This window comes from Phacochoerus africanus, chromosome 1 (assembly GCF_016906955.1).
Source record: "Phacochoerus africanus isolate WHEZ1 chromosome 1, ROS_Pafr_v1, whole genome shotgun sequence".
In the NCBI taxonomy this organism is placed as follows: Eukaryota; Metazoa; Chordata; class Mammalia; order Artiodactyla; family Suidae; genus Phacochoerus; species Phacochoerus africanus.
Window position 1 is genome coordinate 184942089 of NC_062544.1, and position 288358 is coordinate 185230446.

Consider the following 288358-nt stretch of genomic DNA (forward strand, 5'->3'; position numbering starts at 1 on the left):
CTTGAACAAAGTTTAGGTGAAGACTATTAACATATTCATTATAGAAGAGACCAAAAATATGTGAACTATCAACATATTCATTATAGAAGAGACTAAAATATGTGAGACTAAAAATATTGTGAGCACTCAATAATAATAATAAAAAACTAGAAAGAGAAAAATGAATGAAACCAGAAGATAGTGGATTAGTATGCAAAAACCAACAGCTTTCTTATTCTAATGAAAGAAATCATTATAGTTTTTAAAAAATGAGACTTTCCAATAGTAATATATATCATAATAATGAACTATATGAAGAAAAGTATAATTTATTTACTACTACTCATAATTAAAGACCAGAATAAATGGAGATGAAGTCATTGTGTGGATAGTGTGATGCAACACCCAGATTCTTCAGTTAAAGAGTTGTTCCCATAACTGTTAGGAGTGCTATGGATAGGCAGTACTAGGCTCCCTTTAGAAATTGTCTCAGCTGAACAGAAATCCTTGCCTAGGGCCACAGCCCTTCCCTGATCTCTCATTCTTAAAGACTGATGATTGAGAGAATTGGGCTATTTCTACCTAACTCGAAATTTCTGACTGGCCCATCTAACTCCAAAGCTCCCATTGAGATCAACTGAGGCTATTACTGGACCTGCAGCATCTCAACTCCCTTCTGACCATTATTATTTACTTTGTTCTTTTTTTGGAATATTGTGCAGGCTCTCTTGGTCTTCAAGCCTCCTTTCCAGTGAACCTAACCTGTGACGGGCCTCATTCCCCAATTTATCTAACAAATTTAACTTCCTCAATTTAATCTATGAGACAAAGCAATTGCAATCAAATTCCAAAAGGATTGGTGTGGGTGTGGGTTACATGCTAGTTTTAAGGTTTGATTAGAAGATTTGTTTAGAAGATTTGTATATCAAACTTTATTATTATTATTTTATTATATTAAATTTATTGGGGTGGAGATAAGGAGTGGCACTTTTAACCAAATATCAAAAGTTCTTAAAAATGACTGTGACTGCTCAGATGCCAAAACATAGATGAGTAAATGAGTGAAAGAATCCAAAATCTTATCTATGTCTATTTGTCTATTTGTTAATATAGTATATGATGACTTTGAATTGATAAGGAAAAGAGAATATTCAGTAAAAGTATTGGGGAACATTGCTTTGGGGAAGAAAATTTTGTGCTGCCTATCTCAAATCTTATCCCAAATGAAGTGCCAGATGGCATAAAGACGCAAGTATTTAAAACAACGATAAAATGTAAAAAATATTTTTAAGGAGTTCCTGCTGTGGTGCAGCAGGTTAAGGATCTGACATTGTTGCAGCTGTGGTATAGGTCACAACTGTTGCTTGGATTTGATTCTTTGCCCAGGAACTTCCATATGCCACAGGTGCAGCCACAAAAGAAAAGGAAAAAGGAATATTTTTTAATAATCTTCTCATGGAGAAAGCCTCTCTAAAAGAGGTAACAAAGTCATAACTAAATTTAAAGGACAGGATTTAGATCTGAATTAATCAAATTTAAAATTTGTGATCGGCAAAGGATATCATGACCATCATTTGTATTATGGAATAAAGCATGGAGTTCCTGTTGTGGTACAGCAGTAATGAACCCGGCTAGTATCCATGAGGACATGGGTTTTACCCCTGGCCTTGCTCAGTGGGTTAAGGATCTGGCATTGCCATGAGCTGTGGTGTAGGTTGCAGATGCAGCTCAGATTCTGTGTTGCTATGGCTGTGGTGTAGGCTGTCAGCTGCAGCTCCGATTTGACCCCTAGCCTGAGAACTTCCATGTGCCCCAGATAGAGCAATAAAGCACAGAATCAGAATATGTAAATCATTGGCATCCTTAGGATAAAAAGCCCTCCAACAAATCATTACCAACATATCTCATTTCTTCCTTTACTGTCATGGGAAGTATACAGCATTTACAACTTTAATTATGAATTTAAATTTCCAGTAAATTCACAATACAAATTTATAACTTTTGTCTGTCTTTCCATTTGCACTCCAAGTTGGAGTTTTTTTGCCTTTCTATTCTGATGATACAATTCTCTGATGCCTTTATTTTCTTCATGCTAATCCTTGGCATTTAGTCCACAACCCTGTTGCTTCCCACTGTAATTTCCTCAGATAACAAAGTAGTCTTCCCTTACCCCTGGGTGATACACTGTGAGACCCCCCAATGAATGCCTGAAACTTAATATATATTGTTTCACCCTATGCTAACTGACAAGTAGCATATACAGGATGGATACAATGGACAAATGGAAGATTCATCTCCAGGTGGGACAAAGCCAAACAGTGCAAGATTTCATCAACTACTCTAAACAATGTGGCAATTTAAAACTTATTAATTGTTTATTTCTGAAACTTTAAATTTACTGTTTTTGGACAGCTAGTTGAACACAGGTAAATGAAACTGAAGAAAGTGGAACTTCGGATGAAGGGGAACTACTGTACTCTATATGAAAAATTTTCCTGGAGGTATGAGATCTTTATTATCTGCTATGAGTTGACTAACTAGTACAACTCAACTATTAGTAGTTGAGTAACTGCTATAAGTTGAATAACTACCTATTAATCAGTTGAGTGGACAACTTATGTTGAGGCTTAGACATCTCACTTATTTGTTCAAAGGACATTTCTCTAGTGAGCCCATATATCGCATAGCAGAATCTGAACTACAACCTCATGTTTGGGCAGTAAATACTGAGTTATAAATTTATTTTACCCAAGCCAGATAGCCTAACTAACCCAGAATCTTCTTGAAGAGATTGTACTAGGAACCAGAGTTACTTTTTTTTTTTGTCTTTTGTCCTTTGAGGGCTGCACCCGTGGCATATGGAGTTCCCCGGCTAGAGGTCGAATCGGAGCTGTAGCTGCTGACCACAGCCACAGCAATGCCAGATCCAAGCCACATCTGCGACTTATACCACAGCTCACGGCAATGCTGGATCCTCAACCCACTAAGTGTGGTCAGGGATGGAACCCTCAACCTCATTGTTCCTAGTCGGATTCGTTTCCCCTGCGCCATGACGGGAGCTCCCAGAGTTATTTTTTAATAAGTCATTTAAGATACTGACTATCAGGAGAGCACTTGACATTCATCTAACAGATGCTGCAGGCTGCTTTGGAGGAAACCTGAGATTCCAGTACAGCTTGATGCCATTTTGTGAGTTTTGGTAACCCTTCTCCAGGTAGCAATAGCTTTACAGTTATAAAAATTGAAGTGTTCTGAGATTGAGGCATTTTTGTAGAAATGGCACATTAGCTTTTGTTTATTTTTTGCAAAGGCATGATTAATATGCCCTGGAACACAACAATAAATGCTACACAATTTTTTGAGATCACATTTTTATGTACATTATTGCGTTCTTTGTGTCTCTGTTGTGCCTTAACCTCATTCCTGAAACTCTAGACTCAACCAAATTCTAGAATATTTCCTTAATAACTGCCTATCACCCACATTCAGCTATTCCATAATATTTTAGACAGGGATTGCCTAAGGATAGGAATTTAACATTTCGTGTGGACGCTGCTGACCTGACACTCATTATCCTTTAGCATGTACCTGGCCCAGATTGAAGCCTGTGATTAATATCTGGATAGGTTCTGCTCTTGTTGTCATAGGTTTCTCCCTTGGCCTTCTTATCAAGCTTTTTTCTTTAAAACAATGTACCCTTGTAATGATGTGTTGTCTTTCTCCTTTTTAGTATAAATAATTAACGTACTCTAAGAGCAAAATACTATTTTTGAGTATTTACTATATGGGGCTAGTGCCATTTTAACAACTTTTTAGAATATTAGCTAATACTTATTTAACTGATTTCTGATAATGTACTGACTTTACCTACATTGTCATATTTTAATCTTCATAAAACCCTATAAAGTATGTATTAGCCCTGTTTACACATTAATAACCAGGTTTTAAACAATTTGGCCAAAGTTAGAAGTTTTGAAATATTAGAGTTTAGAATTTATACCTAGGTCTTTCTGACAACAAGAATCAGTACACTATCTCTTGAGACTATTAGTGCCATCTCCTTTATAGTGTGGCAATTATGAACATACCATCCCAGGAGGCACTCTGTGATGGAAAAATGGTGTTAACTTGGGGCTATGTAAGGACGATTTCTCTTTTCTTTAGTAAATTTCAGGTAGCCATGCTTCTGTCCATTTTTGACTTCCTTTAGTTCTTCACTTGTTACATTAAGGGATTTTAAGACTCAGATCATAACAGAATAACTGTTCATCCCCAAATGATTTGTAATCTTTTTCTTAATAGCTAGAGTTACTCTACAATCTCCTTTTATTCTTAGTTACAACATACAGTATCTTTTCTATGTCAAAAATATTGTAGTTCACAAATAAAAAATTGTTATAGTTCTCATTGTTTCGATGAAGATTCTTTGCTTGACAAAACTTCAGTCAGACTCCTGAACTTTCTCCTAGGCCTATCTGCAATTCTTTGTAAAAATCTAAAATTTTAGCAAGAACCCTGCCAAGTCAGGTTAACCACTACCCCTCCCCTGCTTAATATCTCACCATCCTTAATGTCTAAATAGGTTCCTCATTCTCCACCATTGCCCAGGTGTAGTCTGAACACGCTGGTCTATCTTTAGCAGGAATCCTATTAAGTCAGTTTAGCCAGAATCCCCCTTATCTTGAATGTTCCTTTTAATAAAATACCCTCTGGTCCCCACCCTGCTGCATGACTGTAAATTCCTATTTGCTTGTTCTGTATTTAGAACTGAGTCCAATACCTCTTCCCCACTGTTGTAGTGATCCCTATAACCTATTGTGATGGGCCTGAATAAAATCTGCCTTACCATTGTCAACAAGTTATCATTAATTTTTTTTAACAGTTTAATGAAATCAAGGTATGGAGTACTGATAGTATTTTAATGCTTCAATGTTATCTTTTCTTTTGTCCTTCACTACCCCTCCTCCTCCACCACCTTCCTTCTCTTCCCTCCTTCTCTTCTCTCCTCCTTCTCCTCTTTCATTTTCCTCTTCTGCTTTGCCTCTTCATTGCCATTAATCCATTAAAAAATATTTTCTTGGATATATGCCAAGAAGTAAGATTGCTAGATCATATAGTAATTCTATTTTTAGTTTTGTGAGGAACCTCCATACTGTTTTCCATAGTGGCTTACATTCCCACCAACAGTGTAGGAGAGTTCCCTATCCTCTCCAACATTTGTTATTTGTAGGCTTTTAAATGATGGTCATTCTGACCAGTGTGAGGTGATTCTTCTTTGTAGTTTTGATTTGCCCCTCTCTAACAATTAGGGTTGTAGAGAATCTTTCCATGTGCCTATGGGCCATCTGGGTCTTTTCTTTGGAGAAATTCTATTTAGATCTTTTGCCCATTTTTTAGTTGAGTTGTTTGTTTTTTGTTGTTGGATTGTATGAGTTGTTTGTATATTTTAGAAATTAAGCCCTTGTCAGTCATGTCATTTGCAAATATTTTCTCTTATTCCATAGGTTGTTTTGTTTATGGTTTCCATTGCTGTTCAAAAGCCTGTAAGTTTGATTAGGTCCTATTTGTTTATTTTTGTTTTTATTTGTATTGTCTTGGGATACTGACCTAAGAAAACATTGATATGATTTATGTCAGAAAATGTTTTGCATATGATCTCTTTTAGGAGTTTTATAGTGTCAGGTCTTACATTTAAGTTTTTAAGCATTTTTAGTTTATTTTTATGCATGGTGTGAGGGTGTGTTCTAACTTCATTGATTTTACATGTAGGTGTCCAACTTTCCCAACACCCCTTGCTGAAGATACTTTTATCCCCATTGTGTATTCTCACCTCCTTTGTCAAAGATTACTGACCATAGATGTGTAAGTTTATTTCTGGGTTCTCTATTGTCTTCCATTGATCCATATGTCTGTTGTGCCAATTCCATGCTGCTTTGATTACTGTAATTTTGTATTATTGTCTAAGGTCTGAGATGGTCATACATCTTGCTTTGTTTTTTTCCTCAGGATTGCTTTGGTAATTCTGGGTCTTTTATGACTTCATACAAATTTTAGGATTATTTGTTCTAGTTCTGTGAAAAATGTCACAGGTAATCTGATAGGTATTACATTAAATCTTTAGATTGCTGTGGGTGGTATGGCCATTGTAACAATATTAATTTTTCCAATCCAAAAGGATGGAATATCTTTCTATTTCTTTGAATCTTTAATTTCCCTTATTAATGTTTTATAATCCAAAAGTATATAGGTACCCCTGTGTTCATAGCAGTACTATTTGCATAGCCAAGACATGGCAAAAACCTAAATGTCTATCAACAGATGAATGGATAAAGAAAATGTGGTACATATATACAGTGCAATACTTCGCCGCCGTAAAAAAGAATTAAATAAGACCATTTGCAGCAACATGGATACAGCTAGATATTATCATACCAAGTGAAGTAAGTCCAAAAGAGGAAGCCCATACAATGTCACTTAATGTATTTGGAATATCAGATATGACACAAAGGAATCTATCTGTGAAACAGAAACAGATTCATGGACATAGAGAACATATTTATGGTTGCCAAGGGAGAGGAGGTTGAGGGAGTGATGAAGTGGGAGGTTGAGGTTAGCAGTTGTAAGCTTATATATAGAATGGATAAATAACAAGGTCCTCTGTAAAGCCTATGGAACTATATTTGATATCCTATGAAAAACCACAATGGAGATGAATATTTTTTTTTAAAAGAATGTAAAAGAAAAAAAATGTGCTATAAATGTGAATCCTAAGTCTAAACTGAATGTACTGGGGATTCTTTTGTTTTTTTATTTCAATGAATCAATAAAATAACAGTTTTGAAAAAAATAAGAATAAAAAATACTTTCTTGATTAAGTAGGCTCAAAGATCTCAGTCTGAATCTTTTCCTTTTTGCTCATTTTGAATATATACTAATAATATATGTTTTAAATCTTTCCTATAATTAGTTCTTATTGTTTTATTATGAATTTTCCTTTTGAAATATTTATGGAGCACTTATACATTATTACAATCAGTTAAAGCACTGGCTGTCTAATTTTCATTTTGCTAGTAGTTTGTACTGAGTGATCCACTTAAATACTTGGAAGGACTTCAGAGTAGGTGATATGCTATATAAATCAGAAAATGAAGTGTTTAACCAAAATTCTCACACTCTATTGCTCTTAATTTTAATAGAGGAAAATAGAACATTGATTTATTTCAGGAAAACGTAATTGTTAGACTAGGTAGTAGGATAAATTTGAATAAACTATATACATATATATATGTGGATGTTGACTATTGTTTGAATAGGTTAACAAATTTGTGTATTTCAAAAGTAGCACTATAAATTGGCTCCTCTGTAATATTATATTTTATTACTATAGACTATTTTTCCTCTTTGATTGTTGCCATTAATCTCATGCATCTTCACATAATACTATAAGTTATTCTTATAGCTGTGTCTTAAAACTATTTTAGTATATTTGAAAAACTCTCTTGTTTGTCTTAGTTATAATTTGAAGTTTGATTTTATTTTTAATATTGATAAAACTGAAGTACTTTTTTTTTAGTTTATATAATGATTTTTATTTTTTTATTATAGCTGGTTTGAAGTACATTTAAATAATAGCTTTTCTAATTCTGGATCTGTTGAACTGTGGCTACTTGCTGTTCTCTCATAACAGTGAATCCTTTACCTCTTTCTAAATAAGGTGGAAAAATATGTTATTCTGTATCTTATTCTATCTGCTCTCAAATTCCACTTTTATTGGTGAATATGCACTTAAGTGAATATTTGTCCCTTTATTTGCATTTCTTTTTCAACTGTCACAAGAAAAAGGAATCTTTTAAAATAAACTGTATGATACTTGGATTTATATTAAGGACTGCTTCAAAGAAAAGAAATTAGCCCAATTGGAGGACCTATTTAGTAAGAGTGACTGGTGTCAAGGTTTCCCAATTTTAAGAACTTAGTGATTAATAAGAATTTAATAAATACTTGTTGAATGAATAAATAAAATCAATTTTACCCTGAATGAGCTCAATATCTTAGAAAAAAAAAATGAGTTGCCAGGTAGGCAGAGAACAGAATCATCTGAGCCTTTGCCGTCTTCCTCCTCCACCCTCTGTCCTCTGTGCTGGAATGTGATCAAAAGGATCTTCTTTCCATTCATAGCCTTTTTGCAAGTTATAATAGTTTTATTTGTGCTTTGCTTATTTTGTGTTTGTCATCCCTACTGGGATGTAATCTCTAGGTGAGCCAAGGGCCATGTCTACCTTGTTCAAATTTTTAGCCCAGTGAATGTGAAGGGGGAGCACTCAGTTAAAATGTGTTAATGGAATGAATTAGCTTCCACATGAGCTCATTTTGATTCTACTAGAAAAAGAAAAGTGATTCTACACTGGCAAATATTTTTCTTGTCTAGTACATATATCAGATCTATGCACCAAACTTTCCTTAAACTCACATTGACCATCAACTTTGCAGTGTGTTTTCAATGACAATTACTCTCAACAGAAACAATATTTGTTTATTAGACTAATTATTTAACTAAATATGTAGTTGTACTGACATTTATTACTGGCATTTGGGTACAACTGAAAACCAGTTACCTAAAAAACATCTGGCACTCATATTTTGTTTGAGAGAGTTTGCATGCAAGTCTGTATTCTTTCTACATTCCCCCAGCAATTTAAGAATTCCTAAACTGAGGTACGTTAAATTTTTCATCCTCATTGAAATTTTGACAGGAGACTATATGATAAAGGGACCTCATCTTATTCTCATTAGAGAGAAAGAAAAGTGGTTCTTACAGTTGCTGAGAATAATATAGTAGCTGGAGTTTCTCTAAAGGTGGGAGATTGCTTCTGCTTGTTGAGTAGAGTACCCAGCAGAAAATGCAGAAATGAGAAGAACGGGTATAAGATAGTAAAAGGAAAGTGGAGATTTCATATTGTCTAAATAACAGTGATTTATAAACATATTTAGGACATATCAGGTGGCTCTTGAAATATTTCAGCTATGGAAACATGCAAAAAAACTGACACTTGTCCTCATCCTGTCCTCGACATATCTGTAACTCAAGAGAGTCTCTCTGGATGTGCTTCTTTCCACTTTCAGCATCTCTGCCAGAGTTGAACTCTTATTATCCCTTACTGGGGCTTTTATAACTGCTTACTCTTTGGTCTATTTAATAACTGCCTATCTTTTTGTCTTCCTGCCTCTGGTGTTTTCTTGTGTTAACCTTCTCCCACTTTAGTTACTTTTTAAAAAAGTAATTTACACTCTCCAGTAGGTTAAAAAAGTAAATCAGAATTCCTTAGGCTGGCAAATATGCTTCCTCCCAGCCTGGTGATCTTTATCTTTCTCGAGTTCATTGCCCTCTGTACCCCTTGTCTTCTTTCCTGTCAACATTATGCCATTCATGCATCGCTTACCCATTTACAAGTCTTTTTCTTAGATTGTGTCTTTTGCCATGCTCTTTTTCTTTTCAGATTCACTTCCCCTCTCTTTACATGGCAAACTGCCTTTGAGCAAATCTTAAGTGCCATTATCTACTGTGAGACTTCTTTGACTCATACAGAGGTGGATACTCTGAAGCACTAAATATATACCTCTGTAGTAGTAAGCATCACTTATGTTGTAACTATCTGTTTATATGCCAGTCTTCGCCATTAGTCTGAGAATTCATTAATGCATTTTCACTGACAACTACTTTATAAACCTGGCATATTTGTTGATCCTCATCAAATTTTTTTGAATCAACCAATCTTGAGAGGCAAGCCTCTCAACAACTTTTCAAAATAATTTCCTAGCTCAGTTGGAAACATTATAATAATCAAGCAAAAATAAATAATAAATTGTTGAAACAACAGTCTTAGAGAAAGCATAGGAAGAATATAATCCTAGAAAGAGTATAGAAGGCGTGAAACAGTTACCTACTGGTTTCAGAATTTTCTACAATATTAGATAGAAACATATTAGGTAGGATGACACTGTTAAGAGTTTAGTGAATATCCCAGTGAAAAAATACTAGCTCACTAAGGCTTTAATATCCACAGAAATAATTGCTATTAATAGATTATTCAAGAATTGGTATCTGATAAATTCTAAGTGTGTGGATTCAGAGTGAATGTGGATCAGTTGGTTTCCCAGAGAGATTATATAGATGAATAAATGCAGAGAGCTGAAATAAAAAAAAACTGAGTACTAGCAACAATTTTGGAATAGTCAGAAGAAAGTCATTTCCTACATAAACTTATATGTGCTAGAGTGGATTGATGGATTGATGCCCCATCTAGCTATTCATTCTTTTTTTTTTTTTAACAGTTATCTCCCACTATTGGAGTTATTTTGTTGTGCTTGGAATGGTATTATAGGAGCATAATTGTGCATGACACTCTAGCATCACATTTATTTGTTTGTTTGTTTATTTATTGTCTTTTTAGGGCCGCATCTGTGGCATATGGAAGTTCCCAGGCTAGGGGTTGATTTGGAGCTATAGCTGCCTGCCTAGGCCACAGCCACAGCAACATCAGATCTGAGCCAGTTTTGTGGCCTACACCAGAGCTCATGGCAATGCTGGATCCTTAACCCACTGAGGGATGCCAGGGACTGAACCCACATCCTCATGGATACTAGTTGGGCTCATTACTGCTGAGCCACAGTGAGAGCTCCCTAGCATCATATTTAAATTAAGGTATCATTATCATTTGAAACTTGTCTAGATATACCCATTTCCAATACATGCTAACTGCTTTTTCCATCTTGAGGTATACTGTTAGCTTAAGCCATTTCTTTTTTTTTTTTAAGAGGAAAAGTTTATTTATTTTATCAACCAAGGCTATCTTTAATGACAATTTGAGGTGCAGAAATTGTTTGTATATCCATAGAAAATTATTGATGATGATATTTCCTTTTTATTTTTTTTAAGTTTTATTGAAGTATAATTGATTTAGAATGTTGTGATAAGTTCTGCTGTACAACAAAGTGCTTCAGTTATACACATATCCATTTTTTTTTTCAGATTCTTTTCTCATAGAGGTTATCACAGAATATTGGGGTAGAGGTCCCTGTGCTATATATATAGCAGGTCCCCCTTGATTCCATATGCAAAAGTAAATATGCCAGTCCCAAACCTCCAATCCATCCCTCTCTTCTTCTGTCCCCTTTGGTAACTGTAAGTTGGTTTTCAAAGTCTGTAAGTCTGTTTCTGTTTTGTAAATAAATTTATTTGTATAATTTTTTTAGATTCCCCATATAAGTGATAGTATTTACCTTTCTTTATCTTACTTCACTTAGTATGATAATCTATAGGTCTATCTATCCATGTTGCTGCCAATGTCATTATTTCATTTTTATGGCTGATTAATGTTCCATTGTGTATATGTACCACATCTTCATTATCCATTCCTCTGCCAATGGACCTTTAAGTTTTTTCCATGTCTCAGCTGTTGTAAATAGTCCTGCAATGAATGTTGAAATGCAAGTATGTTTTTTTATGTATAATGATTTTTATTTTTTCCATTGTACCCTCATGTTCATTGCAGCACTATTCACAATAGCCAAAACATGGAAACAACCCAAACGTCCATTGACAGATGATTGAATTAGGAAGATGTGGTATATATACATAATGGAATACTTCTCAGCCATATAAAAGACCAAAATAATGCCACTGGCAGCAACACGGATGGAACATGTATCTTTTTTAATTATAGTTTTCTCTGGATATGTGCTCAGGAATGGTATTGCTGGATCATATGACAGTTCTATTTTTAGATTTTTGAGGAACCTCTATACTGTTTTCCATAGTGGTTGCACCAATTCACATTTCTACCAACAGTGTAGGAGGGTTCCCTTTTCTCCAGATCCTCTCCAGCATTTATTGTTTGCAGACTTTTTGATGATGACCATTCTGACTGGTATGAGGTGATTTTACATTGTGAGGTGATTTTAGTTTTGATTTGCATTTCTCTAATAGTTAGTGATGTTGAGCATCCTTTCATGTGCTTTTGTCAGCTGTATGTCTTCTTTGGAGAAAGGTCTATTCAGATTTTTGGCCCTTTTTTTGATTTTTTTTTTATATAAAGCTGCATGAGTTGTTTATATATTTTGGAGATTGATCCCTTGTTGGCTGCTTCATTTGCAAATATTTTCTCTCATTCTGTGGGTTCCCTTTTGTTTTTTCTTATGGTTTCTTTTACTGTGCAGAGCTTTTAAGTTTAATTAGGCCCCATTTGTTTATTTTTATTTTTATTTTAATTATTCTAGCAGGGGGATCTGAGAAGATACTGCTGTGATTTATGTCAAAACAGTTTTCTCTAAGAATTTTATAGTATCTGGTCTTATATTTAGGTCTTCAATCTATTTTGAATAAAATAAGAAAAAGGTAGTGATGAATGAGAAGTAGCAGTTAGTGTATGCCCTTGGGATTCAATTCCGCCATGTCACATCCCTGCTAATCATAGACTCAGAGCTGGGAGGAACTAGAAGAATGTGGGAGAATCTTTGTTCAATTAACTGTGGTAAAGGAAAACTCACTTTTTCATGAGTTCTCAATTTCTCTTGAGTGTGGACAACTCTATTAATAGAATATAGTATTAAAAAGTGTCAGATGTGCCTGAGTCACAGATCTACAAAATCAATTTTGAGCCCTAGCAAAAAAATCATTTGAATTCAAGTTTTGGAAAGTCATCAGGTCTACTTTCATTGTGTTGTACTAATAATACAAATTAAACCAATTTTTTGTTTTTATGGAGGTAAAAGTTCTAACAACAGGAATACAAGAGATGACACCCTTCATTTTGAGAGAAGGAATGATTAACACATCTCACTTCACTGCTGTGACCTAATCTATAACTTTTAAGATTATTGAGTAACCTCAGTACCACATGTTCCATCTATTATGAGACAGGCATGCTTTGAGTTCTTAGGCTCTGCATCAGTCAAGCTTTCCTCTATGTGCCTTCATATCACCAGGCAGAGACTATTACCTGCTAGTTTATCATTTCAATAAAAAAATTAAAAATGATCTCTCCTAGGTATGATGACAGATTATCAGTGCATTTCTGTAGATAAGAAGGCCAAGTATGTAACTGACTACCGAATTGTAAAAATAAATAAAATACAGTGATTTATTGAAACTATTTCTTCATAATTTCATTAATTCTGTGTTTTTTGTTCTGCTCTGGCCTCTGAGGTAGTTGGATGACAATCACTTTAGATAAAACCTAAAAGATTTATCTCAATTTCCTAGTAATCAGAGAAACACAAACATATTATGAATAATATTATTTAATGAAAAATATGGAAATCAGTATTTCTAACCCTAATGAATATGAGTTACAGGGAAAGAAGAAAATTATTTTTTGATCTGGTTCTGAAAATTCTTAAAGAAAAAAATCTCTGTAAAGGAGAATACTTAACAAGGCACCTCACTACTGCTTTTATCATTTACTACAATTATAACAAATGCTGGCTATTTAATGCATTTTTATCCATTGTTTTAGTATCTATTGCAAGCTAATTATGTGCCTGGTTCTTAGGTACCTTCTGAGATAACCAGTTATTTTTCTCAAGGATATTAAAACATAGAAAAACAGGAACTGCTTGAATGCAAAGAGTTATGGAAATAAGAATACAAGATAACTGCCATATATATGACACACATGTCCTATGGATATAAAATCTTGTAAATATGCAAATACACTGTAATAAATGTTATAATATTCATAATATTAAAATCCTATATACATTTTAACGGTAAAGTTATGTAACACCTCACTTTTCTCTTCTTCAAAAAGGGATGGAAAAAATAAGGCTTAACTCATAGAATTATTTTGAGATAAAATTATATAAAAGTTCATATAATAGTACTTATTCAGAGAGCATCAGTTATCATTGAAATGTATATTAGGTTGTTTTTATTAGCATTTTTAAATATAGGTCTCATTTGTATGTTTTATACAAATTTTAATTAAATTTGTAAGTAAAATTTTTGTCAATCCCACATTTTCAATTTCTTTCAGCCATGTCTTGAATATATACACGAAAAATCCTTATTTTCTTTACTAGTGAAGAATATAGGGAAAAAATGTAATAATATTGGAAGTAATTTTTTAAAATGATCACTGTCCCCAGGAAGGCAGCATTTTGCAATAAAAAATAATATTCACTAGAAAATACATTTTTGTTAAGTAGGAGAGTCATCTTGGGCAAGTCACTAGTATAACTCTCTGTAAAAATAAGAAGTGAATGACTTAGATATTCTTTAAGTGTTATGATTCTAAGAATCCCACAATATAAATGGAATGGCTGAATTTATTATGTGTTACAAAAAATTTAAGGAAAATTTGCCAAGCAAACTAAAGCAAGCATATTTAAATTATAGAAGCAAATGAGATTATGTTTAACTGTTCATGAAGCTTTACTTTAAAAACAAGTTAGGAATGGTCTTCTTTCCAAAAACGAATGCATTCATTCTTGAGATGAATTATAATTTTGTAACAGCTCTGTTGTCTTATCTACTCTGGGTTCAAAGCCATGTTCTGGTTCTCTTTAGAGAATACAATATTTTGGAATTTATCCCAGCTAATAATCAATGCAAGACCCTGTGGCAAAAACTCAACACAGATGCTTAGATAGATACTGATCTTGTGATAACTGCAGAATTTCACTAACTCTGGTTTAGTTTCTAATAAATGAATGCTGGGATAGTTTAACATACAGGGGCTGAAAGTAGGTAGAGGAGATGGCCCCAACAGATGTCAGGAATGATAAATGCTAAAAACCTGGAAATGTAGTTGTTGATGGTCTGAGATAATGCCCCAGCATAGTGAGTCCCAGAAACTGTCAGACAAATATCAAAATGATAATGATCACTTTTATGTTTTTATGCAACTAGGAAAAAATTTCTTTGCACAGGAACTGCAGATGTATATAAGTAGCATGTTATGAGAAAGTCATTTTCAAAGGCTAGTGATTTGTGATTTTGTGATAACTATTAATGCACTTTTGTGATAGAGTTTATATTTTATACCAGAGGATATGATCCTGGCTGAACATTGCCCTGAGATCAAGAGTTTATAACTTTGTTAAACATTTTCAGTTTAATCTCATTGTATCACCTAATTTTTCTCACTAAATCTCCTTTTTGGATGCTTGTTTGTAAGAGCCTAGAGGACAGAGACCAGTGCTCTATTCTTTCTATATTTTCATAGCCTATGAAATGCCTAGCAGAGTAATTAGTATATGATTAAGTTCACACTGATAGAGCTTTGTATTTAACAATGTTCTCTAATACATTTTATACCTATTTATTATAATAGTCTCATAGTGAAAACAAAACAGATATTAGTTTTATATAAGAAAAAGATACTGAAGTTCACAGATTTTAAATGATTTGTTTGAGGTCAACAGCTCCTAAATGATCTAACTAGTATTTAAGTCTCTTTCTCTTCTTTGTTAACATAAAGCTTTTGTCATCATATCACCATGATTTTCCCCATTTCAGCATGTGTGGTAACTTAGAAACCCTAAATGGTTTCCTCTCTGACATGACAGGGAGGTGAGCCAGAATGAAACCCTATGACTAATCTAAAGTTTATTATATTATGGGGTTAGGAGAAAAGCTATACTGAACATCAAAGGTTCATGTTATGCAAGCCTATGACTAATTAAAAATAGGTTAGGAGAAAAGCTGTATTGAACATCAAACTGTATTCCCATTTATAAGTCATTCTATTGAACACTTGTAAGTAGGAATATGGTTTATCTCTGGAGAGCCCACCTAAAGAGATTTCTGTCTTAATTTATGTCAGTTCCTTTGGACATTAAAAAAGGTAATGTAGAAGGGGGATATTAGGGAAGAAGTTCAGGGAAATTAAGTGTGAGGAAGTCTTGACAGCATGAGAAGAAATGCTCTGTTAGTAAAAATAGTGAAGAAATAAAAAGAAATCAGATTGTATTTATTGGACTAAGAAATAAACTAGCTTTTTCCTTAGAGATAGGAAACAAGTTACTTCTCCTGGATAGGTGTTCTGTCTTCATTTGTAAAATGGGTATAGCAATATGGTGGCTGTCGGGTTAGAATGCTGAACTCTAACCACTTGACATAGGTCCATAGAACTTTGTCACTTTGGAGCCAAGAGACTGAGGGTAGTGAGACCATTAAGTGTTTGTTTAAAGAAAGAAGAGAGAGAAGATAAGTTAGGAGAAAGCACAGGTGGGTGGGGGGTGGGGATAAAAAGCAAGAGAGGAAAGAAAGAGGAAGAGAGAAACATGTGCTTTGGAGGTCCTTTAAATCACTTGTCTGGGGGGCAGTCCTTCTAGACTTCCTCTGGTGGATTTTCTTGCTTGTCTGTCTTTGGCCTGATTTGGGTCCCTGCCCTCAGGATGGATTGTAGCACAAGGGTCTCTGGGAAGTTGACAGGATGTACTGTGGTCTGGTGCACTGAGGAACCTTTCTGCTAATGTGTAGTTCTAGAGGTCTCCTTGACCTCAAAAATGAGAAGTAGATGGTCTCTGTCTTATATAAGCAGGATGCAGCTTTTATCTTGAAGTTATCTGTCCGCAGGTAATAGATTACAGTTGCCCAGCCTGGGACCCATCTATATCCTGCTTAAAAATTTCTTCTTGTACTAAGTGGAAAGGCTGACTCTGTTTTAGGTATATTTAACCTTTCAGGTATTGACTCCCTGAAGTTTAAATAAGACTAATATTAGCCATTTTGTTATTTTTTTTAAATGATACCTAAAATAATCTTGTAATCGTTGGGATAATCTCAATGATAGTATACTTAGTTTATATAACTAATTCCTCTTTCGTGGTGGCTAACAATCTGTGTTCCCATGAATGTCATTCTGTTCTGGCAAACTTCCAAAAATTTACTTTTGGGTCCACAGGGTAAGCCAAAATTGTTTGGACACTCCTGAATTTACTTATCTACTTAGTTATCTCATAAAAGAGCAAATCTCTGTAATGACTCTATTACAGAGTTATTTAGTACAGAGTAGTTTAGTACTGAAGCATAAAGTCTGGAAGAATCTACAAAACCTAGAGTTATGGGCATGTCATTTTTAGCTCTAATTATATGCAGGATTATGCAAGATATCACAGTTTGTCTTCATCACCTTTCCTTTTGATAAATCTTCTCTTTACTTACTGTACTCCTTCCTAGGCTTTTCTGCCTCCTCTTTGGAATTCTGGAGTCCTGCCTGTGCCTGAATGTCCTTGGTTCTTTTTGTTCTTTCTCTATCAGACCTATTAAAATGTTGTAAATGACAGCTTAATCATTAAATTCTTATGAAAATATTAACTTTATGTTCCCTATCCAAACCTAATTGATATGTTTCTCTTCCATTGTAAACTGCCAATTAATGAAAGTTTTGGTGAGATAATTCATGCTAACATCTTTATAGTTATTCATACGTGAATGTGTAACCTTTAGAGCAATACTCAGACTTAAGTATTGTTACCAAACTCCAACTAACAGTGAGATTTCTTATATTAACACATATTGGGCTTTGGGAAGGGGGTACTCCCATATATTAGCATATATTCCAAGCATCCCTCAAGCACACTGTCTTGGCTAATCACCTACTGCAGCCTTTCTGTAAAGCCAACCCTTCCCCCAGCCCTAAGATGTCCATTAGAGAGCCCAGCTGCTGCTAGACTACCAGGCATGCAGCCAGTTGGCTATAAGCCTGCAGATTTCAGTGCCAGAATGTCACAGGATCCTCTGGCACTTGTTTGGTAAAGTGTAGACCAGGATTACCTGAAATATCTGCTTTCTTTCCTTACAAAAATGTGCCATGAGAATAAATGAGATAATTGAGGAGAAGCACTTTGAGATCCTAGAAAGAAAATGCTTGCTATTATTCAGGTTATTGTTGTTTTTAGTATTATTAATAAATACTACATTGAAGTTGACCTAAAGGTGAGATCTGACATTTTACTATAACTATTATTTGGACATAAAGCTTCTGCAAAATTGGTTGCAGTTTGCTTCCATACTGCCAAGATGTGGTGAAATCTCTCATTTTATTGAATTCCAAGGCTGTCCTTTCCAAGTCTATTTGTAATGTAAACACTTTGCTTTGTAAATAAGCAACATTTTTCATTGTTGACATGTTGTAATTTCTAATAGAAATGTAAGCTAAATTGATGAATTCATTAGAAGGCATATTCTAAGGTGATGCTCATTTATTTTCAAGGGAAGAATACTACATGAATGCCTAATTTGTTTCTATTTTTGTTTTCATGCTGTGCAAAACAATGAAGAAACCTCAAATAGCCAAAGGGGGGAAAAATAGGCGATTAGGAGCCATGACTTGGAGAGGAAAAAAAAAAAGAGAGAGAGAAGAAGAAAGACTTACTACAAAGATTGTATTAATTTAAAGCCATCTTCCCTTTTTTATGAGTGTCTAGAAGGCAGATCCTTTTCTGCCCTGAGGCATTCCTACATTCCTGTTTTTTCAGATTAACTCTCCTGCTTCTCCACCTGCCTAAACCCTGTAAAGAGACACTAGTCAAGTCTGATCCACTTCGGAGTGTAAATTCAGGCTCTAAGCAGCAGGAGTCTGAGACACTAAGTTAGCCTCTTAACAGGCCAAAATTTTTTCCCCCATTAATCATCTCCTTTATTCTCACTGGATCTTTTGTATCTGACAGGGAACAGCCTGCCTCCCAGAACAGGAATGTCCTTATTTATTCCTGAACCAGACCCTCCCAGAAGCAGAATTTCCTCTTCAAGAACAAGTTAAGGATCCTGTTCCTCATTTGACATTTCTGATTTAACAAAAGATTCCTCCATTTTTAACTTTTTTTTTCTAGTAAAGAAATAGACTGAGTCTCACAAAGTACCACAATGTGTTCCTTATTTGAAATGTTAACGCATTATAGAAAGAATTATAGCTCATGAAATAATGTATTCGATAAAATTCATACAATAGAACAAAATATAATAAAGGTTCTGATATAATCCTTATCCAGACATACATCTCTTTGAATTCAAAAGCATATATCAAACGATACTCCCTCAAATATTAGAAAATGATATGCATTATCTTTATGAATGGTTATAATGAGACTACCATTTTCATGTCTGTATTCTAATAGCACTATCAATATAATGTATTCATGTTATTAAACTTATAAATGCTAATTCAAAACTACATTACCAGAAAATATAAAAATGGTTGCCAAATTCTGTTTTAAGAAAATGAACCCAAGACCACAGATAGACATTTGTAGTTTATATTTCCAAATAGTTGGCAAGTAGTTGGCAAAAAATAAAGAATATTGTTAAAGAGATCAGCACTTTAAAATTGTGGGGGTAGTTTATTATTAGAAGCAATATAATTTATTTTCCTCTATGCTTGAGATACTTTTTTGGTAGGAAATTACTCACCTAGGAAACCATCAATTCTCTTAGGACCTCTAGAATCTCTTATAGTACAAGGCTCCTCAAACTTAAGCACATTTTTTGATTTTTTGTAAGTCACTGATTTGATGCTCATACTAATGTTTCTGAATCTGAGATGTGGTGGAGAGGAACAGTAAATTGAGGATCTCCTATATTCTTTTATTGGAAATGACTGCAATCTACCAAGAAGGAGTTTGAGGGTAATCTTTCTTCAAGCCTTCTTTATAGTATGAATAGCTGTATGTTGGCAGCAGAAGTTGCAGTAGCTACTGTCCTGTGCTCAAAAATTACAAATTCTTAAGATTTACTGTTGAAGGATCTTTAATTTAACATATTACTTATGTTTCTAAATAGTGGGATTCGTGGAGTTTCCATTGTGACTCAGTGGTAAGGAACCCGACTAATAACCATGAAGACGTGGGTTTGATCCCTGGCCTTATTCAGTAGGTTAAGGATCCGGCATTGCTGTGAGCTGCGGTATAGGCCAGCAGCTGCAGCTTCGATTCTACCCCTGGCCTGGGAACTTCCATATGCTGCGGGGGCAGCCCTAAAAGGACAAAAACCAAAAAAAATAGTGGGTTCGTATATATTGAAACAGAAACACATACAGAAACATATATACTTGTATGTAAACCCTTTTATATATTTGAATATTTGTAATTACATAGCAATATTTCATCTATAATTGGACTTTGACCCAAATATAGTAAAAACAAAAAAATTTAAGAAACATGTATTGAAAGAAATCTTCTCTGATTATAGGCACAGAATTTTCTATGACTTGTATGACAGTGTGGGCTTTTCTCCTCAAAAATCTAGGGAGTCATCTTCATGTCTTTATCTAAATGAAAGATGGCCCTAGTGTATGAAGTAGCAAGGATGTCTCTTCTACTTTTTGGAACCCATGGTTCTTATAGATAAAAGAATAAATGAAAGAAAGGTAAAAAAATAATTATTTCCACCATTTGTTTAAAAAAATTAGGAGGTCATTGCTGTAATTAAAATAAGTAGAAAGCAACTTAATGTTGAATAAATTTAAGAGAATAAAATATAAGTAAGAACTTGAGTAAAAGACAGTGTCCTTAAAGAAGATAATGCATCATCCTGGCCAGGAAGGAAATTGTATATAAATTCATAAGGGTTATTCCAGAAAGAAAGAATATTAAGAAAGGGACAATTTAAGAAAGAAACATTATGTTCAGAGGGGATGGTGCAAATATTAGCTTGCCTGTAACTATGTATTAGAGATAACTGCTTATCCATTCTTGGATAGGATAGGATAAATTAGATCATGGCATGTCTTGAAAGCTAGACAGAAAACTTTGCACTTGATGAAGTGGGAAACAGGACACTATTGCAGATTATTGAATAGGAAACAATAGCGGTGTTTTTGGCAGATTAAACCAGTGATAAGAATAGAAACTTTTGAGAAATAAGATTCTGGAAAAGCAATCAGATTTCATGTTTTGAAAAGATAATAGATAGGTTGATGGTGTGAGGAAATAATGGGCATATATCATGTCTGGAAGGGTTTTGTCCCTGCTAGAAAATCAGTGAGCAGTGGAAGAGAAAGAAAATGAAAAGCTTTTCTTCCCTGTTTCCTTTGATTGTTTAAAATTGAAGGGATCTTTAATCTGCTTATAGTAGGAATGAAAGGAGACCTTGAAGAAAGCCTGATGAAAATGTTAAAATGGAAACGGGAGAATCGGGGACTGGGTTTCCTGAGACTGTGGGCACTGATGAGTTTAGAATATTGATGGGAAAAGAAAGAGAACTGAGTAAAAATGTAAAACTTAGGAACAGTGCTCTTTAAGGGTTTATTAAGTAGAAGTCTCTAGTGATAATGATTACTGATTTTTTAATGATAACCCAGAACACTAAAATATCTTGAATTGCTTTCTAAATCTTTAGTGATTAAGTTGTGATTAAATTAGATTTAGTGGATATTGATGTATGCTAATCCTATGAAAATAGGCAAATCATATATGTATGAAAACTATATCAACCAGAATATATGAAAATTGAAAAACCCTTAATTAGAATGGATAATAGAGTTTATCATTGCTTGTGTCAAGTAAGCATTAGAATTTAACATAATTCATTTAATATCATTCTAAAATGTTTACTTAAATTTTCCTTATTGTAAAAGCAACCTTTAATACATTATTAACGTGTCAAAATATTTTGCCCTACATACTTGGGGAAATATCTTATTCTTTTTTAATTCTTTTATAATACACTTCAACCTCAAAAAAAAAAAAAAAAAAGCATTACTTGATGGACCTGAAAAGATGATTCAGAATGCCACTGGCTTTTATTGTTTCGTTGTTTGAGCATAATTTACACTATTAGAGTCATCTTATTAATGTAAATAACCAAATTTATTTTCTTAAGAATAGGGCTGTCTCTAAAATCTGCCTCTTTTTTTTTTTTTTTGGCTATGCCTGAGGTATGTGAAAGTTCTCAGGCCAGGTACTGAACCCTTGCCACAGAAGTGACAATGTTGGACCCTTAACCCACTGAGTCACCAGGGAACTCCTTAAAACCTGCTTTCTATAGGAAAAATGTGATATGTACAATTTAAATATTTGTAATATACCAACATAATTTATCTTAATAGTTGAGAGGCCTCTGTTTAGTTACATGAGTTTTGTTAACATATGAAAAGGATCCTGTTAATGAATTGCTAACATTTCAGTTTTGCAGTTACTTTTCATGATTTGTTTTTGATTTTTATGTAAACAAAAATTAGAACAAAGGCAGATTTAGGAGCGGTGATAATGACCATTTCAGTATAAGGACAACTGAACCAACAATTATCACTTCATGCTTATTTTATGCCAGGCATTATAGTAAGTTCTTTATATATAGTATTTAATCTTTGGGCGATTTATGGGTGCTTCAAGAAAGATTTTGATTACACATGATATATCCATAGTAACTTTATAATCTCCAATTTAGTTATATATAGTTACCAGAAAAAAAATTTGAGTAAATGTACACATGAACCAAAACCAAAGTTTCTAGATCATTGTTCCCATCATTGTAGTCCTCAGAAACCTGCATCATCATTATCTCAGCTATAACAGAAATGCAGATTCCTGGTTCCACCTCAGACCAACTGAACGAGAATCTCTGAGGGTTTAAGCCATGAATGTGCATGTTTAACAAACCTGTGGGTTATTTCTATGCATACTAAAGTTTAGAAAATTTTTCTGAATTCTTAATCCAGAACTTTCCTGTGTTGCCACTGATGCATAAGTCACCAGTTCTATAAGATTTTCCTTTTTATTTCTGTATTAATATAATGTGGGAGAGTTCATCTCATATAAATCAGGAAGGAACTTGTGTTGAGAGGAAGCATTCTCACAATGAGAAACGGTTATTTTCTTTTTCTTTTTTTCTGGCTGCGCTCATAGCATAGGGAAGTTCCTGGGCCAGGGATTGAATCTGAGCCACAGCTGCAACCTACCTGGCAGCACTAGATCCCTTAACCCACTGTACTGGGCCAGGGATTAAACTTGCACCTCCACAGTGACCCTACAGCTATAGTCGGATTCTTAACCCACTGCACTACAGTGAGAAGTCCAATTTCCTCTTTTTTTTGAAGAGCGTATATGTGTCTACATACTTGTGCAGGTGTATGTCTATATCAAATAGTAAAAGTGTTTCCTTTAGTCTCACATGAAGAAAACCTTTGTACAGTCAAATTGGGTAAATAACTTCAAGAAGAGATTCCACATTTGATTGCATTTTGTACTTACTTTTGCTTCCTCGCTCTACAGAGTATATCTTAGTGAATAATGGATGCCCTATATTCCTTTGTAATACAGTTGTTGAATTGCAGTCATGGAGATCATCTTAAAAGTCATTTTGTCCTTTCCTTGACCTCAAAGCCTCAAATATTTAAAATTCTATTTTTAAAAAATTCCACATTTACAATGTTTTGAAATCCATTGGGAACCCATTTAGTATTGAAGAGCTTTTTCCTTTATCAAAAACTTCTTTCTTTGTTTCTTTGTTTTGCTATTAAAATTCATTTTTCTCTGTTATATTTTCAATAAAAATGAAAAGCACTGGTCACCGCAATCTGTCAAATAGCTCTTCAGTGAAGCCCATTAATAATGACCTTTCAATTTGCTCTTCTCTAAACTAAATAATATAAATCATTTTTACTCTTCTTGGAATTCTCATTTTCACCCTTCAGTTATTTTTCTCCTTCTATCCTGAGCTCTCTTCATTCTTCTTAAGTTCTGAGATATCATACTAGCCATGGTAGGATCCCACAACTGGTGAATGTAATAGGAGGGTTACCTTGCTGTTCTCATTTACTATACTCCTATTTATGCCTCATATAGAACTCCGAGCGGCGCAGATAGGATTTAAACGGTGTACTGATGCTCATGGTCCTGAATAACATCATAACACTTTTCATAGCAATACAAACGTTATTCCCATAAACCTGGGTAGGTAATGACTTTCTTGCCTCTCTGTAGCATTTTAAGTTTCAATTAGATGAATTACTCTTCACTTTCACTCCTAAAGCCATTATTACAAAAAGGTGTTTGAGCAGAACAGAACACCTCTGCATTTTAACAGAGGAAGAAAGGACCACTTTATATCCAGCCTGTAAAGAGTCTAGTGTCCCTTTTGAGTATGAAATACAGTGATACAGAGTCCTGCTTTCCCAGCCTAGTGTGCACAATCCAACATGTTCTTTATATTTTCTTTGATTTTCTTACCTTGCTCAGCTGTCCTAAATCCTAACAAAATCTACCTTGATAGTAACATTTATTCACCAATTCTAGTGAATTTTTAAGTAAAAAAGGTTTAAACAAGAACATGAAATTGACAAAGCTCTAAGTCAGATTTACACTTGTTTCATCAATTTAACTAAAAATGCAGAGGAATTTTTACTTTTGCTTGTTTTTTTGTTATCTTTTTTCATATTGGAAATAGCCAGTAAAATAATTCATTGTTCTATAATAATATATTGAATACTTATCAGTTTATCTGTTGTCAGAGAAAGTCTAAAACAGATTAGCATAGTCTGGGTTTCTATGTGTTCTCTTTCTTATTTTCTATTGAAATAGATTTTTTCTTTTTTTTTTTTTTTTAGGGCCACACTGTGGCATATGGAAGTTCCCAGGCTAGGGGTCGAATCTAGAGCTGCAGCTGCCAGCCTATGCCACAGCCACAGCCACAGCCACAGCAACACGGGATCCAAGCTGTGTCTGCAACTTGCACCACAGCTCATGGCAACATCAGATCCTTAATCCAGTGAGTGAGGCCAGTGCATCCTTGTGGACACTAGTCGGGTTTGTAACCCACTGAACCACAATGGGAACTCCTTGAATTTTATTCTTTAAAAAAAAAAAAAAAAAAAAAGTCTTCAGTGTTATCTCCTTTATTTAAACTCCAGGGCTTTTCTTTTTGCATTTTCTCTCACCCAATTCTGAAATTTCAGGTTTTTGTTTCAAATCACTTGGCTCTTCGTGCAGTACAGAGACTCTTAGGTGTAGAAGACCAGAGTACCTGTGCAGCCAGTCTTTATTGTGCAGAAGGTTGACCTCATCCTTCTGCATATCCTTATCTCATTTCTCAACTTTTTACACTCCTTCCTACTAAGCTTCATTCTTTCCACTCTCAAGTGGGCTTATAGGAATTTAGGGAAGTTTTACAAAGGCATTGGATGTTTGAGCTATATCTTCAAACACAAATGTCATCTTGCCATACCCGACTTTTAACATAAGCTATTGCTTGATGTATAAAATCTATACTCTATAGCATGAACTATATACTTTGATACCATGTTTTGCCAATATATCCCCATTTTCAATTTCTCTGCCTTCTTCCACATACACCCCCAATCTGCTATTTTTTCAGTCTATATCTGTTGCCTACCTTTTGCTCTTAAATGTATTCTGGCATGAATGAAAAATTATATAATATTCACTCTGTTAAGGTGCAGGTCATACATTTAATGCATTTGTGAAGCTTCTCTAAGTTTCCATTAGCATAACATTGTTTCCTTCTTTGTTCCTATGGCAGTTAAAAAAAATGCTTTCTGTAACATTTAACACTTTCATTAACATTTTCTGTTTAGTAATCTGCCTTTTGCTCTAGAGAATGTGCTTTTAGGTGCCAGGACTGTATAATCATTCATTTATTTACTCATAATTCATTCAATAAAATTCTATTGACATACTAGAAGTTAGGTACTGTTGTGTGATACCACACTAATGAAGAAACAAACAAGGACCATATTTTTATGCTGATTTTTTTCTTTCATTCTTTTTCTTTTTTCTTTCTTTCTTTCTTTTTTTTTTTTTTTTTTGAGAGGAGTAGCCTGTAGCTAGATGGACAAATAAGTTAATCATAGAAAATAAGACAATAATGTCATAAAAAGAGAGTTCAGGTTTGGTCTAAATTTAAAAAAAATGTTCAGGAAAAGCATATCTGAGCATGTAATCCTTAAAGTGGGCACTGAATGATGAACTATGTTAGCACCATGAAGATCTAGAAGAGAGTTCTAAACAGAAGAGAGGCTCAGAAGAACAGCAATGAGCTTGGTGGTTTGAGGAATTGAGAGAAGGTCTGTTGTGGCTAGAATCCATGCAGAAGAATAGAGGGGGATAGTCAGAAATAACATGAGAGAGGCAATCAAGAACCACATCCTATTAATAGAGGTACTTCAATAAATATTTTTTAATAAATAGTAATTGAAATTGATTTATTGTTTCAATGGTGAAATGAAGGCCAATGGATGAAAAGGAAATGAATTAATAGATTTAGATCTGTAATCTTTAAATATTTCAACCCAATAATGGCCAAAGCACTATCATATGTATGTAGTAAACTATAGTATAGCATTATATCCATATCACAGACAGTGTACTTTTTACACCATAAATATAGAAAATGTTTGAAGGTATAAAAAAAATGTGACTGAAGCTATGACTGTAGGAAGTCTTGCACACTCTCTTTTTTGTGACTCTAAAATAATTTGTAAAGGAGGAAACAAAACAGACTCTGATGTCAAAGGGAAAGATATATTAAAAATGTGGAAACAAATTGGGTAACTTGTGAATGCAAATCTTTCTATGGGCATATTCAAAATATATAAAACTATAATCTCAAAAAAGATAGGAACTATTCCTGTTTATCAGTCTTTGTATAATATTTAGTTAATATCTTTTACATAGATGTTTAATTAAATAAAAATATATATCCAAATTTGTATTTTAAAAGCTCACTTTTGCTTCCTTATACAATTAAAATAATTTTTGAAAACCTCAGAGATTAAAGTACAACTTTTTTTTTATTTGTCTCTTCATAGCAATTTTAAGTAACATCTACTTTTAATAAAATGTTTTTGGAGCAATTCCAAAATAATTTTGTACATTAATTTTCTTCTTTTATAGAAATAATCATTGAGCATGGCCTATCCTAATTAGCAAGCAAAACAATGGTAAAATAATAAATGAGGCAAAGTAAAATTTGGTATTACAGAATTGTTTTTTCTCCTGAGGAATCAGGCAGATGGTTGAGATCACTGTGGTTCTTGATGAGTGGGAAGTAAGAACATCTCCACATTGTACCATGATCAAGTGTTAGCTAACAAATACATTTTAAGTGTAAAATTGATGGAACCCACTATTTCACTTTTATAGTACAGTGTTTAGGCTCAAGTAATCCTTATTTTGGATTCTCTAATCATGCCTGATACATATCATAGGTCAGGGATTCCCTGTAATATTTCATTAGGCTTGTCAACCAGATTTATTTGTAAATGAGAATAAATGAGCATGTCAGCGTAAGTTATTGTAATTTGTGAAACTGTTAATGAGATATTTTCTGAGCTCATAAATGTTAAGAGCTATGTCATAAAATTACTGCACAATAATTTTATTTTGATACAGTAAGTGAGCTGATATTTTATCAAAAATGACACCCTGATGCATCAATGAACTGAAGATGAACAATTAAATGTTCCAATGAAAGAGATCTGATGTTATTCAGAAGTAGTTAAGACTCACAAAGGAATGTGGAGTTTTAAAAAAAGTGATTATTTTGAATTAATTGGATATGTTTTTTTAACTTTTTAGAATGTAATTAGGAAACAAATCAATAATAAGAATTGCCTAAATTTATTTGAAAAAAGATACACTCAAATATTTTACAGTGTAACAGGTATGTGCTGTTCTTGACTATATACCCAAACATTTTCATAGGATGCTCAAGGGATTAATAAGTCTTACAGTAAGTCTACAGGGACAATCATGCGTGTTAAATTAGGGCTCTGTTGTGCTATAAGGAAAGAAGGAAAAGGACATAGACCCAAGAGAAAGAAGAATGTGTGCGTTTATCTCAATTTGAGCAGTGTTTAAACTGTATAAGCACATTAACAGGCAGGGGATGGGGTGAGGTGGTGATATTAGTAGTTACCACAGGGCATTCTCTTCAGAAGAAGGGAAAATTGACTATTGAAGTGGAAGACCTCTGCATCTGAGTGGGGAAGAGGGAGCACCTGAAGTTTACTAGACAAAGACACTGGAGATACAGAGTGTGTAAAAAAACCAGTTCATTCAGTGTGTATTCTTCAATCCTTTAATGTCATCACTATGGTATCCAGAGATCCACTACAATTTTGTAATGCCTTTGGGAGCGTTAGAAACCAACTTACCAAGGTTTGTACAAGAAAATGTTTACTGGGTGCTTGCTGGCTAGAGGGCCTCAAGGAAGAAGCTGAAGATGCATTTAGCTATAATAGATTCTCTGTGCTCTAGATCCTATAACATAAATAAGGATATAGGGGACTCACATAAGTTATGTGAGTTACTAAATGAGTGCATTAAAAGTTACTAAATTACAGAATTCCTATCGTGGCACAGTGGAAACGAATCCGACTAGGAGCCATGAGGTTGTGGGTTCGATCCCTAGCCTTGCTCAATGGGTTAAGGATCCGGCTTTGGTGTGAGCTGTGGTGTAGGTCGCAGACGTGGCTGGGATATGGCGTGGCTGTGGCTTGGGTATAGGCCAGCAGCTATAGCTCCAATTAGACCCTTAGCCTGGGAACCTCCATATGCCGTGAGTTCGGCCCTAAAAAGACAAAAAAGAAAGTTACTAAATTTGTGTCATATGGGGAGTTCCGCTGGCTTGTCTCTGACGTTGCTGATTTGATCCCCAGCCCAGTGTAGTGGTTAATGGATCTGGCATTGCCATAGCTGTGGTGTAGGTCACAGATGTGGCTTGGAATCAGTCCGTGGCCTGGGAACTTCCACATGCCACAGGTGCAGCTGAAAAATGAAAGGAAAAAATATAAAAATAAAAAAACCTAAAAGTGCCATATGAAGTCTTTAGAAAGGCCACAGATATAGAGATATGTGATAGTTAAGAAGGATTTGTGGGGAGGAATGCCTTCAGTTGGGACATAAGGCAGTAATAACTTTAGCATACTTGACATTTGTACAAAAAAATTGTATGAACAAAACAATGAACATTATTAATTTGCTCATTTTTTTAGGCTATTGAACCTCGAGGAATTTATGGTAGAGTTGGGAGTCAAAGTCGGGCTTTTTGTTTTGTTATTTATTCTATTTGTGATACAGTGATATTCAGTGGAGGACTTAGACCATCAGGTAAACTCTTTTCAGGAAATTTCATTACCAAAACCATGGAGGTAGTATAATAGTAAGCAGTATGGTCCTGGTGTTCAAATGTTGGCTTTATTCCACTTTAGCTATGTGACCTCTGATGCATTGCTATACCTCCATTTCATCTGTAAATCATGAAAATAGTATTACTTATATGATTGTTTTGAGGATTAATGAAATAATACCTGCAAAGTCCTTAGAATAGTGTCCAGCTGTATCAAGACAATGGTTCTAAAATTTTGGGTTTTAGGACCCTTTACAAACTTAAAACTCATGCATGTTAAGGAATGTTTGGTGGGTTATAGCTATTAATACTTGCCATATAAGATTTTTAAAATATTTCTCTTAGTTAAAATTATAACATACCCATTACAAGATAAAATAAATAATATTTTTAAGAAAAATAACTATACTTTCCAGACCAAAAAAAATAGTTAAAAATGGCCTTGTTACATTGTTATATTTTTGTATCTACTATTTGCCTTAATAAACAGAGCAGGATTATCATCTTTTTCTTCATATAATCTGTCATGATATATTTGTTGTTTTTATAGAAGTATATGAAGAGAATCTGGTCATACATAGAAGTGTTGGAAGATGGAGAAATGTTTTTAAAAGTTTTTCTCATAATTGTGGATATTCTTTGATAGTACACCAAATCTTAACAAATGAATTTCTTAAATGTTTGTTGGAATGTGGAATTTGAAACCATATCAATGAAATTTTAGAGCTCTGTTACATTAAAGTCCACTGATCTATCATGCACTTTGAATGGCTATTTTACCAATGCATAGTTTTATTGCATCATGCATTGGTCATTTCTTAGACCTGAAATATGCTGATCTTCCAAATGTTGCCACATTTCATTATGTGATATCAGAAAATCACATTCCTAATGTCACCAAAATCATGTTAGAAAAATCTTTAAAAATTGAGACCCTTTTAAGCTTATTGTGGCAGGTGCAAGATTTTTGTTATTTTTGCTTGAAAATTTGGATTTTATTATTAACAAATAATATATCAGTTGTTTTCCTTGAAGTATAAACTCACTTTATTCATTACTGTGAAAATTTCTGCCAAATAACTGTATGAATACTTGTACATTGTCTGTAAATTGATCTTTCAAGTAACAATTCTTTTAAAAGTATAAAAAGCATCAAGTACCACTCAAATAATTGTACATCTGGTTTTTCTGGAGATGACCAGCCTATTTTAGTATGCAACAAAAGTGCTTATGTAAAATCTACTGTTTTATCACAGGGAAGAGTAAAAAAGACATATTCCTGGGTTGCTATTCAATAAAATTAGTATTTATTGCTTTGTTGATATTCTTAAGTGAATTTGACTTTTTTTTTCTTTTCAACTGTGTATGTGGTGGTAAAGGATACAGTTTGATGCCAGTGCCCTGATTTATGCTAAGACACTAGCAGTTTTCTCCACTGTTGGTTTTGTACCTTCGGTGCAAATGTCAACACAGTGAAAATGGCAAACATCATTTTAGTATTACACAAATAGTATTGATCTCGTTACCCCATGAAATTGTCATGGGGACTTCCAAGATCCTTAACCACAGTGTTACTTTGAGAACCACTGTACTAGGCATTCATGTTAGATATTACTATTAGGAAAGAACAGCCAAGGACTGTATAAAGAATTAGTAGAGTAGATAAATGTGAAATGGCAGATTCATATAGGAAATACTTGGGGGAAGTAAAAGCCCATTGTAGAGAGTTCTGTAGTTTAAGGGACTTTGCATTAAAAAAAATTGAACGAACAAAATGAGACCTAACATTTTAGTTATTTTCCAAGCTATTTCAGAATATTTCCATGAAGCATAGAGGAATAATTCTATCCCAAAAAATAGCAGTCAAATGGATTTAGACCATATAACTATACAGTCCACAGAGTTTGTAGGTTTGAGTTGTTCACTATTGTTCGAGTGAATTACTTTTGTGTATCTGGTTTTGTCAGACTAGATGTGCCTGCCTTTATAAAATATATATCCTCCTTGGCACTCAGCCCAAAGGAAAAGGTAATTATATTTACTTACTAAACAGTTATTTGCTACTACACAAGCCATATTTTACAGTCAAACTTGGTATGTGTTTATGTAACACAGACCTGGAAAGAATGATTTTGTACTTAGTAGATGTAATCTTTGAAAGTTATATCTAAGTGGCATTTCTTTTATATGCTTCTTAAAAGAGAAGTATTATCTTATTCCTTCTGTGTGGTCCCCCATTTAAAATATTTTTCTGGAAAGGAGAATTCATTAAGGTATTCATATCGGGTTCACTATACTGGAACTACTCTTAAAATTTAGAATTGGGAGTTCCCGTCGTGGCGCAGTGGTTAACGAATCTGACTAGGAACGATGAGGTTGCGGGTTCGGTCCCTGCCCTTGCTCAGTGGGTTAACGATCCGGCGTTGCTGTGAGCTGTGGTATGGGTTGCAGACGCGGCTCGGATCCCGCATTGCTGTGGCTCTGGCGTAGGCCAGTGGCTATGGCTCCGATTCAACCCCTAGCCTGGGAACGTCCATATGCCTTGGGAGCGGCCCAAGAAATAGCAAAAAAAAAGACAAAAAAAATAAAAATAAAATAAAATTTAGAATTAACTTATTTATATATAGGGCTTTGTATTTTTCTTTTTCTTTTTTCTTTTTTTTTGGCTTTTTTGGCCACACCCCTGGCATGGGGAAATTCCTGGCTGGGAATCAAATCCGAGTCACAGAAGTGACAACACCATTGGATCCTTAACGTTCTGAGCCACAAGAGAACTCCGAGCTTTATATTTTACAGTAAACTTATTTTTTTTCTTCTTTTTTATGGTTTCACTTGTGGCATAGGGTCAAATCGGAGCTGCACCTGCAGGCCTACACTGTAGCCACAGCAACACCTGGTCCTTAATCCACTGAGTGAGGCCAGGGATAAAACCCACATCCTTGAGGAACTATGTTAGGTTCTTAACCTGTGAGCCACAATGGGAACTCCCATAGTAAACTTTTTGATACATCATCCTTTCATTCACTATTCTTAGAAATCCTGTGAAATCTGAGCTCTTATCCTTATTTAACTATTCTTCCTAAGTGATCCTCAAGGCCACAAAGCTGAAATTGAGAATCCAGCCTTCAACAAAAATCTTCTGAATTTCATTTCATGCTAAAACAAATATACCATAGTTACCTTCATTTTATACTAAAAATTACAATTGGTCATACTACTATATATAACAAAAATGTTAAAACCTTCCCCAAAATATATTTTTTTAATCTGACATGGTCAAATGACATTGTTAAACTATAGCAAAAATACTTGCAGCTCAGCCTCTGTTTGCCAGCAGAGGTTGCTCTTAGGTTAGTGATTACTTTGAGATTACATTGTATCAATAATATTAAGCAGCTGAAGGGAAGGTACATTATGATGGAATTATGCAGAAGTTAGATTTAAATTGAATAATAACTACTTAAGTGACTCTTGCACATGTGTTAATCTCCTTATCATCAGAAATTATGCTTTTTAGAAAGATATCTCTGTAACAAAGCAGAAAGTGACATTCTTGAAATGAAAACAGTTTATGGCTTGCCAGTAGTTAAGAATTGTTAATTTAGAAAATCAGAAAAAAATTGAGGTTTATCAAGATGGATTTATAAAATATATACTTGTTCTAATTATAGCATTTCTTTGGTTTACTAAAAAAAAAAAAAAAAGGAAGCCAGTGCATATCTCTTGAAGCAAATGTAAAAATACAGCAATTACACATATATGAGAAAAATATTTTGTTACAAATAACTTTTAAACTTAAAAACTATTTACTTGTTAATAAGCAGAATGGATAAAACTAATCAGGTGATGTATAAACTATTTCATTATTTGCATAGATCCATGAATGAGCCAAGTTTATTTCACAAAGAACAATTGTAGAGTTTGGGTTCTCTTGTGGTAATTCAGATATAAAAAAATTAAACCAAATATTTAATTAAAATGGTACTTTTAAAGCCTGTTTAATTTTAGAAGTTTTAAAATGTCAGAGAATATCATGAAATAGAATTTTTATCTTCACTGTTGGAAATTTGAAGTTTTGAAGAAATAAAAACTTCCTAGAGTAATATTTTTTTTGGCAGATATGCTTTTGAAACAAGAAACATATGATGTACCATTATAATCCACCTTTTTATTAATAATAGATTATCTATAACAATGACCTGTATTGAGGGTTAGCAAACTTTTTCTTTTATTCTTTTTTATTTCATTTTTTTTTTAAAGGGCCGCACCTGCGGCATATGGAAGTTCCCAGACTAGGGGTCGAATCAGAGCCACAGCTGCTGGCTTAACTCCACAGCCACAGCAACGCAGGATCTGAGCTGCATCTTCGACCTACACTACAGCTCATGGCAACACCAGATCCTTAACCCACTGAGTCCAGGAATCGAACCCGCATCTTCATGGATCCTGGTCGGGTTGGTTAACCACTGAGCCACGAAGGGAACTCCCAGAAAACTTTTTCTATAAGAGCTAGGTAATAAATAATTTAAGTTTTGTAGGCCATATGGTCTCTATTATAACTATTTAAGTACATTGTAGCACAGAAGCAGCCATAGACCATATGTAAAGGAATGAGTGTGGCTTTGTTTCATAAAACTTTATTTGCAAAACAATTGGTGGACCAGATCTGGCTTGTGGGCAGTAGTTTGCCGATCTCTGATCTATATCATAGTATTACAGAAAAATACTAATTGATTTTTATCAATAAATTTTATTTCAACATTAGTTGTCATTGTTTCATAGCATCTGTTAGTGACATGATATTCGTTCTATTTTACAGTATGCCCTAATTAATGTTTCCATTATCAATATTTTTATACCTGCCAGTGTTTCTATCCCTTTATAAGTAAACATTATAAATAAAATTTAATTTTAAAATGTCATCTTGGGGAAACAATTATATATATCCTGTAGTTAAAGCTACCAGAAATTATAGCCCTTTTCTTTCTTTTTTTTTCAGTAGTTTATTTTCTCATAGGTTTATTGTATATTATTTTTGCTAAGTTTTTGTTATTTTATGGTATTATAGTATAAATAATATATTGACATTTGTTTACAAACATTGTGAATACAGACTCCTAAATTTGTTTTGGATTAGATAGTCCATAACAGAATTTCAGTGCTAATATATTTTATTAAAATATGTGTAAGTTAATTTATTCCTTCATAGAAGAGTTCAAATTCTTTGTTATTTTATTCTGTTTTTTAAAATGTACTATTGTTTCAATTATTTGGCTATTATAAGGAAATATTTTGAGCACTTTTCAGCATATCTTAGTTAATTGACAGGCTTGACGATAGTTGATTATATAAAATATTATTTAGAAGGGTGTAGTCCCAACAATGTCTTGCCAGTAGTAATAGGAATAATAATACAAAAAATAATAATTGGAAACAACTATATTTCACTTTATGATTCCCTGTTTGAATATCTTGCAAAAGAGGATATAGACTCTTAGAAAAGTTTGCTTATTTGTTTGGTCAATCTAACAAAGCTATTTGTTGAGCTTTTAAGTATTTTAGGCAGGATCAAGTTATACAACTTGCCCCCAAACTGAGATGACAGTGTTGTGATTTACAGTACTCTGCAACTCCAGCAGCCTGTGGCTGACTGCTTCTGTCAGGAAATCACCTGGGTCTCTAATATGAATTTGCCTTAGTTCAAAAATATCTGACTCCCGAATCTATATACAGATCTGATTTGTTTGCTATTATGATCACATCACTACTTGCTTTAAACATATTAGCTACTACCTTGCCCTATATATTGGTATTAAAGATTAAAATAAAATAGAAGTCTACATATATACATTTTAAATACTTAAAATATTGAAATACCTGAAACACTATCTTCCAAAAGATGTTTTTAAATTTAATATATTTAAAGATATGTTTTAATGAATACTTTAGAATCAACAAAAATTGAAAAGCTACCTAAAGTATCTGTTACTAAGCCCTCAATGTATCATGTAAGAATTTTTGTATTTCTTGACATTCTTCTGTGGCACAGTGGGTTAAGGATCCAGCATTGTCACTGCAGCAGCTTGGCTTATTGCTGCTGTGACTTAGGCATGATCCCTGGCCCTGGAACTTCCTCATGCTGTGGGTGGGGCCAAAGCATTTTTGTATTTCTTGTAAAGAGTAATTGTTAATTTAGCATTTAATGTATGTTTAAAAATATGTATTTTCCTGTCACAAATATTAGTTCACAACAAAAATTTTAATCCTGACTTTTAAATTAATTTCGTGTAATTTCAATTATCTGTGGGTCTGAATAGTGTAAATGTAGTTTTTTAAAATCAAATTTAACTTTGGAAACCGCCTTTTGGTAAACTAAATAAATGTTTTCTTCAAATCCTTTAAATGATTTGCATTAACTATCTTAAAATATTTCTCATGCTTAATATGTAAAAATGTTTTCCTGTGAGGCATTAACACTTTAAACCTGGCATTACAATGAATGTTTTTCCATTAATAAAAATGATGATGTCATTTATTCTTAAAGTATATTTGTTCTTCCATTTTTTTAGTGGAGAACACATCACAAGTAATTTAGAGGAAAGTTTAGATCATAATTGGTTTTTCTACCAATAAGTGAAAATAAAATATTTAAATTTTAGCTTCCTGGTATGCACTCAGGATATACAAAAAGATATGTATATATTCAAATACAGGTAATTTTAATCTAAGAGGCTAAGAAATATACATGTTAATATAAGACATTTTGAATATTATATCTTGATTTCAACCTATGCATACTTAAGTACCTATGACTTGTTTCTATTGAAATAAAGCATTAGTTTTGGTCATCTTCAAATGTTACCAAGAATATACATCGTGTTTGGATCTTTTGGAGCTATCAGTGGTTGTGTTTTCCTGGTTTATGGTGAGGGAGAATAATATAGAATTAACTTGCACCTAGAGCTAAACCTCCTCTGTGAATGAACATATTTAGCTGTACACTAATATATGTAAGTCCATGTCTCCACCAATCAGTACTTAAAAGCCATATCAAAATAAACGGGGCTTTGGATTTGGCTCCTCAATTTACCCCCACTAAAATTTAGCACTACCATTACTTCAATTAATCTGTAAAGTGTGTATATCCAAGCAATATGACTAGATCACTTTCTAAACTGTCTTATGTGCAATATTTTATTGAACTGTTAACTAGTGAGAAAAATTTTTAAATAAAAGAGAAAGGAAAGAGAGAGAAACAGTTATTAGATTTTAATGAAATATATGTTATATTCACAATTGCCATAGTGTATTTTAAGTACAGGGCTTGGCAAAATGGATATGCAATGAGTATTCATTGAATAAACAAATGATTGAAAAATACGGAATATTGGGAGTTCCCGTCGTGGCGCAGTGGTTAACGAATCCGACTAGGAACCATGAGGTTGCGGGTTCGGTACCTGCCCTTGCTCAGTGGGTTAACGATCCGGCGTTGCCGTGAGCTGTGGTGTAGGTTGCAGACGCTGCTCGTATCCCGCGTTGCTGTGGCTCTGGCGTAGGCGGGTGGCTACAGCTCCGATTCAACCCCTAGCCTGGGAACCTCCATATGCCACGGGAGCGGCCCAAGAAATAGCAGCAACAACAACAACAACAACAACAAAAGAAAAAAAAAAAAAGAAAAATACGGAATATTGATCCTCCACATCCTTATAGAGGGTTTCTTAAGTTTTTAAGATAAACAAAGAAAAATGCACGCTGTATGCCAGGCAGTTTTCTAAACATTTAATAAAAAATATTTACTTAATTTTCCTTAAAATTAAATTAGGTAGGTACCAGTGTTATTCCTATCTTATGTTAGAAAGATTGGTTAACTTGGCATAAGATCAAAGCTAGATAGATACTGTCCAGTATCTATAATCTTAATCACATCACTAATTCTACCTTCACATAAATGATCTTGAACCAGTTTTAATCTGATCCAGCTTTTATCAGAAGTCCAGCTGAGATTATGAGTTTGTGTGTGTATGTGTGGCAGGGAGTGGGGTGTTGTTTGAGATACAGCTTCTTCTCATATTTTGAATACCAGTGTTCTCACCTTTTCTTTTCCCTCTAGCATAATTGGAGTGTACACTACTTAGATTGGATAGTGTGTACCAGAAAGACTACTCTCTTAGTAAGCATTTTAGTCTCAGGGTGAAGAATAGATATAGTTAGAAATTGATCTCCCTCTATCAGGTTCTTCCCAGGGGAAGCACACCTCCCCTTTATTCCTTTTTCACCAGTCCAGTGCAAATCTGTTTTCTGAAACTAGGTTTATTTTTGTTGCAAGGAGATTTCTGGCATTCATCACATCATTTAGCATCACCTAAAGAAAGATGTTCCTATCCTAAAAGCCAATAAATTTATTTTCTTCAAATAATTGATGTGTTTATAATTTATAGATATTGTAAATTGGGAGGAAGATCATGTTTATTTATTTATTTTTTTGCTTTGACTACCATAATATGATATTTAAAATTTGCAACTTTAAGAAAAAAATTTATAAACATAATGACCTGCACAAACCCTCCCAGGTTTGACCTGCACAAACCCTCCTTGGTTTCACCCAGTCTGCATTTTCCCTTAGTCCTAATGTTTAGCAATTTAACTGTAGTTATTTGAAAGGTAGCCTTAGTTTTTTTTAATGAAGCAGTGTAAAATAAATAAAACACCAAGGGTAGGAGAAGGAATAAATAGAGTAGTCAAAGCAGTCTTCAATGTCAAAACATTGGAATAGGATGCTTCAGTAGGCAGGTGTTGGGGAATCTAGGAATAGGCAATAACTGAATGTCTGCATTAGCAGGTAAGCAGGCAGTCTCAGGCCATCTTTCAGCTGACTGCTGAAACAGTGGAGTCTGGGCCAAATTACCAAAGCAAACGTTTATGCATCAGGCACCCAGGTTTAAGAACCAGTGCATAGACTAAGGAAAAGTCAAATGAGAAACTCAAAAGTCATTCTTGATAACTCTCTCACCCTTAACCCTATTTTTATGTTGTCAAGTCTAGCTGATCCTGTTTAGAAAACCTCCTCATATGCTTTTCTTTATGTCCATCTCCTATAGCACCAGTCTCATCTGGACTACTGCAATGGCTTCATGTTTGGCTTCTTCCCTCTTTTGTGTTGCCTAATGAAATCTTCATATTTTAGCCAGTTTAAAAAAAAAAAAAAAACTGCCGTAAATATGTCTCCATAATGCCTATATCCCCTTAGTGTCTCCCAGTTTCTGTTAAGATGAAATCTGAGAGGCTGATTTGTACCTTCGTTTTCTACTCCCTGCCACTTTTCTAGCCTCTCGTTTCACACCACTTTTCCCTCTTCTGTGAGTCAGGCACACTCACCTGTCTCAGATTTCTAGAATGAGCCCTTTTTCTTCTTGCATTGGTGCTATTGCACATAGTGTTTCTCCATTCCTCCCTCCCTCCCTCCCCTCTCTTTCTCCACTCGCTTGCAGTTTTTGTCCTGCCCCTGTATCTAGTTAATTCTAATTAATTCTTTTGCATCACATCTCACAGCCACTTCCCTAGTCATAAATTCTCCCTTAACCTCTCAGCTGGGTCAGAGCCCTAGCTCTATACTGCCAGTGCACATGGTGCTTTTGTGTGTGTCAGTCATGTCTGCATCTCCAGCTCTTCGTGATTTTGGGTACACAGCTATTCCTCTATAAATTATTGTTTAATGAAAGAATGAATGACGAGCAGCAAGGATGATTTCATATTGATTTTTATTCAGTTGAACTAAACAATTTGAATTCTTCTTGGCTAAGCGTAAAGTGGCCTTGGTGGCAGTCAGGCTGAGAAAGTGACCAGGATTTTTATGATTCCAGAACTATGGGGAGAGGAGACAAGGGCTGATAGATTGCTTCTATATTCACACTAAGTCTCTAATCAGTCAGTAGATTTTAGAGACAGGTTCTCCATGATTCTGAACTGTGATGTCAGTATGTTTTCTTAGATAATAGCCTCCAGTTACTTACATAGCTGATGCCATTCACAGTGTAGAAGAAAAGAATCCTTCTGAAATCTTGCAGTGTAGTTTTGATTTGAAATCTAGCAAAATTATCCCTGGTTGCCTTTTAAGTGAGAGAAAGAGAGAGAATGAATCTCTCTCTTTTTGATGATCCCAAGCAATCCTATGATCACCATTTTGTCCTCATTTCTATTACTTCATTTTGGAAGTTAATTACTGAGATCCTATGGCTTTAGAGGGACCTAAACTCGTGAGAATAGATTCATCTTTAAATGCTACTATGGGTGAGTACATTGTATTTATTTCTTTGATATATTGTGTACTAATTTATAAAATTAGGTCAGGCCCCATTCCTTGATTGATTTAACGAATAACAGAACCTAGTGATTTTAAAGAAGACTGGCATGTTTTAGTGAATTTTATTAAATTATAAAAATCAGGTAGGCTCATAATAGAAAACTTGGAACCTTTAAAACACTAATGATTAGCCACCCTAAAGCCACTATAGTTACTTCTCTGGCATGTTGCCATGTTTCTTTTAAAGGAAAACTCTGAATGTGAAAAATACAACCTCAGAAACACCAAAGTATACACAGCATTAAGTAAAGATAAGGCAGCTTACTAAAAGGACCTGAGGCTGTAAACTCACTGCAGCTTGGCGAGGCTGTGTGCCAACCACAGAGCTTACAGAAGAAAAAACTTGGCAGAGTAGAAATGAAAAATTCGGTGTCGTTAATTTAAAATGAACTTTACAATTATATATGTATATTACATTTTGCATAGATGTCTGCCATCAATGAACAAAGTCTTGGCATAAATAACACTGAAGTTTGAATTATTAATTATTATTATGAAATTATTATTATAAAAATTATAATTTTTAAAGTTTTTAAATTATTTTATATCTATTTCCAACATGTAAACTTGAGATTGATCTCAACATCCTTGAGATTGTGCCCTGACCCACTTTCAAGAAAAGAGGAATGGCCAGCCACATGTCACCAATTAACCTGATAAGAAAATTATGCTTTTGTTGTTGCGAGGATGTTCACATAATTAAATTACATGAAATTAAAAAGTAGTATTTATAATTTTTTATTTACAGGTTTTTGTTTTTGTTTTGTTTTTTTGTCTTTTTTTGCCTTTTCTAGGGCCGCACCTGTGGCATGTGGCGTTTCCCAGGCTAGGGTTCTAATCAGAGCTGTAGCCACCGGCCTACGCCAGAGCCACAGCAACGCAGAATCCGAGCCGCATCTGCGACCTATACCACAGCTCATGGCAATGCCAGATCCGGATCCTTAACCCACTGAGCGAGGCCAGGGATGGAACCTGGTTCCTAGTTGGATTCGTTAACCTCTGTGCCATGACGGAAACTCCTATAGTTTGGTTTTTTTTGTTGTTGTTTTTTTGTTTTTTGTTTTTTGTTTTTTTTTATTTTCCCACTGTACAGCAAGGGGGTCAGGTTATCCTTACATGTATACATTACAATTACATTTTTTCCCCCACCCTTTCTTCTGTTGCAACATGAGTATCTAGACAAAGTTCTCAATGCTATTCAGCAGGATCTCCTTGTAAATCTATTCTAAGTTGTGTCTGATAAGCCCAAGCTATAGTTTGTTTTTATTTTGTTCTGGTTTTGTTACTCCAGGCAGTATAGGTAATGGGAGAGACAAATTTCACATTGCCAACATTATATGCGTATTGTAATATATTTTTAGATATTTGGAATAACTAGAATTTATATATTGTAATCAGAAATGTGACTTACATGCCACAATAATTTTAAGTCCTAGCTCTCACCTCTTTTCTGAAGAAAGTATCTTCGTGTATATCCCAGAAGGTATTCTATGCCACATCCTTTGATTTTCGCTATAACTGGTAGCATTTGTAGCGGTACCATTAACATACCAGTAACATTCTTAGCAGTACATTGGTAGCAATGGCAATTTATCTTTATTCTTTTATCCCTAAATATGCCTGTGTCTTCTTTCTAAATATATTATCCTTTGCTTAGGCTCTTCACTCTCCTGTAACTATTGTTCAGTCTCTACCTTTATTACTAAATTACATATATCCCCTCAACAGGCCTCTTGTCTTTTTCCAGGCAACTTGGAGGGCCATTCTTTATTCTCCTTCATTTTTATCTTCTCCCCCTGCCTTTATATTGAATTTTGAATGCCAGTCACAGAGCCTGGAAATAGATACTTTTACACAATACAGTTTAAGCTATACAACAGTATTATAACTTCTAAGTCAAAGCATATCATAAAAATTACTACAAACTTAAAATGAGCACAACTATCATTGGATTTACCTATATATTCTCACTGAATGTAATTTGAAAACAAATCATAAATTTTAAACTGTGAAGATTAAGGAAGTTTGGGTACAATGTCTATTTAACTTAGATATATTAAAAAAGACAAAGTGCCATGTTTCTTATTGCTTGCAATCTTATTTTGTTTCACAATATAAAAAATATTTTAAGTAAATATGAAGGTTATATTGAATTTACAAGGAAACTTTCCCCTTTTTCAAATTGAATATAATTATTGCACTTGCTTTTTTTGATACTAAGGTTTTCTTACCAGTCTATCCTCAGCATCCTGCAATTCTGTTTGAGAAGAGAATTTTTAGTATCCTATTACCTTGATGTTTATTAGAGAAGATTAATCTATTTTATAGAATTCACATAGATTTCTAAAGGAAAGATACTCCAAGATGGTGCTACAGGAAGAGTGATAGTGATGCTGATAGAAACCAGAAAGTTGGAATGGAAGACTTCTTTAAATTAAATTCTAGACATAAGAAATTTAGAAATATGGTGAGATATTCAATACCAATATCGTGAAAGATATTGGAGATATATTACAAAAATACAAAAGTCGAAAGTTAGTATATTTTTAGCCTGTCAGTATATAGGCATTAATGAGGATTAAATCAACATGAAAGGAAATGTAGAGCAAGAAAAGCCCTTTTTCTTTGAACTACAGGGAAAACCCACATTTGGGAGATTAGTGAGGAAAGAATGTAAAGGATCAGAAAGGTAATAACTGCTCAGGTAAAAAGAGCTATTTCAGGCAAAAAAAAATCTTTTTTATGGATGAAAAGTCGGTCAGATGTGTGAAATACTGCCGTAAAACTTACAAGAACTAAAACCTAGAAGAGGGCGTTTGATTAGTCAATAGAAAAGTAATTTGAGATTTAAAGTGCATGTTCATATGCTTTGGGTAAATAAGCCAGTTGAGGAGATTAAGAAGAGGAAGAGGTTATAATAAAATAAAAATAGTTGATCCAGAACACTAAATTGAGAATTTTATGGAGAAAAAAATCTGTTTGCCTTTGAATGCTTAGTATCTCATCGGCCTCCTCACCTGAATTTGCTCCACACAGTACCTTTCTTATCTTTCTCTTCTTTTATTTCAAGTCAGTGAATCTGATTGAAGAATCATTCTTATTTCTTGGCAGCACTGGAGGTTGAAGTCATAAAGTAGGAGATTCCTTCCAACGTATGCAATGTGCTCAAAAGGAGCTGGGAAGCTAAAATGCACAATCTCCTCTGACACTGTATTATGTGATCATTCCTGTTTGGTTGGAATGTACATTTTTTTTTTTTTGCAGAATGGTGTAAAATTCTAAAAATACAGCTGGTAAATGCAGGAGAAGCTCAAGCATAAGACTGAATTGAAACTATTTGGCAAATGATGCATTGTCAAGGAAGCAAACAATACAATAGTGCCCTATTTTCAGAAGATTCATTTGGCAATAATGTATGGAAGAGAAGTAAAAGCAGGATCAGTCTAGTTAAGAGCTTTTTGCAATAGTGAAATTATTTCATCCTTTTTCAGTCCTTGTGTTAGCAGAAATGAAAAGAAGTGGAAGGAAGTACAATGAAACATATGACTGTCCAAATAGATTTTAAAGAACTTGACAATGATGTAAAAGCAAGTGAAAAAATGACCTAAAAGTTGAGACGGGTTCACTATGTTAAGTATATGAGAAGAGAGAAGAGCAAGATGATGAATTAGATCTTTGTCTTAATGGGGTTTGTAGTGGAACCTTCATATAGACATTCAGTTTGGGGGGGGGGGTAGATGTTAGCCAGGGAGGGGCTAAATGTATGAATGGTAAAGCAAGCATTTTAAAATAAGTGTTGGGAAGTTCCTACCATGGCTCAGTGGTTAACGAACCAGACTAGCATCCATGATGACACAAGTTGGATCCCTGGCCTCACTCAATGGGTTAAGGATCTGGCTGCCATGAACTGTGGTGTAGGTTACAGACTCTGCTCAGATCCTATGTTGCTGTGGCTTTGGTGTAGGCCGGCGACTACAGCTCTGATTTGATCCCTAGCCTGGGAACCTCCATGTGTCATGGGTGCAGCCCTAAAAAAGATAAAAGATAAATAAATAAATGAATAAATAAGTAAATAAAATAAAATATAAATGTTGCAAAGAGAGATACTTCTTTCTCTGAGACTAAATGATAAAATAAGAGATATATATGGTAGAAGCCATTTGTTGAGTTTTGGAGGATATTACCTGAGGAAGTTCATACTGGGAGTGGTTATTAAAGTACGTGTGAACTGGGTATTTGAGGAGATATGAGGATGTGTAGATTTTGGTACTGCTTTCTTGGGATTATGCTAGGGAAAGAAAAAAAAATGTATGAACTAAATAAAGTTTTGCAATAGTGTTTTACTTATATCCAGTAAAAGATATATGCCATGCTTTTTAAAAGTGGGATTTGGCTTTGTATATTCAAATATTTAATAAACAATGGTTCAAAGCCTGAAAGTAGAGAAAGACAATAAATGCTGGGGAAATCTGAGCTTGAGATGGGTGCAGTGCTGGAAATAAAGGTCATGATGCATTCTGGAGTCAATTATACTTAGAGGTTAAAGAACTGAGTAAATTTGCAGGGTTCAGTGTTCATACCAAAAAACATAAAGAGAAAATTTAGTGAGCCTGAAAGAAAAGACAAAGTGTTTATAATAATAGGAAACATTTAATTTAAGATCTTGAGAGTGGGAAGGTTCTGATGTCCATGATGATGAGAATATGATGTGAGGCTTGAAAAGCATAAAGAGATGTTAAGGAAAAAAGTTACTGGGTAGATGATGGATTGTCAGTAGGAAATGGAATTGAAATGATGATAGGGAACATGGCAAAAGAAGAAAAATGATACAGGTGTTCATTTTGTTTTAGCTGAAGAAGTCACATTTCTGAGGGATTCTACTGTTTAATAGATGGGAAGTTTACAAAACCACTGATAGGATTACAAACAGCCTGACTTGAATTTGAAGGCTCAGGAAAAGGCTGAGTTTTCAAAATTGCAAGTACACACATTTACAAAGAGTCCAAAGGGGTTAAATAGAATGAAACAGATAGGATGAATATGAAGAAGTTCTTGTTTTGTAGCTTGGGAATCCACCTTTTCTATCCCCATCCCCTTTAGCAATATGTCTCCAAATTGATACTGAAAGACAATGGGAAGATGAGATTTGTTTTTTTAAAATTGTTTTACATTCCATATTCTCTTGTTCTAAAAATGTCTACATATAAAATCAGGCCAACATGTACATATTTATTAAGGCTATATCCTTACATTTAGAATATAAAATATTTATATGAATGTATCTTTATTTAATAATCTATTATTTTTACCTAATCGTCTCTTCTACATTCTGTTCCCCATTTTCCATTGTGTAATGCTGATCATGACATACCAATTCATGCTTTTTCTCTACTTTATAGGGTTTTCCCACCCTACCTCTCTTCCATCCTACATGCTGAAATTATAGATGCCATTTATGAAAGCTATTTTCGCCATTTTTTTTCCTAAATTTTTTTTTTTGGCTGTGCCCATGGCATGCAGAAGTTCCCAGGCCACAGCAGTGACAACAAAACACCAGATCCTTAACCCACAAGGCCACCAGGAAAGTTCTAAATTTTTTAATTAAATGTGTGATTTCTCTCCTGATTTCTTCTAGCATTTGTCAGTATTTTTTTTTTTTTTCACTAATCATGGGCTATCCCAAGAGATTGGGTATAGTTGCCTGTGCTATAGAGTAGGACCTTATTGTGTACTCATTCTAAACGTAATAGTTTGCATCTATTAACCCCAGACCATCCTACCAGTATTTTTTATATTCAATATATCTTTCCTTTCTTATACTTATTATATCCTGATTTTTGTATACTTTTCTTCCTTAGCTACAAAATGGTAAACTTATTCATCATTATATTCCCTGATGTGCTTAGCCTGAAGTTTTATAGATAATAAACTCCCATATTTGTTTGAAGATTTGCTATTATAGTCACTTTAGTTTTTCATTTGATCCTGTCTCCTTTTAATTTATTCAGCTGTATCATCTTTCAGATTATACTGTACATACTGAACATATCAATATACTCTCATTCATTTTCTTTATATATTTCCATACTTTCGGGAATAAAGTTTTAAATACACTAAAGATAGTCTTTGTTCTTGATAATATTTATGTTAATGCACTGGTGAATTTACCTTTAAATGTTTTTACTGCCTATGATGATATTTGATTAAAAAAATTACAGTAACAGTGGGGGTAATTGTAGTTAGTCTCATAGAATCTGGACTACCACTCTTAAATGATTTCAAAGACCTGTATGTCAACTGCAAGAAATAGAAATATTTTTTAAAAATCACAAAAATATAAAATTTGTTCAGAGTGTTTTATAAAGGAGAATGGGTTCTTATTTTAAAATGTCATAAACGATTATAATCCAATTATATGATTAAATTTTTGAAATATCTAAGATATCAATTATAGTTCAAGGGAAATAGTGATTCTGCAGTAGTTATGGGAAGATACTGCAACAAAGAAACTTTATTTAAAAAATTATTTATGAAAAAATGTTAATAGTAATTTATATCATTGTAATGTAATCTTGACAAAATTTCTTGTAAATACGAAGATAAATGAAAAGATATGTTAATATGAATTTGAGATTATTAAAGCAAAACAAACCCAAATTTTTAATATTTTATCATGATGCCATCTATGTCAAAATTCAATATTGAACAGTTTACTTACAAGAAACTAGACTGATTTTTATTTATGTAATTTTTTCCACATGGGTGGATCTAACTACCCTGGGGGTACAATAGCAAAATGTGGGTGAAATAATATCAGAATAATACCTCTTGCTTGAACTTGTTAACAAAATATCAAACTCTAAATATGAGATTGATATTATTACCAATATCCATTTTTGTCAAATGCTTTTTCTGCATCTATTGAGATGATCATGTGGTTTTTAACTTTTCTTTTGTTAATGTGGTATATGATGTTGACTGATTTGCATATGTTCATATAAGAAAAACTAAGGATACACAGGTTCAGGTCTCCAGGAAGCAGACTTTAGGTGAAATTTAGGATGTAAGATATTAGGAATGGCCCTTGAAATTGATATTGTGAAAGGTAGGAGAAAGAAGCAGAATCAGGGAAAGGTCTAGATTTGATGAAGTCTGGACAACCTCACTGGACCTTACAGGGAGCTCTGGAGCTTGACATTGACCTGTCAGAATTGTCCCAGGTTTTACTGAAATTAAAATGGTCCCACCTTGATAGCCCTGCCTCCAACAGTTAATGGATGTGGCCTCCAGGAAGAGTGTGACTTTGGGAGACCTTAGGGCTGCCCCTCAAACAATCCCTTAAGGAATGACAGCTGCAGGCTTTTTGCCAACAGCACTTCCAGTAGCTGAGACAAGCCCATCCTTGACAATGCATCTGGGTAGAACATCTCTATGTCTATGACATGGTTGCTTGACGAAAATCACATAGTTACAGGAAGAGCCTAGATTCAAACTAAGCATTTATATCCACAGTCTGTGTTCTTTTTTTTTTTTTTTTTTTAATTTTATTGGGGTAGAGTTGACTTAGAATATTGTATGAGTTACCAGTGTTCAGCAAAGTGAATCAGTGGATAAAACAAGATATTGCTGTGAGTTATGTCAGAGAGTGTTCTGCTTATGTTTTTCTCTAGGAATTTTACAGTATCTGTCTTTACCTTTAGGTCCTTAAGTCATTTTGAGTTTATTTTTGTGTATGGTATTAGAAGATGTTCTAATTTCATTCTTTTACATGTAGCTTTCCTGTATCACCACTGAGTGAAGAGACTATCTTCCCTTCATTGTATCTTGCCTTCCTTGTCATCGATAAATTGACTTTAGATGCTTGGGTTTGTTTCTAGGCTTTCTATCCTCTTTAACTGATGTATATTTCTATTTTTGTGCCAGTACCATACTGTTTTGATGACTATACTTTGCAGTTTAGTCTGAAGTCAGGGAGCCTTGTTATTCCAGTTCAACTTTTCTTTATCAAGATTGCTTTGGCTATTTAGGGCCTTTTGTAAATTTTAAAGTATTTTGTTCTAATTCTGTGAAGAATGTCGTTGGTAAGTTGACATTGGTAATGTCATTGGTAATTGGGTGACATTCAATCTGTAGAGTGTCTTGGGTAGTATAGGCCTTTTGACAATATTGATTCTTCTAAACCAAGAGCATAGTATTTTTTTCCATCTGTTTGATTTCTTTCATCACAGTCTTATAGTTATTGAATAGAGGTATTTTGCTTCCTTAGGTAGGTTCATTTTCAGGTACTTTATTATTTTTGATGTGATAGTAAATGGGACTATTTACTTAATTTTTTTTCCTGACCTTTCATTATAGTATATGGAAATACAGGAGCTTTTTGTGTATTAATTTTGTATCCTGAAACTTTACCAAATTCATTGATAAGCTCTAACAGTTTTTTGGTAGCGTCTTTAGGATTTCCTAAGTATTCTATAATGTCATCTGCAAACTCTCAGTTTTACTTCTTTTCAAATTTGAATTCCTTTTTTATTTATTTTAATTTTCTGATTGGCATGGCTAGGACTTCCAAAGCTATGTTGAACAACGGTGGTGAAAGTGGACATCCTTATCTTGTTCCTGATCTTAGCAGAAATGCTTTCAGCTTTTCACCTTTGAGAGTGATGTTAGCTCTGGATTTGTCATATATGGCTTTTGTTATGTTGAAGTAGATTCACTGTGTGCACACTTTCTGGAGAATTTTTATCAAAAATGACTGTTGAATCTTATCAAAAGCTTTTTCTTCATCTATTGAAATGATCATATGCTTTTTACTCTTCAGTTTGTGAATGAGGTGTATTGCACTGATTGATTTGCACATATTGAAGAATCTTTGTATCCATAGGATAAATCCAATTTGGTCATAGTGTATGATCCTTTTAATATATAGTTGATATGATTTTCTAATAATTTTGTTGAGGATTTTTGCATCAATCTTCATCAGTGATATTGGCCTGTAATTTTCTTTTTTTTCTTTTCTTTTTTTTTGTGTGTGTGGTATCTTTGGTTCTGGTATCAGGTTAATGGTGGCCTCATAGAATGAATTTGAGAGTATTCCTTCCTCTGCAGTTTTTTTGGAAGCATTTCATAAGGATAGGTGTTAACTATTCTCTGAATAGTTGATAGAATTCACCTGTGAAGCAACCCAGTTCTGGAATTTTGTCTTTTGGAATTTTTAAATCACAGTTTCAGTTTCAATACTTGTGATTGGTCTATTCATATTTTTTTATTTTTTCTGGTTCAGTCTTGGAAGGTTTTATATTTATAAATATTTGTCCATTACTTCCAGGATATCCATTTTATTAGCATATAGTTACTTATAGTAGTCTCTTATAATCCTTTGTATTTCTGTGGTGTCAGTTATAACTTTTTTTCATTTATTTTATTGTTTTGAGCCCTCTCTTTTTTTTTTTTTTTCTTGATAAGTCTGGCTAAAGGTTTATCAGTTTTATTGATCTCCTCTATTATTTTCTTCATTACTATTTCATTTATTCTGCTCTATATTTATGATTTCTTTCCTTTTTAGTAACTTTGTGCTTTGTTTGTTCTTCTTTTTCTAGTTGCTTTAGGTGTAAAGTTAGGTTATTGAGATTTTTTTCTTTCCTGAGGTAGGCTTGTTGTTTATTGGAGATTTTTATTGTTGGTTGAGATAAGATTATATATCTATAAACTTCCCTTTTAGAACTGATTTTGTTGCATCCCATAGGTTTTGGATCATTGTGTTTTCATTTGTCCCTATGTATTTTGACTTTCTCTTTAATTACTACAGGGATTATTGTGTGTTTAGTAGCATATTTTTTACTTCCAGATGTTTGTGTTTTTTGCTTTTTTTTTTTAGTTGATTTCTAGTCTCATAGCATTGTGGTAAGAAAAAGATGCTTGATATAATTTCAGATTTTTAAAATTTACTGAGGCTTTATTTGTGGCTGAAGATGTGATCTTTCCTGGAGAACGTTCCACATGCACTTGAGAAGAATGTATATTCTTTTGGATGAAATGTTCTATAAATATCAAATAAGTCTTTGTGGTCTAATGTATCATTTAAGCCCTGTGTTTTCTTATTGTTTTCTGTCTGGATGATCTGTTCATTGATATAAGTGGGATGATGAAATTCCCCACTATTATTGTGTTACTCTTCATTTCTCCTTTTATGGCTGTTAGAAGTTGCCTTATTTGGTTTGCTTTTTTCTTTTTTATGTGTGTATCTATTGCAGTTTTTTTTTGGTTTGTGGTTCCCATTAGATTTTTGATATAGCAGTCTATATATGTACAAAATTGTTTAGGTTGCTGATCTCTTAATTTCAAATGCATTTTCAATATTCTGCATTTGTACTTTCCTCAGGATTGCTAGTTTTGATATCATATTTGTCAATAGGTGATTTCCTACTTTTATTTTATGTTTTCCTTTACCATTGAACTTTCCCATTTGTAATTTTCTTGTTTCTAGTTATGGCCTTTTCTTTTTCACTTAGAGAAGTTTCTTTAATAGTTGCTACAAAGCTGGTTTGGTGGTGCTGAATTCTCTTAGCTTTTGCTTATCTGAAAAGCTTTTGATTTCTCCATTAAATCTGAATGACAGCCTCCTGGGTAGAGTATTCTTAATTGCAGTTTCTTCTCCTTCATCACTCTAAATATATCTTGCCACTCCCTTCTGGCTTGCAGAGTTTCTGCTGAAAAGTCAGCTGATGTTTTTATGGGGGTTCCCTTGTGTGTTATCTGTTGCTTTTCCTTTGTTACTTTTTTAATATTTTTTCTTCATATTTAATTTTGTCAATTTGATTTGTATATGTCCCTCCATTTTTCCTCCTTGGGTTTATCCTTGTGTGGGACTCTCTGTGCTTCTTCAACTTGAGTGAGTGTTTCCTTTACCGTATTAGTGAAGTTTCCTAAATCCTGTGTTCTTAACCACTGTACCATAAAGCTCTTGTCTCCCTTTCCTCTGCAGGTCCACCCACTAAGCCAAAAGCCTTTACCCTCAGAATGCCTTAGCACGGTGGAAAGATAAAGATCCTCAGATCCATGCAATCACTTTATTGAGCTTCTAGTACTTTGAATTTAAGAGAACTTGCAACTATATAGTCTACCTATTGTATGTACATACATATCTGTGTTTATATGTTATATATATTATATATATTTATATATCAAGCATTTATTAAGAAACAAGTATTTTACCCACAATTTTAAAACTCTAGTTTGTGAGTAGAATGAATAGTACAATGGTCTTAATTCACAGAATATTTTCATTTCATTTGTTCTATAAATTGATCATAGCCCTTTTGTTTCTAGGAATTTAGAATAAGTCATATTACAGATTTTATAGTTACCTACCTGTATTCTCAAAACCATTCCCTCTCTCTGGCACTCACCAGCATCTTCAGACCATACATTTTGACTTTCTACCTCAAGTTAGTTTTCTTTCCCAACCTTTTAACACTATAGTAGATGAGAATTATTGTTTTTTTTTTCTGAATTTTTGGTAGTGTGCCTCAAAAATCTGTCTTTCCCACAGGACTCACAGGTATTCATGTAAATAAAATTTGGGTTGGTCATGGTGCCCCAGCAGTCTTGGACTTGCCCGGAATTTGGTGTGTTCTATTCTTAGGAATCCACTCTGGGACCATAAATACTTGGATGTGAAGAAATAAATTTGCCAGAACATTACATTAAGTATAAGACAAATATTTCTACAGTGGTGACAATTGGTTACCTGGAATTTTCTGTTTTAATTTTAGAAAGTTCAAAATGGTTGAAAATACAGGTGATACCAGGAGAAACTGGCTTTGCTCTCTCTCACTGATACTTTCCTTCACGTTGGTTATCTGTCATAGGTGGAGTCCAGGCATTCACCTATCAACTCAGAACCCAGATGTGTCAACCACCCTAGAGGTAGTCTCTCTTTCATGACTGTCATTCTACTTTGGCTAATACAACACTACTTTCCAACTTGCTTCTCCTTTCTCTTCCCTACTATGTAAATTGGAAAACATAAACCCCCGTTACTTCCAGTATTTTTATCAGTACAGGTAGATAAGTTAAACAGTCTTGGCCAATGTTGACTAAGGGATTTCTGGAAAAGCTTTCTCTTCCTTGATAAAATAGCCAGATATCAGAAACAGAGATCTTTCCCTTCATTCTTTCCCTGAATGCTGACTTGATGCCTTGAGCTGAGGTACCATTTTGTGACCATGAGAAGCTTAAATTAATCTCATAGATTCAGGTCCTGGAATTTTAAGCAATGAAACCAACACAGCAGCTAGCTATTTTTACTCCTTTGTTTCAAGAGAAAAAATTAACCCCTATGAGGTAGCCACTGTTGGTCTGATGTCCTGTTACCTTTGGATGGAAACATACTTGTTACAAACAAAGGCATATAAATTAAAAAGGGCAGTTTTTAAATTTATGATGAGAAATTTAACTATCAATCCTATCAGAATACTTATTTCAGCATATTGAGTTGTATTCTTGTAGATGGAAAACCAAATTATAAACTGCTTTATTAGTATGGATTCTAAACAAATGGGTCTCATTAGAAGAAAAGAATGTCCAGTGACAATAGATTCAGATAATTTAATCTCTGTTATCATCATAGTAGGAATACCTTTGCCTATAAAATGAAACACTCCCATTCCTTGGGATAGCAATATGTTTACTCTGAACTGTGCTAGGTTGACCCCTGAACGTTTTGTTCACTGTAACTCTCTTTTTCTAACCTGATTTCAGCACTTACCAACTGTGTAGCCTTGGGCAGATTCCTTTTCTTCTGTGCCTCAGTTTTAATATGATAATAATCACGTTTGTTTTGTATTGTTTGAGGATTAAGTGAAAGATATTCTAAAGAGATTAGAATGCTGTTTTAAATGTAGTAAGCGCTCAATGACTTTAGATTTATCTCATGTCTAGCTACTTCTCCTTAAAAACATGTTTTCTCTGTATATTTTAATGTATTCAATCAAGACAGAATTAGGTCTTTTGACCTCAGATCACTTATGCTTCTTTAAGATGGTTTGCATACCATTGCTCCGATTAACTATTCAATGATATGATTAGAAATCTAGTATTTAGAGAGGAGTGCTTTTCTTCACAACTACCTGTTTAAACTATTGAAAAGAATGTATGCACTTTTGAGAAAAAATTTAAAAATTACTACTGCTTATATATATGCATACAGATATATTTCCTCATGAATTTTAGTGTCATCTAATATAAACTGTATGCCATGAAGTCAGGAGGCAGTGGCTTATACTCAGTGTAATTTAGAAGTACTTCTGAGTGGCAAAGAAACTGTCAAAGCTCACTATTCTCAGCCTGTTGCAAAGCACTCCCTGCCCAGCATTCTTTCCCTGCTGTCCAGTGCTGCTCAGGTATTCCGAGATTACCCTCTGTCAAATCATGAGATTTCTGAGTGCTTTTAAAATTCTCCCAAAAAACTTTTAAATGAAATAATGAGTCTAGTTAAAGGTTTTGAGAGGCCTCCGTGTGAAAACTCCTATGAAAAGATGTCACAAATTGCGCCAAAATGGTTTTCAGCCTCATTGTAAAAAACTAACATTACCCATCTCAGGTTTCAAATTAATGTTAGCTCATTTGGAACAATAGGTGACAATCTGCCAAGATTAAATACAGAACTAAATGGCAATCTAATTGAATAACACAAAGTTTTCATATTTTAAAATCTAAAATTTAAATTGAAGACAGAATAATGTAGAAAATAACTGATGACTAATACTGTCTGAGTTTCTTTTGGCTATTGAAGGTGATGTTATTTTGTTTAGTTGTGAAATTTATAGTCGCCTTTTCCCATAAGCAGTCTATTCCTCTTCATATTAACATTGAGTGAAAAGAATGACACAATTTATTTTTATGCAAAACATCAGATTTTTAAAAATAATGTTTAAAGATTTAAGAGAGTAAGTCCTAAGAGTTCTCATCATAAGGAAAAAATTAATTTTTATTTTGTTCCTATATGATGTGATGGATGCTTACAAAGCTTATAATGATAATTAATTCATTATAAGTCAAACCTTTGTGCTATATACCTTCAGCTTATTCAGTGCTGTATATCAATTACATCTCAATAAAAGTGAGAGAATAAACGAACAATTAGAACAAAAACTTTAAATTTATGAAAATTACTTCCAGATAAACCAATCACCCCACTGAAAGATAGGGTCATTTTATGATTGTAGAGAGAATGTTTCAGTAGAACAAAAGCATTTCTGAAAAATCCATTGTTTTAATCCTAAGTGTCAGGATCCTGTTGAATTCATACCTGAAGACTGAGTTCATCAGTTGTCTTGGTGAAAGATATAAAACGGTGATGATGGCATGTATAAAACGGTGATGATGGCAGTGTTTGCAGAAGCAATAAAATAGCTACCACTATCTTAGCACTTTTTGTGATCCAGAAAATACACAAATTAACATGTTGTCATTTTAACCAACAATTGAAGTAATTTTTTTTTTAATTTTACTTTTTTATTTTCTTTATTTTTTATTTTTTTATTTTTTTTTGTCTTTTTGCCTTTTCTTGAGCCACTCCCACGGCATATGGAGGTTCCCAGGCGAGGGGTCGAATCGGAGCTGTAGCCACTGGCCTACACCAGAGCCACAGCAAAGTGGGATCCGAGCCGCGTCTGCGACCCACACCACAGCTCATGGCAACACCAGATCCTTAACCCACTGAGCAAGGCCAGGGATTGAACCTGCAACCTCATGGTTCCTAGTCGGATTAGCTAACCACTGCGCCACAACGGGAACTCCTGAAGTAATTTTTTGATCTAATACTTTCTAGATAAAATTGAAGCTGAGTCTAGTTACTGAGTGTAATTTAGTCAGTAAACTAATTTAAATTCAGATCTTTTGGAGTCTAAAATTTGTGCTTTTAACCAATAACTATACATATATATATATATATATATATATATATATGTATGTATATATATATATATATATACACATATACAATATGAACGAACAATTAAATGCATGATACAGGTCTTTACTATTTTACTTTTTTGCATAATTATAGGAATTGCAGTTAAAATTTTAACTAGAGATACTGGTTCCTTTAGTTAATTTCATATTATTAAAACCTGAATGTATTTTAAAGATATATTTTCTAAATTAAATATAGTTTATCTTACAGTTTACATCTCACCATTTTCTTTCTATTTGCATTCAAGTTTCTCAGAACCATCTTAAGATTAAGTAGTGCAACATGCTTTCAGATATCTATTTATCCTCTTCAACTTTGAGAAATAACTTTTATAACCCCCATTTTATTGGATTATAAATGCTTTTCAGAAGTTAATTATATGTTTAAGTGAAAACTCCACCATAACTTCCTGTAGTAGAAATGATAGAGATGTTAGTTTTTAGGAGTCTGACCTTAAGGAGAATTTGGTAAGATGAGGACAGCTTTTCAAGTTACCACAGACATGTAATACTAAAGGTTTTACTACTGCAAATTATGTATCTATGTTTCTTCAGCCTCTGATAGCAGTCCATTCCCACCCGTTTGCTGAACCAATTACCTCAAATTATAAATTTTTCACTATGGCCACACTTCATTTCCAAAGCAATTTATGTATTATTCAGGATAGGTTAGAGTATGCTGAAGAACTAAATAAAACCCCAAGTACCAATGACTTAATATTTTGAATGTTTACTTCTCACTGAGGCATCATCTGATTCATACCAGGTGTCTTGCTGGGTGTCTCTCCTCTAACATTGACTCATGGTTTAAGCTGTTTCATTGTTTAGTCATGCTCTTGGAAGAACACAGCCTGCAAGGTTATCATGACAGAAGATGGAGGCAGAAGGTTAGATGGGGTGTTTTAAATTGCTAGAGCAGTGAGTTTCTTACATCTCTCCTGTGTGCATTACACAGACGGCCACGTGACCAGCATAATTTCAAGGGTGGCTAGAAAATCTAGAGAAGCACATGGAAAGTCTCTACCACAGTCTCTTACTGAATGATCTTACTAAATTTCAATATCTGATGAATCCTATAAAAACTTGACTGTTAAGATAACAGAACAATTTTGCATCAGAAAATTTGTGAGGTCCATTGCAGCCCACTTTATTGTGTGGGCTGCATACACAATAATAATTACGTCATCTTATGCTATTTAGAATCTGCAGTTACAAGATTAACCCTTATTAAACTAGTTTTATAAAATTATGATTTTATGCTGAGAAAGGTAATGTAGTAAAATACATATTAGAAAGTTGATGGAGCTAGGCCATAGGTCCAGATCTAACTGTGATCTAAACTGACATTTTACATAACCTCGCCCTACTTCATTGCCCTCATGTTAAATGGAGAGAGTCAGCTGATGTGTTCTCTAGATGCTCCTCTAACCCTCAAATTCTGTGAATTTAGCCATCTCAGAGGGCAGGACAGCAGTGGTTAAAGGCATAAACTCTAGTGTCAGAAATCTTTGGTTTTTATTTAATCCTTGCTTATTATTTATTAGTGGTATGAATTAAACAAACCTTCCATGTGTTTCATTTTTTTATCCACAAAATATTTCCTCATATGTTTTATGAGAGGATTAAATGTTTAACATATGGAAATTAATATGCCTAGAATATAATATTTAATACTTTTTAGTTATTATTTTCATCTGAGAAAACCTCTGGAAAAAAAACTTAGTGGCTTGTAAGAAGCACAGAGCTATTTGTGAGCAAAACTGGAAAGACAATCTTTATTTTAGTCCTTTCCATTTGTACTACTACTACTAAAAGTTCTAAGTATTTATATAAAATCATGACTTCAGAAGTGATTTTTTTTTTTCTTTTTAGGGCCACACCCGTAGCATATGGAGGTTCCCAGGCTAGGGGTCAAATCAGAGATGTAGACGCCAGCATACACCACAGCCACAGCAACACAGGATCCGAGCCTGCATCTGCGACCTACACCACAGTTCACGGCAACGTCAGAACCTTAACCCACTGAGCGAGGCCAGGGATCAAACCCACAACCTCATGGATCCTAGTTGGGTTCACTAACTGCTAAGTTACAAAGGGAACTCCAAGAAGTGATTTTGTAATAAAGGATTTCAAAATGAAAATGTGATCTCTGTCTATAGGAAAATGCATACAGGTTTTCCTGCAAAATGTCTATGTACCTATAACTATGGATAAAAAATATTGAGAGCTTTTGGGAAAAAAATGTTATTGAATACTTAGCAACAGCAGTGACTTATTTCAGAATTAAAATTATAGAAAATGAGATTTAAAATATGAAATACCTCATCTTATATATGGTGGCCTGTAAAGCAATTACAGAGACTGGAAAACAGGATATTTTTCTGCTTATGAACATGGCCCCATTCCTTTGATTTATTTTTAAAAATCTCAGTGTTTTAGCAGTATTTATTTCATTTGCTTAGCTAATTTAAAATATGTAATTGTTAGTAATAACTTGTCATATTTTAAAATAACTACACATTTCTTTTATAGAACTTAAAGATGAAAACATTTATTTAGTGACAGCTCCTTAGCACATGTTTCTCACTTGCTTTCAAGTTTAATTTTCACAGCCACACTCAAGGAGGGGTGTTATTATCCTCTGGTTCAGACAAGGGAAAGTGGCTCACATAGCTTGTGCATGGCAGACCCAGGACTTACTCAAGTCCGAATGCCGAATACTGGATTAATTCTGCTGAACATCAGTACCTCCCTCACCATTCAAAACACTGAGACTCCATTGAACAAAAGAGGCACCCCATGATGAATCTAAAGGAGTGTGGGTTTAGAGTTAAAAGATCTGGCTTCTTTGAGTCTCAGATCTTACTTCACTGTCCTCAAAGCTGACTGAAATTTTCCCAGAAAGAGAATGATTTTTCTTCAGAGAAGGGTATATGACTAGGTATATTTGGAAATTGAAAATACTATGCAAATAATATTATTTCTATTATTATTATTGTTGTTATCTTAACTAGAAATATAACTTAAATGTGAATTTTCACTACACAGATATTTGACATAAAATATTTTCCTTCAGCCCCTCCAAGCAACTTCTTAATTATTAAGTTCTGTGCCTTATTTTATTTTAGTCTTTTTGCTATTTCTTTGGGCCGCTCCCGCGGCATATGGAGGTTTCCAGGCTAGGGGTTGAATCGGAGCTGTAGCCACCGGCCTACGCCAGAGCCACAGCAACGCGGGATCCGAGCCGTGTCTGCAACCTACACCACAGCTCATGGCAACGCCGGATCGTTAAACCACTGAGGAAGGGCAGGGACCAAACCCGCAACCTCATGGTTCCTAGTCGGATTCGTTAACCATTGCGCCACGACGGGAACTCCCTGTGCCTTATTTTTTTGTCATCAGTCTACTATATTCTTTGTGGCATTTGATCTTTATTTACTTCTCTTTAAAAAAATTTCCCAGCTTTATTGAAATACTATTGACGTATACCATACGTGAGTACAATGTGATGACTAGATACACTTACATGTTTGAAAAATAATTACCACAGTAAGATAAGTTAAACCTCTATCTCCTCATGTAATTATTATTATTTTGAGTGTGTGGTGATAATATTTATAACTTACTCTCTTAACAACTTACAAGTTAATAATACAGTATTGTTAATTATAGTCACAATACTGTGAATTAGATCCCCAAACCTTACTTATCTTACAGCTGGGAGTTTGTGTCTTAAAATTTATGTAGTTTTCTTTATGTCGTTTCTTTCCTTATTCTCCTCTTGCTTAACACCTCTCCACCACCACCACCAACACCACCCCTTCTTTGTTTCCTGCACCATTTTCATATCCTTGCCTGCCCTATGCTAGTGCCAAAAGACTTCCAAAGTCTTCTCTCCTGTCATTTCTTCATTGTGGTCACATTCAGTTGAATGTTTCGTCTTCTCCAGTGGTTTTAATGGACAGTCTCAGGCCAATGACTAAAATGCACATTTTCAACTTCTCATTTAAGTGTCAGACATATATTTTCAACTTATATTCTATGTCTCCAGGTTTATATTCTCCAGGTTCCACAAATTCAAGACCAAACAACTGCATTCAGTCTTCTCAACTCATTTTTTTTCTCTCTGATTTCAACAGCATGATTGCCATCAAGCAATTTTTCAAGAGAAAAATAGAAGTTACTCTTAATTAGTTATCTACTTTTAGGTAATAATCCTTTTCCCTAAAAGTCGATAGTCTCCAACAATTATTTACCCTAACTCTTACGTAGGTATGAAACCTCCTCCTCCTTTCCATTCTCATTTCCAGTGCTTTGCTTAGGATTCTAATTTGTTCTTATCAGATCTTGCACAGTAACTTTTTTTTTTTTTGTCTTTTTAGGGTCACACCTTCAGCATTTGGAAGTTCCCAGGTAAGGGGTCAAATCTGAGGTGTAGCTGCTGGCCTACACTACATCCACAGCAACTTGGGATCCGAGCTGCATTTGCAACCTACACTATAGCTTACAGCAATGCTTGATCCTTAACCCACTGAGCAGGGCCAGGGATCGAACCCACAACCTTGTGGACACTTGTAATCAGGTTTGTTATCACTGAGCCACTACAGGGACTCCATAATAGCTTTCTAAATGGCTATTCACACTTCCCAAGTCTTTAAGCTACAATAAACATTATTAATTTGGTTCATCTTCTTAAAATATGACTCTTCATTTAAATGTAACTTCCCCCTGCCAATACACCTATAAGGCCCTTTCACAAACCTAGAAACATAACACTTAAAGAGTAGAACCCTGTAATCAGATTTGGTTTAGCACCCGATGCTGCCAATTTAACTAGTTGTGTGTGAGCTTAAGCAAATTATTTATTTCTTTGAAGCACAGGATCCCCGTCTATAAATAGAATCATAAAGAAATGTGAAAATTAGAGAAAATGTATGCAAAACACCTTCCACAGTGTTGGAAACACAGGAGGTATTCAATAAGTGGTAATTAGGATCTATTCTATATTCTAACACATCCCTTCCCTTCCAACCCAGTAATCTAAGCATCAATAGATCTGAGATTTTTAGCATTTTTCAAATATGTCTAGTCCTTTCAATCTTTTTTATTTTTTTCTTTTTCTTTTTATTTTTTTGCTATTGTCTCTGCCTGGAATGTCCTCTTCTTTGTTTACTGAATAAATTCCTCCTTGTCTGTAGAGATCATATATCATTTTGTTTGTGTGAATTCTGTGACCTTTAGGCAGCATTAGTGTGTTTTATTACAATTCTTTGTCACTCAGATAACTCACATGGGTAAGGAGGTACTCTGCCTCATTTCCTTGGCACTTTAGGTTATTTATATATTCAGTAAATATTTACTGAATGAATAAAGTGTGATCTTTCCACAATTGCCTATATTATATATAATTTTTCCCAAATTAAATGTAACTTTTTTCTCTTAGACTTTTCCCCAATCTAGCTTTTTTATCTCAATTATCTGATTTAAGAATTTCTTCCCACAATTTTTATCATATTAAAAAGTTCCAGAAAAATGTTGCCTCAGTATTTTTAATTTATTATTGTTATTTTTAAATAGTAAAATGGATATTTAATAAAATGTCAGCAAAAAAATTAGTAAATAGCTACATCAAAGGTAATCAACAAAAGGGACAGAGTTATATGGTGGAGAAAAACACAGGCTTTAAAGATTGTCTATGCAGTTTACAAGATTTGTGATTCTCATTAGACTTATTAAAACTTCTTTATTTCAGGCACTCGAATGTGATTAGTTATACCTATGTCTAAGGTTAATGTGAAGATTAATTATAAATAAATATGCAAATTTACTAGATAGTACTGAAACTGGCAGCACTAAAAGCCTGAACCTAACCAGAGCACAGATTAGGACTTGAATCCATGTGCTGGGCCTCAAACCCAGCCTAAACTCAGTCTGGGACTTAAACCCATGGTTTTAAGTTAAAATCGCTGACCCAGTGCCTGGAGTCACTAAGGTTCAGCTTCTTCTTGCCTGCGCACAGAAGGAATTCCGTGAGGGACAAAGTGATAGTCAAGAAATAGATTTATTAGGATAGGACACTTGTGAGAGATGCAAGTGGGCAGGCAAGGAAGCTCTGCCACCCCACCCAGATCTGGTGGGCTACAGTTTTATCATCCAAGGGGGGCAGGGGTCAGTAAAGATGACCTCTTCCTCCAAGCAGTAGCTCTTCCTTAGTATCCTATAAGGTGTGTATTCAAATCAGCAGAAGAGTGGTCCTCAAGCTCCTGCCCTTGATCTGAATCTGAATGCAGGCCTCATTCCATCCCCCACCCAGCTACTGGGAGGCAATTCTCTCACCTCCACTAGTCAAGCAAGCCTGGCTTGTTCTGATGGTTCTGATGGCTTTATTGAGCAATTATTAACTTACAATGATCTCCCAAATTCCCCTAATTTTCCCTCTTTATCTATGTCCCCTTATTGGGACTTCTACAGCTACCTGTGCCCACTCCATCCCTATCAGTACCTTTACTAAAATGGAGACATTTTCTTCAGATTCATGGAAACATAAAAATTCAAATAAACAGGCAAAAGAAGAGACAATTTACAGAGATGTACCTTTACTAAAATGGAGACATTTTCTTCAGATTCATGGAAACATAAAAATTCAAATAAACAGGCAAAAGAAGAGACAATTTACAGAGATACATTAACTAAGTTTAAAAATGTAACATTTGTCTTATGTAAAAATTGTAAATGTGAATTAAAGTAACCTCAAGAGAATATTTTATGTCCATTTAAGTAGCAATATTTTTAAACACAAAACAACTGATTCTACAATGGTTTTGCTGATGTTCTGATTTATTGCTGTTGGCAGTAAGAATATAAGCCTTTCATAAAATGCTATATATTTGAAAATAACAATACCTACAATGCTATCTATAACCTTTAGCTTGATACCTTTCTTCCACTTTATTATCATTAAATAATTTAATAGCAATATAAGGTTATAAACATTACGCTATATAGTGTAGCATTATCCAGAATTGGAAACATGTAATGGAAGCAGTCCAAATGCTGTCAATTAATATTTGGAAATACATTTGAGCATTAAAAGTAAAACATGATTACATAGTCCAGTGTTCAAATAAAATATTATATGAGCCATATGTAATTTAATTTTCTAGTGGCCGATTATAAAAGTAAAAAGAAAGGTAAAATTAATTTTAGCAGTATCTTCTATTTAACCAAAATAACTAGAATATTATTTCAGCCTGTAATTAATATAAAAGACTTAATCAGTGAGAGATTTTCTATTCTTTGCTACTAAGTCTTTGATGCCTGGTGCATATTTTAAACCTACAGCAGATTTGAACTTGGACTAACCACTTTTTCAATCTGAATAGCCACATATGGCAAGCTGCTACCATTGTGGACAGAGCAGATTATAAACATATATTCAAGAGAAATACAAATATTCTGAACAACATGTATGTTATTTCAACTGTTAAGATGAAATGTTCATTTTTATTTATATTTTAGCATGAAAAGTTATAAAATTATAGAGTGAAATTTTTATTTTTTATATGAAATTAAGTATTCTCACATGTTTATTATTCGTTTCTTTCTTCAATTAAAAAGTCTTGGGGTTCCTGCTGTGGAACAGTGGGTTAGGACTCCAACTGCAATGGTTTTGGTTGCATTGGTTGCTGGCAGGGGCTCTGACTCAATCCCTGCCCCTCCCCTGGAACTTACATATGCCTACAGTAGAGCCATAAAAAAAAATCTTAAAAAGCCTTCAAACACGTGCCCAGTTTGGAAACTACGGCCATATAGCCACTCTCTATGTATACCTTCATAGAAAATGATGGTGAGCTTCAGTTTGCATTATGTTCACATTTTAACCTTGTTTCTATGGAATTAGTAAATCTTCCTAATTCAGAGATGTTTGATATGCAAAATAGCCTGAACATTTTCAGAGAGAATAACAAATAAATGACCTTTCTGAATTAAGTCAATCTGGCAACCTACTATTTTCACAGCTTCTACAGTCTATATTTGTTTGAACCTGTAAGTTAGTAAAGTAAAAAAATGTATTCAGAACCTTATTAGAAAAATGTCTATCATTGTGCCTTGCACATGTTAGACACTTGCATGATTATTGAATTTAATTGTCCAATTCTTTTATCAATTGAATTGGAGCTGTATTTGTTGAAACCTTTTTCTTGGTAGCATTTGCTTTTTCCTCATTTATTTTACTACCATGTATCAGAAAGAAGGAAAGCCAGAAACATGGATAACAAAAGTATATGAACTTTTGACAAATTATTTTTTCTCTTATTGCTGCGATTTGGTATCATAGCCAAAAAAATTATTGTCGTGACCAATATATCAAGGTACTTTGCATTTTCTTCTAAAAGTTTCACTGTTTCAGATCTTACATATAAAAGTTTAATACATTTTGAGTAGATTTTTGTACATAGTAAGAAGGGAGCCCAATTTAATTCTTTTCCGTGTAGATATCCAAAGCCAAGTCGTTAACTGCTAGGCCATGAGGGAACTCCTGGTTTCATGTGAAGTTATATCAGTATTTGTTATTGTAATCCACGAACCCAAGTTATCTTTCCATTTATTTCTGTCTTCAAATTATCATCAGTGGCTTATAGTTTTCAATATATATATTTTACTTAGTTAAACTTAATATTAAAAAAAACTATTCTTTTTGATGCTATTATGAATGTGCTTATCTTAGTTTCTTTTCTGGATGTTTATTGTTAGTGTATAGGGAGTGACTGATTTTTGTATGTTAATTTTATATCCTGCAACTTTACTGAACTTTAGTAGTTCCGACAGATATTTATTTGTTTTTTTGTTTATTTTCAGTTTGTTCTTTAAGGTATAGGGGCCATTTTTTAAAGTTTTATTGAAGTATAGTTAATTTACAAGGCTGTGATTTCTGCTGTACAACAAACTGACCCAGTCATACATATACACATATCCATTCTCTATGGTTCTTTTCCCACATAGATTATCACAGAATGCTGAGTAGAGTTCTCTAGCTATATAGCAGGTCCCCTTTGGCCAATACTTCAGTGTGCATATGCCAATTCCAAACCCCCAGTCCATCCCTCCCAATCCACAACCTGACCCCTTTGGTACCCATAAGTATTTCAGAATCTGTGATTCTGTTTCTATTCTGCAAATAAGTTGCAAATATGATTTGTGTCTTTTTTTTATATTCCACATATAGATGATATCATATGATGTTTGTCTTTCACTGTCTATCTTCACTTAGTGTGATAGATTCTAGGTCCATCTGTGTTGCTAAAAATGGCATTATTTTATTCTTTTTTAGCTGAGTAATATTCCATTGTATATATGCACCACATCTTCCTTGTGCACTTGAAAAGAATATGCATTCTGCTACTTTGGGATGGAATATTCTATAAATATCTGTTAAGTCCATCTGGTCTGATGCATCATTTAAGGCCTGTTTCCCTGATTATTTTCTGTCTGGATGATCTGTCCATTATTGTAAGTGAGGTACTAACATCCCCCACTATTATTGCATTATTGTTGATTTCTCCTTTTAAGGCAATTATTATCATTTGCCTTATATACTGAGATGCTCCTATGTTGGGTGCATATATGTTTACAATTGCTGTATCTTCTGCTTAGATTGATACTTTGATCATCATGTAATGACCTTTTTTGTCTTTTGTAATATTCTTTAAGATCTGTCTTGTCTGATAAGAGTATTGCCATTCCAGCTTTCTTTTGATTTCCATTTGCATTGGATATTTTCTTCCATCTTCTCACAATTTGTGTTTCCTTCGAGCTGAAGTGGGTTTTTTGTAGACAGCATATATATGGGTCTTGTTTTTGTATCAGTTCAGCCAGTCTGTGTCTTTTGGTTGGAGCATTTAGTCCATTTACGTTTAAGGTTAATATTGATATGTAAGTTCTTATTGCCATTTTGATAATTATTTTGGACTTTTTTGGGGGTTGGTCTTTTTTCCTTCCTTCTCTTAGTTTCTTCTTTGGTGGTTTGATGGCTATCTTTAGAATTGTATATGGATTGCTTTTTGTTATTCTTGTGTGTTTCTATTGCTGGGTTTTTTTTGTTGTTTTTTTTGTTTGTTTGAGGTTTCCATGAGGTTTTGATATAGGAGTCTATATATATACAATATTGTTTTAAGTTGCTTGCCTCTTAATTGCAACTTTATCTCCAATATTGTGCATTTGTACCCACCTCTTCTCAAATTGCTGGTTTTGAGAAGTGTGTGGATGATTTCCTACCTTTACTATATGTATGCCTTTACTGGTGAGCCTTGTCATTTGTAATGTTTTTGTGTCCAGTTGTGGCCTTTTCTTTTCCATTCTAGAGAAGTTCCCTTAATATTTGTTATAAAGCTGGTTTAGTGGTGCTGAATTCTCTTAGCTTTTCCTTGTCTGTAAATTTTTTGATTTCCACTTCATATCTGAATAAGAGTCTTGCTGGGTAGAGTATCCTTCGTTGGAGGTTTCTTCCCTTCATCACCTTAAGTATATCATGCCATTCCCTTCTGGCCTGCAGGGTTTCTACTAAAACATCAGCTCACAGCCTTATTGGGGTTCTCTTGTATGTTATTTGTTGCTCTTTCCAATGTGCTTTCAATATTTTCTCTTTGCCTTTAATTTTGGTCAATTTGATTAATATGTGTCTTGGGGTGTTCCTCCTTGGGTTTATTTTATATGGAATTCTTTGTGCTTCCTGGATTTGAGTGAGTGATTCCTTTCCCATGTTAGGGAAGTTTCCGACTATTATCTCTTCAAATATTTTCTCTGGCCTTTTCTATCTTCTTCTGGCACTTCTATAATGAGGATATTGGTGTGTTTAAGATTGTCCCAGAGTTCTCTTAGATGCTCCTCATTTCTTTTTATTCTTTCCTCTTTCTTCTTTTCCACATCAGTGATTTCCACCAGTCTGTCTTCCACCTTGCTTATCTATTCTTCTGACTCCTGTAATCTGCTATTGTTTCCTTCTAGTGAATTTTTTATTTTGGTTATTGAATTTTGGATCTCTGCTTGTTTAACCTTTAAATCTATTTATTTGTTCAACTCTTCTTTCAATTTAGCAATCCTTGACTCCAGTGTTTTGTTTTTTTGTTTTTGTTTTTGTTTTTTTGCAAGAGATCATCTTTACTATGATTATTCTAGTCTTTTTCATGAAGGCTGCTAATCTCTCCAGTTCACTCAGTTGTTTTTCTGGGGTTTTGTTTAGTTCCCTCATCTTTCTTCTATTCTCTGCCTTTTCATTTTGTGTAGCTTTTCCTCTGGTTCCTTTTTGCAGGATACAAGGTTGTACCCTCTCTTGCTTCTGGTGTCTGCCACTTGTGGGTGAAATTGATAGAGGAGCTTGTTGCATGCTTCCTGATGGGAGGGACTGGTGCCTGCCCACTTGTCCCTTTGATGGCTGGGGCTTTGTCTCTGGATCTGATTAGGGGGAGCTGTGTGCCTAGTCGGACTTTAGGGTTTTCTATATAAAAAGTCATGTCATTGTCAAACAGACAATTTTACATTTTCAATTCTGATTTAGATGCCTTTTATTTATCTTTCTTATATAATTGTTCTGGCAAAGATAAGAACAATTCCAGTATAATGCCAAGTAGGATAGTACTAGTACTATGCCAAAATAGGAGTGGCAAAATTGGCATTCCTGTCTTGTCCATGATCTTAAAGACGAAGTTCTGCTTTTCCCTGTTGAATTTGATGTTAGCTGTGGGCTTATCATATATTGCCTCTATTATGTTGAGGCACTTTATTTCTATACCTTATTTTTTATCAAGAACAAATACTAAATTATGTCAAGTGCTTTTTTTCTGTATCTCTTGAGATGATTATATGATTTTTTATCCTTCATTCTGTCAATATGATGCATCAAAAAAAAAAAAAAAAAAAGAGGAGTTCCCGTCGTGGCGCAGTGGTTAACGAATCCGACTAGGAACCATGAGGTTGTCGGTTCGGTCCCTGCCCTTGCTCAGTGGGTTAACAATCCGGCGTTGCCGTGAGCTGTGGTGTAGGTTGCAGACACGGCTCGGATTCTGAGTTGCTGTGGCTCTAGTGTAGGCCAGTGGCTACATCTCCGATTAGACCCCTAGCCTGGGAACCTCCATATGCCGTGGGGAGCAGCCCAAGAAATGGCTAAAAAAAAAAAATATGATGCATCATTGATTGGTGAATGATGAACCATTCTCACATCTCAGGGATAAATCCTACTTGATACAAAGTATACTATTCTTTTAATGTGCTGTTGAATTCAGTTTGCTAGTATTTTGTTGAGGATTTTTACATCTTTTTGTCAAGGTTATTGGCCTCTAATTTTCTTTTCTTTTTTTAATACTGTTCTGGCTTTGGTATCAGGATAATGCTCATAAAATGAGTTTGGGAATGCTCCCTCTTTTCCCAGCTCCTGCAATCCACCTTCCCTTTTTCTTGTTTCTAGCTGCACCAAGGACAACTCTTGGCACTGAGTTGTGTCACCTTGGGCAATGGGTAAATGGCACAGGTAAAGTGAAACTATTTTCTTAACTTTTTCATGCTTCTATTCTTGCATGTTTTGTTCTCCTGAAGTGCTTGAATCTTTTAACTGAACTCCTGGGCTCTCATAAAGTTATTTTTCTTTGTGGATATTTGTTCAAATCAGTGTTTCTGTTGAGGGTTGATGGCTAGAACCTCCTTTTCCACTATCCTTCTGATATCACTCTGAACTTTTCAATGCCTTTCATATTTTATTAATGATTATTTATTAATTTATTAAAGTTTATTTTAAAAATTAAATAAATTTTATGTATTTATTAATAATTTTAAAAGTATTTATTTAAACTGTAATATAATTCCTGTTCTATTGGAATTTCATTTCCACATAATTTCAATTTGTTTCCTAAACCAAGTTTAAAGTTGCTTCAGGGCAGGACCATTGTTTATTATTTCTCACAAACTCAAATAACCTTAAAATGGTGCCATGCCAAAATTCTCAAGATATGTTAATCTGATTTTCTTTATAATCTCTACAGTAAATATAGGTAGGATTGAAAATTTATGAGTATGAGAATTTAAAGTATGTTTTCTTTGTTTTTTTTGGCCATGCTCATCATATGCAAAAGTTCTGGGGCCAAGGATCAGATCCTCACCATGGCAGTGATAATGCCAGATCCTTAACTTGCTATGCCACCTGGGAACTCCTATTTTTTCTTTATAGATAATAAAAACATAGATTTTAAGTACTTTTTATGTAATTGAGCTATCAAAAATGTTCAATAGTGAATAAATATGTTTCATTGAAGAGGAAAAATGTAGAAAGAGTGAAAAGGTAGAAATTATGCAGTGCTGTGTTATTTGAAAATGTTGATAAAATTAAACAAAAGTATTTCTCTGTATCTTTTTATAACTCTGTGTATAAAAATATCCTTTTGATCACAGCAACTGATTTTCATATGAGCTATGACTTCAGACTAAGTATCACCACTTTTTGGTTATACTTTATTTTTTTGCATCAACCTGCTGTAATAACTCAGCTATTTTCTTTTTAGTTTCAGTTTTATTACTATTTTACTCTGCTTCCCTACTTTTCACCACCACTATTATTCAAAAGAATTATCAAAATAGATCTTATCTAAAGCATATTTAGACTCTAAATGAAGTCAGCTGCCATTTGTAAACACTTTTGTTTCCAAAAATCTAGTCTTCATTGGTAAGCCTCCACAGCTATAGCTGTGCAATCTGTCATCATCTATACTGCGCAAAGCCAGAATATGATTACACATATTTTAAAAAATGGGAACTGCTGACAACCCAATCCACCAGTTATTTCCTAGAGAAAACATATTACTATATATGTATAACTATAGATACATAATGTATACTAATTATGTATTTAGTAATTAATTTTTTAATGAATCACTAAATATTTATGGTCTTTTTTTTTCTCATGATACAATCTTCAGTTTACCCAAGAGCTAATACTAATTTAAGCAGATATTTAAATAGAACCACTTCGTTATGCTCGTCTTTCAGTTTTCTTGGGAACAGTGTAATAATACTAGTGAGATATTTTCTTCTAGACATGAAAAAGAAAATATTTGGAAGATATTTAAGCTGTTTAAAGATCATGTTTGAGGGATAATATAGCTGGCTGATTGATTGTGGAGAGGTGATAGATAGCTACAAAGATAAATGATATTTATATGCTGGTGAATTTCATTATTGGGGCTCTACTGGGTTTCTAGTGAGTTGTTTTAACCGCTGAAACAGACTTTCTAGTTGTAATTTATCAAATATTATGTGCATTGCAGCAGTAACAGCATTTTAAAAGAAGTCCCTAAATTCCCTAAGGAATGAGGTGTCCTTCGAATAGATGTGGTGTCTATTCGAATAGATCTCTTAATGTAAAGTTTTGCTTAGTGCATGACCTGAATGATTTTGCTGAATCTCCTTGCCTGAATCATTACTAATGATATTTCATTTCCCCTCTCAGAAAATCAAGTGTTATGCCTTAATATATCAGAAATTAAATGGTAATTCTTTATAGAAAATAATAAGGTGGAAGAAAACATAACGATTGTACTTCTGAATAATGCAACCAGATTTTTGCCTTCACAGAGTTATCTCCTTTGATTAAGAATGCGATTTCGATATCTAGTTTTGGTATGATCTGGTAATTTTGTTCTTTGGTTTCCCCAGAACTTTGATCTATAAATTTTCAAAGGGTATTGAAGCTTATTGAATATGTGCACTTCTCATGATACAAGGCAATAGAAAAACTTGTAATTTATAATTAAAAAAGGTCTAAATATATGTAGTTCCCAGGGTTTGGTTGTAGGTCATTACTTTTTTCTTATCAACTTTACCTCTCTGGGTGACCCATCCATGCACTAACTTCTAATATCATCTTTAGTGCACATTCTCCAGCCTTTGTATCTCTTCCCAGCTTCAAATTTTATATACAAGTGTTCGATCTTTACATTTATGTCTTTTTTTTTTTTTGCTATTTCTTTGGGCCGCTCCCGCGGCACATGGAGATTCCCAGCCTAGGGGTCGAATCGGAGCTGCAGCCACCGGCCTACGCCAGAGCCACAGCAACGCAGGATCTGAGCCGCGTCTGCAACCTACACCACAGCTCAGGGCAACACCGGATCGTTAACCCACTGAGCAAGGGCAGGGACCGAACCCGCAACCTCATGGTTCCTAGTCGGATTTGTTAACCACTGCGCCACGACGGGAACTCCCGATCTTTATATTTATATCTCAAAACACAATTATCTTCTCATCTTCCTATTGTACTTCCATATTCCTCCTCCAGTCTTTCTTATAGTAATACATAGCACCACTTCCAATCTGTTGATTAAATTAACCTATGATTCATCATTATTTGTCCTTTTCTCAAATCTCACATCTTACCCACCAACAAATTCTGTTGTTTCTTTCCAAAATACATCTATTTGCATTGGTACTAGCCTGATCCAAGAAATCTTTGCTTATCTGGGCTAATGCAATAGTCTATGGTTTGTTTCTATTTTTGCTTCCTAATTAGCCATTCTCCACACAGCAGCCAGTGTGATGTTTTAAAATTCATGTATATTTCTGCTCACAATCCTCCAATATCTTCTCATGCACTTAGAATAAAATCCAAGCCTCATATAAGTCTCTACATGATATAGTCACTATATCTCTCTTTAGTTTTATTGCTTATTTCCCTCCCCTCCTCACTAAATTTGCTGTAACTATATTGGAATGCTTTAAGTCCCTGGAAAACACCAAATTTATTTCCACCCTTGAAACTTGAATCTACTTTTCTTCTGCTTGGAAAACTCTCTGCCCTCTGATCTTCATATGTCTAGCTTTCTCCTTTCACTCAAGACTCAGCCCAAGTTGTCTTCTCAAAGAAAACTTTCCTGAAAATTAATCTAAAAAGTTACCTCAGTTTTCTCTATTTTATCTACTATTTTCTTTTGTGCATTGCTTTCATAATTACCTGACTTTATATTGTTTGCATATTATTTTTCTTTCATTTAAAATATAAACTCTAGGAGTTCCCATCATGGCACACTGGAAACAAGTCCAACTAGGAACCATGAGGGTGCAGGTGCAATCCCTGGCCTCACTTAGTGGGTTAAGGATCCAGCATTGCTGTGAGCTGTGGTGTAGGTCACAAGACACAGCTTGGATCTGATGTTGCTGTGGCTGTGGGGTAGGCCGGCAGGTGTAGCTCTGATTAGACTCCTAGCCTGGGAATCTCCATATGCCATGGGTATGGCCCTAAAAAGACAAAAGGCAAAAGATAATCATAATAATATAAATAAATAAATAAATAAAATATGAACTCTATTTTGAACAGTGACTTTTTCTGATCTTTCATCACTCTATCTCCAACATCTAGAAGAATAATTGGAACATCCTAGGTGTTTATCCTGGGAGAATGGGGACACATAAGATAGGGAGAGATAGAGAGAAACAGAAATAGTTTATGTACACTATGTACGGAGTGATTGATATTTGATCCACAGTTCCCCTAAACCAGTTTGGGTACATGCTAATCTACAACAGTCCTGGACACAGAAAGATTTGAGGGGGTGGGGGAAGAATTTGGAAGATTCTATTATAAATTTTTTTTAGTCTATTATTCTGTAAAATTTTGCAGTAAAGAGTCTTATATATCATATTTAATCAATTGGATCCTAAAGTTAGTTTGCCATGGAAAGTTATTTTCCCACTTTTAACATATTAACCTTTGGAAATTCTGGAATAAGTCAACACAATATTCCACTTGGAAAAGAATTAAGGTAACAAGGATAACATCTTTCTTCTTCTTCTTCTTCTTCTTTTTTTTTTTTTTGTGGTCTTTTTAGGGCCACACTTGCGGCATATGGAAGTTCCCAGGCTAGAGGTCAAATCAGAGCTGTAGCTGCTGGCCTACACCACAACCACACCAGACCCAAGCCATGTCTGAGGTGTATACCACAGCTCACAGCAACGCCAGATCTTTAACCTACTAAGCGAGGCCAGGGATCAAATCTGTGTCTTTAAGGATGCTAGTCAGATTCATTTCCACTGCGCCATGATGGGAACTCCAACATCTTTTTTCAAAGTTGCTTAAAATAAAACCTCAATGACTAGGAAAGATATATTTATTTTTGAAAATGTAGAGAATTAGAATATGTTGAGATAAGAGACAAAATTATGCTACAAAGAAAATTTAATATATAGCAGATAAGTTAATCATGAGTAAAAATCTACAAAACATAATAATAACAAAAATTAAAATGGATAAATGGACAAATAAAAAATATTAGTTTTCAAATAATTCTAGATTTAGAAGGAATAATATTGATAAATTTTGAATAAAAATAATGTAGTCAGATTAAAAAAAGTGTAATTATCAAACTTGTTCTTTAAAAGTCTCAAAAAAATGGGATAACATAAATATGAATACCATAGTTATTGTTAGGGAAAGAGAAAACTAAAATTTGAAAGTTAAATCAAGGGAGATATCAGGGAGACTAAATTAAGAGTAATAAATCTGTGAAATTTATATTTAACCACAATGTGGACGGATAGTTTTTAAAAGCTGTTCTTTAAAAAAATCTGATTTTCAGGAGTTCCCATTGTAGCTCAGTGGCTAATGAATCTGACTAGCATCCATGAGGACACAGGTTCGATCCCTGGCCTCGCTCAGTGGGTTAAGGATCTGGCATTGCTGTGAGCTATCGTATAGGTCACAGAGGTGGCTCGGATCTGGGGTTGCTGAGGGCTGTGGTGTAGGCCAGAGGCTACAGCTCTGATTCACACCCTAGCCTGGGAACCTCTATGTGCCATTGGTGCAGCACCCCCCCAAAAGACAAAAAATCTGATTTTCAGCTACCTAAAATTTTACTAACATGGCTGTAGTGCTTTTAACTTTCACCATATATTTGTACTTTGCTTTAAAACTTCTATGAAGATTAAGTATGTATGTTAAAGAAAATCTTGTTATAGATAGGAAATGTATTGTAACATCCAGTGGAAAAAACACTATTTATTTATAGAATTCCCAGGTCTCTATATACCTCTCCACAGAATCACTGTTATATTTTAAATCTCATTTCTGGAAGTACTGCAGATATCAGATCAATTTAGAATGCCGAAGAGTACCTCTTGGAATGACACAGCAACAACCAAAATAGCATTTGGCCAAATTAAAAGTGTATGCCAAGGATGCCAAAAATCACAGTAACCTGGCAGGTATGTAGCTATTATTTAACTGTATGATCATCACTGGTTTCTCTGCTGAAAAACCGTTGGCTGTTTATGTAGTGAAATGGAACCCATGATTTAGGCAGAGTCTATTTTGATGTCTGTTATTACCTGCTTGGGGATTGTACCCAATAACAAAGTAGGATTTCTCAAGCAAACTATTTGGACATAAGCTTTTAATAACTGTATTGTAACTCACTTAGAAACAGAAGTGGGAGAATAGCAATTCAGGGATTATTTTTGGCTATAGATTCTTAATAATCAGAATGTATGCATATTCTGAAATATATAATATATGTATAATGTATTAACAGATTAGCCTGATCTTAGTGTTTACTGAAGAATTTTTTCAATTGTAAATGTTTATTCTATAAGACAACTAATAAGATAAATATCATTTTAAATAATTTTCTTTATATATACATGGTTCCTGACCTGTGCTTTCTCACTTCCCTGCTGTTCTTGTGGTTAATATTGCTATTTGTAAAGAAATTTGTTTTCCTAGTTCTTAAAATTCTAAATTTGCCAAAGTTGTACAAATGCCTGGAATTGCAGCATGTGTTCTTAAATTTTAATAGAGTTGGTAACATTTATAAAGAATCTCCTCTGGACCTATTTATTGTCCTCCCAATGGATAATGCTTAATGGACTATATTATATTTTAAGTGGGAAAATCTACTGTTTTGATAGTGCTGGATTTTTCTATTTCATCATTCAAGGAAAAATTTTATACCAATGATTTTACTTCAACACTATAAATATTATCCTGAAAAAAAATCATATAAGGATACTTTTATGTTTGTAAGGTTCAGATGTAATCAAACAGTTTCACTAATCATGTACAGAGTGGAAAGAATATTAAATTTGATCTGTGTTGTGTCCTGCCTCTTTTAGGTAGAGTGTGTTTGGTCAAGTACTTCTCTTCAGTTTAGTTCTTTGATTAATAATGTGAGTCTAATAACACCTAAAGGTGAAATAATGTTGTTGGTAAACAAGTGCAAGTAATTCTTACACCATCATTATTGTCATCTTTATCATCACCAGTTTACATCGTGATTATCATCAAATTTAATGGAGTCCATGGAAGATTCTAGAACTCCCACATGCACAAACATACATACAGATCTAAATCCCCTATTTATGGGGTTAAAAGAAAGTTCAGAGTTAATACACCACAAATACAATTTTGACTATTTTTTTTTTATCTTTTTACACTTTTACGTACCAAAATTTCTAAACAACTAACTTGGACAAATAAGAAAATATACAGAAATTATAGATCCTGGATGTGCAAATGCTTAGTTCAAGTAAAATAAATTATTGGGTACTTCTAGGCTGTTTCATGCCCCAGCTAAAATCACAGCAAAGGTTTTGGATAATCACAAGTAAGTGAATGTTCTATACTGAATTTTAACTCCCCAAATTATGTTTTAGTAATGCAGTTATATTAGTTGTAGAGTCTGGCAAAGACATTTCATTTACTAAAGATACTATAACAAAAGAATGTTGATACTAAATAAATTATAATGTAATATAAAATTAATTTTGATAGTATACTTTATGCCATTTGTACTGGACAGTGACAATCTAAGGTAAAACTGATTATTAAATGTCAGAACTTCTCTAATTACATACACAAATGCAATTGTTTTTGACAGATTCCGTGATCATCATTGTTAAGTGTAAACTTCCAAACCTAGGAAGCAAACAAAAGAGAACACATTTCTGGCAAATAAAACTGTGAATATTTTATCATTCTATATCAGCTTAATTTTTGCATTATATATATTCTGAGTTTTACTTTGGTTTTGTGTACTATGTATATCTATAAGAAAAAAATATAACCAGCTAAAAGAGAAATAACTAAGCTTAAATAGTCTGTGAGTGGTCTCCTTGTTCATCTATGCATCCATCTATCCATCCATCCATCCATCCATCCGCCCACTGAGGAAACAAAGGTATCTGAGTATCTATTTTCACTTGGCACTTTAAATACAAAACGAAATGTCATATCTTGCTGTCTTGTAGTCCACACATTTTTAAGTGAGGAACACTTAAAAATAATGATTAAAATGTAGCATGAAGAGTGTTACTACACATTCACGCACACACATTCAGAACATATATAGTGTTGAACAAAGAGAAATGTGATTTCAACTTGGTGACATAGACAGGGGAGGCTTTAGAGAGGAAAAAGTCATTTGAACTAAGTTCTTAAAGCCTAACAAGGAGATTTATAAGTACTTAAGATGGAATTATTTACTGTAGGAAAAAGATAAAATCATGTGCAAAGGCAAAGAGAAGGAGCATATAGCTTGAGATGAGTGACATGGGACAATCTATATGATGAAGAAAAAAACAGACACTGATTCATAGAATACTTTGTGATTCCATATACGATGTTGGAATTTATATTATGGCTAATATAATAGCCCTGATTCTAATATAGCATTTGAATAATAAAACCTGATTTCCATTTTTTTTTTAATTCATATAAGGGCAGTAGTTCTAATGAATTTAAGGTGTGTAGAGTAGAGGCAGAGATAGGTTATCATATAGTTTTCAAGACATGGTAAAGACCTAAATTAAGCCAGTGAAGTGAAGATAAATAGGAAAGTGTTGTGAGAGAAATGCCAAGATACAGTAATCTATTGCACATAAAGTTAAAACAGTAAGAGAGAAAGAAGCCTATCATCTGGTTTGGACATGAAAACTATGTAATTTTTTTTTTCCAAATCAGAAAAACTCCTGAAAGTAAGAAAGGGCACTAAAATAATCAAACTTTTATAATGGTGATATTTATTTCTTAATGAATTTTTTGATTTCTTCTATTTGTGAATACAAAAAATACTTGTATTTGAAAGTTATTCTAATAAATAAAATTATTTGTGCAAATAAACATACATATCAAAGCAAAGCAAAATATTACATAAGTTATTCACATAAGTATAAAAATTACATGGATAGAAATATTTTATTTGGTTCATATTCATGTATTTTAACCAGTTTCTAAAATACCTAGGAATAAATCTAACTGAAGAAGCAAAAGAGTTATACTCTGAAACCTATAAGACACTGATGAAAACAATTAAAGATGACTCAAACAGATGACAAGCTGTACCACACTTACGGATTGAAAGAATTAATATGTTAAAGTGATCATATTCTCCAAGACAATCTACAGACACAATGCAATTTCTATCAAAATATCAAAGGCACGCAAGTAAAACAAATCTAAAATTTTTATGGAAGCACAAAAGACTCCAAATAGGCTGAGTAATTTTGAGAAAGATGGACAAAACTGGAGGTATAATGCTCCCTGATTTCAAACTATATTATAAAACTACAGTGATTAAAACAGTGCGGTATTGGCACAAAAACAGACACATAGATCATTGGAATAGAATAGAGAGCCCAGAAATAAACCCATGCTTAAATAGGCAGTCAGTCTATGACAAAGGAGACAAAAAAATGCACTGGGGGAAAGACAACCTTTCTTAAATGGTGGTATGAAAACTAGACAGCTATAGGCAAAACAATGAAACAGGACTACTTTCTCACACCATAAACAAAAATAAAGTCAAAACAGATTAAAGACATAAATGGTTGACCTGAAACCATAAAACTCCTAGGAAGAAACATAGGCAGTACACTCTTTGGCACTGGTCTTAGCAATATTTTTTTTGGATCTGACTTCCCAGCCAAGGGCAACAAAAACAAAAATAAGCAAATGAGACTACATCAAACAAAACAAAAACAAAAACAAAAACAAAAGTCTTTTGCACGGTAAAGGAAACTATTAACAAAAAAAAAAGCAGCCTACTGAATAAAAGATAGTTGCAAATATATATCCAATAAGAGGTTAATATGCAAAATGTACAAAGAACCAATACCACTCAACATAGAAAAAATAAATAAACATTCTGATTTAAATATGAGCAGAGGATCTAAATAGACATTTTTCCAAAGAAGACAAACCAGTGGGCACAGACACATGGGAAGATAACACTAATAATCAGGGAAATGAGATCAAAACCATAATGAGTTACCACCTCACACCTGTCAGAATAGCTATCATAAAAATATATATCAAAAAAAAAATAGCAAGTATTGGTGAGGATGTGGAGAAAGGGAACCTTTGTTCACTGGTAGGAATGTAAATTGATGCAGTCACTATGGAAGACAACATGGATGTTCCTTAAAAAATTAAAGTAGAATTTCCATATGATCCAGCAGTTTTACTTCTGGGTATTTACCTGAAGAAAAACAAAAAGAAAACACTAATTCAAAAAGATATATGCACCCCAGTATTTAATGTAGCATTATTCACAATAGCCAAGATATGGAAGCAAACTAAGTGTCCATGAATAGATGAATGGATAAATAAGATATTATATTATGGTAAGTGAAATAAACCAGACAAAGACAAATAATGTATAATCTCACTTATATACTGAATCTAAAAATCAAGACAAAATGAAAATAGACTCATAGATACAAAAAAAAAAGGTGGATTCCAATGAAGAAGGGATGTGGAGGTGAAATAGGTAGAGGATTAAGAGGTAAAAATCTCCTGTTCTAAAATTAAAAAGAAATGCATAATATACATCATAAAGAATAGAAAAAAGGAAAAAATCAATTTCTTAGCCATATCTGTCTCTTAAACCATGTCACCAAAGACTATATTTTTTAATGTGTTCAGATAATTTTTTTAAAAAGTAAAATTGCAATGTTTTTCAGTGTTAAACATTTTATGGTTAATAAATTTGAAGTACGTGACTGCTTTTATTGTTAAAGTTCTGTAGGCCAGAAATATTTTAACTAAGAAAACTATTTTTTTCCTAAGGAACATATAGTTCTGCTAAATAAATTATAGTCTTCATTTCACTTTTTTATTGAAACGTAAAAATTTTAGCCTAAGTGTTTTTATGAACAGTGCCTTTTTACCTTTATTCATAATAATTTACTTCAACAAATATTTTTAAATAACAAAATTCTTCAAATAAAATGTCTCTATGATTATTTTTAGTGTCTTGTCAAACTTAGATGCTGCAGAAAATAAAGGCCTTCTCAAGTTTATGTTAGTACAGATCATTAATTTTTTCAGTTTTTAAAAAAGGAGAATCTTTAAGAATTATTCTTCAGAACACAAGTTATTCTGCAGTTCAATTGTAGATTATCAAAAACAAATTATGTATCCATTCATTTTAGCTCTCACCTAGTTTTCCGGTTTCTTTTATTTTGATATTTTGACTTGTTTCTGTGTGAAAGAAGTTATATTCTTTTTTTTTTTTTTTTTGCTTTTTAGGGACAAAAAAGAAATTGCTATGACATGTCAGAGAATGTTCGGCCTAGATTTTCCTTTAAAAGTTTTATGGTACTTGGCCTTATATTTATGTTTTTAATTCATTTTGGAGTTTATTTTTGTGTGTGGCATTAGAGACTGCTCTATTTTCATTATTTTACATGTAGCTGTCCAGTTTTCCCAGCACCACTTATTGAAGTGACCTTCCTTTCTATATTGTATATTCTTGCCTCCTTTTGTCATAAATTGCTTTATCTTCAGTGCATGGGTTTATCCTTGGATTTTTCTATCCTGTTTCATTGATCTATATTTCTGTTTTTGTGCCAGTACCATACTGTTTTGATGACTGTAGCTTTGTAGTGTAGTGTGAAGTCAGGGAGCCTTGTTCCTCCAGTTCCATTTTTCTTTCTCAGGATTGCCTTGGTTATTTGGGGTCTTTTGTGTTTCCATACAAATTTAAAAACTTTTTGTTTTTCTTCTGTGAAAAATGCCATAGGTAATTTGATAAGGATTGCATTGAATCTGTTTATTCCCTTGGGTAGTATAGTCATTCTGATGAAATGGATTCTTCCAATCAAAGAGCATGACATATCTTTCAATCTGTTTGTGTTATCTTTGAAAATTACAAGAAACCAATGACGGAAATCAGAGGACAGGTCTTTTGCCTCTTTAGGTAGGTTTATTTTTAGGTATTTCATTCTTTTTGATGCAATGGTAAATGGGATTTTTTCCATTAATTTTTCTTTCTGATGTTCTTAGTATTCATTTTGTATCCTGAAACTCTGCCAAATTTGTTGATGATATCTAGTAGCTTTCTAGTAGCACCATTAGGATTTTCTATGTATAGTATGATGTCATCTGCAAACAGTGACAGTCTTATTTCTTTTCCAATTTGGATTCTTTCCTTATATTTATTAATTCAAAAAGACTTTTATCTTTACTCTGACTTTCGTGATCTAAAATATGTTTATTTGTATCTCTCTAAAAGCATGTAATTGTAATCTTCAAGATAGAAATTTTAATTTATAATCACAATCACAATAATCTCAGGTGATTCACCATAGCATAATTAAATTCCAAAAGCTTTACTTAAGAGTCCATAGATTAGATAAAAAACATAACTATTATTGGGATTAATCTGACTATTTGAAGCAAATGTTGGGAATAGTTAAACGACTCATAACTTACCATTTGCAAAGTTCTTTGGAAACAGAACCAACCCATGAACAGCGTTGCTACACTTTTTGTGTATACAAAAGAAAACTTGAGATTAAGAAATGAGTGAGTGAAAGTAATGTAGAATAGTCATCTAATCTAAATGAAAAGATTTTCATAGAGAGCAAGTTCCCTTTTTATAACTATATTAATTAAATCAAGATACACTTGCACATAGATCTTTGCTTTCTAATTTTTAAATTATTTTTTAATTTAAGTTGGTTTATAATATTATTTAGTTTCAGATGTACAGAATAATGATTCAAATTTATTTTTTTTATTTTCTTTTTAAAATTTTGAATGAACTGCTATTGCTTCTTTTGCAGATTTATGACTTTATTTTCATGTGATCTGTAATGTCACTATGACCTCACATATGGTAGATGATAAATGCCAACAAATCATAGCAACCTTTACTAGTAGATTTTGTCATTAAATACCAACTTTTTGGATTTTAAATATCTTGGTTCTTTGCCACTAAAAAAGTTCATTGCAAAGATATGAAGACCTCTTATAACCTATAACTCTCTGGATGGACCCCTCAAGCTTTATTTCCTGCATATATATCTTGTACACTTAGCCTAGACTTTCCCACACTTCATATAACTCCGACTAAGTGGAAGTTTCACAGTTTCACAGGCCATGGGACAGTCCAGAGACAACTGGCTGAAACACCAAGTTGTGCAAGGAGAATAGCATCAAATAACTTCCTATACCACCACTTGAAACTAAAAGGAGATACCTGTCTGTGTTATGACTGACAACACTTTATTTTATCATGAATGCAATATCATGTGAGTTTCCTTGTCTCTGGAAAGGATCAGGAAAAGATACAAGTGTTACAACTAGTCTTTCTTTTACCCAAGATTATTTCCATGCTAAAGGGAATGTTCTATTTACTTAATTGGTTGTCACACACTACTAGTTGATATGATGGCCAAAGAGGAAGCAAAAAAATAGAGGTTTATTTTACCACTCCAAATTATTTTAAGGCAATTATTAATAAAAGAATTCTTAAAGGAGTTTCCTGGTAGCCTGGCAGTTTAAGGATCCCGCATTGTCATGGCTGTGGGACAGGTTCAATCCCTGGCCTTGGAATTCCATAGGGAGTGTTATATATATATATATATATGAGATCTTGAAAACTTGGGACAAGTGCTACATTGAATAGGATCTAGGAACAATAAACTAGTGCTGTCTTAACCTGATAGGTAAAGTCACTCTGCATACACATGATCAATGTAGGTCCATTAACTGATCTGGGAAGAAGAATGTAATTTTGAGTTTTGATGATGATATCAACTTGAGCATGACCAGTTGTTGATAGCTGTGGTGTATCTGGTGACAATGCCCAGAAGATATTTGGAAAACTACTTTGGAGTACCTGAGAGTGGTGAAAGCTAGAAATACAAATTTGGAAGTTTTTAGCATATGATTAGTAGCTGAAAGCATACAAGATGAAAGATTAGGTAAGAGACTTTCAGCACTAATATCCATAGACTATTTTATTGGCAGTTTCTGGGAATAGGACCAATGGCCTTTGTTTAGACATTAACAACAAAGGAGAGACTATAATGTTATTACTTTGTACTCTAAATGATTTGTATATTAGTTTCCTGTAGCTGCTGTAACACTTTATCACAAACTTGGTGTTTTAAAACTACAGAAACTTATTCTCTCACAGTTCATGATCCCAGAAGTCCACAATAACTATCACTGGGCCTAAATCAGGGTGTTATCATGGCCACATTCCCTCTGAAGGCTCTACAAGACAATTTACTCCTTGCTTCTTCCAGAGGCTCTTCTGAGGATGCTAATATTACATAGCCATATCACTCTAGTCTCTGCTTCTCTAATCACATTATTTACTTCTCTTCTTCCTCTGTCATAAAATCTTCCTATGCTTCCCTCTAATAATGATACATTATTAACAATACATTATAATAATGATACATTATAAAGCCTACTCTGAAAATCCAAGAAAATCTCCCCATCTCAATATCTTTAATATAATTATATCTAAAAAGTCCTCTGTTTTCATATAAAGTAATATTCAAAGATTCCAAGGATTAGGATGTGGACATCTTTTTTTTTTCCTTTTTTGGCATGGGAGGTCAGTGGCAGTGGTGTTAGTATCAGCCTACTACAACTTGTATTTACCTAATCAACAGCAGTGTGTAGATTTTTTATCATCTCTAACATCACTCCAGAATTTAGAAGACTTGGTAAAAAAAAAAGTGAAATATTGCATCATTTTTTATTGATTACAAGTTGAAATGACATTTTGGATATATTGTATTAAACAAAATATGTATTTAAAATAATTTTACTTAAAAATTTAGCACTGGTTTAGAACATGTGTAGATTTAAATCCCTTAATTTTATAGAGAAATTGCTATTTTCTTAGAAATAAATAATTACAATTCCTGGAAGCTGCACGCCAAATTAAGTGCTCAATTTTATTCAATTTAGATGTACTCTGCTCTATTGTAATTCATACTTATTCACACTTTGCTTTTCTTCATTTCACAGCAACAAACCAACAGATCAAAATCATTGACCACATATTCTCTTCCAACCTCTTTAACTCCTAATTCTGGGAGGCTGAGAACTAAAGCAAACCACAAAGGTCTGTAGGCTCTCACTCTCAGCCCTGATGAAGCATCTCACATGGTGAGTTCCAGACTGACTGGCAGTCTCTTAGAACTGAAAGGAAATAAGAGAATTTTGAGGAGTTGGACATTTTTTTTCAAAAGAGGTAATATTTGAAACAGTGAAGGGTGATGAGGAAACAAAGGAAAATGTTTATGATGGGTACGGAGCCAAGGGATCCAGTGTTTATGATGGGTACATACCAAAGCGAAACTTGTGAGTCTTCCAGGAAAGGAAGTTTGAGATTTGAAGAGACTTGTTTGTAGCCCTGGGGAAGAGTTGGAGAGAAGTGGTCAGAGGAGAAAACCTAGAAGTTTCTGACTAGTAAAGTTCTGTCTAGCAGGGAAGGAAGAACACTACTATTTACCAATACTATGTTCTGTGCCAGGTACCTGCACATATGTTATTTTAAATATATTTATAATATTAATTTTTGAATGCAAAAAAATGAGGTACAGAGGGATGAAATTATTTTCCCAAGGTCACACAGCTATTAATATTAAGGACAAGTTTAGGATCCATCAGTTATTGGGTAAATATTCTTTTGAAGTATTAAAGCTAGATTAAGTGGTGAATCTGCATGGATAGAAAGCATGGCAAATGACTTGAGAAAATTTGGGTTATTTCAATGATAGGAGACTGTGTGACTAGAGTTGTAGAGAGAGGAGGCAGACCAGGAAAGTATTTGTACTTGGAACTATTTGTGGCAGCTGTGGAAACACATCACATCCAAAGGGCTCAGAAGAAGTGGGATACTGGTTGACCTTTCAACTAGTCAAGCTTTTGAACTTTACTAGTTCCCTAGTATCTCATCATATTTCTAGTAAGCATAGACCTTTGTATTTTTTAAATAAATGCCTGTTAAGAAGTATAGGCATAGTTAAACTTCAACTCCCACACATCTGAACGAAACACAGTGAAAAGGCAAGTTAAAATTTTAGTTCACTATAAGAATGAAGATATTAAAAGGACTATGTTAGCTCATAATTAGATGAATTAAAGGTACCATGATATTACCTCAGCCTCCAGAATTCCCAATTATGTACTTCTCAATTTATGCTGTTGTCTTTAGAAATCATTTCATTTTTATTTAACACAGAACCTTCAAGGGCTCAACACCCTTTTCTTCAAATACTAGCATTACCCTTGCTTCAGTGGACTCTTTTATCCTTGGGCTCTGAGATAAATTGTTTTATTGATGCCCTTCCTTGGCATGCTATTGGTCTCTAATCACTTAAGCATTCAATATATAGGTAGATAACAGAGTAGCTGCTGGAGATGAATGGAAAGAAGAAGAAAATCCTACATCCTAAAAGGCTTGACCCAGCATAAATTTACAAAGTCCAAATACAACTTTTATTCTTGCTGCACTTTGGTATCCTCCTTTCATTAACTTTTTGTGTTTCTCCATATTCTTATTTCTCATTATCCTTCTTTACGTCTAGCTTTGAATCTTGACTCTCATTCAGCCAACATCTAGGCAGTTGATCTGGGTGCTCTCATTTCACCTCATTTCAATCAATCACTGTCTCTACATACAGATTGTTTCATCCTTGCCCAAAGTCTGAGGAAAAGAAAACATTTTAAGTCAAATATCTTTAACTAAGCTCTAGCTCAAATCCCTTTTTGTTTTCTTAAAAAGGTAATTGTCAGTATTTACTTTTCTTTTTTATCTATACTTTCTCCTTGTCTTTGATTCTTTTTTATGTCCTGATCATATGAAGTTAACATTTATTTTTAAGTTTTGGCAAATCAATAGAAATAACATATCATTATCCTTTAAACTGGCCTTTCTTGAATTACATGATAAAAATTTAAATATTTAGCAGTCATTTCCTACCCAATGAATTTTTTTGAATATTTATACCCCTATATTTATTGATAACTTAGTATGATTTACAGTGTTTTTTAAACTTGTTAATGAATTAATATTAAGCATTTATCATCTTTATGACAAATATGTTTTTGTTTCTTACATCTTACTAATGTCTAGAAAATGGTAGACATTTCAAAGTTTTAATTTTGTGCTTCACATTTGTCACCACTTCCCTTTGTAATATCTTCAAAAATTTTTATATTTAGAATGTCATTTAATTTCTATATTTTGGATTAATATATGCTTATATGTTTTTATATTTATGTTTTAATTTTATTATTTAAATGTTTTGAATTCATGTAGAATTATTTTACTCTTTCTTATATTACCAATTTATTATAGGCCCTGAAAACAGCAAATTATCTTTGCCTTGTCTAGCTTAATTCATACCCTATATCATTATTTTAGAAGGTATGATTTTCCAAATTTAAGTCAAATTTGACAACCTTGTGCTTCAATCTATTAGACAGTAAACATAGTAATGATGAGAATCATGTCATATTTGTATTCTTAGCACATAATATAATCCTTAATGAATTATTTAATACTATGTATATTGCATAATAGACTTTCAGTGAATGTTTGCTGAATGGAATTATAAAGGTGGATTATTACATTAGGTCAATGTCATGGTAATTACTTTACTAATGCTTTGTAGAGTCTTTTTGAAACTATACTTTTAACCAAGTCAACATATATACCATTCCTTCCATATTCTTTCTGATTACTATGCAGCTTCAGACTATGTTGGCATAGTCTTCTGCTTCTTTTTTTGTTTTCAAATTTTTTATTGTAGTTGATTTACAATGTTCTGTCAGTTTCTTCTGCACAGCAAAGTGACCCAATTATACATATGTGTATATATATGTGCATGTGTGTATATATATATATATTTATGTGTATATATATATATTTATGTATATATATTTTTTTCTTCTCATAATATCTTCCATCATGTTCCATCACAAGTGATTGGATATAGTTTCCTATGCTGTGCAGCAGGACCTCATTGCTTACCTACTCCAAATGCAAAACCTTGCATCTACTAACCCCAGACTCCCAGTTGAAGGCATTCCCTCCCCCTCCCCCTTGGCAACCACAAGTCTGTTTTCTATGTCCCTGAGTTTGTTTCTGTTCTGTAGGTAGGTTCATTTGTGCCATGTTTTAGATTCCATATATAGGTGATATCATATGGTATTTGTCTTTCTCTTTCTGACTTACTTCACTTAGTATGAGAGTCTCTACTTCTATCCATATTGCTAAAAATGGCATTGTTTTGTTCTTTTTATGGCTGAGTAGTGTTTCTTTGTGTATATGTACCATATCTTCTTAATCCTTTCCTGTGTCAGTGGACATTTAGGTTTTTCCATGTCTGGCTATGTGAATAGTGCTACAGTGAACATAGAGGTGCATGTATCTTTTTGAATGAAAGTTGTTTCTGGATAGATGGCCAAGAGAGGGATTGCTTGATCATATGGTAGTTCTATATTTAGTTTTCTGAGGAACTTCCATATTGTTTCCCATATTAGCTGTAACAATTTACATCCCACCAACAGTGTAAGAGAGTTCCCTTTTCTCCACACCATCCCAAGCACTTTTTATTTGTAGACATTTTAATAGCAGTCATTCTGACTGGTTTTATTTAGTACCTCATTTTAGTTTTGATTTGCATTTCACTAATAATTAGTGATATTGAGCATTTTTTCATATACCTGTTGGCCATCCGTATGTCGTCCTTGGATAAATGTCTATTTAGGTCTTCTGCCCATTTTTTAATTGGGTTGTTTGTTTTTTTGCTCTTGAGTTGTATGAGTTGTTTGTATATTTTGGAGATTAAGCCCTTGTTTGTTGCTTCATTTGCAGAGTTCCGTTTCATTGTTTGCTCCTCCAGGGGAATTCTCCAGTTATTTTAATTTAGAATGGTTCCCGAGCTTCTTTATTTGCTTATATGTTTCTAATTCTTTGAGTTTAGGGAAAACAACTACTGTAGTCTTGGGGAGCTATTTAAGAGCAGCCCTAGGTAGTTTGCAAGGGCTTACTCTTTTTATTTTTTGACATGAGGGCTGCTTTTGGTTTGGACACCTGCTGTCTCTTTGCTTGGTGTGTACAGGCTGTTGTCCCATTGATAGAGGGTGTGCTGGTGTTTGGCCTCTGTATGCTTCCTGGGAGATGGAGGCAATGGGCAGTCCTCAAGCCAGTACCTGGTTGCTGGCCCTTGACAGTGGCAAGGACTCATTGGGGGTGATGCAGGCTGCTCCACGTTGCTGGGCCCTGGGAAGTGGCAGTGATCCTCAGGCATGTGTAGGCATCACCCAGAAACTTTTGCAGTGACAACAGTAGGGCGTGTGCATTTCCAGGTGAGTGAGAGCAACAATGGGTCATGCTCAGTTGCAGTGCCTTCTTCTCTGGCATCTCCTGAGGTGAATGGGGCTACAGATGGTATCTGTTCCTGGACCTCTGGTGGTGGTTGGCCATGCCACCTGAAGTCTCAGATGGCTGCAGCAATTTGCCCCTGTTGCCTGTATCCCCTGCAAGAGGTGTCCTAATGCCTGTTGTCTGTGTAAGTGGTGCCTCACTGCCTGAGAGCCAGCCGAGTTTGTGCAGAGAAAGATATTCCTCCTCCTCTCGCCCTCGCCAGCAGTGGCACCTTGCTTCTTCTGCAGAGCCAGGCCTCTTCTTATGTTCCCTCAGCACACTCCCTAGTCCCTCAGGCTGTCTCCACACAGCCAACCCTAGTCCTCTCCCAGCAAGAGACTTTTGGAGCCTTAGTCTCAGCACCCAGCCCACACCCAAGCATCTTAGGCTGTGACGTCCAAAGGCAGTGGGACCAATGCTGATGGTCTGTGTGGCTCTCTGCTTTGCCCTCCTCAGCCTGACTGCTGCACTTTTCTCTGAGGCTTTGAGGTTCTCTCTCCATCTTGGCTCCTCTCCTGTCAATTAGGTACCTCCCAGAGTACGGATTTCTTTCCTCTTTGACAGATCCCTCTCACAAGTGGTGGTCCCTTCCTGATTCTTTTTTTCCCCCTCTTCTCTCTCTCTTCTTTTTTTTTTTTCCTTTTGTTCTATCTAGTTATGTACAGAGTTTCCTGCCCTTTTCGGAGGTGTAAGGTCTAATGCTAGCGTTCAGTATATGTTCTGTGCAAATCATTCTACATGTAGGTTTTTTTGATGTATTTGTGGGAGAAGGTGAGTGCCACATCTTACTTCTCCACCATCTTGATCCTCCTCCATCCTCTCTGTGTATCATTCTAGAATTTATCTGCCTGATTTCAAAGAACACATATTTGCCCTGTGATCCTGCTTCTGAATGACACATTATCTTCAGTCCATGGGACTCCCTATCTATATGAACTTTTTTATGGGACTGACTTGTCCATTAATAAATATGGCATCCTTCACTTTCCCAAAAGTTCCTAAACTTTGGACTTTCTTATATTACCTACAATAAGAATACAAAATATAGTTGCTTGGTTAGTTTTTTTTTTTTTTGACCATGTGTTTTATTTTACGAGAGTCATTTTAAATAGTACTAGCTCTAGCAAAGATGAGAAGGATTCAAAGAATCTTGATTGGAAATTATTAAGAAAATTGTATTTGCTAAGGAATGGAACTCCATATTCAATACATTGTTTTAAAAAATAAAGGAAATAAAAGAATGGCAATGGAAAAAAAGCAAGCTGATTTTCCTAGTATTTTTTTTAATATTAGAAAACAGCTTCCTATATAGTTAGATGATCAAACTTTCTTAGAGGATGTAGATTGAGTTTATAATTTAAAACTTCTTGAAGCAGATATAGAGAATAAAGAGTGACAAATAGAAATGAATGCAAGTAACTGAACAAGAAAATAGTATAAAGATCGTGATAGAATAAAATTAAGCATCTATATTTTTTTAAGAAATGAACTTGAAGAAGAAACAGGTGTACATGTTGTTTTAAGACTAGTGAGAAGAAAAATAATGAGTCAAAGACTAAAATCTGTGTGGTTATGTCATAAAACAAGATTTATAGGAAGAACTGGGCAAGGGAGACTTCAGTTTTGCCTAAGGCTACCTCTATTCATCTTCATCCATGTACCAGGCAATTAAAAGTAATGTAGAAATATCCCCTATATGTATAACTCTGTAATTTCACATTTTTATATGAACTATTTCATAGTTTTTGTAGGAACTATAAGTAATTTTTATGTTTAATAAGAATAAAGTTATAGACTTAGAATGTCTCTCTATGGTTCATTATTATAATGAACCCAAATACAATTACCAGTATTAGTAATATCAAAATTATTGGTTATGTTAAGAATATTTGTATATCTGATCACTGCGGCTTTACAGACTTAGTCTTTCATCCATGGATTTAATAGTTGTATTTACAAAGTATATTACATATTTATTTGCATTAGTTAGTGATATATTAATACCAATTTACATTTTTATTGATGACCTACTCAGGGTCTCGACAACAGCAGTTTAAAATGATGGAGGTAATGTAGTTCATTGGATTAATTCTAAATATGAAAAGTCATATCCTCTATCTTGATCTCATGAATAAATCCATAACCCCATGAACTTTTGTCAGCTTTATTTATGGTAAATACAGGAACTAATAAGCAATGTGAAATGGGTATTTTTGTGAAGAATATTAAATTAAGACTGAGAGAGCTGTGGAGTTCCCTGGTGGCCTAGGAATTAAGGATTTGGTGTTGAAAAGATGGAGACGATTGTCTCTTCAGGTTGGCCTAAGTGGCAAAACTTGATAATTCCAAACTGTAGAGTGGTAGATTATTGAACTATAATTCTGATTTTCTTAATTCTTTAGAGATTCTGAGTGAAGGAGAAAATATTGAAGAGTAAAGAATGTTTTAAAGGTGAGGCAGGTTTATGAGGATGATAAGGTTTCAGCAGAGGAGAGGGGCAGGAGATTTTTATCGGGAAACCAAATTTACAAATTACTTCAAAGGAAATGCATAAAAAGAAATTATGCAATGAAAAGATAGTTTTGTTGGTTTATTTTTGTTATACTAATTTTGACATGCTAGCTGGAAGTATCCTGTGTTCCCATTAACCTCTGCTCTTTTGTTGCTGTTTGCAATTCCTCCAGATGGCCTTATGGCTAAAGATTGCTTCTATCATCTGAGATTGGGGAAAAGAGCCTATTATAGTCCTTTGGGGATATTGTTCATTTTGAAAAAGAAACCCTAAGAAAACATCACTTTATTTTTCTCCCAATTTTTTTCGTGGTAAAATACATACCACATAAAATTTACCATGTTTATCATTTTTAAGTGTACGTTTCAGTGGTATAAAACACAATCATAATGCTGTGCAGCCATCACCACTATACAATAAATCTGTGTAACAGTTTTACTCTTGAAAACCTGAAACTCTATATTCACTGGACAGTAACTCCTCATTCCTCCTTTCCTCAGCCCCTGATAACTACCATTCTACTTTCTAAGAGTCTGCCTACTTTAGGTGTCTTATATAAGTGGAATCATGCAGTATTTATTTTTTGAGACTGGCATATTTCACATGGCATAATGTTCTGAAGATTCGTCCATACCGTAGCATATTTCAGAATTCCCTTTCTTTTTTAGAGCTAGCATTCCATTGCATGTATGTACCACATTTTGCTCATCTATTCATTCATTGGTGGATAGTTGGGTTGCTCCCATATTTTAGCTATTGTGAATAATGTGGCTATGAACATGGATGTACAAATATCTCTTTGAGACTCTGCTTTTAATTCTTTGGGGTGACCCAGAAGTGGAATTGCTGGATCATATGGTAATTCTATTTTTTAATTTTTTTTTAGAAATTTTCATACTGTTTTCCACAGTGGCTTTACTGTTTTACATTTCTGTCGGTAATGCATGGGGGTTCCATATTCACATTATTACCAACAGTTATTTTCTGGGTTTTTTTTTTTTTTTTTTTTTAATAGTAGTCATCTTAATGGGCATGAGGTGATAAATTCATTGTATTTTTTTATGTCATTAACAATTAGTGATTTTGAGTATCTCTTCATGTGCTAATTGGCTTTTGGATATCATCTTTGGAGAAATGTATTTTTTAGTCCTTGTCTACTTTTTAATTGGGTTATTTAGTTTTTTTGTTGTGAGATTTGAGTGTTCCCTATATATCCTGGATGTTATCTTCTTATCAGATATATGATTTGCAAGTATCTTCTCTCATTCTGTGGGCTACTTTTTTACTGTTAGTGTCTTTTAATGCAAAATTTAAAAGATTTTCATGAAGTCTAATTTGTTTATTTTTTCATCTGTTGCCTGTGCCCTTGATGTCGTAAGATCATTGACAATCCCATGGCATAAAGTTTTGACCTATGTTTTCTTTTAAGAGTTTTATAGTTTTTAATTTTATATTTATGTCCTTGATTTATCTTGAATTAATTTTTGTATATGGTGTTAGATAATTGTCTAACTTCATTTTTTTCTTTTCTTTCTTTTTTTTATCTTTGCATATGGATATCCAGTTTTTCCAGCACAATTTGTTGAAAAGACTGTTCTTTTCGTACTGAATTATCTTGGCATCTTGTCAAAAATCATTTTGCCATATAGATAAGAGGTTTTCCTGGGATTCTTTATTTAGTTTCATTGGTCTTCATGTCTACCTTTATGCCAGTACCATACCGTCATAGTTATTATTATAAATTTGTTGTAATTTTTATGTCAGGAGTGTGAGTCCTCCAAGTTTTTTCTGATTTTCCAAGATTGTTTTGACTCTTTAGAGTCCCTTGAGAGTCTATATGAATCTTAGGATTGGCTTTTCTTTTTCTTAAGAATGTGATCGGGATTTTGACAGGTATTGCATGAATCTTAGAGCACTTTGGGTCATATTGACATCTCAAGAATATTGAGTCTTCCAGTCCATTAAGATGGAATATGTTGCCGATTGTTTTAATCTTTTTTACTTTTTTTTTTGTCTTTTTGGGGTTGCACCCATGGCATATGGAGGTTCCCACGCTAGTGGCCAAATTGGAGCTATACCTGCTGGAACAGAAACACAGGATCCGAGCCATGTCTGTGACCTACACCATAGCTCACAGCAACGCTGGATGCTTAACCCACAGAGCAAGGCCAGGGATTGAACTTATGTCCTCATGGATGCTAGTCAGATTTGTTTCCACTGAGCCACGGCAGAACCTCCTTTTTTTAATTATAATTTTGATCCTCTTATAGATTGTTCTCATAATTCTTTTTAAATTATTCATTATTTGTGTATAAAGATGTTTCTGATTTTTATGTGTTGACCTTATATCCTGCTATAGCTGAACTTATTAGTCTTAATAGTTTTTAATGGAATATTTCGGATTTTCTATGTATAAAATTTTATCAAAGATCATCTGTGAACAAAAATCATTTTACTTCTTCCTTTCCAGTTTGCATGTCTTTTATTTACTTTAAAAAAAAATTTCCTAATTTGTCTATCTAGAAGTTCCAGTATTCATGTTGAATAGAAATGGCAAAAGTAGGCATTAGACATCATTACCTTGTTACTAATCTTTGAAGAAAAGCTTTCAGTTTTTCACAATTGACTATGATATCAGCTGTGGTTTTTCCTATATGGCTTCTATTATACTGAGACCGTTCCCTCCTATTCCTAGTTTTTTAGGTATTTTTATCAGGAAAGGGTGTTGAACTTTGTCAAAAGTTTTTATTGCATCTACTGAGAAGATCCTGGGTTACTTTTCCTTCATTTGGTATATTGTATTGATTTTCAAATGTTGAATCATCCTATGCATGTCCTTGAATAAATCCCACTTGATGGGGCTTAATATTTAATATGATACTGCTGAATGTAGGTTGCTAGTATTTTGTTGAGGACTTTTGCATCCTCGTTCATAAGGGATATTAGTCTTTCTTTTCTTTCAGTATCTTTAACAGGCTTTGGCATCAGGGTAATTCTGCCTCACAGAATGAGTTACAAAGTATTCCCTTTTCAATTGTTTGGAAAAATTTGAGAACTAACAAAAGTTTTTAAGATGTTTGGAGGAATTTGCCAGCAAAGTCATTAAATCCTGAGTTTATGGGGGTTTTTGATTTTGTTTCTTTGTTTTGTTTTTGGTCAGGAGATTTTTGATTACTGATTAACCTCTTTGCTAGTTATAGGCCCATTTGGCTTTTCTTTTGATTTGTGATTTAAATCTAAGTGGGTTTTATGTTTCTAAGAATTTCTGTTTCATCTAAGGTATCCACTTTGTTAGCATACAATTGTTCATAGTACTCTCTTATAATCCTTTTTATTTCTATAGAATTGGTAGTACTGTCCCTAATTGCATTTCTGATTTTAGTAATTTGGTCTTCTCTCTCTCTCTCTTTTTTTAATTCACCCACTAAAGGTTTACCAATTTTACTGACTTTTTTCAAAAAACAAATTTCTGGTTTCATTAATTTTCTCTATTTTTTTTCTTATCCTCTGTATTGTTTGTCTCTGCTTTCTGCTAGCTTATGCTTAGTTCTTTTTCTAGTTCTTTAAGCATAAAGTTTTGAGATCTTGATTTTCTTATATATTATATTTGTCTCTGCTTTCTGCTAGCTTATGCTTAGTTCTTTTTCTAGTCTTTAAGCATAAAGTTTTGAGATCTTGATTTTCTTATATATTATATTTTTTATTTCAGTTTTATTGAAGTGTAACTGACATGTAAAATTTTAATATGTTTAAAATGTATGTTTTGGGGATTTGATATACACACTGTGAAAGAATTTCCTCTACCTTGTTAATTAAAAGATCACCATCTCACACTTACTTATTTTTGTGTATGAGAACATTTAAGTTCCATACTTTCACTAAATATCAATTATATAATACAGTGTTATCATTCATAGTTACCATATTTTACATTAACTCTTCAGACTTTATTCAGTTATTCATCTTATACTTGGCACTTTGTACCCTTTATCAATCTCTTACTGTTTATTTCACCCCTTTCTTATTTTTTTAATGTGTTTATAACTATACAATTTCTCCTTAGCATTGCTTTCACTGTGTCTCATAAATTTGGCCAAAGCACGTTGTATTTTTGCTTTCATTTGTCCCTAAGTACTTTCTAATTTCTCTTGTGATTTCTTTATGGATCAATTGATAATTTAAAAGTAGACTGGGTTATTTTTAAATTTTACAAATTCGTGAATTTTCTAGTTTTACTTCTATTGTTGATTTTTAACTTCACCTGTTGTGTTCAGAGAAGGTAATTTATATAAGATGTATTTTTAAACCTGTTGAGACTTCCTCTGTGCCCTAATATATGCTCTATTCTTGAAAGTGTCCCATGTACACTTGAGAAGAATATTTATGCTATTATTGTTGGGTAGATAGTTATAATATATAATTATATATTATAATATATATTATATAATTATATATTATATTATCTAGTTGGTTTCTTTTGTTGTTTAAGCCTTCTGTTTCTTACTTATCTTCTGTCTTGTTATTCTATTCATTACTGAGAGTAAAGTATTGAAGTCTCCATTATATTATATAATTGTTGATTTCCCCCTTTAATTCTGCCAGTTTTTTCTTCATATATTTTCATGGTCTGTTATTAGGTATGTAAATGTTTATAATTGCTGTTTCTATTTGCTGTGTTGAACATTTTCTTTAATACATGCTATGCTTCTTGTAAACCTTTTGATTTAAAGGCTACTTTATCTCATATTAGAATAGCCACTTCTTCTTTGGTTATTATTTGCAATGAAAGGCATTTTTCTACCCTTTAACTTGTATTCTATTTGTATCTTTGAGTTTTGTAGACAGCATATAGTTTGATCATATGTTTTTAGACATTCTTGTCATCTTTGTGTTTTGATTGGAGAATTAACCAATTTACTTTCAAAGCAATTAATTAAGGAAAGACTTACCTCTGACATTTTTGTTTTCTATATTTCTAATAACTTTCTGTCCCTAATTTCCTGCATTGCCACCTTATTGTGTTTAGTTGATATTTTGTAATGAAATGTTTCAATTTCTTTTTCAGTTTTTATGTATATTCTATAGCTATTCTCTATATGGTTACTATGTAGAATACCTTAAACATCCTAAAATTGTAATAGTCTAATTTGAATTTATATCAGCTTAACTTCAGTTACATAGAAAAACTGATATTCTACAGCTCTTTCCCACTCTTTTTAGTTGCCAGTATCACAAAATTACATCATTATACATTGTGTACCCCCGAAACAAACTAATAATTATTTTAAGTTTATGAGGCTTTTAAGTTATGTTGAAAACAAAATTTGGAGTTACAAACCAAAATTATAATCATACTAGCCTCATAATTGGGGTTTTGTTTTATCATAGATAAATAAAAAGTGAAATTTCAAACAATTGTTACAATATTACTAGCTTTCATTACTGCTCTAGTATTTTCATTTACTGAGATCTTTATTTCTAATATGGCTTTGCATTCATTTCACCCAGCAGGATTCCTTTGAACATTTCTTGCAAGGTAAGCCTAGTGCTAATGAACTCCCTCAGCTTTTGTGTGCCTGGGAGTGTTTTAATTTCCCCTTCACTCTTGTAGGACAGTTTGCCAGATTTAGGATTATTTGGTTGACTTTTTTTTATTAGCACTTTGAGTATACCTATCCACTGTCTTCTTGCCTCTAAAGTTTCTGATGAAAAACAACTGCTCATATTCTTACTGAATATACGTTATGTGTGATGAATTGAATCTCTCTTGTTGCTTTCAAGATTCTCTGTCATTGTCTTTGAAGAGCTGATTATAGTGTGTCTTGATGTAGGTCTTATTGCATTCATCTTGCTTGGAGTGTTTTGAGTTTCTCGGGTGTTTTATTCATGTCTTCTATTAAATTTGGGAAGTGTTCAACTACTGTTTCTTCAGTTATTCTCTGTGTTCCTTTCTCTCACTCTTCTTTTTCTGAGACTCCCACAATGTATATGGTAATCCACCTGATGGTGTTCCAAAGATCCCTTAGGATCTGTTTTTTGGGGGTTTTTGTTTTGTTTTTTCTATTTCTCAAATTCAATAATTTCCATTTTTTTATCTTCAAGTTTGCTCATTCTTTTTTGCTTGCTCAAATCTGCCTTTGAGTCCCTCTAGTGAACTTTTCATTTTAATTATTGTACTTTTTTAGCTCTTTCTCATTACTTTTAAGTTTATGTCTCTTTATTGATATTCCTCCTTTTTCATGCATCATTTTATTGACTCTCTCTACATGTTCCTTTGTTCTTTAAAATTCTGAGACAGTTGTTTTAAAGTCTCTGTTTAATGGATTTCCAACAAGTATTTTTCAGAGACAGTTTCTGTTGATTTATTTTTATTTATTTATTTTTTTTATTTTTTTATTTTATTTTATTTATTTATTTTTATTTTTTATTTATTTTTATTTTTTATTTTATTTATTTATTTTTTATTTTTTTATTTTTTTAAATTTTTTTATTTTTATTTTTTTATTTTTATTTCCCCTTACTTTTTACTGGCTTTTGTTGTCTTTTTTTCTTTTTTTATTGCTGCAGCCTCTCTCTCTGATGAAAATCACCCTGAGGTAAAAATGTATATAATCTTTCCATTCTTTTCTAAGTTTGTGCCTTTTTCTCAGTTATGCAAGTCACTTTCTAATTTATTCCATATAGGCACTTGCTTATATGGAAAGGGAAAATGGAGGGGGAAAAAAAGAACACCAACTCTGTAAGTCTCCTAGAATTCACTTTAGCCTGAAAGCAAGGGGCTTGCAGTAATGTGGGAAAGTGCACAGTGGCCACCTACCTCTTTTGCTGTATCTCTGGGAGTAAAAGCAGCTATAAGCAACCAGAAACAGATCCCCAATATTTAGAGTACAAAGTCCTTTTTTCTCCTCCTGCAGCATGTGTGCAGCCTGATTCATCAACACCTACGCAAATGCCTGCTATGAAGGTAGAGTTCAGGAGTCCATAGCTGCTATTTTGCTAAGAGTTGAAACTAACTGAAATTAACCAATTTACCACCTAAGCTTTTCCCTGGATGTTGTAAGCCTTCAGTAGACTCCAGAGTTCCAAAATAATTACAGCAGACAGCTTTTGCCAGTGCAATATTTGTCTAGGTTGGGAAACTGATTCCTGGTGCTTCCTACTCTTCTGTCTTCCCAGAACCCTCCTTGCTTGATGTTTTAAAATAGTTACAATTTGATGGAAATCCTATAAAATTGGATTGTGATGATCATTGTACAACTATAAATGTAATAAATTCATTGAGTACTAAAAAAAATTTAAAAATTAAAGAAATAAAATAGTTAAAATTTGAACGGCTGAACTTTTAAAAAATTTTTAAATAAATTGAATGAAAAAATGGTAAAATGAAATATCTGTAGACTTAATTACCACAGTAAAGGGATTGTTTTATTAATATGAATTAAAATATGATAATTATATTATACCATCATATCCTCAAGAATATTTATATCATAGCAGTAAAATGATTTTTTAATTATATTTGCTTAAAAACCACACTTCTTTTACCAATTGTATAGGGTATTGTACATTTTTTTATCCAGTGAAAAAGAATGCATATAAAAAGATTAAAATACTGAATATGAATTCCTAGACTGAAATTTTATCTTGTCTTTTTCCCATAAATTATCATCAACTTACCACTGAACTTGGATTAATGTAGGGGAAGAAACATTTAGACTTTTGGCAGTTGCCTTTTTTGATTCAGTTTTTTCAGTTATATCAAACACAATCACTTTTACTAAGTTTGTTCCCTCATTTTCCTATTGAGACATAGAGCAATGTCATTTATTCAACTGTGCTTAGAAGGTTTATCCTAAATCAGAAACTATGATAGTCTCAGCCTATGTTATCACACTGACAAAATGACAACTTTGCACACTTCAGAAGACATTTTAAAGGAACATTTATTTTTCATTCATTTATTCATCATGCATTGAATTACTAAAACACTTAGTAAATACCTGATTTTATATATATAAATAAAGTACTGCTTGAAGTAGAAGAGATCTGGATGTATAAGAGGGCAAGACCTTCTACCTTCAAGGAACTTCTAAACTAGTTATGAAAAGTAAAGCTGGATACGAAAACAAGTTTATCAAATAATCACCTGGTTTTCTGTTAAACATCAGTATTATAGTCAATAAAGGATAAAAAGAAAAGGCTATTAATGTTATATATAAGGTCAAGGAATACTTCATAGAAGTGACACTAGGTGTCTTAAAAATAAGACGATCTAGTAGGGAAAAGGTTTTGAGGATTAAAAGGCAATCTGAGGAGCTTGCATTCTAAATAAAGGGACTAGAATGGACAAAGACAAATAATCAAAACATTTGCGTGACATATTTAGAGAACCGTATGTCATTTGGAATGGCCAGAGTGTGAGTTATGAGGGGAATCATGGCTAATACTATGACTGGAGAGGCAGGCGGAGCCCAGATCATGTTAAGCCTTGATAATAAGCTAAGGTGTTTGGTTTTGTAGTGATAAATGAAAGATTTTATATATGGAAATACAATAAATACAATAAATGTATATGCAATCCAATCCCTATAGCACTCTGGAAATACATGTATGTGAGGTTTAGAGACTTATGTCAGAGAGTAAAATTATGATATAGCACAACCTGAGTGCTTGGGTTAGTTCATTTCTATTTCTTCCATGCTGTGATTTAGCACTTGTTTTGTGGGAAACTGGGGTCCAGCCCTCCTTTGGTTACGGCTTTCTGAATTATTCCTTCTACCAAAGATGTCTGTTTCTAGTCCAAGGAGACATTCCTATTTTGGCTTTCAAGATTAGCTATATATTTAACAGTTTTTAAATTTTATTGGTTGCTTCTTTGTAGAATGAGAACATCTTAGTGTGTTGTTATTATTTTAAAACTGCAGTTATTTCTTTATCATTTTTAGCATATATTTGTGGGTTTTTTTAAAAGCAAAGTGACATTCAACTGTCATAGTATTAAAAATCTTAATTTTAACATTATAAATCTTTTTTTTTTTTTTTTTTGCTTTTTAGGGCTGCTCCTGTGGCATATAGAAGTTCCCAGGCTAGGGGTCTAATCAGAGCTATAGCTGCCAGCCTACGCCACAGCCACAGCAATGCCATATCCAAGCTGCCTCTGTGACCTACAACACAGCTCACTGCAACACCAGATCCTTAACCCACTCAGCAAGGCCAGGGATTGAACCCACAACCTCATGGATCCTAGTCGGGTTCATTAACCACTGAGCCATGAAGGGCATTCCAGTGTTATAAATCTTAATTGTCTGATTGTAGTTTATGTTTCTATTAAGCTTTAAAAAAATTTTTTTTATTGTTATTTCCCCAATAGAATTTTTTTTTCTACTGTACAGCATGGTAAACCAGTTACATATACATGTACACATTGTATTTTCTCACATTATCATGCTCCATCATAAGTGACTAGACATGGTTCCCAGTGCTACACAGCAGGATCTCATTGCTAATCCATTCCAAAGGCAATAGTCTGCATCTATTAAGTCCAAGCTCCCAAGCCTTCCCACTCCCTCCCCCTCTCCCTCTATTAGGCTTTTATTTGACCTTTAAGTTTTATTTAGATATTGAAAACTATTTGTCGTCTCATAGCTTAAGTAGCTTTTAGTCAATGTGGCTAGTGAAAAATGTGATGCCATTATGAATCCCACTTTTTTTTGTCTTTTGGGGCCATACCCATGGCATATGGAGGTTCCCAGGCTAGGGGTCAAATCAGAGCTGGAGTTGCCAGATCAAATCCAACATGATCTTTTTTACCAAGGTAATTTTTTTTTTTTTACAGAGGTAATTTTTTTAAGTTGTTATTTCCCCAATACAATTTTTTTCCTACTGTACAGCATGGTGACCCAGTTACAATTACATGTACACATTGTATTTTCTCACATTATCATGCTCCATCATAAGTGACTAGACATAGTTCCCAGTGCTACACAGCAGGATCTCATTCCTAATCCAGTCCAAAGGCAATAGTTTGCATCTCTTAACCCCAAGTTTCCCATCCACCCTACTCCCTCCCCCTTGACAACCACAAGTCTATTCTCCAAGTCCATGATTTTCTTTTCTGTGGAAAGGTTCATTTGTGTCCTATATTAGATTCCAGATGGTATTTGTCTTTCTCTTTCTGACTTACTTCACTCAGGACAAGAGTCCCTAGTTCCATCCATGTTGCTGCAAATGGCATTATTTTGTTGTTTTTTTATGACCAAGTAGTATTCCATTGAGTATATATACCACATCTTCCTAATCCAATCATCTGTTGATGGACATTGGGGTTTTTTCCATGTTTTGGTTATTGTGAATAGTGCTGCAATGAACACGTTGGGTGCATCTGTCTTTTTTAAGTAAAGTTTGTCCAGATATATGCCCAAGAATGGGATTGCTGGGTCATATGGTAGTTCTATGTATAGTTTTCTAAGGTACCTCCATACCGTTCTCCATAGTGGTTGTACCAGTTTACATTCCCACCAACAGTGCAGGAGAGTTCCCTTTCCTCCACACCCCCTCCAGCATTTGTTATTTGTGGACTTATTAATGATGGCCATTCTGACTGGTATGAGGTAGTATCTCGTGGTAGTTTTGATTTGCATTTCTCTAATAATCAGGGATAGTGAGCATTTTTTCATGTGCTTGTTGGCCATCTGTATATCTTCCTTGGAAAAATGGTTATTCAGGTCTTTTGCCCATTTTTCAATTGTGTTGTTGACTTTTTTGCTGGTGAGCTGTTTAAGTTGCTTATATATTCTAGAGATTAAGCCCTTGTCAGTTGCATCATTTGAAACTATTTTCTCCCATTCTGTGAATTGTCTTTTTGTTTTCTTTTTGGTTTCCTTTGCTGTGCAAATCTTGTCAGTTTGATTATGTCCCATTGGTTTATTTTTGCTTTTATTTCTTTTGCTTTTGGAGACTGACCTGAGAAAATATTCATGAGGTTGATATCAGAGAATGTCTTGCCTATGTTATCTCCCAGGTGTCTTGTCTTATACTTAAGTCTTTAAGCCATTTTGTTTTTATTTTTGTGCATGGTGTGAGGGTGTGTTCTAGTTTCATTGCTTTGCATGCAGCTGTCCAGGTTTCCTAGCAATGCTTGTTGAAAAGACTTTTTCCCATTTTATATTGACTCCTTTGTCAAATATTAATTGACCATAGATGTCTGGGATTCTTTCTGGGTTCTCTATTCTGTTCCCTTTGTCTGTCTGTTTTGGTACCAGTACCACACTGTCTTGATGACTGCGGCTTTGTAATATTGCCTGCAGTCTGGGAGAGTTATGCCTCCTGCTTGGTTTTTGTTCCTCAGGATTGCTTTGGCAATTCTGGGTCTTTTGTGGTTCCATATAAATTTTTGAATTGTTTGTTCTAGTTCTGTGAAAAATGTCATGGGTAATTTGATAGGGATTGCATTGAATCTGTTAATTGCTTTGGGTAGTATGGCCATTTTTACAATATTAATTTTTCCAACCCAGGAACATGGAATATCTTTCCATTTCTTTGCTTCTTCTTTAATTTTCCTGATTAATGTTTTATAGTTCTCGACATATAAGTCCTTTACCTCCTTGGGCATGTGTATTCCCAGGTATTTGTTATTGGGGGTGCAATTTTAGAAGGTATTGTGTTTCTGTATTACTTTTGTAATGTTTCATTGCTGGTATTCAGAAATGCAACTGATTTCTTAAGTTAATCTTATATCCTGCTGCTTTTGCTGAACTTGTTGATCAGTTTAAGTAGTTTTGGGGTTGAGTCCTTGGGGTTTTCTATATATAGTACCAACATGATCTTTTTTATATATTGTCCGTTCATTTAGTGAATACTTTTTCTAGGATCCTTGCTTCAGTATTCATCGTGTAGATTCTTTTGTAAATTTTGTTTCTCCCACTATGTTTAAGTTTGAAAACAAGGGTGATTTTCTCTTAGCCAGTTCTTTGAGAGTGTTGATGTAATATTGTGTGGTAATTTTGTACTTTGTCAGCTTAGTTAAACTGGAACTGTTTCTCAATACTCCCTTCCCTTTCTGGTTCCATAAAGAAGTAGGCTAAGGAAGAAATTTGTGTCAATTCTAAAAGAAAAGATTAAGTAGCTTATGTTCTGAAGGTAGGCATAGGGTACCAGGGAATCATTGCTGCTTGCACATGGTTTTCTTGATTTACTTGCTCACCTTGTCAGAACCTTAGCTCTTTGAGCATGTATACTTAAGCTTCTCTGACTGCTGAGCCAGATGCATGTGGCTAAGGGCACTAGTTCCTTCTACAGGAGATTGAAATTGATGATAAAGAAATACAGATTCAATACTATCCCTGTGTATTCCAGTTTATCCTCCTGATTCTAGATGATCCTCTTTTTCCTCTACTTTATGTCCACCTATTATCTTTCAGTTGCCATCCATGTAGATGTATAGTGATTTCAAGCCCTCTACAGGATGCAGAAGTAACAGCTTCCCATGGACTTTTTTTATACATCAACAGATGTGGTTTTTTTTGTTTTTTTTTTTTAGAGAAGTTTTAGGTTCACGGCAAAATTGAGCAGAAGATAGAAAGGTGTTTAATATATCCTCTGCCACTACTCATGCATATTCTCCCTTATTTTACATAGATGTTTTTTTCATCTTCCACAACTGTGTAAGAATTGATTTGAGTCTTCTCCATGAACTCGCAATTAGTGCATTTACTCTGCACCACATTCAGAAGGATACTCACGTTCATCTGTCATTTTGAAATTTGTAATAATTTTATCTTAGAGTGTGCGTGGTGTAAGTAGAGTCTGATGGAACAATGGAGCATAATCTAAATGCTTGAAGCCTTAAGTAATATGTGGACCTACCTTCTTTGGAGGAGTTCTTGGCTGCCCACTTCCTGGCATCTGCCCAGTGATGGCTGCTGTCCTTTAGACCCATTAGCCCCCTGGACAAGAGTGTGGGAAGGGTTGAGTTTGAGCGCATGCATCCCAAGTATCAAGTTACACGGCTGGCCTTAGTTGCCTGTGAGGATCTGCATTCACCTACAGATTTTTCGTTGCCCAAAGGATTATGACATTAAATAGCAAATAAAAACATCAAATCAGAGAGAGAGAAACTGGGAAACAAACAAAAGACTCCTGCTTTTTCAACAAGAGACTCTGCATTTTCATTTTTCACTGGATCCTACAAATTAGGTAGATGACCCTGTCTAATTGCTATAATTTATCAACTTACTCCCTGTCACGCTTACTTGTTCAGCCTTTTCTGATTCAATGCTCTTACTCATTCAGCTTCTCTGATTAAACACAGAATACACAGTGGAATAAACTGTTGAATGTTGGTATAACTCACTTGTAAGATGCTTAGGTTTTTATCTTCATTGTAGGAAGTTATTTAGTTGATTTTGTTTTTCATGGTTATGATTATGAAGAATTTTAATGTCTTAAGTCAGAACTGGTAAATTATATTTTTAAAGGTTTATTAATTTCATCTACCTTTTCAAATATATTAGTATAAACTTGTTCTTGGAATATTCTTATCTGATTAATCTCTGTAGCATCTGTGGTTTGTCCCCTTTGCCTTCTCTGTTTTGCCTAAATTAATCCTACCAGTGGTTTTTCTGCTCACTAGTCTTTTCAAAGAACCAACTTTTATCATTGCTGACCCTGCTATTATATGTTTGTTTCCTATTTTGTTTGCTCTTACTTTATCTCTTTGCTGCTGCATTCTTTGAGTTTATTCCACTGTTCTTTTTCTAATTTTGGGGGTTAGAAAATTTAGTAACTTTGAGCCTTTTTTTAAATAATGTAGAAATATAATGATTAGATATACCTTTAAATACAAAATTTTTAGATCAAGTGTAAGTTTGCATAAAATAAAATTCATTAACCAAAGTATAATATTTGATAGGTTTTGACAAATGGATGCATTCATATAACCATCACCCCAATCAAGATATAAAGTATTTCCATTACCCCAAGTAATTCCCTTAATCTTCTTTGTATTTAACAATTTCCTCAGCCTCAGGTAACCACTAATCTACTTTCTATTATAATTTTGACTATTCTAAAATTTCATGCAGGTGTAAACATCAGAATGTATTTGAGGGATCAAAGTTGCCAAAACTCAACTTGGCCATTCCAACACATGCACAGACTTAGAAATACAGAGGGGTTAACATTCCACATGACAAAAAGGGATCTTAACCAATAGGGAGAGCAGGACAGCAGCTTATAAGCAAATACTTCCTTTTTTAACTCCTAGGGTAGACAAAATTTTAAAGCATTCTACATGGCTCCTCAGAAAGTCCCCAATGGAATTGAGCCTAAGTGTTTACCTCAGTGACCATCCTGGGATTGAGTTTCCCTCTTTTTCTTTTCACTCTTCTTAATTCCCTACTCAAATTCCTTGCAAATCATTTTCCAAAAAATATCTCCTTCATAAAACCTTTGTCTCAGGCTCTCCTTTTTTGGACTAAACCATGCTAAGAAAAATTGCATTAATGGAAATGCTCACACAAGACAGTGAAAAGAGTCCTCAAAATTTTCTAAAACCATTGCTTCACAGGGATAGTTCTGGGAACTTACCATATGTATTTTTTTAATATGTACTTTCTATGTGTTGTATATAATGTACTAAGTATGGCCTTTAGATCAAGTTTATTAACTTTGCTATTCAAATTCAAATTTTTCATAGCATGTGTGACAAGATGGTGATCTATCCATCATTTCAGAAATACGTAGGAAAAATACATACTTTAGTGATCACAGTTATGGTGGGAATGCTATTGCCGTTTTGTCAGTGGAGGACTTCAAGAGTGCTAAACATTCTGCAATACCTAAGAAAGTGACCAGCAAATAAACAGTTCTACTGTATACTTCATGACTGACCTAGATCCTAATTTTCTTTTCATACACAAAGTACTGTTTCATTGTTCGATAATACGCTGAATTTTCAAAGCATGCAGTTACCATGAACTAAGGGAAGATAGTCTATACTGAGGAGGCAGAGTAGAAAGTCAGAAACCAGCTAGGTCCTTGGTGAACTCACTCAGGACTGAATCGACTGATTCAAAATTTATTCTCATTTGTACACCTGATTATGTGTGCAAATTCATTTCCTTATAGGTTAAGCCCATTAGAGTTGGGTTTCTAAATATATGCAGCCAAAAGCAAACTAAAATTCCAACAGAAGGATTTTTATTATAATTATCTGAATTATATTGTTTTGTTAAGCATGAATGGTCTCTCTTTATATAATCCATGAGTAAAACGAAAAAAAAGTGATATTTTTACATTTTTTAAAAAATGTAGACTCTTTAACAAACTTTATAAACAAAGTACATTTTTATTTTCTATGTATAATTACATACCCACCAATAATCACCATTTTCAAGAGCTGTATACTTGGAATAAGTGTTGAATTCATCAAATGTGTGTTAAGCATTGAGATGATGACATTACTATTTTTAAGATTCCTTTTATATATTTTTAATTTTAAATTAATTCATATATTTTGGTTCTAAGTTTTATGTGGCCAGGTTGAAGACTCTTTTAAAAAATTATATGATTTAGTTGATAGCTTTCTATTGCTGTTCTTTAAATCTGTTTTACTCAGAGAGTCATAAGTAAGTTTCTTTTTTGTACTATATTCGTAATATCTGGTAATGGGTTGACTTGGTCTCCATGCATTTCTATATCATGAAAAGTTTAAGTAGTATCTGAATACTCAAAATTACTACCAGAATTGTATATTTTTATAAGTAAAAAAAAATCCTTTATATATCTCATGATCCTATGTCTATTTCTTAATTTTTTTTGATGTTCTTATTTTTTCCTAATTATAGGTGACAAACTTTTGTGTATTTTGTCTTATTTTAAAGACTCATCTTTAAAATAAATTAAAACTCTTTAATATATCTTGAATATATTTACAAGTCCTGTTTTTTATGCTTTTTCTTAATCCTGTAACTTCTGGAAAAAGCATAAAAAACATAAAAATAATCCTTCATATATCTCATGATCTTATGTCTATTTCTTAATTTTATTTGATGTTCTTATTTTTTCCTAATTATAGGTGACTAACTTTTGTGTATTTTGTCTTATTTTATTTTAAAGACTCTCTTTAAAATAAATTAAAACTCTTTAATATATCTTGAATATATTTACAAGTCCTATTTTTTTATGCTTTTTCTTAATCCTGTAACTTCTGCCATTGTTTTATTATTTATACATGAAATGTAGTTCATATTATATATAATGTAGTTCATATTATATATAATATATCATATTATATATTATATATACTATTTTGTTTTATTATTTATACATGAAATGTAGTTCATATTATATATAATGTAGTTCATATTATATATAATATATCATATTATATATTATATATACTATTTTGTTTAATGTCATTCTTATATATTCATATAAATCTATAATAACTTGCTATTTCCTTATTTTGAATTATTTGTGCTGTTCTAAATTTTCTGTTTTTACTGTTATATATAAATGTAATAAATATAATTAGCAGTCATTGTGAATTTCTGCGATTGCTTCCTAAGGTTAAATTCCTGTAAGAAGAATCACCAGGCTAAATACTTTCTCTCTCGCTCTCTTCCTCTTTCCAACTTTGTTATGAAGTAAATTAATTGCCTCTCAGGAAATTTGTACAATATCCATTGGTATACATTTGTAATATATGGAAATAAGTTTAGATAATATTTGATCTTTTCCAACATCACTTATTAAAATATAAATGAGAGTAGATGAACTTATATTCCTTTTTTGTAGTTGAGAAATTTGGTTGAAAACTATCTCAAAGGTATTTAGTTTTAGAATTCTCTTAATGAGGAAAAAAAGAATAGATATGAAAATAGTAAATTTCCATAGATTTTGGTGCAATCCACATAAGAAATAATTTAAGTGATTTAGCACTAATTTGTAAACTTTGAATTCTAACTTTTCTAAAATGTTGCACTAACTTTATTACATAAATACAAGAAAGGAAGTTTATCTAGAGTTGTTAATGCTTTCACTGAGATAAGAAAAGTATTATCAACGGGGTAGGCAGAAGGAGGCTATTCTCCATACATTTAACAACCTCTTTCCTTCTGACTTTCAGCTTCTTTTTCTGTCAAATTCTCCATACTCTCCAAGGACATGTTAACAATAGAAAAGCACACTTCAACATAATTTAGAATAACAAAACAATTCTCCTGGCCTGCCCTAGTGTAGGACTCCAGTTTTATATATTAAAATGGTTGCTAAAAAAAAAAATTAAAAAAAAAAGAGAGAACAGGAGTTCCCATTGTGGCTCAGCAAGTTAAGAACCCAATATAGTGTCCATGAGGATGGAGGTTTGATCCCTGGCCTTGTTCAGTGGGTTAAGGATCTGGTATTTCTGTGAGCTGTGGTATAGTTTGCAGATGCAGCTCAGATCTGGTATTGCTATGGCTGCGGTGTAGGCCTCAGCTGAGGCTCTGATTCAACCCCTAGCACAGAAACTCCATATGACACAGATGCAGCCCTAAAAATAATAAATAAATAAATATAAAATAAATAAAATGGTTGCTTAAAAAGACGTAATGTGACTTTATATTATGACCTCAACAATTATGTGTGTTTTTGTAGTCTGAAGAAGGATGAGATTATATGAGCCATTGGCTTTGGAATTAGAAATAACTGTATTCAAATTTGTATCTACTACTTATTAATTTAGTGTTGTTGGGGAAGCTAATTGATATTTCTAAGTTTCAGGAAGATTTAACAGTAGGATGAAAATTTATATACATTTATTTTCAAACTATTTTTTTTACTTATGTTAGTATATTTTCACTGTTCAGTTGCAGTGTGTTTATGGTGTGTATGCTTGTGCACACACAATTTAATAGGTTCAGGAATCATAAGTATATGCAGTAGTCATTTTCTTCTGAAGGAGAAAATTTATTGAAGGGAGTCTTGGATTCAGATTTCAATTTTACCATCCATTAGCTACATAACCTTGGATAAGTTACATAACTCTCTTTTGTTTTATGCACCACCATCTTCTTTCCTTTTTACTGGCCAGTTGAAGAAATTGCTCTGGCAAATAAGTTTTATTCCTGGAGCAGATTCTTTATCTTTTCCAGACCTTTTATTATCCCCTAGCTAACCATCTCATTATGCCTACTGCTAAGGTCAGAGAAAGGATGTCAGAAAAAAACTCCTTTGTCTTTCAGTGTCATTACTACACATACACTATATTCTTTACATTAAACTACCACTGATTTAAATTTATTTCTTCTGTCTGTCAATACCGGTATATTAACAATATGAAAACTTTTAAAAATTGTCTACCAGTCTGCTTACAATACATAGCTAACTTACTGCAAAACACTGGTTGAACCAGTCCCCAAGAGAATTCTGTATTGAAACAAGAACTCCCTGGAGCTATGAATATTTTCTGTTTTGTTTCAGTAGTTTTTTCTGTCTTTTCTTTTTTCTTCATAATCTTTACTTGGGAAAAATTTATACTGAATTCACAATTGGGCTTATTCTGTTCTTACCAACACAATAGTGGAAATGAAATAAAATGTATAGCCCATGTATTGTCAATACACAGTTACAGTAATGCTGCTGAATGTGGCATTTACATGCCTAACAGATGTTTGCCTTTGTGATTATTTAGAATTATATTTTCCATTGCTTTTCTGTAATGTCTATTAGCAGGAAGCTGAGAGCTGAAAATTTAACTCTGAGTGTATTTTTCACTAACAAAAAAGTATAAGAAACAAATAACATCATTTTTATTTCTTTTATTATCAATTATCAATTATGTCTGATTCTGACAATAAATGTTAGCCAGAGGTCCATCACCTGCCTCTCTGTTACCTACCTTCTAAAGATAAGTCCTTAATACCTCTCCTTCACCAGCCACCACTCACTATATTTTTTTCTTCTTCAATAAATTGTTTTATGTACAAACTATATTATTAATTTCCAAACTATTATTTATTACTTATGTGAATCTATTTTAAATGTTCATTTGATATATTTTTCTGTCTGTGAAAAAATATTCATGTATGTTGGATTGAGATGGAATGCACTATATTTTTTCCCATTAAAATTAATGGAGATGTATACAAACACATATGTATGTGTATACCCACATAAATATGTTTATGTGTGTACAGGCAGAGTTTTTAGAAACTAATAAAACAAAAGATACATAACTTTATTCCTGTGAGATTCAGAAACCAGTATAACTTTTATTGTCTATAACTGCAATTTCCCTATTGAGTATTACAAGTGAAGCTTTACATTAAATATCATTTGTTATTAAATTCCATACATAGCATACTGGATACATAATGTTACAAAATAAACACTTAAAAGACATTTATATAGTAGTTCCTTTGTAGCTCAGCTGAAAGTAATCTGACTAGCATTCACGAGGTAACTCAGTGGAAAAGGATCTGACTATATCCATGAGGATACAGTGGGTTAAGGCTTGAGGGTTCTCTATGAATTTAATTACTTATATCTATTATAACTTAACTTACAGGAAGAAATTTGAATATGTTATCTAATCTGTTCTCAAATTTCTCCAGTATATTAAGGGTTTAAACAATATGCCTCATCTGTTATATTATTTCTCTCCTTTAAAAAATTGACTCAAAATTATCTTGTATATGTATGTCTTAAATTTATGTTGCCTTAAAAGCATTTTAACAGTAGGCATAGAAAAAATGTAAAATATATGATGTATTATAAACTAAAGAAGTACTTTTCAGTTTTTCTTTGACAATTTTTGTCACATATTTGATTTTTTTCTTATGTATTACAAAGTGAACATTTAAGGAGAAAAATTTTGTTTTATTCTCTGTGGTAGCACAGTGTGTAGCCTAAATATTTGTCTACACATTACCCTTTACCTTTCCTTGATTAATGTTCGTGGAGTTAGAAAATCACTTTATAAATGTGTAAAGAACACGACATGCACAGCATAGTCTTTTTCTTTTATCCCCACTTTAATTTATTGTTTTGTTAAATAGTTTCTTAAAGTTCATTTATTCACTTTGAGACTTTTTTTGGTAATATATTTTGTAGCTTATTATTTACTATATCATTAGCTATTGTGAAATCATATTAATATGATTTTTTAAAGTATTCCATTATTGATCATTATTCATAAGTTTTCTAATAAATTTTAGCATTGATAGCAAATTATCCTCCTTGTCTCAAACTGTTTAATTGTGTATAATAGAATCTCCTTTTTCTGTGGTTCAGACCATCCATGATCAGTTTTTTGATATCAAAAGCTCTCAAATGATAATCAAAAGATTTAAGATGTTTTAACAATTTAATTCAGCTGAAATTATGAAAAAAGATCAAAATTCCATATAATTCTTGATGTACTCAGGTCAGTCTTAGCACTGTAACTCTGATATTGCGCAAAAAATGCAGATGTCTTGCTGATGGCATTAAAAGTCATTATTTTTAATTTTAAAAAAGCAAAGTAATCATTATGTAAGAGTTTTAAATAAATGGTTTTTGTTTTTTAATTTCTTTTTTCTGCTTGGCTGATATAATGGCTTCTATCATTGTGTGACTCATAAAATCCATGACTAGGTAAGAGGTTAACATTTCAGTGTGTGATTAATAGAAACTACACTTAACATTACTATACATATAGAACTTGTCTTGTTCCTTGTGAAGTGCATGGTAAATCTCTTTGTTGTTTCTGCTGTAATAAGTAGTAAACTTTATTTCTTAAGAATGTATAGAGTGTATTGGAGTTTTTATTTCCCAACAGCTAAGTAGTTAAATTGGGTCAAATCAAAATGTGGAAGAGCTTTAGTCAAGGTAATATATTTCAAATCTGGGATTTACTTTCCCTGATCACAGTTAAATAGCGCCAGTTTTATGGGAAATAAAAACAATTTCAGTACACTTCTGTGTCTTTGGGTTCTTTTTTCATTATTATTTTAAACAACTGTGGTAGAAAACACATTTCAGAAATAAAATGTCTTCTAAGTTTATCATTTCCTTTTTATTTATGATTGTAGACACATTATTTAAAATATTGCACATAAACATTCAATGGTGACAGTGTTTAATATGGATTTTTTATTATAATATATTCTGATTAAATACAATTATTTAATTTGCAAAATAAAGCCTATATACCAATATAATTTAAAAAAAATCAGATGTTCCCACTGTGGCACAAGGGGATCAGCAGTGTCTCTGCAGTTCCAGGATGCAGGTTTGATACCCAGCTAGCCAGGCATGGTGAGTGAAAGGATCCAGCATTGCTGCACCTAAGGCACAGGTCATAGCTGTGGGTCAGATCTGATCCCTGGCTCGGAAAGTCCATATGCTGTGGGGTGGCCAAAAAGCCTCTTTTGTGAGAAATAAAATTTTCTGATATGCAGTCCTCACTGCCTTTTTTTTTTTTTAACTGCTTATTTCCTGTCACCACGAGTTCAATGATCAAAACAATGGAAATTGAAGAGGCTTACCGATCTTATACTTAAAAAGATAACTCAAAAGAGTGATAAGTATCTGTGGTATTTATGTTGACTTCATCACCATATCAGCAGAAAGAGAGAAAATGTTCATATATGTGTTCACCATGAGAAAACTGCCTGCTACAGCAGCCTATCCATGTGAGGGACCTGGCAAGTGCAGGGCACAGATGGTTAAAGCACAGCTGGAAGAATTAAAAACATTCAGACATCAGTGCTGCTGAACAACTTATAGTCACAATTTAAAAAGAAAGGGAAAAAAAAGGAATGGAAAAAAATCCCTTAGGCTTCTTCAGCACCATAAGCAGTTTCTGAAAGCTGTGCTTTTGGAGAAATGGATTTTTGCTGGGAGCAGAAAAAGATGGCTATCAAGAGTATGAGAATACAACCCACAGACTGGGAGAAGACATTTGTAAAACACACATATAATAATGGAATGTGTCTTAAATATACAAAGTCTGAAAATTCAACAAGAAGAAAATGAACAACCCAATTTTTTAACTGGGTAAATGATCCAAACAGAAACCTCACTGAAGAAGATAAACATATGGCAGATAAGCATATGAAAGATGGTCTACATCATATGCCATCAGGGAATTGCAAGTTAAAATGAGATATATTACACATCTATTAGAATAGCCAAAACCTAGAACACTGACAACACCAAATGTGGATGAGGATGTAGAGCAACAGAAGCTCTCATTCATTGCTTAGAGGAATGCAATACAGTACAGACACTTTGGAAGAGAGTTTGGTAGTTTCTTACAAAATAAATAAACACTTATTAAACAATCCAGCAATTGTGCTTTGGTATTTACCAAGGAGTTGAATGAGGTGAAAGCTTATGTTCACACAAAATACTGCACACAGATGTTTATGGCAGGATTATTCATAATTTCCAAAATTTGGAAGCAACCAAGATGTCCTTCATTAGATGAGTAGACAAAATATTTCACTGTCTGCTTGTATCACAGTGCTATCTAGCCATGAAAAGACATTGAGGAATCTTCAGTAATATTATTAAGTGAAAGAAGTCTCTCTGAATGGGTACACACTACATGATTCCAGTGTATGTCATTTTGGAAAAGGCAGAACTATAGAGATGGTAAAAAGATTAATGGTTGCCAGGAGTAGAGGGGAGAAAAGAATGAATAAGCAGAGTACAGGGGAATTTTTAAGTCATTGAAACTAACCCGTATGATAATATAATGGTGAGTACAAGTCATTATACATTTGTCACAACCCATAAAATAAATGTACAACTATAAGAGTAAACTTTAAACAATGGATTTGAGGTGATCATGATGTGTCAATGTGTGTTCACTAATTAAAACAAATACATCACCTGGTGGGGGATGTTGATAATTACACATGTGTGCAAGAGGCATGCAAAGGAACTCTCTGTATTTTTCACTCAATTTTTGCTAAGTGAACCTAAAACTGATCTAAGAAACAAAGTCTATGAAAAGAGAGATCTATAGCAGCTTTGGAGAGTAAAGCCAACAAATGAAGTTCAGAAAAAAAAATCAGAATAGATCAAGGGAGCCAGAAGTGATAAAAATTTTGCCATAGCTTTTGGAAGTCTATTAGATATAGACACATTCGTATTGAACTGAGAAATATGGATGATATAAACCCAATCATGAGACCCCTTACACCCTTTCACATTTTAGATTATTACCCACAAAAGAAATACATTTTACATTGGGGTCCATCATTCACAGACATACATCATACATATGCACAAATAATTGAAAGAAAATATTCTCTAAACAATTATATACTTAATACACAGAATGTATTCTGACATTTTTTTCTCTTTATTCAGTATTATTTCAAACTATACTAGAGAAAATTCAGTTAAATGACTTTTTTTTTCACAACTTCAGTTTACAAAGCATTTCCTGGAATAAAGTCTAGTGTTCATCAAAGAACATGTTAAGGTCAGTTACACAGATGATTGCTGTCCCTTGGTATTTTGCTGATCCAAGAATGGATAGACAAAACTAATTGACAATCTTCTGTCTGCCTGGACATTTAGGGGTCGACTTCATCTAAGGCACTAAGGGACATCATATGGTTGAATTCACATCTGAAGGACTTTGCAAATATTCTATCTTCCTCCTCTGGCCAGAAGCATAGGACTAATGACTAACAGCTACTGAATACTAACTTCCAAGTCCATGCTTCCTGGGAATTGATTAGGTTAGCCAGAAGAGTTCCTAATGGATATATGCAGTCAAGGAAAGTTACACATCATCCCCTGGATTATCAGAAAGGAATCTTACCCTTCACACGGAAATAGATGATGAAAAGTATTGGTGTTGGGTTAGTGATATAACTGATCACTGGCTATCACTGACTGACATTTTATCCCTCTTCATGGAATACTGCAGTGATTTGACTTGGTGAAGAGAAAACAGTGAAAAAGGTTTGCACATGCATACTCAATGTTTTGTTCTTCCTGTGGCTGCAAAGATGAATTTTGCCTTATCTATTCAGGTTTTTCTTTTCTCCGCCACCAGGAACTCCTCTTACCTTGCCCTACCAAACAAAAGACCACACTGGAGGGAACTGGAGAGTGCATCTTTGCTTGATTAGCTCCAGGTCATGTCTACATCAGAGTCATAGCTGGACTTGTAACTGAAGGTACTAGTGGGAGAAAATCATAACCATTATCACCACAGTCAGATATGGAAAGGGGAAAAGAGCTACAGAGGCAAAAGTCTACAAGGCAGATTGAGAAAATGCTCTTTTGAGGTTATTTGGAGAGGAAAAGAAAATTTTGAGGAGAATATGCTGCTTATAAGGGTAAGAAAAAAAGACAAAGGAATCTTATGTCATGTTGCCATATATTGAAAAAATTAACTTTATTGGTGTTTTCCTCAGAAATTGCTTTAAAGATTTAAATTGCTATTACTATCATATTTTGGTTGAAATGCTTTATGTTGTTGCATTGTTATCTTTATCAGCAGTAACAATATTCTTATAATTACATTAAAGTAATGCTAAAATAATCATTGTTGTTGTTATTATCTCAAGACTACTATATTCCAGGAGTTATCTACAAACCAATAGGAGGTAAATAAAAACTGAAAATTAAAGGAGTTAAAATCTCATATAGTTAGGAGTACCTATCATGGCTCAGCGGTAACGATCCCTACTAGCATCCATGAGGACGCAGGTTTGATCTCTGCTTATTCAGTGTGTTAAGGATCTGATATTGCTGTGAGCTGTGGTGTAGGTCACAGACGCAGCTCAGATCCCGTGTTGCTGTGGCTGTGGTGTAGGCTGGCAGCTACAGCTCTGATTAGACCCCTTGCTGAAAACTTCCATATGCTATGGGTGTGGCCCTAAAAAGACAAAAAAAAACCCTCATATAATTAATTATTCCAATCATTATATAATACCTATGATTATGTTTTAATCCACCTCTTGAGTTTCAACTCACATTTTGAAGGTGCTGGCAAAGAATGGGATTTAAAATATCAGTAAACCTAGATATAGCATACGTATAAATTCAAGGAAACAATACTAGAAAACTAATACATTTTAAAATATAAGTCATTTCATTTTACTTTTATTAGGAATACAATTCAGTTTTAAAGGCAGTATATAAAGTGGCACTTAGCAACCCTTGGTAAAGATTAAGACTCAAATCTTAAAACAACAAAGCAGACAGTCATGAGAGTTCAGATATATTTCAATTTTACAAACTTTTTAATGTCTCAGTGGTTGATGGCATTATTAGAGATATTTTTCTGTCTACCAGCTACATAAAATAGTAGACAAGACAGAGAATATGAATGGAGATCACTATTCCTTGTGGATTACATTTGACATGATATACTACAGTGTTTCAAATACCCAGTTTTGTGTATCTCTGCTGAGAAATGGAAATCTTTATTTTGTCTTTTTTATCTGATTTATTACACTATTGAATTCAGAAATTGCACTCAATCCAATATGATTTCTCATCTGTCTTTCAGTTTAAAAATAACAACCGAAGCAAAAATCAATGACTTAAAAAAATGAATCAGACAATAGCCCTCCCGCACACATAAGACAAAAATAGAAAGCTTCTTTTAAAAATCAAATATTAGCCTGGCCAGAAAGAATCATGCTTCAGGGTACTGGTTTGATAAATATTAATGTCTAGTTCAGTATTAATATTTTGCTTTTTTATGACACCTTAATATTAGAAAAAATGTCATTTGACACAATTATAAACCTATATGTTAAAACGAGATTACATCAGTTGTTCAGCTGGAGGGGAGAATTTTGCTTCTTCCTTTGATGCATTCTATGACAGTGTTTCTCAAAATCTGTTCTGAGTACTACTGGCATTAATCACTTGTTAAAACAATTCCTCAATCCAGTCCCTAGTCCTGTTGACAAAGAGAGTCTTCAGGAGTTACAACTCAGAACCTACATTTTTAAAAAGCCTATCTCGCCTGTGTCTCAGAATAAATTAATAGTTCACAGAAATCTTTAATGTTCTAAGTAACTAGAATTAACTACCAAGAATATTGTGGTTAATAATACCAGATGATCTACAAATGAATGTAAGTAGAATTTAAGTTATATATTTAATTAAATTTGAAATGTTAGTATCAGTATTGCAAGAAACATAGCAGGAGTTCCCTCATGACATAGCAGTTAAGGATCCAACATTGTCACTGCTGTGGCTCAGGTTGCTGCTGAGATACAGGTTCAATCACTGGCCTGGAAACTCCCACATACCATGGGCAGGGCCAAAGAAAAAAAAAAAGAAAGAACATAAAATTTTTCTTATTGATTTAGAATTATCCATTAAAAATTTTAATAGTTTAATAGTAATTGAGAATCTCATTAAAAATTAAGAGCTATTATATATAGTATATAATATTAAAATTTAGTATTTAATAATATTTAACATTGCAGTGACATTACATATTTCAAAATAGGTTAGTGTTTAATGTTCTCTACATATATATGTACCAAAGAATTTATTTTTAAAGAAACAACAAAGTTTATAATATATTATGGATAGAAGGAAGGTTAGGGATCTGCTAGCCCAAAACTTCCACTGTCATGATGAAAAAAAAAAGCCCTGGGTGGTGGCAGAGATAGGACCAGCACTCAACTCCCCAGGACATTTTTTTGTTTCACATCACGTCATTCTGACTTGTTATACATGGGTTTTTCAAAACAATGGAAGAGTACAGTGGTAAAGAACATATAATTTGAAGTCAGAGAGATTGGACATGAATACTAATCTACTTTTGTAACATTAGAAGAGTGTCTTAATTCCCTGTGTCTCAGTTTTCCAGCATATTGGCAAAAACCTATCTCATTGATTGATATAAATATTAAATGAGATAACAGCATTTCATAGCAATAAGGTGTGTTACCCCTTATTGCTATCTTATATTTACTTATATGTATAACCATTTATATTTCTAATTTAATATATTTTCAATAGGTAATGCATTCAAATCATTGAAAAAAAAATCAAAGCAGTGTGACAAGTTATATAGTAAAAATTCTCCCACTTTCCCTTTACAAGTCAGTCCACTTTCCCTTAACTATAGATTACCACATTTTTTGTGTGTGTATGTGTGTGTGCCTGCTTCTGGATTTTCTTTGTATAAATACCAACATGTACAAATTAATATACATTCTCTCTTCCCTTCATGCATTAATGATGGCACACACTGTTTTACACATTTTTTTAATGGCTACATCCCCAGCATATGGAAATTCTCGGCCAGGGATTGAATCCAATTCACAGCTGCGACCCATGCCACAGCTGCGGCAATGCTGGATCCTTTATCTGCACCTCTACAGCAACCAGAGCCACTGCAGTTGGATTCTTAACCCACTGCGTCACAGTGGGCATTTCTGTTTTACATATTTTTTGTTTTCCTGTTATATCTTGGAGGTCATTCTATGTCAAAGTACAGAGATTGTCTTCAGTTCTTTTTTACCGCAGAGTTATAACTGTAGTTAACATTTTTATAACAGCATGCATGTGGCACTATTTATTTACTTATTTATTTTTTATTAAAGTATAGTTGATTTACAATGTTGGGTCAATTCCTGCTGTACAATGAAGTGACTCAGTCATACATATATATACATTCTTTTTTAATAATATTTTCTGTCATGGTCTATCCCAGGAGATTGGATATGGCTCCCTGTGCTATACATAACTAGAAACTATTTTATAAGTATTTTACATATGTTAAGTTATATATAATAGCATTTTTTCAAAAGCACACTAGAAAATGTGTATTTAGTTTATATTTATATATTGACAAAGATGCCATGTTTATTAATCTTGCCCCAAATCTCACATTATCAAAGGGATAAAGTAGGGATTTGAACCTGTTAGTCTCACCACAATTTGTGCTCTTAAACTTTATACTATAATGCATCTCAACATCGTTATATACCAACTTGTCTAATAGATGAACCATAAATTTTTTATCTAGTACTCTACTAATGCAAAATCACTTTGCTTTTAAATTTTCTCTTTTTATTACAACCAATGCTGCAGTAAATAATCTTGGACAGAAAATATTTCCAAGTGTATCTATAGGATAAATTCCTAGTTGTCACATTTCTGGGTAAAAATGCATATGCCTTTGTAATTTTGATAGATGTTACCAAATTATCCTCTTTAGTGGTTTTCATTGTAGAGTTCCACCAGCAATGTACGTCTTTATTTCCCCATAGCATCGCTAACAGAATAGGTCTACCAAACATTTAGATTTTATCCCCAAATAGGAAAGAAAATGCCATTTGACCGTAGTGTTAAGGTTAATTTTTCTTACTTGGAATTAGGTTGAGCATCTTTTAATTTTTTCAAGGCCAATTTGTGTTTCCTTTTCTGTTCATAATCTTTGTATATTTTTAGATATTGGACTGTTAGTCTTTTTTTTTTTTTAATTAAAAATGTCCAGGAATCCTTTTTAGGTATTCAGATTGACTCTGAATGCAATGTGATTTAAAATTTTTTTTTTTTTTTTTAGGTTTTCACTTTCAAAAATTTTGGAAAAGTTTTAGACTTACAAAAAAATTGAAAAGATAGTACAGAGAATTCTCAGATCCTTTGTACCTAGTTTTCTGTTTTAATATCTCACATTGATATGGCACATTTGTTACAATTAATGAAATAATATTGATACATTATTATTAACTAAAGTCCATGTTTTCTTCAGATTTTCTTATTTTTATCTAAGAGATAATGTATCATTTTCATCACATCATGCCAACTGTGAATGCAACAGCATGATTTATCACTGTTGATGTTGATGTTGATGACCTGTCTGAGGTAGTGTTTGTGGTTTCTATATTGTAAAATTGCTCTCCCATCCCACCTCTTCTCTACTGTAGTCTTTGAGAAAAACCTGTTGTGCTCAGCTGTTATGTTCTCCCTTCTCAAGGGCATAGTTTCTACATAAATTACTTGGAATTTTTCTGCATGAGAGATGCGTTTATTACCCTTCCTTTAAACATTTATTCATTGATTTATATCAGTTTGGTATCTATTTTTTTCTTTTTTTGTACTTTGTCTTACAATTTAATATTACTTGGTATATTTTGTTTTTCAGAAATGTATCATCCATTGGGAGCTCTTTCAGGTGGTTCCTATGTCTTTTTGACATAGCCCCATCAGTCTCTGGTCTAGCACTGTAAGATGCTCTAACCTCATCTTACATATTTACAGCTCTAGTCCTAGAATCAGCCATTTCTTCAGAGTCTTGATTCTTCTTATTGTAGAATGATATTAGAAACTAAGATTTGAGCAGAATGTATACATCTTGCTTGGATGTGGTTATTACCTTCAGACCTCCTCAGCCACTAAAGGAAGAAAATATATATGTATATTTTACCTCATGTGTGAATGTGTAATTTCTATATATATAGCCATCTGTATCCACATTAATTAAACATGAGTTAATATGGATGGCTCCAACTCTAATCCATTACCTCAAGGATCATGCTAGGCCTCTCCTCTTGATTAGCTATAAATTCCCACTCCAACAGTGAAAAACCTGGGATCCACAATCCACTTAATTATTCAATTCCAATATATGCTCAGAAGTATCAAAATTAATAAGAACTAAAGTTCAGAGCTTATGGGAAGTCCTTATGCCTTTAGTTTTATAGACACAAATCATTTCTAGAGTTACTTAAGCCAGTACCTTTTCTCCTCCTCTCCTGTAGTGAAGTTGTTTCATACATTTACATTATAGTTAGACTCTCTTGTCATAGTCTGCTTTCCTTCCTGGGGTTCTCTAACCGCCTAAATGATTTTTTTTTTTAATTTGTATACATTAAGGCTCACTTTTGTGCTTTAAATTTTGATGGGTTTTGTTAAATACGGAGTTTTATATCCAATTAATACAATATTATACAGAATATTATCACTATCTAAAAAATTCCTTAGCCTCACCTATTTAATCTTCTCTTCCTCAGAACCTCTAGAAACCACTGATCTGTTAGTCTCTATAGTTTTGCATCTTCCAGAAGGCTGTATAATTAGAATCAATGTATATAGCTTTTTCAAATGAGCTTTTTTCAGTTAAAAATATGCATTTAAGGTCCATCCATGTATTTTCATGGTCTGATAGCTTGCTTCTATTTTATTGCTAACTAATGTTCCGTTGTATGGAATTACTCTAGTCTAACTGTTCACCTATTGAAGGAAATCTTGGTTAAATCCAGTTTTTGAGGATTATGAATAAAGCTGTTATAAACATTTGTGTGCAGGTTTTTATGTAGACATAGTTTAATAATTTGGGTATTATTCACCTGGGAAAATGTATACTGAATCATGTGGTAAATGTTTTGCAAAAACTTGCCAAATTGTATTGCAAAGTGAATATAACCATTTTGTATTCCCAACAGCAATGAAAGAAATTTTTCCAAGACCTTGTCAGCATTTGACTCTGTCAGATTTTTTAACATTAGCCATTCTAGTAAGCTTGTGGGAGTATCTCACTCTTGTATTAATTTGCAGTTCCTTAATCACAAATTATGTATTTTCATATGTTTATTTGCCATTGATATATCTTCTTTGATTAAGTGTCTGTTTAGAACTTCTGTCCATTTTTTAAATTAGATCTTTTACTTTCTTACTGTTGAGTTTTAAGTGTTCTTCATTTATTTTGGATATGATAAGTATGTTTTAGATATATTTTTTCTTAGTCTGTGGCCTTTCTTTTCCTTCCCTAACAGTACCTCTTACAGAGCAGAAAATTTTAATTTATCAATTTACCAATTTTTACTTTTATGGATCATACTTTGATGTTTTTAACCTAAAATCTTTCGCTAAACATAAAGTCACCTAGATTTTCTCTTATGATTTTTTTTCTAGAAGTTTTATTTTGTATTTTACATTTAGGTCTGTAATCACTTTGAGATGATTTAATTTTTACCATTTCCTTTTGTTTTTTTTCCTAGCATTTCCATTTTTTTGTTTATAGTACCCATCTGTTTTTTCATGTTGTCAACTTTTTTCATTAGAGCTCTTAATTTATTAATCACAATTATTTTAAATTCCAGTCGGTGTCATTTATCTGATGCTTATTATTTTTCTTCAGGCTATACTTTTTTCTTGGAGCTTTTTTAAAGTTTGCTGTAGCTGTGGTTTCCAGAAGCTCCAGGTTTTCCTAGTACCCCTATTTTTGTCTTTCCTGCTGTCTTTGGATTTCCAAAGAACCTCTTCTTAAATGGAATCTTAGGCCCCACGGGTCCTTTAGTTGTAATCCATTATTTATATGGCATAAAGTGTGTGGGAGGGGAAGCATTCTGTAGTCTTATCATTCAATCTCAATTTCTTATTGGACTTATTTCTCTGGGCTGGGACCATCACATATATATCTTAGCTCACTACCACTGCCACCTCATTCTACCTTAGGTGAGACAGGAAGACTAAAGGGGCTATAATTGAGATAACTGAGTATATGCACTTCCCCCTAGATGAGATAAGTCTCTGGTAGTTTTTTTGCCCCTAAGAGATGAACTTTGTTGTTATGGAGAATGCTCTGGGTATATTTCAAAAAAATTTTTTTTTTCTCTATCCCTGCCAAAGGCCTGTGGGAATATTTCTTTGTTTTCCTGTGATAATCTAGTAGAGTTCTGGAAATAAAACACAAAAAAGTATGGGAGTATTCCTGAGACAGTGACTCCCCCCCCCCAGAAATTTCTCACACTCATGTTAGTCTACACTTAGCCTCCAACAATTTGTCAAACTAAATTATTTAAGTTTTCCTACCAGTTTATGGCTCCACCCACTTATTCTTCAGGTAAGATGATCTTAGCTCTGATTCTCTGTCTTTACTTGTCTCACCAGATTTCTGGGTGGCAGTTACTCAGCAACCTCCTTTCTCTCGTGAGTCCAGGAATAGTCATTAGTGTTCTGTTTTTTTTTTTTTTTCTTTCCTAATTTTAAAGATAGGAGTGACAACTTCCAAGGCTTGTTGGAGCTGAGAGTTCTATCGTTTGTTTTTTAACTATTTATAGGATTTATTTAATTATTTATTTACATGTTGATGTTATATGGGCATATGAAATGCTATAGTAAATTCCAAACCATTTTAATTATGGAGACTTTATAAAATACTTGAAAAATAATAGGGCTGCCGGGGCCAGCTCAGCAGGATGGGGCTGAAGAACGGGTGCTGTGGAACTTAAGGAAAAATAGTTAACACAAAACAAGACACAGAGACATTTATCTTAGGTAAAGGTGGGAGCCGGGGAACTCAAGGTCTCAGGGACCAAGAGCGTGGGGGACTCAAGGTCTCCGGGATCAAGAGCGCCCTGCCTCAAAAAACCACACTGCTTTTATTCTCAGATCAAGTGAGGAGTGGCTATGGGTGGATGATACAGGGTTTGTTTAAAGCCACTTAGGTGGTAAAGAGTTAAGCTCTTACTCTGACCTCTAGGCACATAACAGTTAAGTCACTTATGCCTTTAGGTCTTTGTTCTTAAGCTTAAGTCATTTACCAGCACTGTGACTGTTTTTCAAAGCAGGAAGATGGGATAAAGTAAGTCAAGAAGATGGGATAAAGTAAAGAAGGACAAGATGGAGTTTTCAAGGAAACATGTCTTGCAACATAGGGCTACCATCCTTTTTTAACCATTTATCTTATTGCCTTATGGCAGATTACCCCCCAAACACTGAGTTAACACAATAAACATTTTTTTTTTAATCTCACACAGTTTCTGTGCATCAGAAATTCTAGAGCAATCTGGTCGACTCAGGGGCTCTCAAGATATTTCAGTCAAGGCGTCAGCCAGTACTACAGTCATCTTAAGGTTTGAGTGAGGCTGGAGGATATGTATTCAAATGGACTCTCACGTTAATTGGAAGTTGATGCCAACAGTTGCCATTTAGCCTCAGTTCTTCACCATGCATACTTCTCCATTGGGCTGCTTGAGTGATCTCATACGGTAGCTGACTCCTCAAAGAGATAATGATCCAAGGGAGAGCAAGGAGGAAGCAGCAGTCTTTTTGTGAAATATCCTTGGATGTCACACATCATCATAACTATACATTCAATTGATAACACAGATTAGCCCTAATCAGTGTGGGAGGGGACTTCATAAGGGTGTGTAATCTGAGGATCTTTGAGGGCCATGTTGAAGATGAGCTATGATATCCTTTTTCAACTGTAATCTGCAGGATTTTCCTAATTATTTTCACTTTTCAAATTTTTCATATGAACTTCAGATTTAACTTTCTGTACTTAGAGGTTTGGGTGAATTCCTCTCTTCTCAAGATGCCCTAAAATATCCTAAGTTTTCCAGACCTGCCGGGAAGTGACCTTCTGCACTTAGCTATAAATTTGGAACTCTTATTTGTATCCTTGTTTATATGTATCTGTATATGTATCTTTTAAGTATCTGGTCAGTTTTTCCCAAGAAGACTTTGTACGTGTTGGTTCATAGTCAATCTTAGTTCCTTAAAACTATCTAGTCACATCTGATTCTGTGCACATCACTCTCAAATATGACATTCCATTTAAAGCCTTGATAATATGATCAATCTTCCCAATTAACGTCCTGTTACAAGAACAGATTTTCATTGAATTTATGCAAATAGTTATACTGCCATATAAGAATACTTAATGAGAGTTTCTGAATTCTAGAGTGATAAGGCAAGGAGAAAAGATAAATGTTTTATTTCTATTTACAAAAGTGTAATCTACTGGAGTTCCCCTGTGGCACAGTGGGTTAAGGATAGTGGCCAAAAAAAAAAAAAAAAAGGATAATCTACTAAATTATTTTTTGTTAGTTATAGATAACTTAGGAGAAAAGAGAAAAAAGGAGGTTTTTTTGTTTTGTTTTGTTTTGTTTTGTTTGACTGCATCCACAGCATGTGAAAATTCCTGGGCCAGAGATCAAACCCAAGCCACTGCAGTGACAATGCCAGATCCTTAACCCACTGTTCCACCCCTAAAAGGGGTTTCTTAAATCTGGAAAATAGAACATTAAAGAACCAGCAATGTTCCAAGAATTTTCATAGAAACGTAATAATTAATTACTTCATTTAATCCCATGTAATTAATTCTTTTTTTTTTGTCTTTTTGCTATTTCTTGGGCCGCTCCCAAGCTGGAGGTTCCCAGACTAGGGGTCGAATCGGAGCTGTAGCCACCAGACTACACTAGAGCCACAGCAACGCGGGATCCGAGCCGCGTCTGCAACCTACACCACAGTTCATGGCAACGCCGGATCGTTAACCCACTGAGCAAGGGCAGAGACTGAACCCTGAACCCGCAACCTCATGGTTCCTAGTCGGATTAGTTAACCACTGCGCCACGACAGGAACTCCTGTAATTAATTCTTTTTCTGCTTGTTATTGGTTAGTAATTTCATGAACTGATCAGCTTTTACACAAGATTTCTAGAAATCCTTGCTCAGTCCAGTGTTATGATTTCAAAGTTATTAATATAATCAGAAGCCTACACCTCAGAGTACCTGTCATGGTTCTTTTCATGGTTCTCTGTGATAGTCCAAATTCACTCCCTCTGACTGATGGAGCTGGACATTAGTCTTCTCCTACCCTCTATGGAGACTTACATCCTTGGCTGTCCTGGTTCTCAGAACTACACCTCTGACATTCTTTAAGCTGTGGCCTGAATATGGCATGTCATGAGATTTCTCAGCCTCCATAATTACATAAGCCAATTCTTTATAATAAATTATATACATATGATATATGAATTATGAGTTCCGTTATTTTGTTTCTCTGGAAAAGCCTAATACACTTTTCATACAGTTTTGTTCCCTTCGCCCTTATTGTTAATTTCATTTACATATATGTAATATATACTATAGCTTTTACCATTAGTAACCTTTATTTCACAGAGAAACCCAGGAAATAGGTAATTATGAATTGCCTGTCATATATCAGCTTTCTGTATTAAATTATCAAATTTTTATGAATATATTATTTCTTAATTTCTAGAGGTCTATGCTTATTTATAGTACAGTCTTTCAATGAGATATAAAGGACATGCTTATTAACTAGTCCAAATATCCTTAGTCCTTCCATAAGAAGTCAAATTTTATATATATTTAAATTTATATTTAGAAACTAATGTTTCAACATTTTATCTTATTCAAAAATAATCAGTTTATTGAATATATACTATTTAACTTAGAATAACTCTAAGGCTTTAAGTTACCAAAAGATTTTGGAAACTACTTTTTTTTTTTGACTTTTAGGTCCGCACCCATGGCATATGGAGATTCCCATGCTAGGGGTCAAATCAGAGCTGCATCTGCCAGCCATCTCCACAGCCACAGTAACATAGGATTCGAGCCACATCTGCGACCTATACCGCAGCACAGGTCACGGTGGTGCCAGATCCTTAACTCAATGAGCGAGGCCAGAGATCAAATCCGCATCCTCATGGAGACTTGTCAGATTCGTTTCTGCTGCGCCAGAGTGGGAATGCATGGAAACTACTTTTAAGCAGACATATTATAAAATAAAATTATTGTTGAAATAAAGATTGTCAGAAAAATGATTCAATTTGGTTAAAATCAAATCTATAAATTTTATAATTAAACATCTAGTAGATATACTATTAGCTTATTTGACTAGTAAGCCCAGGTTTAATAAAAATATATGTCTGTATTATAATTAAAGCTAACAACTCTGAATACCATACCAGTTTTACTAAACCAATAATATTGAACTAGTCTTATTCACCAAAGTTTTATCCAAATCATATAAACTTGAAAATAAATTGGATTGGTTCCTATATTTCTGATAATTTTAGAAATATTTAATTTATGTAAGTGCTTATTTTTCTCTTAAGTGAATTAGAATAGAACTACTTTATTAATTTGAAGATAGGAAAATATCACTAAACACTACATATATACATGCTGATAGGCAAATGCAAATAGAGATCTGTATGGTTTTCATTCATTATGAAATTTTAACGATGAGTCAGGCATAAATACAGTAACACAGAGTCATTAGTTTCTATGTGAGTCAGTTCTCATCTTTGCCCCACTTTATATTTTTATTTGAATTGTGTTTCTGGAGATGAAACATGTTACTTGCTCAATTTGAGGGCTAAATCTTTCTATCAATATTTGTGAAGACTTTAAAGATTTTCTTTTGCCCTCACATAAATGCATGGGGCTATGGATTTATTTTCAATGATCTCTTATTTAAAAAAATATTTTGGAGGGTCCCAAAGTCACATGACAGCCCCTGAGGGGTAGCTGGGGAACCTAAAGTTCCAATAGCTATGGGGAGTTGAAAGGCTGGAGTAGGTAGGGAAGATCTTAGTGAAACCAGCTTGAGAGATGTACATTTTCCTAAAGGAATCAGTAAACTTCTTAGTTATCCTTAGAGGTACCTTCCAAAGAAACTTGCTATTCTAATATAGCTTCAGAGAGTATATTCATTTTAAATGTGATTCAGCCAATAAATGATTTTATGGCTTAATCACAGACAAAAAACTTGTCCCCAAAATGGCACAGAAAATGCAGCCCCCATACCCAAAAGTAGTCAAAGGAAAAAAAAAAAAAATCAAGGACACTCATTGTTATAGGTAGTAATCAAAGGCAACAGGAGTAAAAGAAGAGTTCTTATGGGCTAAGACCCATTATTTTTACTCAAACAAAATCCTGGAGAGCTGGCAGGGGTCACTAAGATGACAGCTGCAAATGGGGTGTTAGGCTGCTCACCTTTCTGCCCAGCTGGCTACAAATTGTCAACCCCTCATCCTGACCTCCAGTCACATATCTGACAATCTCCTCCCAACCCATCCCAGGCAGGCAGAAAACCAAAGAGAATACTTGATCTGGATCCAAGCCAAGTTCTTAGGGTACAAAATCAAGACAGAAAGAGAACTTTATCTCCAGTTTTATTGATGACCCACAAACTCATTGATGACTCACAAGCTCATCAGCCTGTGAGTAGGTGGGTTCAAAGCAATAGCTGTTGGGGAGGAAAATAATTCTCCATTATTCTTCTTGGTTCTTTGGTCTAATAATCAAATTAATATGACAGTATTAGGAGAAAAAAATAATTATTTATATATTAATATATATGAAAGATCCTAAGGCAGTCAGACAGTTGGGGCTTATATGTCATCCTGAGCTAAGGAATGGGATAGGGTTGTGGGGCTTCAAAGGGGAGAGGGTTAATTTACAAAATAAGAAGATGACATGTTTGGTAATTACATATTTATCCTGGCATACATATGACATAGTTCAATCAGATTAAAGTTATCTCTGGCAATAACTCTCTGAGGCAGGCCTCCTAATCATAATTATTTTAGGTATTTGAAGGAGAGGTAAAAAGCTTTTCCTTCATCTTTTGGGCGTCCAATATCTTCAACTCATACTAATCTGATTCATTCCATTTGGGGGAGGCTTGTTCTGAGCCCTTTCATAGACTTATAAGACTTATGCCTGTGTTCTTCCTTATGATTCTCCTCCACAAACACAGCAACACAAAAGATAGAGACCAACAGGATATATGGTGTTAAATCTCAAGAGCCTTGATATCCAAAAAAGTAGTTCTAACCAAAAGTTTTCTACTGTATATCTAAATTTTGAAAACCAATTTGAGGAAAAATGAGAGGCTCTTACTGCCCTTGCTCAACCAAACCCTGAGCAGAGATCCAGGAATCTGACCACTAAAAACAGTTGACTTTTCCTGCCTTGGTCAGAGATCCTGAGATCTCAGCTGCAATCTTTGTCTCTGGAGCAAACAAGGAGTCTCAACCATCCTGTCTTAGTCAACAAAAATGTTGAAAGGAAAAAGTTTTCTTTCTCTTTCAGCCTAGGTGCCAGTAATGAGGGCCTGCAAATTAACTTGCAACTGACAGATTAACTGGAGAGGAGACAGAGTTTCTTTATTTACCCTTGCACAATGTAAGTTGTTCAGTGACAAGCCACTGAATAGCCAGGGATAAAAATTTATATACTAAACTTAACAAAATGAGGGGAAGTTTATTCCATCAATGGGAAACTATGAAGGTTTCTATCAGGCTTTTTTGATGCTAATGAAAATGGGCAGTCTGTCTTCCTGGCATCTGAATTCACAGGAAACTCCTTCAGAGGAGGGTTAATGGCAGCTCTATTTTCCAGAGGCTCTGCTTTAGTCAGATAAGGGAAATTCAGAGAAGATTTCTTTTTCATTCTCTGCAGCTCAAATGTTTTCTTTTTAGGAGTTCGTCATGGCTCAGCAGTAACAAACCAAACTCCTGTCCATGAGGGAGCAGGTTTGATCCCTGGCCTTGCTCAGTGGGTTAAGGATCTGGCATTGCCATGAGCTGTGCGGCAGATTTGGCTCTGTGGGATCCTGCATTGCTGTGGCTGTGGTTGTAGGCCAGCAGCTGCAGCTCTGTTTCAACCCCTAACCTGAAACTTCCATGTGCCGAGAGTGCAGCTCTAAAAAGGCAAAAAAAAAGTTTTCATTTTATAGTAGTCTTTATACCAACTTTTGAATCTGAGTAGGTTCCCATAGATGATTAATACAACATTTCAGAATTTTTTTTTTTTTGTCTTTTTGCCATTTCTTTGGGCCGCTCCTGCGGCATAGGGAGGCTCCCAGGCTAGGGGCCCAATCGGAGCTGTAGCCGCTGGCCTACACCAGAGCCACAGCAACGCAGGATCCGAGCTGCGTCTGTGGCCTACACCACAGCTCACGGCAATGCCGGATCGTCAACCCACTGAGCAAGGGCAGGGATCGAACTCGCAACCTCATGGTTCCTAGTCAGATTCATTAACCACTGCGCCACGACGGAAAACTCCTTTTTTTTTTTTTTTTTCATTTCAGAAATTTTTAATTAAGTTGTATTGAATTTAAACAACAAAAACAAAAGCATATATATTCTGGAGTCGACATGAGAATTTAAAACAAAATTATTGTTCAGGACATTACACAGATAAAATTAGTAAATTATTAGAAATATACAAATATAGTCTAGGAGGTTTTCTTTCAATCTCTTTTATTTCAGTTTATCAGAGTCTAAGAGCCCAAAAAGTGTAATGTAACAATACTCAAACCCATACGTACCAGCTGAGTTTTATTTCTAATACTGATAAAAGTCATAATCTGTCCTTATAGAGACACTGTTGGAATGGTCTGTCTCTGCCTGTCTTATGATTGTCTTAATGTTAAAATATGGGAAACAGCCTCCCTGTTAATGTATTATACTTCAATTTACACTTTCTTTTTAATTTTTTTTTCAAGCTTGTACTCATAAAATTGAATATTTACTGCATTAAAATACGATACTGACTGGCATTGAATCTCTTTAAGAGATAACAGTTGAAAAGAAAGGAGAAAGAGGTGAGAAGATGAGGAAGATAGAATGATGCCAGAGAAAATAAATTGCTCATTTTACTCAAGAGCATGTGAAAGTGAAAGTGGTGGATAAAAGAAGAAGAGGAATTGCACATATGTGATAGTCTGATCCAATCTGAAAGAGTTTTAATGACAAAGGAAATGCGACTTCTTTCTGTTTCTATTCTTCTTCATCTGTCGTTTTTTCTCTGTGACTTTTTGTCTTGCATTTTTAAAGGGAATTTGGGGCTTATCACTCTCTCACTCTCCGATGTGCTATTAGTACTTTCAGAGGCAGCATTTGCTGTCATTGACAGACATATCATTGTCTTTCTTATCAGATCCTTTGGTGACTTTTTAAAATTCATAGTCTCTACATATGTAGTTCCCTTTTGTTTTCTTTGCAGTAAGTTACTGAACATCTTTTTTTTTTCCTTCTCTTCTTTCCCTTTGATTTCTTCATTATTTCATTGACCTCTACTCAGTTTGACATTTTATGCATTTCTGTGCCACACTATTACCTATGTCTCTGTTCCTTTTCACACTTCTTGAGTATATTGTTGCTAGAAAATAATACCACCTCTCCTGATTGCTTATTCTCTGCAATCAAAGCACCTTAGTATTTGAAAATATGTTTGTAATGTCTCTTCCAGTAAAGTTAAGAGATAATTTCAGATAATAGGCAACATTGTTTGTTGTGTCTGTTCTCATCAGGTGTATTTCCTCCTGTGTTATTCAACATTTCGCTGTGAGCTCTAAGCTATGTGAACTGAAGTTTAGCACTTGCCTTCAGCCTCTACTGCTACTGCCTACCCTCAGCACTCCCTGAGTGAACCTCAGAGTAGAGACCAGGAGTAGGCACTCTGTTCTCTGGGAAAACTGGGGGAACAGGTCTTCAGATAGTTAGATATTTGTTGGAGAAGATTTTGTGAGCCCAATTCTTGCATCTCCTCATATCTAGAAAAACACTGATATCTGTCAATGATGACTAATATCTGACTAGCACAAGACCAGCAGCAACCTTCTGTAAAATGTATGCATGACTGCATGCACCTCACCCTTCACCTTTGTGACATATCTTGTTATTTCCCCTTTCCTCTTGGGGGCAGTATTTCAGACCTATCTGAAATAAGGCCTCCTCGGCTGCAGTTAGTGGACAAAACAAAAGGTGTCTTCTGTGAGAACAGCCATGCCCAAGGGTGGGCCGGTGAGCCCTGAGGGAACTCAGGAAAGAAACAAAGACTGGCCCACAGCTGAGGTGCATATCAAAGGAGTGATTCTAATAAGCCCAGACCTTTAGTTCTTCCCATAGAAACTGGTTTTCTGTAAATATGGTTATCTGTGAATCTTTTGTTCCAATTACCTTCCCTTTGTTGCAAAAACTCCTGTATCCTAGCTACCCACCTAGCTTCCTTTGAGTGGTTTCTCAGGCTACCTGAGATGCTGTCTCTGGGGCTTAAGTCCTAATTTCACCCCAAATAAAACTTAACTCTCAACTTTCATGTTGTATTTTTAGTTGGGGGCTGTATTGATGGGAATTCCTTGTGCTAAAAGTTTTGTATCCACTTGCTTGGTCCATTGGTTTCAAGTTTCTTAGTGCAGAAAATCCTGGATGAATAGCCAAGCATCATTGCTATTTTAGTTTAGCTATTAACAAAGTTCACATATATTATTTATTTTTCAAGGAATCACCTAGTAGGTTATTTTGTTTGGACTTATCTTCAGTGTATTTTCAGATAACTTTTAAATTCTCTTCACAACTAAAACTGGTTTTGTTACAGAATTCAGGTTCAGCTGCTGGCCACTGAAAAGCCAATAATTTGATAGGCAAATGAAAGTTGCTTTAATCAGAAAAGCCAGCAATCTGGGGAAAAGGTGGACTCATGTTCTAAAGCCAATTCTGGAGATTCTGCTCAGTTTTTAAAGGGAAAAATGGGAGGAAGAATCTCAGTGAATCATCAAGACAGGAGATTGTGTTCAACATCATTCTCCATTCCCTACAGACTGACTCTTCAGATGATATATTGCCCATGTGATCTATCTGCAGAATGGCTTACAGAGCCTTTGGGGGTTGAGAGCTAATCATTCTTTTTTTTTTTTTTGTCTTTTTTGACCATTTCTAGGGCCGCTCCTGCGGCATATGGAGGCTCCCAGGCTAGGGGTCGAATCAGAGCTGTAGCTGCTGGCCTGAGCCGTGTCTGCAACCTACACCGCAGCTCATGGCAATGCCAGATCCTTAACCCAACGAGCAAGGCCAGGGATCGAACCCACAACCTCATGGTTCCTAGTTGGATTCATTAACCACTGAGCCATGACAGGAACTCCTTGAGAGCTAATAATTCTTGAACTACTTGATTCTATGTTCTTATTTATTTTTATCTAGGAAAAGAATCAACAGGTTAATTAGGTTCTTTTGAGGTTAGAGGGGAACAGAAATGGGCAAATAGGAAAGGGGAAAAAAGAGCTGCTTTCAATTTGTCATTAAAATATTTCTTCCATCAAATGCCGTAGATTAAATTCTCTATACCAAATTCCATTGTCATTCAAAAATCGCATAACACTTTTTAATCTCACAATTATTTATTTCAAAAATTGATCTTCCTATTTTAAAAATAGAGTAATATTTTTTAAATACTCACCACCTCATTAATGCCAGGTCTTGTTAAATTGTCTAGAAATAATTAGAAATAATTCAAGAAAAATGTTACATTTTCAAAAGAAAAAAGGCAAAAAATATATATATCCTAGACTTAAGAATGTTAGAGACAGAAAATTCTGCCTTAAAAATCTTTGTGCTATTACATTTCAAGTCCAAGCATGAAACACTTTGACAACTGGAAGAAAAAGTGCAATGTAAAAGCTGTGAGTTGAGTTTTATTCAGTGTAACATGGAGGTCTAAGCCAAGGGAGCAGTCTCTCAAATAGCTCTAAGGAGCTGTTCTGAAGAGGTAAGTGGAAGGGGAACAGTATATATGTGATTTTGGGCTAAGGAGTATGTGCAATCCAACACTTCTCAGTAGGTTACTACTAGTCACAGGAATTAAATCTCAGTTAATACTTTTAGTACTTTTCTAAATATGGGAAAATGCAAGAATCTGGGCTGATAAATACTTTCCTGAAGTATGTCTAACTATCAAAGGGTCTATTTTGCCTGTTTTCCTTAAAGCACAGAGTGCCTTATCCTGTTCTTCATCCTGAATTCCTTTTCAGAGTGTACTGTAGGTCAGTGACTGCATTAGTTAATGCCCTAATCCTTGTAGAATGAGATGGTGAGAAACATTCCATATTTACAGCTTCTGCCATTATTGAACTTTTAAAAGAGATTCTATTACATGGTTCTTATTTTTAAAGTCAGTAGCTTTGAGAAAACTAAAAGTTATTTGGTGAGACTTGGATCACTAAGCAAAAGTTGTAGATGAAAATTTAACTTATACTAGTTTTAAGCATAAAATTTATATGTTCATATATATTTACATTCAAATATATATAGAAAACAGTTAAGATTTTTAAGCTGAAGGAAATAATTTAACCCTAAGGTTTGGGAAATATTTTTGAGCTTCCTACAAAATTATATCATCATCTGCTACATTTAAGCACTACAAAACAAATCAGCTGAATGCTTCTTAACTATGAATTGTGTTTGTAAGCTTGTAATTCTATTTTGTAATTCTCATCTAAACCAAATTAATCCTCTCTTTTCAGTAGGAGAACAAAGCTGGCATAAAGTATATACATAAATGTTCATCAAATGAGCAAACAGATGAACAGATGCATTTCCAACTGGAAAGACTATGTGTATATATTTATGGCCTAGATGGAAAAGGAAAAACTAACCAGTCTTTCAATGATAGGTATAGTAACCACTGAACTTTTTAACATGGTAATCCATTCCACTTTATGTAGAACTGTCCTGCTTTATACTTGTTGTCCTGTTGTAACTATTATTATATTGCCTTTCACTCTTCAAAAAGTCTTGATTTGGGCAGTAAAGTATACGGTTCTTCTAGCACCTATATTTAAGTGCATATGTGAAAGAGAATAGAAAATGCCTGTCTTGCTTTACTGCTTTCATGTTTTTCCTAGTCCTTAAACTAAATGATTTTCCTGTTTGGATACAACCAGTTTCTACCTCAAAATATTACTTTGGTTGTAAAAATGTAATGCAGCAATTCTCATATCATTAAATTTATTTGAATGCCTGTCTCTGCTTGAATTACATCATCAGATAAATTAATTTATCTTCCAGGAGGACATTAGTGAAATAGAAATGAAAATAAGTTTTAAAGCACTGCATTAAAATAATTTATGCGATGTCTGCTTATTTCGGACCCATCACCAATGTAGCTTTTCATTTTCATCAAGATAGTAATATTTAACAAAGTGATTTGAGTATCATACACACAGTGACAGTAGTAGTCATTATAGCTGTTTATATTCAGCTAAATACCTTCAGCTTTTCTTCTTCTGGGCAAACAATAGAATCTTCCTTTCTTATGCCTTTGAAACTGAACTAATGGCTAAAGCAGAAACTTGACAAACCAGGTCATGATGTTCTACCTTCCCTTTCCATGAAACTTGAATCAAAATTAAGCTTCCTTATCGTCTGGGCTCCTGAATATCAAATATGACTGGGACTCCTGCTGTTCTGTATGTAGCATGAATTAAAAATGATTTTTTGTTGTGTTAAGCCACTGAGATTTTAATGCACTTTGTTGTTGTAAACTAAACCTAACCTAGCCTTTATCAACTGCTAAAATAAACTTCTTAAGTAGTACCTATCAAATTCCTGTGAAAAACAATTGCACCATTTGGTTTCAGAGCTGTAGACCATTTCTCTACCCCTCCCAGCACCTTGGCCCGCTATTAAGGTCAGCTACCCACTAGTATGTTTTAACAACATGGTCATAATCCCCTTATAAGGAAAAAAAGCATGGAATTGTAGAGCTGGAAAAGTTTTAGGATTATGTAGTTCAGCTCCACCATTTAGATCGGTATTTGGAAAAGCACAGTCTAAATAGGCTCTGGTAGTCACTTATATGAACTCAACCAAGATATTTAATTATTTGGATTTTACTTTCCATAACTGTAAAAATGTAGATAATTACACCTTCTGTCAGGTTTGTTTAAAAGATTAATTGAGTAAATTTATATGAGTCCATAAGATATTGTGGTCACAGGGTATTTACATATTGTTTCATTCCTTACAAATTTTATCACATTAGACAGGTAAAAAGTGACAGAGCTCGGATGTAAAAATAACATTTATGAAGGGTTTATAATTTCATTTTCCTATCGATTAACAACATCAGGTAAACTTTACAACCACCTTGTTATTCAGATAAAGCAAGAATTATTATTATATCTATTAAAGGTCAGTTGAGACCCAGAAAAGTTAATATTTATCTAAGATTAGCCCATTAATATAAGCAGAATCAGAACTTGAACCACTGGCCTCTGACATGAACATCATATACTCTCTTTTCCATGACTTTGAAGTATAGACTTGGTGCCATGAACTTCCTAGCCAAAGCTTTTCCACTAGAGATAACCTTCGTAAAAGTATTTCTAATTTTCTCAGTACTGAGTCCACAATAATAATAGTTAACATAGTAAAATAATAGATAGCATTGAATTTAAAATTAATATGTTTTAGAGTATATTGATTTAAACAAAATCAAAATAAACTCTGTGATAAAGAATTTGTCTAAGACAAATACCATATGATATCACTTATAACTGGAATCCAATATCCAGTAGAAATGAACAACTACACAGAAAAGAAAATCATGGACTTGTAAAATAGACTTGTGGCTGCCTGAGGGGAGAGGGAGGGAGTGGGAGGGATGGGGAGCTTGGGGTTATCAGACACAACTTAGAATAAATTTACAAGGAGATCCTGCTGAGTAACATTGAGAACTATGTCTAGATACTCATGTTGCAATAGAACAAATGGTGGGGGGAAAAATGTATACATGTAAGGATAACTTGATCCCCTTGCTGTACAGTGGGAAAAAAAAAAAAAAAGAATTTGTCTGGCTTTGTTCCCAATTCCTGGGAAATAATCTCTAAATTCTTGGAATTTTCTCTAAATTCTTGGAATTTTCTCTCTTTTTTAGCATTTTTTTTTAAATTTTATAATGATTTTAATTTTTTCCATTATAGCTGGTTTACAGTGTTCTGTCAATTTTCTTCTGTACGGCAAGGTGACCTAGTCACACATACATGTGTACATTCTGTTTTCTCACATGATCATGCTCCATCATAAGTGACTACATACAGTTCCCAGTGCTATTCAGCAGGATCTCATTGCTTATCCATTCCAAAGGCAATAGATTGCATCTCTTAACCCCAAGCTCCCCATCCACCCCACTCCCTCCCCTCCCCCTTGGTAACCACAGGTCTATTCTCCAAGTCCATGATTTTCTTTTCTGTGGGAAGGTTCATTTGTGTCCTATATTAGATTCCAGATATAGGTGATATCATATGGTATTTGTCTTTCTCTTTCTGACTTACTTCACTCAGGATGAGAGTCTCTAGTTGCATCCATGTTGCTGCAAATGACATTATTTTGTTCTTTTTATGGCTGAGTAGTATTCCATTGTGTATATATACCACATCTTCCTAATCTAATCATCTGTCAGCAGACATTTTGGTTGTTTCCATGTCTTGGCTGTTGTGAGTAGTGCTGCAATGAACATGGGGGTGCATGTGTCTTTTTCAAGGAAAGTTTTGTCCGGTTATATGTCCAAGAGTGGGATTGCTAGGTCATCTGGTAGTTCTATGTATAGTTTTCTAAGATACCCTCCATACTGTTTTCCATAGTGGTTGTACCAATTTACATTCCCACAAACAGTAAAGGAGGGTTCCTTTTTCTCTACACCCTCTTCAGCATTTGTTATTTGTGGACCTCTTAATGATGGCTGTTCTGACTGGTGTGAGGTGGTACATCATGGGAGTTTTGATTTGCATTTCTTTAATAATCAGTGATGTTGAGTATTTTTTTCATGTGTTTGTTGGCCATCTGTGAATCTTATTTGGAGAAATGTCTATTCAGGTCTTTTGCCCATTTTTCCGTTGGGTTGTTGGCTTTTTTGCTGTTGAGTTGTGTAAGTTGTTTGTGTATTTTAGAGATTAAGCCCTTGTCAGTTGCATCATTTGAAACTATTTTCTACCATTCTGTAAGTTGTCTTTTTTTTTTTTTAAATATTTCCTTTGCTGTGCAAAAGCTTGCCAGTTTGAATAGGTCCCATTGGTTTATTTTTGCTTTTATTTCTTTTGCTTTGGGAGACTGACCTGAGAAAACATTTGTAAGGTTGATATCAGAGAATGTTTTTCCTATGTTCTCTTCTATGAGTTTGAGGGTTTTTTGTCTTACATTTAAGTCTTTAATCCATTTTGAGTTTATTTTTGTGCATATGTGAGGTCCTGTTCCAGTTTCATTGATTTACATGAAGCTGTCCAGTTTTCCCAGCACCACTTACTGAAAAGACTGTCTTTTTCCCATTTTATATTCTTGACTCCTTTGTTGAAGACTAATTGACCATAAGTGTCTGGGTTTACTTCTAGGTTCTCTATTCTGTTCCATTGGTCTGTCTGTTTTGGTACCAGTACCACACTGTCTTGATGACTGCGGCTTTGTAATATTGCCTGAAATCTGGGAGAGTTATGTTTCCTGTTTGGTTTTTGTTCCTCAGAATTGCTTTGGCAATTCTGGGTCTTTTGTGGTTCCATATAAATTTTTGGATTGTTCTAGTTCTGTGAAAAATGTCATGGGTAATTTGATAGGAATTTCATTGAATATGTAGATTGCTCTGTGCAATATGGCCATTTTTATGATGTTAATTTTTCCAACCCAAGTGCATGGAATATCTTTCTATTTCTTGACATCTTCTTTAATTCCCTTGATTAATGTTTTATAGTTCTTGGCATATAAGTCCTTTACCTCCTTGGTCAAGTATATTCCCAGGTATTTGATTTTTTGGGGTGCAATTTTAAAAGGTATTGTATTTTTGTATTCTTTTTCTAATATTTCTTTGTTAGTATACAGAAATGTGGCCGATTTCTGAATGTTAATCTTATATCTTGCTACTTTGCTGAATTTGTTGATCAGTTTGAGTGGTTTTGGAGTTGAGTCCTTAGGGTTTTCTATATATAGTATCATGTCATCTGCATACAGAGACAATTTTACCTCTTCTCTTCCTATTTGGATCCCTTTTATTTCTTTTGTTTGTCTGATTGCTGTGGCTAGGATTTCCAGTACTATGTTGAATAACAGTGGTAAGAGTGCGCATCCTTGATTTGTCCATATTTTAGTGGGAAGCCTCTCAGCTTTTCTCCATTCAGTATCATATTGCTATGGGTTTGTTGTAAATGTCTTTTATTATATTAAAGTATGTTTCCTCTATACCCACTTTGGTAAGATTTTTTTGTCATGAATGGATGTTGGACTTTGTTAAATGCTTTTTCTGCATTTATTGAGATGATCATGTTGTTTTTGACTTTTCTTTTGTTAATATCGTGCCTGAAGTTGATTGATTTGCATATGTTGAACCATCCTTGTGAACCTGGGATGAATCCCACTTGGTCATGGAGTATGATCTTTTTTTGTTTGTTGTCGAATTAGGTTGGTTAAAATTTTGTTGAGAATTTTTGTGTCTATATTCATCAAAGATATTGACCTTCAGTTTTCTTTTTGGGGGGTATCTTTGTCTGGTTTTGGTATGAAGAGGATGGTGGCATATAGAATGTCTTTGGGAGTATTCTTCTTCTTCAACCTTTTGGAAAAGTTTTAGGAGGATGGGTATAATTTTCTCTTTTTATGTTTGGTAAAATTCTCCTGTGAAGCCATCTGGTCCTGGATTTTTATTTCTAGGAGGTGTTTTTTATTATATATTCAATTTCATTTCTAGTGATTGGTCTGTTCAGTTTATCTATTTCTTCTTGATTCAGTTTTGGCAGGCTGTAAGTCTCTAGAAAGTTGTCCATTTCTTCTAGGTTGTCAAATTTGTTGGTATACGATTGTTCATAGTATTCTTTTATGGTTTTCTATATTTCTGCAGTATCTGTTGTGTCTTCTCCTTTTTCATTTCTTATTTTGTTTATTTGGGTTTTTTCTCTCCTCTTATTGGTGAGTCTAGCCAGAAGTTCGTCAATTTTGTTTACCCTTTCAAAGAACCAGCTCTTGGTTTTATTTATTTTTTCTATTGTTTTTTTAAATCTCTGTTTTATTGATTTCCCCTATGATATTTATGATTTCCTTCCTTCTGCTAACTTCAGCTTTTGCTTGTTCTTCTTTTTCTAATTAATTTAGGTGGTGGGTTAAGTTGTTGATTTGAGATTTTTCTTCTTTTTGAGGAAGGCCTGTATTGCTATGAATTTCCCTCTAAGCACTGATTTTGCAGCATCCCATAGATTTTGAGTGGTTGTGTCTTCATTATCATTTTTCTTAAGGTATTTTTTAATTTCCTTCTTGATTTCCCTGTTGACCCATTGGTTTTTTAGTATCATGTTGTTTAGTCTCTATATAGCAACTTTTTTCTCACTTCCTTTCCTGTGGTTGATTTCTGCTTTCACGCCATTTTGGTCAGAGAAGATGCTTAAAATTATTTCTATACTCTTAAATTTGTTGAAGTTAGCTTTGTGCCCCAGTATGTGATTGATCCTCAAGACTGTTCCATGTGCACTTGAAAATAATGTATATTCTTATCTTTTTGGAGGTAATATCTTGAAAATGTTGATTAATTCTAACTTTTCTATTGTTTCCTTTAGGATCTCTGCTGCCTTATTGATTTTCTGTCTAGAAGATCTGTCCATTGATGTGAGAGGGGGGTTAAAGTCATCTACTAATACTGTATTGATTCCTTTTCTCTCTCTCTCTCTCTCTTTTCCTTTAGTTCTACCCAGTTATGTCAAGAGTTTCTTTCCCTTTTGGGAGGTTTAAGTTCTTCTGCCATCATTCAGTAGATGTTCTGTGCTAGTCGTTTTACATGTAGACGTGTTTTTTTGATGTGTTTTTGGGAGAAGGTGAGTGTGATGCCTTACTCCTCTGCCATCTTGACTCAACTCCTTGGAATTTTCTTAATGATAGATGTTTCTTTGTTATTCATGGGGGGGGGCTGATGATAAGCTTATGCCAAGGAGGTGACTAATAGGAGGCCCCGAGATTAGTGTGTGCTGATGATATGACTCAAAGGGGCTAGCCAAGCCAGAAAGACCAATCCTCAATTAAAAGTTTAGGATTTTGAGCCATTCCATACCAGCCTATTATCCAGGTAGGAAGGGATAGTGAGAAATTTGAGTTTAGTTTTGTAGCCAATTATTAAATCAATCATACCTATGTAATAAAACCTCAATAAAAATTCTAGGGAAAAAGCTCAAGCAAGCTTTCCTGGTTGGCAATAATCTGTATATTGTCACATATGGATGTGCCAGGAATGTGCTATATCCTGACTTCATGGGGAGAAGACAATGGAAGCTTCCTGTTTGGGACCCTCCCATACATTGCCCTGTTTAACTTTTACTATACTAAATTTGCACAGGCATACCTTAGAGATATTGCAGGTTCAATTTCAGACCACAGCAATAATGCAAATGTTGTAATAAAGTGAGTGACAAATTATTTGGTTTCCTGGTGCATGTAAAAATTACATTTAAGCCATTTAGTAGTCTATTGTACAATAGCATTATGTCTTTAAAAATGTGCATATCTTAATTTGGAGTTCCTTCTGTAATAAAATGAGATTCATCACATCCCTGCAGTGCTAGGACAAGGGTTAGATCCCCAACCTGGCACAGTGGGTTAAAGGATCAAGCACTACCACAGCTTCATTGTAGGTTGCAACTGCAGCTCAGATCTGATCCCTGTCCCAGGAACTCCATATGCCATAGAGCAGCCAAAAAAAGCATACCTTAATTAAAAAATACTTTATTGATAAAAAACGCTAACCATCATCTGAGCCTTTAGTAAGTCATAGCAGTAACATCAACGATCACTGATCACAGGTCAAAGTAACAAATCTAATAACAATGAAAAAGTTTGAAGTATTGTGAGAATTACCAAAATGTAATTTGGTAATATTAAGTGACACAAAGTGAGCCAATGCTGTTGGAAAATGGTGCCTATAGACTTGTTAGATGCCAGTTTGCTGAAACTTCAATTTGTGTAAAAGAACAATGTCTGTAACAAGCAGTAAGAGAAGACACAATAAAATGGGGATACCTGTAATTATATCACTTTCCTGAGTCATTCTGGTTAATTATTGAACTGGATAGTGGAAACCCCTGTATTTGTAGCCATCAAGTCAGAAGGGTGGCTTGGGGACCCTTGAACTTGCAGATGCTTTCTGAAGTGAGGACAGTCTTTTGGAGGTATGTTCTTAACTTTGAAATTTGGCCAATCTCTAGGCAGTTGATGTCAGAATTTATTTCATGAACATACTTCAAAACCATGTATATGTGTGTATATATGTGTGTATATATATATATATGTACATATATATATATATATATAGAGAGAGAAAGTACCTTTTCTTATACTTTGACTCATAGGTAAAGATAAATAACACCTTATATTACTTCATTTTTTTGAAGTTTTACATTATTATTATATTAAATAATCAAGGATATTTCCAAATCTTAGAATTTTTGTCTTGATATTTTTCAGAAGTTCTGTAGGGCTCTTAATGCTTATTATGAATATTCTTTATTTTATTTATCTTATGAGAACATAGTTTTCAAAACTTAAGATACCCTTGTTGAAGGAAATATGACAGAAAGTTAACATTTTTTCTTTTTGAGACAAAGATACATGAGTTGTTTCATTATATATTCTCTACCTTTCTGCATGTGTGAAGTATTTTATTCAGGGTATCTATGATTCAGTAATAATTTTGCTTCATTCTCTGGCAATGCTAAATAAATAAGTCATTATAACAATTTAACAGTATGAATTCAAAGCACTGCAGGAATTTGCAAGTGTTATAATTCAGAGCTTTTCCTTCACTTGTGGAGGACTGATGTTAAGCAGCTTACAATTGCATAGTGGTCTTTTTCAATCTCCTGGACAATGCAAACACAATTTCTACCAGAAACACATTCTGTTAGTAATTTGCACTGCAGAATTGGTATCTTACTGAATGCAGTGTTATATTCCCTGCACTGTTGCTGATTGGCAATCTCACCATGCATTCTGTCCAGTCATTACCTGCCAACGCCATAATGAGAAAAAGCCTGCCATTCAACAAAGTTCCCAGTTGGTGAAATACTACAGTTTCCTATAACTTCAAAATGTTGAAATTTGGAGTTCCTGTCATGGCTCAGCAAAAACGAATCTGACTAGTATTTGTGAGGATGCAGGTTTGATCCCTGGCCTTGTTCAATGGGTCAAGGATCCAGTGTTGCCATGAGCTTTGGTGTAGGTTGCAGACACAGCTTGAATCTGGCATTGCTGTGGCTGTGGCGTATGCTGCAGCTGCAGCTGCAATTACACTGCTCTGATTCGACTTTTTCAATGACATATGCCTCTGGTGCAACCCTAAAAAGAAAAAAAAAACAAAAAACAAAAAAACTGAAATTTGTTTTCTGGTGAACTCATCTATTATCTCCCTACCTTGTGCCAATTACCATAATAAAATTTGAATATATACTATTTTAAATTCATGACCAATAAAATTAGTCATCTTTACTGTATCTCAGTATCAGCAATAAATAAATTTTCCTTGTGATAATAAAACATTTAATTTATATAAAATTATTTTTAGTTACCATTTAATGAACATCAAATTCATGCCAAGCACTAAGAAGTTTTTGTATTTTCACTTTCTTATTTTTGTCTCAGAACCCCTTCAGGGAGATGGGATCCACATATACATCTAACCTGTACTAGAATAAAAACCTCACTAGGGAAGGAGTATTGTCTACTTTTTCAATGATATATCTGAAACACCCAGGATAGTGCTGGGAACATAGTGGGTGCTCAGTACATATTAGCTGAATGAATGAGTTGGATTTTTACTATTGTATAAACAAATAGAATTTAACGTTTCAACATCACATAATTTATAAGCCTAATGGAATGGTTTCAATCAGTGCTTTCTCTTAGTTATGCTATAATATCAGTTATACAACCATTATTTATACAATAATGTATTCACCAACCGGAAACTCTCTGTTTCCAGTATATATAAATAAGATGTGCTATATATATAGATATAGGTATAGATATATAGATATATACCGTGTGTGTGTGTGTATTATTCCAGAGTGGGTAGAAACATGGTAAAATTTGTGACCAACCTGAATCAGTGAAGATATTATACTGTGGTATCCAGCAAGATAGTAATCCTACAAGAATATTTATCTGTTTTGCTCCATGATTTAGCTAAATCCTCTAGAATAGAGCTTAGCACATAGCTGGCACTAAGATCAATAAATATTTGTTGAATAAGTGAATTTAGTTTTAAATATGAATGATAAGATCAACAAACTTTATGATACTTTAGAGTGAAAGCTACAATTTAAATGTGTTTGCCACTATGCCATGTTTTTAAATACTTTTCAGTACTCTTGTCTATATTTCGTTTGATCCCAACAATAACTTTGAAGATGCATAAAACAACTGTGATAGCTATTATTTAATAAAGGTATGTACTAAATTGTCTAAGGTCAAGTTAATTTTCTGAGAATATAGAATTCACTGAAAAACTGTGTTTACATATTGGTCTGCCTACTTTTTAATAAAATGGGGCTTTTTGGGAATCAGATTTTACTGTTATTTGAGAAATTTTCATTATTTTAAGTAATTATCCAAGAGCCACAAATATTACCTCATTTTGTGAAAATGTCTAAATAATAGTGTATTACATGAAATACAGTTCTTTGTGGTAAATATGTACTGCAAGTAGAAACATTATGGCTTCATGAATTCACTTTTCCCTAATATTAAAACTACCTAAGAATAGGTCTTCTCTATTGTTAATTTTTTAAATGAGATTCTAGGACTCATTATTCTAGTACTCTCTCATTTAAAAATGGGTGACAATGTTCTAATCCTCAATAATTTTCAGTTTTTTAGCCTAAAACTAAAAATTATTACCCAACATGTTTATTACCCAGAATATGGTACCCAAAACACTTGCTCTTTAAAATAGAGTGCTAGGATTTCCATTTTGGCTCAGCAGGTTAAGGACTTGATATTGTCTCTGTGAAGATGCAGGTTTGATCCCTAGCCTTGCTAAGTGAGTTAAGGTTCTGGTGGCAAGATGCAGCATAGGTTGCAGATGCCACTTGGATTCAGTGTTAATTGAAAATAATGTCCTTGGATTATTTTTGGTAATATTTGTTTAAATAAACAGAATTTTTCTTCATTGCTTTTCATTTAGTTTTGATTTGCTTAGTTTTATTTTTTAATTTTTTAAAATTTTTTCTTGTTATTTCCCCAATACATTTTTTTTTCCTAATGTATAGCATGGTGACCCAGTTACATATACATGTATACATTCTTTTTTCTCATATTGCCATGCTCCATCATAAGTGACTAGACATAGTTCCCAGTGCTACACAGCAGGATCTCATTGCTAATACATTCCTAAGCAATAGTTTGCATCTACTAACCCCAAGCTCTCCATCCATCCCACTCCCTCCCTCTCCTCTTTGGCAACCACAAGTCTATTCTCCAAGTCCATGATTTTCTTTTCGGTGGAAAGGTTCATTTGTTCCCTGTATTAGATTCCAGATATAAGTGATGTCTTATGGCATTTGTCTTTCTCTTTCTGACTTACTTCACTCAGGATGAAAGTCTCTAGTTCCATCCACGTTGCCGCAAATGGCATTATTTCATTCTTTTTTTATGGCTGAGTAATATTCCATTTGGTATATAAACCTGATTTGCTTAGTTTTAAATGTAAAATAGTTTAATGTATTTAATATAACAATGTGCAGAGTGATTTTCTAAAATTAGAAGTATACTAAGAAGTGTTTCCCTAATCTATTTGAACATGAAAAAAAATTTTTCTCTTCTATAGGACATCTTGTGAGATTACTGTTCTGCTGGTCACACTTTGAGGTATAATGAACTAAATGTTTAACTCATATCTAGCTAATTATTCTGATAATGTTATTGGTTTATATAATACAGGGTTTCTCTGCTGTTTTTAATTTTATTTTATTATGGTAAGAACAGAACATGTGCTTTACCCTTTTATATATATTTTATGTGTATAATACAGTACAGTTAACTTTAGGGCAATGTTGTATAGTAGATCTCTAGAATTTATCCATCTTGCATATTTGAGACTTTATGCCTATTAATTTCCAGCTCTTAATTTCTCCTCCTGGCAGGCCTGGGCAACCACCATTAGACTCTTTCATTCTATGAGTTTGACTATTTTAGATACTTCTTATAAGGGGAAACATGCACTGTTTGTCCTCTGTGGCTGTGTTATTCAATTTGTGTAATGTCCTCCAGGTTAATCTGTGTTCCCATATGGCAAGATTTCCTTCTTTTTTGTGGATGAATAATATTCCATTATATGTGTGTATACATATATATGTGTGTGTGTGTCCTTTATCCATTCAGCCATTGATGGGCATTTAGATTGTTTACATATCTTGACTATCATGCATAGAACTTCAATGATCATTGGAGTGCTATGCTAATAACTCTTTTGAGTTCCTTATTTCAAATCTTTTGGATTAATATCAGGAAATGGGATTACTCTATGATATCATAGTTCTATTTTTAATTTTTGAGGAATCAGTGTACTGTTTTCCATGGCCCACTGCACCATTTTGCATTCCCACCAAAAGCTCACAGAGGTTATAATTCCTCCACATCCTTCCTAAGGTATGTATGTATGTGTTTAATAATAGCCATTCTAACAAGTCTGAGGTGAATTTCATTGTGGTTTTGATTTGATTAGTGACAATGAATATCTTTTCATTTATCTTTTGGTTATTTATATGTCTTCATTGGAGAAATCTCTATTCAAGTCCTTAGCCTATTTTGAAAATCAGGATTTTGTTTGTTTCTTTTTTACTTTTTGCTTGAGTTTTTTTTTTTTTTTTTGATGTTGAGTTGTATAAGTTTCTCATGTATTTTGGATATTAACCCCTTATATGATATATGATTTGCAAATGTTTTCTCCCATTCTGTACATTGCCTTTTCACTCTGTTGATCATTTCCTTTGTTGAGTGTAAGGTTTTTAGTTTGACCTAGTCTTACTTGTCTATTTTTGCTTTTGCAATCTGTGGTTTTGCTGTCATCAATGAAATAATTGCCAGAACCAATGTCATAAAGTTTTCTTGATATTTTCTTCCAGAAGTTTGACATTTTCAGGTCTTACATTTAAGTCTTTAAATCATTTTGAGTTTATTTTTGTGTATGGTGTATGTTAGGCTAATTTCATTCTTTTGTAAGTGGATATCAAGTTTTCCCAGCACCATTTGTGAAGGGTATCCCTTCCCAAGTGGGTTCTTGATACCACTGTTGAAGAATAGCTGACTTTATATGTGTGAATTTATTTCTAGCCTTTCTATTCTGTCCCATTGGTTCCTATGCCTGTCTTTATGCCAGTACTGTACTGTTTTAATTACTATAGCTTCGTAATATATTCTTAAATCAGGACGTATGATGCCTTTAGCTTTTTAAAGGTTGTTTTAACTGTTCTGAGTCTTTTGTGGTTCTATATGGATTTTAACACATATGTTTTTTCTTTTCTGTAAAAACTCCTATTGGGATTTTGATAGGGATTGTACTGAATCTATAGATCATTTTGGGTTGCATGGAAATTTTAACAATATTGTCTTCCAGTCCATGAACACAGAATGTCTTTCCATTTGTCTGTATCTTTTTCTCTTTTTTATTTTTTGTTCACACCTATGGCATATGGAAGTTCCCAGGTCAGGGATCAAATACCAGCTGCATCTGTGACCTATGCCATAGCTGTGGCAACAGCAGATCCTTAACCAAACTGCACTGGGGATCAAACTGGCACCTCAGCAGCAACCAAGCCACTGCAGTGACAATGCCAGATCCTTAAGCTGCTGCACCACGGCAGAAACTCCTGTATCTTCTTTAGTTACTTTAGTCAGTGTTTTTTGTTTTTTTTTTTTTTTTTAGTTTTTATTGTACAACACTTTCACTTCCTAAGTATTGTTCTTAAGTATTTTATTATTTTTGGTGTTATCATGGAGTTATTTCCCTAACTTCCTTTTCAAATAGTTCATTTTTAGTGTATGGAAATATAGCTGATTTTTGTATGTTGGATTTTGTATTCCATAACTTTACACTGAAATTTTTTATTATGTCTAATAGTTTTTTGGTGGAGTTTTTAGGGTTTTCTTTATATAAGTCCATGTATGTGAAAGCAAGAAAATTTTACTTCTTCCTTTCTGATTTGGATGCCTTTTATCTCTTTTTCTTGCCTAATTGCTCTGACTAGACTTCCAGTACAATGTTAAATAAAAGTGGTAAGAGTGGAACATAACTTGCCTTGATCCTGATCTTAGAGGAAAAGCCTTAAGTTTTTTACCATTTTACATGGTATCAGCTGTGGGTGTTTCATTTATGCCCTTTATGATGTTAAGATAATTTCCTTCTACTTAGTTATTTCAGAGTTTTTATTATGAAAGGATACTGAGTTTTGTCAAGTGCTTTTCCTGCATCTTTGAGATGATCATGTCACTTTTATCCTTCATTAATGTAGTCTATCATATTAATTTATTTTAATGTGTTGTAACATCTTTAGATCCCAGGGATAAATCTCACTTGGTTATAGTGTCTGATCCCCTTAATATGCAGTCAAATGCATTTTGCTAGCATTTTGTTGAGAATTTTTGTATCTATGTTCATCGGAGGTATTAGCCTATAGTTTTATTTTATTTTATTTTTTTTGTCTTTTGGAGCTGCAGCTGCATCATACAGAAGTTCCCAAGCTAGGGGTAGAATCAGAGCCACAGCTGCTGGCCTACACTGTAACCCTAGCACCACAGGCTCCAAGTTGTGTCTGTGACCCACATCACAGCTCACAGCAATACCAGACCCTTAACCCACTAAGTATGGCCAGGGATTGGACCCACATCCTCATGGATATTAGTCGGGTTCATAACCTGCTGAGCCAACAATGGGAACTCCCATAGTTTTCTTTTCTTGTAATGTTTTTGTCTGGTTTTGGTATCAGGGTAATGCTGGTCTAAAATTATTCCTCTTTTCCTCTACTGGAGCAGTATGTTTGTGTAATGTTAGCCAGCTAAAGACATTATTTGAAAAAAATTACTTCAGCAAAATGATAAAAGAAAATAAAGCAGGTGACATCAAATATAAGAGGCGGCATGTGTTTACGATGACATAGCAAAAGGTAGGAGATCATAAAGAAGATGTGATGAATTTAGACTTCTTTGAGTGGTAATATTTGAAGAATGTCAGATTATATTTCTTTCCCAATAGATCCAATCCGACAGCTCTATTCTCCATTGGATACTTGTCCACATGGTTTTAGATTTTAAATGATGTTTAATAGTTTTTCACTTTTTAGGAAATCTGTAAATAAAGAATACTACAAATTAGTACATAAACACAAGATATTAAGTTGTATAAGTAATCATTATGTACTTAAACATAAGTTCGTTTGTTTTATGTAATACCTATGTATAAGTAAGGTTTATAATACAAAAATTGAGAGGTGAAGATTGGGTAATAAGAGGTTGAAGAAAGTGTAAACATTCTATTTTCTCAGCTTTTCCAGAGGTTTACCCAAAGATTGCAAAGCTAATATTTATGTCTGGTTCTTTAGAAGCAGAGTTGCAATGGGAAATTTCATGCTCATGATTGATTAAGGGGATGTTCTCAGGAGAAATCAGTAAGGGAATGAGGGAAGCAGGGTAGAGGAGGAGGAGGAGCTGCATATGATGTAGTTATGGGTAAAGTCTATGCTCTCTCTAATCCTCTGGGAGCTTTGAAGAATCAATAGAAAGGTGACCTATTATGACTTGGCTTCAGGAAGCAGGTCACCTCCTACACCTCAGTTTGTCACTAATTATGAGCTTCAGGGTTTATGAAGAGAGAGGGTGCTCTGGTTAACTCCTAGTTACTTTTAGGAAAGTGAGTGTGATGGTAAACTTTATGTAAATTTGACTGAGCAACAGTGTATCCTTTTGATTAAACATTGTCCATTGTCTGGGGTGTGTCTGTGAGGGTGTTTATGGATGAGATCAGTATTTCAATCAATAGAGCAAAACAGACTGTCCTCCCCAATGTGAGTGGGCCTCATCTAATCAGTTAGCCTGGATAGAACAAAAAAGACTCACCTTCTCGAAAGTAAGGAGTTCCTCCGTGCCTTCCAGCAGGGACATTAAGTTTTTCCTTATCTTCAAGCTTGAAGTAACACATCAGCTCTTCCTGTATCTCAAGGCTGACCTCTTGAGAGTTGGCCTCTCAGCTTTCCTGGGTCTCAGGCCTTCAGACTCAGACTAGAATTATGTCATTAGCATACTTGTGTCTGCAGCTTGCCAACTACAAATCTCAGGACTTTAGCCTCCATAATTGGGCAAGCCAATTCATTATAAAAGCTGTCACTCTCTCTCTCCATATATATATTTAGATAGATCCTATTGGCCTGTTTCTCTGGAGAATGATAATACAGTGAGAGATGGATTCCATAGCACAAGTGGATTCCTCCAGAAAATATAAATCATTGTGAGGCATTGGCAGAAACACCCCCAGGAAGTAGTAAAAGTAATCCCAAGGAAACTGGGGAGGAGGAGTATAAACAACCTCTGCAGCAAGTATGCATATTGCTTTTATTATGTGATCTGTGTTACATAGGCTCTTCTTTATACATTCTAGGAAACTACCTGCATCATACCAATAGCAATTCCATTGAGCCTTTCTCTCTCAACCAATACTTCAGTCCATCCTTACAAAGGGTGAAGTTTGGCATATGCTATTAAACAAAAGTCTTGGCTCTCTCAATTTATCTGATAGTAAACTTGTTTTCTATGAACTATATACACATACTTAGCTCATAGTCTATTCAAAAATAATTTTTAGTATTCTAAATTTACTTAGTTTTTATGTAGGTTCTCTAGCTTTTACTCTCAACAAAGCTATTCTATGCAGAATAACTATGATGTTCTTTTTGAATACTGTGGTTTCCAAAAAAATTCAGAAAGACATAAAAATGCTATAGATAATCCAAAAGCTGATCAGTCCATTATTGGAGCTAAAAATCTTGCTTCTTAGCAAAAGTTGGGGTACTTGGTTACTGACTATTGAGAGTGCTACACCTCCCTTTGAAAATGATAAAATCAAAGAATATATCATAAAGCTTTAGGCTGGAAGTTTCGTAGAGATAATCTTGTGCAACATACTTTTTCTCTATACAAGTAAGCTGAGGAAGAGAGTGTGAAGTCATCTGAGGAATGTAGGATATATATGAGATAACTTTTTACTTTACATTTTTAATACCTTGATCAGCAATTATTTTTAGTTGGAACTCAGTATAAAGTCATTTATATACAATGCATTTTTAATGTTGAAATCTTATTGCTCATGGCTCTAAATTCAACTCAGAAAATGCCTCAGATGCAATTTTCCAGTAAATGTTTTATTAAAAGGAATGTATCCTTTATAGAGAACAGACTATTATGGATGAGATAAAGCCATGATTTTTTAAATATTTTATCATTAAAAATCTTTGAGAAAATTATAATAATGATGACAGTGACAACTATATCAACAACACAGGCATATTAACATATTTAATCCTCAAACAGTCCCATGAGGTCAGTACTTCTATCATCTTTGTCTCACATAATGTAAAAACTGTGGAATCTGACTCCAGTTATTCTGACTTACAAAATCGTCTTTTCAACCAGTGTACTCTTCTGTAGAACAAATATGCTCTGAACACCTAACTGCTATTTAGAGCAGATGAATACACATTTATACCTTTTTCATGCACATCTTCCAGAAACTTATGACCTTATGGTACTACTTCACTGCTCTTCATTTTTTGTCTGTGAACATCAGTGGACAATATAATTTAGTGACCAAGTGGAAAATCATGTGCTTCAGCATGACTCTTGATCAGTTTTTGAGTAACACAGTTGTGATTTGAATATGAAGACAATGATTCTGATCCACTGTCAAAGGGTATATTCGGAGGGTTGATTTTGTAATTAATAAGGGGCTGCATAAGCAGAAATAATTATTCTTAGAAGAAAGTGTAATGGCGCAGAGTTAAGGAGCCTAGGTTTTAATTTCAGCTTTATAAGTACCATTTGGCTTTAACCAAGTCATTTGACTCTATGGGAATCATTTTCCTCTCCTTTAAAATGAGAAAGTTTGAGTTTTCACTTAGATCACCTTGAAGATTCCCTCTAGTTCTGTTCTAACGTTCTATGATTCTGTGATCTAGGCCTCATTAGCAGTGTGTTAATAGTCAAAATTAGGCCCAAATGAAATACATTAGGTTGTTTTTATATGCAGCAAATACTGTTGGATTCAAAATTCCAATTTTTAATTTCTGTTTTGAGATTCTCTTCTTCCTGCTCTGTGCTCTTTCAGAAACCTTTGCTCTTAGCAAAGAGCCAAAGTGCATGGAGTGAGGAGATAGTTCTTTGGGTATTTTTAAATTATTTAACAAGCTAAGTTAAAATGATTTAATAATAAGTTAAATGTCTACATTTAAAAAACAAACCTTAAGTCAGCCTATCAACTGTTCTGTCTGAACTGGAATAACAAATAAAATACCATATCACACTTTATCCATGTAGACAACTTATGTAATGTGACAAGAGAGAAGAATGATTTTGGACCTGCTCTCTGGAAAAGATGCCCTTACTTGGCATTCTTCACTCTGATCCTTGAACAGTGTGTCTGAGCAGTTGGAAGCAGCCTGGAACAACTGAAAAACACTGAATTAGTGGGAGGTAAGGGAAATATCTGCGACAGCTGAAGCTAAATGAACTTTTTTGCCGAGAAAAGCAGCTTAGTTACAACACTCTGAGCTTCGATGTCAATCCATCTGCAAGCAGGACAAGTGTGGGTGATATATGGAAAGGATATTTTAAAATCTGCTTGAGCTTGCCAATCTGGAGATTCGCCCAGGAAAGATCCTCAGAAAAATCACGATGGAAATAAGCAAATTTTATCATATTTATGCAGAACTAGAGACTCACGGAAACTAATTGGACAGACTCTCATTGCTAAGCAGATAAAGATTTCATCATTAATAATTACTACGACAGAAAGCTCTTTTAACGGTCTCTACTATCTATTGCAGTAATTAAATAAGTATATGTACCAGTTTTGTGTGACATCATGAGGAAAAAATATTTTCCTCATATGCCTTTATAAAGCTAAACCTGCTCTCTTATAACTTGCTGATTCTTAAATAAGTTTTCGGGTATGGCTATGTTATCAAACAGAAGTGGTAAGAACATTTCTTTCTGAAGTCATAAGCATTTTATTTTGAATGCTCAAGAAAATCACAAAAGCCAATTGCTTTGTTTTTTTTAAAATGAAGTCATATTTTAAAATTTTGAATTACGAAAAGCATTTGTACCATTAAATAATAATAATAATGCATGTTTTATTTAATATAAGCAGGCTCATTTTGCCTGCAAAGTGGAACACCCTCTATTAAAAATAATATTACTGCTCATTGGCTGTGTGTTACTGTATTTTGCAGACCGTCTTTTGAATCACCATGATTTATTCCAAATGAGATATTTTTAAAGAAAATGCATCACACAGACAAGCTAAATCATTTCCAGTAATACTGTAACAGTTTCAAAAGGAGATCCTGTGATGTTAAAGAGAAGCATATGATTCTCAGTGTCAATACCAGAGAACTATAGTTTTAATGTGTTGAATTAGTACAAGTGATGACATGAATGATTAGATTTTATAGTAGCAACTTAATTTGAAGGAAGGAGACATTCTTATTTAGAGATTTAGCTAGAATTTCTTAATGTTATAAAGAATTTGGAGTTCCCTTGTGACTCAGCAGGTTAAGGATCTGGTGTTGTCACTACAGTGGCTCAGGTCTCTGCTGTGGTGCAGGTTTGATTCCTGGACCAAGAATTTCCACATGCTTTGGGAGCAGGCAAAAAAAAAAAATTAAAATTTACCTCAAAGTTTCCAGTTAATTTATTTTTTAATAAAAAAAATCAAATTTAGGATATACTGATAAATTTTATAGGCAACATAGTTTTGAGTTAGTGAAAGTATTCTGGATGCAGTATAAGTAATCATACTTACTTTTGCAAAAATATTTAATATTTAGCTATTGATATAGTCATCATAAACCATATTTATTTAATGATACAAAATTCTAGTATCTCTAATCATAGTTCTCTATTAGGACAGATAGACAAATAAGTCAGGTTATAGTTATTAACAGTTGAAGAATCAAAATAATAGAATCCATAGCAACCAAATTAGGATAAAATTTGCTGAAGGATTAATTTACCTGAGCTCTTTGAAGTGTTAGCATTGATGCACTCACTTTAAAAGACCAGCAATAAAATTATTAGCTCAACTATCACAGGTCATTGCTGATAACCAGACATCAATTATTACTACATGTTGTCAATGAAACTATTGTTTTAGATCTTATGTAATGCAGCATGGAAAAAATTCTGACCAGCTGTAAGAAATGAAAAGAAGTTACATTCAAATTAAAAGCACTATTTAAGAAAAAGGTCTCACTAGTAAAATGTTAGAAAGTAATTACTTTTACTGTTACCTGGCATCCTTAAATCAACTCTAAACTTAGTATAGTTTCTACTTCATTTTTTTTTTGCTTTTCTAGGGCTGCACCCATGGCATATGGAGGTTCCCAGGCTAGGGGTCGAATCGGAGCCACAGCTGCCAGCCTATGCCACAGCCACATCAATGCCAAATCCGAGCCACGTCTATGACCTACACCAAGCTCATGGCAATGCTGGATCCTTAACCCACTGAGCAAGGCCAAGGATCGAACCCATGTCCCCATGGTTCCTAGTTGGGTTCGTTAACCACTGAGCCACAACAGGAACTCCTACTTCATTCTTTATATGAATGGCATAGGACATGATTTTCTTTGGGGGATATCATATTTTTCCATATTTTGCAGTTACCAATAGATTTGTTATAAAGAATATATTATATCATTTTTATAGCTTTAATTCAAAGTGTAGTTGAATAATTGTGTAATGTGTGTTGAATGACTCTCTTTCAGCCACTAGCATTCCTAAGATTATAAACTCCGTGAAGACTGGAATGGTATCTGCCTTGTGAATCACAGCCCCAACTCCTAGCATAGGGTCTTAACATAGAAGGTAGTCACTCATTAAAGAATTGCTCATTTTGGAATGACTGCATGGGCCCACAGCTAGTAACTGGGAGGGAAGGAAATTCAAACCCAAGCTGCTAACTCTGTGCTCCATGCGTTAGAGACTATTTTGAATATTTTAGTGACGGGGTACGAGCCTCAAATTCATGGTCCATATCTCTCAGTAAATTCAAACATTACTATTGAATAATCTATGTGTATAGTGAGTACCTTGACCAAATCACTTGATCTATTCTTGTGTTATGATTTCATGGTTTTCTGTTTATGGAAATGCCTTTAAGTTACATTTTGTACTGCATATTATGGTTGTAGAGAGTTCATGGCTAGGGCTACTCTTTCGATCTTCAGAAGGAAAATTAGATTTTCCAGGGAAACTTTCTTTTTCCACAGAGTTCATACCCCAACTCTAGTTGAAAATGCATGTTTAGTTCTAACGGAAAAATTGTGGACCGAATGTGAAGAAACATTAGCCCTTTCTCATCTCCAACCCTGAATTATCTATTGGCCAATCAGGCCACTGCTGTGTTATTTTAAATATTCTCTAAAATCTTTTTTGGTTCTCAATCTACATTAAGTTAATAGAAATTAAGTCTGTATACTTTCTTTTGATTCTGCTTTTTTATTAAAGTATATTTGATTTACAATGTTTCTTCAGTTTCTGTTGTGTAGCAAAGTGACCCAATCACATACAGTTCCCTGTGCTATACAGTAGGGCCCCATTGCCCATCCGTTCCAAATATAACTTTTTATATCCAAAAAACCCTGAAAATGCCCTTTCATGGTACTCTCTCCACCCTCCCCCGGGAACCACCAGTCTGCTCTCCTTGGTTGTGATCTGTTTCTGTTTTGTAGATAACATATTTTAGATTCCACAAATAAGTAATAACATATGGCATTTGACTTTTTCTTTCTGGCTTATTTCACTTAGTATGAGAATCTCTAGTTCCATCCATGTTGCTGCAAATGGCATTTGTTTGTCCTTTTTATGGCGGAGTAATATTCCAAGGTATATATGTACCACATCTTCTTAATCCATTCATCTCTTGATGGATATTTGGGTTGTTTCCATGCCTTGGCTATTTTGAATAGTGCTTCAATGAATGAATGTTTTGTCCGGATATATGCCCAGGGGTGGGATTGCTAGATCATATGGTAGTTCTACATTTTCTGAAGTACCTCCATACTGTTTTCCATAGTGTTTGTATCAATTTACATTCCTACTAACAATGAAGGAGGGCACCCTTTTCTCTACACCCTCTCAAGTATTTGTTATTTGTTGACTTGTTAATGATGGCCATTTTGACAGGTTTGAGGTGGTACCTCATTGTAGTTTTGATTTGCATTTCTCTAATAATTAGTGATGTGGCATTTTTTCATGTGCCTGTTGGCCATCTGTATGTATTCTTTGGAGAATTGTCTATTTAGATCTTCTGCCCACTTTTCAATTGGGTTGTTTGTTTTTTTGTTGTTAAGTTTTTTGAGTTTTTTTGTATATTTTGGAGATTAGGCCCTTGTCTGTTGTGTCATTTGCAAAAGTTTTTATCCCATTCTGTGGGTTGTCTTTTCATTTTTTTAATGGTTTCCTTTGCTGTGCAAAAGGCTTTGAGTTTAATTAGGTCCCATTGTTTTATTTGTATTTTTAATTGTCATTATTCTAGGAGATGGGTCAAACAAGATGCTGCTTTGATTTATGTCAAAGAGTGTTATGTCTATGTTTTTCTTTAGGAGTTTTATAGTATCTGGCCTTTTATTTAGGTTGTTAATCCATTTTGAGTTTATTTTTGTATGTGGTATTAGATAGTGTTCTATTTTCATTCTTTTACATGTGGCTTTCCAGTTGTCGCAGCACCATTTATTAGACTATCTTTATTCCACTTTATGTTCCTACCTCCTTTGTAATAAGTTAGTTGATCATAGGGGCTTGGGTTTATTTCTGGGCTTTCTATCCTGTTACATTGATCTGTATTTCTGTTTTTATGCCAGTACCATATTGTTTTGATAGCTGTAGCTTTGTAGTTTTTTCTGAAGTCAGGGAGCTTGGTTCCTCCATTTTCATTTTTCTTTTTCAATATTGCTTTGGCTATTCAGGGTCTTTTGTTTCCATACAAATTTTAAAATATTTTGTTCTAGTTCTGTGAAGACTGTACTTGGTAATTTGATAGGAATTGCACTGAATCTGTAAATTGCCTTGAGTAGTACAGTCATTTTGACAATATTAATTTTTCCAATCCAAGAGCATGGTATCTTTGTGGTATTTTTTTGTGGTATCCTTGTCTGGTTTTAGTATCAGGGTGGTGGTGACCTTGTAGAATAAGCTTGGGAGTGTTCCTTTCTCACTATTTTTTGAAAGAGTTTCAGAAGAATAGGTGTTAATGCTTCTCAGAATGTTTGATGGAATTTGCATGTGTAGCCATCAGGTCCGGAACTTTTGTTTTTTTGAAGATTTTTAATCACATGTTCAATTTTGGTCCTTGTGATTGGTCTGTTCATATTTTCAATTTCTTCTTGGTTCAGTCTTGGTAGGTTGTACCTTTGTAAGAATCTGAGAATTTCATGAAATAGATATTAACATCCCAATTTAAGATAAGGAAAATGAGACAGGTAAGGAATTCAAATCTAAGCCCCAACTTAAGCTCTTTATCTCAGGTGATTATTCTATTGTAAAATAAAAATTATAATAAGTATACTCTTGTTCATAGTACTTTATGAACATTGAATATAGTAGGAAATATTATTGAAGTCAATGTATTTTGTAAGATAAAAAATGTATGCAATGCAGGTTATTATTAATGTCATTTAATCCAGGTGTCAAAGTACTGCAACTGGGAGAAAACATTGTCATTGTTATAAGATTCTTCAAACATAAGAAATATCAAAATTATTCCTGCTGCATAATTATAGGTACTCTTAAGTATTTGGGACTTAACTTTATGATTCTAAGATCTTTTGATTCTTTATATGGTGTAATCTTATTATGAGCACACTGCAGGTAGAATTCTCTGTAGGCGTTTTAGGAGGCTTGGTTAAGTATTCTCATTTCACCTTGGAGGTGAAGACTAGCCAATGGTATTACTTTTCTTAGAGTTTCATCTGAGAAAGAGGGTCATATAGTATGACATACTTGTAGTCCAATATTTTAAAAAAATACTTTCCCTGTATATTTGGCAAAATTAATACCAAAAAAGATCCCAAGATTGAATTTCCCTGCCTTCTTGGCAGCTAAGGGATAGACATTGACCCAGCTTCCCCCAGAAAAAAAATTTACTTCCAAAATTCTTCAATTCAGCAGGGAAAAAAAAAAAAAAACCAGAAGAAGCAGGCTTTGGAAGGAATGTGATGAATATTGGTGAATAGGGCAGAATATTGCATAGACACAGTTTGAGAAGCAACTGTGACAAAATTCCTGAGGATAGCTTTCTATGTCCTTGCCGTGCTAGAATCAAGCCTGTAATAGCTCAGTGGTGTGGTTTGGGCATTATTTCTGCTGACATAGTTTCTAAACCCAGTTGTCTGGTCCCTCTGGAACTTCTGAGGACTGGTTTATAGCTTAATAAATTTCTCTTCTGATTCACCTGGTTTATTTTCTTTTGCAACTAATAAACCTGACTCAGATAAGCCTATCCGACATAGGAGGCTTGTGTTAGATGAATAATTGTTCCTAAAGATGTCCATGTCCTAATCCTTGGAACCTGTAGCTATATAAAATTTTCAGATGTGATTAAGATTACAGACCTTGGAATAGGGACGTTATCTTGTATTATCCATGTGGGCCCAATCTAATCATGTAATTCCTTAAAGCAGATATCTTTCCCTGACCAGATGCAGGAAAAAAAAGACAAAGAGATGGGACCAAAGTGGCAGTATGAATTTTAATTGTGAGAATGATTGTATATGCTATTGCTGACTTAGAAGATATAGGAATGGGGCCATGAAACAAAGAATGCAGGTGATATCCAGAAGTTGGGAATCGTCCTCAGCTGACAACCAACAAGGTAGTGGAGGCCTTATTTTTACAAATAAATGGAACTAAATTCTGCTAAAGCCTGAATGAATAGGAAAATGGAATCCACTCTAGATCCCACCTAGAATTTTGATCTTAACTTTAAAATAGTAAATTTATGGTTATAGAAACATAACATAAGAGTGGAATAAATTTGATAATTCATGGAGCAGTGTCTGACTGGGAACATTGATCAGCATTTGTATAAAGCCAGGAACGTTAAGTCAGTCTCTGGAGACAGTGATAGGATGGAGAACCAGATTCATTGTCACAAAATACCAAGTTTATAATCATCTATTCTTGCACAGTCTGTTAAGTTATCAATCATCAAGTATGTTCTTGGATTACAGAGCCAGCACCCAGTCCACATGGGCCACCAATACTCTTTCATTTATCCTTGGTTCTTGTTATAACCAGCTTCACGTACTTGACCCTTCTGTGCTCTGGATCCTGTCATATTCTGTTCCTGTCACTCATTCTTTTGTTTGCTGCCTTGAACCTTGCCACAGCTTTACAAGCTGTCACCTTAGCTATGACATAATACAAACCCAGCTTGACTATGATTTTGATTCTTCTCCTGCAGGTTGCTTTATTCCAGTCTGTTCAAGTCTATCTTTTATTTATTTTTTATTTTTTATTTATTTATTTTTTGTCTTTCTGTCTTTTCTAGGGCCACACCCACAGCATGTGGAGGTTCCCAGGCTAGGGGTCTAATTGGAACTGTTGCCACTGGCCTACACCAGGGCCACAGCAATGCAGGATCCAAGCTGCATCTGCAAACTACACCACAGCTCATGGCAACACCGGATCCTTAACCCACTGAGTGAAGCCAGGGATCGAATCCACAGCCTCATGGTTCCTAGTCAGATTCGTTAACCACTGAGCCACAAAGGGAACTCCTCAAGTCTATCTTTTAAGACCTCACTTTGACCTCTGGGCTGAGATTTTTAATCCAGAAGTATCTTAATGCTTAGTATCAGGAGGCTAAGTATAAATCAGGAATAAACAATGGAGTTCCTATCATGGTGCAGCAGAAAGAAATCTGACTAGAACCCATGAAATTGCAGGTTTGATCCCTGGCCTCTCTCAGTGGGTTAAGGATCTGGTGTTGCCATGAGCTGTGGTGTAAGTTGCAGACACAGCTCGGATGCTGCGTTGCTGTGGCTGTGGTGGAGATCGGCAGCTATAGCTCCAATTGGACCCCTGGGAACCTCCGTATGCCATGGGTGTGGCCCTAAAAAAAAAAAGAAAGAAAGAAAAAATAAATAAACAGTGAGTGAGTTTGGTGGATGGCAAAATTAAGAGATAAAGATTGAATCAGAAGATACAGAAATTACTCAGCATGACGATATTGAACAGCTTCTACTTCTCTATATGTATGGTTTGGGTGATAAAAGCACTTCATAGATTGCTATTGAATAAGCAATAAAGCTCTTAGTTTCGTCTCTGGCACATAGGGAATACTTTATAATCAATATCTAATTTTATTGGTATAGGGTATATATACTAGTATACTTTGTATTTACTGAAAGCATATTGAGAGAGGGGAGAGGGAAAGTGTGTTTTCCTAAAATTTTCTCCTCAAATGGAACTGTTGTCTTTGTGAAAATAGTTTTTTAATTTTGAAATATATCTTGTCATCAACATTTATTTAACAAACGAAAATAATAATTTTCACTAACATAAAATCAGTATGAAGACTTACTTGACAGAAAAATTAGTGATATAAAGACTGGTTTTCCACAGTATGGTCTGTAGAGAAAGTTTGAACATAGAATCTCTGTCCTCATCTGAGACCTACTAAGTCAGGATCTGCATTTTAATAATATCGCCAGGTGATTCACGTGGACTCTAAGGTTTAGGAAGCACTGATCTAAAGCAAAAACAGCAAAAATTAGAAAAATAGCCAAATTGAAATTTTAAACAAAGTTATCAGTACATTGAAGTACAGTAAACTTATCTTATGCCATCTCTATTTTGTTTCATAAAAAATGAGGACAAATAGTACCTACTTCATAAAATTAAGGTGAAGATGTAATGACCTATAACATTATTAATTAAATAATACATGCAAAACTTTCTTTAAGTTGCCCGGCCAATAATATCAAATGTAAATATGATTAGTATGCTTCTTTATTAGCCCATTTCTCTGCATCCACCTCTGCTTCCTCCTTGTCCAATAAGCCTGTTTAAGTAACAGCTATACAATAACTTGGGTACTCTGGTGCAACTAATTATTTGAAATAGCAACCACAGTGGATCAGGAGGAGAATTAACACTTCTTTTGTCCTTCTTTTGGCTGGAGGATAGGGAATAGGCCTAAGAAAAAAGGTTCTACCTTAACCTTATTAAAATACCTATTATTTATTGTTTTTACATAGATTAATTCCTTGCCTTTGAAAATTCTTTAGCTCCAGATATCGAAGCCTGTAAAAAAAGTACTTTTGTCTGTGAGAAAGAAGCCATATAAAACATCTAAAATGAGAAAAGATGTAGATTAAAACATGTGTTTTTTATATCTGCTACAGAAGTATAAACTAGAAAAATAGAAGCCTAGCTTAGAAGTCAGCCAGAACTTGATTTATATTCTGTTTTTCTCACTTACTATGTGATATTTCACAAATCAGTTAACTGCCCTGAAGTTTAGTTTCCTCATCTATAAAAATTGACCTTTCAAAGATCATGGTTCTTATTAATATAAACACCTTTCCCATGCTGTTTGGCACAGAGTAGGCATAAAATAAAGTCTATTTTTTCTGTCAGATTTTTATATACATAAATAGGATAAGGTACGTATCATGATTATATCTCTAAATATTAATCTGTGTGTTTTCTCTGCATTTTCCTCACCCTTTTCACATTGTTTTCTAAGGCATTTTATCCCCTCTCAACTTGTCTGTGGATAAGCAAAAATAGAATTACGTAAAACATGTGACAGAAATATTTGGACATGTGCTTACAGAGCAGCTTAAGACCAGAGTGGACCTGAGTATAGAAGAAAATGATACAGAGTGGTAAGGGGTAACTCTGATTAGAAAAAAAGAAGAAAAAGGACCCTAGGCATCAAAAAAGAAAAAGAGGAAGTTGTACCTTTCTATTCAACAGCTAGGGACTCAAGTAAAAGGGACCGAGAACCAACATTTCTTCAAGGACATTTCTCCAAGTCTTAATATGTCACCCAAAAATATGTCCAAAAATCCTGGACCACTAAGTATATCCTGAACATAGGTAAAAAGAGTTATACTGGGTATTGGTGACCAAGATAGAATCAAATACAACCACAGGTTGTTTACTGGTAATTGCCTTATTTAACTGGACTAAATTCTCCAGTTAAAAAAATATTATTAAGCTGGATTAGAAAAATGTTTATAGGAAATACACAATAAACAAAAGGAACAAGAAAGATTGAAAGTAATGGATAGAAAAATTTATACATGAAAACACTAATCCAAAGAAAACTAATGTAGCTATATCTGAAAAAGTAAACTTTAAAGGCAGAATGTGTTATAAGACAAAAGATATACCTCATTATAAGAAAAGATAATTTACTAACAATATATAAAATTCCTGATTTTTATGCACTTATAATCTTAAAAATCAAAATCTGACATCTGAAAAGCAGAATAGATAAATGCATAATCATAGTGGGAAATATATCATTCTTAACGTAGTAATGGTTAGAGAAACAAACACAAAACTCAGTAATACAATGGAAGATTTGAAAAACTTAGTTAAAAATTTGAGCTAATTGACTTATTTTAAGATCTACACTCAGCAACTGCAGATTATATATTCTTTTCAAACACATTTCTAAATAGACTGGTTTCTGATCACAATAGGTTTAAGTTGGACATGAATATGTAAAATCATATATATATGTATATATATGCATATATATATATATGTATCTCCATATGTAGGGATCTGAGATACTTCTAAATAACCCATAAATGAGGAAAAACCCAGTGGAAATATGTGAGAAATTCATGGGCTGAAATGCATATCTTAAGGAAGAAGAATATATGAAAATCAGTGATCTATATTCCCATCTCATTAAGTTCTAAAATTAGAAAATTAAAACTGAAGAAATTTGCAGTTCTTCAATTTTATATAAATAAATTTCAGGCAAAGAATATTTGTAAGATTACATAATTAAAATGAGAAAATATAAAGATGAAAAACAAATACAAGATTTGGATCTCGGAAAACCTATAAATTGATAAATAGCTAGTAAAATTCTTTAATCAGAGAGAGAGATAAAGAGCATGTAAAGGAATATCTAAAATCAGAAAATGTAAACCTTAAGATACCAAGAATATATCATAAAAAATTTACCCATCTAAGTTTTAAAATTTAGATGAAATCGACAGACCTAGAAAAATACAATTTAACCAAATCTGACACAATAAGAAATGGAATAACCAAATAGTTATACAATTATTAAAGAACTGGATACATACTATGAAGGAAACTCATGCAAAGAAAACTTTAGTCCCAGATGACCTTATCAATCAACTCAACTAAATTTAGGGAAGAATTTAACATCAGTCTTCACAATTCTTCCCAACAGGAAAAATAGGAACAAATATGGGTAACATATCATGGCAAGAACATTATCTCTGAGAAAATTTACAGGTCAAGGTCAAATCATGGGCATAGATGTAAAAATCTTAAAATATTAACCAAAAAATGAATAAAACATAAACAACATATCAATCTAACTGGGTATATCTCATGAATGAAACTTTACTATCTGAAAAAAAATCAATGTTTTTCTGTAGTACTTAAAATCATAGGCTTCCATAAATGCAAAATAATAAACATTCATTCATAAAAGATAAACTCTTTTAAGAAAAGAAAAAACATATTTCCTTAAGATGGTACAGGATAGGTATACAAAGTCTGCAGCTAACATCAGACTTTATGATAAAATGTCAAAAACTATGTGCTTAAAATAAGATAAAGATGCATATAATCACCACCCTGTTCAACATCTTACTGAAAGTTCTACCCAGTATAATAATGAAATAATAAATATTGTAAAATAGGAAATGTGTCATTATTTACCAATAGCATAAAAAAACATTGAAAGTAGATGTAAATCTCCAAATAAATGATTAGAATCAATAAGTGATCATAATAAGATTAGGAACAAAAAGTCAACATACAAATATCAAAAGTAACTACTATGTGCTCTTCCAATTTCTCTTCTAAGTATATTCACAAAATCAGTACCTAGAAGAGATATCTATACTCATATGTGCATTGTAACATGATTCGCAGTAACTAAGATGTGGAAACAACTTAAATATTTGTTAATAGATGAATGGAGAAAAATAATTGTGATGTATATATGTACAATGGTATGTTATGAGGGGGAGGGAGTGGGATGGACTGGGAGTTTGGGGTTATTGTAGACTATTGCATGTAGAATGGTTAAACAATGAGATCCTGCTGTGTAGCACAAGGAACCATATCTAATCACTTGTAATGGAACATGATGGAAGATAATGTGAGAGAAAGAATGTGTATATATACATACATATATATGTTATATATATATATATATAAATAACTGGGTCACTTTGCTTTACAACAGAAATTGATAACAACATTATAAATCAACTGTAATAAACTTTTTAAAAAATAAAATTAAAACCTTTATTTTTCCATATGAAAAAGAGAGAGAGATCTTGCCATTTGCAACAACATGGATGAGCCTGGAAGACAACTGTGCTCAGAGAGATAAGCCAAGCACAGAGAGGAAAAAATTGTATGATCTCACTTATATGTGGAATCTGAAAAATTGAATACATAGTATTGTTCTACTCTACAATGCACACATGCACACATACCAACAAATCATAACTGTTTGAGGAGACAATGTGTTAATTAGTTTGACTGTAGTAACCATCTTACCATGTAGATCAAATGATCATGTTGTACACCTTAAATATATACAAAGTTTATTTTAAAAGTAAAATGAAATTTTATAAAAGGTTTGCATTATTCTATTGTAGCCAAAGTGAGTATAGATGTTTTACTAAATATGATAGGTCAGTTACCACTTGAATATAGAAACCAGTAAAACTATGAAATTGAAATCCATTCTAAATATCACAAGAACTGGCATGGAGTTTTCCAACAATGATGGAACTGTTTTATTGTTTAAAACTGAATTTTATAAGTGCAAATGGATAAACGTTTAATATGTCAAATTGGTATTTTAGTTTGATATAGTAAATTTAAAACTGATTTATTGCATTTCTAAATAAATTTCATTGGAAAAATATACTCAGAAAAATGAAAATATTGAAATGTGCAAGTCATTTGCATAACAGAATAACCAGACTAATGTGGTATTATAAATATTTGGAAAATTTTTCTTAGACCAAAGTCTCAATTGAATTACGGTTAATAAAAATAACTTAAATAAGGAGTTCCTGTCATGGCTCAGTGGTTAATGAATCTGACTAGGAACAATGAGGATGCGGGTTCGATCCCTGGCCTCGCTCAATGGGTTAAGGATCTGGTGTTGCCATGAGCTGTGGTGTAGGTTACAGACGGGACTCGGATCCTGTGTTGCTGTATCTGTGGCGGAGGCTGGCAGCCACAGCTCCGATTAGACCCCTAGCCTGGGGACCTCCATATTCCGCAGGTGTGGCCCTGGAAAAAGACAAAAAGACAAAAATAAATAAGTAAATAAATAAATAAATAAATAAGACAAATAGGGAGTTCTCTGGTGGGCCTAGTGGCATTGTCACTGCTTTGGCTGAGGTCACTGCTGAGATGCAGGTTCAGTCTCTGGCCTGTGAACTTCCACATGCTCCCCACCCAAAAAAGAAAGAAAAATAATTTCAATAAATTAAAACGTGCATAATAAATAAATAAGTAGATAACAAAAAGATGAATAAATTTTTAAAATGGATAGCTACATACCAAATGCAAATGGGAAAATAAAGTACCTTTTAAAAGACTATTTTCAATGCATAAAGTAGAACAAATACTTAGGAATTGAATTAGTCAAAAATAAATATTATAGTTAGTTTTGAGCACCCTGACTAATATGCCAGTTAAGAACTCTACCTAGATCGCTTTATCGGGAGATAAATAAATATATTCTTTTTATGGATTGAAAGATTGCACATGGTAAGGGTTTCAAATTCCCCATATATTTTTATATGGATAAATTGCAATGTGAGTGAAAACCCCTATGAGTATTTTTATGAAAATTGACAGGCCGATTTTAAAATGCATAGGGAAATATAATGGGCTAATATTACACAAGATATTCTCTCTTTTTTTTTTTTTTTTTGCTTTTTGGGGCCGCACTTTCAGCATATGAAGGTTCCCAGGCTAGGGGTCAAATCGGAGCTATAGCTACCAGCCTACACCACAGCCACAGCCACAGCAACGCAGGATCGATTCCACATCTCGGCTTACACCACAGCTCACAACAATGCCAGATCCTTAACCCACTGAGTGAGGGCAGGGATCCAACGTCATGGTTCCTAGTCAGATTCAATTCTGCTGTGCCACAATGGGAACTCCTAAACAAGATATTCTTGATGAGCAATAACATTGTTGGAGGACTTTCAGCAAGTCTGTTTACAATGCCATAGTAAATAATGAACTGTGGTATTAAAGTTAGATACATAAATCAGTGAAATAGAATAGAGAGCCCACATCCTCATGGACACTTGATTTATGAAGTTACTGAAGAGCAGTGGAAAAAATATGGTCTTTTTAATGTCAATTGAATATCAATTTGATAGAAAAGTAAGTGAAAGGAAACTATTTTTTTGTATCATGTGGTACCCCAAAATCAACCTCAGGAGATTTTAATATCAAAATGTGACATGCAGTAAGTATAGTCAGAAGATGATAAAGTAGAATATCTTCATGGTATTGGGATAGCAAAAAAATTAAATAATATCTGAAAAATGTTAATTATAAAAGCAAAGAATAATAAATTTGACTACATTAAATTAAGAACATCTGTTCAGAAGAAAACTGTTAACAGAAAAGGACTATAAAACAAAATATGAGAAGATATTTTCAAAACATGTAATTGACAATGAACAAGAGACAAAGACACTTTACAAAAAATATCAAAATATCTTATAAAACTTAAAAGGTACATAATTCACTAGTGTTTGGGGAACTACAAGGAAAGTATTTCACAAATTATCATTTTAAATCCACCAGAATGGGTAAAATTTTAGAAACTACAATATAAAGTTTTGGAGAAGGATGGGACATCAGAAACTATCTAATGCACTTGATGGGAGGGAAGATTGGTACAGACATTTTGGAAAACATTTTAACAATTTTTACTAATGTTGGATATCTGCACACCCTAAGATCAGACAGTTTCACTCCTGAGGATATGGCAAGAGAAAAACACGCACAGAAAGACTAGAAAAAATGTTCATAGCTGCTCTCATACATTAGAATCTATGCAGCATGGGAGTTCCCGTCTTGGCGCAGTGGTTAACGAATCCAACTAGGAACCATGAGGTTACGGGTTCGGTCCCTGCCCTTGCTCAGTGGGTTAACGATCCGGCGTTGCCGTGAGCTGTGGTGTAGGTTGCAGACGCTGCTCGTATCCCGCGTTGCTGTGGCTCTGGCATAGGCCAGTGGCTACAGCTCCGATTCGACCCCTAGCCTGGGAACCTCCATATGCCGCGGGAGCAGCCCAAAGAAATAGCAAAAAGACCAAAAAAAAAAAAAAAAAGAATCTATGCAGCAATGAAAATGAATAAATTATGGCTACAAAAAAGTATGACTCTTATGGGTACAAGTTAGATACCAAAGAATATATTTTGTACAATTCCATTTATAAGAAATTCTAAAACTGGCAAGTTCAAACTATAGTACCAGATGTCAGGATAGTGGTTACTTCTGGGGGAAGGGAAGAAGTAAATAATACATAAAGGGGCTTCTCTGGTTGGGGTCTTTCCTCACATGGATGACTGTTAGACAGTTGTTCTCTGTGATAATATGTTGCACACTAAATTTGTGCACTTTTGTGTGTATGTTTTATACTTCATAATACAAACATTTTAAAATCCTGATTGTTGGTATAATAAAAATCCTTTTAAAAATACATATTTTTGTTGCAAAGATTAAAAGAAGCCTATTATCATAGAAAGACTGCTGCTCTGTTTTGCTTGGCTAGGTGTATCGCTTGTCTGTGGGTATAGAAACCCGCAATACAGATCTCATTTATGTCCTTATGTTCTTGTGCCAGTGAGAAAGGACTAAACTACCCACCTGGCAGCACCTTAACTCTTTCAGGCCAATAGAGGTTATTTAGGAAATTACCTCTTTGAAATGAATTAAATCAGCCAAATAGATTTGTATAATCTAATGTGCCAAATGTAAGTGATAAAGCTTCCCCTATATGCAGGATTAGACAATAGAGGCTGACTTATTTGAAAAATTGAGTTTCATATGCCAAAAAAGAAAAACAGTACCATTTAAAATAATCCAAACGCAAAGATGATCAGTGTATTTCAAAGAAACTGTGTATGAGCCCGGAGTGAATCCCCCAATCTTTTTTGTGAATGTCTCATCATAGATGACAGCTACACCTGCATAGCTACATAGATAGTGTATTGAAAACAAGTTCCTCGGAAAAATATAGACTCTGTTATTTTGGTCAGGAATTAGGTGCTGTATCAAGACATATGAAGTCTGTGTAGATTTCTTGTTTTATTGCCAATTAAATTAACAGCCTATGTCTTAAGCTATGAGTTGTCTACAGATTCCTTCTGATATATCTTTATTATTGAATGAAGTATAGTACATGGTTAAACAGTGATCTAGTTGGTAATCAACCATGTAGATGTACAATGAGAATAATTATGAATTACTCTCTTAATTAACATAAGCACAAAGCATATATTTAGAATATAAAAAGCATTGTTTTAGAGTATAAAACAAGCATTTGTTTAGAATTCTGTTTATTTTTTGTTTGTTATTAAAATAAACCCGGTCTCAGAGTTCCCCTTGGCGCTCAGTGGTATCGAACCTATCTAGTATCCATGAGGATATGGGTTCGATCCCTGGCCTCACTGAGTGGGTTAAGGATGTAGACTTGCTGTGGTCTGTAGTGTAGATCGGAGAAATGGCTCGGATCTGGCGTTGCTGTGGCTGTGGCATAGGCTGGCAGCTCCAGCTCCAATTCGACCCCGAGCCTGGAAACTTCCATGTTCCACAGGTGCGGCCCTAAAAAGATAAAAATAAATAAGTAAACCTAGGCTTAAAATTTATTTTCATTTGAAAAATGATTCATTTTAACTCATTTAAGGAGAATGTACTGTTCATATCACTAAATAAATGTAAACCAATGCTAGTATGGTTTATTATTTAATATACTACAAAACAATTTTACTTCAGAAGTTACAGAAACTAAGATAATGAGGAAAAAATAAAATTTCAGACCAGAATTCCAAATGCCTTGGTATATAATTACTTTAAGTGTTCAAGAATTCAATACATGCTAAAAAAGACCTCTCAGGAGCTATACATACAAAAAATATTTTTAAAGGAATTCTAAGGATTTTCTAGAAGTTTTATCACAACAGTTAATCAATTGAGGTATGTTCATTGATGTGACAGGTTATTTTTGACTTCAGTAGGAGAGACTTCGGCAGAGCAGTGTATAGCATAGACCAATAAAAAGAGCAAATGTGAAGAGTTCCCATCGTGGTGTAGTGGTTAACCAATCCAACTAGGAACCATGAGGTTGCAGGTTCGATACCTGCCATTGCTCATTGGGATAAGGATCCGGCGTTGCTGTGAGCTGTGGTGTAGGTTGCAGATGCATCTCGGATCCAGCGTTGCTGTGGCTCTGGCATAAGCCGGTGGCTACAGCTCGATTGGACCCCTAGCCTGGGAACCTCCATGTGCCGTGGGAGCAGCCCTAGGCAAAAAGGTTAAAAAAAGAAAAAAAGAGCAAGTGTGAAATAATCCTTCAAGGAGCTCATACTGATGTAAATAAAGAGGAGAACAATGGTTAGAGGATGATATGGGACTGAGTTAACATAGTCAAGAATTCATTTTATCTATAATTTTAATAGAAGAACAGAGATTATCAGAAAAAAAAGAACATATAATTGAAGAAGTATTTTATAGAAGATGAAAGAGTATATAATTTAAGAAAAATTTTGGAATGTAAGCTTGGACTGGAAAACTTTTCCCTCTGAAACTTGGAGCACAGAAGTACAGTTAGGTATAAAGTATATGTTTTTAAGTAAAGGATTTCATGCCTAGAGTCCTCCTTTGTGTGTGTGTGTGTGTGTGTGTGTGTGTGTGTATGAAACAGAAGGCTAAATTATCTGTTTAAAATAAGGGTAATAGACTGTTGAGGAACATAAGAAAAATGAAATAAATTTTCACTGAGCAGAGTTGGAGAGGGAGCAGTTAAGAGACAGTTAAAAAACTTCCAAGCAATCTTTATAACTCCACTGAAGCTAGAGAGCATATATTTGCAGTAGTACTGACCAGTGTAATATTCTCCAAGGGCTCTCAGTGGTCTAGTTGAAGACAGAAGTCTTAGCTGTTCCAAAATTGACTTATTCTTGCATTTTTACTAATTTAAAAGTGTACTTAGGACATATTATTTGTAAAGCACTGGGTTTTGCACAAGACATGCACAATACAATAATAACAAAAAAGAGAACCCATGTATATCAGTTAGGGTTCAGCCAGAGAAGCAAAATCAGTAGGAAAGATCATAAGCAGGATGAAATTCCAAGGCTGAAGCTCTCATCCATTTAGGGAATTTATTCTCTCTTTCAGGGATGCCTCAGTCCTGCTTTAATATCTTTTTGACTGGTTCAATCAGGTCCATGTAGCTTATCCAGGCTAATCTACCTTAGTTAAAATCAATTGATTAGTTATTGGTAAAATATCTTCATAGAAACACCTAGATTAACATCTGATTGAATCACTAGGGACTATAGCCTAGCCAAGGTGACATGTCAAAAAAGCCATTATACCTTCTTAAGAAGGTAATTTCTTCATTCAGTGTAAGATAGGTAGAAAGATAATACTAGAGTACACTTGTACTCTGAAAGATGTGGGGACTTCTGAACACAAACAATGGACATCAAAAAAGGAGAGGGCTGTGCTAAGTAGAACCCAGCCAGGAGAGGCTGGCTAGGAAGCAGCTTAGACAAAGTTCCAAAGATAGCACAGCCCATTCAGAAGGCAGCAGTAATTCAACTTATTTCCACTGTGGCATGTAAGATGGAAAAAAATGAGGGCACCAGTAAGAAGCAGCTGAAGTTGCATTCTAAAGGACAATATGTACTTACCACAATAGAAGTTTGAAAGTTATGCACAACTTTGGGGGTTGTTAAATGAGATAATGCATTCAAATTACCTATCACAATGCTCATTATAATATATCCTCAACAGAATGTTTTATTATATAAATAGCTTTTAGAAACAAATGTGACATGATAAAGTTAGTAGCAGCATGGAGGAAAAAATGAATGTGGGCAAGAATAAGGCCATGAAGTTTACTTAAACACTTTTAACTGGAAATGAGGTAGGATTTTAAATATTACCTATAAGAATGTAGAGACACAACAGAATCTGATGAGTGATTCTCATGTGAGGGCAAAGGAAAGAAAGGTGATAGTAATTAAACCCTGATTTCTGGCTCAGTCCCAGTGGTAGATTACTCCACCACTCATCAAGATAAGGGTATAGCAGAAGACGAATTTGTGAAGTGGATAAATGGTGAGTTTAGCATTGGTCATGTAGAATTTGAATTGCTTTAGAGACATCCAAGTAGAAAAGTCAGACAGGCAGATGGATTTCTGAGCGTGAAACTGAGAAAAGAGGTCAGGTATGAAGACACAGTAGTTCTCAGACATTAGCAAGCATAAGGGCAGTAGAAGCTCTTGTTAGAATGAATCTTTCAGAGCCACATTCCCTAAATTGGCCTGTGCCCCCAAATTAAAAAGTAGTTCGTAGACCAACTTGAATCCCTGCTTATAAAGATTTCACCAAAGATAGCATTGTTGAAACTGTGGGAATAGATACATTCAACTAGGCAAAGTAGGAAATGATGAGAATTAAGAATAGAATCCTGAAAAAGAGAATAAGCATTAAAGAGACTGGCTGAGAAAGTTAAACTCTCAAAGGCAACTGGAAATGGTGGATAAGAGAAAGCTTTGAGGAATAGAGAGAAGGAAGAGACTTTCAAGAATTAAAAATCAAAACCAGTGATAAGTAAAGCAGAACATTCAAAAATGATATTCATGTACATAGTATCATTATCTTCATCAACAAGCTCCTTGGAAAGCAAATTTTCAATTAAGGCAATGTAATGGATATAGTGTTTGAGGAGATTTATTTATGTAATAATTATTTATTGAGCTCCAACTCTAAGTCAGGCTCTGTTCTAATCACTGAGAATGTAAGTGAGAACAAGGAGAGAAAGGAATCTACGTCCTAAAATGGGAATATTTTTTTAAAAAAGCTCTACATATATAGAGGCTTAGATGTTGAGAAATGCTGTGGAAAATAATGAAGCAGGGGAAATGAAATGCCAAAAGAAGGAGGGTTACTATTTTATGTAAGGTAGTTAGGGAACCATCTCTAGTAAGGGGACATTTGAGCAATGAGCCAAAGAAAGTGTAAAAACAAGCCATACAGATATCTGGTTAAACAGTATTTTAGAAATGGAAAATTCAAAGGTCCTGTGTTATATGCGTGTGGAATATTACAGCATTAGCAAGGAGACCAGTGGGGGTGAGGGGGAGAGAAGTAGGAGAAAAGGATAAAGAAACAGTGGAGTTCCAGCCCTGGAGGCCTTTGCAAATTATTTAAATTTTATTCTGAGTGACAGGTTGCCATTGGGGTTTTGAAAGTAGGAAAAAAAAATATGACTTATGTCTTAATAGGATTACTCTGGCTATTGGTTGAGAACAGCCTATAAATGAATACGAGTAAATAAAGAGAGCTCAGTTAGTTTATTGTAATAATTCAAATTAGAAATGGTAGTTTGAGTCAAGGGTAGCCATAGTGAGAAGTGATTGGAATTGTTTTATATAGTATTAGAAATAGCACTGACTGGATTCGTTGGTGATTTGAATGAAGGTTATGAAAGAAACACTTCAAGGATAATTCCCAGTATGTAGGTCTAAACAAATGAAAGGAATGAATGATTATTTACTTAAGACTGTGGAAGGTGCAGCTTGATCAGAGTTTGTTCAGGGTAAGGGTGGAGGTGAATCATGTTAAATATTAGACATGCTATGTTTGAATTTGTTTAAATATTCAAGTAGTGATATTGAAAACAAAATTGTATATATGGGTCTAGAGTTCAGGAAAGAGACTGGGCTGGAGTTATAAATTTGGAAGCTATCGTTATGTAGAGACCATGAGTCTGGAGCAAATCACCTAGGTAGTTAGTTAAAAGGTGAAAGACAAGAGATCCAAGGACTGACACTTGGGCCAATCCAATATTTAGAAGTCAGAGTTGAAACAGGAGACAGAAAAGGAGACTAAAAAGATATGGTCAGAAATATAGGAAAAAGGCCTCTATCTGCTGGGCCATTTCTCTTAGTGTACAAATATTTTAAATGTTATAATATTTCTTCCATTAAAAAAATTGACATTGATTCCATTTTTTTCCAGCTCTCATCATATTTTAACTATCAAGCCATACTTCTTGAAAAAGTAGTCTTCTCTCAATGTTCTCCAAGTTCTCTCTTATAATTCACCTTTAAAAATACACCAGTCAGGCATTTGTTCCAACAATATACTACAAATACTCATTTTAAGTTCACCAATGACATCCTCATTGCTAAAATCTATGCACAGTTCTCAGCTCTCATTTAGCTTGGCCCATCAGCAATATTTGATACAGTTATATGCTTTCTCCTTTTTGAAATGTTGACTGTACTTGGCACCTTGTCTATCCCCACCCTGTACAACTCCTAACTGAGGCTTTACTTGGTTTCCAGGACATCATTCTGCCTTCATTTTTCCTCCCACTTCCCTGATTACTCCTTTTCAGTCTCATTTGTTGATATATATATATACATATAGGTATGCACATACATGTACATATACATATACTTATCAGGACTCAGACCTTGGAATCCTTCTTAATATCTACACTTAATCCCTACTTACTTATCCAGTTTCATATATCTGTTAATGTCCATTCCAGACATTGAACTATAGGCATCTATATAGAACTGCCTAAACAATATTTCCACTTAAATGTGTAATAGGCATCTTATCTTAGTATATTTGAAACTGATCTTATAGCATTTGTCCCAAAGATATGCACCCTCAGATTTCCACATCTCAGTAAATGACAACTCCATTTCTCTGGCATATGCATCATATTTGACTCCTTTTCCTCATATCCTATATTTGACATTTCCTCAACTCTGCCTTTAAAATACTTTGAAACTATACTATTCTTCTGCTCAATATCCTCCAAAGTCTTCCCTTCCCATTCTGAATAGAAATTAAAATCCTTAAATGATCCACTAAACCCACAAGATCTGGCTTCCTCTTCTCTCTCTCATGTTTTCTTCTTGCTCTCATTTACTTGACATAAGCTCTATTGACCTTCTTGCCTTTCCTCAAACATAATCAAGCATGCTCTTGAAATTAGGAACTTTGCAATTGCTACTTCCTTCTCTGGAAAGTCCTTATGTCAGATAAATATATGATGTAGTTCCTAATTTTTTTCAGAACTCTTAAAATTTAATTTTTTTCAGTGAGACCTACTCTGGCTACCCTATTTAAAATTGCCTGCATTGTTTTTTTCTCTTTAGTAAACTGATATATTTTCTATTTTACTTAATAATATTTATTACTATTTTATCCAAACTAGAAAATAAGTTCCGTATCTCCTGGGTCTAGAGCAAGGCCTTATGTATAACTGTCAATAAATATTTGCTGAGAAGTTAATAATAAACCTAATCTCTCTACCTTCATTGTCACCATTTCCTTCTTTTCTAGATCATTCTTATCAGCATACAAACATGATTTTAATATCTCTCATCTTAAAAAAAATCTCCTTTAAATATATAACTTTCCCTAGTTACCACCTACATTATCTTCTCCTTTGATAGTAAAACAATATAAAAAATGTCTCTTTATACACAAAAACTCAAAATGAACTTCAAAACTTAAATATAAGACATGACACCATAAAACTCCTAGAAGAGAACACAGGAAAAATATTCTCTGACTTAAACTGTACAAATGTTTTATTAAGTCAGTCTCCCAAGGCAATATAAATAAAAGCAAAAGTAAACAAATGGGACCTAATCAAACTTATAAGCTTTTGCATACAAAGGAAACCACAAAACAAAGCAACCTATGGAATGGGAGAAAATATTTGCAAATGATGCAACCAACAAGGGCTAAATCTTCAAAACATATAAACAACTCAGGAAACTCAAAAACAAGGAAACAAACAAGTGAAAAATGGGCAGAAGATCTAAATAGACATTTCTCCTAAGAAGACATACAGATGGCCAAGAAACACATGAAAAGATGCTTAACATCACTAATAAAAGGGAAATGCAAATCAAAACTACGATGAGGCACCACCTCACACTGGTCAGAATCAACATAATAAGTCTACAAATAAAAAATACTGGAGAGGGTGTGAAGCAAGGGGTACCCTCCTACACTGTTGGTGGAAATGTAAACTGGCACAACCACTATGGAAAACAGTGCAGAGGTTTCTCTAAAAACTAAAATTAGAACTACCACAGGATCCAGCAACCCCACTCCTGACAAAATTATAATTCAAAAAGATGTATGCACCCCTATGTACACTACAGCACTATTCACAATAGCCAAGACATGGAAACAACCTAAATGTCCATAGATAGGTGAATGTACTGCATATATGCAATGGAATACTACTCAGCTATAAAAAAGAATGACATAATGCCATTTGCAGCAACATGGATGCAACTAGAGAATCTCATACTAAGCAAAGTTAAGTCAGAAATAGAAAAACAAATACCACACATCACTTATATGTGGAACCTAAAATATGGCACAAACAAACCTATCTACAGAGCAAACAGAATCACAGACATAGAAAAACAAAATAGGAGAAAATATTTGCAAATGATGCAACTAACGGGGAAAGGAGGTACGGAAGGGATAAATTAAGTTTGGGATTAGCAGATACAAACTACTATATATTAAATAGATAAGCAGCAAGGTCCTACTGTAGCACAGGGACATTCAGTTTCCTATAATAAACAATAGTGAAAGCAAACAATAGAATCACTTTGCTATACACCAGAAACTAACACAACATTGTAAATCAACTATACTTCAAGTTAAAAAAATTATATAGCAATTCTCAGACCATTAATTCACATGGATTTTTTTAAAGTAAGAAAAAGATACCTATAGTTACAATTTCTTCTTCCTAACGTCTCATCTATGCCATATCTAGCTAAAATAAGGCTTCTAATTGTATTTGCCCTTGCCTCCGATGACTTCTTGGTCACCTAAAGAACATTCCCATTTTTGTCCTTTGTATTTAAATCCCCTAGCAGCATTCAACATGGTCGAATCTTTCCTATTTCTGGAAACATTCTCTTCTCTTGGCTTTTTGGATTTGTACCTCCTACCTCAGATCTTGCTCTTCTGTTCCAGTCTGTCCTCTGTGTGTGTGTGTGTGTGTGTGTGTGTGTGTATTTTTTTACTTGTTTTGTGAATTTTTTTATTTATTTATTTTTTATTTCCCCAATACATTATTTCTTTTCTACTGCACAGCATGGTGCCAGTTACACATGCATGTATACCTTCTTTTTTCTCACATTCTCATGCTCCAGCATAAGTGACTAGACATAGTTCCCAGTGCTGCACAAGCTTGGGGTTAATAGACTATTGCCTTTGTCCTCTGTATATTTAACTGGCAGAAGTTCATGTGCCTGATCTTCACCTCCAACAAGGAGTAGGAAAGTGGACTTTCAGGCCTATCTTTTAGTCACAGAGGACTCATAATTAGAAAATTTAAAATATATAGAAATATATTCAAAGATGCTGGGGGCTAAAATATGACAAATGTTCACTACATCTTTCCAGATAGAATTGATTACAGAAGACTCTCTGCCTTACCTTAAAAATGTATCCATCTGTGTCTTTATCTCCACTGCATCACCTTGTTCAAGGTTCACTATCATTTATTTTCTGGAACACTGAAATAGGTACCTGTTCTTCTGTGGCCACATTTTCCCTTGATCAATACATTTTCCACACAGTAGCTTAAAATGATCTTTAAAAAATTGATAACTGATTAATTAGAAGTTGGAAAAGTTAGAACTTAGAAGACTCAGTGATTTTCCATCGTACTTTCACTAAGTCTAAATCCTTATTACCATGGCCTACAATATTCTATATGATCTGTTCCTTTCACGTCATATAAGTCTCAAGAACATCCCCTAATTTTCCTAATTGTCAGGGATCTTTCAATCCTTGAATCTTTTCTCTTGTTCTGCCCTATGTCTGCAATATTCTGCTCCTGATAGTATGGCTATGAGAACATAAGATTAGTTTCTTTTTACCATTCAGTTCTCATCTCAAAAGCCTTTCTCAGGTAAACTTTTCCTGAGTAAAATAATTATCTCCTCATGTATCAACCATTTTATTCTATCACTCTGTTTTATTATTATTTTTTATTTATAGCACTTATATTGTTGGCTTCATATTTTTCTGTTCTTCCCTTTCTAGAAATGCTCACATATCTAGCATTTCACTAAAGCCTAAACATGGCACATCATAGACACTCAATAAATTAGGTAGTTTTCCATTTCAGATCTCAGATAATATTTGAGGAGTAGAACAAGAGCTCATTTTTTGGAGCATGGGTATAGGCAGCTGCCTCCAAGATGACTCCCAATGACCCTCATCTCCTGATATTTGTACTCTGGGTATTTCCCTTTCCTTGAGTGTAGCAGATATATTGACTTGCCTCTAATGAATAGGATAAAGCAAAAGTGGTTGGCTGTCACTTCTGAGATTAGGTTACAAAAAGACTGTGCTTCCAATGGAGTGCCCTCTATTACGCTCTTACTCTTCTTGGAGGGAACTTAGTAGTCATGTTGTGAGGAGTCCATATGGCAAAGAACTGATGTTTTCCGCCAAAAGCCACAAAGGACCTGAGACTGCCAATAGCCAGATTAATAAGTTTGGAAGGAATCTTTCCCTGGTCAAGCTCTGAAATCACTGCAGCCCTGAGTGCAATTTTTTGAGAGATGCTAAGTCAGAACTATTGAGCTAAGCAGTACACAAATTCCTGATCTTAAAGAACTGTGAGATAATAAATATGCTTTATTTTAAACAGTTTTGGGAAATCTGTTATACAGCTAAAGTTATCAAATACAATGGGAAGCATCTTCAGTATCATGAATTTGGGTTGTGGGAGGTTTTCTATACTCAGAAACCAGAATAAGGAGAGGAAATAAAAAACTCACTATTCAGAGAGGGTCACAGGATAGGAAATAGCTTAAGAGATACCATATCTATTTTATTTACTTTCAAATTTTACCTTGCTTATACCATTGTTTAGATCCCAAGACATTTTTAAAAATACCTCTAAGGTTCTCTTTCCCTAGGCATTTACTTAAGTGTGATAGAAGGACAAGGAGACTGGGAATGGAACACCATTATAAGGAAACAAGAAACATTTATCGGATCAACCAATAAATAGTAATGCCTCAGCTGGGAGCTTTCTATAAATGCAGACTCTCAGGCTAAAACCCAGACCTACAGATTTTTTTTTCTTAACACATCTCCAGATGGTCCTTATGCCCTGTACGGTTTGAGAAGTGATGTCCTGTGTTACTAGAGAAGTTGAAACTATTCATCTACAAAACTGATTCATTAACTGAAATAACCTAAGAAGAAAGCATATCTTGTATAATGTAATTTGCTTATTTTAAGGTTGGGGTTACAATATACAATTCTGACTCACAAGGAGATATCATCATGGGATCTGGAGTAATTACTATTGTTGATTTACAGTCAGAATAGCTAAGATATTTCAACTGGACTTCAAGTGTTCATACAGACCTCATTGTTTATTTGGGAAAATGAGCAGTTCAATTACCCCTTGCCAAGCCACTGTTTGAAAGTTATAGCTTTCTGAAAGTATTGATATGTGTATATTTTAAAAGTATTAAATTACGAAAGTGAAAATTACATGGCTTGTCAGTTCATTATGCTGGGAAGATTTAAGGAGTGAATTAGATTTTATAAAAGTTACTGAATCTACTATATATATTCAACATATTTTACAATACTTCAAATGTATGAAGAGAAAAAAATCATTTTAATTTTCTGTCTTCAAAATGCAATTTTGTTCTTGGGCTGATTCAGCAGAGTAGAAATAATTTTGACATTTGCAGTTTCTAGATGTGGTTTAATATAAAAATAAAAGTCCTTGTGGGAAATTTGTGTTTGTGGATTTAAAAGTTTATGTTGAACAGTTTCAAAGTATGAGGACTACTCTTACAACTGAGAAAAAAGCAAACATTTGAAACAGAACTGAAAGACTGAATCACCAGAATGTGAAACTTCTTCTCCTATGATTAATATAGACTTGCCTGTGATACTACTCTTAGGCACAGAAATAATATCCATCACCTAATCCAAGAAACTTCCATGTTTAGGGTCAATGCCAGTAAAGACTGGGTGATTCATGGAGTGGCAGTAGTGTTGATGGGGCTGACAGAATTTAGCTCTCTCATAGCAGCTCTTAAAGGACAAGTCATAAATGTCAAATCATACTTAATTTTTAAAATTTATATTAAAAATGAAAGTTTATAGTGGTAATCATGCCACTTGCTTTTTTTAAATAATGCCACTTATTTTAAAAAATTAAATTAACATTTTATTGTGAAATTTATAAGTTGGTTTCATGTATTATGTCACATATTGACTAACATTCCTGATAGACAGAGGGAATCTATTCAGTTAAAAGTTACATCATAATTAATGCTCAGTTAAAAGTTACATCATAATTAATGCTATGTAATAAACAGTTTGACTCAGTTACTCTATATGAGTAGTGATCAGAAAGTTTATGCTTAATTTAAGACAATCATTTACCACTTGTGAAAATCTTTTTTTTTTTTTCTTTTCCCACTGTACAGCAAGGGGGTCAGGTTATCCTTACATGTATACATTACAATTACATTTTTTTCCCCCACCCTTTCTTCTGTTGCAACATGAGTATCTAGACATAGTTCTCAATGCTATTCAGCAGGATCTCCTTGTAAATCTATTCTAAGTTGTGTCTGATAAGCCCAAGCTCCCGATCCCTCCCATTCCCTCCCACTCCCATCAGGCAGCCACAAGTCTCTCCTCCAAGTCCATGATTTTCTTTTCTAAGGAGATGTTCATTTGTGCTGGATATCAGATTCCAGTTATAAGTGATATCATATGGTATTTGTCTTTGTCTTTCTGGCTCATTTCACTCAGTATGAGAGTCTCTAGCTCCATCCATGTTGCTGCAAATGGCATTATGTCATTCCTTTTTATGGCTGAGTAGTATTCCATTGTGTATATATACCACTTCTTCCTAATCCAATCATCTGTCGATGGACATTTGGGTTGTTTCCATGTCCTGGCTATCGTGAATAGTGCTGCAATGAACATGCGGGTGCACGTGTCTCTTTTAAGGAGAGTTTTGTCCGGATAGATGCCCAAGAGTGGGATTGCGGGGTCATATGGAAGTTCTATGTATAGATTTCTAAGGTATCTCCAAACTGTTCTCCATGGTGGCTGTACCAGTTTACATTCCCACCACCAGTGCAGGAGGGTTCCCTTTTCTCCACACCCCCTCCAGCACTTGTTATTTGTGGATTTATTAATGATGGCCATTCTGACTGGTGTGAGGTGGTATCTCATGGTAGTTTTGATTTGCATTTCTCTTATAATCAGCGATGTTGAGCATTTTTTCATGTGTTTGCTGGCCATCTGTATATATTCCTCAGAGAACAGTCTATTCAGGTCTTTTGCACATTTTTTCTATTGGGTGATTGGCTTTTTTGCTGTTGGGTTGTATAAGTTGTTTATATATTCTAGAGATTAAGCCCTTGTCGGTTGCATCATTTGAAACTATTTTCTCCCATTCTATAAGTTGTCTTTTTGTTTTCTTTTTGGGAAAATCTTAATATAAGCAAGGTGGGCAAATGAAAATTCCAATTTGGTTAATGTGGATTAGTTACTGTAAATTAAACAATGTTTAGAAAGTATTTTAAGATTAATACAAATTTAAATGTTATGTAAGAAGAAATAATCAATTTTTATACATTCCCATCATGTACTTAAAAATAATTTAGAATTTTGTTTGATGATGGTGATTACAATTATACAATTTACAGTATTAGGGTGCATGTAGAAATTAACAATATTATAATCTATCATGAATTGCAGTAAGTGTATTGAGTAGTTAGAGGGTTAAAAGTGTAACAATGTAATATACATATTATGTTCACAGTTAATACTTTGCCTATAATAGTGTTTGTTTTTAAAGCATTTTTGACATTATTCTTGCTATAACTTATCCTGTTGCTGGGGTGGAATTTTATGTAGATTTATTGTGTTAAATTCACCCTTTTGGAATACAATGTTGCACAGAAGGATTAATGAAGCACTTTGAGCCAGTGAGAGATAACTGTAAGATTATTAAGACAAAATATTTTGCTATGAAAGATCTATATAAAGTAAAATTGTATCTATGGTTAGAATGAAGTAAGTACTGTGCTTCCAGGGATTACTGTATAAACTTTAGTTGAAAAGGAATTTCCCTGTGGTTTAGCATTATTAAATTACACGAGTTATGGAGCTTTTGCATTTTCTTTGGAGCCATCTATCACTGGCTGTGTCACCCATGGAATTTGATGATACCATTCATCACCAGGCATAGTGCGTTCCTTAGGAATTTTTCTACACTGTGAGACTCATCGAGGACCAGATCATACTTTCAGTTTCCTAGTGTGAAAAAAATAATTTTAAAAAGGCAGCATCATTTCTAAGGACGTAGAATTCTGCTGTATCGTCTTCCTTGAGTATGTGAAAGGCTGCATCCTGTTAAAATACCACTAGTTTTGAAGATGAGTCAATCTTCTCTGAAGATTTACTTGTAATAATTTTCTATTAACTCTGCACTCACTGAATCCAGATTATTTAATGGAAAATATTTTGTTCTAGGATGTTATGGCTTTGGACTGAACCACTGATTTTCGGATATATTTAGTACCAAAGCACTAAAGAATACAACCCAGTTAAAGCAAGTCATTCACAGATAACACATCAGAACTCTACGGTTATCAGAATTTGCTGCCTACCCACAGTTTTGCCTCAGAGTTACAAATACCTCCATCAAGATTCTGCAGTGCTCTTTTTTCTTTCTTGTTGAACTATCACAAAAACAATCATTATACAGTTACTCTTGTGCTCATATTAATTATTAAATTAAACAACTGTTATTTCTCAAAAATCCCAGGAACAGCCAACAGTGGATACAGAGTTTTAGTTTTTAGAGGTCCCTTCTATAACTTTCATCCTTAAGTTCAAACACACAAAATTTAGAGTTTCCCTGGGTTGATGAGTTTACCAGAAGATTAATCTGGTAGAGATAACTTTAGTCAAATTTTGATACAATGTTTCCAGGAAAATGACCATGTTTATAGATTGTTTTACTGGATGTAGGGATACCTGTGTAAGGAGACCATTTCTACTTTGCATGAGTCTGAAAACTGTGCTTACCTGGTTGGTATATTCCAATCTACCACACAAACTTTTAACGCTAAGTCTCATAACTTCGATTTTATCCCTTGAATTCAGGATGTCACACTGTTTTCTTCCTCTCAACAGAAGCTACACAGTGTCTCTTTGCATTAGAATACACGTGTACAATAGGTTCTATTGACATTTTTTGACAAAAATTTTCTGCTTGTACCTATCTTCCATACTTTTTCATTCACCCATTTTCTTTCTTCATAATCTGTTTCTATAAAGCAATTTTCTGTTACAACTGAAAACATTATTGCAATTATTACTATTTTGAATAATAATAATTATTTTATTCTGTGCCTACAAAATATGTACCTCATGATTAGTCAAACAATAACAAATTACTATTAACATTATAGCATTTTGTCTACTACCAGTTCAGTAATTAGCTACAAGTGTGACCTGGACCTAGATATTTCATTTTGCTTTTTGTTTTCTGGACCCTGTTATCAGCTTCTTTCTCTTCTACCATTCAGCTTTCCAAGAATGTGTCTTTCAGAGTTCCCATCATGGCTCAGTGGTTAACGAATCCAACTAGGAACCATGAGGTTGCGGGTTCAATTCCTGGCCTCGCTCAGAGGGTTAGGGATCTGCCGTTGCCGTGAGCTGTGGTGTAGATCGCAGACGTGGCTCAAATCTGGCGTTGCTGTAGCTGTGGTGTAGGCCAGCGGCTACAGCTCTGATTTGACCCCCACCTGGGAACCTCCATATGCTGTGGGTGCGACCCTAGAAAAAGACAAAAAAAAAAGAATGTCTTTCTTTGCAATAACTGTCATGTCAAATGTAAAATATTTTCCTAGGAGAGAGGTTATAAACAGAAATATCTAGATGGTTTTTTTCTCATTATTATATTTTAATTGCTGTTGAGATTTTACAACATACCAAAAATCCACTAAATGCTTGCCTAGTCTATGTTTTATCAATCAAGGATGTATATCATAATATTTTGTTTTTTCTTCATTATTATATTATATGTTCATTATATTAAGAATTTCAATTGTTGGATATATTTGTGTTAGTTCCACTCTGAATAGATAACTCAGCGGAACACTCACACACAAAAGCAAACAAAAACAATACTTCTGAAATATAAATAAAAATTGAGGCTCACAGTAATAGTCATTTTTTTTTACTGCTAAATAGTATGAAAGATTGTGTCTTACATTTGATTATAATTCTAATGGAAAAAGGAAAATTCTAGGAGTTCCCGTCGTGGCGCAGTGGTTAACGAATCCGACTAGGAACCATGAAGTTGTGGGTTCGATCCCTGGCCTTGTTCAGTGGGTTAAGGATCCGGCATTGCCGTGAGCTGTGGTGTAGGTTGCAGACGCGGCTCAGATCCCGAGTTGCTGTGGCTCTGGTGTAGGCTGGCGGCTGTAGCTCCGATTAGACCCCAGCCTGGGAACCTCCATATGCCATGGGGAAGCAGCCCTAGAAAAGGCAAAAAGACAAAAAAAAAAAAAAAGAGAGAGAGAGAGAAAGAAAAAGGAAAACTCTTGAGATACTCTGTGAATATTTTTTTTGGCCCATTTGCAAAAGTCGTAGGAAATAATTTACATAATCAATGATTTCCATCTATTAGCAAGAGTAACTATCAAAACATTTTGCACAAGACTTATTTGCAGGGCAAAACAAGTATATTGTGTTATATACTTTCCCAAAGGTCATTGTATTCAATTTTACTTAAATTTAATATGAAATATGACTCTTTGAAGGATAACTTTAAGTTTACATTAAAAAAAGTCATGTCTCTTTTTTCACAAAATCTGAATCTTTGATCTTTTCAAGTATGACTCATTCCATAACTCCATATACATATGTTATGAACTGGATATTAACAAGGTAAAGGAAGTTTAATATTATAAGTTGTATTTTAACCTCAACTTGCTAAAGATAAACTTTCTTTTTTTTAAAAAAATATATCTTAAAACATGTCATTAAAAATGAACTGAAATATCCTGAGATAAAAGCAGTTTTTACAGGTTATTGTCCAGATTTCAGGAAGTACTACAACCAAGTCATCTCTGAGAGATTAGTATCTTTTCTACTTATATAAACATCTAGAAAGATAAATTCTGTATATTTAACAATTCTTACTGTGAAAAATATTTAATTATTCCTAACTTAAAATGCTCATATTTCAGTTTCAGATGATAATGATTATTTTGGTTTTGGCTCCATTAGAGAACAAATTTTCTTCATCTTGTATTGATAATGTTTCATATTTGTGAAATAATTATTAAGTTACACTCAGCTTTTTTCATTTCTGTTTTAATTTTATTATTTCATCACCATCTTAGAAATCTCTATAAGAATTCTTATCCTTTTTTCAGATTGACTTTTATTTTACAGATGATATAAATTAACATATATCATTCTGTAAATTTCAGCCTGTTTACCTGTTATCATCTCATTAGAAATCAGCTAGATATATTGTTACCACATTTGGACAGTATGTTTGGGATGGGCTATTTTCAAAACTGACTGTTAGCATACTCTATTTTGGTTTAATTTGGAGCTCAAAGACATCCTTAAAAGAGAGAGAAGTCATCCAACAGTGTTGAAAAATGAATCAAATTCTCATCAAGTGTTGTGAGTATGTTTGGAATGGTATGGATTAAATTATGTACTATATGAAGTATACAAAATTCATTTAAAGAGTGAAGTCTACACACCTCAGAAAGGCAGTCATTTACCTGAGCAGCCAAACATGAGGCACTTGTAAGAAAAATTTTATTCTTATGGAGAGAGGTAATGTGTCCTTAAAATGTCATGACCATTATCTCAGGAAGAAGGGGTGTTACTGACTGGGAAAAGAGTGTCAGGAAGCCTCCTAAGAAGCTGGGATTATTCTAAAATGTGCCACTTTCCCTGTGCCTGCCTGGAGCCAACGGTTGTCTACACACCTGGCATCCAGTGAGACACACTGAGCACCGATGGAGCAGACATGGGCAGAGTGATGGTGGCCAGGCTCATATTGCGACTGCTGCTTCTGGTACTGCTCTTAACTACTCAGATTTATTCAAATAAAACAACTCTTGTAACACTTTCAAGTAACTCCACCTAGAATACCTCAGCTGCCCCCAATCCAGTGAATGCCACCACCAGGGCAGGTGATGGTGGTCTTTTCGTGCTCTCAGTCTCCCTTCTACATCTCTACTGTTAAGAGACTCAGGCAAAGAGATATCTATACTTCTGCCAAGACCAGCTCAGCAGAATGGGGCTGAAGAACTGGTGCTGTGGAACTTAAGGAAAAAAGTTAACATAAAACAAGACACAGAGACAGTAAAGGTGGGAACCCGGGGACTCAAGGTCTCAGGGACCAAGAGCACTGCCTCAAGAAACCACACCGCTTAAGGATAACTTGATCCCCTGCTGTACAGTGGGGAAAAAAAAAAAAAAGAAAAGAAAAAAAGAAACCACACCACTTTTATTGTGCTCTTTAGATGAGATCAAGTGAGGAGTGGCTATGGGTAGATGATATAGGGTTTGTTTACTATTATATAAGTTCTTTTGCTATATTAAAAGCCACTTAGCTGGTAAAAGGTTGAACTTTTACTCTGACCTTTAGGCACATTTCTTAAGCTTCAGTCATTTACTGGCACTGCAACTGTTTTTCAAGCAGGAAGATTGGATAAAGTAAAGAATGAAGATGGGATAAAGTAAAGAAGGATAAGATGGAGTTTTCAAAGAAACATGTCTCTCTGGGACATACTTCTCCATCTTCTAAACCCAATTTAAATGGCATCTAGACATCCAGTGTGATAAGGAAAACAAACACAGGTCTTCTTTCAATGAATCTGCTAATTCCACACCTTACTTTATTGACAGGAAATGTTGAGGATCCCAAATGTGATTGATTTGACGAGCATGTGAAGGGTTTGACTAGTTGATGAATGCCAACATTAAATCTGCTGAAGTTTCCTGAACAAGATGAAGAGACAACATCCAAAATTAATTGAGATGATTTCCTTATATGGCTTAGAAGTATGGACATATAAAACTCTACCTTGAAAATGAGAATAGATTTTTATCTTAGAAAGAATGGGATGTGGAATAGCGATTCAGTTTCATTTGGTTCATTAAATTTATAAGGCTGTAAAACAATTAGGTAATACAGAAAGCTTCCATGATTCTATTTATATGTACATTAGAAGGAACTTCCAAGTGTTACAGTGCATGCTCAGTATACTGTTTCAGCAGTACTAATTTAATGCCGTATAGTCAAGATAAAATTTTAGGGGAAGCTCTCACTGTTCTCTTGGGAACTGAACTCTTTCCTCTGGGGCTTTAGGGTTGACATTGTATTTGACTCTTTATATAGCAATTGGCAGGGTTCGCTCCCTGCCCTTGCTCAGTGAGCTGTGGTGTAGGTTGCAGACGCGGCTTTGATCCCGTGTTGCTGTGGCTCTGGCTTAGGCTGGCAGCTACAGCTCCGATTCAACCCCTAGCCTAGGAATCTCCATATGCCGCGGGAGCGGCCCAAGAAATGGCAAAAAGACAAAAATAAATAAATAAATAAATAAATAAAAGAAAAACAAATCATGAACAGAGAAAAGAAATAAGGGGTTGAAATCTGAGCCCCCATATCAAAGGCGGATGATCAAAATTGCAGGTGCTGATTTTCAGCTGTTCTTATTTACAAGAGGAGCAACTCTCAGTAGCATATTGTAGAATGAACAGCCCTAGAGATTTGTTCATGTAATAATAATGATTTGTCAGAGCAATAGCAGCCCAGCTAATGCATGTATGTGTGTGTGTGTGTGTGTGTGTGTGTGTGTGTGTGTGTGTGTGTCTGCAAAGGTGTAGATATTTGTTATGTCTACTTTAACTGTAAAAATTGTTTATTGTGAACAAAAGCACAGAAAAGTATAAAATTAAGACCAACGTAATTCAGTTTAAAATCATATTCAGCAAAGTATCACTTCAATGTATTTCATCTTAATCTATTTGCTTGAAAACATCAATATATGCTGTGAATTTCCTCACAGCTTTCACTGGGGAATTATTTAGTATATTGAATTATAAAAATAATTTATTAGGGCATTATCATGCACAAAGTCTTGCAATATGCAGGACTGTTAACTGTTACTTTCTTAATGACTAGAGATTTTGTTCACATGATTAAAATCAAAAGGTAAAAGAGGGTAGTTCCTGTCGTGGTGCAGTGGTTAATGAATCCGACTGGGAACCATGAGGTTGCGGGTTCGGTCCCTGCCCTTGCTCAGTGGGTTAAGGATCCGGCGTTGCCATGAGCTGTGGTGTAGGTTGCAGACGCGGCTCTAGGATCCCGCGTTGCTGTGGCTCTGGCGTAGGCCGGCGCTACAGCTCCAATTCAACCCCTAGCGTGGGAACCTCCATATGCCACGGGAGCGGCCCAGGAAATAGCAAAAAGACCAAAAAAAAAAAAAGGTGAAAGAGGGAGTTCCCATCATGGCTCAGTGGTTAACGAACCTGACTGGTATCCATGAGGGTGCAACTTTGATTCCTGGCCTCACTCAGTGGGTTAAGGATCCAGTGTTGCCGTGAGCTGTGGTGTAGCTTGGATCCCCTGTTTCTGTGGTTGTGGCATAGGTGAGAAGCTACAGCTCCAATTAACCCCTAGTCTGGAAACCTCCATAAGCCATGGGTGCAACCCTAAAAAGACAAAAGACCAGAAAAAAAAAAGTAAAATAGGTAGTTCCCTCAGTGGGTTAAGGATCTGGCATTGCTATAGCTGTGGCATAGGTCACAGCTGAGGCTCAGATTGAATGCCTGGGAACTTCCATATGCCTACTAGTTTTCAAAAAAAAAAAAAAAAAAAAAAGTTAAAATAGGATTGTATTTTATGGATGACATTTAGAGAACAGAGTGCTTTATTAATATGTCTTTCATCCTGATTAAAGTATATTTGACAAGATCATCATATATTTAAAGTGTACAACATGATGATTAGATATGCATATACATTGTAAAAGAATTCTCATTATCAAGTTAACACATTCATCACCTCACATATTTGCCTTTTTTTCCGTTTTGATGAGGACATTAAAGTTATTCTTTAACAAATTTAAATTACGTAGTATAGTAATAATCAACTAGAGCCATCACATTATGGATTAAATCTTTAGACTCTATTCATCTTAGTACTGAATGAATGTTTGTAACTTTTTACCAGCTTTGCTATTTCTGCTACTTTCTAGCCCATAGCAACTATCATTCTACTCTGTTTCCATGAGTTTTACTTTTTTGCTGTTTTGGTTTTTGGTTTGTGTCTTTTTAGATTTCACATGTAAGTGATAAAATGCAGTGTTTGTCTGGCTTATTTTACTTAATGTTCTCCAGGTTCATCCATGTTGCTGCAAAAGGCAGGATGTCCTTCTTTTTTAAGACTGAATAATACATTGTTGTTTCCATACCATGGCTATTGTGAATGTTGCATTGTACATGGGAGTATAGGTATCTCTTCAAGACAATGATTTTGTTTCCTTTGAAAATGTACCCAGAAGTATAACTGCCAGGTCATATGTTAATTCTATTTTTAATTTCTCGAGAATCCTTAATACTGTTTCCCATAGTGGCTGTATCTGTTTATATTCCTACCAACAGTGTATATACTGGTTCCCTTTTCTCTGCATCCTTAATAGCTTTTGTTATTTCTCCTCTACTTGATGATAGCCATTTTCACAGATGTAAGGAAATATTTCTGTGGTTTTCAGTTGAATTTCCTTGGTAGTTAGTAATGCTGAACATCTTTTCATGTACCAGTTGCCTACAGTTATATCTTCTTTGGAAAAATATCTATTCAATGTCCTTTGTTTATTTTTTAATTGGGTCATTTGGTTTTTTTTACTGTTGAATTGCCTGAGTTCCTTTGGATATTAAACCCTTCTTCCAAATTTTTTTTAAAGTATTTCCTCCCATTCTACAGGTTGTCTTTTCATTTTGCTGATAATTTCCTTTGCTGGGCAGAAGCTTTTTAGTTTTATGTAGCCCAGCTTATTTACTTTTGTTTTTGTTGCTTTTGCTTTTGGTGTCAAATCCAAAAAATATCATTGTCAAAACCAATGTCAAGGAGCTTTTTCTCTGCATTGTCTTCTAAGAGTTGTATGGTTTCAGGTCTTACATTTAAGTCTTTAATCCATTTTGAGTTGATTTTTGTATATGGTGTAAGATAAGGGTCCATTTTCTTTCTTTTGCATGTAGATATCTAATTTAACAAGGACCATTTATTGATGAGACTATTCTTCCCTACTGTATATTCTGTGCTCCTTTGTCAGCCATTAATTAGCCATATATTGTGGGTTTATTTCTAGGATTTGGATTCTGTTCCATTATCTGTTTTTATACCAATTCCACACTTTTTTTAATGACTGTAGGTTTATAATAGTGTTTAAAATCAGGAAGTGTAATGTCTTTAGCTTTATTCTTCTTTCCAAAATTTCTTTGGCCATTCAGCATTTTTTGAGGTCCCATATGATTTTTTTTTTTTTCTGTGAAAACACCACTGGAATTTTGATAGGGATTGCATTGAATCTGTAGATCACTATGAGTAATATGGACATTTTAATAATATTGTCTTCTAACTCATTATTCATAAAGTATTTTTCCATTTATTTGTGCCTTCAATTTATTTCATCATTTTTGGTAGTTTGGGATGTAAAGCTCTTTCACCTCCTTGGTTGAACTTATTCCTAAGTATTTAATTTTTATTTTTTTAATTTTTTTAATTTTAACTTTAATTTTTTTGCTTTTTAGGACCACACCCATGGCATATGGAGGTTCCCAGGCTAGGGGTTTAATCAGAACTGTAGCTGCTGTCCCACACCACAGCCACAGCAATGGTGGATCCGAGCCAGGTCTAGGACCTACACCACAGCTCATGGCAACACTGGATCCTTAACCCACTGAGTGAGGCCAGGGATCAAACCTGCAACCTCATGGTTCCTAGTTGTGTTCATTGAACACTGAGCCATGACGGGAACTCCAAGTATTTCATTATTTTTTGATGCTAGAGTAGATTGATAAATTCCTAGAAATACACAACCTACCAAGACTGAATCATGAACTGAATAGAGGAGATTGAACTTGTAATCAAAAATCTCTCAACAAAATAATCTTTTATATACTGAAATAATTTAATTCTTGCAACTCTTAAGTTTGAATATTGATTTGAAATCTTGGTGAAACATAGCTAGCAACACAAACTAATTTATATATACAAAATATTGCTTATTATAGGGATTGTCTTTAAGTAAATCACTAAAAATTAATGTAGAATTTCACAAAATCAAGGAAAGTAGACTGAGGGACCTCAGAATCTTAAGCACGTGCTGCTGTAGAGATGGCTGGAGGAAACTCTGAGAGTTTTCTCTCTACATCTCTGCTTCTTATCTTTATTTATTTTGCTTTTTTCATATATGCTTTCTTTGCATATCACCCTGCATCTTACACTGTAAGAGAAATGCAATTAAAAACTCAATGTTATGCAACCACATACTTATTGGAATGGCAAACACACAAACAAATGACAGGGAAAAAAAAATTCCCTGAGAATTTGAATTGCCGAGCAAGTGGAACTCTTGACATTCCCGAAGAGAATGGAAAATGGTATCATAAATTTGTAAAAGAATATAGTTCTTGCATATAACATACATACTTACCCTACAACCCAGAAACCTCATTCCTAAGTACTTACCTAAGATTAATGAAAATGGTAGATTCACACAATGACTTACACACTGATGTTTACAGTAGTTTTTTTAATATAATAACCCAAAACTTGAACAGATATAAACATGCATCCACAAGTGAATGGATGAACAGTTTGAGATAAATACACATAATAAAAAACTTCCAGCAATAAACAGGAAGTAACCAATCACTGGCATATGCCCTAATGTGGTAGGCTGAATAATGCCCTCCTTCTTTCCCAAAGATGGCCAAATTCTAATCTTCAATAGTTCTAATCTTCAAGAATGTTTCTTATCTGGCAAAAAAGACTCTGAAGATGTGATTAAACTAAGAATACTAAGTTGGGAAGATTATCTTGGATTATCTGGATGGGCCAGATATAGTCACAGAGGTCCTTATAAGAGAGAGGCAAAAGAGCAGAGAGAGAAAGAAAGTATAAAGAAAGATGTGACCCCTCAAAGCAGGGATTGGAGTGATGTAACCAGGACACCAGGAATGCTTGCTGCCTGTGTATAAGGAAGCATCAAGAAATGGATAAATGCTCTACTGAAAATTCTAGCTGTATCCACCCACGTTGATACCTTGACTTTAGCCCCTTATGACTGTTTTGGACTTTTGACTCCTAGAATTGTAAAGGGATAAATTTGAGTTGTTTAAAGCCAATAAATTTGTGATAATTTGCCATGACAGGAATAGGACACTAATACAAAAACAATATAGATGAATCTCAAAAGCATTACATTAAGTGAAAGACAATCTGTAGCTGGATAAAATTAAATTGAATAAAAATAAAAAAACTATAAAAATTAAATTGATTGCTGGATTTTGCATTTGCATATATCCATCCCTCTAAAATCTAAACAAGATAAAGTAAGAGACTTAACAAGTCTTTGCTTTTGTTGTTATTGTTTTTTTCCTTTTGCCTCAGTTGTGATTATCTATGACTTCTTTTTGATTGTAAATATCATTTCCAATTGTTCCTCATCAAGTTTTCATTCTGGAGTGGAATTATATTAAGCTTGATACTGAGAGAATGCCAGCTATATTTAGGATTTATTTTTCCTTTCTCTCACTTTCTGCTTAGCCCTTACTTCTTTAACCTTTCTTCTCTAGTATCACTTCTTTTTTTTTTCCTGTGTCTCCACATGCAGTTTATTTTTTTTAATTTATTTTTTTTTCCCACAACCCAAGCACATCCCCCAATCCCCCTCTAGTATCACTTCTTTCCATTAGCCCAGAACTTTGTTTTCTTTACTTGAATGGTCTCCAAGTAAGAAAATCTGTTGAGTTAAAAAATAACGTCTTTGTATTTCTATTTATCTTTTTCTAAAAATAAAGAGCATATTTATACTTACTAATGTTTAATACCACAAAGATTGACACTGATGCTTTTTCTTGGGCCAGTTAGCAGATGATCAAGCATAATAGCCTTAGGTAGTAACCAGGTGGGCTGAGGGAAGAGTGAGCCTTCCACAATAAAAAGGGTTTGATTTACTTTCAGTAGATTTTGTCCACTAAATAGATTTACAGATTTTATAATCTTAAGTAATAAAAAAATTCCAATACTTAGTAATGAGATGATGGATCAAGACTATAATAATCATCTAAACACATTGATGGTTGCTGGTAATGTAAATATTTAGAGGTGTGCTAGGATAAAGTATCAAATGATTTTTTGAGTTTAAAGATAAGCTACTGATTTACAAATTGGAATTATTTAAAATCTACTGATCTTTCTATACTGCAAAGCGATTTTTGTTCTATAATAACTAGAAAATATTTTCCAAAAAATAAACACAATCTGTCCTTTCAATGTAAAAGTGAAGTTTTAACAAGTGCAAAAGTAAGAGCTTTTGGAAAAAAAGTTGTGTTGAACAGAGCTTTGAATGTAGAAGCTTGGAGAATTTTTCTGTCAACATGAAATTTATTGGAAAAAATGTAAGCATGTAACCTTAAAAAAACTGACATGTATTTAAATTTAAAGCAAACAAACCTTGGCATTCAGAATCTTCTTAACTTGTTTGAAACTCATGCAAAAGAAAACAAGTGGGTTTTAAGAAAATATTTCTTAAAACATAATATTTCTTAAAACTAATAGATCCAGAGTTCCTGTTGTGGCTCAGTGTTTAACGAACCCAACTAGTATCCATGAGTATGTGGGTTTGATCCTGGCCTTGCTCAGTGGGTTAAGGATCTGGCATTGCCATGAGCTGTGGTGTAGGTCGCAGACAGGGCTCAGATCCCACATTGCTGTGGCTGTGGTGTAGGCCGGCAACCATAGCTCTGATTCGACCCCTAGCCTGGGAACCCCATATGCTGCTGGTGTGACCCTAAAAGCCAAAAAAACAAATGATAATAATAATAGTAATAATAATAAAAAATCCTATCAACTGATTGAAATCTTCAAGGATGATAAGTTTTCAGCTAAATTACCATAGATATTTGCATAGTTGTTGGTTGAGATTTAAAAGATTATAACACAGGAGTTTTCTTATGGATCAGTGGGTTAAAGATCTGGAAACATCACTGCAGTGGCTTGGGTTCAATCCCTGGCCCAAGAACTTACACATCCCTCGAGTACAGCCAAAAAAAAAAAAAGTTACACAATTCTTTAAAGATTTTCCCTTATGAGAAATTCTAAAAGAGATTTTCTCAGTATTAAAAAAATCATTTAGAAATTCCTAGAATGTCAGGGAGAATTTAAGAAGAATACCTCTACATATGCTTAGTTTCAGTTTATTTTGATTCATTGTAATCACAATATATACAAAAAGGATCTTTTAAAATTTTTATTTTGCTTGAAATATGTATAAGGTAAACATCATTTTGCTGCTATTAGGTTCATCATTTATTGTTATATCACATTGCTGTATGATCATCATTACAACATATAAATATATTATTTTTGTATTTATAAATCACACTATTATAAAACGATATATTATTTTACAAATTTTCCAGTATGCATTGTGGTAGGCTAATACATAGAATTAATTAATGCTAAATTTTCTAGCCTCTGGCTGAGATCTCTGTGTGAGGTAATTAATAGAACTTTGTCGCTTTCCCCTCTCCAACAGTTGCTGGATGAAAGCATACATTAGAAAAATCCAAGATACTGAGAAAAATATTAGAATACAAAGAAGAGTTGTTTATATTTTTCCAATATTCTTCCCATATTTTGAGATGTATCATTATTTCTTTTACTTTTAAATTTTTCTGAGGAGTCTCTACTGAATTAAGGTATAGCTATGTTTTTAGGGAGTAAAAGAAACATGAGAATTCAAAGTGCATTTCATAAAATATTTAGTGTTGGAAAACCCGATGTGGCACAGTGGGTTAATAATCCAGCATTTCTGAAGCTGTGGGATGTAGGTCAGAGCTCTAACTCAGACTCTGCCCCTGGTCTGGGAACTTCCATGTGCCATGGTAGGGCCAAAAAAGAGGGGGGGGGGAATGTCTAGTAAATATTTAAGAGGAAGATTTTACTCAAGGTCTTTCTTCTTGAATTGGTCAGATATTTGTATCATTCATAATGGATGCCCTATTATAGTCTTTTATATCCATGTTCTAAAATACAGACACTCTTCTGCTTGTCAACTCTCTCCTCTTTCTATTTTTATTTAGTTTCAGTAATTATCCTGGTATCTACTTGTAAAACAAATCTCATTGGATTACTAGACCAAATCAGCCTATTTGTGATAGAACCTCAGGAGACTAAACTTTAATCCCTTGAGTACTTAATATTCTTGTGAGTCAGGAGTAAAGCTAAGGTAAATTGATAATGAGAGGCACCAATGTCTAAAATCGAGGAGAGCTGACAGATACACTCTTTGTTATATTAAAAGCTTGTAGACATGTTGTTTTTGTTCAATAACCTCCAAGAGAGATTGAGAGGAAACACAACTCAAGTCACCATTAGAAGCATTTGGGCCATTAGCAAGAGTGCATTGATGGTCTCCAGTTCTTAAAAATCCTAAATTTAAATAAACAGTGCTCAGCTGGCATTTCTACTCATTTTGCCTATTTTGTTGTTATTTTTTTGGCTCTGCACACGGTATATGGAAATTCCTGGGCCAGGGATCTAAGTCACACCACAGCAGTGACCCAATTCACAGCAGTAACAATGCCAGATCCTTAACCACTGGGCCACAAGGACCCTCCTAATTTTGGTTATTTTGATATAGAAAGATAGCATGACTTGTCTTTATGGCTATCTTACTGCCTATTTTTATTTGTGTGCTTTTGAATATTCTTTCTCAGATTCCATAGCTATTTTCTGAAATAAAGAAAATTGTATGATTTGCAAGTCTTCAGATCCAGTTTCAGTATTTGTATTGTGCTTGGATTTTTTTTTTTTTGTAAGTCTATATGCATAATTACTCAATCTTTTTCCCTTCTTAAATTGGTAAGGAATTGGGACTGATGATGACCCAATAGAAAGAGCATAGTTGAGGGTTGACATTTACTATCCTTATGCAAGGTAACCAAAGTAAATACTGACCACAAAATCCAATACAGTGAAAGCAAAAAAAGGGTGTTAAGAAGCAAAATTAGGCTTTTAGAAGACCTATGTGTGGTTAGGGTTAAAAGAGATGAAAAAAAGTTAGTTTTGGAAGTATACCATCAGCTTGGAAATAAGTGGCAGGAACCCTTTTATGTCATATCTAGAATCAGTGTGTTTGCCAAAATGAGACCAGTTCAGGGGCATTTCATAGTTGTTTTTTTTTCAACTAGCTTCCATAATACACTTCAGAACTCTCTTTTTACTTAACCTGGAGGTCAAATATGGTTCTTTTGTTTTCATTTTTTATTTTAAAATTTTGTTAATTTATTTTTTTGACTGTGTCTGTGGAAGGTCCTGGGCCAGGGATTGAACTTGCACCACAGCAGTAACAATGCCAGATCCTTAACCCTCTGAGCCACTGGGGAACTCCTGCTTTTATTTTTTAAATGATATATAATCATTAGTGTATGTTAATATAGACAGGGTATTATCCTGTTTCAGCTATTTCTCAGAAGTATGTACAGGTGTTTACTGGCAGCGCTACCTCTTCTTCACAGATAAGTGAATCATAGTAGCTTAGTGCAGTGCCAGATCCTCCTGTGTTCTTAAGATGGATTTGCTGTGGTGTTGCTAGGTAGATGTGAAAACAGCCTCTTAACTCTCTGATTTTTAAAAATCTGTGGGCTTTCCGTTTAATCTCCTGGTAACTAATGTCCTACGGAAGTACTTAGGGAAGTGCATAGACACTTAGGGAAGTGTCCGTCATCTCAAACCACAAGCCAATATTGGTTACTGCTATGGGGGCTGCATCCTCAACTTGCCATTGTGCCCACAATCTGGGATTGATGTAGTGCCTACTTTGAATTCCTGGATATGGGCCCTAGTCATGAGTCTTCTCAACTGGATCTTTCTAGGTCTCTGTATTTGGCTGGCAATTACATTTTTTTTTTTTTTTTTTAGCTTTATAGAAGTTTAACTTGAGGACTGTCAGCTGCTTTCCCAGGAGTCTCTGCTTGTCTGATTTCCTATTGAATTAATCAGGACTATAGCAATGACAAATGACAAAATTCCAAAATAAGCTAGCCTAAGCAAAATTAAAGAGGAAATGGTGGTTTCCATAGCTTCCCTCTACCCGCTCCCCACCTGCCACCATCCTAGTCTTTACTTTTCTCTGTAGTTCTTTGGTTTGCAGATAGGTCTTCTCTACTTGAGAAAAAGTGACCACTACCAGAAGCAAATTGAGGTTTGACTGTTTAAAATCCACCTTGGAGTTCCCGTCATTGCTCAGTGGTTAACGAATCCTACTAGGAGCCATGAGGTTGCAGGTTCGATCCCTGGCCTTGCTCAGTGGGTTAGGGATCTGGCGTTGCCATGAAATGTGGTGTAGGTTGCAGATGCAGCTGGGATCTGGAGTTGCTGTGGCTGTGGTTTAGGCTGGCGGCTGTAGCTCTGATTAGACCCCTAGCCTGGGAACCTCCATATGCTGTGGGTGTGGCCCTAGAAAAGACAAAAAAAAAAAAAAAGAAAAAAAATCCACCTTAAAATCAATCCCAGTAAAGAACTATAGCTCCTGGGTCATGTGCTTATATATGGGTCATTACCAGGGTCTAAAAAGCCTGAGTCATGTGCACATCGCTGTGGGCCACAAGGAAAGATGGGGCTGATATCAGAAAAGGGGAGATGGGAAAAATTTCCAGACAAATAACATAGAGTATACTCGCCTTTTTCTAGGACTCTTCTTCTTTTGGTTGCACTATTGAATAACCTTTCCCCTAGATTTAGTCCTCTTCCCATCTCAGCTTACATGTCTGGATATAATGTGCCAGTTCTCTGCTGGGAACTAAATTACTGAGGATAAGCCTGTATCTAGGAGGTCACCACTAACAAACTATTAGACTAATAATACCCATCTCCAGCATCAGTTCATTAGAAACTTAATGTGGGACTTTGGACTAGACTCTTAAGCTATTTGTGGCTCAGTTTCCTTAACTTGAAAGTGGAGATAATAAAAATACTACCCTAAAGGGTTAATTTGAGGACTAAATTAGGAAATAGATAATTAATCTCTTAGAATAATTCCTGGCATTTAAAAAAAGTAATATAATAATGATTATATCATCAGTAACAATAATAATGATAATGATAGTAACAATAATAATATCTCCAAGACTCAGGGTTTTGGTTTTTTTTTTTTGCCTTTTTTTAGGGCCACACTGGCGGCATATGGGGCTAGGGGTCAAATCAGAGCTACAGCTGCCAGCCTACAACACAGCCACAGCAACTCGGGATCCGAGCTGCATCTGCGACCTGCACCACAGCTCACAGCAACGCTGGTTCTTTAACCCACTGAGCGAGGACAGGGATCAAACCTTCAACCTCATGGTTCCTAGTTGGATTTGTTTCTGCTGCGCCATGACAGGAATTCCGAAGACTCAGTGTTGTAATCTGTAAAATCTAAGCTCTATATGAGAGGCTCAGATCTAATGCTTATTGGCTTAGATATATAACAAATTAGTGAACCAGAAAATGAGGAAATGGGAGCGCCAGCAGCAAGTAGAGACAAGGGAACATTGTTTTCTGCAGGTGGAAGTCACTACCCACCCTCAGTTGATTCCTGTCCTGAATGTGGTTGCCATTCCAATGAGATCTTCTCATCTTTCAAGGGAGCCAGCTCAGAATGTTTATGTTAAATATCCAGATTTTTGAAATTGTAATTTTTAGAAATGTTAAACACTTGCAAGTCAAACACAGCATGTCTGTAGTCATTTAGTCTCAAAGTGCTTCCCAGCTTTATATGACTGCAGGTAAGGGAGCTATCATTCATTTAATTTTAAACTAGATAACCAAAAACTGACTTTGTTGATTCTGACCTGTATACAATTTTTATGTAAATACTAGTTAACACTTAGGCTAAAAATTAGTCTAAAGATTATATAAAGCCCATACATAGTTCTCCTACTCCTATCTGACAGAATTCAGACTCTGTGTCATCCTTATTCATAAATTGTTTCATTTTGTTGTTTCTATTTTTCAGTTAGAAAACACGTTCAACAAAAAGTCATCAAAGTGATTTTGAGTCAGAAAATATGTACCAGTTAGGAGTTCCCACTGTGACTCAGCAGAAACAAATCCAACTAGTATGCATGCTGATGCAAGTTTGATCCCTGGCCTCGCTCAGTGGGTTAAGGATCCGGCGTTTCCGTGAGCTGTGGTGTAGGTCACAGATGCAGCTGGGATCCCATGTTGCTGTGGCTGTGGTGTAGGCTGGCAGCTGTAGCTCGAATTTCATCCTTATCCTGGGAACTTCCATATACCATGGGTGTGGCCCTAAAAAAGACAAAAAAGAAAGGAAAATATATACCAGTTAAATTTTAAGCAAAATCTCACTAAAATATTTGCTTTTAATTAATAAGGACAACCAAATTCAAGATTCTTATTTTCTTAATCATGGAAATAAGCAAAGCATGATTATGGTAAACTCTACAAAAAAGGAGGAAAAAGGAAAAAGAATTTATTACTTATTTTGAAAGCCCCAGTCTAAGTTACAGGCGAATTCATCACTATTGTTTCATATTTGCAGTTTAAATATTCAAGATCCTTATTCTTTACTCAAAAGACTCACATTTGTCATTGGGGAATTTGCCACTAGCTATTGCAAATTCTGTTTTTTGACACAATGTGTCAGCACGTTTACTTAGTTTATTGATAAAATAATTGTTTAACTACAATGATATACTTATTTTACACCTAGTGAAAGGGCTAATATAAAAAATACTGACAGCATGAAATTTTGTAAAGATGTGGAATGGTTTGCTGGTTTGTATTTCCTTTTAAAGCATAATTAATATATCTATATCTATGCATATATCTACCTTATAAACTAGCAATTCTAGTTATTTATCCAAGAGATGTATAAACTTAGGTCCACAAAGAGCCTTATACAAAAAGTTTCCAAGCAGCTTTTCCATAATGGTCCCAAACTGGCAACAACCCAAATTTCCATCCACTTCTAAGTATATAAATAAAACCACATATGCTTACCGTGGAATACTATTTAATACTAAAGAAAAAAGATGTAGTTCCCATCGTGGCTCAGTGGTTAACGAATCCGACTAGGAACCTTGAGTTTGCAGGTTCGATCCCTGGCCTTGCTCAGTGGGTTAAGGATCCGACGTTGCTGTAGCTGTGGCATAGGTTAGCAGCTACAGCTCCGATTAGAACCCTAGCCTGGGAACCTCTATATGCCACAGGTGCGACCCCAGAAAAGACAAAAAAAGAAAAAAAGAAAGAAAAAAGAATAGGCTACTAATAAATACCACAACCTGGATAAATCTCACAAGCATTATGTTAAATAAAAGAAGCCTTTCACAAAAAGGTACATTTTGTATGTTTCCATTACATTAAGTTCCAAGGTAGGCAAAAGATATCTGTAATGACAGAAATTAGAAAAGTTATAACCCAACAGTGGGAGATTGATTAGAAGAGGGCCCAAGTGAAATTTTCGGAATGATGGAAATGTTATTTTTCTTTGTTGGGATGATGGTGATGGTTTCACAGGCACCCATTTGTCAAAAGTCATTGAATTTTACACTTCAGATCTATGCATTTAAGTTTATCTAAAATTTACCTTAGCAAATTATAATAAATATATACATATATGTCTTACATTTATATGATAGTTGATGAAAATATTTGTCTATAATTTTAAATAAAATCCTAATTATTATGCTCAGATATTTGGGAAAACATCATTCTGGGTTTGTCATGAGAGTATTTCTGGATGAGATTAACATTTGAAACTGTAGCTTGAATACAACGATTGGCCTCCCTAATGTGGGTGGGCCTCATCCAATCAGTTGAAGATCTGTGTAGAACAAAAAGGCTAGGTAAGAGGAAACTCCTCTTGGAGTCCCCTCTGTGGAACAGTGGGCTAAGAATCCGACTGCAACTGCAGCAGCTCAGGTTCTCCAGTTGCTGTAGAGGCATAGGTCTGATCCTCTACCTGGCACAGTGGGTTAAAGGATCTGGCACAGCTGCAGCTGTAGCATAGGTCACAGCTATGAGGCTCCAATTCAGTCCCTGGCGTGGGATATGTTGCAGGTTCCACCATGAAAAAAAAAAAAAAAAAGAGAGAGAGAAAAAAAAAACTTTTAAACTCCTCTTGCCTGGACTGTTCGACTGTTTAAACTGGGACATTGTTCTTTTTCCAGCCTTTGGCTTCAGACTGAAACATTGGCTCTTCTTGTGACTCAAGACTGCCAACTTCTGAACTGGAACATATGCCAGCAGCTTTCTCGAGTCTCCAGCTTGCTAACTACAGGTCTTGAGACTCCTTAGATCCCATATTTGCATAAGTCAATTTTTTTATAAATCTTTCCATATATATTTAATATTTTAATATTTCTGTATTAGACAATATTTATATTGTTATGCCCTGATATTTTTGATTATCAGGTCGATTTAACTTGAGTCTTCCTAGAAATGAGGATTAAAAGTAATTTTCTTATGGATCCATAACTAAAGAGATCAATTTTGTTTAATGATCAAATTTTGATTGATTATACATTAGTACCATCAAAGAGATTATACTTCACACCCTCATTTCAGAAAATGTTTACCTAGTCTTGTCTTCCTGCCACTCTCTCTCTTTGTTCTAAAGTTACCAGCCCACTTGCAAGTTAATCTCCTCTGCACTCTCTTTCACCTTATTTAAACATTTTATTCTTAGACTTAAACCTCATTTATTTAATTAAGTCTCAGATACACAATTCTTAACATCATTTTCTTTGACCATTATCATCATTAACTCTACCATCATCATGGAAGCAGTTTAGATTAGTGGTTAAGATCATGGACTTTGCATTCAGAATTACTAGCTGTTTGACCTTAGTTAACCATCCTGTACTTGGTTTCAGTTGCTGCAGAAATAGTACTTGTCTTATATTGTTGTTAGCATGTAATAACTTAATGTATTTCAAATACTTAAAAGAGTACTAGACATAAAGAGAGTGCCATTGTTATCAAAAACCAAACTCTGTATATTGACACATTGTCTTCATTATTATCTCTAAGCATTGGAAAATGTGTATGCCGTGGACTTCCAGGAATTTAAAGGAACAAAAAGAGAGAGGAGGAAATGGTGAGGTTTTTTACTCTTGTGAGGTAATGGTGAAAGTTAAACTTTCACACATTCACACATAAACCACAAGATTAATTACAAAGTCATATTGTAAAAACTGTATTGCATATGAGGTTAAAATATAAAGTACTGAAAAATATGTTAAGTTTTATCTTAAACTTACAGCTTCTCTTAGAATATAATAATTTAGAGCCAAAAAGATGTTTCCAAAAATGTTAAAATTTTCCATTGTTATATAAATGTGAGATGTTATTTTTTATCACTATTATCATGTAGTCTAAAAATCACATTCTAAAAGAAGAAGAAACTGAAGACCAACAAAATTGAGTTGTCAACACTAACTAAATCAGTAGCAGACCAAAGACCAAAATCTAATTTGGCTGACTCCCAATTAGTATTCTTTAAGCTAAAATTTGGAGAAATGCAGGAACTAAAGAGTTAGTAGAGTGAAGATGAGTTAAATTGGAAAAGAGTGGAGTTTTGGTTTCAGATCATTAGAGGAAGAAACATGATTAGAATGAAGGAATAATTGTATGATCTTGCCTACAATAGCTGTTACCTTAATTTTAAACTTAAAAATACGTGAATCAAAAGGATGTTGCTAATTTCTTGGGCTGGATTTTATTTTACTGTATTCACAAAACCATAATTTGTTTTTACTAAACTCCTAAACAGTCATTTTTTCCTTATACCCACAAATTATCCCTATGGCTATGAATAGAGTTCACTCTCCCATAAAAGTCCAATTCCTTTCACTATATTCTGAACCTCTGGCACTCTTTCCTTCTCAAAGACTTTGGGTCCACCTACCTCCTCCATTTTTTTTCTTTGTATCCTTAATACTTCTTTTTGCTAAATCATTTCTATAAGCATAATAAAATTTATCTTTTAAAAAGACTTCCCTTGAATTTATGTATTTCTCCAGCCTCTACTATATTTTGTAGGTTACTTCAACAGCAAACTTTCTCAAGAAGGTCATCCATGGTCACTTTCTCATTCTATTTTTCCTTTTTTTTCTCCTTCCCAATCTGATTTTCATCTTTTTACCTCCTCAGTCATTGCTCATGCCAAGGTTATCAGTGGCCTCTAACAATAGGCATGTCCAGTGTTTATTCATACAGGTTCAGTTGACTGGGTATCTCAAATCCAGTGTTGCTGACCTTACTTAATATATTTTACTTATTGTAACAGACTACATTTTCCAAAGATGGCTACACCAATACTTTTCACCTTCTCTCTCAACATTAGCAGTGAGAAATAGAGTCTATTTTTTCTCCCTTCCATTGAGAAATAGAGTATATATTTCCTCTTCCTAAAACTTTAGTGGATCTTCAAAAAGGTGTTGACCAATAAAAAAGTGGTGGATTTAACATTGCATGGCTTGTAAGAGTAGGTAATAAAAGGTGATGTGGTTTCCACCTGGCTCTCTCTTGTGACACACACTTTGGGAGCCCTGAGTTGATATGTAAGAAGTCCAGTTACCCCTGAAGCCACCACTCTGGAGCAATTACATGGAGATACCACTACATAATGATAGAGAAAGATGCTGTAAGAATTCCAGCTGTGAGTCTTTATAATAAAGGCATCAGGCATATAAGGAAGCAACCTTTCACATGACTTAGCTTGTTGCCCCAAACTTCCCTAGCTGCCTAGCTGATATTTAGTAAAGTGGAATAGAGTTCTGCTAAAGTTGCTGGTCACAGTAAAAAAAAAAAAAAAAAAAATGGCCTAAGTTTTGAAGTATTTTTATTATACAGCCATAGTAACTGAAACACTTGTTTAGTTTTCTACAATAATAGGCATTTTGGTTTTACTCCACTCTTCACTAGTTATTCCTTCTAATTTTTTTTTGTTGGCTCCTATTTCTGTGTTCAGTATCCTAATATTAGAGTATTCTAGGATCCTGGGATGCATGTGCCTTTCTCTATGCAATATTTGAATTTCTGTATTTCATCATACCCCATGGCATTTATACGTGGATGATTTCCTCTCTCCTATAACATGCATTCCTAACTCTTATGTCTCCTCTGGATCCTCTGAATTCTAGGCATATATATGAAACTGACTATTTAACATTGCCACTTGGATATTTAATAAAAACTCGAACTTAACACATACGAATCTGAGTTCTTGATCTCTTCTCCTTGTAAAACAAAGCATAAAACTTGTTCATTCCTTAGTCTTCCTCATCTCAGTAAATAGAATAATGATTCATATAATTTTTCCAGCAGAAAACTGTCTTTCTCTCAGTGACTGCATCTAATCTTTTCCCAGTGATTATACCTCTGCAATCTATCTCCAAACTCTTCTTCATCCCCATTTCTTCTCCCTAGCTCAAAATGCCACTGTGGGAGTTTCCCCTTCATGGCTCAGCAGTTAATGAACCCAATTAGGATGCATGAGGATGTGGGTTTGATCCCTGACCTCGCTCAGTGGTTTAAGGATCTGGTGTTGCTGTGAGACATGGTGTAGATCGCAGATGCGGCTCGGATCCCTTGTTGCTGTGGCTGGGGCGTAGGCCACAATTTGACCCCTAGCCTGGGAACTTCCATTTGCCACAGGTGCGGCCCTTAAAAACAAACAAACAAAAAGCAAAAAATGCCATTGTCTTTCCCAACCTCTGGAGATAACCTCTTTAACGATTATCCTTCTTTCATTCTTATGACACATTTAGTCTATCTTCCACATGGTAGCCAGAGCAATCCTTTTCAACAAAAAACATGTCACGTTACTAATCTGGCTCAAAATCATTCCGTGTCTTCTCATGTGAACAAATTTTATTTTCCAAAGATGGCTCCTACCTTCTGTTCTTCTTATGTGACTTAATATTTGTACCCCTTAAAGGTGGAGTCTGTGTACTCTCCCTTTAAATAAGGATGGTTCTATGACTCCAGTGGAAGTGGTATGATGGGTAAAAGATCAGATAAAACCGTGCCTAGTTCTCTTAGGACACTTGCTTTTGAAACCAGTCCCCATGACTGAATAATCCCATTCAGCCTGTGGAAAGGCAAATATAGAGAGGAATTGAGGCCCCCTACCCCAGTGAAGTTCATTGCCTATCACCGGTATTAATATGCCAGCCATGTGAATGAGCCATCTTGATATCTGGGACAGAGAGAGACTAGCCACACAATGCCCTGCCACGACAACAGAATTATGAGCAAAGCAAATTTTTGTTGGTGTTTTAAGTCAATAAGTTTTGGGATAGTATTTTTTAATACAGTTAAAAACAAAAACAAAAACAAAAATTAACATCGACTTTTGTACCTGAAAGTGGAACACTACTATAAAAATTCCACAACATGTAGCATTGGATTTGGGACAAGCCATGTAAGGAAGACAGAAGGGCCTTAGAAATAGATGAGTGAAAGCCTAAAGAATCTTGAGGAGTCTGACAGCTCAAAGGAAAATAAAGAAAATATGATCGGAAGATGTTTCGTAGTGGCAGATATTTTGGCAATACTATTACCTCAAGTAACATAGAAGATTGGAAATGTTCCAATGAACTAAATGATCAAGCTAAGGGAATTATCTTGCAAAATATTGAAAGTGTCCCCTGGATTCTTTTGACTGCATATAGTATAATATGAGAAGAGATGAATAAGCTAAAAATGAACTCTTAAATACAAAAGACCTAGAACTATCTTAGTTTCAAAATAAATGTCCTTCTCTTCCCAAATCTCTCTAGATAGCATATGATACTCAAATTAAGGATTGATTTAGAAGAAAAGATCAATTTTACTGTAAAACCTATTATTAAGACTTTCAGGGAGATCTTAAATGAGTCCTCATAGAAACTTTCAAGCAGACAAAGCCATTTTAAGGATCATAGTATTGTAATTTTCAGAACCCTTTATTATACAGTAAAACTAAGCATGGTATTTCATGATAGTCTCATGGTGAGATTGAGGAAGAGAATGACTTATCTGGAAAATATTTAGGTTTATATCTTTTGCCTGATGGAGTAAATTATAAGTTAATACACAAAAAGCCCACCAAAATTGTTAAAAGAATTATATCAGCTTGTAATGACAGGAAGAGAGACAAAACAACATGAGGAGGGGTTCTGAACCCTCAAATGTTTGCAAAAAGGGCATTGGCTTAAGAAGTCTCAGGGAAAGGAAAAGTGGACTCAGAGGGAAGGACTGAATTGAGTCAAGACCCATGGAGAATAATTTCTGGTGAGTGGTACTGAACTCTAATCAGAGAACTAGCAACATGTGCCTGGCTAAATTTCAGAATTGATATGGACAGTGACTGGTGTATTCCTTCCCCTTCCCTGTCATTTTTAATAGGAGTGTCCATAGCAGTTATCCAGTGCCTGTCCCACAATTTTGAGTATTTGGAGACCTGGAAAAATTGTTTCAATAGATCAAATGTGTCATATGATATCAAGTCATTAAAAAGAGCTCAGAGAGCTGTATTTGAGGAACTACACACAAAGAGTATCACCTATTCTTAGTTCTGATTTAGATAAGATGCAAATTTGAGCTGATATAATTATAGAATGAGACTTTTCAGTCTTAGGGAAGGGAATGGATGTTATTTTGCATGTGGGAGGGATATAAACTGTTGTAGCCTAAAGACAAACTGTGGCAGATTGTATTTTTCAAAAATGGCTGCAACAAGACCTCCTAGGTCACTTTTTCTTTTTACAATATGACTTCAGTACTCCTCCATGAAGAGCTACTCTCTTCCCTTAAGTCTGGGCAGGATAGTGACAAAGCTCTATGGCTTTGAGAGGAAAGGTCATAAACTGTGTTACATCTTTCCGTTCACTTAGACTGTTTGCTCTTTAAACAAACAAACAAACAAACAAAAAAATCCCAAAAAACCTGGTTACCATATTTGTATAATCCCAAGAGGCTTGTGTGGAGAGGTCCATGTGATTAACCCTGGTCCCTGGTCCACAGTTCTGGCTGAGCTCCCATCTGACATACCAACGTGTCGGAACTATGAGAGCCATCTGGAATCTTTCAGCCCCCACTTGAACCACTATCAGCTGATGCTGTACGGAGGATTGCATATTTGGGAGCAGTGTAAATTAATATCGTCATTTTCGAGTGGTTTGTTATACAACTGAAACAACATTGTGGACATAAGATAAAATCAAACTCCCAACCTGTCCTGTGAGGGCTTGTATTATCTAGTATCTACCTATTCTCCATGCTCATGCCATACTGCTCTCCACCGTGCCTGCTTTTCTTTTTGATCACACTGACTTTTCTCCTGTTTTCTAAATCTAGCTAGTTCCTGCCTTCAGACTTTATCATTGTCACTTCCCTGATAAGAATGCTCTTTCTCGAAATCTTATAATTCAAGTTTATGGATGACATGCTCAGAAAGAGATTCCCTGGCCATTCAATCTAAAGTAATCCACAAGGAACTCTAGCCCACTTCAATATTTATTTTTATTGGGACATCTCCCTCTCATTCTATTCTATTCTGTCCTTCCCACTACTAGAATAGTTCCGTGAATATAGGGACATTGTTATTCTTGTCTTTTTCTCCATCTCCATTATCTTGAGCTGTGTTTGGTACATAGTAGGTACTCCTATGTACCAAACAAACATTTGCTGAGTGACTGAACAGTAGAAATAAATATCAGTTCAGTTTTACATAGCAAAATTGAAATCTAAGATTTAATGCAACATGTATTTACTAGAAAAAAATGCTTTGTTTTTTACTAAATCCATTAAATTTATTCAGAAAATGTTCATGATCTTATGAAAACATAGAAAATTATTTAATTTCTATACCAAGTAGATCACCTCTATAACTTCTTCCATATATATAAATAGTATATAATAAAATATAATTTTCAGGTAAAACTTTACATATTAATTACTTGATTTTTTTCTTGATTTTTTACATATTAATTACTTCCTGCAAGACAGACAAAAATATAATTCTGAAATTTTCCTTTTTAATGTCATGTTTGGAGTTTAGTGTTAAACTATTTTAAAATTTCTTCCCAGAGAGGAAAAAAAAATGTTTAGGCAATAGTCAATAAAATAAAAGACTCCAATTTCCAAGAATTTGGGATGTAGATCCTTGGTATAATAGTGATATTGCTTATTCATCTAATCTTACACATAGATTAGAAATAGAAAAATGATTTTAATTTACTTACTTGGAATTTACTTCTTTGCACTTCAAAGCCTGGATAACTAAGAGAGAACAGAAATATAGTTAGAATAATCCTCCTAATCAAGAATTAGCCACCTCTTCAAAGTCCCAAAATAAGTTAGGGAAATTGCCTTAGTGATTTTCTCCTTGGGGAGGAGCAATAGTATGAAGTCTTATTAACATCTAATTCTGAAAGAATCAGGGGATCTGTTTATATTATAACGTGACACTTGCAGTTCTCCTCAACTTTCCTTGCAATTTCTTTAGATATATCCTACTGAGAGAGATATATCAAGTCCTTCTGGCTTGAGAAGCATATAGAACAAGTCATAGCCTTAGGCCAGATGACAGTCTTCTATGTGGATCATCCATATTCCTATTCTGAGCAACCTCTACTGTTGGTTCTTGCACAAAAATCTCCTGAGATTAGTAGTTTGTAGACTGTAATTGCCTATTATTTCTTGCTCATTTTCTTACTCCTTTGATAAAAGTGAAAGACTGAGCCTTCACAAGATTTTGTACTTATGTCTTATTCTATTAGCCTAATCATAATGCAATTCCACTTAAGCACAAACACTGCAAAAGCAATCATTACTTAATTCTAATTCCTAACTCACTGTAAATAAGCCAGAGTATGATTTTACCAACTAATTTCCAGTGTGCATAAATAATAACATATATTTAGCTTATTACAGTGCTAACTCTCTCTGATGAGCCAAAAGATTATATTTTCTTGTGCTTATCTTGCAGTTTCACAATTTGTTCCATTCATTTCCATGCTGTTCCCTTAAGGTATTATGTACAGTCACCTTCCTCGTCACCTGTTTCCCACTGTCATCTCCTTATCTTTTCCTTTAGAGTCCTGCTTTGCCTTGTTCCTGTATTAGTGACAGCTCCTTCGGTGATCTAGCTTCCTTTATTTTCCTTGCCTTCAGATAGTCTCATAGCATCTTCCATCATTCTCCACATATATTATTTGCTTTATGCCATACTATATTTGTAAAATACATAAAAGATTGGTAGTATTTTTATTTTATAGATGATGAAACTGAAGTACAGAAGATAAATGACTCCCTAGAGGCCATGATTTGTGGGCCTTGTAGTGGGTTTAATAGGAGAAAAGCAGAGGTGAAGTGCCAGAATAAAGAAGTTAGAACTGAGATGAGTGATAGAGACCTAAGAAAGAGGGAGTTAAATGGTCCAGGGCATAAAATGACCTGAGGAACAGTAGAAATAAAAATAAAAAGAGGGAAAGACCTTAAAATTGATAACTCCTGTGTCCTGATAACGTCGAAGTGCATTTCAATTTGAAATCTCTATCACCTCATTGCATGGGTACAGATGAAAAAAAAAAAAAAACATGCAGAGCATTCATCTCTCCCTGAAGCTTCACAAATTAATTCACAAAATTCCTAAGATGTTGAGAGAAGAAATACTATGGACAAGTTTAGTCTTATATCAGTTACGGCCATTTCTCTTTATCCTTCCAAATGTATTTCATAAATTATATTTTATGTAATAAACTTTATCTACCTACCATGATGTTATTTAGCCTACACTTCTATTTATTAAACATTAACCACACACATTTTAGTGGCCTAAAATCATTCATTTATTTTTTGCCTTACCAATCTAGGAAAAGAGTGACTTGAATAATTACCATGGTCCCTGGGAACTTCCGCATTCTGTGGGTGCAGCCAAAAAAAAAAAAATAGAGAGAGAGAGAGAGATTGTGGTCCCTAGCATTATCACCTCTGTGATAATATCAACAATGGACTTAAGGATGCTATTACTCTACTTGCTAAAAATTTATCAGTTTCCACTGGTCCTCTCTGTTAGCCTTGAGGTTAGGTCTCTGTCCAATCCTTTTTTCTTCCCTGTTTCCAGAGCTAATGTAAAAACCTGCAGAGTTTGTTTATAATGTGAATCTAAGGAGGTACCTCTGGCATTCTGAAGTACACAAATTCCAAAAATACATCTAATGACTCTGCATCAGTTCTATATATCAGCATTTCTATTAGGGCACATAGCAGAATATACTCTTAATTAATACAATGAAAAAATGGACCTATATCTAGTAATACACGGTTTTAATTTGGTGATTTTCTATAATGAGGCAAGCTGTGTTATAAATGTGAACACATGTGTACTATTCAGCAGTGAATAGTGCAGACCCAGCCCCACTCTTATGGAGCTTACATTCTAGTATGCGGAGAATAATAATAAAATAATAGAACACATTGGGGAGTACTTGTAAGTGCTATGAAGGAAAAAAAAGCAAGATAATATGACAGGCAGACATGGGTACTTATTTCAGAAAAAAAATCTCAGTAGTGGAAATATAAATAGAAAAGCTAATATATCAGAAGACCTGTGAACAAAATCTGAATGGAGTAAGTGAGCCTGCCATGTAGGTGGAGACATAGTGTTTCTGGGTGAGGAAGTCACAAGTGCAAATGCTGAGACAAGAGTGTGCTCAGAGTACTTAAGGAATAGCAAGGGGTCCACTGTTGCTAGGGTAAAGTAGGCAACTAGTAGAATGGTAGGAAATGAAGACACAGAGAAACCTAGAGACAAGGTTAGTGGCTTATAAGTGATAGTAAGAACTGAGAACTTTATTCTAAGTGTGATGGGAAATCTCTGAAAGGTTTTGAGCAGAGTAACATTATTAGATTTGCCACTTAACATCATCATTCTTGCTGCTAGACAGAGAGTAGACTGAGGGGTGCAAGGCAATAAACAATTAGGCAAATTAGTGGCTATGGAAGTTGTCCATGTTAGGTATGATGATGTCAACTGAGTTGGTGGTGGAGGTGGTGACAAGAGTGACCATAAGAACATATCTCAAGGTAGTTCTGATTACCTTCGCTCTGGCTGAAGTTACTGAGGAATTAGATATGAGGTTTAAGAGAAGAGAAAGATGAAATGAGAATGCAACATTTTTAATCCTTAGCAACTAGGTAAGTAGTGTCATTATTTTCTTCCATTTAAAGAACATTGGAAGACAAGAAAGTTGAGGGCAGAAAATGATAAGAATCAAGAGATTATGTGTGGAGATATTGAGTTGAGGTACCTAAAGACATCCTAGTATTATTTTTTCTTTTTTGTATTTTTAGGTCTGCATGTGCAGCATATGGAAGTTCCCCAGGCTAGGGGTCGAATCAGAGCTACAACTGCTGGCCTACACCACAGCCACAGCAACGCCAGTTCCTAACCATGTCTGCCAACAATACCACAGCTTATGGCAATGCTGGATCCTTAACCACTGATCTAGGCCAGGGATCGAACCCGCATCCTCATGGATACTAGCCACAATCGGAACTCTTAAGACATCTAACCAGAGATTATTGTGTTAGGGTTTTTGTTGTGGGTCAACTGAGCAAATGTGGATTTTTATGTTTCCTTAGTTCCCCTCCCTGAATAGTTTATGCTGGGTCAAAAGACATTCTTCATGAGGTTTGGAAGGCAAAAGTGAAGCAGCAGCCATATTCTTTTTCTCACAAGGATAATGCAGGGGACAGGGTACTTTGTTGTATACACATGTGGTCATTTATCTGCAGACTCATCTTGCTGATCTGAGGCAGCAGCCAACTCTCAGAAACTTAAGGAGTGTAAAAAGGAAAACAAGTATTTAGTACTAGAGATATATTTTATACTATTTGCATTATAATGGATAGAAGGCTAGTGAAAATGAACCATATTATTAAATAATGTGACAAGGGATTTAAGTCATAATTAAAGAACAATCCTTGGCCAGAAAGGAAAACAAATACATTTACATAAAGCTCCCATTGGTTCTAGACCCTGGCAAGTCCTGGCAGTGCTTTTAAGAGGCTGCAGAAGACTATCTGATGCAGTTTTGTTGAGCTTGTTAAAAATAGCCCTAGGCCAGACACATGCCATCCGTCAGAATTAAATGGATCTCTCAGCACCTGTACTCTGTACTCTGTTCTATGTGCTTTCTCAGATACTGATGGGTCCTTGGCCCTTGCTTCTAGGTGTAACAGTGATCTCTGCCTAGGGAAAAGGTAATGATGCCTGGAACAATATGCAAGCCAAGCATATATTTATCATCTCAGGATTGAGCTTCTATTACTAATAATAGCTATTTTGTATTGAGACCTTACTCTGTGCCAAGCTTTTGCAAAACACATTCCGGATTTTATCTCATTTAATTCTGGCAATAGTTGTATAAGGCAAATTCTAGTATTTTTCTCATTTTACATTTAGGAGTAAAGAAATTTACTAAATTGCTCAAGGTCTCACAGTAAATGGTAGGACAATAAGAACTCAATCAGGTGCCATCTGCCTCTAATGACTGAACCTCACTCATTGTATTAAATAGCTCTCTGGGCTTAGGTAAACTTGGGGAAAACTCCTTTGTTGCAGAGACTTCTGGGAGTATCTGATTGCTTGCTTTGAAATTTAACTCTGACATGGCCCCTAGATTCTTTGAAATCCTGAAGGAGGGAGTAGAACCTGCACTAACTCTTGTGATGTTTCAAAGGAAATAGCAAATTTCTGTTTTGAAATAGAGATAAACAGCCATATCTTTAAGACATATTCTTTTATTATAGAAAAAAATCACTTGAATGAATCATATAACCATGTAAATAAAAAGCAGACTCCATATCAGGAAAGCTATTCCAGACTCTTGATTATAAGTAATGAATGTGTTCTCTTTCATAATGGAAAAGATGGTCACTGTGGTATATCTCCGTAGACAGACATCTTCTGATTTGTTGTTGTTGTTGTTGTTGTTGTTGTTGATAGGATGAGACCTGACTGTTCTAGAAAACAACAGCTTGTCCTGTGGAGAATTCTGAGTACATGCTGATGGAAAATTAGAGGGTGAATACTAAAACGCAAAGGTGCTGTTTTCCTGAGAGTTATTTCTGGGACCATGAGTACAAGCAGTGGTGAAGCAAAGGTGAAGACAGCAAAGGTGAAGTATGGAGCTGGAGGAGCAAGAGCTAGACCCAAAAGCAAGATATATAATCCACCAAGAAGATGTAGCCATCATAAGCATATATGTACTGAGAAGCATAATTCCAAGTCATATAAAGGAAAACTATTTCACAAAATAATGGAATAAAAATTCTTCAGTGAATGGAGTTCCTGTAGTGGCTCAGTAGTTAACGAAACTGACTAGTAACCATGAGGTTGCAGGTTCAATCTCTGACCTCGCTCAGTAGGTTAAGGATCTGGTGTTGCCCTGAGCTGTGGTGTAGGTCGCAGATGCAGCAGGATCCCATGTTGCTGTAGCTGCGGCATAGGCCAGCAGCCATAGCTCCGAATGGACCCCTAGAATATATTAGTTTAAAAATCAATAAAATGTGAGCAAAATTTATATAACAGAAGACAATAGACTAAAATTAAAAATTAAAAGCAAAAATAGCCAAAACAAATTACATTTTGAAAATAAAAATATTCTTCTCAATTATTTGTATTAAAGAAATCAAAATTGAAATTATAGATTATTTAGACTCTCACCTTATATCAAATCATAAATTAAAATCGGAGTTCCCGTCGTGGCGCAGTGGTTAACGAATCCGACTAGGAACCATGAGGTTGCGGGTTCGGTCCCTGCCCTTGCTCAGTGGGTTAACGATCCAGCGTTGCTGTTGCCGTGAGCTGTGGTGTAGGTTGCAGACGCGGCTCGGATCCCGCGTTGCTGTGGCTCTGGCGTAGGCCGGTGGCTACAGCTCCGATTCAACCCCTAGCCTGGGAACATCCATATGCCGCGGGAGCGGCCCAAGAAATAGCAACAACAACAACAACAACAAAAAGACAAAAGACAAAAAAAAATAAACTAAAATCATACTCAAAGAGATTTTAAGCATTAAATGCTTTTTAAAATTTTTAAGTAATGTATTTATTTATTTTTGCTTTTTAGGTCTGTGCCCTCGACATATGGAGGTTCCCAGGCTAGGGGTTGAATTGGCGCTGTAGCTGCTGGCCTATGCCACAGCCACAGCTACACAGGATCCGAGCTGCATTTGCAACCTACACCACAGCTCACGTAACACCGGATCCTTAACTCATTGAGCCTGGCCAGGGATCACAGCTGCGACCTCATGGATGCTAGTCAGGTTTCATTAACTGTTGAGCCACGACAGGAACTCCTAAATGCTTAAAAAAAAAAAAGCCTGATAATAAGTTGAATTTGCATTCACCTCAAGAATCTAGAAAACAACAAAATGAACCAAAAAAGTTTAAAAGCAAAACAAATATAATTTGTGGTTGTTGTGTTAAATAAAACTATATCTAAGCATACTCTCTTGACCCTCTCTGGAACAATAAATAGAACAAGCAAAAATAAGTCAGTTACTTGCTCTAGGAAATTCTTGCTCTTCAAAGATAAGACTGTGAACGGACTAAAATAGCTTTTTAATCAAGAGTAATAGCTTATTCAACAGTACTCATTTCAAGAAGCTCACTTCTTGATGCCCATCAATCCAAAACTATTATTTCTCAAATCGTGCCAAATCCCAACAAGTTTCCCTCCTGGCAAGTCTCACTCTAAAAGCATTCTGCTCAGGCACTAAAACCTAATAAACATCTCTCTCTCCCTCTAATAAACTGAGCTTTGCTTGATTGATATTTCTAGAAGAATGTTGAGACTTTAACAAAGGAAGAAAATAAAATAAATCGATACAGACTTTGAAAAACTTATGGTTTCCAAAAGAGACAGGTTGGGGGTAGAGGGATGCACTGAGGGTTTGGGATGGAAATGCTATAAAATTTTGTTGTGGTGATCCTTGTACAACTATAAATGTAAAAAAATTCATTGAGTAAAAAAAAAGATATATAGCCTATAATCAATGTAAAATGGTGACAAAACAACTATAATAATTCTTTTTTAGAGTAATTTATAGATAACAACATCCATGATTAGGTGCTATTGGAATCAACTTAGTAAACTATGGGTTAATGATAATTATATATTAATAAGTTATCAAATCAGTGAGAAAATATTTAAACAACATACAAGAGCAATGAACAAAGGAAGTTAAAGTGATTTGTAGGAGAAGAAATAAGAGCAAAATAATATGAAGAATAATGAAACACTGGGGATAAGAAAATGTGTTTGAGACAAGTATACTTCAAAATTCTCTATTAGGCTTTTTTTTTTTTTTTAATGAAAGCAATTGTTGTGGACTGTAACAGTGTGGGGAAACACACAGTTTCTTGAAAACTAAGTTGGAGGACAAAGTACTGTCTTCTGTCAACATTTGAAATATGCAAACATTAGGACTCAAAAATTCAACTTTCAAAAAAAAAAGGAAAAAGAAAAATTCCACTTCCAGAATTTAATCCTGTAGAAATTCTCCAACTTAGTTGTTCATTATTACTTCACTCTTAGAAAAGAAAGAAAATGAAGTTATCTTATGTCATTAATATGGGCAATGGCTTAATAGGGAAAGGTATACTTACAATTTGGAGGAGCTGGCTATTATAAGAATGAAATATATTGATATGAAGGATGCCCATGCCATTTTGTTTGTGGGGTGGAGAAAAAAGAAAATTGCAGAGCAGTATATATAGTCAAGTTTCACTTTGTAAAAATAGATATATTCCTGTATATTTTTCCTATACACACATATATGTGTACATGTAAATACACATAAAATACTTGCATGTGCAAATTCTAAATTGTATTCATCATTGTGCTCAGATTATAACTAGTGTAAAAGAGCTTGGAGGGAAAGATATGAAAAATTTGCTTTCATTTTAAACACTTCTATATTGTTGAGTATTTTCAAAGAGGAGTCATTTGCTTTAAAGTTACTTATTTTAAGTTGTAGGCTAGTGTTACTGGAAGCCTGACACCCTCCATCTATATCCTGCCTCATTAAGGTTAGATGACCGCAACGTTGTTATACCATTTAACAATCTATACATGGCTGCTTTCCATATAAGCCATCAGGTGCAGTATACAAGGTATATAATAACCACAAAATACCTTTAATGCTTAATTTAATGTAAAATGATTAATAAAGCTTGGACAATGAAATGAATCAAAAAGAATGAATAAATGATTTAATAGGAGGAGAAAGAATGAATGAAGGAATAAACAATAAGGTAACAGTAGAAGAAATGAAGAAAAATGAGAATGACATTAGAAAATTACAGTCTTCTGCAAGGAATTAGAAAAATAAGATTGGAGTTCCTGCTGTGGTGCAGTGGGTTAAAAATCTGACCACAGTGCTCAGGTGACTGCAGAGACTCAGGTTTGATCCCTGGCCCAGCATAGTGGGTTAAAGGATTTGGTGTTGCCATAGCTGCAGCTCAGATTTGATTCCTGGACCAGGAACTTCTATGCCTAGGATGCAGCCACAAAAAAATAAAAATTGGAAATAAAAAGATAAGCTAAATGTCAAAATTTAACTGACTGGAAGTAATAACTATTAGAAATTGATGGAAATTATTTATTATTTTTGTGTATTTTTTAAACAGACTATGATCATGTACATTATTAAACACTACAAATCACCTTTTCTATAAAGTTGCTTAAATTATAATAATACATTTAATTTGCTGAATTTCTTCAAAGCATTAGGATTTTCTTATAATTATATAAATGTATTGTGAATATAAACATTACTATTTTGCTAAAAGAATTGGGTTATCAGTTTTTTATAACATATCCTGATTAATTGTATTTAATGTGAAAACCTATTTTTAAAAATTATGCATTCTCCTTGGTTATTTATGTATTGTGTTTCAATTATAGCTTTCATTTGGCAAGTAATGAAAGTACCTGATGTATTACATTTATTCTTTTTAAAGGTAATCATTGTTCAGAAGATGCAAAATGCCTGTTCCAGAACACATGGTACTTAGAATGCATTAGACACATCTATGATGACATTGGAAAGTTGGTTTGCTGCCATTACTAAACTGTTAACCTTGCCACATTGTTTCTTCCAAGAAGTAGGCACATTCATAAAACATAACCCTGAAACTTTCTTAAAATTTATGCTTACAGAAGGAAAATGAAATGCTGGCTTTAGTAATGGTGATCGTTTCCTTTAAAATATTTAATAAGCATAAGTAACTAATTGTTATAGTTATTTAGTAGGCATGAATAGATAATTTATGCCACTGTCCATTTTTTGAGCTGTACAAAGTTTATCTTTTTACTTTAGATGGATTTTGTTCAACCTCTCTAAATAATAAACCATTTATAAGAGAAGGTAAGAAACAACTGGAAAATTTTGTCTAGTTTCTAATTTTTTCCTGGAAAAATATGCAATGGTACTAGTTTCTAATTTTTAGAAGCTGGGATAATAGATAACTTACTCTTGAGGTATTATATTAATACCATATCCTGAGGTCACTAAACTAATTCGAGGATGAACAAACTATAGTTATGGACTCAATCTGGCCCACTGCCTATTTTTATAAAAAAAAAAAAAACTTTTGTTGGGATACCCTGGCTTATTATATACATGTTATCTATGGCTGATTTTTTTTGTTATAATAATAGAGTTAAGTAAATGCAACAGAGACTATATAGACTATAAAGGCTGAAATATTTACTGTCTGGCCCATTACAGAAAACATTTGCTCATTACAGAACTAATTGATCCTCATGTCCTGCTCCATCATTGTATAAAGTAATACCCAGAAAACCATAGGGAGCACATGTAGTCTCTAGCAGCATTTCTTATGCTTGAGAAATGCAGACAATCCCTTTGAAAAGTTTTTTCCTAGACCATGATTAATGACTTAAATTGCTTTTACTGTATATCTGATAAACATATAATTAGGTATACTCTCTTTTTATTTATAGCTTTAGTGTATTCCAAGACATATTTAAAGTATTAAAAATAGAATTAACATTAAATGGATTTAATTATGATGTTATTTTGCACAAACTAAATCACTGTTGGAAGCATAAAATGGCATTACCTGATGTGACATAAGCTCTTTTGAGTTTGGCACATAGGCCCCTACTGCAGTCCCTGTGATAATTGTTCTTCTGTTTTTCTCTATTCACATTCTCTATATAACTTCTGTCAAAACAGAAAAAGTTGCCTTCATTTGGGCTTGACTTCTTAAGTAATAGCTTAACATAATTGGAGAAAGATCATACTACTGGTGTGTAAACCTACCTTTGTTCTTTTTCTTATTTTCTCAGGACCATTGAAGTATCCTTTCATGACATCAACTTATTTCCATATGGATATGCAGTGCAGGCACTGGATTCTCCTAGAAGTCCTTGTTTATAATGATCATCCAGGTGACCTGATATGTGCATATATATATATATATATATATATATATATATATATATATATATAATATATTTTACATAACAGAATATTATTAAAATTAAAGGGGAAATTAAGCCACTCTCATTGAGCACTGGTTGATTACCAGAATGCATTTGCACACCTTTATTCTAAGAAACACTGACCCCAAGCAAATGTGAAAACATTGTAAAAGAAAGTGCAGATTATTTGTCTTCATTCAGTAAGGCAAGGATGAAAGATGCTATAATGTTACTTAGGGCTAGAGCAGTTTTTAATCACAGACTTCTAGAACTTGAGCAGACTCAAAAACAGTTCCCTTTTTTTTTTCAATAGAATTATCCTCTTATAAGAAACCAAAGAATTTAATAAAATGAGCACATTAATAGTAAATTCTGCATAATACAGAGTTATGAAGGAATTGAAAAGAATATGGGATATACGTTTCCTGTACTCTTAATGCTTATAGCCAACCTGAAAAAAAACAAAAGTTTCTATATCAAATAATTATACAGTATAAGGTTTTAAGTCTATGCATGAATAAGTGCCAAAACAAGTGGTAATAATAATGCATTTAAAACTCAGAAGGAGTTTGGTTAATTAGAGGAAATTATATAAGGTACAGAATTTGCTGTCATGAAGATTTCTATAATATCAGCTCCATGTATAAAAAATATTTGCTAAACATTATATTTCATCAGAAAATGAGATTTCAAATTTTAACATACTTAGACATATTTTGATGCTTGCTTAACACCTTCAGAGAGGATTTAGATAGTATATTGACAAGATTATGGAATTATTAAAATAATGATGAAATTATGATTCTTCTGGGTAATATATTTCTGATTTGAACAAGTTCCAGGCACCAACAGTCTCTGTTTAACTAACTGTTCTAGAACAAACCATGGAATTTTCCTCGAGTGAGGATGACTGAGAATGCTAGACTCAGTTCTAGGTTACTTTTACTTTGATTTTCTTCCAAAGCAGCAAATAAACAGAATCACTGATATAAATAAAGTAAGAAAGTAGGTGGGTGGATATGACAAAACACTTTGCCCCTTACACCGTACTGAGGTGACTCAGTGTTTGGTGGTCTCAGCAAACCATTAGGAATGAGATGCTGCTGAGTCAAAATGTGGATCTGTGTGCTTCCTGCCTTTTGTGTTCCCAGTAGTCATGTTAGCACCCAGAGGCAAATCACACTATCTTAACAGGCAATAATTCCCTTTTTCAGGAACCTGCATTCCCATGCCATCTCTGCAGGACCTAAAAGGTTCCTACTTACACACACTTAGGTATAGCTGAGCCTAGCATAATGATAACATTCTGCTTCCCTGATTAGCAGTACATAGAAAAATTGTTTTTCGAAACAAAAGAAAAACACAGGTATAAGGAATAAGGACATTGAAAAAGAGAAACAATGATACCTTTTAAAATAAGAAGACTCCTACACAACATTGTACATCAACTGTACACACATATGTACGTACGTACATAGATACATACATAAAATAAAAAGACTCCTAATTACTTAGATTAAAAAGTATAGTTTGGATTATTATGCTATCATAGGATTTCCTTTGTGATGCAGCAGGTTAAAGATCCAGCTTTGTCACTGCTGTGGCTCAGGTTCAATCCCTGCCCTGGGAACTTCCCCATGCTGCTAGAGCAGCCAAAAAAAAAAAAAAAAAAGAGAGAGAAGGCATTTCCATTGTGGTGCAATAGAAACTAATTCCACTGGGAACCATGAGGTTGCAGGTTCGATCCCTGGCCTTGCTCAGTGTGTTAAGGATTCGGCATTGCCGTGAGCTATGGTGTAGGTCTCAGACATGGCTCAGATCCCACATTGCTGTGGCTGTGGTGTAGGCTGGCAGCTACAGCTCTGATTTGACCCTTAGATTGGGAACCTCCATATGCCATAGGTGCAGCCCTAAAAAGCAAAAAAAAAAAGAAAGAAAAGGAGACTGCTGAAAATTTTTATGATTTTCAAATTTTATTGTCTCCACAAAATACTGAGGCATTTGAATGACAATTAAATTTTGTTATCAAAAATGCAAGAGTGGCTACATTCATATCAATAAATGATATATGAACTGCATCTGATATGGTAGCATCTTTTACATTCTTCCTTTCTCTTAGAATAGACTGTGGCACATTATAAAATAGATTCCCTTTAGTTCATGACTTGTTCAGTTGCAAATTCATGTAAACTACAGGACCAGTTTGGCACCTGCTGTGATCATGAATCTACTGCTGTTTCTCTAATCAGAAAACATTCCTATTAGATAAACCATCTGGCTTGAAAAACATCCCTTTTGCATTCAAAATGGTTTTGTTAGAATTCAGCCAAAGTATATTTTAAAAGGAAAGATGTGTCAGCAAGACCAGTCTGTTTACTAATGGAATAGTCTTCTATTAAAATATCATTTGCAGAATAAAAGCCATAGAATGAAAATATTTTACAATATGAATATGTTCTAGTTACATGTGAAAATGAGGGTGGTGGCAACCTTTGTCTAAGGTCACCCACTGAAATCTGTTGAAATTTAGTTAGTCATAGTCATCATCTGATCAGAGCCAACTAAATTGCATGTTATTCTGATTGCAATCATTTTCATTGAATTGTGACATATCATGAACGTTGCTTCGTGACTATCAGATTTCCTGTAGGTATCAGAATACTACTTGGTTATCAACTGAATCAAGTTTATTCCTGTGGATGTGAGTCATTTTTATTTATGCTCATATTCTTCAGGCTATATATATCATATCATTTATCCCAATACCAATAACAATATAATTCTACTGTAGAAATAATTTATAGGAACTCAAAATATCTAGTCAATATTTTGAGTGAATTTTGGGTACTACTAACAGGAAAAATAAAATGTGGAAGAATGAGAACTTTCTTCCAAGTTAAGTAAAGCTTAACTGTTATAAGGAAAAATGTGGATGGTAAAAATATACTGCTCTTTGATCTTTTTTGTTCAGTTAATGTGTTTATCAACATTTATTGTAGGCGCACACTTTTTTTTCTTTTTGGGGAGCACTCGAAGCATATGGAGGTTCCCAAGCAAGGGATCTAATCGGAGCTACAGCTGCCAGCCCATGCTACAGCCACAGCAACATCAGATCCTAGCCATGGCTGCAACCTGCACCACAGCTCACAGCAACACCAAATCTTTAACCCACTGAGTGAGGCCAGGAATTGAACCTGCAACCTCATGGTTCCTAGTCAGATGCTTTTCCACTGTGCCATGACAGGAACTCCTGTATGCACACACTTTTTAATGTGTTCTCAGTTAATATCTTAAAAAATAAAGACATGCTACCTGCCTTTAAGGAGTTTGCATCCGTTTGAAGAAGCAAGACTAATAAAATAACTGCCTAGTCATGAAAGTGTGCCTGTGGATTTTTGAGATTCAGTTGAATCAGAAGATCAGAAAAGGGAAAATCAGAATGGAAGAAGTAGAATTTAGAATTGTTTTGAAGGTCAAGTTTGTGTTAAACAAATAGAAGGCCAAAAAGCAGGACATATGGAGGGAACATGAATGGAAGAGTAGAAATGTAGGATACAGATAAAATGGTCTTTTATGTAACACAGAATGGGATTTAGACTTGGATATATCAAACTTAGGTAGCTATGCAGGGTCTTTGTAATGTGAATCAAATAATTTAATATTTGCCCATACAAATCAATACTCTTATTTTTCACTTCTATTTTTTCAAGTCAGCTGTAAAGTCTTCACCCACAAGGCATATATTATATTCTGGAGCACATATTTACTTGTGCCTTGAACATTGAACAATAACATGATATTTTTTCAAAGAATGAATGTTTGGGAAATCCCTCGTGGAACAGCAGGTTAAGGATTGGGTGTTGTCATTCTAGTGGCTTGGGTTGCTGCTGTGGCGTGGGTTTGATCCCTGGCCCAGAAATTTTCAGTCTTTCACACACCATGAGCATGGCCAGGAAAAAAAAAAAAAAAGAATTAATGTTTGAAGGAATATGTAATAAATGATGGTTGTATGATTTTCTGTGTGATTAAAGACACCTCTGTCATTTTCTGCTAAAAATCCGAAAACTTTTTATATTGACAGTGCCCGAAGTGAGTATGAAATAACCTTTGTTGAATTAGTGTAAAATTATTGTTGCTAAAATGAAAGAAATTGCAAAGATGAAATTGGAAGATCCCTGAGAGTCCTAACAACTTCCTCTAATTACCTTTTTCACCCAAGCATTTTCTCTTTCTGCTGGCTTTAAATTTCCACCGTTGAAATCACTCTTTTGGAAAGTACAGCAGATGTGAGATCATTGTCTTCAGACTACCAAGAACACACTATGTATTTTTGGAACTGTTATGTATTATCTGGATCTAGAAATAGTGCTGGAATACTTTGCCATCACACTATTAACAGGGACATTTTCACCAGATTTGGTAAGTAACAACTGGGAAAGGAGAGAGGAGAGTTTTCTCTTGAAAGAAAATGATGAAGTACAGCTAAACTTCATTAGGCAGAAAAAAAAAAATGATCCAATTTCTGGGGCATGGGAAGGAGCACCAAAAATAATTAAGCATAAGGAAAGATAAGGTATATCAAAACAGGTCTACCTAGATATTATGTGTGTGTGTGTGTGTGTGTGTGTGTGCATGTGGAGAAACATACACAATGCTATATATTATATAAAAGTTCTTTTATTTATAGATGAGGTAGAAAAGTACAAAAATAATACATGAAATAATAAATTAAATGATAACAATTATTTTAATAATTGATACAGATATTAATTCTCAATATAAGCATCTTCTATTTCCTATTAAGGAGTACCTTAAGAGTGGGAACTCAATAGAATTAGCCAAAACATCTGTTTCTGACAGACATTTAGGTTAATAAAACTGACGTATATCATCTATTGATTATTTACATATGTCAGGTACTATGCCAAGTGTTTATATATTTATATTTTATAATTTTTTTCTCGCCATACTTTTTTTTTTTAATCAACGAGAAAACCACCCCACAGATATAGAAGCCTCTGCAATGCCAGAGAATGGGGCCTATGAATTTAATCACTCTGCATCTCATGTGTATAGGGGGGCAAGTCTAGAAACAGGAGGAAGAAGGTGACTTCTAGTGTTGTTTTCATTGTTTTGATTGACATTTTCTGGATGTATTGGGCTTCCAAATCAGAATACTGTTCAGCAAAGTACAATCAGTAAAGTTGTTGGAGTGAACAGCAAATAAGTATTGCCACCAGAAGGATGAGAAATCAGTGTGAGGCACGACTTCTTAAAGATGATGAGTTAATCCAGAAGTGTGGATTTAGCTCACAAAATCCGAATCAGAGCTGTTAAAACTTTAAGAGGTTGTTGAATATTCATAAGAATATAGTATTGGACTCTTCTCATCTCGTTAAAAAGAAATGGATAAAATATGAAAGTATCCACGAATGAATGATGGAATAATAATGTTTTAGCTGTGGTCATGTATTTACGTTTTTAAATCATTGTGGATTTACATGTAATTGCAAGCAGAATATTATAGTGGTTAACACCACAACCTTTGTTGTTTGCCTGATTTTGAATTCCAAACCTGTCTCTTTCCAGCTATGTGACCTAGGATAATAAGCCTTTTAACACCTCTGTGTGCCTTAATTTTCTCATCATGGTTGGGTTGAGAATTAAATGGGTTAAGTACTTAGAACAGTGTATGACACATAGTAAGCACTAAATATCATTAAGCACTATTACTCTGGGTTTTATTTACCCATTCTTAAGTGAAATAAGTGGACACACTAGTTATTTTAAATCACTGATTTTTAACTGTGAATACATGAAATATCAAAGAGAGGATGGAGTTTTCCCTATCTAAACCTCTGTGGGAATTCTGACAATCCCCTTCTCTCCCCACCCCCACTCTGCCCCATGTCAAAATCTTTATTATCCTCCCAATTGAGAATTATAATTCCCAATGAGAGATCTTACTTACAGGACTATCTTGAAACTAGGCATGGTGTAGAGGCAGAAAAAGATTAAAAGCATTGATTTAAGTAAGGTTGGATCACATGATTTTAACTGCCTGAATGATAGCTTTCTTCACTTAAGTTTTTGACATGCTTTATGAAACAAGCTTTGAAACTTGCTGTGGAATATAATCCTCAGCAGTGAGTGTAATATCCATCCAAGTGTCCTCAATATGAATCTACAAGTGAGAAGTTGCTTACATAGCAAAGTTCCAGGAAAAAAATATACCTCCCTTTAGAACCAGGAGTATTCTTTGTTGGCGAGAGCTTCATATAACTGATTATCTCCTTGCCTTTGAGTTGACTTTAATGATATGCACAAGTGGTGAATATGCATGTTTTTAAATATGATAGATCAGAGACTTAAGTTACCAAAAAAGCTGTAGGGAGCATAATCTCCTGTAACAGAAGTAAACAACCATGAGATGGCTGTTACAGTATTACTTTGTATCACTTTCTTAATTACACACACAAAAAAATTTACATTACAAGAGAAAACTGAATATGTGTACATTCACATAGTTAGTATCATATTTTCATATTTTGGTCCTAATAGGTTTTATTAGTTTCACAGTTGGTTGATTGTGTTCCTCAAAAAGGTAAACTGAAGTTCTACCCCCTGGTACTTGTGAATGTGACCTTATTTGAAAGCCTTCACAGATATAATCAAGATACGGCCATAGTGGATTAGGGTGGCCCTTAAATCCAATGACTGGTGTTCTTATAAGCAGAAGCAGATTGGAACACAGAGACATAGGCATACACAGACAGAAGATGGTCATGTGAATATGGAGTCAGAAATTGGAGTAAGAGAAATGAGAGAGAATAAATCTCTTTACTTGTAAGCCCCCAGTTTGTGTTGATTTGTTATAGTAGCCCTAGGAAACCAACACAGTTTGCATTATCCATGATCCTCCAGCTACAGTGGTCTTCTTTTTATATCCTCAAACACATGAAGTATTTTCCTGCCTGGAGTCCTTTGCACAGGCTGTTCACTCTGCCTGGAATACTCTTCCCAAGATGCCTCCATGTCTGGCTTTTGCTTTTTTCTAAAGACTTATACTTCCTTTAGGACTTAACAACATGTCAGCCTAATTTAATTCTTATGTAAAAATGATATTGGGTATTTTTCTTTCTTTTTCTTCTTTGTATGTGTATTTATTTTTTTGTCCCTCTACCACTAGAATATAAACTCTGTGAGAACAAGAATTTCATGTGTTTGTTCAGTACCTAGAATAGAGTCTAGTGCATGTAGGCATTTAATAAGTATTTACTGAATGAATAAATGTAGTCATATATTTTTTAACCCCTTGAAACAGAATATTATGATGTCATAGGACAAGGTCCTGGAATGTATTAGTTGTTTCAATTTTTTAAAAAGTGATTGTACATCTCTATGAGCATGTCACTTATAGTATTTTTATTACTATAAAATACTATAAAAAATTTTATAAATAAAATTTATAAAATAAAAAATAAAAAAATTTTAGTAAAATTGGGCTTGCAAAAAATTATTTAAAAAAAATTATTTTATTTTAAACATGTTCCTTTACCTCTGGATAACTAGCAGATATTGCCACAGTATCAGTACATGAAAAGTACATTTTCCACTGTGTGACTGCTCTTAATTTTTCCAAGTTAGCTACTGACAGGAAAATAAGCTTTTAGCAAATTTTCCTTCTTTTTAGCCAACAGATTTCGAAAGGTAGTAGTTGATATATTCTGCAGTTTTCAGTTAACTTGTCAAGAATATAAAATACAGTCTGATTTGCTCTTTCCTGATAGTCTCAATGTAGTTAGGCATAATGCATGAATATGTAAGAGTGTGATTGTGAAGGAAGATGATGGGTTAGATGGAACTGAGAACTTTTCTAATTTCCTCTCCAGGCTGTGTTTTTCATAAATATTTCCAACACAAATGACCTCCTCTTTTGATAACTTTGTTGAAATTCCTGCCTATGGTTTTATAGAGTGTGATATTAACAACTTCCCTAAAAGTTCTGTACATTTTTAGTTACTTTTGAATCTCGAAACTCCCATTACAAGTTGTTATTGTCATCTTTGACATTCGTCAGTGTTTGCTTTTGGATTGTTTTCTAAAAAGCTAAAAGTTCAGATTTGCAAAAGCCTAGAGACATGTGTATTATTTTCTCAGGTTGTGTTTGATTTACATGCATTAGTTGAATCTGTTTCTTTCAACATTTACCTTGAGATTGTCTTCCAATATTATTTTATTTTTTAAAATATATTATTTTTAACTTCCTATTCACCTTGTTACTCTTTTAGTAAATCGCTCACCCCATGTTTGTCCTGTTGTTCAGCCCCTAAAACATAAAAAGGAATTCATTTGTTCTCTCTTTTTCATTCTTTTCTTCACTTCCCATATTACAATTCATCAGCAAACCTACTCCTCTTATTTTTGAATCTACTGTTTTCCCTCCTCTCCAAAGCTATCACTGGGACAACTGAATAAACTGTAGATGTATCCCCTCATCTCACTAAAGTTCTCTATATGATTCATTTCCTTGCACTAGAGTGAAGAGAAAAAAAATTCACTCTTACTACTGCCATGCTTCATTTTCTGAAATAAATGTCTGTGCTTAGTTCAGACTCCCTACTAGGACCCTCAGAGACTATGGGAACTGACCTCACCAACTTCTCCAACACTAATGTGCTTTCTGTCTCCTCATATGCCAAGATCATATTTAACTTAGGGGCTTTCAACTCCTCCTACTTTCCACAAAGCTAGCTGACGGCCATTTCAGCATTAGGCTTCAGCTTAAATATCACCTTTTGAGAAATACCGGTCGTTAACTTCCCATCTAAATTATTCTCTGCACTGCCATTCCCTGTAACAGACAACTCTTCACGTTTATCCATTTGTAATATCTTGACTTTGTTTACCCTTCTTGTATAATCACATATTTCAGAGGACGTGTGCTCCAGCCCCATTAGTCTAAGTCTGATGGGTTTAAATCTTTTTTCTTCTTTTTACAATATTACATCAGTTTCAGGTGTAGAACATCATGATTCAAAACTTTTATTTTACTCCATTAAATTCCATTTAAATGAACATTAAATCCCATTTAAAGGTATTAGAAAATATTAGCTGTATTCTCCGTACTGTACAATATATCCTTGTAGTTTATTTATTTTAAACAGTGATTTTTACCTTTTAATCCTCTATACCAATCTTCCCATCCTCTCTTCCCTCTTCCCAATGGTAACTACTAGTTTTTTGCTTGTATCTGTGAGTATATTTCTTTTTTTATATTCGTTTGTTTTGTTTTTTGGATTCCACATATGAATGATAAATACCATATTTGTCTTTCTCAGCCTGACATATTTCACTAAGGGCAAATACCCTTCAGAGATTATGAGTTTAAATCTTTATAATCTAACCTGGTAGTTTTCAAACAATGGCAGGGTCTCAAACACAGAAATATTGATATCTTGGTTTGACATTAAAAGGCACTTTTCTAAATAAGTTAAAGTAGTTTGAGCATGCTTTGAGTGATCTGGTACATGGAGGACCATGGGTTGCAATTTGATAAGAGAGATGTGAAAGAAATATTGCTTACAGGATTCTGAAAAATGTTCTTTGCCTTAAAAGGGAGATCAAAGAAGATCTAACTTCTCAATAGTCAGCTGGGAAATGTTGTGTAAGAAAATGAAGCTTGGAACCATTGCACCTGTCTTATGCTTAGGAAGGTGAAAGCCTGAGTATAAAAGTCAACATCAGATGGCAGAGAAGAGAGAGAAAATCAGAATCTAAATGACCTTGTTGAATCAGGTAACACTGACACAAAACTAATTCTAGTCTGTTTTTTATTTTTGTTTTTTAATTTATGTTAGATAATAAATATCACTCTTACTTAAGCCATTTAATGTTGGGTCTCATGTTAACTGCAGACCAAAGTAGCGTAATTGATAAGTTTTCCAGTTCATTACCTTGTCCAGTTGTCTTAATGCATGCAGTAAACACAGAAATTGCCTTGCTTATTTATACATTTCCTTTTTTTTTGGTCTTTCCCTGCATTTTAAGAAAAAGAACATTGTCTCTTTTATATTCATTTCTGACCCAACGTGTTGTTTGGCACATAGTAGATCCTGAATGAATGTGTAAAAATATATGACTAATATATTCAGTCATTCACATTTATCTCTTTAATATCTAAAGGTAAAACTCTCTGTTGATTAGCACTGTGTTAATTTATTGGCTCTTTTTAGGAATACTTTAATAGTCTTTATTAAAATATCCCTTTCTATGGTTTTTATCTCTACCAACTCAACTTCCACACAGCTGGTAGAGCAGAAGAGATCTTGCCTGCCTAAAATCTATCTACAGTGCCCTATTTCCTACAGGGCAATTTCATACTCCATTGCATGGTAGGCATTTGACCTCTACTTGCTCTTTCAGCTTGCCTGCTTCAAGTCTGTGCTACAGTCATATATAAGATCTCAAATCTCATCCAACAAAGCATATGCAGTAGGCAGAATTCTGAGATGGTTCACAAAATTACCATCTTCTCTCATGCACACTTTGTATAATAGCTGCCTTTGAGTGTGGATGGACCTGACTCCATCAGGCGAGCCCTTTTGAAATAGAATGTCTAGGTCAGAGAAAGAAGAATTCAGAGATATTCAAAGCTACCCCAGATGGCCTCCTGGCCCCAGGGGCCTTCAGTTCTATAACCACAAGAATTGAATTCAGCCAACAACCTGAATAAGCTTGGAAGCAGACACCAAACTCCAGAGAAGAACCCCAGCCAGGATGGCATTTTCACTGCAGCTTTGAGAGGCACTAAGGAGAAAATTCAACTTATATACACCCAGAATTCTGACCTAACAACTATGAAATAATACATGGGTGATTTTTGAGCTGCCAAGTTTATGGTAATTTTTCTTGCACTAATATAAAACTAATACATTATGCTTTCTCAATTCCCCTTCCCTTTCACTCATTGTTCCTTCTAATTTCAGTTCATATAGTACTTACCCATCCTTCAAAATCTGACTCATGCATTACTTCCTTTAGGAATAATTTCTTTGCAAAACACCTTCCTCTCAAACCTGGCTAATTTGTTTCAATATACTTCTTCTCCTCAGTGGTTTTTATTGCCCTAACATTTCCTCTTTCATATGCATATATATATACTAGAATGGTGATATCATTACTTTGAACTGAGGCTATGATCCCTGTCATGGCAAGACCAATGTCATACTAGAATCAGGTTATCAGGATCTCCCGATAAAAACATACCCAAGTACACTGATATTTAACTCAACAGTAGTACCTCCAGTTTTTAGTCACTCAGACAGTAATCTTAGTCTCAGATTTCTCCTCACATTAACCTTCAAAGGACTAATGACTAAGTACACAGTTTGCAATGGATGTAGATAGATGGTAACAACAAAATAAAATATTAAGAATTGACTTGTGGTTTATGTGGCATAATAATGACATCTCTATTGCCTTTGCCTCTTCTTTCTGAAATCTTGCAAAACAATGAGAATTATAAGACATGAGAAGCATACCTCATCTTTTGTGAAGCTGGAAACTACCTGTAACCCTAAAAATTACCTGAAGAATTCCTGCTAAATCCAGTGACAATAATAATATGATGCAAAAAAGTGCTGAGAAAACCTATAGCTGTACCATTGGATAATTCTGGCATAGAGAACTCTCCAGTATAGGCAATCACCCTGAGGGATAAAATACAGTTGTATCTCTAGAATGGTGGGATGAGCTGTAGGGATTTCTCTAGACCTTATTTATCATCACAGAGAAGTAAAGAGATGAAACTGAAGAAGAAAGCACACAAACAACCCTAATATACACAAATAATCTGCCAGGGAATTCAAATAAAGAAAAGCCTTTGAACTGTAAACAGCCTTGCAACTGCAGATTTCTTTCAGCCGGGAAAATTAAAAGCTAAATAATTCCTCTTTTTTTCTCTATACATATGTACGTGTGCATGTATGTTTGTGTAAACCATATACACATGCACATATACACACACATACTCAAAACTTTGTGTCTTAAGAAATTTCTCTATGAACCAGGAAAATATATTGGTAGCTTGTAAACTGTTCTCACTTGCCGGGGGCCAGCTCAGCAGGATGGGGCTGAAGAACGGGTGCTGTGGAACTTAAGGAAAAATAGTTAACATAAAACAAGACACAGAGACATTTATCTTAAGTAGATGTGGGAGCCAGGGAACTCAAGGTCTCAGGGACCAAGAGCACCCTGCCTCAAGAAACCACACTGCCTTTATTGTGAGATCAAGTGAGGAGTGGCTATGGGTGGATGATACAGGGTTTATTTACTATTATATAAGTTCTTTTAGTATTTAGAAAGCCACTTAGGTGGTAAAGGGTTAAGCTCTTACTCTGACCTCTAGGCACATAACAGTTCTTAAGCTTAAGTCACTTATGCCTTTAGGTCTTTGCTCTTAAGCTTAAGTCATTTACCAGCACTGTGACTGTTTTTCCAAGAAGGAAGATGGGATAAAGTAAGACAAGAAGATGGGATAAAGTAAAGAAGGACAAGATGGAGTTTTCAAGGAAACATGTCTTGCAACACTCACTCTTATACCACAGAAACCTCCTACTGAGAGATGGTGGTAAAGTCAGAATTTACCTCACACAAAGAAAATCAATACTTTAAACTACTCAATTAGCATCTACAAATATTCTGCAAGTTAAAAAAAAAAAAAAGGAACCGAACAGAGGAGTGCCCATTGTGGTTCAGTGGGTCAAGAATCCAACATAGTGTCCATGAGGATGCAGGTTTGATACCTGGCCTCACTCAGTAGGTTAAGGATCCCGCATTACTGCAGGCTGTTGTATAGGTTGCAGGTGACTTGGATATAGTGTTGCCATGGCTGTGGCACAGGCCTCAATTGCAGTTCCAATTCGACCCCAGCCCAGGAACTTCTATGTGCTACAGATGCAACTGTAAAAAGATTAAAGAAAAAAATAAGGCACAGAAAAAATGCAAATAGAAAAATAAGGAAGACATAGAAGAAAAATGTGATCTTGGACAAGACACAAGATTTTGTCCAAACTATTTGGAATATAACAACTTAGAGTAGTATTTTAAAGCAGAGCCATTAGAGAATGAGGAAGATATTGGATACATGCATACATACATACATACACACATACATACAAAAACCTCCAGAGCTCACAGACAAACAAGAGAAAATAAAGCCTTTCAGAAAGTGAGGCCACACAGAAAACATGAAAGGGAAATATACTCTGCTGGAAAGGGAACAGAAGGTCAGACTGGAAAAAAAATAGGCTATAATGGAGTTAAAGTAAAAAGACAACAAAGAGAATTAAAGAAATTAGGGACAACTGTTTGATAAAGAAGATACCATGGCAGATCCAAAATAGATGTAATTGGTATCCTTGAATTAAAAAAATTAAAAAAAAAGAAACACAAATTTCAAGATATAATTCAAAGGTGTTCTAGGACTATAAAAACTTTATAAGACTACTATGAAAAACTTTAATGTATAGATTGAATGACCCTACTATCTCTAAGGTAATAAAAGTACAACAATGCTTGTTGTACTTCCTAGAGTTCAAAGTTAAAGACTAATCCTATAAAGATGCCTATAGTGGGTAAACAACAGAAGGTCTCACATATCACCAGCAATTTTTAATTTCCCAAGTAAAGAGGAACCTAAGTATTTTTTATATTCAGTCAATGTTTCATTTCTGATACACAATTTCAAACACACAAGAACAAAGGGAATATATTCCTCATGAGCTTTGGAGAAGAAGATAAATTGACCAATATAAATAGAATATAAATAGAATTGACCAATATAAATGGAAATCATTTGACCAATATAAATATAGACACTAAAGCAAAAAATTGTCAATGATCATTGTGCTTTTTTAATTGCAAGACTAAAGTTAATCCAGTTGTAGAAATTATACTTACAGACTATAAAGCACAAACCACATCAAGATAGAAAAAAAGCACAATTATCAAAAGTCAGGAGTATAAATGTAAGAGAAGGACACCTTATTATAACTATAATGATTGTATCTTGTTTTATAAAAGGTCAAAAGATGTTTTTTGAACCTGAAAAATACCATCAAGGAATGTATGAAAGTAATTGTTAAAAAGTGAATTAATATAAAGAACTAAGAAAAATAGATGTGGATGACACGGTAAAATCAAATTAGATACTATATATGAAATATGTTTAAACCTAAGTGATAGAGAAAGTGGGAAAAAAATGTACAAAGTTAGTAGTAAATAAAACAACAACCAAAAGCAGGAGATATGGTATTAACATCAGGTAATGTGGATTCAAGACAAATGCATTATAATAAAAAAGGGTCAATTCATAAAACTTTTACACTCACATGCAATAATGTATGAATAAGTAAAACAACAAAATTCATGAAATAAAAACTACTAGGAAAATTTAAAGAATATTTCAAGAGCACGATGTTTTAATTAATCTCTCTCTTTTGCCAGTAGCATTTCAAGTAGACTCAAAATAATAAAGCTATGTATGTCTCAAATTATGTAATATAGAAAATCTAGTTGATACATATCATTAGCAACAAACATCAGGTCTTTATAGAGGATGATTTTCCTAGAAATTGAGGCTCCACTATCCAAAATTTTCAGGAAATATCTGGAAATGCACATGGAATATTATCAGTACCTTGCACATTATAAGCAAGGATATTCAAATCTCCAGAATATCCCAGAAGAGTTTGAAGAAATCAGGAAGGTATGAAGTTCTACTTGAGAACTTGGGGAAGGAGTTGTTCTTAAGGACCTGATAGTATCCTCATCTTGAATGGGCAGTATTTTTAGCAATCTCTCCTCCAACACAGGTGCTAAACATGAACAGATAAATTGCTGCTTTGATGGGATTTTTTTAGTCAATCCCATCACCTTTATTCTTATGAAGATTATCCAGTCATATATTTTTCAGTATAATTCCAAATAATTGAAAGGATAACACAAAGCAACCAGGTAGTTTATATCAGCAGTTCAAAAAATCAATAAGCAGAGTTCCCTTCCTGGTGCAGCAGAGACGAATCTGACTAGAATCCATGAGGTTTCAGGTTCGATCCCTGGCCTCACTCAGTGAGTCGGGGATCCGGTGTTGCCATGAGTTGTGGTGTAGATTGCAGATGTGGCTCGGATCCCTCGTTGCTGTGGCATAGGCTGGCAGCTGTAGCTCCCATTCGACCCCTAGCCTGGGAACATCCACGTGCTGTGGGTGTGGCCCTAAAAAGCAAAAAAAAAAAAATCGATAAGCATAACTTACTATTATTATCGAGAAAAGCTAATGTTTATTGATACCGAAAATTATTTTGAACAAACGCCACATCTGTTCTAGATTAGATTGTTAAAATATATACTTTCTTAATATGTTATATAAAGGTAGTTCCTCTCTATATGTGTGTATTTTGCATGTATATGTATGTAACATATTGACATTCAGATATTGCACAGTATACACACACACACACACACACACACATACACACATGTTTAGGCACATTAAAAAAAAAGTTTTGTGCCATAAACTCATTTTGTGTTATCAATTCCATTTAGAGCAAAAAATAATTAAATTAAGGTGAATGACGAGGGGCAGGAGAAGAGAAAGAGGGAACTATAAAATTAGGGAAAAACATGATTTTTTAAATGTTAAAAATAATTTTGAAATGAAAAAGGACTAAAAATATCAAACAAATTATAAGAACTGAGACCACCTGCATCAATATAATTGTAAGGACTGAGAACTGAGGCCACCTGCATCAACATAATTTAACTGTTTGCTCCCTAAATTTCTTGCACAGTAGGATAAAACTAAAAATCAATAAATAACTTTACCATTTGCTTTAGGATATTCTTACAAATCAATTCATCTGGGCATACAGTTTGCTCACCTGGATGAACAGCTTACTTCTCAGGACAATAATTTGCTCACCAAGAATTGTTTCAATAACCTTGCTTTGCTATGTCCATCCTATACCATTATGTAATGAACTTTGTCCAGTTCTAATAAGTTCTTCACTTTGAAAGACATGCCTTAAACCATTTGAGTGTAGACCCATAAATCTTCTGAATACCATTCCCTAAAATCCTCCTTTTGAGACACTATTAAGATTCTCTCAAGGCAGTGTTGCTCTCTAGTAAGTTTATTAAATTCAGCTTTGTTGATTAAAAAGTTTTTCTGTTAGTTCATTGTGGACAGTTGACCCAAATCCATTTAAAACCTAATATGGAAAACAGTATACAAAATCAAAAGAAAAATGATAAAATAGGAAAAAATATTTTGAATACTTATCATGGACAAAAATGCTATTTAACTTAAATATTTTAAAGCCCTAAGAAATTAATAAGAAAAAAAATGGGATTGGGTTACATACATGAAAATATTTCACAGCTAAAAATATCTTTAAAATTCATAAAATAAGCTCAATATGAATTATATTACTACAAATGCATATTAAAACTATAAAGAAATTCTATTTTCACCTTTCAGATTGGCAGTGGTGAAAAAAGCAGTGTAGATGTAGGAAAACATTTGCGTAGAGTGTATTTGGGTATAGCATCCTATGGACTACAACGTGGCAATACTTATTACAATTTTAAATGCACCTGGGCTTTGACCAAGGAATTCTACTCCCAGGAATTTATCCTCCAGATAGAATTGCATAAATGGAAAAGCATATTGTGTGAGGATATTAATTTTAGCTATTTCTGGAAATAGCAAAGGATTAAAACATTTACAAGATCCATTACCATAGTATAATAAAGCAAATGACCATTTGAAGGCTGCTGTCATAATAAGATTTACTAATGTCCAAGATATGTTAAGTTAAAAAAATATTGCATGGAAGTGTGATTTTTATGTGATTTCATTGGAATATTGGGCAGTACTACTTTATTTTATTTATTTATTTATTTGGCCATACCCACTGCATGCAGAAGTTCCTGGGCCAGGGATCAAACAAGCCCCACAGCAATGACAACACTAGGGTCCTTAACCCTCTGAGCCACCAGGGAATTCCTGAGCAGTACTGCTTTAGAATCAATGTAATACATAAAGTGGAATAAAAAGTCTTTTTTTCCCTCTACTGCTTCGTGGACTGTGGGCACAGGCGCACTGAGTCTGTAAAGAAGCCAGTCCTCTCTGTCCTGCACGTTTGCAACAGGATGTCAGTGCTCCATGCCAACAGCAGTGCTGCCCAGATGGAGCACTGCCTAGAAGCATACAGGTGGAAAAAATCCTATCAGTGAATACAAGAAGACAAGTTCCAGCAGGAAAATGATAAGAATTAAATTCACCCTTATGCTGTCAAGGTTTACAGCATACATGGAAAGCTTCTGCACCCCTACACCTGGGTAACCTTGGGAAAATGGGGGAGATTTGGCTAGAAATCAGATTTTGCAAAAGCAAGTTAGGATACAGAGTTCATGCTTGGGCCACTCTAATTAGTGGTCAGGGGATAGAGGATTATGGAAGGGTAAGTAGAGTTACAAATTATACTTCTTTACTAGGGGTTTTTAAAAACAGTAAAAAAATGTCAGAATCATCTAGGAGCTCATGCCTGGGGCTCAGTCCTCAGATATTAATGGCATTTAATACAAATAATAAAAATGGCTCCTTCAAGAAAAAAAGTACCGGGAGTTCCCATGTGCCACATGAGAAACAAATCCAACTAGTAACCATGATGATACGAGTTCGATCCCTAGCCTCTATCAGTGGGTTAAGAATCTGTCATTGCAGTGAGCTGTGGTATAGGTCACAGATGCAGTATGGATCTGGCACTGCCAGGACAGTGGTGTAGGCTGGCAGCTGCAGCTCCAATTCAGCCCCTAGCTGGAAACTTCCATATGCAGTGGGTGCTGCCCCCCCCCCACACACACACACAAAAAAAGGCAAAAAAGTACCAGATAAACTTAAGGTATTCTCCCTTGGCCTGGGAACTCCATATGCCACAGGTGGCCAGAAAAGAAAAAAAAAAAAAACAAAAAAACTTAAAGGTATTCTTGCTTCTAACCCAAATGCTCAGGATTGAGTACTAAACAAGTATTTCTAAATAATTCTCCTTTACTGAGCAAGGAATGGCTAGCAGTGGGATTGATAGAAAACAGGTGGCATTTGAATATTTCATCAGTTGCCACCACTCCTGCCTGCTTATTTAGCTTCATTTCGCTTTCATCTTTACTGCTTTATCCACCACAGTACTCCTTGCTTCGGTCATACTATTCTTCTGAGTCCTTGTTCAAAGTCATTTTGCCCTACTGAGCTGCAGGAATGTGGCTGGCAGGAGCCGCTGGAGCCCTTCTTCCCAGTTCTGCTGCTAGCCGGAGGACCAGGCCAAGCAGCTGGGGGTATCTTTTCAAAGCAGCCCAGCTCCACAGGAAGCAGCACATTTCTCCACTGCCTTCACCATACCTTCAAACCTCAAATCTGCATAATGTTAAGGATTAAAACAACCAGTACCCTAGGAGGATTATTATTAGTTTGGCAAATCAAACAATAGGCAATGTGAAATTAATTCTCTTTCATGTAAACTTTATATTAAGATTAAGCATAACATAAAGAATTGGATAGAATGAGGATTTAAGCTTACAGTGAAATTTTGTTTTTCCTAAATTCCTTTGGCATTTATTCCTTTACTGCTCTTGGAATTAAAGACAGGAAAGTGCTTTTAATTTTTGTATTATTTCGTATTTGTTCAATATATATTTATGACTGTATTTTAAGTGCCAGTTTTCTGTGAAAACCTGAAAGGTATTAAATCATATTATATTGAAAATATGCTTTGTGCAGGAGGTAGGAGGAGAATGCTATTTCTTATTGGTAAATTCTATCCTAAGCAGTGCTTTATTAAGTGACCTCCAATTATCTAAATTAAATGTAGACCCATGTTCTAATTTGAAACACATTTCCCCTTAACATATGAGGATAAGGATGGAGGTGGAGCTTAGAGTAATGCATCTATAAAACAAGAAATGCATACAACCAGTAGATTCAAGGAGAGAGGCATGAACAAATTTTCTATCCCATAGTCTCCAGAAGAAACCAACTCTACCAATACCTTGAATTCAGATTTCAGGTGTCCAGAAATGCAAGAGAATAAGTTGTTTTTGTTTTTGTTTTGTCTTTTTAGGGCTATACCAGGGTATATGGAAGTTCCCAGGCTAGGGGTCGAATTGGAGCTACAGCTTCCAGCTATGCCACAGCCATAGCAATGCCAGATCCGAGCTGAACCTACACCACAGCTCACAGCAATGCTGGGTCCTTAACCCAATGATTGAGGCCAGGAATCCAACTCGCATTCTCATGGATATAGTCAGGTTTGTTACCATTGAGCCACAATGGGAACTCCTAAATTTCTTGTTTTAAGTCACCCAGTTTGTCATATTTTGTTAGAATAGCCCTAAGAAGCTAATACAGATTTTGCTGCTAGTGAGTGAGGTGCTTCTGTAACAAATAGCTAAAACCATGTAAGTGGCTTTAGAATTGGGTAATAGGTTGAGGAACTTCATAGAAAAAGCCTATATTGCCTTGAAAAGAAGATTGATAGACTTATGGTTGTTAAAGGTGATTCTAGTGAAGACTCAGACACAAGCTGAAGAAGATGGTAAAGAAAGCTTCTACCATCTTAAAGAATACATGTACAGAATGTTCATCACAAATGGAATTTTGGTAGAAATACGAATGTTATAGATGCTTCTAGTGAGTTCTCAGAAAAAAATTATTGGACACTTGAGTAAAGGTGAGTTTTGAAAACTTAGTTGAATTGTGTTCTGGTGTTGGATAGAAAATAGAACTTATAAGCAATGACCTTGTGTACTTAGCTGAGAAGATTTGTAAACAAAATATGGAAAGTGTGGCCTTATTTTTTTTCTTGCTATATATTGTTATAGTTATTTCTTCTTGCTATAAAGTGCAAGAAGAGAGGGGTAAATTGAGGAACAAACTGTGAAGTGAGAAATAAAATATTGCCTGCTGTATTAGTAAATAAAGAAAGTCACAGTCATCAGTGATTGTGATCACCTCCAGCTGGCAAGCCTTGAGGGAACTCAGGAAGGAAACAAAGAATGCCTGCCACCTAGCAGTCATCGGACTACAGTCACTCCCTACAGTGTACCCTGAGGAAACTCAGGACAGGAAAACACAGGATACTGGCCACAGATAGCTGAGATGTATATCAAAGGAATGATTACAGTGAACCCAGTCCTTGCATCTTCCCATTTATAGGAAAGTGCTAAATTCCTTAGTAAGCAGTAATCTTTTGTCCCTACTATGGGTTTGCCCTTTTGCTGCAAATCTTCTATATATCCTAGCTGACTCCTCGCCTCCTGGAAGCAGTTTTCTCGGGGTTACTTGAGTTGCTGCCTCCCATCCATAAGTCCTCATTTTGTCCCAAATAAAACTTAACTCTCAACTTCTAGGTTGTAGATATATTTTTTTTAGTCAACAGAAGCAAAAAGGAACCAGAAAGTGATGATTTCAAAAATTCTCAAACTATCCATATTGCAAAGGATGCTAATGCAATCACTGGAGAACTCAAAGACCATGGCTCAGCGACATTTGAGTGCAAAGATTAGTTGTGTGACTCATGGATCCCAAGACCATCTAAGCAGGAGGCTAGAATAGAGACCAGATCATTCAGGAAAAGTCTCCTAATAATGGTGTGGATATTCTTAATATACATGGAAGGCTGACAAGATTTTTGAATATTTCTTATCAACAGAAACACTGATAGCCTGGACTAAAAGGTTCAGAGATAGAATGAAATAAAGGGAAATTGACTGAAAGTGGCCCAAAGGCTGTGGCCAGTGGAGGGCCTCCATGGGCCCAGAGGGCAAAGCATCCAGCCTCAGAGGATTATTTGCAGGCCTTGAAACTGAATGGAACTTTCCCTGTTGAATTGTAAACTTGCTTTAGTGACCTCTTTATTCCCTCTATGTTCTCTTTATCAGAATGAGAATGTGGTGCTTGTCCCACCATTGTATTTTGGAAGCAAACAACTTGTTTTCTAGTTTAACACACTCTACAGGTAGAAAGGAATTTTGCCTCAGCATTAATCATACTGTTGTCAGCTATTCTTCATTTAGGTGATTTAAAATGACAGACTTGGAAATTTCTGAGTTGATAATTATGGAGGTAGAGTTAATGCAGGAAGGAGCTAAGATTTTCAGGGATGCCATGATAGAGTATAAGTCATGCATGTGGGATAGATGTAAATTTAGGGGGGGGCAAAGGGCAGGCAGTGTGTGGTTGAATGGTGCCCTCTGCCAAAATACATGTCCACCTGGAACCTTAGAAAGTGACCTTATTTGGAAATAGAGCCTTTGCAGATGTAATTAGTTAACATAAAAAAATGAGGTCATACAGGATTAGGGTGGGCCCTAAATTCAGTGTCTAGAGTATATAAGAAGGTCATGTGAAGATAAACAGAGAAGAAGCCCTGTGAAGGTAGAGGCAGAGATGGGAGAGGTATGTTTAGAAACCAGGAAACACCAAGGATTGCTGGTAACCACTAGAAGCTAGGAGAGAGGCATGACAAAGTTTCTACCTCAGAGCTTCCAGAAGGAACCAACCTTCCCAAGACCTTGATCCAGACTTCTAGCATCAAGAACAAGAAGAGAATAAATTTCTGTTGTCTTAAGCCATTCAAGGTGTGGCAGTGCTAGGAAACTTGTATACTGTCTCAAAGGAAATATGCATGATAACCACATTTTATATTCAACTTAACTGTATTTTAATGCCAGAATTTTTGCCTCAGCTTACTAACAAGTATTGAACATGTCTGAATTTCTAGGCACTATGTATTAATAATTCTCACAACTACTGTGGAATAGACATCATTTTTTCCTAATTTACGTGTTAGGAGATTCTAATCTGTATGTTGTATATGTGGGGGGTTGGGGAGTGTCTTACAGTATTAAATAGGAGAGTCAGTATTCAGTTAATTTCTTTTTAACTTCAGTGTTTATAGTCTACCTATCAATTTATAATGAGAGAAGAATGAATTATTTTAATATAGAACAAGACTTTAAATCACACTGAGCAAAGAAAAGAGCATTCACCCTTTATCAGTGTGCAATCTATGTGTATTTAATTTTCTTCTCCAACCCTGCAAGTTGTTGCCCAATGTGTCATCAATCAGGATGAGTTTACAAATTCATTTAGAAGTACAAGAACATTCAAGTGTGCCATATAGTCAATTTCCTTTTCAATGAGCGTTCTTTCTGACACCACAAAGCTTCTATGTTTAAGTGAGCCTAATGACAAGACCATTACTTCAGGTATTGACCAAAACTTGCAAACAGAAGAGCAATAGGGAGGTTCTCCTAAAACTGTTATTATAAAGTGGAGGTGGTTGAACAAATGCATTACTCTCTCATCTAAGTGGAGTTTGCCCTTTACTCCTTATTAGTTCATGTCTGAGAACCTCAGTTATAGACTGATTTATAGCAAAGTAATTCTTACCTTCTAAAAGAAACATCTATTCTAGTGATGGGCCCAACAATAGTGCTGTGGCCATTCATTAAAAGTATAATTAGATTTTTGGGTTGAAAAGAGAAAGTGTGTGGCTCATCTCAAGCTTAAACTGCACCCAATACTGGGGTTCAGACCTGCTAGATATTGTAGAGGGATTCGTGTGATAGAGGACTGGAAAGGCTTTTGAAGGAGAATATATTTTAAGGGATAATGGAGACATGAGAACAGCCCTCCTCTATTAACAAAACTTTAGGAATCCCCTGGTGACTCAGCTCACTACAGTGGCTCAGGTCACTGCAGTGGAGTGGGTTCAATCCCTGACCCCTGACCTGATAACTTCCCCATGCCATGGGTGTGGCAAAAAAAAAATGAAATTCTACAAGCAAAACTTTAGCTTGCTGAAGGGAAATGTAGGGAGATGTATTAGTTTGCTAAGGCTGCTGTAACAAAGCAGCACAGACTGGATGGCTTATACAACAGAAATTTATTTTCTTTAAGATTTGGAGGCTAGAAATTTGATATCAGGGTGCCTGAAAGTTTGATGCCTTCTAAGGCCTCTCTCCTTGGCTTGTAGATGACCGTCTCCTTGTGTCTTCATGTGGTCTTCCCTTTCTATATGCCTGTCTCTACATTTCCTGTTCTTATAAGGGCTTCCATTGTATTGGAATATTGCTCACCCTACTGACCTTGTATTAAGTAAAATACCTCTATAAAGGCCTCATCTACAAATAGAGTCACAGGTGAGGTACTGGAGGGTTAGGCCTTCAACATATAAATTTTAGGAAAATAAAATTAAGCTTCTAATAGGAAGGTTGATTCTAAGTAAAATGTCATGCTTGTCAAAAAATTAGTCCCTGACCTAGATGCCTATGTTGTATCTAATTCCCCTGGAGGATTTGAGAGATGTAGACTATGAGAAATTTTAATAACTCTGTTATAAAACATAGCAAAAGTGAGAAAAGCATTCTTCACTTCTGCATTGAACATATGCCACTGGAGAGCCCAGTAGGTTCAGTGTGAAAGATGCTGAAGAAATAAAAAATTTCTGCCTGTACTAGAAAAAACTTAACTCCCAGCTGTTCCTCCTAATTGAATCTCCTCCAGTTGGAGAAGAGATTCATTCTGTGAATCAGTTGATCACAGATTGTCTTATTGTCCCTGCATTTTGTCCCATGATTAACACAGTCTCAATTTTTTTATTGCTTTCAGGAATTTGGACAGTGAAAATTCTCTGAAAAAAATTATTTTGCCCCAGAGTTCCCATTGTGACACAGTGAAAATGAATCCGACTAGTATCCATGAGGATGTGGGTTCGATCCCTGGCCTTACTCAGTGGGTTAAGGATCTGGTGTTGCCGTGAGCTGCGGTGTAGGTCACGGATGTGGCTCAGGTCCCTTGTTGCTGTGGCTGTGGCATGGGCTGGCAGCTGCAGCTCAATTCGACCCCTAGCCTGGGAACTTCCATATGTCACGGGTAAGTCCCTAAAAGGGCAAAAAACAAACAAACAAAATGTGACTTTGCCTGGGTATCCTCAATTCTTATGAATTCTTTATAATTCTTGCTCTTCATAAAAGAGTCATGAGCCTTTCCCATGTTTCCACAGTTTAATAAAAGGCTTGAACGAATAGCCTTTTTTTCCCTTCTTCTTCTACAAGAGCCACATTGGCTCTCAGATATCCATCTCAGCAGTAATGGAGGTTCCTGGCATAGGTAGAAGTAGTGATAATGCCCAGCAAAGGTGACAGTATTGGTGGCAGCAGTAGAGATGGGTAAAAGATGCCTGTGCCTAAGAGAGTTTGGCCATAGGGAACAGGGTATCAATCAATGTACCGTCCTCCAGTTTGCATACAAAATGTCTGTTGGTCTTGGCAGTAGACATCACTGTGGGAAATTGAATCTGGGAATGAAAAAGAGGGCAGAATCCATATGGTTAGAGGGGGTGTATTATAAAGTAGCCTTTTGGGATATACATAAATGTTGTAGGATGCTTTAACAGGGATTAAAGTTTCAGTGATGGTAAGATGAACATTGAGATAAATGGGCCATACTGCTAGTGTGACCCAGGGCAACTTTGTATCATTCCTAGGAATGATGCTTCCTAGAGTTGTGCTCTAGGAGGACCACTCTACAGAATTCTACATTCTGTACCATATTCTCCCATATCCTACACTCATACTATATTCTGCAGAAGTGGCCCTGCCTAGAACAGTGCAACTGTACATGTTCATGGAATACAACCCAATTTTATGTCCTAGTTTGTGTGGCCCTTAAGAAGCACCTTAGATGTACATAACAATTTTTGCAGTTTACAGTGCATTTTCATATGTATAATTATATTTATATCTTTTTATTGTAACAAACTCTATTAGGCAAACATTACTAAGGAGTTATTTTGCTCTTTCTACTTTAACATACTGTGGTAGTGCAATTCCCAACACATAGTACGTGCTCAATAAATATTTGATAACTGTAAAATTATTTATGCATAATATAAACCTATGAAAAGTGTATGTTAGAATAAAGATCCATTATGATAAAATAGATGTTTTATATCTTAATGGATATAATTCTATTCATGATCAGCCACACCAGTAAGAAGAATATAGAGTTGTCTGTGTTTTTCAATTTCAAGACAATGAGAATGAACCCCAAGGTCTCCAAAGTACTTGATAAACAAGAAAAATAATTTAGTATCACACTGCAATAAATGATACTGTTTTTTTCCTTCTAGTATACTGATAAGGGGGGCAGAATTAAAAAATAACTTCCCCATCCTAAGATAAAAATCCATTCATTTACTCAACAAATATGTATGCAGCATTTCCTATGTTCCGGGCGCTATTCTTGGTGCTGATGAATTGACAGTGGAAAAAAATTCATGTACCTGGAAAGATTAGATTCTGTATTTTATTACTTCCTCAAGGTCTGTGTTGCAGGGATTTAACTTTGGAAATCATCTGGTTATGAAGATAGTATATGAGTCATGACTTATCCTCTTGAAAATAACAGAATTGCAACTCAAACTGGCTTTAAATAGAAAGAAAAAAGAATTAATTGGGCAAACATGGTATGAATACAAGAGGTCCTTTTTTTTTTTTTTTTTTTGCTTTTTAGGGCTACATCCACAGCATATGGAGGTTCCCAGGTTAGGGGTCCAATTGGAGATACAGCTGCTGGCCTACACCACAGCCACAGTAGCATGGGATCCTTGACCCACTGAGCAAGGCCAGGGGTAGAACCCGCTACCTCATGGTTCCTAGTCAGATCCGTTTCCACTGCACCACAACGAGAACTCCTAGACTTCTCTCTTTTGATACTAGTTTTCATTCTAGTTTCTCTCTTCTGATGCCCATATATTATAGTATATTTTCACTCTTTTGCTTTAACATATTACCCTCTTATAGACATTGTCTAATGTTCAAAATTTTCTCTCCAACAACTCTTAAATAAGTAACACACAGACTGTTGAATATAACATCCATTCTTCTCATATGAGTATCATGAGGATATCTACTAAACCACATTGACTTTTTTCTTTTCTTTTATGGAGAGATTTTTGAACATATGTAAAAGTCATGGAAATAGTGTAATGAAACTTCATAAATATATCACCATCCCCAAACCATCAACATCTGGCTGATTCTGTCTCATATACATACACCATTCATAATCAGTCTATTTCCCATCCTTCTACATTGCTCAAAATTAATCACAGATACTGTATAGTTTATTCCAAAAATGTTTTCATATATATTTAAAATGTAGGTTCTCTTTAAACTATTACACCAAAATATTGAATATTTTAATAACATTAAGTTTGTAATAAAAATTTTCATCAATATTCAAAATTCCATTTGCCTCATAAATTTCATTTTGAATGAGTTGACATATTCCCACATTTAAATATTTTTAAGCATTTGTCTCTGTATCTTAATTTATTCCTTAAAATTAAATTAATAGAAGAAACTAGGCTTTTTTTTTCTATTGTAGTTTCCCACAATTGGGATTTATATTGGGAAGTATATTTTCGTTGGATATAGAATTCTACATCAAGATATTTGTTGTCCTTTTAGTGCTTTAAAGATATGGTTCCACTTTTAAAACTACACTATCTATATTGTGTAATTTAACTTGTTTCTGTGCCATCTCTACTATCAATCAGGAGTGTAAATAAACTACATGTTAATAAATATAAACATGTATAAATGGTTTTACTTGCTGTGAATAAATGCTAAATTACATAAATTAGAAGAATTATCCATAAGATGTTTTCTCAATTGCGAAGATATTTTAGAATTTATTTCCATAAAAAAGATATTTATTCTACTTGGCTTGTTTTCCTTTTCTGGCATTCAGGACTTTTTTAAAGGCTGAACATTCTGGCAGACTGCTCTCTAGTGAACAAAACATCATATTCATTTTTAAAGTTACATTTAAGTAGAAAATTTAAAATATGAATTAAAAATATTTGGCTCTGGAAAATTTGTATTTTACATTTGTACTTTTCTTAGAACTTTGTACAAATCTTAGAACTCAACTGTTTGATATTTAAAGTTTGTTTATTTGCTTATAAGTCAGCTACAGAATAATTATTTTACTGAGGTATAATAGTCTTATATATGTATATTTTTCAGATACTTTTTTATGCCTTATACTGAATATTGTCATTTGTTTACTATGCAGTGTACTGAAAGCGGCATAAAAACATCGAAGGAAGCAACAAACAAAACAAAATAAATAATAGTATTCCTTGTATTTGTATTTTGGATGAGCAGCTTTTAGATTTTATTCCAGTAGCTATTTATTTATTTATTTATTTATTTATTTATTTATTTATTTATTTCTATTGTCTTTTTAGGGCCACACCTGCAGCATATGGAGTTTACCAGGCTAAGGGTCTAATCGGAGCTGTTGCTGCCAGCCCATGCCAGAGCCACAGCAACGCCAGATCTGTGACCTACACCACAGCTCATGGCAACGCCGGATCCTCAACCTGCTGAGGGAGGCCAGGGATCAAACCTACAACCTCATGGTTCCTAGTTGTATTTGTTTCCGCTGCTCCAAGTTGGGAACTCCACCAGTAGCTTTTTAATAGAAACTGAACTATAAGATTTAATTTGCTTAATATGTATTCGTTATTCATACCTAAGTACTTGGCATTGTAGAATGTTCTAATTCTACATTTAATATAATGATTAGTTGGCTTTAAAACCTACCTACCATCTAGCCATAGTTTTTTTTTTTTAATCCTAGATGTTCTTGTTTCCCTTTTCCTTCCTTCCTATTTTCTTTTTTTTAATATTTATTATAGTTGATTTACAATTTTCTGCCAATTTCTGCTGTACAGCAAAGTGACCCAGTTATACATGTATCTTCTTTCCTTCACATTATCCTCCATTGTGTCCCATCACAAGTGATCATATATATATAGTTCCCTCCTACTTTCTTTTTGAATAGAGTTTTTGTTTTGTAACTGACTTTAACTCTTTTGTTGCTTTATAACCAACTTGTTTTTATATTTTGTAGAATGATTAAAATATTCATTCTTAAGTAATCGGCCTTCTTTACATTAATGTCACCATATTGAATATTGATGTAAGAAAATTAATGTAGTAGAATTATTTATTTCTCCTAGCCTTTGTACTATAGTCATACAATTTATTTCTACACATTTATGAACCACCCACACTATGAGCACATCCTTGAACAATTCTTGTATTTGAAGTCTGCTAGTGATTAATTCATACAGTGCTTATTTTTCTAAAAATAACCTTTTGAAGTATATTTTCTTTGGATATAGAATTTTTTTGTGTGTCTTTTATGGCCACACCTATGGCATATGGAAGTTCCCAGGCTAGGGGTTGAATCAGAGCTGTAGCTGCTGTCCTACACTGCTGGGGCCAGCTCAGCAGGATGGGGTTGAAGAACGGGTGCTGTGGAACTTAAGGAAAAATAGTTAACATAAAACAAGACACAGAGACATTTATCTTAAGTAAAGGTGGGAACTGGGGGACTCAAGGTCTCAGGGACCAAGAGTGTGGGACTCAAGGTCTCAGGGACCAAGAGCGCCCTGCCTCAAGAAACCACACTGCTTTTATTGTGAGATCAAGTGAGGAGTGGCTATGGGTGGATGATACAGGGTTTGTTTACTATTATATAAATTCTTTTACTATTTAAAAAGCCACTTAGGTGGTAAAGGGTTAAGCTCTTACTCTGACTTCTAGGCACATAACAGTTTTTAGGCTTAAGTCACTTATGCCTTTAGGTCTTTGTTCTTAAGCTTAAGTCATTTACCAGCACTGTGACTGTTTTTCCAAGAAGGAAGATGGGATAAAGTAAGACAAGAAGATGGGATAAAGTAAAGAAGGACAAGATGGAGATTTCAAGGAAACATGTCTTGCAACACTACACCACAGCCACAGCAATGGAGGATCAGAGCTGCATCTGCAACCTATACTATAGCTCACAGCAACACTGGATCCTTAATTCACTGAGCGAGGCCAGGGATCAAACCTGCATCCTCATAGATACTGGTCAGGTTTGTTACTGCTGAGCCACAATGGAACTCATGAATATAGAATTTTACATCAAGAGATTTGATTTATTTTTAGTGCTTTAAAGATGTGGTTTCACTCTTTTATGCTGTATTATTATTTATGAGAGATCTGAGGTCTTCTTATTATTCCTTTGCTTGCAATTTGTATTTTGTTCCTGATTGTTTTTAAAATGTTTGATTTATCTTTGATTGAAAAAGTTAACCATGGTGTTCCTAGGCATGATATTCTTTATACTGTAAATTTAATTTTTCAACAAACTTAAGAAGTGTTTGGACATTATATCTTTAAATATTTTTATTCCTTTATCTTCTTACTCATTTGGGAACTAATGCACACATTTTAGACAGGTTGAAATTATATCACAGGTTTCTGAGACTTTGCTGATATATACCTTCTGTTTTTTTCTCTTTTGCTTCAGTTCAAATAATTTCCAGTGTCTATTTTCAAATTAACTGATTCTCTCTTAATTTTTTGCTAAGCCTATGCAATAAATTTTTCATATCAGCTATTACAATTTTTAGTTCCGGCATGTCCCAATTTATGTAATGTCCACTTCTCTGTTAATATTAAATCCCAATCTGAGTATTTGAAAATGCATTTGTATTCATCAGTCTTCTGGGAGATGTCATTAACTTGAGCATCTACAGTTTTAAAGAACTTATTAATTATCCAACAGGGAAATACTGGGAACACAAAATGATAGTGCAAGATGACAAAAACAAAAACCAAAAGAAAAAATAAAATAGAAACACCCACAGGTATGAAAATATAAATTAAATGTTTTAAAAAAACTTTAAAATAATTATTTTTATTATGAACACTTAAGATCTACTCTCTAAGCAAAATTCAAGTATACAATACTGTGTTATTAATTATGTTATTATGCAATACACTATATAACCCAAATTTATTCATTTTGTAACTATAAGTTTATATCCTTTGACAACATTTTTCCATTTCTCCCAGCAGAAGAAAAAGAGAAATGAGCAGAAGAAATATTTGCAGTTATAATGGCTGGAATTTTTCAAAATCAATAACAGATGCTAAAACACAGATCCAGGAAGCTCATAGTAACCAAGAAGAATAAATAACAAAAAATCTATACTTAGGTATATCTTTTAAACTAGAGAGATCCAAAGACAAACAGAAAATCTTGGAAGGAGTCAGAGTAAAAAAATCACCTTACCTATGGAAGAAATAGAATTACATTGGACTACTCTTCACAAATCATGCAAGGGAGAATAGAGTAAAATATTTAAAATGTTAGAAAAAACCACCAACCTAGAATTCTTTAACCAGTTAAATTATCCTTCAAATGGGAAGAAATAATGACTTTCTCAAATAATCCCAAACTGAGGGGATTTGCCACTAGTAGACCTGCCTTTAAAAGAAGTGCTTCAGGAAAAAGTAAAATCATGGAAGTCAGAAACTCAGACCTACATAAAGAAAGGAAGAATATGAGAGAAGATATAAATGAAGCTAAAATAAAACCCTTAATTTTCCTTATTATATAATTTTCCTGGTGTAGGTCACAGGTGCAGCTGAGATTCCACATTGCTGTGGTTGCAGCATAAGCCAGGAGCTATAGCTTCCAGTTGACTCCTAGCCTGGGAACCTCCATGTGCTGTGGGTGCAACCCTAAAAAGCAAAATAATAATAATAATAATAATAATAATAATAATAATAAACCTAATATAAAATGCAAAATTGTTTAATTTCTAGAGTATAACAGGAAAAATCTAGGTGCTCTTGAGTTTGGCAGTGAGGTTTTAGGTACAAACAACACTGCAATCACGATCCATGAAAGAAAAAATAATAAGCTGTATTTTATTAAAATAAGATATTTCTGATTTATATAGACACTATTAAGAAGGTAAAGAGAAAAGTAACATATTGGGAAAAATATTTGCAAAATCGATATCTGATGAAGAACTTGTATCCAGAATATACAAAGAACACTTAAAATTCAGAAATGAGAGAACAATTTAAAAATGGTGAAATGGTCACTAAGTCTAAAACAATGGATTGTTATTATTCAAAAGAAATTTGAATTCTGTCATATTTGTTTGCTCCTCAGATCAGCACTTCTTAGCTGAGGTATTGCCAAAAATAACTATTAAAACTCTCTTGGTCTCGATGTCTCTATTGCAAAAGTTCCCATAGTAATAACTACTTCAGAAAATTACCGAGTGAACAATAAAGAGACAAATTATATCTGTGTGGTTATTGTTGCTAAGATGAGTCTAACCAGAAAGCAATAATGTGAATATTTATTTTTTTAGGATGCAGTTTTGTCATTAATAAAAGAATAAGAATGCTAAGGAAGACATACTACTGTTTCTCTAAACAATATTTATAAATAATATTTAATTTAATTCAATGTAATGTTCCTATGACAAGTCCATTAGGACAAGAGGCCACTAAAATATCAATAATTGTGTACAGCTAATAAAATAACTCCTTGCGGGACTTGTATGTGCTTCAAGGACTATTATTATTATTTTTTTTTGAACAAACATTATTTTTATTGTGCTCACTTTTGTATACTGAACATACAAGTATGGAGAGTATAACCCCAGAATTTATCTTTTTTTATATAATGATTTTTATTTTTTCCATCATAGCTGGTTTACAGTTTTCTGTCAATTTTCTACTGTATGGCAAGGTAACCCAGTCACACATACATGTATAGATTTTTTTTCCTCACATTATCATGCTCCATCATAAGTGACTAGATATAGTTCCCAGTGCTATACAGCAAGATCTCACTGCTTATCCATTTCAAAGATAATAGTTTGCATCTATTAACCCCCAATTCCTAGTCCATCCCACTCCCTCCCCCTCCCCCTTGGCAACCACAAGTCTGCTCTCCATGTCCCTGATTTTCTTTTCTGTGGAAAGATTCATTTGTGCCGTATATTAGATTCCAGATATAAGTGATATCATATGGTATTTGTCTTTCTCTTTCTGACTTACTTCACTCAGGATGACAGTCTCTAGTTCCATCCATGTTGCTGCAAATGGCATTATTTTGCTGTTTTTTTTTTTTTTATGACCGAGTAGTATTCCATTGTGTATATATACCACATCTTCCTAATCCAATCATCTGTTGATGGACATTTGGGTTGTTTCCATGTCTTGGCTATTGTGAATAGTGCTGCAATGAACATGCGAGTGCATGTGTTTTTTTCAAGGAAAGTTTTGTCTGGATATATGTCCAAGAGTGGGGTTTCTGGGTCTTATTGTAGTTATATGTATAATTTTCTAAGGTACCTCCATACTGTTTTCCATAGTAGTTGTACTAATTGACATTCCCACCAACAGCGCAAGAGGATTCCCTTTTCTCCACACCCTCTTCAGCATTTGTTATTTGTGGACCTCTTAATTATGGCTGTTCTGACTGTGTGAGGTGGTACATCATGGGAGTTTTGATTTACATTTCTCTAATAATCAGTGATGTTGAGTATTTTTTTCATGTGTTTGTTGGCCATCTGTGAATCTTCTTTGGAGATATGTCTATTCAGGTCTTTTGCCCATTTTTTAATTGGGTTATTTGCTTTTTTGCTATTGAGTTGTATAAGCTGTTTGTATATATTATAGATTAAGCCCTTGTCAGTAGTGTTGTTTGAAACTATTTTCTCCCATTCTATGAGCTGTCTTTTTGTTTGTTTGTTTGTTTTAGTGGTTTCCTTTGCTGTGCAAAAGCTTGTCAGTTTGATTAGGTCCTGTTGGTTTATTTTTGCTTTTATTTCTGTTGCTTTGGGAGAATGACCTGAGAAAACATTTGTAAGAGAATGTTTTTCCTATAGAAGTTCTATTCTAGGAGTTTGAGGGTGTCTTGTCTTACATTTAAGTCTTTAAGCTTAAGCCATTTTGAGTTTACTTTTGTGTATGGTGTGAGGGTGTGTTTAAGGACTATTACCTTTAATTACTCTGTTAATTAATATCCTTATATGTAAATTGTAAGACTTGACCTCAGCACTATTAATGCTGTAGTTATTTTCTTAGAGAATTTGGAATTTTCTGCCTCATTTTCAATAATCTTTCTCTAGCTGGCTTTTAAACTATTAATAAAACTTATAAAAAGCTCTAGTGAAAGCAAATAAAATTCTGATTCTACCCTAAGAAAACTCACAATGGTAACTATACTGGTAATGATAATAACAAATTATCCCAAAACTTTGCAGTTTAAGCCAGTAAATATTTATTATTATCTTACACTTTCTATGGGTCAGGTATGTGGATGTGGCCTAGCCAAAACCACTGGCTCAAGCTCTATTGTGAGATTATTTTCAAACTGTCAGCTATGGCTGTGGTCTCATCTGAAAAGTCCATTACAGGGAGGAAGATATGCCTGCAAGTTCATTTGACTGTTGGCAGGACTCAATCCCTGACTGCATCGGCCTATCATGGTTGCCATGTAGCATGCCATTTGATTCTCCCCAGGGTAAGCAATCCAAGAGGAAGTATGAGTATATATTTAAGAAAGAAACCACACTCTTTATAATCATGAAAGTGACATTCCAACATTTATTCTATTCAGTACAAATGAGCCATCACACAGAGAAAGGGATTATAGATTACACAACAGTATGAATACTAGGAGACTAGAATCATCAGGGACTATTTTAGAGGCTCTTAACCCTACTGCTTTCTATATCTCCTTAGATGATGCTTGAAATAACACCCTGCCAGTTCATGTTGAGAATTTGTGGGTGTCCTAATAGGACAAAATAAGAATACAAACATTACAAACTCCTTTGAATATTATATCCACATTCACTGAAAGATTTATAGAGTGAGTAAAAACTACTATTGGTTATCTTTAAGATATATTAGTAAGTTTCTAGAGGCAAGCTACAAGTAAATGTTCTATTTTTTTTTAAAGTATACAGTGAATATAGAAGTTTCCTGGAAACATACTGAGAAATTGGACATTAATGCTTATCAGAAAATTGTGAAAACTCAGAAATAATGGCATAGGCATCCCAAAGAACCCATCTAGGAGTCACTAAATAAAGCAAATCTGTTTATTTCCCATTTAGACTGGTAGATCCTATGTCATATCTTGATTTAAGAAAAAAAATGTTTGGCAGTATCCCTGTTTTCTCCTCCTCCACCTCCTTCTTCTTTTTCTTCATTTGCATGAGTGAAATGAAAATGCAGTTATTAATAGTGTTGTTATTCATCCTAGTACTGATTAAAATTGTACCAATATAATTGATTAAATTATTGATAATCTCTCAGAAGGCTCTAATAAGTGAAAAAATGTTTGCTGTTGTCAGGGCACTTAAATTCTTTTTATTAATAAACTTTGAAAGTCCAAAAATTTAAAATTTCAGAATATAGAGTTGAAAGAAGTTAGTTTTATAGTAGAAAAATCCAGTTACAAAAATGTGAATGAATTTGAAAAATGAATCAAGTCAAAAATTGATACTAAAGGAGTTCCCATTGTGACTCAGAGTGTTATAGAAGCTGACTAGTATACTGAGGATGTGGGTTCCATCCCTGGCGTCTCTCGGTTAAATGATCTGGCGTTGCCACGAACTACGGTGTAGGTCATGGACATGGCTCAGATCTGGGGCTCTGGTGTTGCTGTGGCTTTGGTGTAGGCTGCCAGCTTCAGCTCCATTTCGACCCCTAGTCTAGGAGCTTCCATATGCCACAGGCATGGCCCTAAAAAGACACACACACAAAAAATGGATAGTAGTAGAAATGAAAACAAGTTAACTTGCTTTAAGCCAACAACTTTCTTATAGGAATCTGGCTGAAAAAAAAATTTTATGAAAAATATGATATTTTGGTGAGCCAAGTTCTCTGTAAAACAAAAAAAAAGCACTGGGGAAATCATATCCTTAAACCATAAATCAGACATTATGAGGCACTGCTATAGTATGTTCATAGAGAACCGCTCTTCCCTGACATGGCTGCAGAAAAACCAGTGAAATTCTCTGCTCCAGGAGAAGAAATCCAGAAGAGCTGAGAAAGCGACTGAGCTTTGACCTAAATAGGCATTTCTCAAACTTTGGCGTTTTGGGACTGCTTTATTAGAAATCATTAGGATCCCCTGAAATTTTGTTTATAAGGAATACATCTATTGAACTATAAGAGTTTTTAAAATTTACTCTTTCTTTTTTAAAATAATAATAAATCTATCATATGTTAACATAAAGGGCCTTTTTAAATGAAAACTATAAATACATACATATTTCCAAAACAGGAAAAAAATGAAAGAAAATATTTGGATTATTTTATAGTTTTTGCAAATCCATTTAATATATGCATTAATAGAAGATACTTGGATTCTCATATCTGCTCAGATTTTAATCTGTTGCAGAATGTTTTATTTTAGTTTAAATATATGATAAAAGTTCAGCCTCAAACATGTATTTTGTTAGAAAGCAGAGTTTAATACCTTTTTCATATAATTGAACATTTTTCTTTAATATTATGCCAAAACTAGACCAGTGATACTTTGTTAAAGGTTAGTTGCACTGTGAAGTCTGAAATTACATCATTGAGCATTTCATATACTATTACACTAAAATCCATTGGTCCATCTTGCAATTTGAATGCACCGTTTCAAAGATGGATTGATCATTCAGAAAATATTGTTTGATTAAATTTGGAGATCTCCCTAAAACATGCTAAAATTAAATCACATTCACCTTTTCCCCTAGTAATCTTACTGTAAAAATCTCTATATATTGGGCAGCTATCAACAATGAAACTCATGATGATGGATATCTGTTTTCCAAATTTCTAATGGTTTAGGTTAAAGCTCAGACTATATCATTAATCATTAAATTTGTTTTCTTTGAGGGGGCAGGTTCATTTAATTCATAGGGAAGAGTGTATTTGTTGAATATCCAAGACTGAACAACCATACTTGGTCTTTCTATAGTGTTTTGTTTTTTTTTTTCAAATAAGATTTTGTTTTACAAGCAAAGTGGCTGCAACCTGCTTACAATTCAAACTGCACAGGCTCTTTTTCTCCAATTGACTATAGTGATTCAGTTCTGAATACCAGGGCTTTTTGCATAGTACCAATTTCATCACATAAAGTATTGAAAAAATTTTACTAGGTGGTTCATATTTAATAAGAAATAAGTTTTGCTGCTTGATCAAAGACACTCTAAAGTGAAACTGGATTTTTTTTTCAAGTTTCTTGCTGTGAAGGATTGAATGATTGATTACTAGCACTGTTAGGTACCATTACTTTGACTCATGGTTAAGTTCTTGGAGCTCTATGTGCCATTGCTTTTGAACTATCAGGGCCATCACAGTGAAAAAGGAAATATCATCTTAGTATCAATAGGAAAGTTGTCTTACCCTCATGGGTACCACTGGAACAATATTTAGGATGCCTAGTTATTTATAGGCTGCATTTTGAGATGCATTAATTCTTATTTTAAATGGTCAAGACTTGAAGACTAATGTTGCTATTGTAATGTTGCATGGAATCCTTTTTATCAAAGTAGTCATTGACAAAGAAGTTCACAGTGTCAGACTTAGCAAATTTGGACTTTCACAAAGCGAGCATAACATGGCACATTTGTCCAACTTAACTTTTCGAAGCTATCACAGATTAGTGCCAATTTAGGACTGTGGTAAACATGGAATTCTTGCTTGAAGGATTGAGGAAAGTTGTCCAAATGTCTTAATTCTATAATAGTTTGACTATGTACCTTATCGCTATAGGGGAGCAATCTGGAAAGCTTTAGACCAAACTACTTATCTTAATACACAAGGTTTTTCCACATTTTAGTTAAAGTTTTACAACTTGTAGTAAAGAATAAATGTAGTTATAATTTCTAGAGACATAATTATATTTTCATTCATTTAATTTTTATTCTTATTTAGTGGGGTCTGGGGCAATAACTAAAATTGTCCAATACGCCACAGCTCCCACAGGTGAGTATCTATCCTGTTTAATACAATGTAAATTCTCTTGAGCCATGAAGTGTTCACTGCAGTGCAGTGCACCTAAGTTTGCATTGTAATGTAGATCTTTTATTTATGGATAACAAAAAAAGAGAACTTACTTTCCCTCACTTCAGGTTTCATGTATTTGCTTTGATTTGTCTTGATTCTATACATTTTAAAACCTAGTAATTAGTTTAAAATATTAGTTTATGAGCTTTTTCCTAGTACATCTAGTTATACCCAGTCAATATTTTTATGTTCATGTCTCCTTATAAGTTGTACAAAATTATATCACAAGACAATACATGAAGTAAATGACTGGAATTCTCCATAGAGAAAAAAGAAATATCAGAGTTTGTTTGTTTTTTTTTTTTTAATGGAGGTATTTGAGATTTTTGTGTTCTTACATAGATCATATATAAAACCAATGGTAGAAATTTAAAAAATACAGATTGGACTCTTCTGGTAAACATTATAATAATAAATGCATGTGAAACATATTATCGTATATTTCAAAAAAACACACTGTCTTGTGTTTTATGTATATTAATTCATTTAATTTGTACAAGTATAGAAGCTAAGTATTTTTGATCTATGATTTTCAGGTGAAGGACTTGAGATACAAGAAGAATTACTAATTTCCCAATATCACATAGCTAGGAATTTGTAGAGCCAGACTTTAGACCTAGGCAATCTTATCTAAGAGTCTATAAGTTTAAACCTCATACTATTTTTTAAAGAAAAATTATGTGAAAGTGACAATGAAACTCTGAGAAAATATTAACAGAATTATCTTCTTGTCCAGAGATATATAAAGTATGGGAGAATGAACATCCTCCTCCCCTTAAGAAAGCTTCAGGGAAAAAAAAAAGAGTCAGGTCTTAGCCTGAGGCAAGGACAGAAATGAAGGATTCTGTGAAGAATTTCAACTTAAAAGAGGATCTCTTTATAATGAATAGGGGTTTCAAATATTGCTGTGGAAATGGTTGAGAGGAAGAACAGGGCGGCCTAGGTATAAGAATATCAGTTATGTAAGATATAGGAAGATCCGAAGCATGTTGCTATTAACTGGCCCTGCAGTATCAGTCTGAGTGGAGATCTGCTGACACCAACAGTGTACAGCACCTGCTTAGGATTCTAAACAGAATATTGAAGAGCTCTATTATTGGCCCTGAAAGGTCACTCTTCTGCTGTCTGGGGATACCTCTTGGATAAATCAACTATGGCTGGTATACAGTTGTAAATTTTATTTCCGGCTGTTTGTTTATTTGATTTTATTATGTTTCTCTTTTATTTTTATTTTTTTCTTTTAACGGCCACACCTGCAGCATAGGTTAATTCCCAGGCTAGCAGTCAAATTGGGGATGTAGCTGTGCACAGATGAACAGAACACATCTGTGACCCATGCCTCAGCTTCCAGCAACACCAGATCCTTAGCCCACTGAGCAAGGCCAGGGATCAAACCTTCATCCTCACAGACACTACATTGGATTCTCAACCCACTGAGCCAGAATGGGAACTCCTGTGTTTCTCTTTTAAAGCCTTGCCTTGTTGGAGTTCCCCTTGTGGTGTAGCAGTTTAAAGATCCAGCATTGTCACTGCTGTGGCGCAGGTTGTTGCTGTGGCACAGGCTCAATCACTAGCCCGGAAACTTCCATATGCCGCAAGCTAGGCAAAATAAATAAATAAATAATTTTTTTTTTCCCCCTTTAGGGCTGCGTCTGCAGCATATGAAAATTCCCAAGCTAAGGGTCTAATCAGAGCTACAGTTGCCAGCCTGCACCACAGCAATGCAGGATCCAAGCTGCGTCTAAGACCTACACAACAGCTCATGGCAATGCAGGATTCTTAATCCACTGAGTGAGACTGGGAATCAAACCCGCATCCTCATGGATCCTAGTCAGGTTTGCTATTTCTGAGCCACGATGGGAACCCTGTTACATTTCCTTTTTAATTGAATGTATTTATTTTTAATTATCTTTATTTAAAGATAATTATAAGGATATAATTAGTAAACATATATTTGCTATTCAGAAGTTTAAATTTTTTTGTGTTTACTTCAGATTATTCAATGTCTTTTTAAAGATATAATAATTTACAGATTAATCTGTACCTTCTGTGTTCTTCACCTCATGTTTTGTTCTTTCTAGTCCCAGACAAAACTTCTATGTTTTAATTTGATATCAATCCAAACCCTGTTTATACGTTAACTCTATATAAGAATATTACATTATATACTTTATTAAAAATACTAAATTGTTAATAATAATTTCCACAATATTGTATGTGTACTTTTACTTTGCACAAATAGAAAAATCAATGGGACAAATATTGTAATGTCATGGTTAAAAAACTATTAAATGAAGTGAATGAGTTCTAGGGAGAAAATTATAAAATGTCATTGAAAATCATCAATGATATTTGAGTAAATGAAAACATATTCATGTTTGTGAATATTATGGTTCAATATTTAAAATGTTAAATTTCTCCGGGTTAGGATATAATGATATCATAATTACAGTCAAAATCGCAATAGCCTTATGGGGGGAGGAATCTTGATAAACTGATATTAAGATTCTGACCAAATTATTAAAGTTCAGATCAAGATTGCCAAAAAAACAAAATTGAAGGGGATAGGATGTTCGCACAATAAATCATTGAATACAATTGTTTTTCCCCTTGGTTAACACTGCCAGTTGATTTCCAAATGAATATATATGAACTTGGCCAAAAAAAAAAAAGTAGTAAGGAAATAATAGCATTCAGTAAACTGCATTGAAGCAATTACCTTTTGGAGGAAAAAAATAGGTTCTTATCTCATGTTAGGCATAAAATAACTTCCAGATGGGATAAACATCTAACATGATATACAGATATTTGTCAGTATTGAAATAACATAGTAGGAAACTCAGAATAAGGAATGATATTTAAGAAAGATACAAAACAAATCATAAGTAAAAATTAATATATTTGTGTAAAATATTGAACACTTTACAGTAAAGTTTCACATATGCTAATGTGAATAAAAGGAAAGATAAGAATAAGCTCGTTTCCACAGATCTAATAGGAAGATATTAGTGACAGTAAGATTTATAGACCATTTACAAATCAATAATAGAAAATACTAAGGGAATAGCCAAGAATATGTATAGATATTTCAAAGAAAATACAAATGTTAATACACGTATGAAGAACTATTAACTAGTAAAAAGGGACATGCAAAGTAAAACAGCAAGATACAATTTTACAACTATAATATGGGCCAAAAAAAAAAGCTATAACAATATGAACTATTTACAAATATATAAAGATAAGAAACCTTATGCACTGTGATTACAGTATAAATAATAACAACGATTTTGGAAAGCAATTAGCTATTTTTAATGGTTTTGAAAAATAAGCAGACTCTATATACTCAGATATTTTACTTCTTATATATGATCTAGAGAACTCTTCACTTGTGTATAGAGAAAATAAAGGTATAATAGTATTCTTTCCTGCTTGCTCAGTATTCCATGGGCTCAATTGCTAGATTCTCAAATATCACAAAAGTTTTGATAGAATCAAGATTACTGCTACTTGTATCTGAATTTAAAACACCATAGGCCCAGACGCATTGCCAGTCTGTGGTTTATGTATCTTTAAAATATATAATATATATATCTTTCAAAAATTTTAAGTTGCTGGCTTTGAACATTGTAAATTTACAGTGTCATTTTGAATGGAAATTAAGGCAAACAAATTTCACTTATTTTAATGAAATAAACAATCTTTAAAATATTTGATCTTTAGAATGGAACATATCACCTTGTCAAATATTAGACTTGTAACCAATAGTGTTCATGCAGCGATTGCAGGAAATATGATGGAGATTATTCCTCTGTATAATTTGAGTGAATTTGACTGCGAGTAACAGAAACCTTGATTAATATTAGTTTAAGCAGATAGCCATTTTGCTACATGATGCTAAGGACTTATAGCCAGTTTATAAGAATACTACAGTGGGTGGACACTGTGGATGTTACAGTGAAGGAACTGAACAAAGCACAGTTTGCATAGGAGAGATAAGGGGAGAGTGAATGGTGTCAAACACACACCTTTTTCTCTGCGCCCTCATTACTTTTACACTTAATACAAGGTAATTTATCTCCTTGACTCTTCTCCCTAGATATTTGCAAATTTGTTGAAACAGAAACTACATGTTCATTATTTTTATCAACCAGTATATATAACAGTGCCCTCCCATCAACAGAAGTTTAGTAAGTATTTTTAAATTAATGAATGCATTTATGTTAAAGAAATACGTCAAGTGGCTGTTCAACCAGGTGATATCTAAATTTTCTTTCATCTCTAATATCTTAAATTCTAGTAAGATTATTTTATTTTTAAGATTATAAGTAGAAGGCTGATAAAAACATTATTTTCACTAATTTTTATTTTTTTGAATTTTAATCCAAAAGAAAAATAGCAGGTGTTTATAAACAATAAGTGAATTTTAGGGGATTTTTAAAGCATTGAATTTTCTAATCAGGCTATATCATTTAGATAATTACATATTTGGTACCATGTGTTCCTTGCAAACAACCTAAAGTTGCTTATCATTTGTATTCCTTGGTACAATAGAAACTACCCAAAAAAGTTGCTTATCATTTTATTCCTTAGTACAATAGAAACTAGTAGCTTATGAATAGAGGACTTGTCCTTTCTTTATTAAGAAAACAGTCTATTAATATTACTGAAAGCTATTTTTTCATAAGGGATCTCTATTTATTAACATAGCATACATCAGACATAATAAGTAAAGGAAGGGCAGAGATCAGATAAATGGAGAAAAAAGTATGTAATTATTATAAAATGGTTATTCAAAAAAATTATAGTAAAAAAAAATACAGAAGCTATAGCGAAGAGTGGGGAAAAATGAAATCACTAATGGGTCTTTTCTAAAATTAAGTTCCCTGAAAAAACCACTGTTAATTTATGACTCTACTTTCTAAAACCAGGACACCTTTGGATAATTTTAAAAATATTACATTAATAATAAGAAACTTGTTGGACTTCCCCTGTGGCTCACAACAATAATAAGAAATTGTTTCATTCAGGTAAGTTATTCCTTTGAATTATTTGATTTTTTTTTTTAGTTGTGCAACTTTCTGTCCATTGTAGATTAAATATGAGATTGTGATATTTTTCTATTAAAACCAATTTTCTTGGAACAACAACAAAAAAGGTTTTTTACATTTCTCAATGAGTTTTCTTGGAACAACAACAACAAAAAGGTTTTTTACATTTCTCAATGAGGGTCTATCAAATGTAGATCCCATTCTTTCTGGCAAAAACAAAAAAAAGAAAAAAGAAAAAAAATCCGAACACAGAAAAATGGTAAGGAATGTATTGACACTTGTTTTTCAGGACTGAAGAGCTCTATAATATCTGAAACTTTTGTTTATTAAACTATTTATAGTCTTCCCTTCCTTTAATACTATCACGGTCAACTTCATCACACATGATATTTTTTTTTACAAAGACTAATATCATACGGCATCCTAAAAATGTAGGGTAGATCCCCAAAGTGGGCTTTATTTCCCACAATATTTCTATAATTCCCCCAAAAGCACTTCAATTTTTTTTAAAAAATTAACGTGTTTGATGTTTTCTTGTGTAATATATGAATGAAATAGTCTATAAAACTTTACTTTCTACTTATTAACAGTGAGATTACTATGGAAATGATATTTCAAGGTAAGTCATCTAGTTTTCTAATCACCAAGTAATTTTCAAAGAGTGACTTCTAAACCAGTAGCATAGACCTGAAAAATTGTTTGAAATGCAAATTTTTGCCGTGCCTCTCCCAAACCAACTGACTTAGAACCTCTGGAATTCCAAGGGGGCCCAGTATCCTGTGATTTAATAAGCCCTCCAGATGATTCTGATGCAAGCTAAAATTTGAAAAGCACTGCCTCTATTGCTGCATGTGTAGAAATTTTGGATACTTTTCTGATATTGATAACATTACATAGGGAAATAACATGGTTTTGTCATATAGAATTACTTATTTTTATCTTGTTAGGATCAATTATCCTAACCACAGTGGACTTAGTGTGCTCTCTTGTAAGTCTGAAGTGAACTAAAGTAGGAACTTCAACATCAGATGATAAAGGAGACATATTTTTTAAAAAACTGCTGTGATAATAAATCCCAGAGAAGGAGATGGTTTGATAGGTGGTAAATATATGACTTTTTACTAAGAGGTATCAGGTTAAGGGTCTTGAATAATATTAGAATATTTTATCATGAATTTTTAATCTTATTATTTAGTGTCTACCCTTTTCTGCCTAACTTGCCACTGAATGTAGGAGAGTAAAACACTGCATAGGAGCCCATGTTAATAATGGCTAATGCCTTCTAATGATTGATGCACTTAAAAAAAAACAAAAACAAAACTATAATCTCCCTGGAAATATTGCTTCACAGAGGATTTTAGGTATATTGATATTTTGTTTTGTAGTATGCAACTGCTTTCTTTCTGAAGAATAAAACAATTTAAACAAGTATTTGTTAAATTATCGGTAATTAAAAAAGTCTAAACTGATGTGAGACTTGCACCCCCCCACCCCCCCACATGCACTCATGAGCATCTTCCAGGGGCCAAGGATGGAATCCGCACAGCAATTGTGACCTGCACCACAGCTGTGGCAACACTGGATCTTTAACCTGCTGAGCAGTAAAGGAACTTCCTTTTTTGTTGTATTTTGTGGTTTTTTTTTTTTTTTTTAAGTCTTGCTATCTCACTATTTTTAAATTGTTTTGGCCTAATGTTTTTGCAGTTAACTGAATCCTTTTATAAACTACTTGAGAATTCTAGAATTTACTACATGTGCATTTTATATGGGAACTCCCTAGAATTTACTACCTTTAAATATTAGGGTTTCTGGAGTCCCGTCATGGTTTAGCGGAAACAAATCTGACTAGAATCCATGAGGACACAGATTCAATCCCTGGTCTCGCTCAGTGGGTTAAGGATCCTGCATTGCCATGAGCTGTGGTATAGGTTACACACAAATCCCACATTGCTGTGGCTGTGGTGTAGGCCAGCGGCTATAACTCTGATTGGACCCCTAGCCTGGGAACCTCCATATGCCATGCGTATGACCCTAAAACACAAAAATATTAGGGTTTCTAATACATTTTTAAAGGTTTTGTATGCTATTCTCTAATTCCTAATGAGGAATGATTATTGCAGCCTATTGTACTGTTGTCACAATAATGGCAATTCCACCCAACAGGACTCCTTTTAATAAGATAAATAACGTAGTTACTAAATTTCTCCATGATTAAGTAAACAAATATGATTAATTTTAAGTAATAAAAAGCAAACATTTGATGACTACATTAAGAATACGGAATCCAATTAAATCTCAGAATTAAGTAATGATGAAAGCCTAAACTATGACAGTAGAGTACAAAACAGGGTTTCAAACACTCTTAAGACTACTAAAAAATAGCCCATGGAAATGTGTTTTCCATTGATTCATTACAGTATCTTTAAATGTTTAACAGGTGGAATGGAAGGGTGAAATAGGAAAAGTAGAGAAGAATAGAGATGAGATGAGAAAAAGAGGGATATTTTATAGCAGAATTAAACCTACAATTAGGATACTTGAATTTAAGTATCAAATGGAAAATCTAAATTATATAAATAAATCCATTCATTTATCAAGAAAAGTATCCCAGGCTACAGTAAAAGAGTGTCTTAATAAATATGCCCAAGTCCTGTGGGTTGTCTATATCCTGCAAGGTTTGAAAGAGGAAATTAAGGCCTTACAATACAATCATTGTCAGAATCAGAATGTCCTTTGTAGTGAGTGATTTTACATCAGATGTTCTAAATTTATCTAGGATTAGCAATGACATTAACTGCTAATTCCAACTGAAAAGTATAATTTCACTAAAGGAAAAGGAAAAACTTAAAAGGACAAATATTCTCAGGACAAGTTAGTAACTCTTTTACGATAAATGCATTAATAAGATGTTGTTACAGTTATCCAAAGACTTCAAAAGATCATTTGTTTAGGTTCTTAAATAGCCTTTTTGCTATTATGAACTTAAAAAAAATATGTTTCAAACTTCAGAAAAATGCATTATATTTTAAATAGCAAAAGCAAGAAGTGCATCATGATCATACAATCTAGAACAATCTTTCATACAAAAAAACACCCCAACTATCACTTGTTGAACAGAAATAACAAAAAATTAAAAACAATTCATTTTAAAGTGCATTTATATCAATAAAATATCACTAAAGTATGTGAATATGTTTCCTTAAATGAACAATCCAAAGAGTTCAAAAATGTCAGAAATAGAGATCCCAACCTGCTAGTACCAAATAAAGCTGCTAGGGTGTGTGTGTGTGTGTGTGTGTGTGTGAAAATCTTGAAATCTTTTTAAAGGCATCTTCTTCATGAGTTAACCAACATTTATTCCTTGGCAAGAACTATCCATAGCCCCCAGGGTTTTGTAAGTGTAAATACAAATCGGAAAAAAAAAAAAATTCTCTGGAACAAAAGGGAAAAGAGTATACTTTCTCTGCTCCTTTTCTTTCAGAGCATTACATTTTTAAAAAATTATAGTTGTAAATTCTTTCTCTGTCCCTTGGAGATATGTGAAGTCTTTTTGAAATCTAAACAAGTACCTTGTCAGCTTTACAAACCAGAAATGTCTTTCTCAAGGACCTGGGAGCTATCTCTTTGAAATGTAATCATTCTCTTTCTCTCAGTGCCTATGGGGGTGTAGGAGACTAACTTCAGTGAGCATTTTGCTCCAAAATTCCCATCTACCACAAAGGTGTGTTTCCTTCTTTTTCTTTCTTCCTTCCATCTTTCCTTCCTTCTTTCCTTTCTTTTGATAAAACTAATTAACACAAATGGTCATCTCACCTCCAAATGAACTTAGGATGAACTATATGAGAAATGGTGTTGTCAGTTTCCCTTACTTAAGTACTAGTGATTGTTTATCTTGAGAGCATGTATGCAATGCCTCCTGTCTACTTAGCTATATAAAACGATGAGAATTCTTCCTGTTTTAACAGATCTTGGCAGATTCCCTGTGATGTGCATAGCATTTGCTTTAAAGCTTAGTAATAAAACAGTTTTCTTTCTCTTCTACCTTTGTGGAACATTTTTTGGGTTGGGAGGAAATTGTGTTTTTAATTATATTTCCCTAGCTGTGTGTACCAGAGAACATGACAAATATCTATTAATTGGTTGAAGATATTTTAATAATGCAAACGAAGTAAGTGGCTAATATTTAAAGAAATAATTTTCTCCCGCATGATTTTCTGTAAGTATTAATTTTTATTTTCTCATTTAATATCAAATTCAATTCAATTTCAAGGCAAAAAAACAAAACAGCAGTAAATTGGAGAACTTGTGTTCAAGATAGATGCTTAAAGAAAAAGGAAAAATTATGATGAAAACAAAAGTACCATTTAGATTGTGAAACAATGAGGATATGCCTAGAGGGTAATGGAAAAGTTGTTAAATAAGGCAGCAATGGTTCAGAACCATTAGGTACAACAGACTATTTGTAGTACTGGAATTTTTAAAACTTATTGTGGAAGAAAGGAACTCATAAATGTAAAATAAGGGCACAAGGGCCAAAAGATAATGGGATAGTAAAATAAATAGTGCAAGTAAAAATAGGATAAAATGACTAAATTGAGTAGGAGCCTTTCTGAGGGCGCTGAACTTGTGTTAAAAATGTGAATAAGTATAGATGCTTGCATAGCTGAGAAGAATTATATATGACATAGATTGTGTAATGCTAAGATTAAATCAACAAAAATTGACATTCCGCTTTTTATAAATTATTACACATTGTATGTATTTTCTTGTATTTATTTAATGTAGTGATTCGTGACACAGGGGAAGTCATGAAAATATGAAAATAAAAAAATACCTCATTTTACCTCTTGAGTATCTATAGGTGAGGTACTACAGAAAATAAAAAGACAATATAATCTCTGCCTTCAAGTATAAAACTCTATGTAAGTTAAGTATTAGACATACATATGATAGGAAAAAAACTATTGTGAGCACTAGCCATCATAGTGAATTTTGGAAATTTTTAATGACAGTACAATTTTGACTTAACTTAGCAATACCTCCCAATAAGAAAAGCATAGTCGGTAACAAGAATGGTCGTTAAACAAAAAAATTAAAAATAAATTCTAGCTTTGAGCAAATCTACTGTTTTGAAGTCTTCAAGATGAATCACTTTGGAAAAGTACAGTAAAGATTGTTAAACTTTGGTAATTACATTATTGATAAACCAATTAATCATAACAAAATGTTTGCTTTGTTAAAGTATTTTATCTGTGATTTTTCCTTCTTTCAATAGTATCTGGTAAACTAATATTCAACTAGAAGATTAAACCATATATTAAAGAATCCTGATTCTGTTCTCTATAGAAAGGCACATGCAATATAGAATATGTATTCAAGGAGCATAATTTATTGCTGAATGGAATGATGGGGTAGCATTGCAGACAACCGATGATGAAAAGAAGGAATACATATTTTGTAAAATATATATAGGATATGTGCAGTTTTCTACTTTTCAAAGTCTATCCTCATATGCTTGTCTCCTAATGTAAAATGGACCTTGTCCTGCTGTTACATTATATTACCTGCAATATTCTATTGTATCCAATTAATACATTTCCATCTCCCTTCACTAGAAGATGTGTTCTTCTTGGGGGCAAAGACCATGCTGGCTTCATTTTGAATTAATTCACTAAATAATGAAGGAATAGTGATGAGTACTCTATCAGATTTTTGGAAATCAAATTGATGTTACAGCTATCGATTAGTATGTTATGGAATAAACAATTAATTTATGCCTGGTATCCCTGAAGCATTTAATTAATTATCCCCCATCCTCCCCCCTTACCTCTTCTACATGATCATGACTCTGTGATGAGAATGGCCAACAAGTGCTGCAAAACAGAATTGAAACTATTTACAAAGAATATACAGATCACTATAATCACACTGTTCTTTCTAATAACCATAATCTTTACTCCATGGGACAGGATTCTTTTCAGCAAGAACAACTAAGATCAAGAACAACTAAGGAAGCTAAAAACTCAGCTTTATATATATATTTTTTTCTTTTTTCCTAAGCATTCAGATTTTTTGTGAAACATTGGTCTTTGTTTCAGAAAATCTTGAATCTGTTAGTCTCTGTAAATAGAATATATATAAAATTCTAAAGCAATTTGTTCTACTTTTTCTTTTAGCTTACTTTATCATTTCCCTACCCAAATTTAACTATTTAGGGAAAGGGCTATGACAGACATTGTAAATTGCTACAGAGTAATAAACTGAAATGTAAGTCATATGGACACATTTTTTAAACCAAGAACTCATGACTTTTCTGATGAAGCAAATTAAGACAGAAGCTTGTTTCTCAGCTCAAATAAGTGATTTCTTCCAAGTTTGTTGTACATATGGATCAGATTCTACCAGTTCATTGTCTTTGCTTGCAGAGAGGTATTACAGATTTATTCTGATGACTACACATTCTAAGAAGTTTGTTTTCTCATATGAAACAAGAATGAAAAAAGTAGGAATCTTTTTAGAAGTTTTAGGAATTCCTATATGAAAATTAGGTTGTCATCACTTTCTACCTGTTTGGGCTAAATAATTAACCTTCCTGGAGCTTAATTAGTCAATCTAAACAAGGGATTATTATATTATACTTTTTGGAATTGCAGGAAAATTTAAGTAATATTTATAAAACAGTAAGCACAGAAGAGACACAGTAGCTGCTCAATTAATGCTAGTTCTCCTGAATGATAAATGAAAATCTCTAGAGAGTATGTTCATATACTGTTTCATTTATAAATCACAAACCCAACCTATAAGTAATATATTACGGTGATACTGAATCATCCATGGAATTGTTTATTATAAAATCCTGTATCTTCAGAATGTTATAAAAATGGTTAAGTGGTCAATTATTATTTTGTAGGGGTTATATAAAAGAATAAAACAAATTATACAAACAGCATATAAAATACCATATTGTTCATATGCAAAAATGATTTTCATACATTTTCTGAGATTTTCCTAGAGAAGTTTTTTGAGTTATAATTTTAACAAGAATGACTATAAAAGAAACTCATTTTTTTTTGTCTTTTGTCTTTTTTGTTGTTGTTGTTGTTGCTATTTCTTGGGCCGCTCCCGCAGCATATGGAGGTTCCCAGGCTAGGGGTCGAATCGGAGCTGTAGCCACCGGCCTAAGCCAGAGCCACAGCAACGCGGGATCCGAGCCGTGTCTGCAACCTACACCACAGCTCATGGCAACGCCGGATCGTTAACCCACTGAGCAAGGGCAGGGACCGAACCCGCAACCTCATGGTTCCTAGTCGGATTCATTAACCACTGCGCCACGACAGGAACTCCAGAAACTCATTTTTTTAAACCAATGTTGAATTAAAACTAGTCCATTTTCCTATCCAGCTCAATATTATGCCGCATCTTTTATCTCCATGATATCATTTAACTGAAAATATAAAATTATATTTCCTACATCTGCAAAAATATCATGGATATAATTGCAATCCACGTATTTTATGCCCATCTTGCTTGAGCGCTCTATCTCACCAAGTCAAAGAGGAATGAAAACGATCAAGTCATTTTCATCTCTAGTCTCCATGAGACTGACAGAGCCTGTAGCTACTCTACAATCACTTTCTTGAGGAAAGGTAATAAAGGTTTAGTGGTATACTAATTTGTCAGTTACATAATTTGTCATTAATTTCCACTATGAAATTAATATCTCAATATGTGAAATTAAAGAATCTCCCCTTTATAAATATAATTCTCCCCTTTAAAGTGTTTTAATCCAAAAGTTCTAAACCAGTTATTTTGTAAATCATTAAATCACTGTACTGCCATATGCCACTCCCCAAACTGGCTAAACATCCTGACAGTCTCATAGCCGTCTTTGCATTGGGTATAAACTAACTTTTAAGCATTGGCCAGTTTTTATGGATATGGAACAGAAAGAACCCTTCATACTTATCTAAATTTCTACATCTATGGCATTTAGCTAAGATTTTTGTCAGGGTAAAGAAATAATCCTATGTCGATGAAGTCTGAGTCTTCTTCCTTCTTTATATCATAATGAGTATTTAAAAATATTTTTTCTCTTGTATCGATTTCCTCATGTTGTCCTTGTATTTCTTATAACAGTCACCTATTTTAAAATGAGTACTCAGTGTACTTTTGACATAATTGAGCACCAATCTGATGGGAAGCATTTGGTGTGCTGGTTAATTAAATAATCACATGGAGTTGTTTTTAAATTAATGACAACAAAGTCCGGAAATTCAGATTTGAGTCCTCTATGTTCCCTTCCACCTCTTTTTTTGTACTTCTTTCCATTTATTTATAGAGCCATTCAGTGGCCATTACTATAAATGTTTAAAAAATATTTAATTTTGCTGAATTAGTCAAGTTTTTTCTTTATTTTCACCCTTTTGAAAACATGAATTTAGATGTTCTGGGAAAACTAAAAAACACATGACAAACAATATGTTCTCTTTTTTCTTTTATAATCTTAAATAAAAGTGACACACAATGGCTCACAATTATTAATACTGGATGGTGATTAACTTTATTATTTTTTACCTTTCTCTGTTTTCTAAACTTGAAAAATATTACTTACAGTTCTTACCTTGAATTTTAGGACAATTGATGCTGTTCTTTAGTTTTAACAAGGGGGTTAAGGTATATTCAAGACCAGCACATATGACACACTTGTTTCCTTTGATTTTGCAGAGATTGGTTTCTTTCTTTCTTTTTTTTTTTTTTTTTTTTTTGTCTTTGCTATTTCTTTGGACTGCTCTCGCGGCATATGGAGGTTCCCAGGCTAGGGGTCCAATCGGAGCTGTAGCCACCCGCCTACGCCAGAGCCACAGCAACGCGGGATCCGAGCCCTGTCTGCAACCTACACCACAGCTCAGGGCAACGCCTGATCATTAACCCACTGAGCAAGGGCAGGGACCGAACCCGCAACCTCATGGTTCCTAGTCGGATTCGTTAACCACTGCGCCACGACGGGAACTCCTTGGTTTCTTTTAATAACACTTCAGATAAGTAATTTTTAGTATGTTTATAAGGAGCAAACTAAGAATTTGTACATGACTTGCTATGACATAAATAATGATTGACACTGCAGTACTGTCCTGAGGCACTGAAATCTTCACACTCCAATTTAAAAATTATATTTTAAAGAAATTCCGAAATAGCCCATTTATATAATTGTATATGATAAAATAGATATATTTAAAAGAGCCTAACTTGCTGTCAATGACCCAGAACATAACACTGGACTGGTATAGTTTTGGCTTTGTGAACTTAGCCAAGAATTCTAATAGCTTTACCTGGCATCAGTTTTTTGCTTTGTTTTTGTTCTGCTTTCCAGATACAAAACAACTGGGAAGCACTTGTTTTTTAGCTTACTTTCAAAATGATCATTCTGTGTTTCCATAATTCTTACTCTTTAAAATTATAATTAAATCAGGTTTACCTGTGGTAATAAGACGGCAGATTTAGGCAATTTTTTTAGCTTGAGGTTGCCTAAATACTTTAACTTTATGATTTTCAGATTTTCAAGGTGTTTTATCATCTAGTCAAATTACATTTCTGGGCTGACAGTTTTGTTTTTTGTTTTTTTTTTAACTTCTTTTTTTTTCACATAGAGATATGAATTTCAGGAGTTGAAGAAAATGGTCAGAGTTTTACTTTAAGTCTCCATTCATTAAATTCTCAAATGACTCATAGATATCCCAAGGTCCTATGAATTAAATTCAGTTATATTTTTAAGTACCTATGAATTAAAAGCTCAAACAATTCAAAGATATCAAGACATCCTCAGACCAAAGTTGACATTGTTTGCAGCCATTGAAGACAAGTGACAGAGGTTTGTTATTAGGACATTGGTGAATATCCGCAGGAAATTTCTGGGCCATATAGCTCTTACAAAGAGAAAGGAATGTTCCAATCACTTTTTTTCTCCTAACCTTTCCTAGTTTCTTACATGTGTGGTAGAATGCATAATGTCCATTCATAATGTAATTATGTTAGATCTCTGACCATGGCAAAGACTAATTAGGGCAAGTCTAAAGATTTCTTTAAATAGAGTAAGAAGTCATAATTAAATCAGAATTGGAATAAGTTATCCAGTCTTAGTGCAAAGAATTAAGATATTTTTATATTGTTTAAATTAAGATTTTATACATCATAGATTTTATCTACTTTAACCGAAAATATATTAAAGTATTATTTTTTCTCTTTTGAAAGAAAATCGGTAAATGTCTGTCATCAATAGGATTTCTGGCTTCGTTTCTAGGTAGTCCTGAATATTCCCTATCACATGTTATCAAAAATAAAATATAAAAAAATGTATTGTTCGTTCTAAAGTTTAATTGTGCTATGGCAAAGCTTCTTATATTCACAGAACACTGAGGCTAACATGCAAAAGCAACTGCTGAAAGTATGAAAAATATGAAGAAGTTTTAAAAACCATGGGAGGTAACAAGTAGTAAAAATGACACTGAAAAAGAAAGAAAAGAGAAAAAGGAAAGAAATTTTAAGAAATGCAAAGAAATAAAAATAATAAGAAGAAATATAATTGCTGGCAAGAACAAAATATAGAAGTCTAGATTCAAGTAATAATAGATCTTCAAAGATATAAGCTGAAATGCACATGAATGCACATGTCACATTAATGAAACAAAAAATAATTAAAAATTATTCTTTGCTAATCAAAGTGAAATAAAAATCGTCACTATCAAAGTGAAAAAAATTAAAGAAAATGCTGATTTCAGAAAAAAAAATCTTATCTAAAGATCAAAATACCCAACACACTTGATAAAAATAAACTTATAAAAACTGGATTTTTAAGTTTTTTAATTAAAAAATATTCTCTAAATTTCTGACATAAACAAATGCAGCCTAATTATAGGTTACTAATTGTTTTTCTATCATGGTGTGATAAATGGTTTTGGAGCCTTTTGCATGGCTGTCAAACTGGAAGAGGAAACAGTGATTCAGGATTCACCGGTAGGTATAGTTTGTTAGACTAAGGAAAAAGTAGACTTTTTCCTCTAATTTCCAGTGAATATTCCACTGGAAATTTATAATCCTGTCCTACTACATGGAACCAGTTATTAAGATCTCAGTACCAGAAAGAAAAGGAAGAGGAAAGTTTCTGCATAGATGAAAGGAATTTGGTCAAATTGTTAGAAACCAGAAAAAGGGTGGGAATGGAAAAAGATACCAATGCCTGTTCAATTAGCAGAATACTTTAGCAATCTTATGTCTCAGAGATCCAGGAATATTCAAACAATGCAATCCAAGTTTCATGTTTAGGTACCAAAAAGTATTAACCAGATAGTTTTGTTCGTATTCCTGAATGATATCCAGTAATAAAAGTTTCCAAATAAATATTTTGGAAAATATTTAATTAAATATTTAATATTTTTAAAATATTTAATTAAAATTTTCCACATTTTAAAAAAATTCATTGCATATGTTTCATGTTGTAGGCATGAAAACCATAACACTTTGGGACAGAAACATGTAGTTCCTTAAGAAACACGGGGCCTTTGGTGGGACTGAATTCGTAGGCATATATTAAGGTTGTTTTTCTTCTAACTTGAAATTGTCATAACATTAGAGAAAGATAGCAATATGACTAACAGGCAAATAGGAATGCAGTTTATAAGATTATAAAGGGCAGTGACTGTCCTAATTTTGTACTAGAAATTAAGAGAAGGAAGATCTCATTGTAAAGACTGCTTTCCAGGTACCTTAAATTATTAGATACAATTAAACACGTGACATATTTGTGAGGAACGACAGTTGAAGGTGTTTTTCTTTTAGTTTTTCTATATGTTAATCCTCCTAAAATCTTGTTATTAGCATATAGCAAAAGAAAAGTGACATAATGGCTGGTACAAAGATTCGATTTCCCTGGGAAAAAAGTACAAGTCCAGCAATCTAATTAATTAAACTCACTAGCTGGAAAGTGAGTTCACTGGTACCAAGTATAGTCTAAATGTCAGGTTTTAATCTCTGGTGCTCAGGTTGAAGAAGGCTTGGGAAGAAACTTTTCAAATCTCATACTAGCAATCAAGGAACTTAAATCACAGAGAAAGAGAAAAAAAAGCCAATAAAATTTGGGGAAGAAATGGGAAAAGTTGTAGTAGTTTTGGCTCTCTGCAATCAATCCGAAGGATTTAGATGGAGGCTAGGCCTGTTAATCCGCTGTAGACTCAAGATTTCTGAGAAAATTTTTTGTGATACATAGAAGTTCAGAGGTAGATGTGTGACATCTTTTAAACTGAGAAACATGGAATTCTTTCGTGGTTCAGTGGTTAATGAACTTGACAAGCATCCATGTGGACGTTGAGTTCAATCCCTGGCCTCGATCCTTGATCAGTGGGTTAAGGATCCAGCATTGCCGTAGGCTGTGGTGTAGGTTGCAGATGTGGCTCGGATCCTGCACTGCTGTGGCTGTGGTGAAAGCTGGCAGCTACAGCTCAGATTTGACCCCTAGCCTGGGAAACTCCATATGCCCATATGCCAGCCTTAAAATGGTGTAGCCCTAAAATGACAAAAAGACAAAAAAAAAATGGGGAATGAAAATCCAAGGGTAAATTCCCTGAAAATTTATTTAAATGTTCATAATTAACAGTACCTGATAAGTTTCCTTCCAACCGTTTAAGCCTTTAAGCCTTAGAGCAAGTATAATCTTAAATTGGTATCATTTCTAGAAAATAAACCTAATTTGTGGGCTGAAGATCATGTAGAGCTTCTTACAGTTTATTCTTGATTAAAAAAAAAACAAAACAAACAAACAAAAAAACACCTTGGATCTGTTGATAATAAGCTTGCATTAATCCTTTATAAAATTTGTCCATATCAGTGAACTAAAAAAGAAAAGCGTCAGTGTTAAGTGTGAGACCGCAAGATGCATAGGCATATAGGAAGAAGCTTATGTGAGTATAGTCTGTGAGTTTCTGTTGGATGGAGTCAATGGCTATGAGAGCAGAGAGCAAACCTTTGGCCACAGCCAATGAAGTTCTTCTGATAGTTTTGCAGATTGAAATTTTACTGTGTAATTTATTTATTTGATTTGCTCTGGGAAATGTGAAAATGAAGATTCTAAGCAACAGGTTGAACCCTAAGTATCTTTTTCAAAAAAATTTTATTATGGTTGATTTACATTGTTCTGTCAATTTCTGTTGTACAACAAAGTGACCCAGTCATATGTCTATACACATTCTCTTTCTGGTATCTTTCATCACGTTCCATCACAAGTAATTAGACATAATTCTCTGTGCTATACAGCAGGACCTCCTTGTCTATCCATTCTAAATATGACAATTTTCATCTGTTAACCCCAAACTCCCAGTCCAGCCTACTCCCTCCCCCTCCCCCTCCCCCTCCCCCTCCCCCTTGGCCACCACAACTCTGCTCTCCGTGTCTGTGAGACCATTTCTTTTCTGTATTTAAGTTCATCAGTGCCATATTTTAGATTCCACATATAAGTGATATCAAATGGTATCTGTCTTTCTCTTTCTGACTTCACTTAGCAAGAGACTCCTTAGTTCCAACCACGTTCCTGCAAATGACATTATATTGTTCTTTTTTATGTCCAAGTAGTTTTCCATTGTTTATATGTATCACATCTTAATCCATTCACCTGTTGATGAACATGTGGGTTGTTTACATGTCTTGGCCACTGTGAATAGTGCTGCAGTGAACATAGGAGTGCATGTATTTGAATGGAAGTTGTGTCTGTGTACATGCCCAGGAGTGGTATTGCTAGATCATATGGTAGTTATATATTTAGTTTCCTGAGGAACCTCCATACTGTTTTTCATATTGGTTATACCAATTTACATTCCCACCAACAGTGTAGGGTTCTCTTTTTTCTACACCCTCTCTAGCATTGTTGTTTTTAGACTTTACTAATGGTAGCCATTCTGATGGGTGTGAGGTGGTACCTCATTGTACTTTTGATTTGAGTTTTTTCTGATGATTACTGATGTTGAGCATTTCTTCATGTGCCTTTTGGCCATCCTTAGGTCTTCTTTGGAGAAATGTCTGTTCAGGTCTTCTGCCCATTTTCAATTGGGTTGTTTGTTTTTTTGATGTTGAATGAGTTGTTTGTATATTTTGGAGATTAAGCCCTTGTCCTTTGCCTGGTTTGAAACTATTTTTTCCCATTCTGCAGGCTTTTTCATTATTTTTGTGGTTTCCTTTGCTGTGCAAAAGTTTGTAGTTTGATTAAGTCCCAATGGTTTATTTTTGTTTTTATTTCTAGTTCCTTGGGAGACTGACCTAAGAAACATTTGTATGGTTGATATCATAGAATGTTTTGCCTATGTTTTCTTCTACAAGTTTTATGCTATCTTGTTTTATGTTTAAGTCTGTAAGCCATAATGAGTTTATTTTTGTGCATGGTGTGAGGATGTATTCTAGTGTCATTGATTTACATGCAGCTGTCCAGTTTTGCCAGTATCACTTGCTAAAGAGACTTTTTCCCATTTTATATTCTTGCCTCCTTTGTCGAAGATTAATTGACCATAGATGTCTGGGTTTATTTCCAGGTTCCCTATTCTGTTCCGGGGTTTGTATGTCTGGTTTTGTATCAGTATCACACTGTCTCAATGACTGCAGCTTTGTAATATTGTCTGAAGTCTAGGAGAGTTAGACTTCCTGCTTGGTTTCTTTTGCCTCAGTATTTCTTTGGCAATTCTTGGTCTTTTGTGGTTCCATATAAATTTTTGGACTATTCTTTCTAGTTCTGTGAAAAATGTCATGGGTAATTTGATAGGGACTGCATTAAATGTGTAGGTTGCTTTGGGTGGTATGGCCAAGTTAATGATATTGATTTTTCCAATCCAGGAGCATGGATTATCTTTACATCTCTTTGAATCCTCTTTAATTTCATTGATTAATATTTTAGAGTATTCAGCATGTAAGTGTTCCACCTCCTTCGTAAGGTTTATTCCTAGATATTTAATTTTGGGGGCATGATTTTAAAAGTTACTTTAATTTTATATTCTGTTTCTAATCTTTCATTGTTAGTATACAGAAGTGCAACTGATTCCTGAATGTTAATCCTGTATTCTTCTACTTTGCTGAATTTGTTGATCAGTTCAAGTAGTTTTTGTGTGGAGTCTTTAGGGTTTTCTATATATAGTATCAAGTCTGCATAGAGTGACAATTTTACCTCTTCTTTTCCAATTTGGATACCTTTTTTTTTGTTGTTTGATTGCTATGAATAAGACTTCCAATACTATATTGAATAAAAGTGATGATAGTGGGCATCCTTATCTTGTTGTAGATTTTAACAGGAAAGCTTTCAGCTTTTCTCCATTAAGTATTATATTGATTTTGGTTTGTCATAAATGGCTTTAATTATGTTAAGATATACTCCCTCTATACTTACTTTGATTTTTTATCATGATTGGATGCTGGATTTTATCAAATGCTTTTTCTGCATTTGCTGAAATGATCATGTTTTTGCTTTTCTTTGTTGACATGGTATATAATGTTGATTGATTTGCATATGTTGTATCATCCTTGTGAACTTGTGATGAAATCCTCTTGGTAATGGTGTATGATCTTTTTTATGTGTTATTGGATTCGGTTGCCTAAAATTTTATTGAAAATTTTAGTGCCTTATATTCATCAAATATATTGGCCTATAATTTTCTTTTTGGTAGTATCTTTGTCTGGTTTTGATGTTAGGGTGATGGTAGCTTCATAAAATATATTTGGGATTATTCCTTCATCTTTAAACTTCTGGAAAAGTTTAAGAAATATGGGTGTAAGTTCTTTGCATGTTTGGTAGAATTCTGGCCCTGGACTTTGGTTTGTAAGGATGTTTTTATTACATATTCAATTTCATTTCTAGTGATGGGTCTGTTTAAATGATCTCTTTCTTCTTGATTCAGTTTTGGTGGGCTGTATGTCTCTAGAAAGTTGTCCATTTCTTTTCAGTTGTCATATTTGTTGAAATATAACTGTTCACAGTACATCTTATGTTTTTTTGTATTTCTGCATTATCTGTTGAGACTTTTCCTTTTTCATTTCTTATTTTGTTTATTTAGGTTCTCTCTTCTGCTTGGTGAGTTTGGCCAGAGGTTTGTCAATTTTTTTTATCCTTTGAAAGAACCAGCTCTTGGCTTTATTGATTTTTCTATTTTTTTGAATTTCTATTTTATTGATTTCCTCTCTGATCTTTATCATTTCCTTCCTTTTGCTAACTTTAGGTTTTGTTTGTTCTTTTTTTAGGTGGTAGTTTAAGTTGGTAGTTTGAGATTTTTCTTTTTTTTTCTGTCTTTTGTCCTTTTAGGGCTGTACCTGCAGCATATGGAGGTTCCCAGGCCAGAGGTTTAATCGGAGCTGCAGCTGCCAGCCTACGCCACAGCCATTGCAACATGAGATCTGAGCCATGTCTGCGACCTACACTGCAGCTCACAGCAATGCCGGATTCTTAACCCACTGAGCAAGGCCAGGGATCAAACCCACAACTTCATGGTTCCTAGTCAGATTTGTTTCTGCTGCACCACGGTGGGAACTCCGGTTTTTCTTCTTTTTTGAGGAAGGCCTGTATTGCTGTGAACTTCCCTCTAAGAACTGCTTTTGCAGCATCCCGTAGATTTTGAATGTTTGTGTTTTCATTGACATTTGTCTCAAAGTATTTTTTAATTTCCCTTTTGATTTCCCTGTTGACTCATTGATTTTTTTAGTAGCATGTGGTTTAGTTTCCATGTAGTCAGTTTTTTCTCATTTGCTTTCTTGTGGTTGATCTAGTTTCATGCCTTTGTGGTCAGAGAAGATGCTTGAAATAATTTCTATACCCTTAAATTTGTGGAGGCTAGTTTTATGACCCAGTATGTGGTCAGTTTTGAGAATATTCCATGTGCACTTGAAAAGAATGTATGTTCTGATTTTTTTTTATGTAATGTCCTGAAAACATCAATGAAGTCTACCTGTTCTGTTGTGTCATTTAGGATCTCTGCTGCCTTATTGACTTCCTGTCTAGAGGATCTGTCCATTGATGTGAGTGGGGTGTTAAAATCTCCTGCCATTATTGTATTCTCATCAATTTCTCCTTTTTATGTCTGCTAGTGTTTGTTGTACGTATCTGGGTGCTCCTATAATAAGGGCATATATATTGACAATGTAATATCCTTTTCTTGAATTGATCCTCTTATCATTAAATAGTGTGCTTCTTTGTCCTTCTTTATGGCCTTTGTTTTAAAGTCTATTATTTCTGATATGAGTATTGAAACTCCTGTTTTTCTGTCATTGTCATTTCCATTCCCATGAAATGTCTTAATTACTCTTCTAATTTAATGAGACCCCTAATACTGGACAAAGAGGAGAGTTTTTCAAAATGATAAATGCAAAACCTAAACAGTACAGCTGCTTTATGGCAAGAAAAGGCTTTCATTAGCCGTAAAGCATGCAGAATATAGTAAGAATGTATTTATAGTCATAAAGGCTTAATTAAATTAAGTCATTTGTAGATGTTCAAAGGAGCCTAAAGATGTTGGCTTATCTTCATGACTCACCGTAATAGTTTTATCAGGATTAGAAACATCCTTTGAGATCTGGTTGAAGTTTCAAAGTAAGGTCTCTTTAAATGGATTTTAGTTTATTTTATGCAATGGGTTAAATTTTTTAATGACTTCATCTCAGTGTTTTAAGATAATCCATAATGTATCTTAGTGTGTTCAGAGACCATCTGGGTGGAATAAACAATTTAATCTATTCGTGTGTGTGTGTGTGTGTGTGTGTGTGTGTGTGTGTGTGGTAGTTTTTCTTTTCTGTTTGTTTCTTTTTCCAGAACTGAGTGCTTGGTTCTGCAGTTGTCCTGAGACCTGGGTAGAGCTCTCTACAGGATCAATTAACTGTTCAACTGCTGCCACTGTTCATAAAGAAGGGTGACCTTTTCCTATATGGGTAAGTGAAAAGTTGTAATGAACAATGATTTCTGCTATCCATTGTCCTGTTTAGTTAGTTAGTATCTTCAATGCTTGTCTAAAATGTTCAAATACACATAAAGTTTTATGTTTCTGGTGTAGTTAAATGTAAGGGGTTTTAAAAGAAATACTTAATGTTACTGGAGATGATCTCTACTGATTCTTTTTTTTATTCCTCATATTTATCAGTCTATACTATGCATTTATTTATTAGTCAGCATTTTGTTGAATTCAAGTGACAGAAAGCCTTCTCAGAGTAGTTTAAGCAAAAAATTTTTTTGGAGATGGATGCTAGCAATGGTTACACAACAGTGTGGATGTAATTGATGCCATAGAACTGTATACTTAAATAAGTGACTTTATGGGTCCCTGTAAACTGGAAAATGTAAAGGAGATTCAGGAAAGTTTATTTTTCTATTCCTTGGACATCCAGTGTGTAAATTCTCATCATTTCTTTTTTTTAATTTTATTTTTATTAGAGTATAGTTGATTTGTCTGAAAAATATTTATTAAGAAGGTAGATCTCATGAAAAATTATTTAGCTGTATTTATTTTTATTTCTATATGTTCAGTGAAAAGCTCAATAAAAGTTTAGTAGATTAGATATTCCTCCTCTTTAAGCCTTTCTGGCTACTACTCTATCAATGGTAAAGTCATTTCAGATCCTATAGATCTTTTTCCTGGGAACTAGATAACATATAAATTCTTTTCACTTTATACTGCAGAGTGATTATTCAGCTCTCTCTAATTACTACACACAAGATCAACTCCAGATCAACTTTTACATGTTAAAATGTAGGACAATCTCTACTTTTCGGCATCACAAATAACCATACCTTGAGATTTTTTAAAGGATACTCTATAAAGCAATTTGACATAGTAAATGTGTTTTGTGTTAAACTGATATGTAAATCATGAATCGTCAGCTTTCAGATATGTGTAACATGGGTTTTTAAACTTTGCTTAGCAAATCTAGCCTAAACAAAATGTAATAATTTCAGGGAGGTAGAAGACTTCTAAATAGTTATTATTTTATCCTTGAATATAGATATAGATTTAACCACATTTGATGTGTTAGAAATTGGAGGCAAAAAATGTAAATGCATGTTTATATACCCCAAATTTTTATTTCAATTGTAGTATACAAAGTATAACAATATAGCTCTTAGTATCATGCTAAAGAAAAACAATTACACATTTACAAAATCTTATCTTTAAGTAATCATTAATTCAGACCAGGAAGTATGCCTTTTACACAAATTAGGGCAAAATGTAAGTGCATTGTGATGGTTTAAAAGACTTAGGAAGATCAAGAGAACCAAGTTAGATCATATATTATAATAAATTTGGCTATCATTTTATATTTATAAAATTAACAGTGTATTGTGAAATGACTTGTTTTTATTATTTTATCAAATAAAACACAATCTCTAATTGTTTCACATCCCTCTCCATAACACTGGCTAATATACTCATCCTTGTCATTTTGAAGCATCACCTGGAAAATCCCCAACATCAAATCAATTCAACTAGTTAATAAGCCAATAACCTGGTTACCATTTACTTCAGAGAAAGAAAGAAAGGAAGGAAGGAAGGACAGGGGAAAGAAGGAAGAAAGAAAGGGAAAAACAGCAATCAACTGCCCAGATTGATAACTTTGCAAATGCAAACTATCTAACCTTGACTAAGTCTGCAATGCAGATTAAAAATTCTTTTGCATACGTCATATCATCTTCCTTTCCTTTTCTTCCGCAAGGCAGTTTCATCTCCTCTACTTTTCTTAAGTCTCCAGTTCCACTAGGACCTTTAGTTAGAGTCTGGAGATGACTTCATCACTTACTTGTTTGCCACCAGAATGGTCAGACGGCTCTCTTTTTAAACTCAACTCTTAAAGCTGAGCCATTACCTGCAATTTCACTCACTTTGTTCTTTTCCTCTTCTTTAAAGTGGAATAGAATTAGATTTCCCTACTCACAAAGTAATCTTTCCACCCAGTAACTAAAATGTATTACCTTCAGCTGCTAAGAGACCACACCATCTCTTACCCATCTATTTTCTCTATCTTCAACTTCTCTTGCCACTATATTCTTATATGCATTTAAAAGTGCTCATACCTCTGATATTTTCCCATTTTCTTTGGTCTCATCTTCCTTTCCAGTGTTTTTCCTAGCCCTCTTCAATCTCCAAAATGTTGATTTCTTTTGTGTCCCTACTTCTTCACTTCTACTCATGCCATGAATCATTGTTATCTGGCTTCAGCTCCTAAAACTACCATTGTGATATATCCTTATTTTTAAGAAATATAATGGACACTTTTAGTTTTTATCAAATTTCTGAAGCATTTTACACACTGTATCCTTTCTTCTTAAAATAATTTTGTGTCACCTCACATCTGGGGTTCCCCTCTTTTAATCTCACTACCGTTTATCACATTTCTGCTTCATTTTCTCATCTCATCATGTTTAGAATTTTCACACATCTGTCAAGACTAAGTCCTCATCAGTTCTGATGATTCTCTCATCTGGATAGCCAAACACCACTTTAATGACCTTCAGACTCACGTGTCCAACTAAATAGCAAACATCACAGTTAACTCAAGACCAATACGGTTAAAACTAACAACAGTTTGTCTCTTGCTTCTCCTTGTGTATGTCTTGTCTTTTAGAATAGCATTATCATCTACCATACTGTCAAAGCCTAAAACCCAGGATCATCTTTGCATTCCTCTTTCCTTCCCTTTGCACAATCAGTTCCTGACTTCTTGTTGGTTCTACTTCCAAAATATATTTTTAAAACATCCCCTTATCTTCATTTCCCTTGCCACATTTATAATTCAAATAAAAATATTTTTTCCTTCTAATGACTTAAAAGGTCTCTTAACTGGCATTTTCCTTTATTACTAGGTGTCTATTTTCTCTATATTGGATGAGAGTAACTTTTCCAATATATTACATATGCCATGTTATTCCTTAGTTTAACAATCATAAATAGTTTTCTACTAGTATTAGAGGTAAGACCAAACTTTTTGTTATTTTCCACAGCTGCACCTATGGCACAGGAAGTTCCTAGGCTAGGGGCCAAATTTGAGCTGCCAGCCTATGCACAGCCACAGCAACAGTGGATCTGAAATATATCTGTGTTGTACTCCACAGCAACACCAGATCCTTAGCCCACTGGGCGAGGCCAGGGATTGAACCCTCATCCTCATGGACATGAACCCACTGAGCCGCAGTGGGAATTCCACAAATTCTTAATATGACTGATTTTGTGTGCAGCTTAGTTGATACATTATTAAGTGGAAATCACAAAACCCATGGGAAAGGTTGTTTCCAAAGAGCATCCTTAATAGAATTTACTGGAAAAATAAATCTCACAAGTTGGAATTCTTCAATTAAGCCAGTAGTAGGATCTGTTTTTTAGTTTTTTGGTTTGGGGTAGTTTTGGTTTTCAGTGTGTGTGTATGTGTGTGTGTGTGTGTGTGTGTGTGTGTGTTTGTGTTGGAGGGGTGGTTTTGAATACATCAGAAAATTATTGCCCAAGCTTATAATTAACTCCAGATATAAAAAAGGAAAATGGAACTGAAGGCCAAAACCATATCTATGCGTGCAGCAGTGAATCGTAGTGACCCTTAATGGCTGAGTAAGTAATAATTTGCTTACTCTGTAGACTAGAGTGATTAACTTAATCAGTAAATGATAATTAATGATGTAAAAATTTGAATAGAAATCTATTTAAAGCTGTTTGCTTTTTCTAAAAACAAAGGAATAAACCCAGCATACACTATAACTACAATTTTCCTGCTCTTACAGATTCCTAAATAGTGCTGCATTTAGAAAATAGAAAGCATCATGTGGAAAACATAAATATTAAATTGCTTAAGGCTGTGTTCTCAAAATGAGAGCGCCAGTTTCTCCTGAGGTGTGAGAATGACCAAATTCGTTTGATACTTGAGGATAGAAAAGAAGTCACTTGGGTTAAGAAGACTTTTGTGAAGAAAGTCTCATTCCCTATTGTAAGGAAGGAACACATGTAGCTGACCTCACTTGTAGATCTGAGGGAAGAATTTCCAAGAGATCTAATTCCTTTTTGTGTAGTTCAGTGTATACTGAGAAAGGAGGCATGCTGACTTGTCTCATTGTTAGTGTAGGAATGACATCAGATTGAAGAGAGATGGATATTTGAATGGACAGGAAAGAAAGTGTAAGAACTAGCCCACTTCAGTTCCCAGTTCATGAGAGGTAAAAAAAGACCCATTCAAGCCTACAGCCCCCTAAATATTGAAAAACCCTTATGAAGAAAGACATCCATTATAGCATTTTTAATGATATAGGTCACATATATTTATTTATTAAGTTAGTAAAGTCAGTATCTTGTAGTTATTTTTCAATTTTTCTCTTATATTCTCCTAATCCATCACCAAAGCTTGTCAGTTTTAACTTTAAACAGGTTATAAACCTGACTATTTCTTTCTTTTTCGCCACTTACATGCTAAGTCAAGTTTCTCCTTCCATTATGCATTCCAATCAATGTTCAACAAATTTTTCTTATTTTTTTAATTTTTTTACTTTTGGACATGTCAGTTGCATGCAGAAACTCCCAGGTGAGGGAGCAAACCCACACCACATCAGTGACAATGCCCACCCTATAACCACTAGGTCGACAGGGAATTCCTCAGTGAGTTTTCCTTGAAAAATTGATTGAAAATTATGTAGGCATGCATTCATACAAAGCTTAGGTGAAGATGCTCCCATTTTATTTTATTTGAAAAATAATTTAAAAGGGGATGCCAATTTCTTAATGAATGTATTCAGCACTAGCTTAACTGTATAGTCTTTCCCTCTCAATAATTCTTCTCATTTATGGACATAGAAATTTTGCTAATCCTCTGTGGTTAATTTGAAGTAGTCTCTTGTCTAGGAATGTTTCTCTCCTTCTTATAAAGAAATGCTATTTCTCCCTCCCCTAAATCTCCATGTGTACGCTCCAGCTCTATCTCTCTGTGGAGCCTAAAACATTTTTTCTTGACATTTGAGTTATTGTTCTGTACATGTTTTTTCCCCCATCAGATTATAACCTTCTTGAAGACTTCTCCTTTTAAATATTAAAATGCAGAAGGCTAATCTATTGTCGTATTAGAATCACTTCCTCCACTAGTAAGTTAATATGGTTATAGCCTGACTTTTAACAAAACAATCATAATACACATACATACCAGATATACAACAGCATGTATCCTATCTGAATCCCCATATAGCCTTAATTTTTCAGAATTTTATATAAGTAAATGAAAGAATAAACAACAGAATAAAAAATTAAAAATTCAATGAAGAGTAAACCATCTTTAGCTAGCCGAACTATAAAACTATAAAATAAAATAATTTACATTTTATGGTGATGCACTTAAAATTTTTATATATGTATATAGGAAATGAAAGATTAAGCTTCATATACTAATATTGATAATAATTTATTACATATGCATGCTGTAATTGTTTTGTTGAAAGAAGCCACATTATAGTCACATTAACTCACTTCAGGGTGTTTAATGTAACAATACCATTTCCTGCTGTGTCTTATTACTTAAATAGAGTTGCAGTTTAGTTTTCCTGCTGACTATTCAATTGTATTTTCTAGCCAAAGACAGATAGTAACTTACATCAAATTATTCTTGTTTATCCAAGGAGAACATTGATCAATACCATATGATCTGAAACCAGCTACCCCTTTTTCCCTAATCACACTGCATTTGAACAAGAGGAAAGATATCTGGCATTTTCAAATATTGGCTCAGTTCAATTTAGCACACATTGGACATCTCTGATTTGTTGTACTATGTTTGCTATTATGTGAGATTTTGAGTATGCAGTCCAGTTGGGCAGCGTGATACTCACCTACCACTTTGCATATTAGATAAAAAAATCACATTCATTATTGCATTTAATTCTCATGAGAAAAAATTATGTAGTGAGAAAAATGACTAGTTAAGTAGGGAAGACAAATAGTATTAATCACTGTTTATAGTTTTAGTCACTGAATTCCAGAGACTCAGAACTCCGACAGTGGTGTCACAACAATTAAGACTGCATTTTGCACTATAGAATATTATGCTCCAAAATTACAACCTTTGCCCAATCTCCTGGTCATTTCTCTATCCAAATCAATTTATGCATGTGAATAAAGTGGCCAACATCCTACTCTAACCTCATAATTTCATGACTATAACTTTTTCGGGGGGAGGGGAGCCGCACCAAAGGCATATGGAGGTTCCCAGGCTAGGAGTCTAATTGGAGCTACAGCTGCCGGCCTATGCCACAGTCACAGCAATGCCAGATCTGAACTGCATCTGAGACCTACACCACAGCTCATGGCAACGCTAGATCCGTAATCCACTGAGCAAGTCCAGGGATCGAACCTGCAACTGTGTTTCTGAGTTGGATTCCTTTCCCCTGAGCCACGATGGGAACTCCTCATGACTATAACTTAATGTCATGCACCTAACCTTGTTATCACTCTGAATGCAGAATCCATGACAGTCAAATGTTCAGTACTGTACACATATACAGTTTCTTGCCTTGGTAGGTCTCTTATGCCATTAGCCCTATTCTGCTGATCCAGCCCTTAACACTTTATATTCTCTCCATCTTTCAGCCCTCTCTTAGCTTCTCTTATTTCCTTACAAGATGATACCATACCATACAATGATTCATTTGAATCTCTCTTTGACCAAAAGCACAAATCCATTTTCCCTCTTGCAGTGCTGCCACCCTGCAACACCCTTCTCCAAAGCACCATCAGATTGGCTCAGCATGTGGGGAACCATATGAGTCAATCCCACTTCAGATCCAAATTCTTGGTCCTCATTTGGCTTTCACTGTTGCCATGTATGTGTCATCATAAACCTAGGGACAGCTCTCTTACTCCCTTCAGTGTTGTTTTAAACTTGTCCTTATTCCTAGGTGTCCTCTTCTGCACCTTCTTCCCCTTTGGGAGATGGCTTGGTGATTTAATTTCCCAGAGAAAGGGGAGGCTAGGTGGCACTTGAGCTCTTCCTTAATTCCACAGCCCCATGTCTGCAGGTTTACTTGTATTTCCAATCAGTCTTACTAGTAATTTTTCTTCTTCATTTAAATAAATGGCTTCTCCCTACCTTTCTGAAAATAAATATTTCACCTATACATGGGATTTCATTCTTTTATGTTTCCTGAGAAAACTTCTCTCTTCTATTGTCTCTTTTTAACTACATCTTCAAAGGCACCTCCCTCTCTCGCTCATATATATGTATGTGTATATGTATATGTGTGTGTATGTGTGTATTCCCAATAAATTCTGTTAAAATAAAATCATTCTTCAATCTTTAACCTGTGCTTTCTTTCATTTTTCTTTCTTTATTCTCTTTCTACTCCCACCTCTTCTTTCCTTCTCCTTTCTAGCAACTCCGCCTCTCCATCTTGGAAGCAGCTAGTTATCTAATAATGTTTCTCTGAGAAAGCTTCAATTCTAAGTCTTGCTATTTTATTTCCCATTTCCTCCTTGTTGTGGTTAGTGCTACCCACGTACTACTGTCAGTACCTCCTTCTGCTAATATGGTGCGATTGCACTTACTGGCCTCCTAAGACCTAGGGGTGTTGCACCCTTGCCATTGACATGCATATAGGAACTGTCAGTGCCTTCCTATACCCTAGGATCCCTTTGCAATTTTAGTGTACAAAGACTCCTGTGTTTTCACTGCCAGAATCCAGATCTGTGACACTCTTAAGTTGCTGGGCTTCCCAAACCCTGGAATTTGATATCACCACAGTGGAAACCCTAAAAATGTAGCTGACAAGTAGCAGGGATTCAGGTTCTGTGCTTCCCTGGTCTGGACTTTCAGGCTTAACTTGCCCAGTTTCCAGAGCTACCCTGAAGATGGAACCAAAATTTCAAGGCACTATGCATGATGTAATATTTCTTGGCTTCTTTTCCTTTCAGTTTCACTTCCCACCTTTCTGCTGCTTTTAGTTCTGAACAGTACTTATATTACTTTCACGTGAATAATTAACTCAGGGGCTACTTGTGGGAAACCCCAGCTAAAAGAAAACATGTATGGAATTGAAATGTGTCACATTCAGGCTTAAAGAGCCCGTGTGTGATTTGCCACATAATTTTTCTCTACCCGGAAACTGGCAATATTCCAGGTACTGACGGCTGTGTTGGCCTGGGTCCTGGAGTGAGGAAAAAGTGGAGCGGAGCCCACAGTTAACTCGTGATGGACATGTAGCATGAAAGAAAAATGAAATTTTATTGTTTCACGCAACTGAGATATGCCATTATTTGTTGCCACAGCATAACCTAACCCATCCTTTGCTCTGGGCAAGAGCTCACACCCCTCTTACATCAATTTATATAATGTCAGGCTAGGCTTTGATATGCTATAGTGATAAATTCCAGAATTCCAGTGGCTTGTGATGGGAAAAATTCACTTTTTCTTATGCAGGTCTCCTCACTTCTGGACCCATCCAAATGGGAAGAAACACACCATGAAACTTGGTGGCTACTAAGGTGCAGGAAACAGTTCTGAATGTTATAATGAAACATTCAGCCTAAAGGAATATAAGTAATGTCCCCTCACAACTCATTGGCCAAACTAGTCAGATGGTGACCATAGCGGGGCCAGGAAATGCAGTCTCACCATGAACCTGGAGATTGAGAGGTAGAAACATATAGTGAAACATACTGCACTAATGACCAGTACAGTTCTCAACTCAGCAGCATCTGGTTTCTGTCAAACTACTCCTTGATTTATAATCACCAATGACAGCTCAAATGACACATTTGTACCTTATACTTCTTGAATTTTCTGTAGCACTTTAAGTTTTAAATAGTTATCTTTTATTAAATTATATGCATTTATGCCTCTTGTTTAATTCAGGATGTTTTTTGAAAAAGTGATGGAAAAAATATCAGAGTGGTTTAAGATTGGGTGATTTTTCTCTGGTTCAGGCAAAAAAAGCCGAGGCAAATCTACTACTAAATGTCTAAAAATACTGGATGCAAACCTCAAACAAAACAAAGCAATAACTTTTTTTTTCATGAATAATTTAGTGACAAAGAGGAAAGTAAGAAATGTTTTTATGAATTTAAGGTATGAATATTTCCTTAAACAAAATACAAAAACTATAAATCATAAAAGAAATATTGAAAAAGATTAACACATTAATATTTAAGTTTTTTAATGAGGTAATATGTTAAAAATTTAAAATAAGACAAGTCATATGTTGGAAGAAATGTATGTTGGAGGAACCCACATTTTTTTTAAGGGCCACACCCACAGCAGCTGAAGGTTCCCAGGCTAGGGGTCAAATCAGAGCTGTAGCTGCCAGCCTATGCCACAGCCACAGCAATGTGGCATCTGAGTTGAGTCTGCAACCTACATCACAGCTCACGGCAATGCCGGATCCTTAATCCACTGAGCGAGGCCAGGGATTAAACCCATATCCTTATGGATACTAAACGGATTTGTTTCCACTGTGCAATAACGGGAACTCCAGAAGAATCCATATATTGCATAAAGGGTTTCTATCAAGGATACATAGAAAGCTTAAATGACTAAATTTAAAACACACATACACACATACATACACACAAAGTATTAACTAGAAAATGAAGAAAGTTATAAAAAACAAGCCTCAGATAGGGGAATCTGAATGCTAAAATTCACATTTAAAGGTGAATGGAATTTTCATAGGCTCATGAGTAATCAGAGAGATAAAAATTAAAACCATAATAAAGTGAGATTTTATAGCCATCAAAATGGAAAAATGTAGTTAAATCCAATAAATTCAAGTGAAGCAAGAACTCATACATTTTGCTGGCAAAACTACAAATTAATATAATTTTTTGGAAAGGAATTTTGCCATATGTAATAAATTTGAAGTTGCATATAGTTTACACCCCATTAATCATTAGATATAGACAGATTCTCCCATATATGCACAGAGACCATTTAGAAAAGTACGTGCTGCAGCACCATTTATAATACAATAAATGTAAGGAGTTCCCATCATGGCTCAGTGGTTAACAAATCTGACTAGCATCCATGAGGACACAGGTTCAATCACTGGCCTTATTCAGTGGGTTAAAGATCTGGCATTGCCGTGAGCTGTTGTGTAGGTCGCAGACATGGCTCAGATCCTGCGTTGCTGTGGCTATGGTGTAGGCCAGCAGCTACAGCTCCAATTCAACAACTTTAGCCTGGGAACTTCCATGTTGTGGGTGCGGACCTAAAAAGAAAAAAAAAAAAAGCAATTTATTGTATGTGAAAAACAAAAGCTAAATCTTCTTTTTTTAAAAAATATTCTTTAGTAGGTGATTGCACAAATTAATTGTGATGTATTCATACAATGTAATATTGTATAATAAGTAAATTATATGAACTGGATCATCCAGTATTAACATCAATGTAAACATAACATATATGTAATATTGAAGGTAAAAAGAAAGTGGATATATACATTTTATATTTATATATTATATGTTTTATAAATCCTTACAAAACAGTAATGTCTATTGCTTATGAATTCATAATTAGGGCAAAAATAGAAATACTTGCCTGTAAATTAATATTTGCCAATTTAAGGTAGTTACTACTTCTGAGGTAGGAGATGGGTGCATAAAGAAGTGTGGAAAGCAGCCTCTAAGATTCACACCTTCTAATGTTCATGTCATTATGTAATCACTTTCAGTATGGGCTGGACCTCATGACTTATTTTGAATAAGTCGAACATTGCAAAAGTAATGGCTATCACTTCAGAGATTAGGCTATAAAAAGGTGGTGTCATCCACCTTCAGTTTTCTCTCTTGCTTGAGGAAACCAAATGCCACATTGTGAGCTTCCTTATGGAGGGGTTCATGTGACAAGGAACTCAGAGAGGCCTCTGGCCAACAGCCAGTGAGGAACTGACACTCTTGTACAGCAGTCTATGAGGAACTGAATTCTGACAACACCATATGCATGGTCTGGAAGCCAGTCATCTCCTCGTCGAGCTATCGGATGATACCATAGCTCTGGCTGACCCCTTGATTACATAACTTTGTGAGAAACTTTGAAGCAGAGGCACCTAGTTAAGGCACATCAATATTCCTGCCCCATAGAAACTGTGAAATAATAATTGGCTATTGTTTTAAACCATTAAGTTTAGGGTAATTTGTTAAGTGGCAGTAGGTAAATATTAAAGGAAGGATGGAGAAATAACTGAAAATGTCTGGTGGTCTGTCAAATGCAGCAAGTTTCCACCAGGGCTCTAGTTCCATTTCCCTATCATCAGCTTGATTTTCTCATAAACTGTGATTTTTATCATCATGCTGGTAGCAATAGGGCTATGGAAGATGCATGGTTTAATTTCACTCATATCTAGCTAGTGCTATCCATGAAATATAATGAAGCCACATATATAATTTAAAAATTTCTATATATCATGTTTAAAAAAGTAAGTGAACCAGGTGAAATCATTTTAATATTTTATTTTATTTAACCCAGTATGTTCAAAGTCTTCTTACTATAGCATTTAATCTACATAAATAAATTATTGAGCTATTTTACATTCCTTTTTTCATGTCAAATCTTGGGAGTCTGATTTGTATTGAACATCTCAATTTGGACACTAAATTTTCATCAGGAACATTTGATGTTTATTTCATGAAATGTACAGTTGAAAAAGTTGGTTCATATTCCAAAGGCATTTTTCAAATATACCTGAACGTTTTCCAGTCATGAAAATATCAGTTTTTAAATAAAAAAAAATTAAAATTAAATAAAATTTAAAAATTCATTTCTTAGTTGTACCAGCCATATTTTAAGACCATAGCCTCGTATGGTTGGTCAGTGGATACCATATCAGACTGCCTGGCTCTAGAGATATTTCTCCAGAGGTAGAACTATTCTTTTCCCTCACTTACCAGTAATTTCCCTGTGTAATTTTTGAGCTAGTTTGTTATATATTATTTTCTAAACCAATCTTTATAAAGGGTGATGAAATTCTACTTTACAACTTTTTCTGTACATTAGAGTCACCTAGGGAGTTTTATTTTTTAATGCTTGCATTCCATTCCTACATTCAGAAGTCCTGATGGACTTAATTTGATGCTGAGTCTCAAACTGGTAATTTTTAAGTCTTTCCAAGGGAAGAAGGATTAAAAATATAGCAGATCTGTGTTACTGCCTACCAATAAAAATGTAATTTCTGGGATGGATCCTAGGCATTGCTACTTAAACAAAAAAGTACCAGGTGATTCTGATGTGCAATCAAAGAAGAGAATAAATAACTGCTAAAAATCAAGGCCCCAGTCTTGAATATTGTGATTGGAATAAGTTGTGCCCTGACAACACGAGAGCTTCATGAGGTAAAAAGACAATTATCAAGTACAGAAGGTGCAATTCTCCTGGGATAGAGAAATATATTCTG